This window comes from Thalassophryne amazonica, chromosome 9 (genome assembly GCF_902500255.1).
Source record: "Thalassophryne amazonica chromosome 9, fThaAma1.1, whole genome shotgun sequence".
In the NCBI taxonomy this organism is placed as follows: domain Eukaryota; kingdom Metazoa; phylum Chordata; class Actinopteri; order Batrachoidiformes; family Batrachoididae; genus Thalassophryne; species Thalassophryne amazonica.
In genome coordinates, this window is record NC_047111.1 from 74,878,816 (window position 1) to 75,104,214 (window position 225,399).

Genomic DNA, 225,399 nt, shown 5'->3' on the forward strand with positions numbered 1-225,399 from the left:
AGATAATTCCAGTGTTTGTTTTTATGTGGCCACACAGGAGTGACTGTGTTTTTATTCTACACACACACACACACACACACACACACACACACACACACACACACACACACACACACACACACACACACACACACACACACACACACACACACACACACACACACACACACACACACACACACACCAGCTCACTAACTTCTGCTGGTATTATCTGTTGATGCAGGTGTGTAGTTTTTTTTTTAAGTTCTTAATCTCTGAGAGTTTTGCTGCTATTCCAGTACAGTGAAGGTGAAATCTGTTGCTGCAAGTAGTACCAAAAATTAAACCTTTACAATTTACATACTGTCCATAACAGGTGTTGCATTTATTGACAGAAACATATCAAATCTGTCCATTGACAAGTTTCTTCTCAATTTTTAGGTTGTACAAATGAACTGATTTGAACTTGTACTTGACAGAAAAAGTCAGGAAATGAAGCGTAGCACAAATTCTCCCAGAGGATTCACAATTCAGCAGCTCTCACAATCAGCTACTTGATTTCAGCCACGTACATGATTCTAAACTTTGTACTCACTTAGTATGTAATAAATTATTTTCTTTAACCCACTGAGTATTCTGGAAGAACCAAACATGATCATGAGCACTGTGAAAGAAAATGGACATTGAATTACTCGGCTAACTTATTTTGTCATTCAGACTGTACATGTTGTTAAAATAAGTCAAATGTTGAAATCCTTTTAGAAACTCACAAAACATCTGAGCACCAGCTCCGGATTATTATACACTAAACAAAAATATAAACGCAACACTTTTGGTTTTGCTCCCATTTTGTATGAGATGAACTCAAAGATCTAAAACTTTTTCCACATACACAATATCACCATTTCCCTCAAATATTGTTCACAAACAAGTCTAAATCTGTGATAGTGAGCACTTCTCCTTTGCTGAGATAATCCATCCCACCTCACAGGTGTGCCATATCAAGATGCTGATTAGACACCATGATTAGTGCACAGGTGTGCCTTAGACTGCCCACAATAAAAGGCCACTCTGAAAGGTGCAGTTTTATCACACAGTACAATGCCACAGATGTTGCAAGATTTGAGGGAGCGTGCAATTGGCATGCTGACAGCAGGAATGTCAATCAGAGCTGTTGCTCGTGTATTGAATGTTCATTTCTCTACCATAAGCCGTCTCCAAAGGCGTTTCAGAGAATTTGGCAGTACATCCAACCAGCCTCTCAACCGCAGACCACGTGTAACCACACCAGCCCAGGACCTCCACATCCAGCATGTTCACCTCCAAGATCGCCTGAGACCAGCCACTCGGACAGCTGCTGAAACAATCGGTTTGCATAACCAAAGAATTTCTGCACATACTGTCAGAAACCGTCTCAGGGAAGCTCATCTGCATGCTCGTCGTCCTCATCGGGGTCTCGACCTGACTCTAGTTCGTCGTCGTAACTGACTTGAGTGGGCAAATGCTCACATTCGCTGGTGTTCTGGCACGTTGGAGAGGTGTTCGCTTCATGGATGAATCCCGGTTCACACTGTTCAGGGCAGATGGCAGACAGCGTGTGTGGCGTCGTGTGGGTGAGCGGTTTTCTGATGTCAATGTTGTGGATCGAGTGGCCCATGGTGGCGGTGGGGTTATGGTATGGGCAGGCGTCTGTTATGGACGAAGAACACAGGTGCATTTTATTGATGGCATTTTGAATGCACAGAGATAACGTGACGAGATCCTGAGGCCCATTGTTGTGCCATACAGCCAAGAACATCACCTCATGTTGCAGCAGGATAATGCACGGCCCCATGTTGCAAGGATCTGTACACAATTCTTGGAAGCTGAAAATGTCCCAGTTCTTGCATAGCCGGCAAGAACCGGACATGTCACCCATTGAGCATGTTTGGGATGCTCTGGACCGGCGTATACGACAGCGTGTACCAGTTCCTGCCAATATCCAGCAACTTCGCACAGCCATTGAAGAGGAGTGGGCCAACATTCCACAGGCCACAATTGACAACCTGATCAACTCTATGCGAAGGAGATGTGTTGCACTGCATGAGGCAAATGGTGGTCACACCAGATACTGACTGGTATCCCCCCCCAATAAAACAAAACTGCACCTTTCAGAGTGGCCTTTTATTGTGGACAGTCTAAGGCACACCTGTGCACTAATCATGGTGTCTAATCAGCATCTTCATATGGCACACCTGTGAGGTGGGATGGATTATCTCAGCAAAGGAGAAGTGCTCACTATCACAGATTTAGACTGGTTTGTGAACAATATTTGAGGGAAATGGTGATATTGTGATTGTGGAAAAAGTTCTAGATCTTTGAGTTCATCTCATACAAAATGGGAGCAAAACCAAAAGTGTTGCGTTTTATTTTAGTTGAGACACTGCTTTCAGAAAAGTAAATAGTCAAATTTAAGAAGCCTATAATTGTAGAACTGATTTTTCCAACGCTTTGGCATTTACCCATTGAGTAAATAGATAGATAAATGAATGAGTCCATCCTCTCCAGTTTGATAACTCAAAAACAGTAAATGTTATCATCTTGTATTTTTTCAAATTAAAAGTGCATATCACATGGACAAACTAAGCATCATAGGCATGTCTGCTGCCTGCTGGATAGTTAGTAGCTACTGGATTAATGATGAATTAGGAGCAGGTGTGGTTATCAGTGAGAGGAACAATGCTCCAACACAGAAATGGTTCTAAATCAAAGACGAAAGCCATTAATTTCTGTTTAACAGTGGTTACATTCTAAAACTCAAAACAACATTGTCCCAAGTCCACACAACACTATGGAAAGTATTACATTTGAATGTAGTCAAAGCAGACACTTCTTCATTCTCTCTCTGTCTCTTTTAGCATATGTGCAGTTTTGAATTTATGTTTGAAATAAATTTGAAAATTTGAAAGAAACAAATAAAACAGTAACCCTAAAATGCCACAAGGCATTACCACATAATAATAATAGTGTTATTTACACAATAAAGAGGAAAGGGAAATTGTATATCTTAGAAAATGAGAAGGATGAATCAACTACAATGGGACATAAATGAAAAAAATATTCAAATGAGGAATTAGTTTGAATGGAAGGTGAAACAGAGATAATATAAAACCCTATATATTTCAGCTAAATAGGATACAGTGCATCCGGAAAGTATTCACAGTGCTTTTGTTATGTTTCAGTGTTATTCCAGAAATGGATGAAATAAATTTTTTTTCCTCAAAATTCTATGCACAATACCCCATAATGACAATATTAAAAAGCTGTTTTGAGATTTTTGCAAATTTATTAAAAATAATAAATAAAAACTAGAAGCACTCAGAGAGTGCAAACCTCTGCCAAGGCCATAGGGTCACTGACCCTAAAGAGATTCCCTCCTTGGCACAGTGATCTATTCAACAATTCAGTGTTACAGCCCAAACTATGATACATACACTTTTCTTTCCTGTATATTTGACATCCTTGACCATGAAAACATACCACTAGAACTTGGAATCACTTTTATGTCTGTATCAGTTGAAAAGTTATTGTATAAAAACGATTTTTCAGTAATGGCGGTCTTCTTCTGGATCTAGCTCCATAACATTTAAAGCTACATCAAATCTGATGACACCTTACTGAATCAGTACAGATTCAGCTACAATTCGGTGTTAGTTGTGCATCTCTAGCTTCATTTGTCACCTCACACTGACACATTTTCTATTTTCCCTATATTTTTGCATATTCTGGATTACCAGATCCTGGATTACCAGATCCTGAATCCGGATCCGATCATCACCAGACTTTGTTGTTTGATAGAACATTTGACTATGTTACACCTTAATTTTTTCAAGCCTTTCTGCCTTGTTTGTGTGGAGTTAGAAACTAGAATGTCAAAATTCCCCCTATCCCACAATGGTGAAGAATCCTTTAAAAATTCCTGGATCCAGATCGTGATCCGGCTCACCACTAAAATGTAATCACTTGTTCCTCTTGTCATTTCCAACCACTCCACAAAATTTCATCAAAATCTGTTCAAAACTTTTTGAGTTATCCTGCTGACAGACAGACAAACAAACAAACGCGACCAAAAACATAACCTCCTTGGCGGAGGTAAAAACTAAGAAATAACACATACATAAGGATTCACAGCCTTTGGCATGAAGCTCAAAACTGACTTCAGGTGCATCCTGTTTCCACTGATCATCCTTGAGATGTTTCTACAGATTAATTGGAGTCCACCTGGGGTAAATTCAGTTGATTGGACATGATTTGAAAAGGCACACACCGGTCTACACATAAGATCCCACAGTTGGCAGTGCATGTCCGAGCATGAACCAAGCATGAAGTCAAAGGAATTGTCTGTAGACCTCTGAGACAGGATTGTCTCGAGGCACAAATCTGGGGAAAGGTACAGAAGCATTTCTGCTGCTTTGAAGGTCACAGTGAGTACAGTTACCTCCATCATCAGTAAATGGAAGAAGTTCGGCACCACTAGGGCTCTTCCTACAGCTGGCTGCCCATCTAAACTGAGTGATCGGGGAGAAAGGCTGTAGTCAGAGAAATGACCAAGAACCCGATGGTCACTCTGTCACAGCTCCAGCGTTCCTCTGTGGAGAGAGGAGAACCTTCCAGAAAGACAACCATCTCTGCAGCAATCCACCGTTCAGGCCTGTATGGTAGAGTGGCCAGACGGAAACCACTCCTTAGTAAAAGGCACATGGCAGCCCACCTGGAGTTTGTCAAAAGGCACCTGAAGGACTCTCAGACCATGAGAAACAAAATTCTCTGGTCTGATGAGACAAAGATTGAACACTGTGGCGTGAATGCCAGGTGTCATGTTTGGAGGAAACCAGGCACCATCCCTACAGTGAAGCATGGTGGTGGCTGCATCATGCTGTGGGGATGTTTTTCAGGGCCAGGAACTGGGAGACTCATCAGGATTGAGGGAAAGAGGAATGCAGCAATGTACAAAGACATCCTGGATGAAAACCTGCTCCAGAGTGTTCTTGATCTCAGACTGGGGACAGTTCATCTCTCAACAGGACAATGACCCTAAGCACACAGCCAAGATATCAAAGGAGTGGCTTCAAGACAACTCTGTGAATGTCCTTGAGTGGTCCAGCCAGAGCCCAAACCTGAATCAGATTGAACGTCTGTGTTGAAAATGGCTGTACACTGATGCTTCCCATCCAATCTGATGGAGCTTGAGAGGTGCTGTAAAGAGGAATGGGCAAAACTGCCCAAAGATAGGCTCACCAAGCTTGTGGCATCATATTCAAGATGACTTGAAGCTGTAATTGCTGCCAAAGGTGCATCAACAAAGTATTGAGTAAAGGCTGTGAGTACTTATGTACCTGTGATTTCTTAGGGGTTTTTCTTATTTTTAATAAATTTGAAAAAATGTAAAAACAAAAACAAAAAAACTTTTTCATGTTGTCATTATGGGGTTCTGTGCATAGAATTTTGAGGGAAAAAAAATGAATTTACTTCATTTCAGAATAAGGCTGCAACATAACAAAATGTGGAAAAAGTGAAGTGCTGTGAATACTTTCCAGGTGCACTGTAAGTCTTCTGACTTATAACTGGGGTAGATGTGGCTGCTGGGAATATTTTACACATACATTTAATTCCACAACCAGACCAGCTATGAACTGGGACAATACTGGCCTCCATTTTAGTGTGAGATTTCCCACTCGTAAACTACCAATAGGAGAGCAGCGCTCGTGCCACAACGTGAGGCTGAGGCATGGGCTGACGTCAGCGTCTCGGCTGCCAACCAATCACAGGCTAGGAAAGAGAGGCCAGTATATGGCCCAATAAGCGAAGTGTGCAATGCATCTGCGCATGCATAGGTCAAACGGGGCAAAAATTCTAACTACCAAACTCAAACTGTTCTCATTGAATTTCATATACAGTAGCATTAACGGACTGTAAAAGTTAAGGCTTACAGGGGTTGTTTCAAAGGCTTTAAGCTTTAAGCCTTACGCGACGCGTACAATAATGACAGGTGCGCATTATGCTGTTTTCAAATGCTCTAACGGAATTTATAGGGTTGAAAGTTGGCTGAAAACACACGATTGCAAGGCTCCGTTGAGTCCACACAAAGATGGAAAGAAGAAGAAATGTGGTTGTAAACCTCCGTTCATTCTACACAATTTCCCCCCAGAAAAGAAAGATCCAGAGGGATATAAAAGATGGACTAAAATTGTAAGTTTCATGCACACATTTATTTTGTCAATATCCTGAAACTGTGTCGAATTATAATGTGGTTGATGATGCCGTTTTCGTGCATCGGCTTATGACTATAATGTCGCGCCATGAATGACATGGCGCGTAATACTGTAAAATTGGCATGTTCTATAGACAAACTGCATATATCATTGTATGTCTCTCAACTCATCAAAACAAACGTGACACCAAAGAGGTTATATGTGAGACTCACCTTCATTGTAGTCATTAGGAAGCCGGCAGAGTAGCGATGTCTCATCCCTGCTTAGCAAATATTCTGCAATATCCACAGTTTCAGACTCTGGACTTCGTCTAACCATCCGTCAGCTGCCTTCAAGGGGTCAGAAATTTGTTTGTCTCCAACTATCAACAAGGACCGGTCATTTTCGACAGTGGCTCTCTCTTCCTCCTTTGTCGGCACTAACTTTTTTTTCAATTTTTCAATTTTATTTTATTTATATAGTGCCAAATCACAACAAACAGTTGCCCCAAGGCGCTTTATATTGTAAGGCAAGGCCATACAATAATTACGTAAAAACCCCAACGGTCAAAATGACCCCCTGTGAGCAAGCACTTGGTGACAGTGGGAAGGAAAAACTCCCTTTTAACAGGAAGAAACCTCCAGCAGAACCAGGCTCAGGGAGGGGCAGTCTTCTGCTGGGACTGGTTGGGGCTGAGGGAGAGAACCAGGAAAAAGCCATGCTGTGGAGGGGAGCAGAGATCAATCACTAATGATTAAATGCAGAGTGGTGCATACAGAGCAAAAAGAGAAAGAAACACTCAGTGCATCATGGGAACCCCCCAGCAGTCTAAGTCTATAGCAGCATAACTAAGGGATGGTTCAGGGTCACCTGATCCAGCCCTAACTATAAGCTTTAGCAAAAAGGAAAGTTTTAAGCCTAATCTTAAAAGTAGAGAGGGTGTCTGTCTCCCTGATCTGAATTGGAAGCTGGTTCCACAGGAGAGGAGCCTGAAAGCTGAAGGCTGTGCCTCCCATTCTACTCTTACAAATCCTAGGAACTACAAGTAAGCCTGCAGTCTGAGAGCGAAGCGCTCTATTGGGGTGATATGGTACTATGAGGTCCCTAAGATAAGATGGGACCTGATTATTCAAAACCTTATAAGTAAGAAGAAGAATTTTAAATTCTATTCTAGAATTAACAGGAAGCCAATGAAGAGAGGCCAATATGGGTGAGATATGCTCTCTCCTTCTAGTCCCCGTTAGTACTCTAGCTGCAGCATTTTGAATTAACTGAAGGCTTTTCAGGGAACTTTTAGGACAACCTGATAATAATGAATTACAATAGTCCAGCCTAGAGGAAATAAATGCATGAATTAGTTTTTCAGCATCAACCTGAGACAAGACCTTTCTAATTTTAGAGATATTGCGTAAATGCAAAAAGGCAGTCCTACATATTTGTTTAATATGCGCTTTGAATGACATATCCTGATCAAAAATGACTCCAAGATTTCTCACAGTATTACTAGAGGTCAGGGTAATGCCATCCAGAGTAAGGATCTGGTTACACACCATGTTTCTAAGATTTGTGGGGCCAAGTACAATAACTTCAGCTTTATCTGAGTTTAAAAGCAGGAAATTAGAGGTCATCCATGTCTTTATGTCTGTAAGACAATCCTGCAGTTTAGCTAATTGGTGTGTGTCCTCTGGCTTCATAGATAGATAAAGCTGGGTATCATCTGCGTAACAATGAAAATTTAAGCAATGCCGTCTAATAATACTGCCTAAGGGAAGCATGTATAAAGTAAATAAAATTGGTCCTAGCACAGAACCTTGTGGAACTCCATAATTAACCTTAGTCTGTGAAGAAGATTCCCCATTTACATGAACAAATTGTAATCTATTAGATAAATATGATTCAAACCACCGCAGTGCAGTGCCTTTAATACCTATGGCATGCTCTAATCTCTGTAATAAAATTTTATGGTCAACAGTATCAAAAGCAGCACTGAGGTCTAACAGAACAAGCACAGAGATGAGTCCACTGTCTGAGGCCGTAAGAAGATCATTTGTAACCTTCACTAATGCTGTTTCTGTACTATGATGAATTCTAAAACCTGACTGAAACTCTTCAAATAGACCATTCCTCTGCAGATGATCAGTTAGCTGTTTTACAACTACCCTTTCAAGAATTTTTGAGAGAAAAGGAAGGTTGGAGATTGGCCTATAATTAGCTAAGATAGCTGGGTCAAGTGATGGCTTTTAAGTAATGGTTTAATTACTGCCACCTTAAAAGCCTGTGGTACATAGCCAACTAACAAAGATAGATTGATCATATTTAAGATCGAAGCATTAAATAATGGTAGGGCTTCCTTGAGCAGCCTGGTAGGAATGGGGTCTAATAGACATGTTGATGGTTTGGATGAAGTAACTAATGAAAATAACTCAGACAGAACAATCTAAGAGAAAGAGTCTAACCAAATACCGGCATCACTGAAAGCAGCCAAAGATAACGATACGTCTTTGGGATGGTTATGACTAATTTTTTCTCTAATAGTTAAAATTTTATTAGCAAAGAAAGTCATGAAGTCATTACTAGTTAAAGTTAAAGGAATACTCGGCTCAATAACGGTAGTTTCTGTACAGATGCAGCACACACAAGCACAGCTAGCTCTTCTTTCCGTTTCTGTCCACTGCCGTACGTAGTCCTGGTTGTAACAGGCAATCCACGGAGCTTACAAAAACGCTTTAAATCGTCAACTTTCCAGCGGCTGAAATGATCCAAATCACAGCAGTCACTCCTCGCTGCTTTTCCGCCGTCATAGCTTTTGGATTGGTAGTCAAAAAACTTAGCCTACCCATAATGCACCGCACGGCCCAAGATGTGCACTTCACTCGGTTGTCAGCTAACATAAATTTTGGGGCTGTTGTAACTGCAGGGGTTTTTGAACAAATCCTGGATATAAATTTCATTTTAAATCCAAAGTTATTTATTTTGGGTATTCTTGATGAGAATCAAATGAGTAAACAGACTAAAGATTTACTAAAGAAATAAGGACACTCTTACAGCTACAGGCGCAACACCAAAAAACGAGACGTGGAGAAAGAAGGTCATAGAACTTCATATAATAGATGTCACAGCCTCGATAAGGACAAAATAGAGATTTCTGTATTAGATGCAGTTGAAAGTAACTAAAGACATGTTGGGAATGTAAAAGATTTTATATATATTTAATACAGTCCTTTTGCCCCTCTTCTTTATAGTATATTTTTCTTTTATTTTGGCATTTTCCTTTAAACATGCCCTCATGCAGTTAAAAGAAATGTAATTAACGACATTTATTTTGAGTTTATGTTAAATAATAACTTACCAGAGGAAAAAATAAATTTAATGTGCAGGTCAACATGTCTAAGAGCATCTGCGTGATGCATTTACCCATAAATCCCTTCCTCACACAGATATTTATATGTATCTAGTACACTGAAGCATAAATTAACCTTAATGAGATGTGTGTGGGGGGTTGGGGTTAAAATGAAAGTCAGTCCCAGAATTCTTCATGTGGCTGATTGTCTGCACATTTATCTTTCCTTGTGAAACTGCGCACCCACAACAATGAAATTGCAGGACAGATAAAGTTGAAATTTTATATATATATATATATATATATATATATATATATATATATATATATATATATATATGTGTGTGTGTGTGTGTGTGTGTATGTGTGTGTGTGTATGTATTTTTTTTTCCAATCTCCCCATGTCTTACATTCGTTAGCCTCTAGCAATAATAATATGGGGAATTACAAATTTAAAACCTGCATATTTGTTCATGAAATTTTGCTGTGAAAATCTGTGTCAGGCAAAAATGCTGTTTGATTTTCACAAGTTTTATTCTTTTTCCTGACTACAGCTACAGGCCAAAACAGGCCCTCTCATATGAAAGAAATACAGGTGGGATGCCTGCCAGCTGGAACTCTTAGGCACATTGTTGGGTGCCCTCCAAATGCTCCAGGGAAACCATTCAGTAGAGTTTTCTTGTGCACAAACATGATAATCTCCAAATAGTTTCTTTAATTACCATACTCACTAATATATCTCACTTAAATCACTGATAGAAAGCCCAACAAGAAGGCCCAGCACCTCTGGCATTTCCTTTGTGCACCAGAAAAACATTTTTATGATTCTTGCCAGAGATAATGTTTTCATCCCTTTGCCAGATTATCATCAATTTCCAACAGATTTCAATGAAATTTGGTGGACAAGTTGGCCTTTGGTCAACGAAGAGTTGATCAAAATTTGATTTTAATACTTTTATGAGTTCTACTTACTTCCATATCATTCATATATCAAAAATACACAACTGGATTGCCCCTCAAGTCTGGACTGCTTGAGGTTTCTTCCTCAACATCATCAGAGAGCATTTTTTTCCTTATTCAATGTCACCTTACCTGTGTGCTTGCTTTAGGGGTTGGTAAGGTTAGACCTTAGTTATGTGACGTGCCATGAGGCAGCTTTGTTGTGATTTGGCGCTATATACAACCCCAGTTCTAATGAAGTTGGGACATTGTATAAAATGTAAATAAAACAGAATACAATGATTTACAAATCCTCTTCAACCTATATTCAATTGAATACACCACAAAGACAAGATATTTAATGTTCAAACTGATAAACTTTATTGTTTTTGTGCAAATATTTGCTCATTTTGAAATGGATGCCTGCAACACGTTTCAAAAAAGCTGGAACGCTGTTCACCTTTGGAATGTTCCAAACAGGTGTTCTTTGAGTATTCATCAACTTTCCTAGTCTTTTGTTGCCCCTGTCCCAGCTTTTTTTTAAATGTGTTGCAGGCATCCACTTCAAAATGAGCAAATATTTGCACAAGAACAAAAAAGTCTATCAGTTTGAAAATTAAATATCTTGTCTTTGTGGTGTATTCAATTGAATATAGGTTGAAGAGGATTTGCAAATCATTGTATTCTGTTTTATTTACATTTCACACAACGTCCCAACTTCATTGGAATTGGGGTTTAAATGAAATACATTGAATTAAATTGAATTTCAATGAAATTTGTTGGAGGCATGTAGGTCATGGATTAGTGAAAAGAGTTCATCTTTTATTTTGATTTGTAATGACTGTTAGTCCTCTGTGGTTACTTCCACTGTCTGAGTGACCTCAGGTTTGATACAGTAAATAAACCCATGAGAAACACAAGAGAGGCTGCCATCTCCTTTAAAGGGGTCATACTGAACACGTTTTCGGAGAGCTAATACAGGTCACCAAGTGTCTCAAAAACTTGAAAAAAAAATTACAGGTCTTGATCAAATGTTTCTGTTCCTGTTTCTTTAAATGGAAAGGAGCTGCTGGTCACCACACCCTTTGCTGAAATGAGTGGGAATAAGATTATTATAATTATTACTACACCACCACCACTACTACTACTGGGCATGAAGACAATAAAGGCAATCTGACATGTGACCCCCAGTGACCTCTGGCTGAAGTTGCCATGGCAATGTGTGCGCCACATTTGGTCCAAATCAGGCTAATAATCAATGACACTGACCTTTTCCCAAATTAATTATTGAAGGCCAAATTTAATGGTAACCCTTCATTGACATAGCAATTTTGGTACAAATCAACAAAATGCCCTGTGAAGAGCAGGCCAATAAATAAACAGGCAGACATAACCTTGGCCAAAATGATTGACCTTTGGTAAATTTGGCCTTGTGGAGTAATTCCAGAACTGACGTCCATATGTGTGCCAAGCGTGGCTGACAATAGAGTAAAAAAAAAAAGAAGCTTTGATGCCAATGACCTTGATCTTTTTCCAAAACAAACTCTTTTAAGGGCAATTTTGGAGTTCACTATCATCCACATATCGAGTCTGGTGGAAATCAGTGCAATGTCCTGGGAAGAGTAGAGGAACAGGCAGATAAACATTACGCACGATATTGCATTACTGTTATTGTTATTATAGGCTCGAGCGCCCCTGTGACCCTTGACTGGAGTAAGAGGATACTGAAAATGGACGGATGGATCATTATTATTATGAACATAAAATTGTGTATATTTGAGGATAATTTTGACATGAGATGGCAACAGTATTTAACTTTATTAAGTACATTCTGAACAGTCAGACACTTTAAATGAACCTGCAACTTCAGTATTCTTCATGTGTTCCAGCAGTTTTATTGTCCCAGTTGGTAATGACTCCACCTGTCAGTCACTGCAGAAGAATGGAACACCATGACGACTGCAGTAAACAAGCTTTAAGTAGTGAGGGTGTCACTACAGAGATATGTTGACAACAGAGAATATCAAAGCTCAGTTGTGACCAAACAGTGTTTTATGTTGAATGGGAGGCATGTTTAACAGTTGGTAACAGCAGCTATATGGATGGGAATGAAGAAACCTGTTGGTCATTTTAACATAATTTATTGCAGATACCAGGCACTGCCAACAAGCCGAGAGTCAAATTAGACACCAATGGAGCGAGTGGTCAGCAAAAATGCACACCCACAACATCGCCATCATGAACTCTTCCTGCGCTCTCGACCCTACAGGGGGGAACTGCCGACTGTAGCAGGTAAACATTTACTCCATCCCAAGTAAGTTATGCGATTGTTGACAAACTTTTCTTGTAATTTACTCATAGGAAATATGTCCATTAATGCTGTCCATTGATTGGCTGAAAGCTGCAGTCTTCATGAAACAGACTGTTTCAAATATTAAAGCTATTCACGCATGGAGAAAATATAAAGTCTTAAACTTACCTGTTCGTTTCAGTCGGATTCATCATCACAGCCTGATGAAAACTTATCCACATAAAGCATCCTGATTTTGGAAAACAAAGTCTAAAGTACTTTAATTCCTTGTAGTGGCTGGAAATGTAGCATTTTAAAACAAGTCTCTCTGTGGTTTTCTGCTCCAGGTGCATTTCTCAGTCCGAGGATGCTGGTTTCGTGGTCAGATGGGAGATACAGATCAGACCGCGACACCGGCGAATCACGGCACTTCATTCATTCACGGCAGCATTTATCATAGCCATCAGTCGACTCGTCAGCATTCTGCATGCGATGAAAATAAATCCCATGATCCACCAAGACGAAAACAAAATAAAATAAAATGTTAAATTACTCTGTTTTGCCTCCGTGTAGAGCAGAGATGCTGTGCGATATATGTGCTCGATGATGTCCTCGTCGACATTTAAGTGTTCCACCTGCCAAACAAAAGGCTTCTGCCAGCTGTAGAAACACAAACCAAGTTAGACTTAACCGTTCTGACCTGCACTACACCGTGCAGTACCAACCCGGACCATTCTGTGTAAATGGGACTGTCAGCATACACTAACTAAATTGTCAAGGTGTGACAGCTGCATAATTTATTAGACGTACGCCAGCGTATGCAGCATTTTTTAATACGGTCAACATACACTGGCTACATCCTCAAGGTGAGACAGGGCCCTTAGAAAGTTGAACTATAACTGCAGTATGTTTATTGGACTGCATCTCAAACAGCTTGCTACAGAACAACATGTAATTCATTTTATACACAACTCAAAAATAAATTATTATGTGTTTACAATCTGTGTGTTGATTTCAAATTAGGTACTTTTAACATTGCTTTTTTATGCTCTTTGTCAGGACTGCTTCTCTACCCTGACACTCCTGCTAAAATGGAAACAACAGCACAAGAAGCTTTCAGCTTCAGGCCCATCCCTCGGCAAGATGCTTTCACAGGTGTACAGTCTACTCTCTCAGTCTGAGCTATCTGCTTCTGCTTTTACATAAACTGTCTTGTGATTAATGAGGAAGGATGCTTCCTGAAATGAACGTGTGTGTGTGTGTGTGTGTGTGTGTGTGAGAGAGTGCTGTGTGAGTCAGAGGGTAGAGAACATTTCATTTAAAAGTTGTAATTAATACACATATAGCTGTGTAAGCCTGATCCCTTCAGATCTCATAAGCTAAGCAGTGTGGTGCCTGGTTAGTACTTGGATGGAAGATCTCTGGGCACCAGGAGCTGTGCATGTTTCTCCAGGTAAAACTGGAGTTGCGTCAGGAAGGGCATCCAGCGTAAATCTTTTACCAAATACTACTGGCTGTATTGGCTGTGGCTCCCCCAAACAAACGGGAGAAGCCGAAAGAACAACAACAACATAGCTGTCATTTCAGGGGTGTGTTCTGGCTCCAACACTGTTCAATGCTTGCATGGACTGGGTGTTGGGTAGGGTTGTGGAAACACCTTCAGTGCTTTTGTTGGTTTCACTGATGTAGACTTTGCCGACGATGCTGTATTCTTTGTGGAATCAATGGATGCTCTAATTGTAACACTTGAGAAGCTGAGTGAGGAATCCGATTGTCTGGATTTTTGATTGTCCTGGATCAAATCTAAGATGCCCCCATATGCAGCAAGCAAGATATGGGGTACAGAGGTTGTTACATTATAATTGTGTCCAAATTCAATCATCATACTCATTGAAGGTTAAATGGTAAATAGACTGCATTTATATAGCGCTTTTCCATCTACATCAGACGCACAAAGCGCTTTACAAATAATGCCTCACATTCACCCCGATGTGAAGGTGCTGCCATACAAGGCACTCACTACACACCGGGAGCAGTTAGGGGATTAAGGACCTTGCCCAAGGGCCCTTAGTGATTTTCCATTAAGGCGGGGATTTGAACAGGGGATCCTCTGGTTTCCAGCCCAACACCTTAACCACTAGACTATCACCTCCCCTAAAGTTAAAGTTAAACTGACATAGAATATTTTCTAATCTTCTATACTCTTCAGCAAATAAACATCAACCCCATTGATGTGTCTCCTGACTGAACTGGTCATCACTGAAAATAATCAGTTCTGTTCAGTAGGAATTACACTGTATGAGAAGTTAAGCATCGGTAATTAATAATTTTCTTTCTGCACATTTATATGAAGCTAAATTGAAAGAAAAAAAGATTAAATATTGAATAATGTACTCTTAATGTGATAAAGTTGTATGCATAATTCTTTGCAAATGTCGTAGGAAGCATCAAATTTTCATTAAAATGTAGATATTTTTGATTCACCAGTGAGTCAACAGGAAATCACATTTGAAATGATCAACCTTTCTTATACCAATAAAATTCATATGAGAACTCCTCCCAATTCATGAAAAGAATGTACCACTTCATTTGAAACAAATAAAATAAAAAAATACTGATTTCTTTTTTGACATAACATAAATACGGTAGGCATTTATCAATCAGTTATTAGAAAACCCCAATTAAATAAGATTCTCTTACAAAGTGCAGGAGATCACATTTAAAACTGAAAAAGGACTTCCAGTTTGAGCGGTGCCATGTGAGGACGCGTTCTTTACCGAGCTCCTCGCCAACGCTATGGATATAGAAGCAGCTATTTAATGTAAGGACTTTAACTCACACTCATAACCGAAGTCACGACGTTATATCAGGCTTTGATACAACGGTAGCTGAAATGTCTAAACACCCCCGAAAAGCACCCGACACAAAAGTTAGCTCCAAGGCTAGCCCGGAGGCTAATGTTGTACTTAATGCTATACTCGACGCTGCACCCGACCCGGGACCTGGACCTGAGGCCATCCTTTGAGCAATCGGCGACTTGAGGACTGAGCTGCTCACCAAAGCGGAGGCACAGGCCACTGAAATTCGGAACCAGGTCGACCAGTTACGAGCAGAAATTAAACTAGCTAACGATAATGCTAACGCCAAGAGTGAGGCCCTGGATATACGGGTGGTCGCTCTCGAGTCTGCAGCTAACTCCGACCTGATTGCTACTCTGGAGCGGGATGTGGCCTTCGTACGGAGGGAGCTCGCTACCCAGAAAGCACGAAACGAGGATTTGGAGGCACGGTCACGCCATAATAACCTGCGCATTACTGGGATAAAGGAAAGACGGGAAGACGGGAAGCGCATGACGGACTTTTTATCACAGGGCCTGAAGGAGACGCTTGGTCTCGATAAGCCCCCTTTATTGGACCGGGCGCACCGTACGCTACGTGTGAGACCAGGTGATAATGACCCACCAAGAGCATTTGTTGTTAGATGCCATTATTATCAGGAGAAGGAGGAAATCCTAAGAAAAGCCAGGCAGATGAAACAACTGGCTACAGGGGACAGCGATAGGATCCGCATCCAACCAGACTACACACTGGCAGTAGCAAAGCAGCGGGCAGAGTTTAACGAAGTGCGGAGCCTGTTAAGGAGCTGTGAGGGAATTCGCTATGGTCTGTGGTACCCAGCGGAGCTGAGGATAATGACGCCGGACGGCAAGCGCACAAGCTTTAAAGACCCAAGTCAAGCCAAGGATTTCATAATGAAAAACATGAAGCGCGCAACCTGAAGGTGTGTCAGTAGGTTGGGGCGTGCCTTCTGTGGTTTCCCACATCCCGTTTACAGAGGTATGTTTGATTATCGGTATCCGGACTGCCATCACGATGGTGACTTTGTCGAGGTAAATGTTATGTGTCGACGCGGGTTGAGGAGCGGACCTGCATCAGACAGAACCCAGCGCTAAAAATAACCAGAAAGCGGTTCCAAAACAAAACAATTTATTTTTTACCCTCTTTGGTGCATAACAATGTGTACAAACTAAACAGCGTCTTTCTGGTGGAGTGACTGTTGGCATGCTCTCCAGCGCCCGTAAGGATCTAAGCCCGGCGCTCCTGGACCCACTACCACCGCCAAACACTCCCCAGGTGGACACGACAAACTGACTCTCTGTGAAGCAAAGAAGAGGTGAGGTAAGTCAGCAGTTACAACAATATCTTTCAAAAGACACACGCTATCAGCAACACATTCAGGTCTATATCTTTTTTAACTTTATGCAAATGAGCAGCTTCTCACAACAGGTGGAGGATCACTTATCCGCACGCCACAGCAGTGAGAAGCAAGCTGCACAATTTTCAATCAATCAATCAATCAACTTTTTTCTTGTATAGCGCCAAATCACAACAAACAGTTGCCCCAAGGCGCTCCACATTGCAAGGCAAGGCCATACAATAATTATGAAACACAGTCTACGTCTAAAGCAACATAACCAGGGATGGTCCAGGGTCACCCGATCCAGCCCTAACTATAAGCCTTAGCGAAAGGAAAGTTTTAAGCCTAATCTTAAAAGTAGAGAGGGTATCTGTCTCCCTGATCTGAATTGGGAGCTGGTTCCACAGGAGAGGAGCCTGAAAGCTGAAGGCTCTGCCTCCCATTCTACTCTTACAAACCCTAGGAACTACAAGTAAGCCCGCAGTCTGAGAGCGAAGCGCTCTAATGGGGTAATATGGTACTACGAGGTCCCTAAGATAAGATGGGACCTGATTATTCAAAACCTTATAAGTAAGAAGAAGAATTTTAAATTCTATTCTAGCATTAACAGGAAGCCAATGAAGGGAGGTATGCTCTCTCCTGCTAGTCCCCGTCAGTACTCTAGCTGCAGCATTCTGAACCAACTGAAGGCTTTTTAGGGAACTTTTAGGACAACCTGATAATAATGAATTACAATAGTCCAGCCTAGAGGAAACAAATGCATGAATTAGTTTTTCAGCATCACTCTGAGACAAGACCTTTCTGATTTTAGAGATATTGCGTAAATGCAAAAAGGCAGTCCTACATATTTGTTTAATATGCGCTTTGAATGACATATCCTGATCAAAAATAACTCCAAGATTTCTCACAGTATTACTAGAGATCAGGGAAATGCCATCCAGAGTAACGATCTGGTTAGACACCATGCTTCTAAGATTTGTGGGGCCAAGTACAATAACTTCAGTTTTATCTGAGTTTAAAAGCAGGAAATTAGAGGTCATCCATGTCTTTATGTCTGTAAGACAATCCTGCAGTTTAGCTAATTGGTGCGTATCCTCTGGCTTCATGGATAGATAAAGCTGGGTATCATCTGCGTAACAATGAAAATTTAAGCAATACCGTCTAATAATACTGCCCAAGGGAAGCATGTATAAAGTGAATAAAATTGGTCCTAGCACAGAACCTTGTGGAACTCCATAATTAACTTTAGTCTGTGAAGAAGATTCCCCATTTACATGAACAAACTGTAATCTATTAGACAAATATGATTCAAACCACCGCAGCGCAATGCCTTTAATACCTATGACATGCTCTAATCTCTGTAATAAAATTTTATGGTCAACAGTATCAAAAGCAGCACTGAGGTCCAACAGAACAAGCACAGAGATAAGTCCACTGTCCGAAGCCATAAGAAGATCATTTGTAACCTTCACTAATGCTGTTTCTGTACTATGATGAATTCTAAAACCTGACTGAAACTCTTCAAATAGACCATTCCTCTGCAGGTGATCAGTTAGCTGTTTTACAACTACCCTCTCAAGAATCTTTGAGAGAAAAGGAAGGTTGGAGATTGGCCTATAATTAGCTAAGATAGCTGGGTCAAGTGATGGCTTTTTAAGTAATGGTTTAATTACTGCCACCTTAAAGGCCTGTGGTACATAACCAACTAACAAAGATAGATTGATCATATTTAAGATTGAAGCATTAAATAATGGTAGTACTTCCTTGAGCAGCCTGACAGGAATGGGGTCTAATAAGCATGTTGATGGTTTGGATGAAGTAACTAATGAAAATAACTCAGACAGAACAATCGGAGAGAAAGAGTCTAACCAAATACCGGCATCACTGAAAGCAGCCAAAGATAACGATACATCTTTGGGATGGTTATGAGTAATTTTTTTCTCTAATAGTCAAAATTTTGTTAGCAAAGAAAGTCATGAAGTCATTACTAGTTAAAGTTAATGGAATACTCAGCTCAATAGAGCTCTGACTCTTTGTCAGCCTGGCTACAGTGCTGAAAAGAAACCTGGGGTTGTTCTTATTTTCTTCAATTAGTGATGAGTAGAAAGATGTCCTAGCTTCACGAAGGGCTTTCTTATAGAGCAACAAACTCTTTTTCCAGGCTAAGTGAAGATCTTCTAAATTAGTGAGACGCCATTTCCTCTCCAACTTACGGGTTATCTGCTTTAAGCTACGAGTTTGTGAGTTATACCACGGAGTCAGACACTTCTGATTTAAAGCTCTCTTTTTCAGAGGAGCTACAGCATCCAAAGTTGTCTTCAATGAGGATGTAAAACTATTGACAAGATACTCTAACTCCCTTACAGAGTTTAGGTAGCTACTCTGCTCTGTGTTGGTATATGACATTAGAGAACATAAAGAAGGAATCATATCCTTAAACCTAGTTACAGCGCTTTCTGAAAGACTTCTAGTGTAATGAAACTTATTCCCCACTGCAGGGTAGTCCATCAGGGTAAATGTAAATGTTATTAAAAAATGATCAGACAAAAGGGAGTTTTCAGGGAATACTGTTAAGTCTTCTATTTCCATACCATAAGTCAGAACAAGATCTAAAATATGATTAAAGTGGTGGGTGGACTCATTTACTTTTTGAGCAAAGCCGATAGAGTCTAATAATAGATTAAATGCAGTGTTGAGGCTGTCATTCTCAGCATCTGTGTGGATGTTAAAATCGCCCACTATAATTATCTTATCTGAGCTAAGCACTAAGTCAGACAAAAGGTCTGAAAATTCACAGAGAAACTCACAGTAACGACCAGGTGGACGATAGATAATAACAAATGAAACTGGTTTTTGGGACTTCCAATTTGGATGGACAAGACTAAGAGACAAGCTTTCAAATGAATTAAAGCTCTGTCTAGGTTCCTGACCAATCAACAAGCTGGAATGGAAGATTGCTGCTAATCCTCCGCCCCGGCCCGTGCTACGAGCATTCTGACAGTTAGTGTGACTCGGGGGTGTTGACTCATTTAAACTAACATATTCATCCTGCTGTAACCAAGTTTCTGTTAGGCAGAATAAATCAATACGTTGATCAATTATTATATCATTTACCAACAGGACTTAGAAGAAAGAGACCTAATGTTTAATAGACCACATTTAACTGTTTTAGTCTGTGGTGCAATTGAAGGTGCTATATTATTTTTTTCTTTTTGAATTTTTATGCTTAAATAGATTTTTGCTAGTTATTGGTGGTCTGGAGCAGGCACCGTCTCTACGGGGATGGGGGTAATAGGGGGATGGCAGGGGGGAGAGAAGCTGCAGAGAGGTGTATAAGACCACAGCTCTGCCTCCTGGTCCCAACGCTAGACAGTCACAGTTTGGAGGATCCCAAAAATTGGCCAGATTTCTAGAAATGAGAGCTGCTCCCTCTAAAGTGGGATGGATTGCCGTCTCTCCTAACAAGACCAGGTTTCCCCAGAAGCTTTGCCAATTATCAATGAAGCCCACCTCATTTTTTGGACACCACTCAGACAGCCAGCAATTCAAGGAGAACATGCGGCTAAACATGTCACTCCCGGTCTGATTGGGGAGGGGCCCAATCAGACCGGGATTTCATCTCAATTCAAGTATACTGTGTAACAAAACACTAAGTTACTATCAACAATTAGTCAAACACTTAATCACCTTTAATGTGTGCTGACAGCATGTGTCCTCACCCTTCCCTGCTTCACGGGCTCAATGTGTCAAACCCAGGCGCGGTCCTCAGCGTCTCACAAACGAACATCACAAGGTCGAGTTCCCGGCAGTTCTGCTTGAATCACACATGACTTAAATGCAGAACGCCATCCAATTATCTGCTTCAGCTGGAAGTCTTTAAGGTTGCATGTGAGCACCAGTCACAGGTGCTACACATGATGTTGATGAGGGTGAGGACTCTTCAGCCAGCACCTTCTTCCACAGACAAATCAGTTTCCATGCCACCTGAAGAGCAAAGAAAAGAAAAGAACACCAAAATATCCAGCCACACCCCCCAACACACAACAGTAAATAAAGGACATCAGCAAAACCACAGATTTACCAAACTGTTTGGGCTGAGGCGGCCTTGATAACACAGTAGGGAGTGGTCAAAAAAATAAAAATAAAAAAAATACACAGCTTGAAAGTACACTGTTTATTTTTTGACCACACAGAGTTGTTAACATAACTGGACGGCTTGGAAACACCCCCCTCCGGAATTTAAGGGTGTGTTATTGTATCCAATAGGTCACATTTAATTTTATATCTAATTGTTAATGTGTTAAGTCCCAGATAATGCTTCTTTGGTTTGGTCGGGGATTTTGATTATGTCTCTTAAGGTTATTTACATAGAGTGAGATATGAATAAGGTGCTAGATTGGAAATTTATTAAGTGTGTACTGTATTTGATTATAGTTAAGACCAGCTGCGGCATATTATTCTGCTATTCATATAGTATTGGTGAGACTCTGTCTCATGAGGTAAGCTTTATGTTGTGGGAGAGGGTACAACTGGGGATCTCTCAGATTTTTCACTCCAAATTTAATGCTAAATGCCGTGGTGCAGCCATTCTCATCCACAGGGATGTTCCATTTGTACAAACAAATATGATTCAAGATAAAGACGGTTGGTTTATTATTGTTCAAGGACATTTATTGAATCTGCCAGTGGTACTTTCCTGTGTTTATGCTCCAAACTGGGATAATGCTAAATTTTCCACTAATTTCTTCTCATCCCTTCCAGAATTAAACAATCATCAATTGATCCTTGGGGGAGACTTAAACTGCGTTCTGGACCTCATTTTGGATCGTAATAGAGCTATACAGGGAACACTTAGTAAATCAGCAGAGACCATCAATACTTTCCTCCAAACCTATGGGGTGGTTGATGCATGGAGATACAGAAATCCGGTTTCTAGACAGTACTCTTTTTTCTCTCCAGTGCATAATTCATACTTCAGGATAGACTATTTTTTGCTGGACAAGAAATTCCTCCCCACGCTGAGGTCTATTGAATATGAGAGCATCATTGTCTCTGATCATAGCCCAGGGACAATGGTGCTTTGCTTTCCAGATAATGAGCCCCCACAACGCACCTGGAGACTTAACCCACGTCTTTTGTCTGATGAAGATTTTGTTAATTTCTTATCCGCCCAAATTGACTTTTTTCTAGAAACAAATCAGTCACCAGACACAAGCCACTCTAACCAATGAAAGTGTATTTGCGTGGTCAGATAATATCTTATAATGTGAGCATGAACAGAAGATGATCAGCACGTATTAATGAGTTGATCTCTTTGATAAAGGATGTGGATCATAGAAATTCTGAATATCCATCGGCAGATCTCTGTAAAGAGAGAATGGGTTTGCTAACAGAATTCGATACCCTTTCATCTGGAGTAGCTGAGGACCTCCATCTTAAATCTCACCAAGAACTTTATGAACATGGGGAACGAGCCAGCAAACTATTAAGCCACCAGCTAAGACAATCTGCGGAGGCTGGATTTATAGCGGAGATTAACACTCCAGAGGGGATAACCACCGATCAGAAAAGCATAAATAAGCAATTCAGAAAATTCTGTGAGGACCTATATACCACTGAAAATTGTGATGACGCTAAGTTAGCTCAGTTTTTTTGATGGTCTTAAGACGCCAACCATAGGTCAACAGGACAGGACAGACCTTGATAGTAACATTTCGGCAGCCAAAATCGATCGGGCAATTAGAAAGATGAAAAGCGGTAAGGCTCCGGGGCCAGATGGCTTCCCCATGGAATTTTTAAAAAAAAATTCTCATTTAAACTAAGCCCTCTGTTAAAAAAATGTATATACCGAGGCATTGGATTGTGGGTCTCTGCCTCCTACAATGACCCAGGCCACTATTTCAGTTCTTCTTACGAAAGGAAAGGACCCTCTGAGGTGTGAATCATTTCGGCCTGTGAGTCTACTATGCTGTGACTACAAAATTTTGGCCAAAGTTCTGGCTAGTAGATTGGAGTCGGTTATGCATAAAGTGATACATCCAGATCCAACTGGCTTTATCACAGGGAGGCAGCTTTCTGGCAACATACGAAGACTTTTCAATATTCTGTATTCCCCGGAAGCTCCACTTACAGCAGAGGTTTTGCTCTCCCTTGATGCTCACAAAACATTCGATCGGATTGAGTATAAGTATTTTTTTGAAACTTTGGAGAGGTTTGGTTTTGGACCAGCCTTTTGTTCTTGGATAAGGATCCTGTATACCACACCGCAGGCCTCTGTACGTACTAATAGAATAATCTCCAACTATTTCCCTATAGGTAGGGGGACAAGACAGGTTGTCCACTGAGCCCACTTTTGTTTGACCTTGCCATTGAACCACTAGCGGTGGCACTTAGGAGTGCCGAAGAGCTCGGAGGGGTTGTTGGGGGGGCCAAACCCACAAACTGTCTTTATATGCGGATGACTTGGTACTTTACCTGTCCAATCCTTGCACCTCTATCCCTAAAGCATTAGAAATTGTCTCTAGTTTCGGAGAGATCTCAGGCTATAGAATCAATCTTACTAAGAGTTTGCTCTTCCCTATTAACGATCAGGCTCGACAGATGTCTTTTGAGGCATATCCATTAAAAGAGACTTGTGACACCTTTACATATCTTGGTGTATCAGTAACCCGTAAATACAGTGATCTATTTAAACACAACTTTAAGCCAGCCCTGGAGAGGGCTAAACAGGATCTTACCCGTTGGTCAGTGTTGCCTATATCGCTTGCGGGCAGGGTTAATTCTGTCAAGATGACAATCATGCCTAGGTTCTTATTCTTGTTCCATACAATACCTGTTTTTATTCCAAAATCTTTTTTCAGAGAGTTAGATAAATCCATATCCACCTTTATCTGGAATAAGACCATCCCATGAATTAGGAGGGCACATCTTGAGAAACAGAAAGAGGCTGTTCCTGAAATTGCAATATTTGGTGTGATTCCTGCTGGAATGGCGATATCTGGGGCACAGTCGGACACCATTGCTTTTGCATCTTTATTGGCCAGACGTCTTATTTTGCATAATTGGAAATCAGATATGCCTCCAACACACAGATGCTGGGTTCAGGATGTAATGGCACACTTGAAACTGGAAAAGCTGAAATATACGATCAGGGGATCAACTCAGAGATTTTATAAGGTCTGGCAGCCATTTCTAAATTACTTTACCCTACAATTTGATGCTGGAGACACTGGGACATAATGGATCCACAGGCTCTGTAACTTTGTAACTTTTTTTTTTTGTTATTGTAATTGTCATTTCATTGTTGTATGTGTTTGGGTTGGTGTTTGGGGATTTGTTAGTTGTTGTATAACTGTTTACAATTCAAAACTCAATAAAAAACATTTGAATATAAAACTGAAAAAGAAGTTTATGCTTTACTTATTTATAATAAGTTCTGTCACCTTCTCCCTTGTTTTCTACTCAGTCGCCAGAGCAGATCCGAGGTGGGTCTGCACGGTGCTTTTGTCACACTTTTTATGCCGAATGCCCTTCCTAATGCAACTCCAGGAGAATGGGAAGGGCTGTATATTTATCTACACTCAACAAAAATATAAACGCAACACTTTTGGTTTTGCTCCCATTTTGTATGAGATGAACTCAAAGATCTAAAACTTTTTCCACATACACAATATCACCATTTCCCTCAAATATTGTTCACAAACCAGTCTAAATCTGTGATAGTCAGCACTTCTCCTTTGCTGAGATAATCCATCCCACCTCACAGGTGTGCCATATCAAGATGCTGATTAGACACCATGATTAGTGCACAGGTATGCCTTAGACTGCCCACAATAAAAGGCCACTCTGAAAGGTGCAGTTTTATTTTATTGGGGGGGGATACCAGTCAGTATCTGGTGTGACCACCATTTGCCTCATGCAGTGCAACACATCTCCTTCGCATAGAGTTGATCAGGTTGTCAATTGTGGGCTGTGGAATGTTGGTCCACTCCTCTTCAATGGCTGTGCGAAGTTGCTGGATATTGGCAGGAACTGGTACACGCTGTCGTATACGCCGGTCCAGAGCATCCCAAACATGCTCAATGGGTGACATGTCCGGTGAGTATGCCGGCCATGCAAGAACTGGTACATTTTCAGCTTCCAAGAATTGTGTACAGATCCTTGCAACATGGGCCCGTGCATTATCCTGCTGCAACATGAGGTGATGTTCTTGGATGTATGGCACAACAATGGGCCTCAGGATCTCGTCACGGTATCTCTGTGCATTCAAAATGCCATCAATAAAATGCACCTGTGTTCTTCGTCCATAACAGACGCCTGCCCATACCATAAGCCCACCGCCACCACGGGCCACTCGATCCACAACACTGACATTAGAAAACCGCTCACCCACACGACGCCACACACGCTGTCTGCCATCTTTCCTGAACAGTGTGAACCGGGATTCATCCGTGAAGAGAACACCTCTCCAACGTGCCAAACGCCAGCGAATGTGAGCATTTGCCCACTCAAGTCTGTTACGACGACAAACTGGACGTGAGGACGACGAGCATGCAGATGAGCTTCCCTGAGACGGTTTCTGACAGTTTGTGCAGAAATTCTTTGGTTATGCAAACCGATTGTTTCAGCAGCTGTCCGAGTGGCTGGTCTCAGACGATCTTGGAGGTGAACATGCTGGATGTGGAGGTCCTGGGCTGGTGTTGTTACACGTGGTCTGCGGTTGTGAGGCTGGTTGGATGTACTGCCAGATTCTCTGAAACGCCTTTGGAGACGGCTTATGGTAGAGAAATGAACATTCAATACACGAGCAACAGCTCTGGTTGACATTCCTGCTGTCAGCATGCCAATTGCACGCTCCCTCAAATCTTACATCTGTGGCATTGTGCTGTGTGATAAAACTGCACCTTTCAGAGTGGCCTTTTATTGTGGGCAGTCTAAGGTGGGATGGATTATCTCAGCAAAGGAGAAGTGCTGACTATCACAGATTTAGACTGGTTTGTGAACAATATTTGAGGGAAATGGTGATATTGTGTATGTGGAAAAAGTTTTAGATCTTTGAGTTCATCTCATACAAAATGGGAGCAAAACCAAAAGTGTTGCGTTTATATTTTTGTTGAGTATATATTCCATATTTAGCATCCTTTCCTTAACAAAGAAAATTCAACCACATTAGATGTGTCTAAAACATTTGCACAGTGCTGTATATTTTGTGGAGACTTTGTAGCTGAAGATGTATGTCTGCTGATAAGTAGTTCAGATGCTTTGTTTGTATCCAATATTTGGAGGAAAGAGCCACCTGAACACACATGATAATTCATACAGGACACACAAATGAAATGTCAAGACCTTAAAAATGACCGTCAAACAATATGGTCATTGAAAGAAATTGATATAGGGGTTAAAGTTCTCCATCACTATCACTGATTTTCTTCAATTGGGCTCAGAGCTGGTTCTAGCCATTTTGGTGCCCTAGGCCTTGAATTTGCTGTGTCTCTGCTATGTGTGTGTTGTGTGTGCTCCTGTGTACAAACGGGGGAGCAGGCGAAGTGACTTACCTTTTTAGGTGATCTTATGATTTAGTTTATAGATTGATTATAGATTTCCTGTATATTTGTTTTTGTGAATTGTTTAGTAAATTATGTCGGTAGCATGGCCCAAGCAGAGGGTCACCCCCTTGAGTCTGGTCTGCTTGAGGTGTCTTCCTCAAATCATCATAGGGAGTTTTTCCTTACCACTGGCACCTGTGTGCTTGCTCTGGGGGTTGGTAAGGTTAGATCTTACCTGTGTAAGGCACCTTGAGGCAACTTTGTTGTGATTTGGCGCTATATAAATCAAAATAAATTAAAATTTAAATATTTTGGCGTGCACTCAAACTGGGATTAAGACCATGAGTGTTAACATCCAGAGTTATCCAAAGATGCCTCAGGGCGAGCAGTTTGGAAAATGCAGCTTCATTTCTTCAGGAAACAGAACATTAAAGACAGACAGACACTTTAAGATTAGTCTGACAATTTAACTCCTGGCTGTCATAAAGCCTGACTGCACAAAGAAACATGAGACATTTCTCGTTTGTGTGCACAAACAAATGCATACTGAAGTGATACTGACTGCTCCTCAGGGGAGCAGAAACTCCACAGCCCACAGCAGCTCACATCCTCCAGAAAAACAGGCAGAAACAGCCGCACGGACGAGGAACCGCAGATGTGCGAGCAGGAAGGCACAGACAATCACACACACCACGACAACAGGGGAAACGCAGACCTGCAGTCTCAGTATCAAAAGGATTTCACTCCTCCATCCCAGTGCAGGAGGAGAACACCTGCACTCCCACAGCCAGACAACATCGGCATCAACCCTGCCTTCAGGTGAGTGTTGCACAGCAGCATCCTGTGCAGTTGTTTACACAGACAACAGGTCATCTGCGCATGTGTTGGTTCACAGGATCGAGTTCAGGACAGTCCAAAGAGAGACTTACCCGAGTTGGCCCGTCATGACCCGCAGGCTTCCTGGCACACGAAGAGCTGCCACTTCTGGTCAACGCAAGTTCTGAATCATCTGGCACGTGCACTTGATAACACCTACCTACTGAACTTTGAAATAAGTCATTTCTACATATTTTACTATCATACGAGTACATTAAAAGTAGTGTCGTTGTGGTAGAATTGGACAACAAATGCAATCACTCCATATCTTTATCATCACATAGGACTTGGTAAACAGGATTTATGAAAAACCAGTAAAATCATGTTTTTCAAAGTGTGCCTGAAATTTATCATCAGCATCACAACCAATAGAATAAACATATTTTACTATCTGACCAGACTTCCACAGAGCCAGTCTGCCATCTATGTGATTTGCACAGTACACCCAGTGGACACTCCCAGACTGCTCTAGAAGACATGACCAAGCAGTCTCCGAGAGTCAGGGAGACATCATCTCACCTGGCAGAGGGGAAGTGATCAGCAGATGCTCCTTAACAGTTAAAACAACAAGCACCAAAATAGTTTCTCAAGCTGTTTTCACATCATCACTGTCAAACACATTTCATGCTCATCTCCTCCAGCACCTCATCAAGGCGACGGCTTTATGCTGAGGAATGGAACGTTCACAGCATCCAAAGATGAAGTGTGATGCTGCACTGCAGTTACTCTGCAGTCACTAATGAGTGCAGAGTTGGGCAGCGAGTGTGCTCACAACAGACAAGTTCAGAAACGTGTGGGAATTTCCATAGTTGTGCAACAACAAATTAACTTGCTTTCAAGACCAAAGTAAAATAAACAAAATTTATTTAGGAAAATTAGGAGCAGGTATGGCTCTCAGAGAGACAGTTTCTCCGAAGAAATATAATGAATCAGAGAGGTACAAAACTTATTTTATGATTGTTTTACAACAATTACAACCTAAAATGCAAATAACACCTACACACCCCATAGAAAGGGTTTTGCATGAATTTAACCACAAAAAGAGAAAGTGACAGATATTCAAAGATACGCAGTCAGTGGATTCCATGAGTGGGCTATCATTGACACATAAATTTAGTAAATCAGAGAAATAACCAGCTATTTTCTCTTTAACAGTGTACATAACTTGAATCATGGCTTGACCCAATGAGCCAAAACTTGGCTCACTGGGTCAATTGCACTAAACCATTTACTCTTGAATGTTGCACAAAACAGTGAATGTTGCACACTGATGCACTATTATGTACATAGGCCATTACACACAAGTATATTTTATATTTCCCCTCTTATAATGTAGATTTCTATTCTAGTACATTGCTTTGTTATATTCTATTGCTCCTACCAGCATGTTATTTTATGTCATTTCTTTTTTTTATTATATTTAGATATTTTATACTTAGAGTCATATATATATATATATATATATATATATATATGTGCATCCAGTGTGGGCAGCAAAGTAAGAATTTCATTGTACAGGGAAACGTGATTCTTTACTGTGCATATGACAATAAAAGCTTTGAATCTTGAATCTTACATTCTAAAACACAACACAGTAACAAGGATTCTTTTAGATGTGAATGAAGGTGAACATAAGTTACTTCTGTGTGTGTGTGGTTTTTAAGTTACATTTATGTTGAAATGAGGTCCCATTCCTTTCCCCCCCTTTAATATTGGCACAAAGAATTCTTGTATAAAACAGAAACAGTTCTCTTGGATTTAGCGGATGCCATAAAAGTAATGAAATTCCCAGCAGCAGCCTCAGTCTGGTGATCTAATCCACGGCATGTGTCAGAGCAGTGTGTGAACACATCGCACACTTCCTGGTCTCATTTTTAAGACAAGACTTCAACATTTTATGCCCATGATGTCAGACCTGTAGCCACCACTAGACACCCCGTCCAACCAGTGACACACCCGAAGCATTATCTGCTTAAACTGGCAGGACGGTGGTTAAGTCAGCTGAGATAAGGCTTTGCATGCGAAAGTACAAATTACAAATGAGTCATGGTTTTTTTTTAAAAGGACTGCATGTAAAAACAAAAAAAGACTTTTGGCTAACGGGTTTTGTATGACACTAAGGGGCAGCATTTTGGATATGACAAGTTTAAGACCAAAGATGGAGCTTTATAGAAAACATTTGGAACACCTGGTTAATACTGTAATTATAATAAATAAATCAATCAAGACAACTGTTTCAAATGTAAAAATAAGAAAGAAAAATTAAAGTTTCAACATCACTATCCCAACAATTTTTTAGTTTTCAATTTTTTTTAACCAAAATACTGGTTTTGAATTCAAAATAATACAGCTAAATTGCCAGCCACAACCCTGAGTTTCAATTTATTGGCCTTCTTAATGTGACAAGGCACTACCTGTTATTAAGAGGCTTTAACAGACGCACCCCCCAAAAAAAGTGTGCTGAGAAATGCTGCTTTGGTACATTACATTTCAAGGTATCTGATAACATTTGTTTTGTCAACACACATCGGCTATTTGCACTTCCAGCAAAAACTGTACAATGAGCTAATTTTAGGGAAGAATTTCTTTCATAATTCAAGGGAAACATTTCTTGCTAAAGACCACACGGCAGAATAATTAATACATTACTTTTCAAAGTTAACCTGTTGATTCAGAGTGAAAAATATAAACATAAAAGGATTTTTTAATGATGCACCTTAAACTATATAATGCATGACCAACCTATAACAAGCACTTGTATCAAGTTTCAAAAAAATTCCTCTTAAAAGTGTGGTGATTTCAGATTCAGAACGCTTACACCCTTTTTGGGATGGAAGGACAGACAAAAATCACGACATATTTCCCCTTTGGGCCTTCAGCCAGCTGAGGATAAATCAAAACAATAAATCCCTTGCAATTTAGATTAAAATCTTTCCTGGAAAAATATTATAATATATTGTGAATGTAGTTTTTTTTTTTTTTAGTTCTGAATGATCTCCATTTTTGGAAGTACTTTTGGCTTTCTAATGAGGCTCTAAACCTGTCTCAGTTGCCTGGTAATTTAACAAGTGGCTTATGGTTAAGATTTGAATAAAAGTCTGGTTCTGGTACCAATTTGTAATATATAAAACATTTGGAAATCTGAACAATATTTTTGGTTCCGGAGCACAGCTTTGTACAGACAGCGTCTGTGTATGTCTTCCACAGACAGCAGTGCAAATCTAATGTGGTCCAGGTCTCATAATGCAATATGCGTGAAATACAATTAATAGAAACATGTATAAGAACCAAACTGTCATCTGTCAGACAAGCAATGACAGAACTCTGGATTTCAAAACATAACATTATTTCAATGTGTATTTATTGAAACACTCTACAATGGAACAATGTCAACAATGAGGGATTCTAAAATACGATCTGATGCATTTTCAAGTGAGCTTCCACGGACAGATTTCTCAAAACATTTGGGTACTAGATGAAAATGGCAGCAGCAAGTTGATCATCTACTAGCAGTGTTTACTAAAAAAAAAAAAAAAAAAAAAAAAAAAAAAAAAAAAAAAAAAAATCTGCCCTGCACATAGTCCTGTGAGTTTGTCAACAACATAACTAGAAAACAAAACAAAACAGATGGATGGACAAATCTCAAAATGATTAACGCGAAGATCAGCCAAAGGTCAAGGTCAACAAAAATGCTGTGACGAACATTCTGCTATATCTCTGCAACTAATACAGTTAGAGAGAGATGATCTAACATCTGTAACAAACTACAACAGGATTGGACAAGTTCAGTCCTCGAGAGCCACCTTCCTGACACTCTTAGTTGTCTCCCTGCTCCAACACACCTGAAGCCAATGAAAGACTCGTTAGCAGACTTTTAATGAGCCTTTCATTGGATTCAGGTGTGTTGGAGCAGGGAGACAACTAAGGATAAGTGACAACAAAGTGAATCGCTTTGAGGTTAACATGTTCCCTACTTAAATGAGTCCGGTTTGGGTTAACTTTCAACAAAAATATGGAGGATTCTAAAAAAAACAAGTTATAACCACAGGTATATGAAATCAGAACAATGTACACACTCAAAAGCTTGCATGTATAAGATCACACGCAGGGTTTACATCAGACCCAGAATGAGATGGTCTTAAGTCTTTTCCTTTTTTTAAATCTTTAAAGCTCATCTCCTGTCCCGGTGCCTGCTCCAGTCTCCGTGTCTGCGCTCCTCCCTCCTCCCCCACTGTCGGTCCTCCCTCTCTCTGGCACCAGACCTGCCTGATCGGTCCCACTCCCTCCGGTCCTGCATCGGGCCCAGTGCAAGGTTGATGGGTTTCCTGAACGGTCTGTCCCTGCCTCCGAAGCGCAGCTGGCCGGACTCTTTCTTGCCTCCCAGGCCGCCCCCGAGCCGCCGCGGCACCCAGCCCTTCAGGCTCCTCTCCTGCTCAAGTCCACGAACACCTCGTGTTGGTCCACCACCAGCTTGTTGGCCTCCCGGCGGGCCCGGGCCACGGCCCGCTCCTCCTTGAACTCGATGAAGGCGTAACATTTGGAGAAGCCAGTGACGGCATCCCGCACAAGCCGCAGCCGCTGGATGTCTCCGTACATGGAGAAGACTTGGCGCAGTCTGTCTTCGTCGGTCTGCGGGTTCAGACGCGACACGAACAGGGTGAGCAGCGGGTCTCCCTGCACGCCCTTGTTCGGCCGGTAGTGGGCGCACATAGCCCTCCACACCGCGCGGTCGTGAGGCTCCACGTCCGTGCCGTCGATGCTACCGGCTTTCAGCGGGTCGTACACCTTCGCTATGGGATACCACTCACTCATTTTCTCCTTCTTTTATATTACAAAAGACCTGAGTTAAATTAATCAATAACGAGAATCTACATCTTCTCCCGAAAGAACCGGAAAAGAACTGTTTTAGCAACACTTCTTCCTGCTGCGTCAAAATCAAAATGCATCATAAAGTGCATTACCGCCACCTACTGCTCTGGCGTGTGAACTTAATCCCGTTCAAAAAAACGTATTTTAAAACCCTACTGTTCACACTTCATGCTTCACTCGCTCTATATTTCTGGATACACAAATACCACATTAAAAACTCCATGCTAAAATTATTAAACTACAGTTTTGAACAGGGAAAACATAAGTTCTTTTCTTTGTTGCCGATTCTGTCTTTATATATTTTACAGTAACAGGCCCCCCCACGTTCCTCAGTAATGTTTGAAAACCTGGCACATGCATCTTTACTGATATTTTATACCTTTTTCAAGTATACATTTGTAATTGCAAAACTGAGATGCACATGTGACCATTTATGATAAAGGACACCACAATTTACAAAAAAAAAAACCCTAATAAAAACAGTGAAAAACATTTGGTAGTTGCACATTGAATCAATAATTACAAAATCATCAAAATACTGCTATGTCACGACTAATATACAACTATGTTTGGAGGTTGGTTTTTAACCTATTATTGTCGTGTCACACTGGTTGGAAAAATTACTAAAGATTCTGTTTTTCACATCACGTTAAAGTGAGAAGATGTGTGCAGGTAATCTGCACTGTTCGGACACAGTTTTGTTCTCCCACCTTTTATTAAATAGCTATTTTGCTTTAAGTAGTCCAGCTCGGCAGCGGTGTTTCTGCCTGACATTACATGTCCTCCACACTCCATTTATATGCTTCCTCCTGAATCGCTTTTTTCTCCGACATCAGCGTGTAGCGCTTCTTTTCAAAGCCATTTGACCTAAAAGAGAGACACAAAAATGTCACTTAGCAGTATCCATGTGACCTCAGTTAGCATAATTCATCCAAATTCTGCTTAAAGGGCCGATCTCTATTCATCAACATAATCAAGGAGTTTCAGGATAAGACAGTAAAAAAAAAAAAAAAAAAAAATCGAACCTCACCTGCCTATTGTACTAAATATATGCATGATCGTCATAAATAGAATTCACACAACATGAGGTCACCATCATGACATGACAAATGTGTCCCATACTGTCGCTTCCACACACAAGAGTACCTGTCAACACCATCCCAACGATATCCGGGTGGAATATTGAAACGGTTTGGAGGTGGTGCCGGCCCTTTATACCGAGGTTTTTCTGAAAAAACAAAAATAAGATGATACAGTTAAAAAGATACAGTTTAAAACTGTAGTTGGTCAATAATTTTTTACAGCGGGCAACTTGGGAGGGAAAATGGTACATGTACAGCGTGTAACCTTTACCACCTTGTGACTTTTCAGTGCGTTCTTTTTTCCGTCTGATCATTGCAGCCATAGGATCTCCTTCTCTTTCCTGCTCTCTTAACATGCGATCGAGTTCCTGGTCATCATAATAACGTGCTAGTGGCTTCTGCGCTTCGTGCAGTGCATCTTCAAGTTTCTGCTGATTTATCTGTGCCTGAGCCAATCTACAAAACACACAGACCATAATCATGCCAAAACTTTTATATGGTTTGACTATTGCAGGTTTCTGTATTAAAAACACACACACACACACACACACACACACACACACACACACACACACACACACACACACACACACACACACACACACACACACCCTGGTCAGCATTATTGACAGTCCTGAATTTTTAAATAAGACATTTTAAACTATGTTCTGAAATATATTCAATGAACAAATTTTGTATAATGCAATAAGGTTTTTTTTTTAATTCTTCAAAAACATTGCAGAACAACAACATATGCTTTCATATTGTAATATTAGTACTTCCAAGACGGCACACTCTGTGGCGTCTCTGTCCTACTCTACTCTTCCTCCACCTACGTGACTCTTAGCTACAGTAGAGAAACACTTCTGAACATTGGCAAAGTTCATCATGAACTTTCATTTAGCCTCTTGAATCTTCAATCTTAAGCCCGGAAACCTTCTGCTGTTCTGCAGCCACTTCCCCCCTCACATACTAAATGGACAACAAACCTGAGACGGTAATGCTATTCCATTTTGACATGAACAGGAAAACACCTGAAATGCTTAAAGCTACTATCTGCCACCATTTCGGGTTCATAAACGGCAAAGATAAAGATGAGCTGGACAAACGCAAAGTGATTTGCCAGGCATGCCAAATGGAAGGGAACTATTGCAGAAATACAACTGTATACGAATGTGAGAAGTAAGCTTTAGTCAGCACAGTGGGTGGGCATTACAAGTGACAGCACTCTTAAAGTTTGCAGGTTTTGCAACAATATGTCAACACATGCACACCCACATTGGCAAGAAGTCCATTAAAATGTAGCCTACATTACAAAACAAATGCTGTTGTCAGAGTGTCTGCAGATCAATTTAATAAATTCAAACTTATTACAATATTCTACCATACATACCCTTTACCTAAAAAAAGAAAACTAAGACGTTTAAAAAACAAAAACAAAAACAAACAAACAAAAAAAAAAAACACTGCTGCATTACTGTTTTACCTTTCTCCCAATGGCCAAAAAAGCCAAACGCACCAGTAGTTTTACTTTCACATTCGTGGAATGGGGTTCAACTCCCTACAGTGTCCTTGCTAAAAGTCAAAATATATAAAAACACAGTAGTTATCAGTCAATCCACACATTTCACAACAAACCTAAATGTCCCAGACTCACATTATCAGTAACTACTGTATTCACAGCCATGTTTGTGCTGCATGTACACTGTGTTTATTCCTGCCTATATCTGTATGTCTGTGTATATATGTCTGACCATGTTGGATGAATGTCAGCCTTTTTCTTAAAAGAACTGTATTTGGGTGTCTTTTTGTATCTCAATGTCAACCATGTCTTAACAAATGCACACTGTCTGTTAAAACTACGTACAGTAAGTACGCCTATTTGTACATTTCACCTTCAAACACAGCCTCATATGACCATCCTTGAAAAATCTACTTGAGCTCCCAATTTTCTATAGTAATACAAACTTCCTACAGGAACTGCACCAGTATTCCAAAATGGAGTAAATTATTTTTCCCCCCTCAAAAATTCTACTCACTGCACCCTGCAATGACAACACGAAGTTTTGTTTTATTTTTTAAACAGTTGCCAATTTATTAAAAATTAAACTAAGAAATCAAGCGTACATAAGTATTCACACCCTTTGCTCAATACTTTGTTGATGCATCTTTGGCAGCAATTACAGCCTCAAGTCTTCTTGAATATGATGCCACAAGCTTGGTGCACCTATCTTTGGGCAGTTTTGCCCATTCCCCTTTGCAGCACCTCTCAAGCTCCATCAGGTTGGATGGAGAGCGTTGGTGTACAGTCATTTTCAGATCTCTCCAGAGATGTTCAATCGGATTCAGGTCTGGGCTCTGGCTGGGCCACTCAAGGACATTCACAGAGTTGTCCTGAAGTCACTCTTTTGATATCTTGGCTGTGTGCTTCGGGTCATTATCCTGCTGAAAGATGAACCTTCGCCCCAGTCTGAGGTTCAGAGCACTCTGGAGCAGGTTTTCATCCATGGTGTCTCTGTACATTGCTGCATTCATGTTCCCCTCCATCTTGACTTGCCTCTCAGTTCCTGCTGCTGAAAATCACTCCCAAAGCGTGATGCTGCCACCACCGTGCTTCACTGTAGAGATGGTACCTGGTTTCCTCCAAAGAGGACACCTGGCAGAGTACTTGTACATACTTACGTACATGTGATTTCTTTGTTTTGTTTTTTTATTACATTTGCAAAATTAAAAAAAAAACAAATAAAAAAACACAAACATTTTCACATTGGGATTATGGGGTACTGTGTGTAGAATTTTGAGGAAAAAAATGAATTTCATTCATTTTGGCATAAGGCTGCAACATAAAATATGGAAAAAAGTGCACTGCTGTGAATACTTTCTGGATATACTGTGTTATGTGGATCTTTTATGTGTTAAATATGTTAAAAAAAACAAATTTCATCCATTTTGGAATAAGGCTGTACAAAATGGAAAAAGTGAAGCACTGTGAATACTTTCCAGATGCACTGTACATAAACACAATATTTTATATACATATACACACACACACACACACACACACACACACACAAGGGTGGTCCTCTACAGTATGAAAGAATGTATGTAGAAATGTGACTTTCTTAAGGTGCTTCTTGACAAAACTCTTCACCTTGATGAGAAAATATTTTGTGAAAAATTTTATTTAGATATGACTATTTTAACGCGGGGTGGAAATTGCAATAGCTGAGGATATCAGCGCAAGCCAACAACAGCAATGTACCTTTTCACAAATGAAATACAAATTGAAACAACAATCCTTTCTCCGTTAAAGCCCAGTTCACAACCCACCGTGCGTTTTTTTTCGCCGTATGTTTTCTGCGGATGCCACGGCCACTACGTTTTGTGAAAACGTACGGAGGCAGTAGCAAGAGGAGGGAGGGAGTACGTTCAACGCACGTCTCTAGGAGCGTAACGGTAAAGAGAGATGACAATAAAGCAGTGTGTATGTGTGTGTGTGTGTGTGTTTGGGGGGGGGGGGGGTGGTGGTGGTGGTGTTGTTGCTTTTCTTTTTTTATAAGCGGGACCGGAGCGGCAGGTGTTTTTCGGTGTCGGCGATGCATGAGCATGTCCAGCCTGCAGCGGTCAGTTGTACGAGTGTTTACTTGCCTCGAAAAGTTAAAGCTAGTTATCAGAATACACTTTCTTTTCTCATTGTCATAAATCGTATTCTAGAATTGATATGATTTTGATATCAAACAATTTAAACGTATTATTTTGCAGAATTAACTCAACTGTTCTCTCTGATCATGCAGCGGTGAAACTGGGCATTTACATTAATAATGACACTGAGAAAAGGGGTAGATAGAGACTGAACACATCCTTACTGACTAATGAAAAATTTTGCTTGTCTTTAAAGGAGGATATTCAGACATATTTAGAAATTAATCTGGGCAGTACCTCCAGACGATCAACTGAATGGGAAGCATCAAAAGCATACATTCGTGGTAAAATTATTGCACATGCATCAAAGAAAAAGAAGAAAGACTTGAACAAGATAAAAGATCTGGAAACTAAAATCAAACTGCTTGAGAGAGAATTATCAGTTAATTTTACAAACATTAAATTTCAGGAAATTTGTAAATTTAAATTTGAACTGCAGGAAATACACAATAAGAAAGTACAATATGCCTTATTTAGATTGGGAACATCCTTTTATGAAGAAGGAGAAAAAAACAGGCAAATTGTTGGCTAAACAGCTTAAACAGCGTAACTCTGGGAATCAAATACCTGCAATTAAAAAAGGAGATTTAGTTGTAACTGACACAAAGGAAATAAATTATTACAAAATTACTATAAAGCTTTATATACCCCAGATTCACACCCTGATCACATAGAAATTGATGATTTCTTTACTAAAATAAATCTACCTAAATTGTCATCAGAACAGGCAAAACGATTAGAGGGTCCCATAACTGAAACTGAAATTCATAAATCCATTGCTGGAATGAAGAATGGGAAAACTCCCGGGGGAGATGGGTCACCCACTGAGTATTATAAACAGTTTATAGACATTTTAGCCCCGGTGTTGAAGGATGTACATAATGAAGCATTTGCATTAGGAGCTCTACCTCCAAGTTTTGATGAGGCTTTAATTACAGTTATCCCCAAAAAAGATAGAGACCCATTACAACCCTCTAATTATCGGCCTATTAGTTTACTAAATGTAGATTGTAAAATTTTAAGTAAAATATTAGCCACCCGTTGAGAAAGAGTATTGACGTATATTATAAATATAGACCAAGTAGGGTTCATGAAAAATAGATCATCAACTGATCATATGAGAAGACTGCTGCATCTAATAAGCCTTAATCGCGAGAAAAATTACCCTATTGTGGCCCTCTCCCTCGATGCGGAGAAGGCCTTTGACCGTGTGCAGTGGGATTTCTTATTTACAGCTCTAGTTAATTTTGGCTTCTCCACAACATTTATCACGTGGATCAAAATTTTATATAAAAGCCCCAAAGCTTCAGTTATAACTAATGGGGTCATGTCACCCTTTTTTGGCCTAAAGAGAGCCACGAGACAAGGATGCCCCCTCTCACCTTTATTGTTCAATATCTCACTAGAACCACTGGCAGTTGCCATAAGAGGAAATCTGAACATAAAGGGCATAGAAGGTGGTGGGATAGAGCACAAACTGCTATTTTACACAGATATATTAGTCCTGTTAGAGGATCTAGACAAATCAATACCCCAGTTGATGAATACTATACAATCTTATTCTAAAGTTTCAGGATACAAAATTAATTGGACAAAATCTGAGGCAATGCCCATATCAGGCATTTATAGTGGAAACATAATGGCAAAATTTGGTTTTAAATGGATTTCAAAAGGAATGAAATATTTGGGCATTAAATTGAGTACGGAAGTGGAGGAAATGCCAGCATTAAATTTAGAACCAATTTTACAAAACATCAAAGTTAATTTAGACAAATGGGGAAAATTGAAATTGACACTCTGGGGCAAAGTGAATGTAATCAAGATGATCATCTCACCACGGTTCAATTACCCTCTTATGATGCTGCCAGTCACTATATCACCATCCATATTCAAACAATAGGAATCAACTCAGCACTCAGTGATGGCTGTAAAGCTTTGAAAGTTTTATGGGAGAAAGACATTGGAACTGTGTTAAAAGATGAAGAGTGGTTTAAAATTATATCTGAAAATGGAAAATTTGTAAGAGAATGTAGAAGTAAATTTACACAATATAAAATACTTCAGAGATACTACTGGACTCCAACAAAGCTGCATAGACTGGGCCTTATGAATAATCCGTTATGCTGGAAATGCTGTAATGAAGCTGGGACTCTTATGCACTGTCTGTGGGAGTGTACAGTTATAAAACCCTTCTGGTTAAAGGTGGTGCAAATTCTTAGTGATTGGCTGGGGAAGCCCTTACCTTTCTGTCCCAGATTATGTTTATTGGGGGATAGCGCACAGATACCTAACATCTCTGCTGGGAAATTCTCAGTCATCATGGTAGGGGTCTCAGTAGCTGCTAGAGATATTCTAACCCACTGGAAAATACAGACCGCTCCAGAAGTTAAAGAATGGGCCAATAAGATGACAAAAATGGCTTCTTATGAGTGTATGCTTAACAAGCTTAAAAATAAGGACAAAACTATAGTATCAGTATGGGATCATTTTTGGTCATACATCACGACAAATAATTCTTAGATAGGAATATAACCCCAATAATAGGTTAAATATGCTTTAATGTGGTGGTTACTGATGCCTGAGAGGTTTATATAATTATGTACTTCTTTGTGCTTACCTGCACTGTTTTTGAGTTACAACCCCGGTTCCAACTGACTCTTGTTTTTTTTGTTTTTCTTGTGTGTATTTCTCATGTAAACATGAGGTCTGTAATATTGGATTTGCCATGTACCAACTGAAACACTAATAAATACTTGAATTATAAAAAAAAAAAAAAAAAAAAGGTAGTTATCAGACTGAAGCTGTGGAGTGTGTGTTGCTGACGTTTGGAAATAAAGTCCAAGTTCAAGTGAGAAGCTGCGTTGTGCATGCAAGTCTGTCGGCCTCCAAATCCATACTGCCTACGTACGGATTTGGTTAATTCAATAGTAATTGAATGAAAATGTGCTGCTTTGAATCCGTACTGAGGCAGTACTCACAACGTGCGTCATCTGCACTGCTGGTGAATCCGCAGCCTGACCGCAGCGAAAGTTCTGAATGCACTAAAACCTCTACGGCGTGTCTGCGTGCTCCTAAATTCGTACTGAGGCAGTACTTACGACGTACGGATCTCCAAATTTAGCCCACATTTTTGCAAGTAGACTGCATGCACGTGCAAGTACGGCGGGTTGTGACCATGGCTTAACTGACCATACAGGAGAGATAAAAAGTATTACGTCACTGTCCACCTATTTGGTGAAAACAAACAGTCAAGGGGAGTGGTGTTTGGTTCAGATTTTCTTTGCCTCCGGGAACTGACGTCGATGTCACTCAACAACTTGCAGCAGGTATTGGCGCTGCTGTTCATTCTTCGTTAGGATCTGATTGTAATCCTGGACCACCCTAATATATACAATGTATATTGATCTGTATTCCATCTGATAGATCGACCAAAACATCAGGAGTGCCAACAAAGTTGACCAACACTGTGTAATGTTGTCTTCTTACCCTTTACCCCACTGAGCGTATTTCTCATCCTTTGCTGCTTGTTCTCCAGCTTTCTTCTTCTGCTCTTCTCTCTCAGAATCCAGATCTCGTTTTTTACCACTCTTGTCTCGGAATACAGTCTGAGCACTGCGTGATTCATCTGATGACAGCAATAAGATGGGTTTAAAAAAGTAATCTAAATAGAGGGGACACCATTCAAACTTAGAAATATTTGAGATAACATCTTTAAATTTCCTATAACAATTTCTTAGCACATATAAAGGATGTATGTCATCAAAGCCTGCGAATATATGTAAAGGAAAAAAAATCCAAACTAACTTTCTAGCGGCAGGTTGCGTCTTTCCCTGCGTCGACTTTCGTCTTGCTCTTTTCTTAGAACATCTGCAGAAATAAGTCCTGCCTTCCCCCCAGAAAGCATTGTCTGGCCCTGAACAGACAAAGTAAACTATCGTTTATTGCAGACTGACAATTAAGGAGGAAATCTACGGTAAATCAAGCTTGACATCAACACAAGTAATTCGCTCACCTGTGAATGGCCAGGCTTACGAGGAGGTGACAGGTCATCATCGGCGACCTTTGGACTATGTATTCGCCTCCTGGGTGGAGACTGATCTGAATCAGAGCCCTGAGTCTTCACAGGTTGTCTTCTGGGGGGAGACCGATCGCGTTTGGAGCCTAGTGCTTTTGTCTGCCTCCTTGGTGGAGATTGATCAGAGTCTTCTTCCTTCAGTGGCTTTTTTCGTGGAGGTGACTGGTCAGAGTCTGAATCGTGTCGGTTCTGATCCCTGCGTGCTGGCAGCGACCGATGAGAATCTGGTGAATGTTTTTGACTTGATGATGAGCCAGTCTTTTTCCTGACTGGGGATGAATCTAACAAAGAAACCACTATCTGAACGTACTGGAAAGTAATTACAACAATATAGCTTTTTAGTTGTAAACAAACCCCTTTTCGGCAATACCAAATCAGTTATTCACTCTGTGTATAAACCCTCAAGTTTCTCCAGCATGTTCTAGCTGATGCATGTTCTGCAGATACTGCTCTGGCCCACCTGTTGATATCTCATTCCGTTTTTTTTTTCTCACCAAGACAAAAATTCCTTTTGGCACAGTAATGCACTTCCAACTTAAATGAGGAAATCCAGTGTTTACCAGCAAAGTAGATGCCCTCATATTTAGAGGTTCTGATTCTTGTCCCAATATGCTTCACAATAAGTTGCAATATAGCCTATTAGAAACTAGAAGAAGTAATCAAAAACTACATAATCTTAAAAATAAATAAAAGAAAAAGAAAAAAACAAGCATAGTCAAATGCATGGATGCTGTCCATGGAAATTACAAACAGAATTAGGGACAAAACATAACACAACGCCATCAATTCAAAAGCTATTTCTTCTTGTAATGTTTTCATAATAGTATTATGAAAACATCACATGACAGTACAAAACAATAGACAGTATTGAGAAAAGGAACAGTTACAAATCCCCCACAGATGTTCTCTAGGGTTGATATCTAGTGACCGATGTGGTGTATGTCCTGTGGATGAGGTGGTATTACTGTGAAATACACCACTAAAAACCACTACTTCTCACTCACCTGCCCTTTGGAACTTTGAAGATTTTCCTGAGTGTTTCCTTAGAGGGGACAAGTCTGCCAAGTTACTATGGCTCCTCCTGGGAGGGGATGCGTCTGAGGAGTCATAATGAACCCTCCTGGGTGGGGATGCATCTGGGGAGTCATGACGAGCCCTCCTGGGAGGGGATGCATCTGGGGAGTCATGACGAGCCCTCCTGGGAGGGGATGCATCTGGGGAGTCATGACGAGCCCTCCTGGGAGGGGATGCATCTGGGGAGTCATGATGAGCACTCCTGGGAGGGGATGCATCTGGGGAGTCATGACGAGCACTCCTGGGAGGAGACACATCTGGGGAATCCCAACATTCCCTTCTGGGAGAGGATGAGGCTGAGGAGTCATGTTGATTCTTTCTGAGCTGCGAATCCTGTCTTCTTTTCTTGAATGATTGTTGTGGAGAACCATGATGACCTTTCTTTATTGCCTCGGGCTTTGAAATTTCACTTTCTCTTTCTTTTGCCTCAGAGACTTTGTTTTCATCACCTGTTAAGAGAAAAACTGAGTAATTTACATATTCAATCATCATAGATACTCTTTTCTTTTACAAATACATCCAGGCTTTACCGCCAATCACTTTCCATCTGTTGCTGTTTCTGAACACTTCCAGCTGTTTCACCTCTTCTGGTCGATCATCAATCACTTCAGCAATCTATATAAACAAACACTTTAAAGGATTACAATTTGAGTTTCAATTAAGAAACACATTTCTTTAAATGACTTTTCCCCCCATGACAAGAAAGAAATGACTCAAAACAGGGTTGTCATTTCATTTTAATGTATAGCCATTTAAAAAATACAGTACACTACAGTTGTTACTTTTCCCAATTAATTTTTGGCTATAAAATGTCAGTCTCTTGTTTAATTTTTATAAATAATCAAACATTTAGTCTATAAAATGTCATAAAAGTTATTCCAAATGACCAAATTCTATTTCTCACATGCAAATGTGGCATATCCAAAACACTGTGCACTTTTTGTCTGATGCACAGGCCACACCAAACAAGAGCAATCAGAAATTTCTGCCTTCCACCAAGTCGGATGTGAATCACCTCCAAAATTCTGTGGTGTCTTCCATGCCCTAAAATCTATCTGTGGTGCAAATTTGGTGAGAATCCGTGAAGTAGTTTTGTCATAATCCTTCAAAGCCTCTATAAAATGAAATCTTGATCCACAATCCAGATCACCTCCAAAATTTAATGGAGACTTCCATGGTCTAATATCTATCTGTGGTGAAAATTTCATCAGAATCTGTGCAGTAGTTTTGATGTAATCTTGCTAACAGGCAGACAAACAAATAAATAACCACAGATGATTTTATTACGTCCTTAGTAGACGTAAAAAGATATCACTGAATTTAAAGCAGCAAGAAACAGAAATGCAACAAAGTCCTCAAATTTCAGAGGTCTGGATAAGCCAAAAAAAGCCACATTCGTAAAAGTAGACAGTAACTGTTTTTACTAAAGTGATCAATTCTAAAATATCAAAGTTGATAAATACTTTTCATGCTTATCGGTTTATTGCAAACACGTAAAACTGAGTTCGAAATACGTTACTTGACATTTACAATAAAACAAACAAAAAAAAAATCAGCTTCTTACCACAGGAGCCTCATCTTCGTCTTCCTCAATTTCCTTCTCCTGTTTCACCATCTGTTTCCAGTCCACATCATCGTCTACTATTTTTAATCTGGAGTTTCAAAACAACAAAAAATTCAAACAGTAAACGTTAAACCTCACTTAGCTTAATGGCTAACAGCCGGACACCACCTCCAATAAAAACGGCCCTCTCCACTCACCCTTTTCCAGGAATATTCCGTCGCTTCTTTTTAATCTTGCCTTTCGACTTCTTGGTGTCTTCATCTGGAGATAAATATCGTTTTAAGTACTCAGCCTTGGAAAGCTCTACTACTTTACTGCTGCCACTGAAAGCAGCCATAATTATTTAGACGTCTTCTTCTATGAAGTTTCTTCTTCTATGGCGTTTAACGGCAACCGACATCCTTATTGTTGCACCGCTGCCACCTTCTGCATCAGTCCGTTATAGCAGTACTAAATCCTCTCGATGTCCAGTGTACGGTATTTAAAAAGCCAACGCTTCCCCCTCCCACGTTACCCTCCTGACCATCCAAAGCTTGATAATTGTGCCACTTCTCTCTCCCAGCTTGGTTGACTCATTGCTTTAACCGTGTAATTGTCTCTCTGACCCATCAAGTTTATCCAATAGTGAGCCTGAACCCAGCTAACAATGGAACGTTGCCTGAACGTTACATCAAAGTGGCAGTAACGTTGCATCACAACGTTGTAGTAACGTTTATTTGTAGACTAAGCCATGGACAAGTTCTCAGTAACTTGATTAGTTCTCATCTGCCCTCCAGTATTATTACAGTTACAATAGCATTAAGCCAGGGATCAGTTCTCATCCGTGATGTGTGACCCATGACTAAGGTTCAAAGATTTTATTGTTATTTTCACTGTGCAATTGTATACACTAGAAAACAAAATTTCTTTTCTCAATCAGTGACTTCAGTGCAATAAAACTTCAATAGAATAATTTACCTTACATAAATAAATAAACACAAAATAATACAGTCATAGAAACAGGTAAAATACACTCCAATCTCTCAGGTACTAAGCCAGGTGACATCATCCAGTATTATTACAGTTACAATAGCATTAAGCCATGGATAAGTTCTCAGTATAAAATGAACTAGAAGGGCCAACGTTAAACAAAAACTGAAGATGTCTCCACCGTCCACCCTTTAAAGCAGCATTGTTCGTCATCGGTGAAAAAAAAAACCCCTCAAATAATCCCGAATAGTGCCGAATGTGTCCCCGTGGTGAACACAGTTTTTGATTTGTTCCCATAATGGTGGGTGAATCACAAAGGTGGATCAAAACAAACATAGCGTCAATCCAGTCGAGTTGATGATCATGGCATCCAGGAAAAAAGTTGTTGTGCAAGGAAAATTGGGCACTTATTTCTTGTCTCCCTCGCACCTTACAGAGGGGGAGACATAAGTTCTCAGTATAAAATGAGTCACTTCTCATCTGACCCATGACTAATTGTGGCATCATCACTCATGGCACTGCCGTCCATGGCGTCATCATTCACTACACAATGGTCCATGGCATCGGCATCCACATCGTCGCCCATGGCTTCATCCACCCCAGCATCTGAGTCAGCATTAACACCAGTACCAATTCTTTCATCCTCCTTCTTTGCCTAAAAAACAAAGAAAACCATTCATAAAAATACTATACAATAACTTCTATAGTGTCAGTCCCCTCAGCACAATGAAGTTCAACGGCGCTCAACCAGTCCATGTATTAATATGCAAAATCCTTAATTCAATATCTCAATTTTTACAATTCATATTTTAATTTTTCAGAGGATACTATTCAATGGTTTCAATCCTATCTTTCGAACAGAAAGCAGCGTGTTGTTGTGAATGGTGCCACATCCTCGTATCTCCCTAGTTATGTTGGTCTTCCACAAGGCTCAATATTAGCCCCTCTTTTATTCTTTCTGTATAGAAATGATCTCCCCGATGTGTGCTCTGAACTAAATATGCAAATGTATGCAGATGACGCAGTAATCTTTACCCAGGGAAAGAGTGACAAAATATCTGTAGACCTCACAAATGCACTATGTAAAATACATAAATGACTACATAAAAATAGTCTTCTGCTGAACACCAAAAAACTGTATGTATGATGTTCACCAAAAGACCAATTAAGTTAGCCAGATCCCATGTGTTCTTGGAAGGGGAAGAACTGTGCTTGTGAACCAATTCAAATATCTCTGAGTGATATTAGACCCAGATCTTACATTCAAAAAACATATCAAAAAGGTAAATCACACTGTAAAGTTCAATCGATCTAATTTTAAACAGATAAGACCGTTTATTACAATAGATGCGGCCAAATCTTACTTACACTTCATGTCACATATAGAGTATTGTATTACAACATGGTCCTTTGCAGGAACAACTGTACTGAAACCAGTAGAACAATTGTACAAAAAAGCCATTAAAAAAACAAACAAAAAAAAACAAAACAAAACAGATTTCTCATCACCGTCCAATCTTAGAAAAATATAAGCTTTTAAGTTTTGAGAATTTCATGCTATTTAAAATGTGTTGTGCTGTGTACAGGTCCCTACACAATTTGGCCCCACTTCCTCTGAGGAACTATATTAACAGGAAAAGTAACAATGAAATTAACACCAGATCCTCCGCTAGGTGTGATTGCGAGATCAAATTTTGAAAAACTGTCTTTGCTCAAAATGTACTCTCTATTAGGGGCAATAGCACATGGAATACTCTGCCAACGACAATCAGGTTCAGCCCCACATTTGCTTTATTCAAGACACAGCTTAAAACATGGCTGAAAGATAACCAAACCTGTAATCATTACGAGTTAAAGACATGCGAAAGCAATATACTTTCATATACACACACACAACAACACATAGGTAAGCTTATGCACACCAGCACTTTAAAGAGATACGGCAGCTGTATCGTGCACTTTACTATCGTGACAAAGCACTTTAATTCAGCATCTTATAATAAAACTGACTGTACCTGTACACACCTGCAACTGAATTCTACCTCAGTACTTTCCTGCACTTCATATTGAGACAACAGCATTTTAACCTCCATCTTGACCGGAACAGATAACTCCTCCTTTATTTGGCTCTGGGTTATATTAAAATATGACAGTGTATTATATTGTAAATTATCAATGTTTTTATGCTTGTTAAATGCTCTGTCTTTTATATTTTATGTCTGGAGACTACGGATGGAAATTAGTATTATGCTAAAACTGGCATATTTACGTTAAAGTGTGCGCCCTATACATACATATATATATATACATATATATACATACATATATATATATATATATATGTATATATATATATATATATATATATATACATATATATACAAGGTCTGTCCATAAAGTATAGGTCCTTTTTATTTTTTTTCAAAAACTACATGGATTTCATTCATATGTTTGTACGTCAGACATGCTTGAACGCTCGTGCGCATGCGTGAGTTTTTCCACGCCTGTCGGTGACGTCATTCGCCTGTGAGCACACCTTGGGAAGGACTGGTCCCGCCCCCTCGTCGGAATTCCTTTGTCTGAGAAGTTGTTGAGAGACTGGCGCTTTGTTTGATCAAAATTTTTTCAAAACCTGTGAGGCACATCGAAGTGGACATGGTTTGAAAAATTCAGCTGGTTTTCAGTGAAAATTTTAACGGCTGATGAGAGATTTTGAAGTGATTCTGTCGCTTTAAGGACTTCCCACAGAGCGGGACGTCGCGCAGCGCTCCCAGGCGCTGTCGTCAGCCTGTTTCACGGTGAAAACCTCCACATTTAAGCTTCTGTTGACCCGGGACGTCGTGAGAGAACAAAGACGTTTCAGAAGAAGTCAGTTTCAGCATTTTATCCGGATATTCCACTGTTAAAGGAGATTTTTTAATGAAAGACATGCGGGCGGATTTGCACGTCGGCTTGCAGCCGCCGCGATGCGCCGCAACAGGAAAAACACCTCCGTGTTGATAACCATTTGTAAAATCCAGGCGGCTTTTGATGGCTTTCAGTGGAGTGAGTATCTGAGAAATTGTTTAACAGTTGGGCATGTTCCAACTTGCCCGTTAAGGTTTCCAACGGAGGTGTTTTTCCTGTCGCGACCCCGCACGTTCTTTCATTACAAAATGTCCGTTAACAATGGAATGTACGAATAAACTCCTCATGCTGACTTCTTCTGAAAGTTCTCTGTTCTCTGACGACTTACTGGGTCAACAGAGCCTGAAATGTGGAAGCTTTCAACTTGAAACGGCGAGACGCTGCCGCCTCGAAGCGCAGATCGCCGTCAGGCACCGTGGGCCGTCCTTACGGCGACACTACCAGACCAAAATCTCTCATCAGCCGTTAAAATTTTTACTGAAAACCAGCTGAATTTATCGAATGGTGTCCACTCAGTTGTGCCTTACAGTTTTGAAAAAAATTTGATCAAAGAAAGCAGCAGTCTCTGAGCCATTCCTAAACAATGAAAAAATCAACGAGAGGGTGGGCGACTCCTCACTCAAAGACTGCCCACAGGCGAATGACGTAACCGACAGGCGTGAAAAAAACTCTCGCATGCCCACGAGGGTTCAAGCATGTCTGATGTAATCACACGTGATTCAAATCCATATGGTTTTTGAAAAAAATAATAAGGTCGGATACTTTTCTAATAGACCTCGTACTTCAATATCATTCCTCAGTTGCCGATCAATATCCTCTGCCATGAACTCGCATCGTCGTATAAAAGACTTTCTTGAGAGCTGCACATCCTGCAGACACGATCTCATTCTGATTTTTAAAATCGGCGAAGAGCACATCCGCAGGTTCCATGAAAGCTTCTTTCACAATTTCACCATCCTTGAATGATTTCTTTCTTTTTGCCAGAACACGGCTGACATGATAAGAAGCTGTGGTTGCAGCCTTACTGGTGGTATTTGTCCGGGGGAAAACGGCCTGTTGTGCTGCAAGCCGGCTTTTAGCCGGGAAGCTAGCATCATAGCTCTTGTGGATCGTCTTAAAACGCCGCTCCAAATGCCCTTTCTTCGGTAATGCTACGTTTGCATTGCAGATAAGGCAGATGGATTTGCCATTTGAATAAACGAAAAAATAATCTTCCTCCCACTCTGGATGAAAATGATAAGTTTGGGATCTTTTTCCTCCGCCATTATACGCTCGCGTCACTCTCCACTGTAGCTCCTCACGACCTCTTGACCCTGCGCATGCGCAGATAGAATGAACCGCGGGAGTTCCCCCCCCCATGCGATCGACCGGTCAATCCGGACTAGACTATCATCGGGACGGTAGGCCTACTAAAGTATCCCTGAGAATGAAAACTTTCGGAAAATTAAGTTATAAAATATAAGTGTTAAGAAAGAAAATACAGGAATCACTTTATTTAAATTTACAACAATACCAATTCACCAGCCTTATCAATCAATATATAAAGCAGGGGTGGTGGCCAAGTGGTTAATGCGCTTGGTTTCAGTTCAAAAGGTTCCGGGTTCAAATCCCACCCCTGCCACATTTCTCCATGTAATGTGGAGTTGCGTCAGGAAGGGCATCCGGCGTAAAACCTGTGCCAGTTCAACATGCAGATCCACCTTGGATTTGCTGTGGCGACCCCGAGTGCAAACAAGGGAGCAGCTGAAGGGACTTACTTATCAATCAATATATAGATTGATAAGGCTGGTGAATTATATCTAGTAGTTAATAGAACGTCCCCTCAACGTAAGTACAACGTTCCAAAGAAACGTCCAAAAACTGTAACAAGTAAACGTTCCTGATGGAAGTTGCCAGGAGGTGGACAGAACATTCCCAATTGTGCAACAAAAATGTAACCTCCCAGCAACGTTGCAAGTACGTTCCGTGTTAGCTGGGAAGCTGCTTGTGACACAAACCTGTGGCATTTGTCCTGTTTTAACCTGCAGAGCACAAACTGGAGATGAACTCACCGCTCCTGTACATATCCTGACAGCCTTGATCTAGATCCAACCAAGACAAAATTGACTTGAAGGCAGATCCATACACCAAGCTACCATATTCCATCAAATACACATAAATTTGCTTTAAGGATACCATCTGCTCCCCACTCCATTCCAGCAAAACTCTTCATTACATCACCTTTTTACATTTGTCAACCACTTTCATTATATGATCCCTCCATGTAAGTCTTGAATCACCTCCACCCGAAAAAAAAACCTACAAAGAACCTAAAACTCTCTGTACAAATGCTTACCATACATTAACAGTTTTATATTTTCTCCTATTTTCTTCCTTGTAAAAAATATAATCTAAGTATTCTCAACAGAGAACCTACACAGTAAAATCGCCAGTGTTAAATTAACACTGACAGTGACATATGGTCCCACTCTGACCAGAGTGGGACCATATGTACAGTAGTGTTCAGAATAATAGTAGTGCTATGTGACTAAAAAGATTAATCCAGGTTTTGAGTATATTTCTTAGGCCCAACACCATAGTAGGAGAAACATGCCCATATCATGATGCTTGTACCACCATGCTTCACTGTCTTCACTGTGAACTGTGGCTTATATTCAGAGTTTGGGGGTCGTCTCACAAGCTGTCTGCGGCCCTTGGACCCAAAAAGAACAATTTTACCTCATCAGTCCACAAAATATTCCTCCATTTCTCTTTAGGCCAGTTGATGTGTTCTTTGGCAAATTTTAACCTCTTCTGCACGTCTTTTATTTAACAGAGGGACTTTGCGGGGGATTCTTGCAAATAAATTAGCTTCACACAGGCGTCTTCTAACTGTCACAGCACTTACAGGTAACTCCAGACTGTCTTTGATCATCCTGGAGCTGATCAATGGGTGAGCCTTTGCCATTCTGGTTATTCTTCTATCCATTTTGAAGGTTGTTTTCCGTTTTCTTCCATGCGTCTGTTTTTTTGTCCATTTTAAAGCATTGGAGATCATTGTAGATGAACAGCCTATAATTTTTTGCACCTGCGTATAAGTTTTCCCCTCTTCAATCAACTTTTTAATCAAACTACGCTGTTCTTCTGAACAATGTCTTGAACGTCCCATTTTCCTCAGGCTTTCAAAGAGAAAAGCATGTTCAACAGGTGCTGGCTTCATCCTTAAATAGGGGACACCTGATTCACACCTGTTTGTTCCACAAAATTGGCGAACTCACTGACTGAATGCCACACTACTATTATTGTGAACACCCCCTTTTCTACTTTTTTTTTTTACTAATAGCCCAATTTCATAGCCTTAAGAGTGTCCATATCATGAATGTTTGGTCTTGTTGGATTTGTGAGAATCTACTGAATCTACTGGTACCTTGTTTCCCATGTAACAATAAGAAATATACTCAAAACCTGGATTAATCTTTTTAGTCACATAGCACTACTATTATTCTGAACACTACTGTACACTGGCAGTGTTAGTTTTACACTGGTTTTTTTTTTTGTTTTTTGTTTTTTTTACCAGTGTTGTATAAAGTACCAGAAAATCACACTTAAGTAAAAGTACAGATACCCATTAAAAAATGACTTTGGTAGAAGTTCAAGTCACCGATTGAAATGCTACTCAAGTAAAAGTCTTAAAGTATCTAGTATTTATGGTACTTAAGTATGACAAGTAATGTACAACTAAATGTACTCAAGTATTGAAAGTAAAAGTACAAGTAAATGTTAATAATCAAAACCGGACTGATTTTTTTTTAATATTACAAAGTTTATCTAGGCTTGTAAATGACTGGTAGTATTAGTCAAAATACAGAAAATTGTGCACATCAGACAAAAACACTTCAGAAACAAGGTTTCAAAACCTAAAGGAGAGTAGGCTACTCACTAGGTATTCAGAGGAAACAGTTATTTAATTCTATATGTATTTATTTATTTTCATTGTTACATGGTTTTATCTTTTCTGTTGTGTTTTTGTTTCATTAGGTTCTTTTTGTCTCATTCTCTAAAATTGTATTGTAACATTATTAGTCTATTATTATTGACAATTACTGTCTATTATGTAGACTATTATTGTTGTTGCTATTATAACATATGAATAAAAATAAATTTAAAAAATTACAATTTGACTCTTACGACAACGAACGCTGAACCATTAATTATACAGAAAACAAATCAACCCAAACATGCTGATGCGAACAGCTTAATGCTAACTTTAACATTGAAAACGCCATAGACATGCTAACGCGTTAGCATCAGTCCTGTTTTTAAGTTATAAAATATATCTATCAACTGTTTCAGAAGACCATAACAGGTCGGTTTAACATAAAAATATTAAATATTACTCACAGACATATGCTCTTCAGGGTTTTAGTGGGGAAATTTTAGGATAAAGCGAAATAAACAATGAATCCACGAATCGTAGATCAAAGCACTGCTTTAATCCGTATCACTGCTTCGATTGGTTCAAGGTTCAAAGCAAAGCTGCGCTGCAGAAAAGTTGATTACAGAAATTAGCATTTTCCTGACAAACAAATGTGCAAGTGCGCAACTGCAAAAAAGCCTACCGGACATGCCTCATGACAAATCGACCTGACTTCGTTGCAGTCACTAGTAATCAGTGGTGTCTCTGGGTGAAAACACAACTTTTTTCGTGTGTGTGTGTGTGTGTGTGTGGGGGGGGGGGGGGGGGTGTAACGAGTAACGGCATGACACATAGAAAATGTATCAGAGTAGAAGTATGCAATTAAGGTCAGAAATGTAGTGAAGTAAAAGTGAGAGTAAGCTGAATTTAAAAAACTCAAGTAAAGTACAAAGTCTCCCAAAACGTACTTAAGTACAGTAGCGATGTATTTTTACTACGTTACTATACAACACTGGATTTTACTATGTACCTTCCCCAATCTTCTACTTGTGTTAGATTTTCGTGTAACTTTCCCACAGTAAATTTAATATTTCCCCAGTTTTTCATAAACTTTCATCATCTGCAAACAATGACTTACCATTACTTAAATTGATATTTGAGAAAATATAATTTATCATAATATTAAACAGTATATAGGGCTTATCACACTTGAGGGGTTCCATTTTCTACCAGACATTTCCTCGATATTTCTGATCCTGTCTTAACCTGAATACTTCTCCCCTTCAAGAAGTCCAATAAACATACGAGGTCTGTTAGAAAAGTATTGGACCTTTTATTTTTTTCAAAAACCTGATGGATTTGAATCACGTGTGCTTCCATGAGCCAACCTTGAACCTTCGTGCGCATGCGTGATTTTTTTCACGCCTGTCGATTGTGTCATTTGCTTGTAAGCAGCCTTTGTGTGAGGATGGGTGGAGTCTCGTCGTTTTTCCTTTGCAAGGAAACGGCAGAACGACTGGAGCAACGCGACTGCATCAAATTTTGCCAGAAACTGGGCGACAGCCAGGTGGAAACCATTCGGATTATTCAGACGGCTTTCGGTGACGATCCACTGGGCATCACACAGATTAAGAAGCAGTACAACCGGTTTAAAGACGTCCGCACAATGGTGGAGAGCGAGCCGCGCTCTGGTCGTCCATCAACACGCTGAAATGACCGGATCATTTCCAAAGTGAACACTGTGATTATGTGGGACCGTCGTGTGACTATCTGAGAAATTGTGGAAGAGGTGGACATCAGCACTTTTTCGGCACATTCCACTGTGACAGAGGCTTTTGCCATGAAAAGAGTTGCAGCGAAATTCATGCCGTTGGCTTGGGCACGAAGCTGATGGCGGAACAAAAGCGCCACCGTGTTGAAGTCTCACAGGACATGTTGTGACATGCCCACCTCTTCCACCATTCGGGAGATTCAGACGGCTTTCGGTGGCTTTTCAGTTGTGTGACTATCCAAGAAATTGTGGAAGAGGTGGGCATGTCACAACATGTCCTGTAAGACTTCAACACGGTGGCGCTTTTGTTCTGTCAGAAGCTTCGTGCCCAAGCCATCAGCATCTGAATCAGCCATCTGAATCATCCGAATGGTGGACAAGGTGGACATGCCACAACATGTACCGTGAGGCTTCATCACGGAGGTGCTTTTGCTGCGCCGTCAGCTTCGTGCTGATGAATTTCGCTGCAACTCTTTTCATGGCCAAATCTTCTTTCACAGTGGAATGTGCCGAAAAAGTGCTGATGTCCACCTCTTCCACAATTTCTCGGATAGTCACACGACGGTCCCACATCACCACAGTGTTCACTTTGGAAATGATCTGGTCATTTCAGCGTGTTGATGGCCGACGAGAGCGCGGCTCGCTCTCCACCGTTGTGCGGACGTCTTTAAACCAGTTGTACCGCTCCTTAATCTGTGTGATGCCCATAGCATCGTCACCGAAAGCCGTCTGAATAATCCGAATGGTTTCCACCTGGCTGTCGCCCAGTTTCTGGCAAAATTTGATGCAGTTGCGCTGCTCCAGTCGTTCCGCCGTTTCCTTGCAAAGAAAAAAATGACGAGAGACTCCACCCATCCTCACACAAAGGCTGCTTACAAGCAAATGATGCAATCGACAGGCGTGAAAAAAATCATGCATTCGCACGAAGGTTCAAGGTTGGCTCATGCAAGCACACGTGATTCAAATCCATCAGGTTTTGAAAAAAAAAAAAGGTCCGATACTTTTTTAACAGACCTTGTATTTCCTCATATTCCCATCATATCCATCTTGATTAAAAGGCCCTCCACCCAAAGCATGTAATATGCTTTCTCTCTTTCTAAAAATATTGTCAGCACAGTCTCTTTGTTTACCTGACCTTTCCTTATGTCATCTTCTAAGCATAAGATGGAGACAGTAGTGTTTCTCCCTTTTCTGCTCTGGCAGTTGGCACAGATCACCAATCAGGCCTGCATGGTAGAGTGAGGCCAGACGGAAGCCACTCCTTAGTAAAAATGGTCATGACAGCCCACCTGCAGTTTGTCAAAAGGCACCTGAAGGACTCTCAGTAGGGAGGGGTGTTATTTCAAAAAATTTGGAAATCTATAAATGTTTGCATGGAATATGGAAATATACACAGAATAAACCATAGAAGGATAAATTTTGGGTCATTTGGTTCCAAAAACCCATATAGATGGAGCGTTTGAAAATTTCAAGTAACGCGTGTGTCGTATGTGCTGTTGACGTAGAAAACCACTCTGTTGCTTATAATTAGTTCATTGTGGCCATGTCATTCTTTACATGTGATGATTATACTCAACTGATAAAAAGTAAGTCCCTTTAGCTGCTCCCTTGTTTGCACTCGGGGTCACCACAGCAAATCCAAGGTGGATCTGCATGTTGAATTGGCACAGGTTTTACGCCGGATGCCCTTCCTGACACAACTCCACATTACATAGAGAAATGTGGCAGGGGTGGGATTTGAACCTGGAGCCTTCTGAACTGAAACCAAGCGCATTAACCACTTGGCCACCACCCCTGCTGATTATACTCAACTGATGTTCCTGAAATAAAAACAACATAGATTTTGTTTGTTACAATTGATTGTAACATATGTACTGAAATTAGTTTTTTTTTTTGTCAATTACTCTTAAACAAAACACCAGATAGGCTTATTGTTACTATAGAAGTTGAATATAAACTTGTGGTCAAGCAACATTTGGAGCCAAATTTCAAGTCTCTAGGTGCAGCGGTTCTCAAGATATGACATGTTCGTCGATATTTTTGGCAATTTTTGAACCCGATATCTTCACTGGCTCCGTCCATATGGGTTTTTGGAACCAAATGACCCAAAATTTATCCTGCTATGGTTTATTGTGTGTATATTTCCATATTCCATACAAACATTTATAGATTTCCAAATTTTTTGAAATAACACCCCTCCCTACTCTCAGACCATGATAAATAAAATTATCTCGTCTGAGACAAAGGGTGAACTCTTTGCTCTTTGGAGTGAATGCCAGGTGTCACTTTATAGGAAACCAGCCACCATCCCTACAGTGGTTGTGGCAGCATCATGCTGTGCGGCTGTTTTTCAGTGGCAGAACTGGGAGACTAGGCAGGTTTGAGGGAAAGATGAATACAGCAATGTACAGAGGCATCCTGGATGAAATTCTCCTCCAGATCGCTCTTAACCTCAGACTGGGGTGACAGTTCATCTTTCAGCAGGACAATGACCCTAAGCACACAGCCAAGATATCACAGGAGTGACTTCAGGACGACTCTGTGAATGTCCTTGATTGGCCCAGTCAGAGCCCAGACCTAAATCTGATTGAACACCTCTGGAGAGATCTGATAATGGCTGTGCACTGACGCCATCCAACCCGATGGAACTTGAGATGTGCTGCAGAGAGGAATGGGCAAAACTGCCCAAAGATAGGTGCTCCAAGCTTGTGGCATCATATTCAAGAAGACTTGAGGCTGTAACTGCTGCCAAAAGTTCAAGAAATTATTGAGCAAAGGGTGTTGAATACTTATATGCATGTGATTTCTTAGTTTTATTTTTAATAAATTAGCAAAAAAACAAAAAAAAAAAAAAACAAAACAAAACCTTTTTCATGTTGTCATTATGGGGTTTTGTGAATAGAATTTTTAGGGGAAAAGATTAACTTACTCTATTTTGGAATAAGGCTGTAACGAAATGTGGAAACAGTGATGCGCTGTATTATCTGAATGCACAGTAAATGGCAACAACATTTAGTATTCCATTCCCCAAACATTTGTTCTGATTTTGTGCAGTAAACAGCAAGTACATTGCTTTGTTTACATTGTAAAACGTCTTTTGTTATTTGTTTGGTTTTCTCGGCCAATAATAAATCATACAAACAAAACATAAAACGTGTATACTATGGTGGCATAATGGTTTGCACGTTGAACTGGGATGCCAGTTTGATTGCTCCCAACTGGCACTTTGATCAGATGTGCTGGAAAGGAGTGAAAGACACGTGCCGTGGGCCCTTGTACAACAAAATATAAAAAGGGCTTTCCAGTGTGGTCCTTGTTCAAACAAAAATAACTCTCATCTTCAACCGTTTATCCAGGATCAGTGCGCAGGAAGAATAATCGCAAAATACAATAAATAAATACTACAGATTGAAAAAAAAAAATCGTTATTCTGTCCCTCTCCCAAGATGGCGACCAGACTTGCTATTTAAGTGAACAATGATGTCCGCTCTAGCGTGTAATTTTTGTATCTCTATACAAACGCACTGTGGTTGGTTGCTAAGACAGCAGAACCGAGTTTAATGGGTCTCAGAGTAAACGGTTACACCAAAACTCGGACTGTGATTGGTTACAGTAGGCACAAAATTTGATGGTGCACAGAAAATGGTGTACGTCGGAGAAGTTATTCCTGTTAGCATGTTCTTGTGCTTTTTTAAATAATTTCACTTGTCGGACGGTGGGATACCTACAACTCGGAAAGTAACTGGAGCTGTAAGGTGACATTTGTGTTAGTGAAGCCGGAGCGGACTGAGCACTATGTCTCGCTGGAAGACACTCGGGTTTATCGGCGCCTCCGCTGCTGTGACCGGAGGAGTCGCGTATGGTGTTTGGCGCTTCCTGTTCTCAGGAGGAGACAGAGGAGAGATCACAGCACGGCCACAAGAGGAGCAGGAGCCAGAAGAAACTGTTACCGCTGTAGACACCCCTTCTGTGGAGGTACACATTTAAACGCAGGGGCGTACCCACTGTGGAAATGGCAATTTTGAAACTTTGATACAGTTTCGAAACATTTCAACGAAGTACTGTTTCGAAATGATTCGACACTCGTTACCTTGAAGCCAAAGTACAGCCTATCAGACATCCTTAAAATTTAAATGTAAAATTAATTTGCGAATGTTTCAACTCATTCCTATGTTTTCAGTTATCTTCGTGGTCTTAGCGTTATATTCTAGTAGTTGTCCATAAATCAAATCAAATCAATTTTATTTATATAGCGCCAAATCACAACAAACAGTTCCCCCAAGGCGCTTTATATTGTAAGGCAAGGCCATACAATAATTATGGAAAAACCCCAACGGTTGAAACGACCCCCTGTGAGCAAGCACTTGGCGACAGTGGGAAGGAAAAACTCCCTTTTAACAGGAAGAAACCTCCAGCAGAACCAGGCTCAGGGAGGGGCAGTCTTCTGCTGGGACTGGTTGGGGCTGAGGGAGAGAACCAGGAAAAAGACATGCTGTGGAGGGGAGCAGAGATCAATCACCAATGATTAAATGCAGAGTGGTGCATACAGAGCAAAAAGAGAAAGAAACACTCAGTGCATCATGGGAACCCCCCAGCAGTCTAAATCTATAGTAGCATAACTAAGGGATGGTTCAGGGTCACCTGATCCAGCCCTAACTATAAGCTTTAGCAAAAAGGAAAGTTTTAAGCCTAATCTTAAAAGTAGAGAGGGTGTCTGTCTCCCTGATCCGAATTGGGAGCTGGTTCCACAGGAGAGGAGCCTGAAAGCTGAAGGCTCTGCCTCCCATTCTACTCTTACAAACCCTAGGAACTACAAGTAAGCCTGCAGTCTGAGAGCGACGCGCTCTATTGGGGTGATATGGTACTATGAGGTCCCTAAGATAAGATGGGACCTGATTATTCAAAACCTTATAAGTAAGAAGAAGAATTTTAAATTCTATTCTAGAATTAACAGGAAGCCAATGAAGAGAGGCCAATATGGGTGAGAGATGCTCTCTCCTTCTAGTCCCTGTCAGTACTCTAGCTGCAGCATTTTGAATTAACTGAAGGCTTTTCAGGGAACTTTTAGGACAACCTGATAATAATGAATTACAATAGTCCAGCCTAGAGGAAATAAATGCATGAATTAGTTTTTCAGCATCACTCTGAGACAAGACCTTTCTAATTTTAGAGATATTGCGCAAATGCAAAAAAGCAGTCCTACATATTTGTTTAATATGCGCATTGAATGACATATCCTGATCAAAAATGACTCCGATTTCTCACAGTATTACTAGAGGTCAGGGTAATGCCATCCAGAGTAAGGATCTGGTTAGACACCATGTTTCTAAGATTTGTGGGGCCAAGTACAATAACTTCAGTTTTATCTGAGTTTAAAAGCAGGAAATTAGAGGTCATCCATGTCTTTATGTCTGTAAGACAATCCTGCAGTTTAGCTAATTGGTGTGTGTCCTCTGGCTTCATGGATAGATAAAGCTGAGTATCATCTGCGTAACAATGAAAATTTAAGCAATGCTGTCTAATAATACTGCCTAAGGGAAACATGTATAAAGTGAATAAAATTGGTCCTAGCACAGAACCTTGTGGAACTCCATAATTAACCTTAGTTTGTGAAGAAGATTCCCCATTTACATGAACAAATTGTAATCTATTAGATAAATATGATTCAAACCACCGCAGCGCAGTGCCTTTAATACCTATGGCATGCTCTAATCTCTGTAATAAAATTTTATGGTCAGCAGTATCAAAAGCAGCACTGAGGTCTAACAGAACAAGCACAGAGATGAGTCCACTGTCTGAGACCATAAGAAGATCATTTGTAACCTTCACTAATGCTGTTTCTGTACTATGATGAATTCTAAAACCTGACTGAAACTCTTCAAATAGACCATTCCTCTGCAGATGATCAGTTAGCTGCTTTACAACTACCCTTTCAAGAATTTTTGAGAGAAAAGGAAGGTTGGGTAGAGACCATAGACCATAGAGTTATAACTGTGGTAGTTGTCAGCCAGCTTCATGATAAAATTTTATTTGTATCATGATACATTTACATGACACCACTGTTCACATTATTATGTAAAAACTAATCTGTGGTAAATGTTTAACTTTAAAGAAACAAATTATTCAAAAGTTTAAATTGTAATCCTTTCTTTATCTATTTGTATATTCTATCAATCATTTATGATTATTCTGCAAGTATGGTGTCACAATATGAAAAAATAACAAAAAAATAAGATTCGAAGGCCTTACAATATGATTATCAACATATGCAATGTATCATTGTTACCTTTTGTCAATGTTAAATTGAACCCAATAATGCAGGTGCAAACAGAAGCTGATGGTAGGTACAAAAACAAGGTGATTTATTGTACTTCTCCCAAAAAAAAAAAAAAAAAAACGTTCCAAAACAGCTGAAAATGTGAACATGACCAGAATAGTACACTCCAGTGAATAGTCAGTAAAGGACACTAACTGGTAGGGCAAAACAAAATGATCAGCACCCGAACAACAAAATGACAAAGCAACATCAGAACTCACGAACTTACTCACAGATGAACCACACAAGAGAAGGAAGGAACTGGCAGTGAGCAGGGGAAGGGCGAGTGCTTAAATGCAAAATGACAAATCATAACAGGTGTGCAGACATGTGAGAACGGGAAACAACAGTGTATGTGGAAAGGAACAGAATACAAGGTGGCAAGAACTAATAAGACAGCAGCCAGAAAAATAACATAACAGACATCAAGAGTGAGTGGAAAATAAGTAATACCAATAACCAAACATAACAGCAGAAGAGGAGAAATCATAATACAAAAACAAACGTGAACCTTGACAGTGAAAACTAAGCCACAGGGTAGAAAAAAACACAATAACTAAGAACAAAATCATAAGGAGATCTGAACACAAAAGGTTATTAGAATAAACAATGAACACAAACTACAGCCACAAGGCAACGAGGAATAAGGAATACTTAGTGCGCATGAAATGGCAAAGGACGAATACAGGATCTCATCATTGACAGGGCATAATGGGCAGAACACAGGAAGAGAAATATATAATATGCACAAACACACACACACAACACTGAGTGGGGATACACACGTACACACTATAGACAAGGGAGGAACACCCACACAAAACAGAGGCATGGAGTCAACACACCCACATGCACAAGACACTAAGAGGGCACCCACATAAGACGAGAGAGGACACACCTACACGCATGTCACTGACATGCCTCCACACATCAGGGACACGAGGACAGCATACATCCACACACATGAACACAAGAGGCAATGCAAACCAAAAATCATGTCACAAAGCAAAACACAAAGGACTGAAAACAAACCAAAACCAGATGGATATATACAATAATAATAATACCCCTGGTATTTTCATTATTAAGTATTGCAGTATTATTACTATTGTTGTAGCATGTTTTTGTTGTGTTGGGGTGAGGGCACATTTTAGTGCAGAAACAACTCTCTCTCTTTCTTTCCCCTAAGATTTGGGGTCCCATCCACCAAGAAATGCATGTGTTTGGCTCAGCACAGAGGCGATGGAGTTCACTCTTACTGATCCGAATGATCTCAAAGATGCGTAGCAAGGATTATCTCCATGACAACTGTTTTTCCCCTGTGGAAAAAGGCCAATTAAGCATTTTATGAGCATTATATATATATATATATATATATATATATATATATATATATATATATATATATATATATATATATATATATATATATATATATATATATATATATATATATATACACAACCCCTGGCAAAAATTATGGAATCACCGGCCTCGGAGGATGTTCATTCAGTTGTTTAATTTTGTAGAAAAAAAGCAGATCACAGACATGACACAAAACTAAAGTAATTTCAAATGACAAATTTCTGGCTTTAAGAAACACTATAAGAAATCAAGAAAAAAAGATTGTGGCAGTCAGTAACGGTTACTTTTTTAGACCAAGCAGAGGAAAAAAATATGGACTCACTCAATTCTGAGGAATAAATTATGGAATCACCCTGTAAATTTTCATCCCCAAAACTAACACCTGCATCAAATCACATCTGCTTGTTAGTCTGCATCTAAAAAGGAGTGATCACACCTTGGAGAGCTGTTGCACCAAGTGGACTGACATGAATCATGGCTCCAACACGAGAGATGTCAATTGAAACAAAGGAGAGGATTATCAAACTCTTAAAAGAGGGTAAATCATCATGCAATGTTGCAAAAGATGTTTGTTGTTCACAGTCAGCTGTGTCTAAACTCTGGACCAAATACAAACAACATGGGAAGGTTGTTAAAGGCAAACATACTGGTAGACCAAGGAAGACATCAAAGCGTCAAGACAGAAAACTTAAAGCTATATGTCTCAAAAATCGAAAATGCACACAAAACAAATGAGGAACGAATGGGAGGAAACTGGAGTCAACGTCTGTGACCGAACTGTAGGAAACAGCCTAAAGGAAATGGGATTTACATACAGAAAAGCTAAACGAAAGCCATCATTAACACCTAAACAGAAAAAAACAAGGTTACAATGGGCTAAAGAAAAGCAATCGTGGACTGTGGATGACTGGATGAAAGTCATATTCAGTGATGAATCTCGAATCTGCATTGGGCAAGGTGATGATGCTGGAACGTTTGTTTGGTGCTGTTCCAATGAGATTTATAAAGATGACTGCCTGAAGAGAACATGTAAATTTCCACAGTCATTGATGATATGGGGCTGCATGTCAGGTAAAGGCACTGGGGAGATGGCTGTCATTACATCATCAATAAATGCACAAGTTTACGTTGATATTTTGGACACTTTTCTGATGTTTGAGGATGATGAAATCATTTTTCAAGAAGATAATGCATCTTGCCATAGAGCAAAAACTGAAAACATTCCTTGCAAAAAGACACATAGGGTCAATTTCATGACATAGGGTCAATGTCAACGAGCAGATGTGATTTGATGCAGGTATTAGTTTTGGGGATGGAAATTTACAGGGTGATTCCATAATTTATTCCTCAGAATTGAGTGACTCCATATTTTTTTCCTCTGCTTGGTCTAAAAAAGTAACCGTTACTGACTGCCACAATCTTTTTTTCTTGATTTCTTACAGTGTTTCTTAAAGCCAGAAAGTTGCCATTTGAAATGACTTTAGTTTTGTGTCATGTCTGTGATCTGCTTTTTTTCTACAAAATTAAACAACAGAATGAACATCCTCCGAGGCCGGTGATTCCATAATTTTTGCCAGGGGTTGTATATGTGTGTGTGTATATATAGCCTCTAAAGAAGTGCAATTTTCCCCATCACTCACAAGGTACTAAGTGGTACAAGCAAGTTAGGAGGAACTTACCTTTCTATCGGATCCTTTTTCTTGCCCTTTAAACTCGCAGTTCTGCACTTCAACCAACCACCTTTTTGGTTCCACTACTGTTGCTGCCTCAAATGGTGAATTAATAACAGCTCCAGGTACATCTTCTGGGTTCACAATTGGTTTAAAAGTACTGCATCCCTCTTTGTTTACATCCAAAAATGCTAGCAGTAGGCATACAAACTATCTCATGTTGCATTGCGCAAGGGCTACATCTGATCATGTGCACTGACACATGCAATTCCCTTATTAAGAAACACATTTGTTATGGAAAATGTTCAAGTCAATTGGAGATAAACCCGACTCTGAATGAATGTCTGTGTTTTGCAGTCAAGCTGGACGAAGTCATGTGAAAATCAAATACTGGTTCTGGGTCTAGACGGAGCCGGTAAGAGCTCCCTGCTGCACTGTTTGGCCTATGGCAAACTGACACAGGATGTTGAGCCCACAGAGGGCATCAACGTCTTTTGCATCAACACAGACGGCACGCGCATCGAGTTTGTTGAAGGTAAGAAGTGATGTCTCAAAGTGTTAGTGGCTGCATGAGTTTTTGCAGCACCTTTAAAGCCCGATTCAGGCAGGATTTGTTTGTGGAGAGGAGCAGTGGTGGGCACAGCTAACCAGAAAATTAGCTTTGATAACAGATAATCAGCTAACTGAAAAGTTATCTTTTATAAAGCTAAACCGATTAAACCACCCAAAAATTTATCGGAAGCTACAGATAACCGATAACTTCCAGTATTGTCTCCGGTACACTTGCAACTACTAACAAGATGATTTTGAGTTTTAACACCACAATCGCTTCTGGTAGCATCAAAGGCGACTATAGACCCAAACAATGAGTCACCACTTCTGTCTTTGGGCGCCCTGCCCACTGCCGGAAGCTGTTGTTTATTACATAGCTTCTAGCAGCGAAGAAGTTGAGCAGGGAACCTCAGCTCTCAATAACAGCGTTGCTGTGAGGCGGAGGTCTTGGAGAATAAAGCAGTGCTGGCTTATGGTTTAGTTTATAAATAAAATTAATACTGATAGAATAACTCCATTAATGTCAATTCTGTCATTTGTACAAAGTTAAAATATCTTTTAATGTTGAATAATGAACTAATTCTGAAGTTTTGTAACAAACACAGACAGATGGCCAAATGATTATGGGTAAAATGTGCCTCCACTAACACTGATTGGTTGACTCATTCATTCTATGTAAACCAACACATTAAATGTGAGCTGTGTCGTGTGTTGGTGTTTACAGATAAATTTATGTAAAATATGCCATTGTTTTATTTGTAAAAAAAAAAGGCATTTAAAAAAAAAAAAAAAAGCCAAGTTGTAATTAGATAACCATCTGATATAACCGGTGTCAAAATAAATAGAACACTGCCAACTACTGGATTCTCAGTACCTGGGGGAATACTACCATGAACACTACTGGCCAGTAGATGGCAGTAGAGACCGTGAAAACTTGGCAAAACAAAATTCCAGTTAATCCCTGTCTGCTACATTTAAGATGCGTGGAATTTAATAAACGCAAACTGAATTTCAGACATCTTATATATATTGCTCTGGAACAAAGATGACAGACAGTGTTTGACATAAGCAGGACTCTTATAGCAAAACAGGATAATGATTCCAATTGAACATAATGGAGGAGCAACCTGATTTTCTTATGGCATTTTTACATAAAACAAGCGCAATATAACAATGTCTGTAAACCCAGAGAATATATTCACAAGAGTTTTAGGCACAATATACAAAGAGTTTAATGCTATTGTCCGTGTGGAGCCTGATCAGAGTGTCTCAAATGCATTTCTTCTGTCCTGAATGTACTGAGCCACCCATAATGCACCTGGGCACAGCATGTCCACACTAAAACCTTCAAAATGAGTGCATTACTTTAAAACTAAAACATATATCTGATATTTTCAGTTTATAAAACTTCAAACGTGATGTTAATTTAAATAACTTGTCCGAAATTAGTTTGGTTAAAATTTTAACCATAAGTTAAAACTTTATGCCTCTGGATGACTTGGGTGATATTGCCAGCATATCGGTATGGGGTCAAAAGAAATGAGCCTTTTTTCTTTTTTTTGTGACCAGTTCTCCTTTGCCTGCAGAGGATAGAGCGGTTTCCTCTAGAACCAGCTCTCCTCTGTTCACGGAGGTTAGAACTGCGCATCTGCTATTAAACATTTAACAGGTAGGTGCTTAACTGATTTTAGATTTCATAGATGTTTATAACTAATTCAGCTTTGTTTACCACGTCTGGAAAAATACGTTAGCGGTCTAAAAATTATCGGACCAAAACTTATTGGAAGATAATTAGTCTGATGATGGTTTTCAAAGTTATCTGAAAAGTTAATCCGATAATGAAAACATTTTCGATAATTAGTGGATTAACAGAACTGTGCCCACCACTGGAGAGGAGTAATGTCATAGGGCACCATAGTTAAGGGCCTTTCACACTGCAAGCATCGAGGGCATTAGACGTGTCGCGGATTGCTCTAAAAAGCATTATTTTTAATAAGATGCTTCATGTTTTTGATGCGAAGCGTTGCCTCATATTTTACCCTTTTAGCGCACACCCTCAAACGAGCCTGCGGTGCCCAATTATTACCAGAGTTTCTCAGTGATTTTTAATCTCGTCTGAATGTCACATTTCAGTCATTTTTGGGGACTTGTCTGTAAATATTCTGGCTACTTTTATCTTCTGTAAAATGATCTGTAGCAGTGACCTCAGGTAGTAATAATTCTATGCATATAATAATCCCATGCTTCAGTAAATATTTCATCATATCTTGTGGAAAAAGATTTTTTGCTGACTATCTCAGGTACAGCTGGGTTTCCCTTACATATTTGCGCAAAAGTTAAGTGATATATTCAGAATGTCAACAAAGCACTATAGTGACATAAAATTACATTGTTTTCATTGAGTGATGGAATGTGACTACTGGGTAATGTCCTCTTGCGATAAATTTCATTCCAGTGCGGTTCTTGCAAGAATTGTAATTCCAATAGTCATGGCAATGGAACTCTAAGTTCAGCTGAATATTTCCATTTCTGTGCTTTTTTTTTTTTTCAAATTCAACATTGTCGTAATATTATCTCATACATTTTAATAAGCTGTCCGTCTCTTCTGTCCACATTACCACACCATGTATTTTAGAATGTCATGTGACTGTTTCTGCATGTCATGTGACCTATAATAGCGGGAAAAAGTGTTTCTATTTCAGTTTTGCAAAATATGGCTTTCTTTTAATCACCTGAAAAACATAAAAAAAAACGCTCTATCCATCTGTTCAGCTGTATTATGCTTACAGTTTGTGAAATCATGTGCTCATGTTCTTGTCAGCGTTGACCCCCCCCCCCCCCCCCCCCCCCCCCCATGCATTTTTTCTTTCATGCAGATTTAAAAAATATAAACTATTAAGAACCACATTAAATACTCATCAGTGGGATGGAAACATTATTTGGTTTCTGTTATTGAGGTCTTTGCTCTGCTTTGGCACATGCACAGTAGCTGTGGAGATGGATCCGGTCAGTCATCGAGCGGAGATTATGGAAATTTAAAAAGAAAAAAGCGCAGAAGCCTGGTAATTTATTGATTTATTTTCAGTGAGTGATGGCAGTGAGTCAGGTCTGTTTGATGCATAGCCACTCTCATCTTTATAATTTCTATTGATTTCCTATCCCATGTGAGTCGACCATAAATATTACAGACATCCTGTGGTAAACTTACATTACTCCATCTCTCCATATAAATCTAATCCAGTCTGAATAGGTTTTAAGAATACTCACACATTTGGGTTTTTATATACATCTGTTTTACATTATTAGATCTTATTCCTACAGCTGTTCCTGTTAGGGTTTGGCACTGCAGATAATCCATCTCCATCTCACCTGATCATCTTATGTCACACTAACTCCCTGCCTGTCCTCCCTCAACACATGCATAAACCTAATTTATAGCCTTCCTCTTCTCCTCCTGCCTGGTGACTTCATCCTCAGCACCATTTTCATGATACTCCCTGCAGTCCTGTTCTCTACACAGCAAAACTCTCTGTTTAGGTTCTCTCACCGGCCCGGGCTTTGCATTCTCAGGGTGCAGGACGACTTTGTGTCCCTTGGGTGAATAAGAAGTCTGCAGGTCATAAAGCTTTCTCTTATCGTGCCCTTGTTCTGTGGAATGATCTCCCTGCATCAATAAAACAGTCAGATTCTGTAGAGACTTTCAAGTCCAGACTTAAGACACACTTATTTTCCCTTTCGTATGGCTACAATACTGGCATAGTATAGTTCTACGCTTTTTACTCTTTTAATTCATTTTATTAGGAAACAGAGCGGGCCGCGGCCTCAACTTTACCTAAATTCTGGGTCTTTTAGTGAAGCTTAGGGCTAGTGGCCAGCGATCACCTTAGTATTTCCTGTTTTCTTGTTGTTTAATGCTGACACATTATACTGTATTTTTTGTCTGTCTTATGCCTGATTCTGTTTTTTTTTTTTTTTTTTTTTTCTCTCTCTGTTTAAGGTGCAGCTCTATCCAGAGATGGGTGTGGTGTTTGTGCTGGAAACGCTCCTGTCCTGTGCACCAACAGCATTTCCTGTATTTTCGTTTTGTGAATTCTTCTGTAATTTATGTCTGTAGTATGGCCCAAGCAGAGGGTCACCCCTTTGAGTCTGGTCTGCTTGAGGTTTCTTCCTCAGAGGGAGTTTTTCCTTACCACTGCTGCTCTGGGGGTTAGTAAAGTTAGACCTTAACTGTGTGAAGCGTCTTGAGGCAACTCTGTTGTGATTTGGCGCATTATAAATTGAAATTGAAAAATCTCACTTTGCCTCCTATATGCACTGTCCCTCTGAGATGCTGATTTCTAATCCTTTACGTCCACATCACTGCCAAGGAAAAGCGCAGCATCTTAAACTCTGCGACCTCCAGCGCCTTCTGTCTTTTTGTCCCTGTAACTGCCTGTATTTTGTATAACATAGCTTGTACCATCTTGTAAATGTTCTTTCAATCTTGCAGATATTCTGCTGTCACAATCACAAATCACCCCTTTGACAGACTTTTCCACCCAGTCCAATCTTCCTGCATGCTCTTCTTGTCCTCTCAACTACACTCTCCATTACCCGAGACAGGTGATCCTAACTATGTAACTTCATCCACCTTCATAAGTGTCTACTCTTTACAACTGCACTATTCCATTGTGCTCCCCTCATTCATGCACATATAATGCATCTTGCTCTGATTGGCTTTTATTCCTCTTCTTTCCAGAGCATAGCACCACCTCTCCAGGCTAGTCTCAACCTGCTCTCTGTTCTCACTACAGATCTTCTGCAAACATCACAGTCCATGGAGTCTCCTGTCTGAACTCGTCCATCACCACTGCAAACAAGAAAGGGCTCAGAGCCTATCCTTGATGTAATTCCACTTTCACTTTGAATGCATCTGCCATCCCAGCTGTGCATTTCACCATTGTCAGGTTCTCCTTATACATATCCTGCACCACCTTACCTCTCAGCACTCTTAAGACAAACATCGCATCGTAGTGCTCTTTCTCAGCATTAAACCATATTGTTGCCCATCAATGTTCATCTCCTTTCTACTCTAACGTCTACAACTCTTTTCCAATAACTTCATGCTGTGGCTGATCAAAGTTATGCTTCTGTTGTTACTGCAGCTCTGCACACCACCTTATTCTTGAAAACCTGTACCAGTACACTACACTCCTCAGACATTCTCTCACATTCAAATATTTTATTAAAAATCTGGTTCAAAACTCCACTGCCTTCTTTCCAGAACATCTACACACCTTCATTGGTATGTCATCTGGACCAACTGTTTTTCTGCTCTTTAGTCCATGGGCCAAGCAGGTGTTTGGTATCACTTAAGGGGGACTAAACGACACTAACAATCCAGCCTCAGTGTACCATGGCCTACACAAAAATGTATGATAGCCAACCCAAGGTGGCATCTATAGGCATTAGCGGTCACTGAAGAATTACATAGAGATCAAAATATAAAAATGCTCCAGTCATATTAACACGTAAACTTCATCATTTGTCTGATCATAATGATTCCAAAAAGGTATAGTTTGGACTAACTATGGCTGAATGTTATGGGGTAAAAACACCAAAAATGGTGACAAAGGTTCATTTCAGTTTGGACAGGGGTCAAAAGTTAAAGTTGCTCCAATTTTGGTAATGCTGCATTTACACACAGGCAAGACGTGTTACGAATATCATATTTGCATCACTCTTGGCACATTCCTGACATTCTTAATGTGACTTAATGCATCTGAATAGGTTTCTTAATAGTGCGTGTTGATACGTGATATTCATGATTTTCATGGAGCATGTTTTTGGCTGTCAAAAAAATCTTCCACGAATGTCACGCACCACCCTCATTGATCCGTCTTGATTAGTGGTGATCCTCAATAGAGCGTGACAGCATTCTTCTCTGACATGCGCACAATTACACTCTGCTGCACTGCATTCAGTTTCATTGCTGCAGTATGCTGAAGAAGGACAGAGACGCCATGTCGGCTAAAAGTTTCATTCCAGTGCTCCTCAGCGCGCTCCTGCAGGTGTTCCACCTGCTGCATGTGCCTTATGTTTGGGAAAACGAGCGAGACGAGACCCGCGTAGAGCCACACATCTGGCTCTCAGTCTCCTCCTCCTCTCTGCGCCACTCCATGGCACAGAGCCCAACTAAGCATGTAATCACAAAGTTCTTCTGCAGTGGCTTTTGAGGAGCAAACTGGAGCAATCTGAATTGTTCAGCAACTGACGGTTGAATGAATATGGGTGTGTGTGTGTGTGGAGACAATTTGCCTCATTCACAACGTGACAGAACTTAACGATGCAACGTGGAACATTATTCTTGACCATGCGTAATGGTTCCTGATAATTCTCCAGCAACACGTGCCATTAATCATAACGCGTGGTAACAGGTTGCAGCAGTTCCTGAGGACACCTGACATCTCTGCCTCAAATCATCACTTTTGTGATCAGCAGCCAAGAATGTATACTTCGTGGCATTTGTGACGTGCCGTCGTTATGTGTAAACGCAGCATAAAAAGTGATGCAAATTATTGGTTTTAATAGAGTTAATAGGGTTTTAAAAAGAAATGGTCTACACCATGTGTCATACTTTAACATTATACTGGGCAACATATGTCACAGAATCCAATGGATGTTGTTATTTGACCTTTTACTTTGGAGCCCAAGCATTCATCACTGTCAAAGCTATTCCATTTATTAATCCTTTTAGTTCAACCAATAATTTGCATCGCTTTTTACTGAAATTGGAGCAACTTTAACTCTTAATAAACTGAAACTGACCTTTGTCACCATCTTTGCTATCTTTACCACATAACATTCAGTCATAGATAGTCCAAACTACACCTTTTTGGAATCGTTATGATCAGACAAATGATGTGGCATAATTTTCGGTATGATTGGAGCATTTTTAAATTTTGTGCTTGTGTAACCCTTCACTAGCATACGTTTCTGTGTAGGCCATGGTACACTGAGGCTGGACTGTAAGTGTCGTTTAGTCACCTTAAGTGATAGTGATGAAGTCAAAATTTACTACCGGCTCTTGAACTACTAGCCGTCCTCACGTCATCCTTACTGTTGATTTAATCATAAAAACAGGCTTCTTTGTACAGTTTTTTAAAATGATGCTGTTTAATCTCAAAGTAAAAATAACAGCATGCTCTAAATAAACTATAAAACTCAATATTGGATGGCAGAACTACTCAGCCCCTTTAATGTAATACAACATAGTGGTCACTTTTATAGCCTGCTGACTTTCAAATTTCGAGTCGGGATGAGGCAGCACGGTGGCTTACTTATTAGCACTATTGCCTCACAGTGAGAAGGTCATGCGATCAGTTCCCACCTATGTGGGTTCCCTCTGGGTGCTCCGGCTTCCTCCCACATCCAAAGATTGTCCGTAGGTGTGCATGAATATGTTTGTCTATATGTGGCCCTGCGACAGACTGGCGTCCTGTCCAGGGTGTACCTCGCCTCACACCCTATGACTGCTGGGATAGGCTCCAGCCCCCTGTGACACGATCTTGGACAAGTGGTTGAAGATGAGTGAGTGTGAGTCAAGTGATGGCTACTTGAACGTTTATTGTCACTCGAATATTTTAAAGTTATTGTGGAAAAAGAAGACATGAAATCTACTTTATCTGCATCTCTCACTTGCCATCTGGAATTCTCAAGGCTAGATTGAACTTTTTTAAATGTAGACTCAACAACTGTAGTAGTTTACTGAGTGAGTCTGTTTGACAATTGTGTCTGTCTGCTAGTTGGAGGTAACATGGAGCTGCGACCATACTGGCAGAAGTACATTTCCAAGTCTGTGATGATGGTGTTTGTGGTGGACTCCTCTGACACAGAGCGCTTTCCCATCGCCAAGAAGCTGCTCCATGAACTGTGGAATTATGACCCTGTTTTGCCTGTAATTGTGTTGGCCAACAAACAGGTGAGTGTGACAGAAAAATACTGTAGGAGTGCTGAAAATGCTCTGGTTGTGCTTCCACTCAGCAGCTGTGGGGCACAACACACACACGCATACACACAGACAGAGACAGTGAGATATTTACACTGGAGCCAGCAGGTTGAGACCTTCTTTGTCACGAGTCATATTTTCCACGCTAGTTTGAATAACCTTTATGGAACTGAATGGAGCTTCAAGCTCTCATCTCATGGGACAATCTGACATCTCATCATGCTTTTGTTTTGTTTGTAGGATCTTCCAGGAGCCTGCAGCATCACTGACATGTTTGAAGTGTTGTCACTGGCTGAAGCTGGAGACCAGCGTAAGATATTCATCATCAGCACCTACACCAAGAAGGGCGAGGCAGAGCTCAGCTCAGGTGTACAGGATGCACAGGACCTGATCATGCAGATGATCTGTGGTAGCAATTAAATCTCACTCGTTGTTAAAGAAACACTGGTGGTTGTCAAAGAGTATGGGTTCAAATTTTATTTTATTATCTTCCAACACTTGTCATTAAAAGACTGTTGCAGCTCAAGCCACTCAATGCTGTCTTCACCACTGACAATCATTTCATAGGTTTTTTAAAAAGTAAAAAAAAAAAAAAACTAATTTCAGAACAGATGCATAAAAGTGAGCCATCTTACAAAAGGAGTTGTTGTTCAGGAGTTACAAAAAAATCCATTGTATGTTCAAAATTGCAGAAAGGTAATGCTAATAACCTACTTTGTATTTGTTAGCATGTTAGTGGTACAGCAATGTTAAATACAGTATGAAATCTTGAGATGACACTTATGGTACAATAGTTCTTATAGGAATAAAATATATGTAATACAGTGCACCTGGAAAGTATTCACAGCGCTTCACCTTTTCCACATTTTATGTTACAAGCCTTATTTCAAAATGGATGAATTTTTTTTTTCCTCCAAATTCTACACACAATACCCCATGATGACAACAATTTTTTTTGCTAATTTATATATGACTAAAACAAAACAAAGAAATCACATGTACATAAGTATTTACAGCCTTTGTTCAGTACTTTGTTGATGCATCTTTGACATCAACAAAATAGAGATGTGAAAATGGCTGTGCAATGATGCTCCCCATCCAACCTGATGGAGCTTGAGGTGCTGCAAAGAGGAATGGGCAAAACTGCCCAAAGATAGGTACGCCAAGCTTGTGGCTTCATATTCAAGAAGACTTGAGGCTGTAATTGCTGCCAAAGGTGCATCAACAAAGTATTAAGCAAAAGTTGTGAATATTTACATACATGTGATTTTTTTTAAAATTATTATTATTTTTAATAAATTTGCAAACATAATAATAAAAATTTCATGTCATTATGGGGTGTTGTGAGTAGAATTTTGAGGGAAAAACTGAATTTCATCCATTTTGGAATAAGGAATAACAAAATGTACAAAAATGAAGTGCTGTGAATACTTTCTGAAGGCATTCAATCTATCTATACTCAACAAAAATATAAACGCAACACTTTTGGTTTTGCTCCCATTTTGTATGAGATGAATTCAAAGATCTAAAACTTTTTCCACATACACAATATCACCATTTCCCTCAAATATTGTTCACAAACCAGTCTAAATCTGTGATAGTGAGCACTTCTCCTTTGCTGAGATAATCCATCCCACCTCACAGGTGTGCCTTATCAAGATGCTGATTAGACACCATGATTAGTGCACAGGTGTGCCTTAGACTGCCCACAATAAAAGGCCACTCTGAAAGGTGCAGTTTTGTTTTATTGGGGGGGGGGATACCAGTCAGTATCTGGTGTGACCATTTGCCTCATGCAGTGCAACACATCTCCTTCGCATCATCCGTGAAGAGAACACCTCTCCAGCGTGCCAAACGCCTGCGAATGTGAGCATTTGCCCACTCAGGTCGGTTACGACGACGAACTGGAGTCAGGTCGAGACCCCGATGAGGACGATGAGCATGCAGATGAGCTTCCCTGAGACGGTTTCTGACAGTTTGTGCAGAAATTCTTTGGTTATGCAAACCGATTGTTTCAGCAGCTGTCCGAGTGGCTGGTCTCAGACGATCTTGGAGGTGAACATGCTGGATGTGGAGGTCCTGGGCTGGTGTGGTTACACGTGGTCTGTGGTTGTGAGGCTGGTTGGATGTACTGCCAAATTCTCTGAAATGACTTTGGAGATGGCTTATGGTAGAGAAATGAACATTCAATACACGAGCAACAGCTCTGGTTGACATTCCTGCTGTCAGCATGCCAATTGCACGCTCCCTCAAATCTTGCGACATCTGTGGCATTGTGCTGTGTGATAAAACTGCACCTTTCAGAGTGGCCTTTTATTGTGGGCAGTCTAAGGCACACCTGTGCACTAATCATGGTGTCTAATCAGCATCTTGATAAGGCACACCTGTGAGGTGGGATGGATTATCTCAGCAAAGGAGAAGTGCTCACTATCACAGATTTAGACTGGTTTGTGAACAATATTTGAGGGAAATCGTTATATTGTGTATGTTTAAAACGTTTTAGATCTTTGAGGTCATCTCATACAAAATGGGAGCAAAACCAAAAGTGTTGCGTTTATATTTTTGTTGAGTGTATATCTGATCTTGTAAGTAATTAGAAAATGCAAGTGTGACAATAGCTACACTATACAATTGGAAGATTTGAAAAAATACCATTTGAATTCTGAGAAATATGAGAGCTCAAAAGCTCTCAGATGGTTGCACCATTTGTTCTTTTTTTTTCTGAAGAGATTTTTGAAAAATGAGATTACACATAGCACATTTTGTCAAAAGTGAGCAGATGAGCAGAGCACTTAGATTTGCTAACAGTGTTTTTATGACTAGGGTTGTTTTAAAAAATGCTATCTTTTAGAAAGCACATCTTTATCACCAACATTGTGTTAACAGTGTGTTTTGTTGTTTTTTTGCCTTTTAAATACTTACGACTTTGTCAAAGTGTAGACAACTGTAAAAACACTCAGTTATTGTTAATAGACAGTAATGGAGCCTTCTTTAAGTAGGTGAACTATAAGATGTTCTCATCAACGTCTGTATGTTAAATTAGATTTTTGCCAAAGATTGTTACAAGCTGTGTGTGTGTGTGTGTGTGTGTGTGTTGTTATGGTGTACTTAAAGCTTTAAACTGCATCTCCTTGGCCATGTAGCACTGCAAGTGATGACAAACCTGTGAAACAGCTTTGGTGTTTTCAGGTTTGACAGGCAATTTGATGGTAAAGGGACCACTTGTACAGTAATGTGATACCACTCCCTACCTTTTGTTATTGTAGGAGTGTGACTGTGGGATAACTGCTTGGAAAAAAAAAAATTCTGTGGCACAATAATTAAATGTTTAATTTTGAAAGGTGCTTCAAACTGATGCTAAAATGGGAATATAATGGGTATATTTTCCAGGTTTGTTGCTGAGCTGGTCCTTTCCATGTTTAGTTTGCATGTTCTCCCTGTATTCATGTGGGATTCCTCCAGATACACTTGCTTCCTCCCACTTCCAGAGACATGGAGGTCAGATGAATCGGTCGCTTAAAATTGACTGTAGGTGTGAGTGTGATTTCTTGTCTATATGTGGCCCTACGATAGACTGACGTCGTGTCCAGCATGTTCCCCGCCTCTCATCCAGTGATCGTTGGGATAGGCTTCAGTCACCCTCCCAACTTTTAACCTGAATAAGCAGGTGCAGGAAATGTATGGATAGATGGATAGATATGTAGAGTTCTTGTATTTTTGTTATCTTCATGTGTTTTTGCACTTGAGAAAGCATAGAATTAGTAGTGTTGTTATTTGTTGTACTGGTGAAGTTCTCAGTGTACACTTGGTCTAGCACATTTGTCACCAGTGGTGTGCAAAAGGTTGAGCTTTTCAGCATTTAAATTTTTTTAATGGCATCAAGTTCTTAAGAACAAATTCAACCTTCCCTAAATTTTTGAAATTACACCCACCACCTTGTGACCTGAATATTTCCAGCATCTTAAAATCCATTATCACATTATATTTTGGCACTATCAATGAAATTGAATTCAGTTATTCATCAAAATTGCTTTACTGTGAGGTAATAGAATTCACTTTTTATTTATTTCAATGTAAAGCGCAGGGAATAACTATTCTGGATGGTACATACTCTGAAATTGCTGTATGTTTATGTAATTTGTGATTTTTAAAATGCAACTGGCAACTTAACAAAATTCACTTAACAGAGCACATTTCAAAATAGAATAAAAAAAAAAAGAAACCATAACCTATGTAACAGTGTGTCATTTGTTGATAAAATGTCACTGGCTGCCACTGAGATTACATAGACTGTCCAGTGGTGGCGCGACTATTCACCACTGCTAGGATTCGGGTCTTATTACCATATGTCTCAAGGCTGTGGTCACACCTGTTGCTTGTGCATCTTTTCCAACCACATTTTCCTTTTTCAGTCAACTTTATAACTTTGATACAGCACTCTGAGCAGCCGGCCCTTGCAGCAATGACCTGTGTTTTGCCATCATTGTGGAGGGAGTTAGTGAATGTATTCTGGACAACTGTCAAGTCAGCGGCTTTCCCCATGATTGTAGTCATAGTACAGCTGGAAAGTTTTCACAGCGCTTCAGGTTTTTTTTTTTCACTTTTTCCCCCCTTTTTTTAAGTTACAGCCTTATTCCAAAATGGATTAGATTTTTTTTTTTTCAAAATTCTACACACAATACCCCATAATGACAACATGAAAAAGTTATTTTATTTTATTTATTTATTTTTTTAATTTTTGTAGATTTATTAAAAACTAAGAAATCATATGTACAAATGATGGAAAACTCAGGAGCTAACCAATCACAATCACCAACTTAAAGTGGTTTTGATGACAACCCACAACCCTGTGTGTATGTGTGCCCGCGTTTTGCGAACGGGACTTTTCTTCAGTCTCTCTCTGTGACAGCAAACAAACAAACAACAACAAAAAAACATTAATAACACTAATTGCATTTTAATGTGAACTGTATAAAAATACAATTTATATTTACATTCTAAGTTATGAAAATGATTTGGTAAACATATTTCAGGTTTCACAGTTAAAAAACTAACTTGTTTGTGACTCAAATTTTAGTTTTTGGGGTGAATATTGGATCACTGTTTTAATGCATTATGTCAGAATGAAAAAAAAAACTGTAAAGTCACACAGGTGAGGTTGTATTGGAAAAACAAATTACACCAAACAAGGCCAGGTAAACGGTTGTTTAAGGTAAATCATGATGGTAAACCAAAAGTAGTCAAAAACACCCCAAAATAGCCAAGACTCCAGAGGGTTAAGCTCAAAACTGAGCTCAGGTGCATCCTGTTTCCTGATCTTCCTTGAGATGTTTCTACAGCTGGAGTCCACCTGGGGTAAATTCAGTTGACATGAATTGGAAAGGCACACACCTTTCAAAAGATAAGGTCCCATAGCTGACAGTGCATGTCAGAGCACAAACCAAGCATGAAGTCAAAGAAATTGTCTGTTTACCTCTTGAGGCACAAATCTGGGGAAGGGTACAGAAATGTTTCTGCTGCTTTGAAGGTCCCAATGAGCACAGTGGTCTCCATCATCCATACATGGAAGAAGGTCAGATCCACTAATGAGTGATTGGGGGCGAAGGGCCTTAGTCAGAGAGGTGACCAAGAACCGGATGCTCACTCTGTCAGTGCTCCAACATTCCTCTGTGGAGACAGGAGAACCTTCCAGAAGGACAACAATCTGTGCAGCAATCCACCAATCAGCCCTGTATGGTAGAGTGGCCAGACAGAAACCATTCCTTAGTAAAAGGCACATGGCATCTTGCATAGAGTTTGGCAAAAGGCACCTGAAGGACTCTCAGACCATGAGAAACAAAAATTTTTAGTCTAATGAGACAAAGATTGAACTCTTTGGGGTGAATGTCAGGTGTCATGTTTGGAGGAAACCAGGCACCATCCATCCAGCATGGTAGTGGTGGAATCATGCTGTGGGGATGTTTTTCAGCGGCAGGAGACTGGTCAGGATTGAGGGAAAGATGAATACAACAATGTACAGGCATCCTGGATGAAAACCTGCTTTAGAGCACTCTTGACCTCAGACTAGGGCAACGGTTCATCTTTCAGCAGGACAATGACCCTAAACACACAGCCAAGATATCAAGGGAGTGGCTTCAGGACAAGTCTGTGAATGTTCTTGAGTGGCCCAACCAGCACCCAGACCTGAATCTGATTGAACATCTCTGGAGAGATCTGAAAATGGTTGTACTATGGCATCAGATCAGTGACAAAACCCCACTCATGTAAAAAATGTTTTCACGCGTAGATATTAACTGCACATGCGCAAATTATCTCTGCGTGCGCAAAGGTGCTGCACGTGAGGACCAGCACTCCCCCTACCCGCTCGAACTTGATTTCTACTCGTGCGAAGTTGATTTCTCCTTGCGCGCAGAGAATTCCTGCTAGCTCGCATGAAACCTATGGCACTATGGGGGTGGGATTATGGCACTATTGGGGAGGGAACCAAGTCAGCACTGGCTCTGCTGTGATTGGCTGTCTCTGGAGAGTGAGCTTTCATTGACAGCCCTCCTCTCTGACGCGGAGGGTCAGTCAGAGACAACGGCGTTAAGTGATTATCACCTGGTTTCTGCTTAAAAATTTACTCCAGTCATCATCTATCTCAGTGACAGATCTCTGAAGCTTCTGTACAACGCTCATTTCCACATAAATTCAGCATTATTTCATAACAAATTACAGAAAGTCCTAAAAATCACCTCCTGACACTGATGTGTCTGCAGACTGACTCTGTACACCCAAACCGATCAAATGGAATAATGTGAATATTAGTCATCAGATGACAAATTAAAACCTCTTAAATCACATGCAAACCATGATGCCACCACCTCCCTGAAGTAGACAACGGCATCTCCTTAAAAAATAAAATTATTTATTTTTGAATCAAATCAAAATAAAACGGGTTCTGTACAAAATCCTGAAATAGCTGTATACATGAAAATACAAATATAAGACCATACGGGGCTCATTGAATATTATTTACAAGTAATAAAAGAAAAGAAAATACAGGGCAACCAAACATTTACAAATCAAATTTGTCCATAAAAGAAACTACTTTTAAAACATGATTGGATTCAATCAATGATAGAGACTTATAATGAATAAAAACAATGGTCGAGTCACCAGAAGAAAGCCATTACTATACAAATGCCACAAAGCATCCTGCTTACAATACACCAAACAGCACAGAGAACAAAGTTATTTGGATTGATGAGAACAAACTGAACTTTTTAGCCACAACCATATACGTTACATTTGGAAAGGAGTCAACATGATAAAAGGTACACCATTCCTACTGTGAAACACAGAGGTGGATCGCTGGTGTTTTGGGCATGTGTGATCAACAAAGGCAAAATTGATGGCAGGGTGAATGCAGCATGTTATCAGAAAATACTGGAGGAAAATTTGCACACGAGCCTGGAAGCTGCGCATGGGACTTACTTGGATTTTCCAACAATGATCCAATACACAAGGTCAAGTCGACCTGTCATCAGCTATAGCAGAATAAAGTGAAGGTTCTGGAGTGGCCATCTCAGTCTACTGACCTCAGTATCGTTGAGCCACTCTGGGGAGATCTCAAACGTGCAGTTTGACAGCCCAGGACTTTACAGGAACTGGAGGCTTGTTGCCAAGAAGAATGGGCAGCTTTAGCATCAGAGAAAATAAAGTCCATCATCCACAACTACCACAAAAGACTCCAATCTGTCACTGATATTAATACTATATTAATACGAGCAAAGCAACGCGCAGCGGCACAAAGCTCACTCATGGTACACTGTGGCCCAAACAGGAGGTGCCAAATTCTTAATCCACAGTGAAACAGGAAATGCCAAATGTCAAACACTTCCTGGATCGACACTTCCTGGATTGACAGATGAGATTTCATGGAAACTCATTGTCAAGCTCACACTCAAACAGGAAGTGCCAAATTTTCAGTCACAGTGAAACAGGAAATGTTTCACTGTGACTGAAAAAGGATTTACATCACTTTTTTTTACAAATATTGGAGCAGCTTTAACTTTTGACCCCTGTACAAACTGAAACTGACCTTTGTCACCATTCTTGCTGTTTTTACCTCATAACTCCATAACATTCAATCACAGATTGTCCAAACTATATCTTTTTGGAATCTTTATGATCAGGTAAATAATGTGGTGTAGTTTTCTATATGATTGGAGCATCTTCTAAATGCTTCTTTTCCAAGTGTAATTCTTCAATTGACCCCTACCTGGCTGCCAATTAAAAATTCAAGTGGCCAATCAGTTTTTTCAAAAGAGTTCATGTTTATGGATTATTTGTGCCGAATTTGATGCTTGTATCACCATTTGGAGGATTCCACTCTAAAGATTCTCTTATCTGCTGCATTATATACAACCCCAATTCCAATGAATTTGGGACGTTGTGTAAAATGTAAATAAAAACAGAATACAATGATTTGCAAATCCTCTTCAACATATATTCATTTGAATACACCACAAAGACAAGATATTTAATGTTCAAACTGATAAACTTTATTGTTTTTGTGCAAATATTTGCTCATTTTGAAATGGAGGCCTGTAACATGTTTCACAAAAGCTGGGACATTGGTATGTTTACCACTGTGTTACATCAGCTTTTCTTTGAACAACACTCAGTAAGCATTTGGGAATTGAGGACACTAATTGTTGAAGCTTTGTAGGTGGAATTCTTTCCCATTCTTGCTTGATGTATGACTTCAGTTGTTCAACAGTCTGGAGTCTCCGTTGTCGTATGTTGCGCTTCATAATGCGCCACATATTTTCAATGAGCGACAGGTCTAGACTGCAGGCAGGCCAGTTTAGTACTCGCACTCTCTGACTACGAAGAGCGTGTTACCACGCTGTTGTAACACATGCAGAATGTGGCTTGGCATTGTCTTGCTGAAATAAGCAGGGACATCCCTGAAAAAGATGTTGCTTGGATGGCAGCATGTGTTACTACAAAACCTGGATGTACCTTTCAGCATTGATGGTGCCATCACAGATGTGTAAGTTGCCCATTCCATGGGCACTAACACACCACCATACCATCATGAATGCTGGCTTTTGAACTTTGCGCTGGTAACAATCTGGATGGTCATTTTCCTTTTTTGTCCGGAGGACACAACGTCCATGATTTCCAAAAACAATTTGAAATGTGGACTCATCAAACCACAGCACACTTTTCCACTTTGCATCTGTCCATTTCAAATGAGCTCGGGTCCAGAGAAGGCGGCGGCGTTTCTGGATGTTGTTGATGTGTGGTTTTCGCTTTGCATGTAGCAACAAACTGTGTTAACTGACAATGGTTTTCTGAAGTGTTCCTGAGCCCACGCAGTAAGATCCTTTACACAATGATCTTGGATTTTAATGTAGTGCCGCCTGAGGGATCAAAGGTCACGGGCATTTAATGTTGGTTTTTGGTCTTGTCACTTACGTGTAGAAAGTTCTCCAGATTCTCTGAACCTTCTGATTATATTATGGTCTGTAGATGATGGAATCCCTAAATTCCTTGCTAAAGAACATTGAAAAACATTGTTCTTACACTGCTGGACCATTTTTCACACAATGTGATAAATCTCCACAACGTGATATAAATGAATTAAAAATATAAAATCCAGCTTCCTGATGGAGTGATGTAGAGGAGGATTTTCTTAAAAAGAAGACCTGAAAGTTCAGCTACAATTTGACAAAGTACATTTGAGATGAAAGGCTAGATTTGATGTTTTGGTGAAAGAAACTTTTGTATTTCTTCATAATCGATGTAAATAAAGTCCAAGACATATTCAGTGACTTGGAAATGTTCATGTTTCCATCCCGACTTGTCTAAAGCAAAGTGGCAATAAAACTGATTAATATTTACAGGTTTTATCAAGTAGAGAAGCTTGAATCTTCGACTGGACTGGGTTGCTTGACGTGAGGACGTTTCGCTTCAAATCACAGAAGCTTCCTCAGCTAAAATTCTTGCTCTGGTAGTCTGACTTCTGTCTTGACTCTTGTAGAGAAGAATAAACCAGAAGCCAACAAAAGCTGGAGTTTTTTAGAGGTCACCAGTGGACCTCAGTCTGCAGTTCATCTCCACCTGAAAGACACTAACCACACGTTTGAGGACAAGGAAGTTAAAATCTTAGCCAGAGAGAAGAAATGGTTTGAGAGAGGTGTCAAGGAAGCATTCTTTGTAAAACATTTGAAACCCAGCCTTAACCGCAAAGCGGGTCTCAGACACGCTTTGTCCCCTGTTTACAATGTGGTACTCAGGTCAAAGCAGTTTCAGTCTTTTGTTCATGGTAATGAGTCATTCACGTCATCAAGAGAGAGAGTCATCAAGGGAGCCATCAGGGGAGGCTTCCGTCCTGTCATTAGGAGAGTGCTAACTAGAGCACAATAGGTGCTAATTAGAGCTATTGTTTAGTCACTAGCCTATAGCAGTCAGCCTCTCGGTAGGTGGGGTCTGATTAGGTTAAAAAACTCCAGCTTTTGTTGGCTTCTGGTTTATTCTTCTCTACAAGAGTCAAGACAGACGTCAGACTACCAGAGCAAGAATTTTAGCTGAGGAAGCTTCTGTGATTTGAAGCGAAACGTCCTCACGTCAAGCAACCCAGTCCAGTCGAAGATTCAAGCTTCTCTACTATGGAACCCACCTGGACAACTGAGAGCCTACACAGGTTTTTATCAAGTTTTAGAGAATTGCTTTCAGTTTGAGTAAGATAATTTTAGAAATTTTTATTCTTTATTTTTTGTATTTCTTGTATTTAAAATGGCATGAACAAATTAAAATGTGTGAAATACCATTTTCCAATACTTTGGAAGGGCACAGTATCCTAACCTTACGATGAGTGCAAAATGAGTGTGGTATTATTACTGTTTTCATTACTGCACTTTGTGTCAAATCATAGTCATATCGTATATCATATTGATATGACAATATTGAGATGTGATAATTTGGCTATATTGTACAGCCCTACTGTCAACTATCTGAAAACTCTGAATATTAATTTAAAAAATGCTTAAAGTGGCAGGGGGATAAGAGTGCTGTAATTACGGGGGTCAGCTGAAAGGCAAAAAAGAAAAATGCTTAAAAAGGTGGGGGTATGGGGGGCAGAGCCCCTCCAGAAGCTGAAAGGCAAAATAAGGAAAATGCTTAAAAGGTGGGGGGTCTAGGGGAGCAGAGCTTCCAGGCATGTGAGAGACAAATCACGAAAAATGCTTTAAAAGGTGGGGGGTCCCCCTCCTCCCGAAGCCGAAAAGTTTTTAATGCTCCCCTGAAGCATTTACTCAAAAAAAAAAAAAGTCTGAAGGACCTAATGAGATGGTGAGATGCCGAAGAGCTTTGCTCGTTCATGTCCGTGACATATGCATATTTTTAAGAACAGGGGTATGTAAACTTTTGATTGCAGTCATTTGGGTAGTTTCTGTTGTCATTATGATTTAAAAAGAGTAAACACTGTTGTTCGACAATGAATGGTTTCACACAACCACGAACCATGAGTGACAAAACAGTCTTTGTGTTATCATTCATATTCTCTGAAAAATGTCCAGAAAACAAAAATTCTGCCATGGTATGTATGTAAACTTATGAGCACAACTGTAGATACGAGGATGATTGCTGAAAGAAATAATCACTTTTACAACCAGTTGTCTTCAGTGATGGCAGTTCTCAAAACTGGTTGTGCGAGAAGGAGACCAGTGAGGGAAGCCACCAAGGCACCCACGATAACTCTAAAAGGAATTATATGCTTCTGTGGTTGTGACTGGAGAAACTGCATATTCCACCTTTTCTTGTTGTATCACCAATCACAGCTTCATAGTTGAGTGGGACAGAAAAGGATTTTCTTCAAAGAAAGTGAATCAGATGGAGGTTCGAGTCTCCCATATACCCCAGAGGATGTACTGCTAAAATTTCACATCCTCTTTTTAAGTGTACAGAGGCAAAATGATAAAAATTGCCACTGTCTGAATACTTACGGGCGTACTGTGGCTTCCAGACACAAAGGTCCATTGTGGATAGAGGACACCTGGTGGAGAATTGTATGTAGTGCACATAAAATTAGGCTAATCTTGATTGCATTGTACAAGAACTCAGTGTATTTTTTTTTTTTTGCGCGCACTCTGTTAACAAATGTTGTGAATGAATGTTGTAAATGTGAAAGAAAAACCCATGTGTATTGTTAAAGATAATGTCTTTAATAAACAAAACCTGTATGATTTTCCTTATACGTACATACATATATACATACTTAAGTGTGTGAGTCTTTAGGAAATACTTGTTTGCATGCTTCTATTGAACATTTTCCTTCTATTTGCATGATATAAACTGCAGCTGGGAGAAGAATAACTGACTGACCCATAGCTCTGTTGCCTTAAGTATGTGGAGATGTTTGTGCATGAGGCTGGATGCTGAGGCATGGTTATGACGGCGTGCCAACACAGGATTTTAGGTCTGAGTGTTGCAGAAGAAAAGAAGCAGACAAATGGTCCAGATGCAGGAGCTCTGCAGAAACATGCTGACGGCTGAACACTGAAGGAGTTTCGCTGCACAGAAGAAAAACCAAGATGTAAATGAATGAGAAAAACCTGTCACATTGACATTTCAAGTCCATTCTGCTTACCATTCTCCAGCGTGACTGTGGCAGGCACCCCAGATATTTTGCACATGTAGGTCGTGTTGTGTGGCAGTTTGTCTGTGAAGCCCTGCAATGTCATCCTGTATCCGTGAGGTAACAGCGCCTCAACCTGACTTTTGTCTTTGAACTGCAGGTCTGCTGCCGAACCTGACCCATTGGTATTGATGACCAACTCCTTGGATCCAGAGGACCAGGAGAACTCATAGCTGTTGATCTTGCTAGGCTTGGGCTGGACCCGACAGTCTACTCTCAGTTTCTTGTCATCGAGGCATACTGATATCAAGTTACACTTCACTGAGATCACCAACACTGGGGCAGAAACAGAGTATGAACAAGTGAGACGCACATAGAGGGACACTGCAAAAATAATTTGAAATGGTATAATATCACTAATTACTGGCTCATTATCATTATGACAAGTAAAATAGTGTTGAAATATTCAAATAAATTGGTTTTCACCTCCCAGAATTGCGCAGACAAACAGGGACTTGAACATGTTGGAATGGCACTCATCCAACTGAAAAAGACAATGAGATTAGCCTCATCCATAACTACCACAAAACACTCCAAGCTGTCATTAAAGGGAGCAACACACGGTATTAAGAACAGGGGTATGTAAACGTTTGATCAGGATCATTTGGGTAGTTTCTGTTGTCATTATGATTTAAAAAGAGTAAACACAGTTGTTTGACAATAAATTGCTTCAGCCAACCACTAACCATGAGCGAAAAAAAGTTTTCATGTTATCATTCATATTCTCTGAAAAATGGCCAAAATAAAACAAAAATTCTGCCAGGGTATGTCAAGGTTTGAGCACAACTGCAAAAAGTAAAATGTTTCAAGCATTTTTTTATTTTAATTTTGATTATTAAGGGCATCAGCTCTAAAACTTAGAAAATGTGTATCTTAAAATATTACAATATTTCATTTCAAGGCACTGTTTATGCAGAATAAATTCCACAAATTTCTGAGTCTGGTTCAGTACACACACCCGGAGTCATGCGGAAGACTGCTGACTTTACAGTTGTCTAGAATACACTTGTTGACACCCTCCACAAGGACGGTGAGGCAAAGAAGGTCATTACCAAAGGGGCTGGCTATTTATAAAGTGCTGTGTCAAAGCATATTCATAGAAAGTTGACTGGAAGGGTAATGTGTGGTAGCAAAAGATGCACAAGCAACAGGGATGACTGATCAGCTTTATGGAAATGCTCATTTCCTTTTACAGCAGGACATGGCAGCTGCCCACAGTGCCAACACTACAAGTAAGTGGTTTACTGACCATAGCATTGCTCTGCTTGATTGGCCCATAGACAGTGCCTCATGGAGTACCTAGATGAGATGAGAGACACCAAAACCAACAATATGGACAAGCTGAAGGCCACCACCAAAGCAGCCTGGGCTTTCATAACACCTCAGCAGTGCCACGGGCTGATTGTATCCACGCTACACCGCAATGAGGGAGTAATTTGTGCCCAACCAAGTACTAAGGGTATAAATGAACATACTTTTCAGACGTTTGACATTTCATCAAGGAGAAGCTTAAAAAGAGCAGAAGCGGCGCAGCTCCAACCAGCTTCTCTTATTATGAATTAATGGAGAAATAACTGGAGGATGATCGCTCTCCAAGGAGCACACTGGAGCAAAAGCCAGTTTTCCACTGGAGGAAAGTTCACCCGAGACACTGGAAAAACCTAGAAGGTTAGTCCTGTTAAAAACACGCAAATGCATCATTCCTCTTTTTTTACGATATGTATTTAGTTCAAGTTTATTGTTGGTGATTCGTGTGAAGTTATCCCAGGTGGTTATGAGCAGAGAGATTCACTGAATAAACCAGGGAGTGATACTGTAAACTGCATGAACACAGTCTGTCATCGAGTTAGCGAACGCTGTATCACACGTTAATTACTGCTCTCATAGATACAGATGATGTAAACAGCATGTCGGAGACCCTGCTTACATCATGCTCCTCATTAGAACCATGAGGACTTCTTGAAATTTCCTTTAGAGCTCATTGAAAAAATGTCTTACAAAGTCATTGCATATTTATTTATTTGGAGAGCTTTATTTTTTTTAGAAATGGTAATATTACAAAGTTCCAGCAGAATATGACAGTTGATGTCCTTCAGACAGTTGAGACACAAACATACATTCATTTCAGTTTTGTTTTCCTGTTTTGAGCTTTGTGAAATCAAAAGCTGTGTGGATGGGTTACATATTCAAATATAGTAATACAATGATTTGTTGGGAAAGTGTAGGTACACGGACCCACAACAGGGGGCGCAAATGAACGGACAATGGAGGAAGTCAAATAACAACACTTTACTGTTGTGAATGGGCACAACATACACAACAGATTACAACAATAGACAAAAAGCCAAATCACAAAAGGTGTCGTGTGGGCAGGCTCGAAGATAGAAGACGTCTGTCCAAAGCAGAACCGGAACCACACGATTTCCTCCGCCACCAGACCCCGGGAATAGTGGAGCCGCCAAGTCCCGAACTCCCAGGTGGCCACTGCCTCCACGTGTCGGACCTGGTACTGCGGGCGAGGAACAAAAAACAATTAAATGTGGGCGCGTTTGCACCCAGCAATCCACACGGCAGGAAAACTACCTCCACCTCTCGTTGGAAAAAAAGTCTGCTATTCAAGGCACCAAAGTCACAAAAGGATACTGTCGAAAGATCACACAGTCAGCTGAGAACGTTACCTTCCAGGTAGAGCGATATCTCGGCAAAGAGGTGGAGACGTCGTCCTGCTGATGTACCCCTGTTGATCAGGTGATTGGTAACAGCTGTTGCAGGTGATGCGTGACAGCTGTCACCCTGGCTGCTCCTGTGAGGCGGCTGCGCCCTCTGGTGCCTGGAGCCCGCACTCCAGACAAGGCGCCCTCTGGTGGTGGGCCAGCAGTACCTCCTCTTCTGGCGGCCCACACAACAATGATTCTTTGGTATACATGGCTGAGAGAACCACAAAGAGAAAACATGAACTTTTTTCTTTGCTAACTGAAATTATACATTCTTTCTAGAACGAAAGCCATCATCAGGTGATGCCAAGCTCCTGGGTGATCGGTCAGCTCAGCAGAGATTTTTCCTGGACAACATGCAACAGCAGCATGAGAGGAATCTGGAAAGAGGAGAGAGGCTTCTTTCCAGGTTTATGGAAGAAAGTACTCGCTCAACTGAACGTGTTTTAGGGCAACTGTTTGATGGTCTTAAGGCTATCCTTCCTCAATCCTACTCAACGGAGGGGTGAAGCTTGAGGAGCTCAGCTGCAGCCAGACTGTAAAATGAAAAGGTCTGTGCTCTGATTTCTCTTCTAGATTAGATTTCTTCATGTTCTTTTTTTTTTTCAGGTGCTCATGTGTACATACACAAACACACCGTGCCAGGAATAAATGATCATTTAAAAGAAAAGGTGGTGAGTGAACAAACCATTCTGTGTTTTGTAAGCGGCTTATATCCTCCTCCACAGCGCCTTCATTGTTGTTGTTGTCATCCCCTGACAGCTGCGCTTCATCCTCGTCTTCTGTGGCGTATGGCTTGAACATATACGGCTGGAGCCCCTCATTATTTTCACCGTCGCTTCGTTCATCAGAAACTTCCTCATTTTCTTTAAAAACAATCGATATGTCACTTAAATCTTCGCTATAATTGCTCACTATGCCTTCGCTGTCCATGTCTGCCGTATTGGTAAACAGAGCCGCACTTCGACACATTTGTACTCGCATGACGTCACATCTGTCGCAGCAATAAAGTAGAGCAACTCGGAGGCGGTAAATACAAATTCTCAGATGGGTAACGGAACGTCTAAATCCTTGTTCAGTGTAATTTTATGGTAAAAAAAACAAAAACAAAAAAAACAAAGACAGCATGTGGAAAAGCTTTTTTTTATTCTTCAAGAATATGTAAAAACGTCATGGCGTGGCAGGGACCCTTTGACCAGACTGTTGTGGTCCTGCAAGATTCTTATTTTATATATGTACGAGGTCTGTTAGAAAACTATCCGACCTTTTTATTTAAAAAAAAAAAAAAACTATATGGATTTGAATCATGTGCGCTTGCATCAGCCAAGCTTGAACCTTCGTGCGCATGCGTGAGTTTTTTCACGCCTGTCGGTTGCGTCATTCGCCTGTGGGCAAGCTTTGAGTGAGCACTGGTCCACCCCCCTCGTCGGATTTTCATTGTCAGGGAAATGGCTGAGCGATTGGAGCAGCGCTGAATCAAATTTTTCCAGAAACTGTGAGAGACAGCCAGGTGGAAACCATTCGGAAGATTCAGACGGCTTTCGGTGAGGATACTCTGGGCGTCACACAGATTAAGGAGCATTACAACCAGATTAAAGACGGCCCACAGCGGCGGAGGGCGCGCTGTGCTCCGAGTGGCCATCAACAGGCTGAAATGACCAGATCATTTCCAAAGTGAAGGCTGTGTTGATTCGGGACATCGTCTGACTACCAGAGAAATTGCAGAAGAGGTGTACATCAGCACTTTTGCGGCACATTCCACTGTTACAGGAGATTTTGTAATGAAAGACGTGCGGAGGAATTTGCGCGTCGGGACGGAGCCACAATGGCGCACAACAAAAAGCACGTCCGTATTGGAAGTCTCACAGGACAAGTTGTGACATGCCCAGCTGTTGCACAATTTCTCGGATACTCACTCGACTGAAAAGCCACCGAAAGCCGTCTGAATCTTCCGAACGGTTTCCAACAGGGACGTGCTTTTTGTTGTGCGCCATTGTGGCTCCGTCCCGACGCCAAATTCCTCCGCACGTCTTTCATTACAAAATCTCCTGTAACAGTGGAATGTGCCGCAAAAGTGCTGATGTACACCTCTTCTGCAATTTCTCTGGTAGTCAGACGACGTCCCGGATCAACACAGCCTTCACTTTTGAAATGATCTGGTCGTTTCAGCCTGTTGATGGCCGCTCGGAGCGCGATGCGCCCTCCGCCGCTGTGGGCCGTCTTTAATCCGGTTGTAATGCTCCTTAATCTGTGTGACGCCCAGAGTATCCACACCGAAAGCCGTCTGAATCTTCCGAATGGTTTCCACCTGGCTGTCTCTCACAGTTTCTGGAAAAATTTGATTCAGCGCTGCTCCAATCGCTCAGCCATTTCCCTGACAATAAAAATCAGATGAGGGGGCTGGACCAGTGCATACTCAAAGCCTGCCCACAGGCGAATGACGCAACCGACAGTCGTGAAAAAACTCACGCATGCGCACGAAGGTTCAAGCTTGGCTGATGCAAGTGCACGATTCAAATCCATATTTTTTTTTTTTTTTAAAAAAGGTCGGATAGTTTTCTAACAGACCTCGTATATGGAAGAACGTTGTATTGACTTTAATTTAAAAAAGGAGAAAATGTGCTTGTCAGATTTTTTATTTTATTTTGTTAATGGAGATGACCGTTTTGGAGAGGAAAGTGATTGGACATGTATTCCTTAATGCTGCGTTTACACATAGGCAGGTCGTGTTATGAATGTCATATTTGCGTCATTTTTGGCACATTCCTGACATTCTTAACGTGACTTAATGCATCTGAATAGGTTTTTTAATAGTGCGTGTTGGTGTGTGATATTCGTGATTTTCATGGAGCATGTTTTTGACTGTTAAAAAAACCTTCCACGAATGTCACACACCACCCACATTTCGCCTCATGTTGTGGAGGATGCAACTGAGCGTGTTGATCTGTCTTGATTAATGGTGATCCTTAACAGAGCGTGACAGCGTTCTTCTCTGATGTGCGCACAATTAAACCCTGCTGCACCTCATTCAGTTTCATTGCTGCAGTATGCTGAAGAAGGACAGTGTTGTCAAGTTGGCTAAAAGTCTCATTCCAATGCTCATCAGCGCACTCCTGCAGGTATTCCACCTGTTGCATGTGCCTGATGTTTGGGAAAATGAGTGGGACAAGAGCCGGGTGGAGCCACACATCTGGCTCTCTCCGTCTCCTCCTTTCTGCACCGCTCCATGGCACAGAGCCCAGCTAAGCATGCAATCACAAAGTTCTTCTGCTGTGGATTAATCTAGATTTTGAGGAGCAAACTGGAGCAGTCTGAATTGTTCAGCAGCTGACGGTTGGATGAATATGGGTGTGTGTGTGGAGACAATTCACCTCATTCACAACGTGATGTCACGGTTTCAGCCAGATCTGGGGGTTTATTCTAGTTTTTCCCCTTTCTGTTGTTCTTTTCAGCTTTGATGTATTAATATTTATTTTCATCTGGAAAATGGGGGGTTTGCGGTGGTGGATCAGACACATTTATGCTTCATGCCTGCTCATCTCTAATGCGTGCTATAATACTTTCAATAACCTTTTGCTTTGCCCCCCAAGTACCTTTGAGTTCTGGGGTCTGTATCACTATGAAAGCATTTGGGTGTTTAACTCTTTGTATTGTTGGATTAAGCACCTCGGTGCCTCATGTCACATCACTTTCTGTGCTCTTGTTAGCCCCTTAGTTAGATTTATAAAGTCCCATCTTCCCTCAGTAGCTAACTGGTTTCAGGGTTCCTTGGAGAAGGATATTATCTGGGATTGGGGCTTGGTGAATGGGTATATGTTTTCATCTCATTGGGTTAATAGAATATTGTGTGTTTGGTTGTTGTTTCAGTTTCTTTGGTTCCTCTATTTGGTGGTTCCCCACATTAGGTACTTAGTTCACTCCCTTCAGGGTTCCGCATGTTTTCCTGCACGTTCTTCTGACTCCAGTACCCCCATGTGTCGGTCCCCTGGTTCAGTTGTGCGCCTTTCGAAGCCTCGTGATCCCCCTCCTGACCTGACCTTCCGCCGGAGCTCTGTCCTACCTATGCATCAGGTCACACCATGTGGCTGGCCTCCCACTACTACCTTTCGCCCTGTTTTTCGCCCGTTTGTTCCCTGGCCCGTTTTTGGTCATGTCAGTCGTCTGTGGGGTTTTCTGCCATATTGGCCTTCTGTTTGTCGCCCAGGTCCCTGTTTGTTCACCTCCTTGCTGTTTCCCCCTCCGCCCTCCCGGTGTCTGTGTTTCCTTTGTGCGGCTGCCGGTGTACAGCCGCATGGGGAGGGGGTACTGTCACGGTTTCAGCCAGATCTGGGGGTTTATTCTAGTTTTTCCCCTTTCTGTTGTTCTTTTCAGCTTTGATGTATTAATATTTATTTTCATCAGGAATTATTCTGTCATGTTTTTCTTGTCACTTTGTTCTGGTTATGATTCACTAGTTATTTTGTTTTCTTCATATGGTTATTTTCTGTTTTGACTTGTCACTTTGTTTTCTTTGTTACTTTATACTTTTGCCATCCATTCTGTTCTAGTTGTTTTCAGTCATTGTTTATTAAGTTATCACTTGTTCCTCTTGGTTATTATATTTGATGTATTGTTGTGTCAGGATTTGTTCTGGTTGTTGTTTGGTCACTGCTTTTTCTTATGTTTTGTCTTACTGCCTTGTTTTTCGTAAGTCAGTTTGTGTTTAATGCCATTTTAGTATTTTGCTCCATGTCTCTCGTTCTAGTCTGTGCTGTCAGTTCATGTTTAGTTTAGTTCTCATGTTCATGCCTGCTTCCAGTTGTATTATGTTCTGCCATAGTTCCCTGGTTTCTCCTCACGCCCCTCTGAGTTCTATTTCACTCCACACTCTGCACCTGCCTTCATGTCTTCATCCCTCACTTACATCTGATTATGTTCTCTCTGCACCTGTCATGTGTCCCTGTCTCTCACTTTAATTCTGTCTGCTTTGTATTTCCTTTCTCTCACACTCTGTGCACCTGTTCACATATCTTTGTCTTTTCTTCTCTCCACCATGTACTCTCTTCCCTCACTGTCTTGCACACATAGTATCTTTGTTCATTAGCCACGCCCCCTTTCTGGATCCTTCCTCTCACGTGCATCTTGTTAACACCACCTGTTCCTAATTTGTCCACATGCATATAAACCCTCACAGTCCCTCGCCAGATTGTTGTCGCTTCCAGCACACTCTCCAGCCTTCCTGTTCTTTGCCCTGTTTAGTCTCGCCGTGTACCAGTCTTTTGCTCTGAGTTTCTTGACCACGCCTTTTGCCTCAGCCTACATGCCTGTGTTTGCTCGTGCCTTAGACCCCTGCCTGGAAATGACTAAGTTTATGCCTCGCCCTACTTGTACCTCTGCTCCGTTATCTGATCACCTGTGTGCCGAACCTCAGCCTGTAATAAACATGACGACTTCTTATACCACGAAGCCTGGTTTGGGAGTTTGTACCATGGGTCCACCTGCTCCTGGTGTTGGGCAGCCACCTGTCATGACACGTGACAGAACATTACGATGTACTGTTACATGCAATAGCGTGGAACAGACTGCAACAGCACGGAACATTATTCTTGACCGTGGGTAAAGGTTCCTGATAATTCGCCAGCAACATGTGCCATTAGTCGTAACGCGTGGTAACAGGTTGCAGCAGTTCCTGAGGACACCTGACGCCTCTGCCTTAAATCATCACATTCGTGATCAGCGGCCAAGAATGTATACTTTGTAGGATTCGTGACTTGTTGTTGTTATGTGTTAATGCCATCCTTATCCTGCTACTGCCGGAACTGCTCTGCATTAAGACTTGTCTTCCAGGCTGAGGAAAGATGCAATCAAAGTGACCAGTGTTCTCCAACCAGTTGTTGCTTGCATTGTCCCTCTCATTCTGACAGAAATTATGAAGTGCACAGCAGATTGCTATCGCTGTGCTGGTATAGCCTTTTGTGTAACGGCTGCTTAGTGTCGCCTATGTAGTGTTCGTTACAGTTTTCTTGACATCTGATAGAATACACTACATTGCTCTGTTTGTAAGTAGGGATCCTGTCCTTAGGGTGAACTCATTTCTGTCTCAAGGTGTTAACAGGTTTAAAGTAAACTGGGATTTTGTGCTGTCTGAACATCCTCTGTAGTTTTTCCCCTGCTCCTACTAAATAAGGGAGAGACACTCCTCTTCTTCTTGGCTCTGTCTCCTGTCTGTCTGGTCTCTTTGTTCTTTGGGACTTCTGCACTTTATCCAGGTACCATCATGGGTAACCACATACTGTGAGGGCATATTGTGAGGGTCCACTGGTAGAGAGGGCGCCGGTGGACCTCAGTCTGCAGTTCATCTCCACCTTAAAGACACTAACCACACGTTTGAGGACAAGGTAGTTAAAATCTTAGCCAGAGAAAAGAAATGGTTTGAGAGAGGAGTGAAGGAGGCATTGTATGTGAAACAGTTGAAACCCAGCCTTAACCAGGGAGGGGGTCTGAGACACGCTTTGTCCCTTGTTTACAATGGGGTACTCAGGTCTAAGCAGTTTCGGTCTTTTGTTCATGGTAATGAGTCATTCACGTCATCAGGAGAGCCGTCAGGAGAGTCGTCAGTCCCATCGGTAGGAGGGACAGCTACCCTGTCATTAGGAGGGTGCTAACTAGAGCACAATAGGTGCTAGTTAGAGCAATTGTTTAGTCACTAGCCAATAGCAGTCTGCCTCTCAGTAGGAGGGGTCTGGTTAGGTTTAAAACTCCAGCTTTTGTGTCTTCTGTTATTCTTCTCTACAAGAGTCAAGACAGAAGTCAGACTACCAGAGCAAGAATTTTAGCTGAGGAAGCTTCTGCGATTTGAAGTGAAACATCCTCGCGTCAAGCAACCCAGTCCAGTCGAAGATTCAAGCTTCTCTACTATGGAAACCACCTGGACAACTGACAGCCTTCACAGAAACTTTCCGAAAAATAAATAAAAGCACTTCATTTAGTCATATTTGGGTCAGTCTGGGTCAGTTTGGGTAAATTGTCGCACCAGTTGTGATGTTGTGGATTGTGGGTCTATGAAAACGACAGACGTTCAGAAATTACCTACCTGCATGTGGCTGTGTGTCCCGTCAGTTAGTCCCATTAATTGAGGGATATGATGCATTTCCTAAAAGCTCCGTCTGATCTCCAAGGCTTCATTTTCATTTGGCACGTAAATCAGCTGTTTAATCAAACGGTCCTTTCATTACGGCTTTACAAAACATGTACACGGATTTCTTAACCGTGCCCTGTGCCACATCGCGTAAAAACACATTTCTATGCGCTCATCTCTTTCTGAACATGTGCTGAAGAAGAAGCATGTTCCTCTGATGCTGCAGTTTCAAAAGAAACACACAAAGAATAATCGGAATCTCGATTACTCCAGCTAACAAATCCATTGTTTATACGGGCGAGCTTCCGGGTACAACTCAATATGATATCATTTGCATATGTCACAAATGGCAGACGTCACAAGCAAAGTATTATGGGATTGCTTTACTGACTGAATTGGATGGTAATCATGGTGCACTTAAACCCACACAGCAAGCGGATCACTTTATGGCACGTTCATGTAAACAGGACAATCTGATCCACTAATCGGATACAATTCAATCAGATCAACAATAAAGTGCCCATGGAAACGTGTATGACCACTAGATGAGTTATACTTCTTTAAAGAATGAGGCAGGGCTGGTGGCCAGTTGGTTGAGTGTGCTTGTTTCCATTGCAGAAGGTTCCTAATTCAAACCCCACCTCTGCCCATTCTCCATGTAATACAGAGTTGCATCAGGAAGGGCATCCAGTGTAATACTTGTGCCAAACCAGCATGCAGATCCCAACTCGGATCTGCTGTGGCGACCCCGAGTGAAAAACAATGGAGCAGCTGAAGGGACTTACTTTCACTTCTTCAAAAGAATTAAGGCAACCTGAAAATGCTGACGTTCAGGGTCTCCTCACTCTAAGTCAAGAGTATTGTGCTGAAGACACAAGTCACCATACCCACCACACCACAGAACAGCCTTGGATCCTGGATGGCAACAACCCAGGCAGACAACCCATCACCACCCATCAAAACTTGCAGTCAGGTGTCCCATTGACCTTCTCCAGCTGATGGGCTCCCCAACACGTGCAGTTACGTGAAAGATAATGCCCAAAATGTGGTTCATGGCCAATATGTTGCAGCTGACAGCTCCTTACAATGCATGCGACACTTATCAAGGGTTTATTTTTTTTGTTGTTGTTGTTTTGTTTTTTTCAGGAAGGGCATCCGTCACAGATCTTGTCAAATAAACAGCCACATCCACTTGAAAATAAATGACTTTCTAATGATCATCTATGTGGGGCTCCAGAAGGTCACAGTATCAGCATTTATAGAAGGTGAAAATAAAATAGCTACTCAGTTGAATCTATGACTGCAAATACAGCAGGCATACGTCACAACCCATATGTGGGTTCCTCCCCCAGGCAATGAATTGCTTCCAGCACTTGATTCAAACCCTCCGCAACCTACTGTAATGACATCATCACTCACAGCAAAACATTAACCGATAATTCAGGTTTTCTGTTCCAGTGCGTATGAGTCCTCAATGTTTTTGTCAAGGTATCGTCATACATTTTTTCATGTAAATCCAATATCAAGACATTTCCAGTTATCACTTCCCCCCAGTCACAAGTTATCCTTATTACTGGTTTCCTATGAGGAGTCTTACCTACAGTCAGCTCCTGTTTGATTGGGGACCTAATGGCTGACGACAGCAGCTTCAGTGTGGAGCACCGCAGAGCATCACGTTGTGAGAGGAACTGAGAGAGATACAGGGAGACGGAGGGAGAAAAGGGAGGGTTGAGGGAGGACCACAGAGCTCTGATTCGTCATTTTCCTCTGCAGTGGCTGATGGAGGACAAACCAGACTGTCTGTTCTCTCTCTCTTTTTAATAACACCGTGTTGTGACCTTGTCTCTTCTCTCATTTGCTCCTCTCCTCATCTTTCTCTGTTTCATAGAGATAGACCTCTTTTGATCTTCATGTCTGTGTTGTTTATACTTTTTGCTTTTTTTTACGTTGACACTCGGTGTGCAGCACATAATGCATAAGCAGTCTGTTATTAAAGAGATAGTGCTGTATTTGAGGTAATGAATAAATGCATACAATCAGAGTGATCCCCCACCCCCACCCCCAATGAACCCCCAGAAAATTCTGGAACTGCCATGCTGAATGGCTTATGTGCAGTGGCTCAGTGGCTCCACCTAAAGGCCAAGAAACAATTTGGGACAGGCACGTAGTGCAGCAGAACCAGATTGTCATGATTCAGCAGCATTAAATATACATTAATCTATTGGTTTGTCATATCTTCATGAAAAGTGCAAAATTTTAGAATAAGTAGTGTTGCTATTTGTTATTGTACAGCTGAAATTCTTAGTGTATACTAGGTTCTAGCATATTTTTGACTGGTGTCCTGTCCAGGGTATACCCAGCCCCATGCCCTATGACTGCTGGCTGACCCTTAATTGGAGTAAGTGGGTACTGAAAATGGATGGACGACTACACTGAAGACAGACATTAGTCAGTCCTTGTAATGTTATGACCCTGACATTTAGTACCATTAAACGAGGCCTACAAGGAAATCTGTTGTGTGTTGGGGGGTTTGGCTGGATGTTTTTGTGTTTTCTTTTCTTTGCTCTCCAAGTGGTATGCAAACTGGTTTTTGTCTGTGGAGAAGGTGCTGGCAGAAGAGTCCTTCACCCTCATCAGCATTATTAGCTGCACCTGTGGAGGATGTTCACGTGCAGGCCTACTGACTCGCAGCACCTGTGGATGATGCTCACGTGCAAACTTAAAGACTTTCAGCTGAAGCAGATAATGAGATGGCGTTCTGCATTTAAGCCATGAGTGGTTCAAGCAGAATTGCCGGGAACTCGACCTTGTGACGTTCATTTGTGAGATGCTGAGGACCGCGCCAGGGTTTGACACATCGTGCCTGTGAAGGAGGACGGGTTAGGGACACATGCTGTCAGCACACATCAGAGGTGATTATTGTCTGAATGATCATTAATAGTAATTTGGCATTCTGTTACGCAGTATATTTGAACATTGATGAGAATTGTGCAGTTTGCTTCTCACTGCCGTGGCGTATGGACTGATGATCCTCCACCTGTTGTGAGAAGCTGCTCATTTACATAAAGCTTAAATTCAGACCTGAATGTGTTGCTGATAGTGTGTGCCTCTGAAGGATATTTGCTGTAGCTCTGTTGACTTATCTCACCTTTTTCCATCCTTCACAGAGTCAGTTTGTCGTGTCCACCTGGGGGGTGTTTGGTGGTGAATCTGAGTCCAGAAGCACCGAGGCTTCGATCCTTTTGGGCGCTGGAGAGCGCGCCGTCCTTCACTCCGCCAGACAACCCACATATTTATGTTGTACACTAATTATTGCACTGGAGGGGAAATAAAACCGTTTTGTTTGTGGAACCGCTTTCTGGTTATTTAGCGCTGGGTTCGGTCAGACGTTGGTCCGCTCCTCAACCTGCGTCTGCACATAACAGTAGTTCCCGGCCATTCCAAAATGGACTCAGCGGCAGAAGCGGTTCCATTTGCTGAAAGAGTTCAAGAACACTTGGAGAAAATATGGGAGCAATTACAGCATCTCGCAAACCAAATTAAACAAACAGATGCCCGCGTTACGGAGCTTGCAGTGCAAGCCGTTCCGCTTCCTGCTGCTCCAGCTGCGGCACCATCGATACCGGTGCAGATAACTCCGTCACCCAGAGATTCGGCTTCCGAATCAATCATTTGTCATCCGGAGCCTTATGCGGGAAACGTTGAAGCCTGTGCTCCGTTTTTGATGCAATGTTCTCTGGTTTTTGCTCAGCGACCGGCTTCCTTCTCTTCTGATGGTAGCCGTGTCTCATATGTGACAAATTTGCTCCGAGGTGACGCCTTAGCTTGGGTCACTGCGTTGTGGAGTAATAACTCTCCATTGTTAGGATCCTTTAAGGATTTCTCCCGGGAGTTCTGCTTGGTTTTTGACCATCCGGTAAAAACAAATAGCGTTGCCCAACGGTTGCTGAATCTCAGGCAGGGGAGGCGGAGTGCGGCGGATTATTCCGTGGATTTCAGAATTTTTTCTGCTCAGTCCGGTTGGAATTCCGCAGCTTTAAGAGGAGTGTTTGTGGATGGTTTGAACGATTCATTAAAAGACGAGGTAGCAGTCCGTGACGAACCAAAAGATTTAGATGAACTAATATCTTTGGTTATTCGTCTAGATGATCGGATAAAGGAGTGTGGACGCGAGAGAGGGCGGACATCAGAGCGGGTCTTTTCGTCTCGGGGCTTTCCCCGACACAGATCTGGGCTGCCTCTTCTTCGCCCCACTGAGACTCCTCCGACGGGACCTCTGGCTCGTCTTGCGGATGAGCCCATGCAGCTCGGACGAGCTGAAGCCGCCATATTGCCCCGGTCACATAAGCGTCAAGAAAGATAGTGATGACGTATCTCCAGGTGTTCTGGGACAGGCAAAATAATGGACACAAAAAAAAAAAGACCTTTGGTTGTTTAGTTATTTGGGCTATTTTCATAAAGTCCATATTTCACATTTTCAGTGATGTTGTGCAGTTGTAGCACTTGCATTTTTCCTCTGCAAAGCCTCTTACATCCACATTTGGTCACCTGTTATCAGTGAAGACTCGTGTCTATCCAAAGGACATGGCTGACTTTAAAAGCACAATCACTACTACTTCTACTAAACCCTTACACCTGAAACACTATCACACATTCAACATACATTCTACAGCATGCATGCAAGGGCACAATTTAGAACTAGAAATTGGGGGGACAAAGTGCGAGGCCTGCAGGGCCGAAGCCCATAGGCGGGGGGTCTGGGGGCCGCTTCAGGTCCCCAGAAGCCAACGGTTTCTAGATAAGCTCAGATGCATTCTGAGCATCCAGAACAGTAATTTTAATGTTTTGAGAAGACCATAAAGTGGACACCATTTGACTTATGCAATTTGAAACTGTGGATATAAGTACTTTATTCTGAGAATAGCCAGCACTGATTTTATTAACATCCTGGTGTAAATAAGGTATCAGATTTGGGCATTAGTTCTACATGTGTAGAACTCAAAAAGAATGATAGGTTGAGTTTTCATTAAAAAAAACAACTGCAATGTGGTAAAATGTATTCATAAATATGAAAGAACAGGCTCTTAATAATTATTAACTATCGCATACTGTATTTTTTTCCTCAAGATTTGTTTTTGCATAAGTTTGAAAAAACAACCATAAGTTTAGAATAAATTACTTATCATGAATTTAATTTTCGAAGTGGCACTAATGACAACACTCATACTGAACATAATTTTGCTTGCATAGACTGATTTTGGAGACCAAGCAATAATAGCAGATGGGCATTCTGAGGTCCCAGATAGCTTTTCTGATTTCCTTTTCTAACTTTCAGAATTTAGTAAATTAGCATATGGTCCATTGATACTTATGTGTAGACACTAGTCCCTAGAGGCGACTATTTTTGATTTCAAATCTGGGCAAATGCAGTCCCAGAAAATTCCGAATGTGACAAACAAGAAACAGGTGTTGTAAATAAGTCAATGTTCCTAAAATACAAACTTGCAGAAACAAAGATACTATTCTGACATGGTTTTTCACATACGACTGACATGGTTTGCACACAAGACTGGCATAGCATGTTTCAAGTACACAACATATATGTCAGAAGGTGGGGAGGACATACCATATTCTGTCCCCCCTGGTTGAAAGGGTGGGGGGGACATGTCCCCCCTATCCTCCACCAAATTGCGCCCATGCATGCATGTACACTTATTAAAAACAGATACATCTAAAAAGCATTAAAATATTGCCTGAAGTTAATTTCTCTGAAGCCCACAGTGCAATATTTAAGAGCTACAACATTGAAATAAACCAAGATTGTGCAAATATATGACAAAAACACATATTTCCGGGCACCATGTTGGAAAAATGGCCGAAAAATTATATATGTATTTATCTGCTGCACTATAGAAAAAGACAGAGTACTAGAGCCTTGACTATGTACCTTAAGTGTGCCACCATGTGGAGCCATCCGCCATCACTCAAGGGGCCTGAAGTCACTCAACAATGAAGCAGTATGTACATTTATCTTTGCAAAAGATAAGTACGGAGTAGAAATGCATTTGATTAAAAACAGAATTTAAAGATTAAAAAACTCAAAGAGATAATTTATTGAAAGAATATCCTTGTACAGTTTTGAGCCATTGTCAGAACTATGGGTAGTACAAGCTTAAAAGCATTCAGTGAGTTACAAAAACATAATGCTTACAAGTCTGTCTGTGCCTGCAATAATCCATGTATCAGCCTAGCATACATAAAGCAATGCTACTGGTCATGCTTTTTGGTGTTTGTCCTAATTTTCCAAAAAAAAAAAAAAGTTCAAATACATTCACCAGCTTTTTTCAGTTAAAAGAACTGCAACACTCACTTTTATGACATCTTCATAGCAGCTCAGAGGTTAAATAATGGAGTACAGTAAACAAACATTTCAGAATATTGCATTTGCTGCATTGACTCTATGTCTAACTCCTTAGACCATTCGTGATGGCGGCGCTGCTTCTTTGGTGGCACACAGTCACGTGATTAGTCAGCCCTCTAGCTCTTGTTTTTCTCTCTATGAACAAGCATTGTGTCTTATTCAGTCTGCAAGCCAACATATTCCTGACAGAGTCTGAGTGTTTTGTATGTGTACAAATGCAGTGAGTTACCATTAGCCTAATGTAAAAAAAAAAAAAGACTTTGCTGACACAACTCCATATGTCCAATGAGAATAGTACACAGGTGGACTTGAACCAAGAACCTTCTGGTTTGAGGGTATGCACGTTAACCATCTGCTCCTCCTTGATAATCTCTTGTCATGCCTGAATGACAATTGAGCAGCACAGTCTCGTTTGAGGGCAGGCGGCGCTAAAGGGGTAAAATATGACACATATGATGTAATTTCTCTACTTCTGGGACAGAAACATGGCACTTTCTCTGAGGTTTTGGGCAAATTACATGTAAACAAAGTGAAAATGCAAAGAAAAAGTAACGATGCATTGAGAAGTGGACATGTGTTGCAGTGTGTTTATGACCTGGAGCACAAACGTGTGGAGGCGGTTTTGCAGGTGAGAGAATATTCTGGCTAAGGTCTCTTGTTAATGTATTTTTACTTCAAATGTGTTTTTATATTTGTCTTATATATTGGTATTTTATTGAATGGATGAATTGTGTATGTATGCATACTCTCGGGCAGATGAATAAAGTATCTATCTATCTAGCTATCTAGCTAGCTAGCTAGCTAGATAGCTATGTAGGCTAACACTTACCGACACTGGGAACCAAAAAAAAGGAACTTTTTGAAACTGCTGCGGTGCTTGCAGCCGAAAACAAAACAATACACCATTTTCCTGTTAGAAGTCGCACTGTTTGTGGGAAGAGACTAATCCCCAGGAGGAGTGTGGGAGCCCTTACCAAAAAATAGTACTTATAAGTATATAAAAAGTAAACTAGAAGTATACTTGAAACATACTTGCATATACTACTTTTTGGTAAGGGAGTGTTGCCACAAACCATTCAGAGGATGGGGGTTTCAGTGTAAACCATTTTAAAAAGGCACATCTTAAACCGGCAGGTCCACTAGGTGACAGCGAGAATGCTTTTAAGTTTACTGAGTGGTGAATGGTTTGTGCTGAAACTCCCACACTCCGCCCGGGGGTTCTCTGCTGTGTTTGTGCTGGCTGTCCCCAGATGTGGTCAAATCCCATGATATTGCGTAGGGGTTCAAACGAGACTGCACTGCTCTATTTACAGTGCATTCAGTTTAAGGTGCGTTTCAAAATAAAAGCACCTCTTGTGCATTCGGCTAAGTTCTTTGCATTTTGGGAAATTCTCTTGTGGATTAGGTAGAAAGCTATAAAAAGTGATCAGACAAGATGCAAACAATATATACTGTAGGTAGGCACAAAGACTCCTGGGTGATTCTTAGACTATGGGCACTTATTATGTCCTTTGATCATATTGTATGAAAAACAGAAAAAAGGGGAAATTTCACACTTTTATAGTTATCTTTACAATGAAAGTGTGTTAAGAAATTTGTTCTAGTAGTCTATGATGACTTTTTCACCTTTTTTTCAGCATCATTATATGCAAATATTGCCGTTTTGTGCTTGTCCCACACCCAGACTTTTGATCTTCAATGATAAAAATGAATGGTAAAGAAACATTTTTTCTAATGTTTTAAAATATCTCTGAATAAAATATCAGTAAAATAATCAAAACATAATTGGGGTATTCAATGTCATACAATTGTTGTGATTTTTTTAAACAAAATGTAGTTGTCCCACACTATTGCCGTAATTTCCACCACAACACTGTAATTGTTGTGAAAGTGTAGGAACACGGACCCACAACAGGGGGCGTAAATGAACGGGCAATGGATAAGCCAAATAGTAACAATTTAATGTTGTAAATTGTGCACAACGGAATACAGACAATAAGTTTGGAACTACAGTCAATTACACGTTGGGTGATGTGTGGGCAGGCTCGAGGATAGGAGACACCCGTCCAGAACCGAGCCGGATCCCACACGGCCCTCACCGCCAACGGATCTGAAGAACACCGGAGCCGCCAAGTCCTGAGTCCCCAGGTGGCCACCGTCTCCAGCTGTCAGACCTGGCACTGCTGGCAGAGAACAAAAACAGCACAGGTGAGTGTGAGTACGCACACTCAGTAATCCCACAGTCTGTGTTCTTTTGGGAGGGAGCACCTCCACCTCCAATAACACACTCGTGCAGCTCCTGTCTAACCACTTATCTGGTTGGGGTGTGAAGCGAAGTCGTCGCTGATCACACCAAACGTCAATCCCACAGATAAGGCAAACACCACAGGAAAACGGCTGCAAAAGAGTTCAGATTATTGTTCAGTATTAAGTCAGCAGAGAAATTACCTCCAAGGTAGCTGATTTTTCGGCGGGGAGGTGGAGTTGCAGTCCGGCCTTTATGGTGGTGGTGATGTGGATGAGTGACAGCTGGTGCTGATGACGAGTGACAGCTGTCACTCCCGGTTGCTATGACGCCCTCTCGTGCTTGAAGCCCGCACTTCAAGCAGGGTGCCATCTGGTGGTGGTGGGCCAGCAGTACCTCCTCTTCAGCGGCCCACACAACAGTAATGTCCCTAAACAGTTTGTATGAAAGATTGTTTGGGTAGTTTCTATGGAGATAAACAGTGACATCAGAGCACATGTATATAGCGCCAAATCACAACAAACAGTTGCCCCAAGGCGCTTTATATTGTAAGGCAATGGTGTGGTGGAAATTACATTTACAAGGCCAATAGTGCCCGTAGTTAAAGAATCACCCTCCTGCAAAAACTGAATTGTAGTTTCGGACACTGTGAATGTTTGGTGTTAGTTCTTGTTGAGACGTTGTTGACAGGGCTTAAGTGGTTGTGATGTAGAAATGCAGAAAAGCACCTGAGTGAATGCTGATCACCTGTTGCTGCATATGACTGAATAAGTGTGAATGCAATTCATGCAGTATGAGAGTCACTGAAAAGACCATCTCTGTGTGAGCTGTCCATTCTTCAATTCAATTCAATTCAATTTTTTTTATATAGCGCCAAATCACAACAAACAGTTGCCCCAAGGCGCTTTATATTGTAAGGCAAGGCCATACAATAATGATGTAAAACCCCAACGGTCAAAACGACCCCCTGTGAGCAAGCACTTGGCTACAGTGGGAAGGAAAAACTCCCTTTTAACAGGAAGAAACCTCCAGCAGAACCAGGCTCAGGGAGGGGCAGTCTTCTGCTGGGACTGGTTGGGGCTGAGGGAGAGAACCAGGAAAAAGACATGCTGTGGAGGGGAGCAGAGATCGATCACTAATGATTAAATGCAGAGTGGTGCATACAGAGCAAAAAGAGAAAGAAACAGTGCATCATGGGAACCCCCCAGCAGTCTACGTCTATAGCAGCATAACTAAGGGATGGTTCAGGGTCACCCGATCCAGCCCTAACTATAAGCTTTAGCAAAAAGGAAAGTTTTAAGCCTAATCTTAAAAGTAGAGAGGGTGTCTGTCTCCCTGATCTGAATTGGGAGCTGGTTCCACAGGAGAGGAGCCTGAAAGCTGAAGGCTCTGCCTCCCATTCTACTCTTACAAACCCTAGGAACTACAAGTAAGCCTGCAGTCTGAGAGCGAAGCGCTCTATTGGGGTGATATGGTACTACGAGGTCCCTAAGATAAGATGGGACCTGATTATTCAAAACCTTATAAGTAAGAAGAAGAATTTAAATTCTATTCTAGAATTAACAGGAAGCCAATGAAGAGAGGCCAATATGGGTGAGATATGCTCTCTCCTTCTAGTCCCCGTCAGCACTCTAGCTGCAGCATTTTGAATTAACTGAAGGCTTTTTAGGGAACTTTTAGGACAACCTGATAATAATGAATTACAATAGTCCAGCCTAGAGGAAATAAATGCATGAATTAGTTTTTCAGCATCACTCTGAGACAAGACCTTTCTGATTTTAGAGATATTGCGTAAATGCAAAAAAGCAGTCCTACATATTTGTTTAATATGCGCTTTGAATGACATATCCTGATCAAAAATGACTCCAAGATTTCTCACAGTATTACTAGAGGTCAGGGTAATGCCATCCACAGTAAGGATCTGGTTAGACACCATGTTTCTAAGATTTGTGGGGCCAAGTACAATAACTTCAGTTTTATCTGAGTTTAAAAGCAGGAAATTAGAGGTCATCCATGTCTTTATGTCTGTAAGACAATCCTGCAGTTTAGCTAATTGGTGTGTGTCGTCTGGCTTCATGGATAGATAAAGCTGGGTATCATCTGCGTAACAATGAAAATTTAAGCAATACCGTCTAATAATACTGCCTAAGGGAAGCATATATAAAGTGAATAAAATTGGTCCTAGCACAGAACCTTGTGGAACTCCATAATTAACTTTAGTCTGTGAAGAAGATTCCCCATTTACATGAACAAATTGTAATCTATTAGACAAATATGATTCAAACCACCGCAGCGCAGTGCCTTTAATACCTATGGCATGCTCTAATCTCTGTAATAAAATTTTATGGTCAACAGTATCAAAAGCAGCACTGAGGTCTAACAGAACAAGCACAGAGATGAGTCCACTGTCCGAGGCCATAAGAAGATCATTTGTAACCTTCACTAATGCTGTTTCTGTACTATGATGAATTCTAAAACCTGACTGAAACTCTTCAAATAGACCATTCCTCTGCAGATGATCAGTTAGCTGTTTTACAACTACCCTTTCAAGAATTTTTGAGAGAAAAGGAAGGTTGGAGATTGGCCTATAATTAGCTAAGATAGCTGGGTCAAGTGATGGCTTTTTAAGTAATGGTTTAATTACTGCCACCTTAAAAGCCTGTGGTACATAGCCAACTAACAAAGATAGATTGATCATATTTAAGATCGAAGCATTAAATAATGGTAGGGCTTCCTTGAGCAGCCTGGTAGGAATGGGGTCTAATAAACATGTTGATGGTTTGGATGAAGTAACTAATGAAAATAACTCAGACAGAACAATCGGAGAGAAAGAGTCTAACCAAATACCGGCATCACTGAAAGCAGCCAAAGATAACAATACGTCTTTGGGATGGTTATGAGTAATTTTTTCTCTAATAGTTAAAATTTTGTTAGCAAAGAAAGTCATGAACTCATTACTAGTTAAAGTTAATGGAATACTCAGCTCAATAGAGCTCTGACTCTTTGTCAGCCTGGCTACAGTGCTGAAAAGAAACCTGGGGTTGTTCTTATTTTCTTCAATTAGTGATGAGTAGAAAGATGTCCTAGCTTTACGGAGGGCTTTTTTATAGAGCAACAGACTCTTTTTCCAGGCTAAGTGAAGATCTTCTAAATTAGTGAGACGCCATTTCCTCTCCAACTTACGGGTTATCTGCTTTAAGCTACGAGTTTGAGAGTTATACCATGGAGTCAGACACTTCTGATTTAAAGCTCTCTTTTTCAGAGGAGCTACAGCATCCAAAGCTGTCTTCAATGAGGATGTAAAACTATTGACGAGATACTCTATCTCCCTTACAGAGTTTAGGTAGCTACTCTGCACTGTGTTGTTATATGGCATTAGAGAACATAAAGAAGGAATCATATCCTTAAACCTAGTTACAGCGCTTTCTGAAAGACTTCTAGTGTAATGAAACTTATTCCCTACTGCTGGGTAGTCCATCAGAGTAAATGTAAATGTTATTAAAAAATGATCAGACAGAAGGGAGTTTTCAGGGAATACTGTTAAGTCTTCTATTTCCATACCATAAGTCAGAACAAGATCTAAGATATGATTAAAGTGGTGGGTGGACTCATTTACTTTTTGAGCAAAGCCAATAGAGTCTAATAATAGATTAAATGCAGTGTTGAGGCTGTCATTCTCAGCATCTGTGTGGATGTTAAAATCGCCCACTATAATTATCTTATCTGAGCTAAGCACTAAGTCAGACAAAAGGTCTGAAAATTCACAGAGAAACTCACAGTAACGACCAGGTGGACGATAGATAATAACAAATAAAACTGGTTTTTGGGACTTCCAATTTGGATGGACAAGACTAAGAGACAAGCTTTCAAATGAATTAAAGCTCTGTCTGGGTTTTTGATTAATTAATAAGCTGGAATGGAAGATTGCTGCTAATCCTCCGCCCCGGCCCGTGCTACGAGCATTCTGACAGTTAGTGTGACTCGGGGGTGTTGACTCATTTAAACTAACATATTCATCCTGCTGTAACCAGGTTTCTGTTAGGCAGAATAAATCAATATGTTGATCAATTATTATATCATTTACCAACAGGGACTTAGAAGAGAGAGACCTAATGTTTAATAGACCACATTTAACTGTTTTAGTCTGTGGTGCAGTTGAAGGTGCTATATTATTTTTTCTTTTTGAATTTTTATGCTTAAATAGATTTTTGCTGGTTATTGGTAGTCTGGGAGCAGGCACCGTCTCTACGGGGATGGGGTAATGAGGGGATGGCAGGGGGAGAGAAGCTGCAGAGAGGTGTGTAAGACTACAACTCTGCTTCCTGGTCCCAACCCTGGATAGTCACGGTTTGGAGGGTTTAAGAAAATTGGCCAGATTTCTAGAAATGAGAGCTGCTCCATCCAAAGTGGGATGGACGCCGTCTCTCCTAACAAGACCAGGTTTTCCCCAGAAGCTTTGCCAATTATCTATGAAGCCCACCTCATTTTTTGGGCACCACTCAGACAGCCAGCAATTCAAGGAGAACATGCGGCTAAACATGTCACTCCCGGTCCGATTGGGGAGGGGCCCAGAGAAAACTACAGAGTCCGACATTGTTTTTGCAAAGTTACACACCGATTCAATGTTAATTTTAGTGACCTCCGATTGGCGTAACCGGGTGTCATTACTGCCGACGTGAATTACAATCTTACCAAATTTACGCTTAGCCTTAGCCAGCAGTTTCAAATTTCCTTCAATGTCGCCTGCTCTGGCCCCCGGAAGACAATTGACTATGGTTGCTGGTGTCGCTAACTTCACATTTCTCAAAACAGAGTCGCCAATAACCAGAGTTTGATCCTCGGCGGGTGTGTCGTCGAGTGGGGAAAAACGGTTAGAGATGTGAACGGGTTGGCGGTGTACACGGGGCTTCTGTTTAGGGCTACGCTTCCTCCTCACAGTCACCCAGTCAGCCTGCTTTCCCGGCTGCTCGGGATCTGCCAGGGGGGAACTAACGGCGGCTAAGCTACCTTGGTCCGCACCGACTACAGGGGCCTGGCTAGCTGTAGAATTTTCCACGGTGCGGAGCCGAGTCTCCAATTCGCCCAGCCTGGCCTCCAAAGCTACGAATAAGCTACACTTATTACAAGTACCATTACTGCTAAAGGAGGCCGAGGAATAACTAAACATTTCACACCCAGAGCAGAAAAGTGCGGGAGAGACAGGAGAAGCCGCCATGCTAAACCGGCTAAGAGCTAGTAGCTACGCTAAGCTAGCGGATTCCTAAAAACACGCAAAGTGAATAATGTGTAAATAATTTAGAGGTGATTCAGCAGAAGGAGTGCTTTAGTTAAGGCACGTAAAGATTACACTGGGAAACAAATCGTAATCTAGATAACTAGATCAATCTAACTGCGCAGATTAAACAGCTAACAGATACAGAAAAACACCGCTGTGCTCCGGAACAGGAAGTGATACAATACCGCAGTGAGAGCCAACCACCAGTAGAGGCAAGCAATCACATTCTTGGTGTGAGCATCACCAGTTCACCACATTAAGGAGCCATTAACAGCGGTGGATCTGGAGTACGGGTTGAGAGGGCTGCAACCCTCCTTCAGCTGCTAAATACTGACTCTGTATTCAGAAAGCAAGAAAAAAGGCTACAGATTTTTTTTTTTACTTTCAAGGGGCCCGATTTTGGGGGGGGGGGGTCTGGGAGCATTCCAGGGGGCATTCCCTAAAGGCATGCCCCCCCCCCCCCCCCCCCCCCCCCCCCCACACACACACAAAAGTCCTGGCCTGGATAATTATGTCCACCAAGAATGTAGTAAAATCATTGGTGCTTATTTATTTGTCTGTTAGCAGGATTTTGTCAAAACTACTACACAGATTTTGACAAAATTTTAAACACAAATATATTAGGCCACTGCGACTCGAACCCGGAAAAGCGGTTGAAGATGAGTGAGTGAGTATATTAGGCCATGGAAGACTCCATTAAATTTTGGAGGTGATCCGGATCCAGATTCTATTCCAGATTCTGATTCTAGATTTCACTTTATATAGGCTTTGAAAGATTACATCAAAACTACTTCAGGGATTCTCACCAAATTTGCACCACAGATAGATATTAGGGCATGGAAGACTCCACTGAATTTTCAAGGGGATCCAGATCCGGATTGGCAGACGTCAGAAATCTCTGATTGCTCTTGTTTCATACTATTTTGGTTTACAAATATCAGTTTTAAAATTTTATCAAATAAGACTCAAAAGTGTGTGTGTTTGAGGCACTTGTAGCTACGTGTCTAAGGGCTTTGTTGTGTTCATGAGAATTAAAATGACTGTTCCGTTATTTCAAATGTGACCAGCAGCCGGCTGTTTTTTGCTCAGTTCAGTGCACAGTGACAGTCTGGACGGGCTCTCTCAGAAATAATCTCTCCACACATTAAGCTGCTTTATCCTAGTCAAGCTGCACAGAGAGCCTGTCTCCATTACAGAGGAAGCGTCTGACAATTAGAGCGGGACAAAGAAAAGTGACAGGGAAAGAGTGCAGAGGCACATTTAAATGCACAGGGACTCCGTCTGTGTCAGTGGTTTCCCTTTGCCAGACCTGACTGGACCGTGACAGTGTTCAGGGTGGAGACACAAAAACATAGCTACGCCTCTGGGAAGCTAAGCACAGAAACTGGCAGCCGAGCTGTGGACATGGAAATCTCTGGATTCTGGATATTCCTGATAACGACTTGTGTGGTTCCAGGTAGGCTGTCTCCAGTTGCTTCATAGAATCAACAGTGGTGATGTGAATCCAGGCTTGATTCAACTACATAAATGATACCAGTGACAATAAAGTACATAAAAAGAGTATAAAATAAAAAGGCATTAATTCAGAACACAATGTAGAAACTGGTGAAAAAACAAGACACTGTAAGGTAAATTAACAAAACAACTTTTCTGCAAACATAGTTTAATTAAAGCTGCTTTTATTTATTGATTCACATCTTATTCAATTTTTTTTTTTTTTTTTAGTAGGAGTGTGTCATCTAATAGTTTGGATTAGTATGGGCCCAATATTGGCCAAAATTATTGGATCAGATATTGGAGATATATATAAAAACAAAACAATGTCATATCCAAGTTTCTGTTGCACATTTACCGTAAGTCATTTTGTGGACTATGTATATTTTCCTTTAGGGAGTATAAGATTAGTTTCACAGTTTAATTTTCTTAGATAGCTACGTTCGCAAATTATATCAAGTCAAACATTTATTGACAGATTTCTTGATTTAAAACAGGGAAAAAGTATCAGATTGGTATTGGCAGATTACACAGCCACTGCATTTTTGAGAGCTGTCCACTCCAGATAGATTTACCATACAGTACCTTCCTGTTTGTATTTCTTGATCTCTTCAAGCATCCCCACTTGGAAGGACAAAACATGTAGCCATCAGTTTGAGTTCCAGCATAATATTAAATCTCTGTCTGATCATCATATTCATTTGTAGTGCCATGTAAATAATGTTTTGTTATTTCAGTTTTATTTGTTTATTTCCCACAATACTATTTTTTGCTCAGCATATAAGACTGTTTGGGAAAGTCCTCTCCACTTTCAGTTCAGTTAAATTTTGACATAACAATTGACTTGTCACGATTATTTGTACGACTTTGCACCTGGCATGAGTTGTAATAAGCAGGAAGGATAAATGTGACAACATGGTGAGTTGCTTTTGCCTGTTCCAGTTGGACAATAATGTGCTGACGTGTGTTACTGTTCCATGCCAGTGATGGTCTTGTTGAAGCTCTTAGAGCTGCAGAGAACAGTGCGACAACTATGTCTAAGGAAATCAGGCCGTAAACATGTTTATTTCTGCTGTTTAACTTAATTTTAACCTTTATTTGAATTGAATTTATTTATTTATCCGGCACACAACTGAGCAACAACAAAAGCAATAACAAAACATAAAAGAAACAACATACGACAACCCGTGTGGCCGAAAGGGTGAAGGCAGAAGCAAAGCTTATAAACACCCTCCCCTTATACCATTAAAAATAAAGAATGTATATATACATATACACACTACATACATATACATACACACCTACACATGGTCATAATAACTGTACAAGAAAAAAGAGAAAAGAAAAGGAAAAAAGTGCATAAACAATTTAACTTAATCACAAAATTTCAAAACACAACCAAACAAGTAAGAGTGAACAGTGACAAAATGTAAACCTAATCCTTCAACCTATAAAGGGTAAATATATTATTTTTGTAAAGCCTTTTAAAACCAACCAATGTACCAAGTATTTTAATATTATCAGGACAATTATTCCAAATATTAACACCCCTGACGGAAACACAATGACTTTTAACAGTAGTACAGATCTTCAGTTTCTCAAATAATAATGTTCCTCTCAAACTGTAGCTGGAGTCTCTCATTTTAAACAGATTCTGGACATGTAGAGGCAAAAGCTTATTTTTAACTTTATACATAATCTGTATTGTAATATAATCAACCAAGTCCCAGAAGTTTAAAATTTGTAGACAAGCAAATAACAGATTTGTTGACTCTCGATATGGTTTATTACTGATAATTCTTATGGCTTTCTTTTGCAACAGAAAAACTGGTTTAGTATTAGTTCTGTATGTATTTCCCCAAACCTCGACACAATATGTCATATGGAACAAGTAATGCATGATATAAAGTGGTCAGTGCATGTTGGGAGAGGAAGTCCTGGGCTTTGTACAGAATTGCAATGGCTTTTGACATTTTAGTTTTAACATAGTTAATATGTGTTTTCCACCTTAATCTATCATCAATATGAACACCAAGAAATTTTGTATCTGTTACAATTTCAATATCAATCAATCAATCAATCAATCAACTTGTTTCTTATATAGCGCCAAATCACAACAAACAGTTGCCCCAAGGCGCTCCACATTGCAAGGCAAGGCCATACAACAATCATGAAAAACCCCAACGGTCAAAACGACCCCCTATGAGCAAGCACTTGGCCACAGTGGGAAGGAAAAACTCCCTTTTAACAGGAAGAAACCTCCAGCAGAACCAGGCTCAGGGAGGGGCAGTCTTCTGCTGAGACTGGTTGGGGCTGAGGGAAAGAACCAGGAAAAAGAGATCGATCACTAATGATTAAATGCAGAGTGATGCATACGGAGCAAAAAGAGAAAGAAACAGTGCATCATGGGAACCCCCCCACAGTCTACGTCTAAAGCAACATAACCAAGGGATGGTCCAGGGTCACCCGATCCAGCCCTAACTATAAGCCTTAGCGAAAAGGAAAGTTTTAAGCCTAATCTTAAAAGTAGAGAGGGTATCTGTCTCCCTGATCTGAATTGGGAGCTGGTTCCACAGGAGAGGAGCCTGAAAGCTGAAGGCTCTGCCTCCCATTCTACTCTTACAAACCCTAGGAACTACAAGTAAGCCCGCAGTCTGAGAGCGAAGCGCTCTAATGGGGTAATATGGTACTACGAGGTCCCTAAGATAAGATGGGACCTGATTATTCAAAACCTTATAAGTAAGAAGAAGAATTTTAAATTCTGTTCTAGCGTTAACAGGAAGCCAATGAAGGGAGGCCAACACGGGTGAGATATGCTCTCTCCTGCTAGTCCCCGTCAGTACTCTAGCTGCAGCATTCTGAACCAACTGAAGGCTTTTTAGGGAACTTTTAGGACAACCTGATAATAATGAATTACAATAGTCCAGCCTAGAGGAAATAAATGCATGAATTAGTTTTTCAGCATCACTCTGAGACAAGACCTTTCTGATTTTAGAGATATTGCGTAAATGCAAAAAGGCAGTCCTACATATTTGTTTAATATGCGCTTTGAATGACATATCCTGATCAAAAATAACTCCAAGATTTCTCACAGTATTACCAGAGATCAGGGAAATGCCATCCAGAGTAACGATCTGGTTAGACACCATGCTTCTAAGATTTGTGGGGCCAAGTACAATAACTTCAGTTTTATCTGAGTTTAAAAGCAGGAAATTAGAGGTCATCCATGTCTTTATGTCTGTAAGACAATCCTGCAGTTTAGCTAATTGGTGTGTATCCTCTGGCTTCATGGATAGATAAAGCTGGGTATCATCTGCGTAACAATGAAAATTTAAGCAATACCGTCTAATAATATTGCCCAAGGGAAGCATGTATAAAGTGAATAAAATTGGTCCTAGCACAGAACCTTGTGGAACTCCATAATTAACTTTAGTCTGTGAAGAAGATTCCCCATTTACATGAACAAACTGTAATCTATTAGACAAATATGATTCAAACCACCGCAGCGCAATGCCTTTAATACCTATGACATGCTCTAATCTCTGTAATAAAATTTTATGGTCAACAGTATCAAAAGCAGCACTGAGGTCCAACAGAACAAGCACAGAGATAAGTCCACTGTCCGAAGCCATAAGAAGATCATTTGTAACCTTCACTAATGCTGTTTCTGTACTATGATGAATTCTAAAACCTGACTGAAACTCTTCAAATAGACCATTCCTCTGCAGGTGATCAGTTAGCTGTTTTACAACTACCCTCTCAAGAATCTTTGAGAGAAAAGGAAGGTTGGAGATTGGCCTATAATTAGCTAAGATAGCTGGGTCAAGTGATGGCTTTTTAAGTAATGGTTTAATTACTGCCACCTTAAAGGCCTGTGGTACATAACCAACTAACAAAGATAGATTGATCATATTTAAGATTGAAGCATTAAATAATGGTAGGACTTCCTTGAGCAGCCTGGCAGGAATGGGGTCTAATAAGCATGTTGATGGTTTGGATGAAGTAACTAATGAAAATAACTCAGACAGAACAATCGGAGAGAAAGAGTCTAACCAAATACCGGCATCACTGAAAGCAGCCAAAGATAACGATACATCTTTGGGATGGTTATGAGTAATTTTTTCTCTAATAGTCAAAATTTTGTTAGCAAAGAAAGTCATGAAGTCATTACTAGTTAAAGTTAATGGAATACTCAGCTCAATAGAGCTCTGACTCTTTGTCAGCCTGGCTACAGTGCTGAAAAGAAACCTGGGGTTGTTCTTATTTTCTTCAATTAGTGATGAGTAGAAAGATGTCCTAGCTTCACGAAGGGCTTTCTTATAGAGCAACAAACTCTTTTTCCAGGCTAAGTGAAGATCTTCTAAATTAGTGAGACGCCATTTCCTCTCCAACTTACGGGTTATCTGCTTTAAGCTACGAGTTTGTGAGTTATACCACGGAGTCAGACACTTCTGATTTAAAGCTCTCTTTCTCAGAGGACCTACAGCATCCAAAGTTGTCTTCAATGAGGATGTAAAACTATTGACAAGATACTCTAACTCCCTTACAGAGTTTAGGTAGCTACTCTGCTCTGTGTTGGTATATGACATTAGAGAACATAAAGAAGGAATCATATCCTTAAACCTAGTTACAGCGCTTTCTGAAAGACTTCTAGTGTAATGAAACTTATTCCCCACTGCAGGGTAGTCCATCAGGGTAAATGTAATGTTATTAAAAAATGATCAGACAAAAGGGAGTTTTCAGGGAATACTGTTAAGTCTTCTATTCCATACCATAAGTCAGAACAAGATCTAAAATATGATTAAAGTGGTGGGTGGACTCATTTACTTTTTGAGCAAAGCCGATAGAGTCTAATAATAGATTAAATGCAGTGTTGAGGCTGTCATTCTCAGCATCTGTGTGGATGTTAAAATCGCCCACTATAATTATCTTATCTGAGCTAAGCACTAAGTCAGACAAAAGGTCTGAAAATTCACAGAGAAACTCACAGTAACGACCAGGTGGACGATAGATAATAACAAATAAAACTGGTTTTTGGGACTTCCAATTTGGATGGACAAGACTAAGAGACAAGCTTTCAAATGAATTAAAGCTCTGTCTAGGTTTTTGATTAATTAATAAGCTGGAATGGAAGATTGCTGCTAATCCTCCGCCCCGGCCCGTGCTACGAGCATTCTGACAGTTAGTGTGACTCGGGGGTGTTGACTCATTTAAACTAACATATTCATCCTGCTGTAACCAAGTTTCTGTTAGGCAGAATAAATCAATACGTTGATCAATTATTATATCATTTACCAACAGGGACTTAGAAGAAAGAGACCTAATGTTTAATAGACCACATTTAACTGTTTTAGTCTGTGGTGCAATTGAAGGTGCTATATTATTTTTTCTTTTGGAATTTTTATGCTTAATAGATTTTTGCTAGTTATTGGTGGTCTGGGAGCAGGCACCGTCTCTACGGGGATGGGGTAATAAGGGGATGGCAGGGGGAGAGAAGCTGCAGAGAGGTGTATAAGACCACAGCTCTGCCTCCTGGTCCCAACGCTAGACAGTCACAGTTTGGAGGATCCCAAAAAATTGGCCAGATTTCTAGAAATGAGAGCTGCTCCCTCTAAAGTGGGATGGATGCCGTCTCTCCTAACAAGACCAGGTTTTCCCCATAAGCTTTGCCAATTATCAATGAAGCCCACCTCATTTTTTGGACACCACTCAGACAGCCAGCAATTCAAGGAGAACATGCGGCTAAACATGTCACTCCCGGTCTGATTGGGGAGGGGCCCAGAGAAAACAACAGAGTCCGACATTGTTTTTGCAAAGTTACACACCGATTCAATGTTAATTTTAGTGACCTCCGATTGGCGTAACCGAGTGTCATTACTGCCGACGTGAATTACAATCTTACCAAATTTACGCTTAGCCTTAGCCAGCAATTTCAAATGTCCTTCGATGTCGCCTGCTCTGGCCCCCGGAAGACAATTGACAATGGTTGCTGGTGTCGCTAACTTCACATTTCTCAAAACAGAGTCGCCAATAACCAGAGTTTGATCCTCGGCGAGTGTATCGTCGAGTGGGGAAAAACGGTTAGAGATGTGAACGGGTTGACGGTGTACACGGGGCTTCTGTTTAGGGCTACGCTTCCTCCTCACAGTCACCCAGTCAGCCTGCCTTCCCGACTGCACGGGGTCTGCCAGGGGGGAACTAACGGCGGCTAAGCTACCTTGGTCCGCACCGACTACAGGGGCCTGGCTAGCTGTAGAATTTTCCACGGTGCGGAGCCGAGCCTCCAATTCGCCCAGCCTGGCCTCCAAAGCTACGAATAAGCTGCACTTACTACAAGTACCGTTACTGCTAAAAGAGGCCGAGGAATAACTAAACATTTCACACCCAGAGCAGAAAAGTACGGGAGAGACAGGAGAAGCCGCCATGCTAAAACGGCTAAGAGCTAGTAGCTACGCTAAGCTAGCGGATTCCCAAACAGGGAATCCGACACTAGACAGGCTGTGGAGCAGCACAGGTAACGCACGACAACAGTGCTAAAAAATAAAATAAAAATAAAAATCCACTGGACAGGCTGTGGAGCAGCACAGGCAACGCACGACAACAGTGCTAAAACAAAATAAAAATCCACTAGACAGGCTGTGGAGCAGCACAGGTAACGCACGACAACAGTGCTAAATAAAAATCCACTGGACAGGCTGTGGAGCAGCACAGGTAACGCACGACAACAGTGCTAAAAAAAATAAAATAAAATAAAATAAAATAAAAATCAAAATCCACTGGACAGGCTGTGGAGCAGCACAGGTAACGCACGACAACGTGCCAAAACAAACAAAAAACCACTAGACAGGCTGTGGAGCAGCACAGGTAACGCACGACAACAGTGGTAAAAAATAAATAAAAATCCACTGGACAGGCTGTGGAGCAGCACAGGTAACGCACGACAACAGTGGTAAAAATAAAATAAAAATCCACTGGACAGGCTGTGGAGCAGCACAGGTAACGCACGACAACAGTGCTAAAAAATAAAATAAAAATCCACTGGACAGGCTGTGGAGCAGCACAGGTAACGCACGACAACAGTGCTAAAAAAATAAAATAAAATAAAAATCCACTGGACAGGCTGTGGAGCAGCACAGGTAACACACGACAACAGTGGTAAAAAATAAAATAGAAATCCACTGGACAGGCTGTGGAGCAGCACAGGTAACGCACGACAACAGTGCTAAAAAATAAAATAAAAATCCACTGGACAGGCTGTGGAGCAGCACAGGTAACGCACGACAACAGTGCTAAAAAATAAAATAAAATAAAAATCCACTGGACAGGCTGTGGAGCAGCACAGGTAACACACGACAACAGTGGTAAAAAATAAAATAGAAATCCACTGGACAGGCTGTGGAGCAGCACAGATAACACACGACAACAGTGCTAAAAAATAAAATAAAAATCCACTGGACAGGCTGTGGAGCAGCACAGGTAACACACGACAACAGTGGTAAAAAATAAAATAAAAATCCACTGGACAGGCTGTGGAACAGCACAGGTAACACACGACAACAGTGCTCAAAAAAAATTAAATCAAAATCAAAATCCACTGGACAGGCTGTGGAGCAGCACAGGTAAAAATCCACTGAACAGGCTGTGGAGCAGCACAGGTAACACACGACAACAGTGCTAAAAAATAAAATAAAAATCCACTGAACAGGCTGTGGAGCAGCACAGGTAACGCACGACAACAGTGCTAAAAAATAAAATAAAAATCCACTGGACAGGCTGTGGAGCAGCACAGGTAACGCACGACAACAGCGCTAAAATAAAATAAAAATCCACTGGACAGGCTGTGGAGCAGCACAGGTAACACACAACAGTGCTAAAATAAAATAAAAATCCACTAGGCAGGCTGTGGAGCAGCACGACAACAGTGCTAAAAAATAAAATAAAAATAAAAACGAAAGCGTTAGCAAGCTAGTTAGCTTGCCAACGCTGACGAAGGTTAGCTGATAAAAGTGCTCCGTCGCGATGCTTCGACCGTTAGAGGTCTTCTTTAGGCGTTGGAGCACGGTGAAAAAGTAAAAAAAAATAAAAAAGTCTTGAAAAAGACTGTTAATTCAAAGAACTCAAACAGCTCAGTTCAAACAGCTAACAGATACAGCAGAACACAGAAAATTGCAACTGTTGCAAATTGCAAAACGGAAGCCATATCATGTAGTAATAGTTTTTTGATGTTTAGCTAAAAAAATCATTTAACCTACTTTCAAATACCTTTTCCAGAATTTTGGAAAATTGTGGTAAGAGGGAGATTGGCCTATAATTGCAAAAGACATGCATGTCACCATATTTGAACAATGGGATCACTTTAGCTATTTTCATTTTGAAAGGAAATTTCCCAGTCATTAATGACAAATTACAGATATATGTTAAAGGCTTAACAATGCAATCGATAATATTTTTAACCAAAAACATATCAAAACTGTCACTATCAGTTGATTTTTTCCCTTTAAGTTTATGAACTATATCAATAATTTCTTTTTCATCCATTCCTCTAATAAACATTGAATCACGAACTGTTTCTATTGTTTTGCTGTAATTCAAGGAGCACGTTTTGGAAGGAACGATTGTATTTGCTAAGTTTTTACCCACGTTAACAAATAACCATTAAAATGATCTGCAATAGCTTTGTTTTCTTTAACAATTGTGTCAGTATTTGCATAAAAATAGGCAGGATATTCTTTGACATCTTTTTTCTTATTTATGATTTCATTTAACAACCCCCAAGTACCCTTTATATTTGTTTTATTTTTTTCCAATAAATCACTATAATACTGCTTTTTACATGATCGCATAATGTAAGTTAATTTGTTTTTATATGATTTATATCTTATTTCAGCTTCAGTTGTTCTAGATTTTAAAAAAATGCTTATACAAAAAATTTTTCTTTTTACATGCATTCAGAAGTCCCTTAGTGATCCAAGGTTTATCTTTGCTTAGCTTTTTTTTCATTTTTTAACACACATTTAAACAGGTTAGTCCCACTTTTACAAGGGAGACCTGGACAATTATAAAGTTTCCAAATTCATCAAACCTGCAAGTCTTTAAATGTGGGAGGAAACTGGAGCACCCGGAGGAAACCCACACAAACACAGCGAGAACATGCAAACTCCACACAGAAAGGCCACAGGTGGGAATTGAACCCATGACCTTCTTGCTGTGAGGCAACGGTGCTAACCATGAAGCCACCCAAAGTGCTGTAAAGTTGGAAATTTAAAAATGGCTTTTGTGGGGAGTGACTTGCTTTTGGAGCCAGCCACAAGTGGCCTTTCAAGGACCTACAAGATTTGGCACTTCTGCATTGGCTTCATTTTTCAGGCCCAGAGGATAGCGCTTGGTGACAACTTATCTGCTGCTTTATTCTGCAGCACAGTCATCACCTCACAGACTGTAAATGCCTTAGCAGGTGTGTCCGTCTCCGCGTGTTGCTGGCATGATGTCAGCCACGGACAGAAAAAGTGCCTGACACTGACAGGTCAGTTTTCTTTCAAGGGAAAGCACGGAGAGTGCATCCAGTCTGTGAGTCAGCATGGATGTTCTGGTGGACGTTTTTTATCCATTTAACAGTAGAAAACAGCCGTTCGACAGTGCATGTTGTTATTGGCATTGTGATGAGGGCCGGCAGAAGACTATTTATTTGAGGAAAAATGTGCTCCCTCGTTTATCGCGGGAGTTACGTTCAAAAATAACCCGCGATAAACGAAATCCGGCGAAGTAGTCGGAGTTAGTTTTTACAATTATTATAGATGTTTTAAGGCTGTAAAACCCCTCACTGCACACTTTATACACTTTTCTCAAACAGGCATTAACATTTTCTCACCTTTCTCTCTTGTGTAAACACTCTCTTTTTTCTTCTGGGCGAGAAGATTATAAACAGACACACGCAGAACACAATGCGCGTACTCTCCCTTCGCTCACTGCCTGCGGAGGTACGGATGCGGGACCCGCAAAGAATCCAAGTCCTCTCTCGGTGGTCACGGAGCTCTGCGGCTGCGGTCAACATCCGCATCAAAACAGCGAGTGATCTCTGGACCTGTTGCCAGATTTGGCGCAATTCCGCACAGCAGACAAGAGGAGGTGGCCCGCTGCTGCATTTACCGAGCCCGCAGAAAGCGCATCGGAGGCAGTGAGAGCAATCACGGTGGATGCCGACCGGTGCCACGAACGGCCCGCCTGATAAGGACGCAGAACACAATGTGCCGTTAAAAAAAAAGCATGCAAAATTGCACTAAAACAATCCGCGAAACTTCGAGGCCGCAAAAGGTGAACTGCGTTATAGCGAGGGGACCACTGTACTCGAAAATGAATTAATAAAATCACAGAAGATGAATAAGATTTTTTTTTTTGACAAAATGTATTACCGTATTTTCCGGACTATAAGTCGCATCTGTGGGTGAGGTGAGGAATACGCATCCAAAGTTCTGTTCTCTGATTGGTTATCGCGACCACCGTGAACTATAGTATGGCCGTCATACTACAGTGCCCATGATGCATTGCATTTCCTTTTCCGGTGGCCATTTTAAAACATAGATCGACTCTGTCACGTAAAATTGTTTTGTTACAGTAAATTAATTGAGATCCTACCGGTATATTTTTCATTTATAAGTCGCACCGGAGTATAGGTCGCACCCCAGGCCAAAACATGTAAAAAAGTGCGACTTATAGTCCGGAAAATACGGTAATTGTCGCTCAGTGCTAATACAATACCATATCATAGGAATACATGAGGCAACAACAGGAGACTGTCAGTGTTGACTCAGCCTTCTCATTGGATGGACGGGCCTGGCTGACAAGTGGGTGGCCCAGGCCCATCCAGGCCCACCCTTGGCTACGCGTAAGGTTATTACATCCAATGTTTGGGGGCTGAGCAGTGGTTCTCATAATGGTTTTCCTTTAAAGTGAGGAGGAAAAAAATATGACCTGCTTATTTCCTCACTAGTCATGGATAACTGGAACTAACATCATGAAGCTACTGATAGTAAGTCCCTTCGGCTGCTCCCTTGTTTGCACTCGGGGTCGCCACAGCAAATCCAAGGTGGATCTGCATGTTAAATGCTAACATTGCTAGTATTAAAATATGTCATATGACAATGTCACTCAATGCAAACACCAGTACCAGTGATGCCGGTAACGCATTACTTAGCGTTACTCTAATCTAACCACTTTTTTTAGTAACGGTAATCTAACACGTTAATCTTTCCAAATCAGTAATCAGATTAAGTTACTTCTCCAAGTCACAGTGCGTTACTATTATTTTTGCATTGTGGGTCAATAGCAGCATTAAACTTGGTCCATGGTTCGGCTGAAATGCCCACTTTAAGCGAGCTGTGAACTTTCATCCGTGGTTTTCTGCAGCAGCTACGACTCGTCCTCACCTCTTAAAGCGCGGTGACAACAGCACACCTGCACTGAGCTTTACAAAAAACATTTTTATGCTTTTTTTTTCTCCTTTATTTAGAATTCTGAGCTGAACCGCTCCGTATCTGCTCGTTAAAAACAGCTGATCCTCCACAACTAACACTATTTTCCACTCAAATGCACCTAAACTGTTGTGTGTTGGGGGGTGTGGCTGGATATTTTGGTGTTCTTTTCTTTTCTTTGCTCTCCAGGTGGCATGAGAACTGATTTGTCTGTGGAGAAGGTGCTGGCTGAAGAATCCTTCACCCTCATCAACATCATGTGTAGCACCTGTGAATGGTGCTCACATGCAACCTTAAAGACTTTCAGCTGAAGCAGATAATTGGATGGCGTTCTGCATTTAAGTCATGTGTGATTCAAGCAGAACTGCCGGGAACTCGACCTTGTGATGTCGTTTGGTGAGACGCTGAGGACCGCGCCTGGGTTTGACACATCGAGCCCGTGAAGCAAGGAAGGGTGAGGGACACATGCTTTCAGCACACATCAAAGGTGATTAAGTGTTTGACTAATTGTTGATAGTAACTTGGTATTTTGTTACACAGTATACTTGAATTGTGATGAGGATTGTGCAGCTCGCTTCTCACTGCTGTGGCATGCGGACAAGTGGTCCTCCCCTGTTGTGAGAAGCTGCTTATTTGCATAAAGCTAAAATACAGACCTGTATGTGTTGCTGATAGTGTGTGTCTTTTGAAGGATATTAGTTGTAACTGCTAACTTACCTCACCTCTTCTATGCTTCGCAGAGAGTCGGTTTGTCGTGTCCACCTGGGGGGTGTTTGGCGGTGGTAGTGGGTCCAGGAGCGCCGGGCTTCGATCCTTTTGGGCGCTGGAAGGCGTGCCAGCCTTCACTCCACCAGAAGGACGTTATTTTGTTTTTTTACACTTTTATGCACCAGTGGGTGAATAATATTGTTTTTGGGAACCGCTTTTCTGGTTATTTGTAGCGCTGGGTTCCGTCTGACGCAGGTCCGCTCCTCAACCCGCGTCGACACATAACAGTAGTTCCCAGCCATTCCATAATGGACCCAGCGGCAGAGGCGGTTCCTTTTGCCGAAAAAAATTCTAGAACACTTGGAGAAAAATATGGGAGCAATTACAGCTTCTCGCAAACCAAATTAAACAAACAGACGCCCGTGTTACGGAGCTTGCAGCGCAAGCTGTTCTGCTTCCTGCTGCTCCAGCTGCGGCACCATCGATACTGGTGCAGATAACTCCGTCTCCCAGTGATTCGGCGTCCGAACTGATTGTTTGTCGTCCGGAGCCTTATGCGGGAGACGTTGAAGCCTGTGCTTCATTTTTGATGCAATGTTCTCTGGTTTCTGCTCAGTCAGGTTGGAACGCCGCAGCTTTACGAGGAATGTTGTAGATGGGTTAAATGAGTCATTAAAGACGAGCCGGCAGTCCGTGACGAGCCAAACGATTTAGATGAGCTAATATCGTTGGTGATTCGTCTAGATGATCGGATGAAGGAGCGTGGACGCGAGAGAGGACGCCCATCAGAGCGGGTATTTTCGTCTCGGGGCTGTCCCCGACACAGATCTGGGCCGCCTCTTCTTCGCCCCACTGAGGCTCCTCCGACGGACCACTGGCTCCTCCTGTTGACGAGCCCATGCAGCTTGGACGAGCAAGATTACTGTATTGCCCCGACATAGAAACGTCAAGAAAAATAATGGTGACGTATCTCCAGGTGTTCTGGGACAGGCAAAATAACACACATAAGAAAAAAAAAAAAAAAAAATCTAGTACGGGTTAATGTTTTGTTTTCTTTAAATAGGGGTTATAATTGTTGGGGATCAGAGGCGTGTCTGGTGGAGTGAATGTTAGGCGGTTAGAAGCCCGTCTGGGCTCACTTAATTGTTAATTTTTATGTGTTTTTAGGTATTTCTGTTTGGTTTGTTGGGTCGTTTATTTTGTTGTTTTATTTCCCTGCATCCCTAACACCAGCCTCACTTGCCCCAAGACGTTTGTCTTGTGGGTTGTGGGGTGGTGCAGGTGGTCACGCTGAGCATTCTCAGAAGACCTCTGCACCTAGGGGGGGGGGTGTCAGGGGCGTTTTCTTGGTTTGGTTAGGGCCCGTTCCACTCCAGCCCTCGGTGAGCCTTTGTACCGTTCGTCATTGGTGTTGCCGGGGTGTGGTGCAGCGGAGACATACCTCAATCGGAGGGGTGGGCCGATCTGTTGCCGTTCGCCATTTCGGTAGTTCCACCCCTCCCGAGAGGCTGGGGTATGGTCGAGTTGGGGCACCGGACGTATTTCCGGTTCTCCGCTGCGCCTTGGGGTTGGGGCTGGGTTAGTTTTTCCTGTTCCCTTCCCCGGCTTAATGTTTTGAGCTGTTTGCCAAAATTGAGCCGCCGAGGGGCTCTGGGAGGGACCTGGGGTCTTTCGGGGTGCCGGGGAGGGTAACAGGGTTTACGGTCATTTTATATCCCCCCGGGGTTGTTTTTGGTAGTCCTCCGGGGGTTGAGTTTTGATTTTGTTCTGTTTCCTTCTGGGTTCCACCTGGGTTGATGGGACGGTCCTCTGGGGGGGAATTGGCTTGGGGCCAACTAGCCAAGTGTGGCCGGGTCTGGGGTTCCGGGGTTGTGGGGTGGGTACCTCCTGGGGTTGATGGTACGGTCCTCTGGGGGGCGCCGTTTGCTCCATGTATACCTGGGGACCTTTGTGGGATTCTGGTTCTGGCTGTTCCTCCTGGAACTGGCGGTAAAGGCCTTCTGGGGGGGGTTGGGCTCTGCAGGTCGTTCTGGGGGGGTTGTTGTTATTTTCTTTTATGCATTTATGTTTGTATTGTGTTTGTGGGGCTGTGTTGGGTTTTTGCGTTTGGGAGTTTTTCTTTTCTTCCCGGGGTTTGATGGGACGGTCCCCTGGGGAGGTTTTGGGTGGGTTTTGTATTTTTTCTTGTGTGTTGGCTTGTACTGGGGAATGTTTTGGGGCTTTTGTTGATGCCAGCCGGCCTTCCCAGCTGCGGTGCCCTGTCCTGCTGTCTGTGGTGGACCTTGGAGCGTGGTGCTGTCTGCTTCCTGACGAGGACCCCGGAGGGAGGTGCTGTTCTCCGGGCCTGGTTTGTTCGGTCACCAGGGAGGCTTCCCGTTAAAGGGGGGGGTACTGTGTGTTGTTGGGGGGTGTGGCTGGATATTTGGTGTTCTTTTCTTTTCTTGCTCTCCAGGTGGCATGAGAACTGATTTGTCCGTGGAGAAGGTGCTGGCTGAAGAATCCTTCACCCTCATCAACATCATGTGTAGCACCTGTGAATGGTGCTCACATGCAACCTTAAAGACTTTCAGCTGAAGCAGATAATTGGATGGCGTTCTGCATTTAAGTCATGTGTGATTCAAGCAGAACTGCCGGAACTCGACCTTGTGATGTTCGTTTGTGAGACGCTGAGGACCGCGCCTGGGTTTGACACATCGAGCCCGTGAAGCAAGGAAGGGTGAGGGACACATGCTGTCAGCACACATCAAAGGTGATTAAGTGTTTGACTAATTGTTGATAGTAACTTGGTATTTTGTTACGCAGTATACTTGAATTGTGATGAGGATTGTGCAGCTCGCTTCTCACTGCTGTGGCATGCGGACAAGTGGTCCTCCACCTGTTGTGAGAAGCTGCTTATTTGCATAAAGCTTAAAATACAGACCTGTATGTGTTGCTGATAGTGTGTGTCTTTTGAAGGATATTAGTTGTAACTGCTAACTTACCTCACCTCTTCTTATGCTTCGCAGAGAGTCGGTTTGTCGTGTCCACCTGGGGGGGTGTTTGGCGGTGGTAGTGGGTCCAGGAGCGCCGGGGCTTCGATCCTTTTGGGTGCTGGAGAGCGTGCTAGCCTTCACTCCACCAGAAGGACGTTATTTTGGTTTTTTACACTTTTTATGCACCAGTGGGTGAATAATATATTGTTTTTGGAACCCGCTTTTCTGGTTATTTGTAGCGCTGGGTTCCGTCTGACGCAGGTCCGCTCCTCAACCCACGTCGACACATAACATAAACTCTCTTTCTGAGGACCACATGATGTGAAAACGCAATAAAACTTTATTACCTGTAAATCTGGTCATGTTTTCTGCATAATAAATGTTATCCATTCTTTATGCTCAAATGCCCAAAGCAGGGGCGAATCCAGATGGAATGGGGCGTGGGGCAGGGATGTGCCCCCCCCCACACACACACACAACACCCCTAGATTAAAAGGTCCAGTTTTGAAGCCTTTTTTTACTACAACTACTAATACTACTTATAATCATAATAATAATTTCTACAAGTGAAATGTTTAGAGAGAATTTAAATGTTAGAAAAATGTTAGAAAGAATGTAATAGTTACATGTATAAACAATGTAGGTTAGAAATTGCAAGTTTTACTGTTACAGTGCTGTCAACAGTTAAATATGAGGTCAAGAAAGAGGTCTTTATTTTACTTTTTATAAAACAAGTATTTATTTTCATTGAGCCATGAAAGGGTGACTATAAAGTGAGTTTTGGCAAAACAAGTATCATTGTCCAGGTTGAGGTGGCAGAGGGTTGTTGTCGGCAGCTGGGGAAAGTAACTAGTAATCTAACTGAGTTACTTTTACAATTGAGTAATCAGTAAAGTAACTAAGTTACTTTTTCAAGGAGTAATCAGTATTGGATTACTTTTTCAAAGTAATTGTGGCAACACTGACCAGTACACAAAGATATCTTAGATGATTGTAGAATTAACCTACACATAAGCCATAGTATTACAGATTTTGTAATAAAATGTTTAAAAAAATGTTTAAATGTTAAAATGTTTAAATGTTTAATAAAATGTTTAAAAAAAAGTGTCTTCACAGCGGTTGCAGCTGGTGGCCTCTGAGTGGCCGCAGCGACAACACACCAGCTGTTACTCAAAGTGGCCACCAGACATGGTTTTTGATGTGGGCAGCGCCCCGGGGCACATTTTTTTTTCATGCTTGCACAAACACTTAAGAAAAAATAAATAATCATCAGCACTGCTTTCTATTTCATCACTGTGATATAACTGATGTGCGATCAGATAACAGTCACTTACAAACAGGAAGAAACATAACAACAAAAAAATATTCAGAATAAATATCACAAGGACTCAGAAATGGACGGACTGTAATCAGAAACTGTAACAATGAACCAGGGCCAGAGGGAAATATCTTCCTGTGTCAACACTGTCATCTCCACATCCACATCTGACTTTGCAAACCTGCCAAATCGTCCATTCTTGCAGTATCTTGATGGTCTAGTGGTTAAAAGCTTTGGCTTGAGACCAGACAATCCTCGGTTCAAATCCCATTCTGACTGGAAAATCACAAAGGGCCCTGGGCAAGGTCTTTAATTCCCCTAGCTGCTCCTGGTGTGTAGTGGACGCCTTGCATGGCAGCAGCCTCACATTGGGGTGAATGTGAGGCATTGATGTGTGAAGTGTTTTGAGCGTCTGATGCAGATAGGAAACGCGCTATATAAATGCAGTCCATTTAAGGACAGTCAGCACTACAGAATCACTGGCATCTACAACAGGCGTCTGCCTTCAGATGTCAGATTGATCCACATAGTCAAATAAGATGATCCTTCTGGTGCTACACCATAGTCGATATGTCTGACGGTTGACAACAGATGTAAAGAGTAAGAAAATGGTGTGACCACTTTAAACCTTTAAAAATGCAGAACTGTTTGAGGTGGTTTTACAAACATCAAGCTAAATATTTAGCTAAATGTTAAGACAAATATGCACCTTAATAAAAGCGCTAATTATTCCTCCCTAAAACAGATTAATGCATCTAATCACAGACAGTTAGCATGTGAGGGCATATTTATTCAAATTTGCAATTCATGGTTTTCTGTATAAGAGTTATATTGTAGCCTGCAGTCTTTTGATGTCAATTTCAATTGCAATTTCAGGGGCACTTCTAAAAAATTTAAAATAATAAGAAAATAAGAAAAAATGGCTGTTTCTGCAAAATTTTGCCTCTTTTTTGGGGGGGGGGGTGCTCAGAGGAGGTCTCACCCGGGGAGTAATTCAGTGTAGAACCGCCACTGGCGGCCACACCTTTAATGTGTTAGGATAACTGGGCTTTACATTCAAAGATGATGACAATAATCACTGTTTACCCACAAAAAAAAATCAGCAACCATGGTCAGTATTTAGAGTCTTCTTTAAACATTTCAATCTCATTTCTTATTTTTAGCTTTTACATTCTGCTAGTGGAAATAAATCAGCGTCCACAGCTGGACACTGAGACAAACACACACGACCCCACACATAATCCACCACAATACATTAGTCTTTTCTCTCTCTCCCCTCCCTCCCTCTCCAGAGTTGGCCTGTCTGCCTGTTTTCATCCTAACCGGCTTTCACTCAGTGGTTCTTCATTTCTCCTGTTTATTGTCCTCACATGTCTAAAAAGGCACAACCAGCAGCATCCATCATAATCCTGTCAGTTACCCACTGAACACCTGCCAAGTGCACATTCCATGTTCCAACAGATGGCCAGATTACGAGCAAAAACACCATCTCACACACACAGACACACACACTGATTCAAATTCCCATGAGGAACCAATGACACATTACAATAAAAAAAATAAAAAAATAAATAAAAGAAGAATATGTTTTCTTTGTTTTAATCAGCCAGAAATGGGCACACAGGCACACCCACAGCTTAAAACATAAGTTTTCTTGATGAACATCGCTTGCTTGAAAAAAATCGTTTAGCAGGTGAAAACACTGTAGTTTAGCATGATTCACCAAAACTCTGCCATCTCAGCTTGGTGTACATTTGTACGCTATATGGGAGTTGCATAGCCAGAAAAGTAATATTTTGATAGTTGATATTTTAGTCATTGGTTGACTATCACTATCACACAAAATTTCAGGCATGTGCACAATACCAGAAATAGATGCACAGCATTAAGTGCGGGGAGGATGAGCAATATGCTGATGTGGTGGCAAGCACACTTGAAGCGGGCTCATCCTGTGAAAGACACAATTCTTTAGCATGACAATGCTCATCCACACAACAATCAAAGGATGCATTGCAGCGGCTCAAATTTTGTGACATCTTACCACATCCACTGTACAGGTCCCTCCACACATTAAGCTGCTTTATCCTAGTCAAGCTGCACAGAGAGCCTGTCTCCATTACAGGGAAGCGTCTGACAATTAGAGCGGGGACAAAGAAAAGTGACAGGGAAAGAGTGCAGAGGCACATTTAAATGCACAGGGACTCCGTCTTGTCAGTGGTTTCCCTTTGCCAGACCTGACTGGACCGTGACAGTGTTCAGGGTGGAGACACAAAAACATAGCTACGCCTTGGGAAGCTAAGCAGAAACTGGCAGCCGAGCTGTGGACATGGAAATCTGGATTCTGGATATTCCTGATAACGACTTGTGTGGTTCCAGGTAGGCTTCTCCAGTTGCTTCATAGAATCAACAGTGGTGATGTGACATGGCTTGATTCAACTACATAAAGATACCAGTGACAATAAAGTACATAAAAAGAGTATAAAATAAAAAGGCATTAATTCAGAACACAATGTAGAAACTGGTGAAAAAACAAGCACTGTAAGGTAAATTAACAAAACAACTTTTCTGCAAACATAGTTTAATTAAAGCTGCTTTATTTATTGATTCACATCTTATTCAATTTTTTTTTTTTTTTTTTAGTAGGAGTGTGTCATCTAATAGTTGGATAGTATGGGCCCAATATGGCCCAAATTATTGGATCAGATATTGGAGATATATTAAAAAACAAAACAAGTCATATCCAAGTTTTCTGTTGCACCTTTACCGTAAGTCATTTTGTGGACTATGTATATTTTCTTTAGGAGTATAAGATTAGTTTCACAGTTTAATTTTCTTAGATAGCTACGTTCGCAAATTATTCAAGTCAAACATTTATTGACAGATTTCTTGATTTAAAACAGGGAAAAAGTATCAGATTGGTATTGGAGATTACACAGCCACTGCATTTTGAGAGCTGTCCACTCCAGATAGATTTACCATACAGTACCTTCCTTTTGTATTTCTGATCTCTTCAAGCATCCCCCTTGGAAGGACAAAACATGTAGCCATCAGTTTGAGTTCCAGCAAATATAATTATCCTGTCTGATCATCATATTCATTTTAGTGCCATGTAAATATGTTTTGTTATTCAGTTTTATTTGTTTATTTCCCACAATACTATTTTTGCTCAGCATATAAGACTGTTTGGGAAAGTCCTCTCCACTTTCAGTTCAGTTAATTTGACATAACATTGACTTGTCACGATTATTGTACGACTTTCACCTGGCAGTGTAATAAGCAGGAAGATAAATGGACAACATGGTGAGTTGCTTTGCCTGTTCCAGTTGGACAATAATGTGCTGACGTGTGTTACTGTTCCATGCCAGTGATGGTCTTGTTGAAGCTCTTAGAGCTGCAGAGAACAGTGCGACAACTATGTCTAAGGAAATCAGGCCGTAAACATGTTTATTTCTGCTGTTTAACTTAATTTTAACCTTTATTTGAATTGAATTTATTTTTATCCGGCACCAACTGAGCAACAACAAAAGCAATAACAAAACATAAAAGAAACAACATACGCAACCCGTGTGGCCGAAAGGGTGAAGGCAGAAGCAAAGCTTAAAACACCCTCCCTTATACCATTAAAATAAAGAATGTATATATACATATACACCTACATACATATCTACACACCTACACATGGTCATAATAACTGTACAAGAAAAAAGAGAAAAGAAAAGGAAAAAAAGTGCATAAACAATTTAACTTAATCACAAAATTTCAAAACACAACCAACAAGTAAGAGTGAACAGTGACAAAATGTAAACCTAATCCTTCAACCTATAAAGGGTAAATATTTATTTTTGTAAAGCCTTTTAAAACCAACCAATGTACCAAGTATTTTATATTATCAGGACATTATTCCAAATATTAACACCCTGACGGAACACAATGACTTTTAACAGTAGTACAGATCTTCAGTTCTCAAATAATAATGTTCCTCTCAAACTGTAGCTGGAGTCTCTCATTTTAAACAGATGGACATGTAGAGGCAAAAGCTTATTTTTAACTTTATACATAATCTGTATTGTAATATAATCAACCAGTCCAGAAGTTTAAAATTTGTAGACAAGCAAATAACAGATTTGTTGACCTCGATATGGTTTATTACTGATAATTCTTATGGCTTCTTTTGCAACAGAAAAACTGGTTTAGTATTAGTTCTGTATGTATTTCCCCAAACCTCGACACAATATGTCATATGGAACAAGTAATGCATGATATAAAGTGGTCAGTGCATGTTGGGAGAGGAAGTCCTGGGCTTTGTACAGAATTGCAATGGCTTTTGACATTTTAGTTTTAACATAGTTAATATGTGTTTCCACCTTAATCTATCATCATATGAACACCAAGAAATTTTGTATCTGTTACAATTTCAATATCAATCAATCAATCAATCAACTTGTTCTTATATAGCGCCAAATCACAACAAACAGTTGCCCCAAGGCGCTCCACATTGCAAGGCAAGGCCATACAATCATGAAAAACCCCCAACGGTCAAAACGACCCCCTATGAGCAAGCACTTGGCCACAGTGGGAAGGAAAAACTCCCTTTAACAGGAAGAAACCTCCAGCAGAACCAGGCTCAGGGAGGGGCAGTTCTCTGCTGAGACTGGTTGGGGTGAGGGAAAGAACCAGGAAAAAGAGATCGATCACTAATGATTAAATGCAGAGTGATGCATACGGAGCAAAAGAGAAAGAAACGTGCATCATGGGAACCCCCCCATCTACGTCTAAAGCAACATAACCAAGGGATGGTCCAGGGTCACCCGATCCAGCCCTAACTATAAGCCTTAGCGAAAAGGAAAGTTTAAGCCTAATCTTAAAAGTAGAGAGGGTATCTGTCTCCCTGATCTGAATTGGGAGCTGGTTCCACAGGAGAGGAGCCTGAAAGCTGAGGCTCTGCCTCCCATTCTACTCTTACAAACCCTAGAACTACAAGTAAGCCCGCAGTCTGAGAGCGAAGCGCTCTAATGGGGTATATGGTACTACGAGGTCCCTAAGATAAGATGGGACCTGATTATTCAAAACCTTATAAAGTAAGAAGAAGAATTTAAAATTCTGTTCTAGCGTTAACAGGAAGCCAATGAAGGGAGGCCAACACGGGTGAGATATGCTCTCTCCTGCTAGTCCCCGTCAGTACTCTAGCTGCAGCATTCTGAACCACTGAAGGCTTTTTAGGGAACTTTTAGGACAACCTGATAATAATGAATTACAATAGTCCAGCCTAGAGGAAATAAATGCATGAATTAGTTTTTTCAGCATCACTCTGAGACAAGACCTTTTCTGATTTTAGAGATATTGCGTAATGCAAAAAGGCAGTCCTACATATTTGTTTAATATGCGCTTTGAATGACATATCCTGATCAAAAATAACTCCAAGATTTCTCACAGTATTACCAGAGATCAGGGAAATGCCATCCAGAGTAACGATCTGGTTAGACACCATGCTTCTAAGAGTTGTGGGGCCAAGTACAATAACTTCAGTTTTATCTGAGTTTAAAAGCAGGAAATTAGAGGTCATCCATGTCTTATGTCTGTAAGACAATCCTGCAGTTTAGCTAATTGGTGTGTATCCTCTGGCTTCATGGATAGATAAAGCTGGTATCATCTGCGTAACAATGAAAATTTAAGCAATACCGTCTAATAATATTGCCCAAGGGAAGCATGTATAAAGTGAATAAAATTGGTCCTAGCACAGAACCTTGTGGAACTCCATAATTAACTTTAGTCCTGTGAAGAAGATTCCCCATTTACATGAACAAACTGTAATCTATTAGACAAATATGATTCAAACCACCGCAGCGCAATGCCTTTAATACCTATGACATGCTCTAATCTCTGTAATAAAATTTTATGGTCAACAGTATCAAAAGCAGCACTGAGGTCCAACAGAACAAGCACAGAGATAAGTCCACTGTCCGAAGCCATAAGAAGATCATTTGTAACCTTCACTAATGCTGTTTCTGTACTATGATGAATTCTAAAACCTGACTGAAACTCTTCAAATAGACCATTCCTCTGCAGGTGATCAGTTAGCTGTTTTACAACTACCCTCTCAAGAATCTTTGAGAGAAAAGGAAGGTTGGAGATTGGCCTATAATTAGCTAAGATAGCTGGGTCAAGTGATGGCTTTTTAAGTAATGGTTTAATTACTGCCACCTTAAAGGCCTGTGGTACATAACCAACTAACAAAGATAGATTGATCATATTTAAGATTGAAGCATTAAATAATGGTAGGACTTCCTTGAGCAGCCTGGCAGGAATGGGGTCTAATAAGCATGTTGATGGTTTGGATGAAGTAACTAATGAAAATAACTCAGACAGAACAATCGGAGAGAAAGAGTCTAACCAAATACCGGCATCACTGAAAGCAGCCAAAGATAACGATACATCTTTGGGATGGTTATGAGTAATTTTTTCTCTAATAGTCAAAATTTTGTTAGCAAAGAAAGTCATGAAGTCATTACTAGTTAAAGTTAATGGAATACTCAGCTCAATAGAGCTCTGACTCTTTGTCAGCCTGGCTACAGTGCTGAAAAGAAACCTGGGGTTGTTCTTATTTTCTTCAATTAGTGATGAGTAGAAAGATGTCCTAGCTTCACGAAGGGCTTTCTTATAGAGCAACAAACTCTTTTTCCAGGCTAAGTGAAGATCTTCTAAATTAGTGAGACGCCATTTCCTCTCCAAATTACGGGTTATCTGCTTTAAGCTACGAGTTTGTGAGTTATACCACGGAGTCAGACACTTCTGATTTAAAGCTCTCTTTCTCAGAGGACCTACAGCATCCAAAGTTGTCTTCAATGAGGATGTAAAACTATTGACAAGATACTCTAACTCCCTTACAGAGTTTAGGTAGCTACTCTGCTCTGTGTTGGTATATGACATTAGAGAACATAAAGAAGGAATCATATCCTTAAACCTAGTTACAGCGCTTTCTGAAAGACTTCTAGTGTAATGAAACTTATTCCCCACTGCAGGGTAGTCCATCAGGGTAAATGTAAATGTTATTAAAAATGATCAGACAAAAGGGAGTTTTCAGGGAATACTGTTAAGTCTTCTATTTCCATACCATAAGTCAGAACAAGATCTAAAATATGATTAAAGTGGTGGGTGGACTCATTTACTTTTTGAGCAAAGCCGATAGAGTCTAATAATAGATTAAATGCAGTGTTGAGGCTGTCATTCTCAGCATCTGTGTGGATGTTAAAATCGCCCACTATAATTATCTTATCTGAGCTAAGCACTAAGTCAGACAAAAGGTCTGAAAATTCACAGAGAAACTCACAGTAACGACCAGGTGGACGATAGATAATAACAAATAAAACTGGTTTTTGGGACTTCAATTTGGATGGACAAGACTAAGAGACAAGCTTTCAAATGAATTAAAGCTCTGTCTAGGTTTTTGATTAATTAATAAGCTGGATGGAAGATTGCTGCTAATCCTCCGCCCCGGCCCGTGCTACGAGCATTCTGACAGTTAGTGTGACTCGGGGGTGTTGACTCATTTAAACTAACATATTCATCCTGCTGTAACCAAGTTTCTGTTAGGCAGAATAAATCAATACGTTGATCAATTATTATATCATTTACCAACAGGGACTTAGAAGAAAGAGACCTAATGTTAATAGACCACATTTAACTGTTTTAGTCTGTGGTGCAATTGAAGGTGCTATATTATTTTTTCTTTTGGAATTTTATGCTTAAATAGATTTTTGCTAGTTATTGGTGGTCTGGGAGCAGGCACGTCTCTACGGGGATGGGGTAATAAGGGGATGGCAGGGGGAGAGAAGCTGCAGAGAGGTGTATAAGACCACAGCTCTGCCTCCTGGTCCCAACGCTAGACAGTCACAGTTTGGAGGATCCCAAAAAATGGCCAGATTTCTAGAAATGAGAGCTGCTCCCTCTAAAGTGGGATGGATGCCGGCTCTCCTAACAAGACCAGGTTTTCCCCATAAGCTTTGCCAATTATCAATGAAGCCCACCTCATTTTTTGGACACCACTCAGACAGCCAGCAATTCAAGGAGAACATGCGGCTAAACATGTCACTCCCGGTCTGATTGGGGAGGGGCCCAGAGAAAACAACAGAGTCCGACATTGTTTTTGCAAAGTTACACACCGATTCAATGTTAATTTTAGTGACCTCCGATTGGCGTAACCGAGTGTCATTACTGCCGACGTGAATTACAATCTTACCAAATTTACGCTTAGCCTTAGCCAGCAATTTCAAATGTCCTTCGATGTCGCCTGCTCTGGCCCCCGGAAGACAATTGACAATGGTTGCTGGTGTCGCTAACTTCACATTTCTCAAACAGAGTCGCCAATAACCAGAGTTTGATCCTCGCGAGTGTATCGTCGAGTGGGGAAAAACGGTTAGAGATGTGAACGGGTTGACGGTGTACACGGGGCTTCTGTTTAGGGCTACGCTTCCTCCTCACAGTCACCCAGTCAGCCTGCCTTCCCGACTGCACGGGGTCTGCCAGGGGGGAACTAACGGCGGCTAAGCTACCTTGGTCCGCACCGACTACAGGGGCCTGGCTAGCTGTAGAATTTTCCACGGTGCGGAGCCGAGCCTCCAATTCGCCCAGCCTGGCCTCCAAAGCTACGAATAAGCTGCACTTACTACAAGTACCGTTACTGCTAAAAGAGGCCGAGGAATAACTAAACATTTCACACCCAGAGCAGAAAAGTACGGGAGAGACAGGAGAAGCCGCCATGCTAAAACGGCTAAGAGCTAGTAGCTACGCTAAGCTAGCGGATTCCCAAACAGGGAATCCGACACTAGACAGGCTGTGGAGCAGCACAGGTAACGCACGACAACAGTGCTAAAAAAAAAAATAAAAATAAAAATCCACTGGACAGGCTGTGGAGCAGCACAGGCAACGCACGACAACAGTGCTAAAACAAAATAAAAATCCACTAGACAGGCTGTGGAGCAGCACAGGTAACGCACGACAACAGTGCTAAATAAAATCCACTGGACAGGCTGTGGAGCAGCACAGGTAACGCACGACAACAGTGCTAAAAAAAATAAAATAAAATAAAATAAAATAAAAATCAAAATCCACTGGACAGGCTGTGGAGCAGCACAGGTAACGCACGACAACGGTGCCAAAACAAAACAAAAAACCACTAGACAGGCTGTGGAGCAGCACAGGTAACGCACGACAACAGTGGTAAAAATAAAATAAAAATCCACTGGACAGGCTGTGGAGCAGCACAGGTAACGCACGACAACAGTGGTAAAAAATAAAATAAAAATCCACTGGACAGGCTGTGGAGCAGCACAGGTAACGCACGACAACAGTGCTAAAAAATAAAATAAAAATCCACTGGACAGGCTGTGGAGCAGCACAGGTAACGCACGACAACAGTGCTAAAAAAATAAAATAAAATAAAATCCACTGGACAGGCTGTGGAGCAGCACAGGTAACACACGACAACAGTGGTAAAAATAAAATAGAAATCCACTGGACAGGCTGTGGAGCAGCACAGGTAACGCACGACAACAGTGCTAAAAAATAAAATAAAAATCCACTGGACAGGCTGTGGAGCAGCACAGGTAACGCACGACAACAGTGCTAAAAAAATAAAATAAAATAAAAATCCACTGGACAGGCTGTGGAGCAGCACAGGTAACACACGACAACAGTGGTAAAAATAAAATAGAAATCCACTGGACAGGCTGTGGAGCAGCACAGATAACACACGACAACAGTGCTAAAAAATAAAATAAAATCCACTGGACAGGCTGTGGAGCAGCACAGGTAACACACGACAACAGTGGTAAAAAATAAATAAAAATCCACTGGACAGGCTGTGGAACAGCACAGGTAACACACGACAACAGTGCTCAAAAAAATTAAATCAAAATCAAAATCCACTGGACAGGCTGTGGAGCAGCACAGGTAAAAATCCACTGAACAGGCTGTGGAGCAGCACAGGTAACACACGACAACAGTGCTAAAAAATAAAATAAAAATCCACTGAACAGGCTGTGGAGCAGCACAGGTAACGCACGACAACAGTGCTAAAAAATAAAATAAAAATCCACTGGACAGGCTGTGGAGCAGCACAGGTAACGCACGACAACAGCGCTAAAATAAAATAAAAATCCACTGGACAGGCTGTGGAGCAGCACAGGTAACACACAACAGTGCTAAAATAAAATAAAAATCCACTAGGCAGGCTGTGGAGCAGCACGACAACAGTGCTAAAAAATAAAATAAAATAAAAACGAAAGCGTTAGCAAGCTAGTTAGCTTGCCAACGCTGACGAAGGTTAGCTGATAAAAGTGCTCCGTCGCGATGCTTCGACCGTTAGAGGTCTTCTTTAGGCGTTGGAGCACGGTGAAAAAGTAAAAAAAAAAATAAAAAAGTCTTGAAAAGACTGTTAATTCAAAGAACTCAAACAGCTCAGTTCAAACAGCTAACAGATACAGCAGAACACAGAAAATTGCAACTGTTGCAAATTGCAAAACGGAAGCCATATCATGTAGTAATAGTTTTTTGATGTTTAGCTAAAAAATCATTTAACCTACTTTCAAATACCTTTTCCAGAATTTTGGAAAATTGTGGTAAGAGGGAGATTGGCCTATAATTGCAAAAGACATGCATGTCACCATATTTGAACAATGGGATCACTTTAGCTATTTTCATTTTGAAAGGAAATTTCCCAGTCATTAATGACAAATTACAGATATATGTTAAAGGCTTAACAATGCAATCGATAATATTTTAACCAAAAACATATCAAAACTGTCACTATCAGTTGATTTTTTCCCTTTAAGTTTATGAACTATATCAATAATTTCTTTTTCATCCATTCCTCTAATAAACATTGAATCACGAACTGTTTCTATTGTTTTGCTGTAATTCAAGGAGCACGTTTTGGAAGGAACGATTGTATTTGCTAAGTTTTTACCCACGTTAACAAAATAACCATTAAAATGATCTGCAATAGCTTTGTTTTCTTTAACAATTGTGTCAGTATTTGCATAAAAATAGGCAGGATATTCTTTGACATCTTTTTTCTTATTTATGATTTCATTTAACAACCCCCAAGTACCCTTTATATTTGTTTTATTTTTTTCCAATAAATCACTATAATACTGCTTTTTACATGATCGCATAATGTAAGTTAATTGTTTTTATATGATTTATATCTTATTTCAGCTTCAGTTGTTCTAGATTTTAAAAAAATGCTTATACAAAAAATTTTTCTTTTTACATGCATTCAGAAGTCCCTTAGTGATCCAAGGTTTATCTTTGCTTAGCTTTTTTTTTCATTTTTTAACACACATTTAAACAGGTTAGTCCCACTTTTACAAGGGAGACCTGGGACAATTATAAAGTTTCCAAATTCATCAAACCTGCAAGTCTTTAAATGTGGGAGGAAACTGGAGCACCCGGAGGAAACCCACACAAACACAGCGAGAACATGCAAACTCCACACAGAAAGGCCACAGGTGGGAATTGAACCCATGACCTTCTTGCTGTGAGGCAACGGTGCTAACCATGAAGCCACCCAAAGTGCTGTAAAGTTGGAAATTTAAAATGGGCTTTTGTGGGGAGTGACTTGCTTTTGGAGCCAGCCACAAGTGGCCTTTCAAGGACCTACAAGATTTGGCACTTCTGCATTGGCTTCATTTTTCAGGCCCAGAGGATAGCGCTTGGTGACAACTTATCTGCTGCTTTATTCTGCAGCACAGTCATCACCTCACAGACTGTAAATGCCTTAGCAGGTGTGTCCGTCTCCGCGTGTTGCTGGCATGATGTCAGCCACGGACAGAAAAAGTGCCTGACACTGACAGGTCAGTTTTCTTTCAAGGGAAAGCACGGAGAGTGCATCCAGTCTGTGAGTCAGCATGGATGTTCTGGTGGACGTTTTTATCCATTTAACAGTAGAAAACAGCCGTTCGACAGTGCATGTTGTTATTGGCATTGTGATGAGGGCCGGCAGAAGACTATTTATTTGAGGAAAAATGTGCTCCCTCGTTTATCGCGGGAGTTACGTTCAAAAATAACCCGCGATAAACGAAATCCGGCGAAGTAGTCGGAGTTAGTTTTTACAATTATTATAGATGTTTTAAGGCTGTAAAACCCCTCACTGCACACTTTATACACTTTTCTCAAACAGGCATTAACATTTTCTCACCTTTCTCTCTTGTGTAAACACTCTCTTTTTTCTTCTGGGCGAGAAGATTATAAACAGACACACGCAGAACACAATGCGCGTACTCTCCCTTCGCTCACTGCCTGCGGAGGTACGGATGCGGGACCCGCAAAGAATCCAAGTCCTCTCTCGGTGGTCACGGAGCTCTGCGGCTGCGGTCAACATCCGCATCAAAACAGCGAGTGTATCTCTGGACCTGTTGCCAGATTTGGCGCAATTCCGCACAGCAGACAAGAGGAGGTGGCCCGCTGCTGCATTTACCGAGCCCGCAGAAAGCGCATCGGAGGCAGTGAGAGCAATCACGGTGATGCCGACCGGTGCCACGAACGGCCCGCCTGATAAGGACGCAGAACACAATGTGCCGTTAAAAAAAAAGCATGCAAAATTGCACTAAAACAATCCGCGAAACTTCGAGGCCGCAAAAGGTGAACTGCGTTATAGCGAGGGACCACTGTACTCTGAAAATGAATTAATAAAAATCACAGAAGATGAATAAGATTTTTTTTTTTTTGACAAAATGTATTACCGTATTTTCCGGACTATAAGTCGCATCTGTGGGTGAGGTGAGGAATACGCATCCAAAGTTCTGTTCTCTGATTGGTTATCGCGACCACCGTGAACTATAGGATGGCCGTCATACTACAGTGCCCATGATGCATTGCATTTCCTTTTCCGGTGGCCATTTTAAAACATAGATCGACTCTGTCACGTAAAATTGTTTTGTTACAGTAAATTAATTGAGATCCTACCGGTATATTTTTCATTTATAAGTCGCACCGGAGTATAGGTCGCACCCCAGGCCAAAACATGTAAAAAAGTGCGACTTATAGTCCGGAAAATACGGTAATTGTCGCTCAGTGCTAATACAATACCATATCATAGGAATACAATGAGGCAACAACAGGAGACTGTCAGTGTTGACTCAGCCTTCTCATTGGATGGGACGGGCCTGGCTGACAAGTGGGTGGGCCCAGGCCCATCCAGGCCCACCCTTGGCTACGCGTAAGGTTATTACATCCAATGTTTGGGGGCTGAGCAGTGGTTCTCATAATGGTTTTCCTTTAAAGTGAGGAGGAAAAAAATATGACCTGCTTATTTCCTCACTAGTCATGGATAACTGGAACTAACATCATGAAGCTACTGATAGTAAGTCCCTTCGGCTGCTCCCTTGTTTGCACTCGGGGTCGCCACAGCAAATCCAAGGTGGATCTGCATGTTAAAATGCTAACATTGCTAGTATTTAAAATTATGTCATATGACAATGTCACTCAATGCAAACACCCAGTACCAGTGATACGGTAACGCCTTACTTAGCGTTACTCTAATCTAACCACTTTTTTAGTAACGAGTAATCTAACACGTTAATCTTTCCAATCAGTAATCAGATTAAAGTTACTTCTCCAAGTCACAGTGGTTACTATTATTTTTGCATTGGGGTCAATAGCAGCATTAAACTTGGTCATGGTTCGGCTGAAATGCCCACTTTAAGCGAGCTGTGAACTTTTCATCGTGGTTTTCTGCAGCAGCTACGACTCGTCCTACCTCTACAGGCTGCGCGTGAACAACAGCACACTGCACTGAGCTTTACAAAAACTTTTTATGCTTTTTTTTTCTCCTTTTTTAGCATTCTGAGCGAACCGATATGTATCTGCTCGTTAAAAACAGCTGATCCTCCACAACTAACACTATTTTCCACTCAAATGCACCTAAACTGTTGTGTGTTGGGGGGTGTGGCTGGATTATTTTGTGTTCTTTCTTTTCTTTGCTCTCCAGGTGGCATGAGAACTGATTTGTCTGTGTGAGAAGGTGCTGGCTGAAGAATCCTCAACCCTCATCAACATCATGGTTAGCACCTGTGAATGGTGCTCACATGCAACCTTAAGACTTTCAGCTGAAGCAGATAATTGGATGGCGTTCTGCATTTAAGTCATGTGTGATTCAAGCAGAACTGCCGGGAACTCGACCTTGTGATGTTCGTTTGTGAGACGCTGAGGACCGCGCCTGGGTTTGACACATCGAGCCCGTGAAGCAAGGAAGGGTGAGGGACACATGCTTTCAGCACACATCAAAGGTGATTAGTGTTTGACTAATTGTGATAGTAACTTGGTATTTTGTTACACAGTATACTTGAATTGTGATGAGGATTGTGCAGCTCGCTTCTCACTGCTGTGGCATGCGGACAAGTGGTCCTCCACCTGTTGTGAGAAGCTGCTTATTTGCATAAAGCTTAAAATACAGACCTGTATGTGTTGCTGATAGTGTGTGTTCTTTTGAAGGATATTAGTTGTAACTGCTAACTTACCTCACCTCTTCTATGCTTCGCAGAGAGTCGGTTTGTCGTGTCCCCTGGGGGGTGTTTGGCGGTGGTAGTGGGTCCAGGAGCGCCGGGCTTCGATCCTTTTGGGCGCTGGAGAGCGTGCCAGCCTTCACTCCACCAGAAGGACGTTATTTTGTTTTTTTACACTTTTATGCACCAGTGGGTGAATAAATATATTGTTTTTGAACCGCTTTTCTGGTTATTTTGTAGCGCTGGGTTCCGTCTGACGCAGGTCCGCTCCTCAAACCCGCGTCGACACATAACAGTAGTTCCCAGCCATCCATAATGGACCCAGCGGCAGAGGCGGTTCCTTTTGCCGAAAAAATTCTAGAACACTTGGAGAAAATATGGGAGCAATTACAGCTTCTCGCAAACCAAATTAAACAAACAGACGCCCGTGTTACGGAGCTTGCAGCGCAAGCTGTTCTGCTTCCTGCTGCTCCAGCTGCGGCACCATCGATACTGGTGCAGATAACTCCGTCTCCCAGTGATTCGGCGTCCGAACTGATTGTTTGTCGTCCGGAGCCTTATGCGGGGAGACGTGAAGCCTGTGCTTCATTTTTGATGCAATGTTCTCTGGTTTCTGCTCAGTCAGGTTGGAACGCCGCAGCTTTACGAGGAATGTTTGTAGATGGGTTAAATGAGTCATTAAAAGACGAGCCGGCAGTCCGTGACGAGCCAAACGATTTAGATGAGCTAATATCGTTGGTGATTCGTCTAGATGATCGGATGAAGGAGCGTGGACGCGAGAGAGGACGCCCATCAGAGCGGGTATTTTCGTCTCGGGGCTTTCCCCGACACAGATCTGGGCCGCCTCTTCTTCGCCCCACTGAGGCTCCTCCGACGGGACCACTGGCTCCTCCTGTTGACGAGCCCATGCAGCTTGGACGAGCAGAGATTACTGTATTGCCCCGACATAGAAACGTCAAGAAAAATAATGGTGACGTATCTCCAGGTGTTCTGGGACAGGCAAAATAACACACATAAGAAAAAAAAAAAAAAAATCTATACGGGTTAATGTTTGTTTTCTTTAAATAGGGGTTATAATTTGTTTGGGAGTCAGAGGCGTGTCTGGTGGAGTGAATGTTAGGCGGTTAGAAGCCCGTCTGGGCTCACTTAATTGTTAATTTTTATGTGTTTTTAGGTATTTTCTGTTTGGTTTGTTGGGTCGTTTTATTTTTGTTGTTTTTATTTCCCTGCATCCCTAACCCCAGCCTCACTTGCCCAAGACCGTTTGTCTTGTGGGTTGTGGGGTGGTGCAGGTTGGTCACGCTGAGCATTCTCAGAAGACCTCTGCACCTAGGGGGGGGGTGTCAGGGGCGTTTTGTCTTGGTTTGGTTAGGGCCCGGTTCCACTCCAGCCTCGGTGAGCCTTTGTACCGTTCGTCATTGGTGTTGCCGGGTGTGGTGCAGCGGAGACATACCTCAATCGGAGGGGTGGGCCGATCTGTTTGCCGTTCGCCATTTCGGTAGTTCCACCCCTCCCGAGAGGCTGGGGTATGGTCGAGTTGGGGCACCGGACGTATTTCCGGTTCTCCGCTGCGCCTTGGGGTTGGGGCTGGGTTAGTTTTTCCTGTTCCCCGGCTTAATGTTTTGAGCTGTTTGCCAAAATTGAGCCGCCGAGGGGCTCTGGGAGGGACCTGGGGTCTTTCGGGGTGCCGGGGAGGGTAACAGGGTTTACGGTCATTTTATATCCCCCCGGGGTTGTTTTTGGTAGTCCTCCGGGGTTGAGTTTTGATTTTGTTCTGTTTCCTTCTGGGTTCCACCTGGGTTGATGGGACGGTCCTCTGGGGGGGAATTGGCTTGGGGCCAACTAGCCAAGTGTGGCCGGGTCTGGGGTTCCGGGGTTGTGGGGTGGGTACCTCCTGGGGTTGATGGTACGGTCCTCTGGGGGGCGCCGTTTGCTCCATGTATACCTGGGGACCTTTGTGGGATTCTGGTTCTGGCTGTTCCTCCTGGAACTGGCGGGTAAAGGCCTTCTGGGGGGGGTTGGGCTCTGCAGGTCGTTCTGGGGGGGTTGTTTGTTATTTTTCTTTTATGCATTTATGTTTGTATTGTGTTTGTGGGGCTGTGTTGGGTTTTTGCGTTTGGGAGTTTTTCTTTTCTTCCCGGGGTTTGATGGGACGGTCCCCTGGGGAGGTTTTGGGTGGGTTTTGTATTTTTTCTTGTGTGTTGGCTTGTACTGGGGAATGTTTTGGGGCTTTTGTTGATGCCAGCCGGCCTTCCAGCTGCGGTGCCCTGTCCTGCTGTCTGTGGTGGACCTTGGGAGCGTGGTGCTGTCTGCTTCCTGACGAGGACCCCGGAGGGAGGTGCTGTTCTCGGGCCTGGTTTGTTCGGTCACCGGGAGGCTTCCCGTTAAAGGGGGGGTACTGTTGTGTGTTGGGGGGTGTGGCTGGATATTTTGGTGTTCTTTTCTTTTCTTTGCTCTCCAGGTGGCATGAGAACTGATTTGTCCGTGGAGAAGGTGCTGGCTGAAGAATCCTTCACCCTCATCAACATCATGTGTAGCACCTGTGAATGGTGCTCACATGCAACCTTAAAGACTTTCAGCTGAAGCAGATAATTGGATGGCGTTCTGCATTTAAGTCATGTGTGATTCAAGCAGAACTGCCGGGAACTCGACCTTGTGATGTTCGTTTGTGAGACGCTGAGGACCGCGCCTGGGTTTGACACATCGAGCCCGTGAAGCAAGGAAGGGTGAGGGACACATGCTGTCAGCACACATCAAAGGTGATTAAGTGTTTGACTAATTGTTGATAGTAACTTGGTATTTTGTTACGCAGTATACTTGAATTGTGATGAGGATTGTGCAGCTCGCTTCTCACTGCTGTGGCATGCGGACAAGTGGTCCTCCACCTGTTGTGAGAAGCTGCTTATTTGCATAAAGCTTAAAATACAGACCTGTATGTGTTGCTGATAGTGTGTGTCTTTTGAAGGATATTAGTTGTAACTGCTAACTTACCTCACCTCTTCTATGCTTCGCAGAGAGTCGGTTTGTCGTGTCCACCTGGGGGGTGTTTGGCGGTGGTAGTGGGTCCAGGAGCGCCGGGCTTCGATCCTTTTGGGTGCTGGAGAGCGTGCTAGCCTTCACTCCACCAGAAGGACGTTATTTTGGTTTTTTTACACTTTTTATGCACCAGTGGGTGAATAAATATATTGTTTTTGGAACCGCTTTTCTGGTTATTTGTAGCGCTGGGTTCCGTCTGACGCAGGTCCGCTCCTCAACCCACGTCGACACATAACATAAACTCTCTTTCTGAGGACCACATGATGTGAAAACGCAATAAAACTTTATTACCTGTAAATCTGGTCATGTTTTCTGCATAAATAAATGTTATCCATTCTTTATGCTCAAATGCCAAAGCAGGGGCGAATCCAGATGGAATGGGGCCGTGGGGCAGGGATGTGCCCCCCCCCCACACACACACACAACACCCCTAGATTAAAGGTCCAGTTTTGAAGCCTTTTTTTTACTACAACTACTAATACTACTTATAATCATAATAATAATTTCTACAAGTGAAATGTTTAGAGAGAATTTAAATGTTAGAAAAATGTTAGAAAGAATGTAATAGTTACATGTATAAACAATGTAGGTTAGAAATTGCAAGTTTTACTGTTACAGTGCTGTCAACAGTTAAATATGAGGTCAAGAAAGAGGTCTTTATTTTACTTTTATAAAACAAGTATTTATTTTCATTGAAGCCATGAAAGGGTGACTATAAAGTGAGTTTTGGCAAAACAAGTATCATTGTCATGTTGAGGTGGCAGAGGGTTGTTGTCGGCAGCTGGGGAAAGTAACTAGTAATCTAACTGAGTTACTTTTACAATTGAGTAATCAGTAAAGTAACTAAGTTACTTTTTCAAGGAGTAATCAGTAATTGGATTACTTTTTCAAAGTAATTGTGGCAACACTGACCAGTACACAAAGATATCTTAGATGATTGTAGAATTAACTACACAATAAGCCATATTATTACAGATATTTGTAATAAAATGTTTAAAAAATGTTTAAATGTTAAAATGTTTAAATGTTTAATAAAATGTTTAAAAAAAAGTGTCTTCACAGCGGTTGCAGCTGGTGGCCTCTGAGTGGCCGCAGCGACAACACACCAGCTGTTACTCAAAGTGGCCACCAGACATGGTTTTTGATGTGGGCAGCGCCCCGGGGCACATTTTTTTTTCATGCTTGCACAAACACTTAAGAAAAAATAAATAATCATCAGCACTGCTTTCTATTTCATCACTGGTGATATAACTGATGTGCGATCAGATAACAGTCACTTACAAACAGGAAGAAACATAACAACAAAAAAATATTCAGGAATAAATATCACAAGGACTCAGAAATGGACGGACTGTAATCAGAAACTGTAACAATGAAACCAGGGCCAGAGGGAAATATCTTCCTGTGTCAACACTGTCATCTCCACATCCACATCTGACTTTGCAAAACCTGCCAAATCGTCCATTCTTGCAGTATCTTGATGGTCTAGTGGTTAAAAGCTTTGGGCTTGAGACCAGACAATCCTCGGTTCAAATCCCATTCTGACTGGAAAATCACAAAGGGCCCTTGGGCAAGGTCTTTAATCCCCTAGCTGCTCCTGGTGTGTAGTGGACGCCTTGCATGGCAGCAGCCTCACATTGGGGTGAATGTGAGGCATTGATGTGTGAAGTGTTTTGAGCGTCTGATGCAGATGGAAACGCGCTATATAAATGCAGTCCATTTAAGGACAGTCAGCACTACAGAATCACTGGCATCTACAACAGGCGTCTGCCTTCAGATGTCAGATTGATCCACATAGTCAAATAAGATGATCCTTCTGGTGCTACACCATAGTCGATATGTCTGACGGTTGACAACAGATGTAAAGAGTAAGAAAATGGTGTGACCACTTTAAACCTTTAAAAATGCAGAACTGTTTGAGGTGGTTTTACAAACATCAAGCTAAATATTTAGCTAAATGTTAAGACAAATATGCACCTTAATAAAAGCGCTAATTATTCCTCCCTAAAAGACAGATTAATGCATCTAATCACAGACAGTTAGCATGTGAGGGCATATTTATTCAAATTTGCAATTCATGGTTTTCTGTATAAGAGTTATATTGTAGCCTGCAGTCTTTTGATGTCAATTTCAATTGCAATTTCAGGGGCACTTCTAAAAAATTTAAAATAATAAGAAAATAAGAAAAAATGGCTGTTTCTGCAAAATTTTGCCTCTTTTTTGAGGGGGGGGGGTGCTCAGAGGAGGTCTCACCCGGGGAGTAATTCAGTGTAGAACCGCCACTGGCGGCCACACCTTTAATGTGTTAGGATAACTGGGCTTTACATTCAAAGATGATGACAATAATCACTGTTTACCCACAAAAAAAAATCAGCAACCATGGTCAGTATTTAGAGTCTTCTTTAAACATTTCAATCTCATTTCTTATTTTTAGCTTTTACATTCTGCTAGTGGAAATAAATCAGCGTCCACAGCTGGACACTGAGACAAACACACACGACCCAACACACATAATCCACCACAATACATTAGTCTTTTCTCTCTCTCCCCTCCCTCCCTCTCCAGAGTTGGCCTGTCTGCCTGTTTTCATCCTAACCGGCTTTCACTCAGTGGTTCTTCATTTCTCCTGTTTATTGTCCTCACATGTCTAAAAAGGCACAACCAGCAGCATCCATCATAATCCTGTCAGTTACCCACTGAACACCTGCCAAGTGCACATTCCATGTTCCAACAGATGGCCAGATTACGAGCAAAAACACCATCTCACACACACAGACACACACACACTGATTCAAATTCCCATGAGGAACCAATGACACATTACAATAAAAAAAATAAAAAAATAAATAAAAGAAGAATATGTTTTCTTTGTTTTAATCAGCCAGAAATGGGCACACAGGCACACCCACAGCTTAAAACATAAGTTTTCTTGATGAACATCGCTTGCTTGAAAAAAATCGTTTAGCAGGTGAAAACACTGTAGTTTAGCATGATTCAACCAAAACTCTGCCATCTCAGCTTGGTGTACATTTGTACGCTATATGGGAGTTGCATAGCCAGAAAAGTAATATTTTGATAGTTGATATTTTAGTCATTGGTTGACTATCACTATCACACAAAATTTCAGGCATGTGCACAATACCAGAAATAGATGCACAGCATTAAGTGCGGGGAGGATGAGCAATATGCTGATGTGGTGGCAAGCACACTTGAAGCGGGCTCATCCTGTGAAAGACACAATTCTTTAGCATGACAATGCTCATCCACACACAACAATCAAAGGATGCATTGCAGCGGCTCAAATTTTGTGACATCTTACCACATCCACTGTACAGGTCCAGATCATGCTCCCTTACTTTTTCCTTTTTCCTGCTTTTGACAAAGATGATGACAGTGTTTGGGGTTTTTATTTTTTACATTTATTGTGCATTTGTTTTGTGTTTGTGATCCTGGGAATGCGCGGGTTATGTCACTTGACCTTTGAATTTACCCAGCAGCCCCTGCGGCGTGTAAACTTGAAACTGGTTTATAGCTGACAGTGTCATCTGATGTGGCCGCGACAGAGTCAATACTAAAAGTTAGCGGTAAGTTCCTTTAAATTTTTTAGCGGTTTTCGGTTTACCGTTATTAAAAGTTAACTTTTCAGTTAGCGGATTAATGGTTATCAAAGCTAAGTTTTCAGTTTTAGCAAGTAAAATTGTTAATTTCTCCAAAAATAGTAACCCTATCAACTTTGTTTTCACACTGTTCAACCATGACCCAAAATACATAAGCATACTAAACAGCAAATGTCAGCTCTACCTAGTTTCTCCGTGACTGCAGCCACACGCATGCATATACGCACACATAGGCCAACTGGCCGGCTATCTATCTATCTATCTATCTATCTATCTATCTATCTATCTATCTATCTATCTATCTATCTATCTATCTATCTATCTATCTATCTATCTATCTATCTATCTATCTATCTATCTATCTATCTATCTATCTATCTATCTATCTATCTATCTATCTATCTATCTATCTATCTATCTATCTATCTATCTATCTATCTATCTATCTATCTATCTATCTATCTATCTATCTATCTATCTATCTATCTATCTATCTATCTATCTATCTATCTACCTACCTACCTACCTACCTACCTACCTACCTACCTACCTACCTACCTACCTACACAGACACACGCAAATATGCATATAATGGTTTCCTAATCGTGTCCCAATCGTGTCCTAATTCACAAACAGAAATGCCTCTCCAAAAAGAAGTAGAGAACTGGAGAATATCATTCAGCTTTAAGGGACTTTCCCTGGAAACAACCTTCAGAAACATTTTGAGTCTTGCATGATTAAAGGTTAAAGTTTGCATCATCTGTTTAATGATTTGAAGGATATCCGTTCAGGATATGAACATAAAGCTTGACAAGCGGCTGTGATGCTCTTGCTGATCTTTTATGTTGCACATTCAAATGTTAAACAATACTGTATTTGTTATTTTGTGCTCCCAACGCTCCCCTTTACTAGCGTGCTGCTGTTTTTGGATAGCTGTCATGAGGTCATTTCCCATGCTTTAAACAACTGAACATGAATGGTGAGAGAGGAGGAAGAGTGGAAAAGGGTGAGCGATGTGTGTGGGATAGTTCTGTCGTTACCTAAAGTCCCTAATCAGCTCAGCTGCTCAGCAGGGTGTTTGTGTGCATTTAGAAATAGAAATGACCAGATTCAGGCGAAACCACCCTGCGGTAACACAGAACTGTCAGAAAATAGAATCAGCTTCAGCAATTTTATGTATTTACTGAAACACATATTTTAAAAACATCATTTACGAAAAGTCAAAATAATGTTCATTTGGCACATAACATTTTGTACACTGTGGGATCTTTCTTCCAGCTGGTGCAAAGGAACACACAGAAAAATTAAAGTGTCATTTGTAGTTTTCACCTGGCGCAGTTGTGGTTTTGCCCTCTAGCACCCACATCCCGTAAAGCACCAATCAACTACAGATGGGAATTAAGAACCAGTTCCACTTCAAGACCTGTTCTAAACTTTGCAAAGCATCGGGAATGCATACCTCTGAGTTTAACAACTTCTTTAACAATCAAATCAAATCAATTTTATTTATATAGCACCAAATCACAACAACAGTTGCCCCAAGGCGCTTTATATTGCAAGGTAAAAGCCATACAATAATTACAGAAAAACCCCAACGGTCAAAATGACCCCCTATGAGCAAGCACTTGGCGACAGTGGGAAGGAAAAACTCCCTTTTAACAGGAAGAAACCTCCAGCAGAACCAGGCTCAGGGAGGGGCAGTCTTCTGCTGGGACTGGTTGGGGCTGAGGGGAGAGAATCAGGAAAAAGACATGCTGTGGAAGACAGCAGAGATCAATCACTAATGATTAAATGCGGAGTGGTGCATACAGAGCAAAAAGAGAAAGAAACACTCAGTGCATCATGGGAACCCCCCAGCAGTCTAAATCTATAGTAGCATAACTAAGGGATGGTTCAGGGTCACCTGATCCAGCCCTAACTATAAGCTTTAGCAAAAAGGAAAGTTTTAAGCCTAATCTTAAAAGTAGAGAGGGTGTCTGTCTCCCTGATCCGAATTGGGAGCTGGTTCCACAGGAGAGGAGCCTGAAAGCTGAAGGCTCTGCCTCCCATTCTACTCTTACAAACCCTAGGAACTACAAGTAAGCCTGCAGTCTGAGAGCGAAGCGCTCTATTGGGGTGATATGGTACTATGAGGTCCCTAAGATAAGATGGGACCTGATTATTCAAAACCTTATAAGTAAGAAGAAGAATTTTAAATTCTATTCTAGAATTAACAGGAAGCCAATGAAGAGAGGCCAATATGGTTGAAATATGCTCTCTCCTTCTAGTCCCCGTCAGTACTCTATCTGCAGCATTTTGAATTAACTGAAGGCTTTTCAGGGAACTTTTAGAACAACCTGATAATAATGAATTACAATAGTCCAGCCTAGAGGAAATAAATGCATGAATTAGTTTTTCAGCATAACTCTGAGACAAGACCTTTCTAATTTTAGAGATATTGCGCAAATATAAAAAAGCAGTCCTATGTATTTGCTTAATATGCGCATTGAAGGATATATCCTGATCAAAAATGACTCCAAGATTTCTCACAGTATTACTAGAGGTCAGGGTAATGCCATCCAGAGTAAGGATCTGGTTAGACACCATGTTTCTAAGGTTTATGGGGCCAAGTACAATAACTTCAGTTTTATATCAATTTAAAAGCAGGAAATTAGAGGTCATCCATGTCTTTATGTCTGTAAGACATTCCTGCAGTTTAACTAATTGGTGTATGTCCTCTGGCTTCATGGATAGATAAAGCTGGGTATCATCTGTTAAAGGAATACTCGGCTCAATAGAGCTCTGACTCTTTGTCAGCCTGGCTACAGTGCTGAAAAGAAACCTGGGGTTGTTCTTATTTTCTTCAATTAGTGATGAGTAGTAAGATGTCCTAGCTTTACGGAGGGCTTTTTTATAGAGCAACAGACTCTTTTTCCAGGCTAAGTGAAGATCTTCTAAATTAGTGAGACGCCATTTCCTCTCCAACTTACGGGTTATCTGCTTTAAGCTGCGAGTTTGTGAGTTACACCACGGAGTCAGGCACTTCTGATTTAAGGCTCTCTTTTTCAGAGGAGCTACAGCATCCAAAGTTGTGCTCAATGAGGATGTAAAACTATTGACGAGATAATCTATCTCACTCACAGAGTTTAGGTAGCTACTCTGCACTGTGTTGGTATATGGCATTGGAGAACATAACAAAGAAGGAATCATATCCTTAAACCTAGTTACAGCGCTTTCTGAAAGACTTCTACTGTAATGAAACTTATTCCCCACTGCTGGGTATTCCATTAAAGTAAATGTAAATGTTATTAAGAAATGATCAGACAGAAGGGGTTTTTCAGGGAATACTGTTAAGTCTTCAATTTCCATACCATAAGTCAAAACAAGATCTAAAGTATGATTAAAGTGGTGGGTGGACTCATTTACATTTTGAGCAAAGCCAATTGAGTGTAATAATAGATTAAATGCAGTCTTGAGGCCGTCATTCTCAGCATCTATGTGGATGTTAAAATCGCCCACTATAATTATCTTATCTGAGCTAAGCACTAAGTCAGACAAAAGGTCTGAAAATTCACATAGAAACTCACAGTAACGACCAGGTGGACGATAGATAACAACAAATAAAACTGGTTTTTGGGACTTCCAATTTGGATGGACAAGACTAAGAGTCAAGCTTTCAAATGAATTAAAGCTCTGTCTGGGTTTTTGATTAATTAATAAGCTGGAGTGGAAGATTGCTGCTAATCCTCCCCCTCGGCCTGTGCTACGAGCATTCTGACAGTTAGTGTGACTCGGGGGTGTTGACTCATTTAAACTAACATATTCATCCTGCTGTAACCAGGTTTCTGTAAGGCAGAATAAATCAATATGTTGATCAATTATTATATCATTTACTAACAGGGACTTAGAAGATAGAGACCTAATGTTTAATAGACCACATTTAACTGTTTTAGTCTGTGGTGCAGTTGAAGGTGCTATATTTTTTCTTTTTGAATTTTTATGCTTAAATAGATTTTTACTGGTTGTTGGTGGTCTGGGAGCAGGCACCGTCTCTACGGGGATGGGGTATTGGGGGGATGGCAGGGGGAGAGAAGCTGCAGAGAGGTGTGTAAGACTACAACTCTGCTTCCTGGTCCCAACCCTGGGTAGTCACGGTTTGGAGGATTTAATAAAATTGGCCAGATTTCTAGAAATCAATCAATCAATCAATCAACCTCCAGCAGAACCAGGCTCAGGGAGGGGCAGTCTTCTGCTGGGACTGGTTGGGGCTGAGGGAGAGAACCAGGAAAAAGACATGCTGTGGAGGGGAGCAGAGATCGATCACTAATGATTAAATGCAGAGTGGTGCATACAGAGCAAAAAGAGAAAGAAACACTCAGTGCATCATGGGAACCCCCCAGCAGTCTAAATCTATAGCAGCATAACTAAGGGATGGTTCAGGGTCACCTGATCCAGCCCTAACTATAAGCTTTAGCAAAAAGGAAAGTTTTAAGCCTAATCTTAAAAGTAGAGAGGGTGTCTGTCTCCCTGATCTGAATTGGGAGCTGGTTCCACAGGAGAGGAGCCTGAAAGCTGAAGGCTCTGCCTCCCATTCTGCTCTTACAAACCCTAGGAACTACAAGTAAGCCTGCAGTCTGAGAGCGAAGCGCTCTATTGGGGTAATATGGTACTACGAGGTCCCTAAGCTAAGATGGGACCTGATTATTCAAAACCTTATAAGTAAGAAGAAGAATTTTAAATTCTATTCTAGAATTAACAGGAAGCCAATGAAGAGAGGCCAGTATGGGTGAGATATGCTCTCTCCTTCTAGTCCCCGTTAGTACTCTAGCTGCAGCATTTTGAATTAACTGAAGGCTTTTCTACTGACATTGTACTCTACTGGTGGTTGGCTCTCATTGCGGTATGAGAGCCAACCACCAGTAGAGTACAATGTCAGTAGATGCTACCAGATTCAACGTCATCAATGTGCATCATCAATGTACATCTGTTGATGCTACAGTGACAGAGAGAAAAAAATGTTCCAAAGCATGGCTACATGATAACAGTGCTATAGTTGTTATATCTGCAAACTGATAATTTCAAGTAAGGGTGGAAACAACATGCTGAAACATCTTTCAAAATAACATGGGATTCAGCGTTTGTGCCATGTATTTGACGAGTTCTTCTTTTGGCTTCTCCCATTCGGAGTCGCCACAGCAGATTAGTCATTTCCATCTCACCCTGTCCTCTGCATCTTCTTCTGTCATATCAACCACCTGCATGTCCTCTCTCAGGACATCCATAAACCTCTTTAGCCTCCCTCTTCTCCTCCTGCCTGGCGGTTCCATCCTCAGAATCCTTCTCCCTATGTACCCTGGGCTCCTCCTCTGCACATGTCAAAACCATCTCAGTCTCACCTGTCTGAGTTTGTCTCCAAACCATCCTAGCTGTGCTGTCCCTCTGATATGTTCATTCCTATTCCTGTCCATCCTTGTCACACCCAAAGAGAATTGCAGTATGCCATGTATCTGAATCTCTGCGCATATACTCAGCATGAGTGATGCCGCTAATGTTTGCCAACCTAGCATCTCATCTGTAACAGATGACGGTAAATATCCTGTGTTATAATAATATTTGCACCATGTGTGTTGCACATTTTTTCTTGGACTAAGAAACACTCCAGACCTCAACCCTCTGTAGTCCAGGGTATAATAGGCTGTTTTTGACTACTTTTGGTTTTACCTTTATAATTGTCCTCTTAAAAAGTGTTTACCTGGCCTTGTTTGGTGTAAATTTTTTTCAGCACAACCTCACCTGTGTGACTTTACAGTTTCTCATTCATTCTGACCTACTGTATTAAGACAGAGAACCTAAAATCACACAAAAATATAAAATACAAGTAGAAAAAAGGTTTGGGTTTTTTTGACTGTGAAAACCATAAATTTGATTAACGAACCATTTTCATGACTTAAAATATAAATATAAATTGTAAATTACAAAAGTTAAATACAACTATTTACATAAATGCAGGAAATGTTTCAGGTGGTTTTTTTGTACATTTATTTACAAAACAGTCAGATATCACAATAAGATTTAGAATGTAAATATAAATTGTACATTTCAAAAACATATAGTGCAGGAAATGCTAATGCTAAACTATTTACAAAACAATCAGATGTCAAAATAAGATGCAAAGCAAATTATTTGTGCCACTCAAAAAAAACAATTCATGTCCAACACAACACGGAGGGGCCCATCGCAGGCCTGACACTTCCACGGTGTGTCCTCCTGAAGACACCTCAATCTGCCTTTTGTGGCTTTTTGGTGAGGATCTGTGCCTGTCAAAACTGGCACAGGAACGTGGCTCTGGCTCCTGTTCTGTGGGACACCTGTTTTGTCTGTGCTACACAGTTGACACACCAGCTCCACCATAAAGTCCTTGTGTGTCATGGGCTGCACTTAATGGCACTGCTGAGCTCACGATGCAAGATGAATGCATTTGTGGTTGCAATGTCAAGGAAGTGCAGTAACACTGTCCTGTACCAGCGTGCAGTTTTCCGATGGGTGGAGTAGTACTGGATGAGCTGGTCAGATAGATCGACTCCACCCATGTTTTTATTATGAGTCGGATAGGTCAGGGAATGACCTACCTATTATAACACTGGGATAGGTCAGGGAATGCCTTTCACCGTCCAGTGTCTATCCTTCTCATCCTTTACCCTTCTCCGCACTGTCTCACCCGAAAACACAAGAGGGATGGTGGAGCATACACTTCTTGTGTGTCCATCCACTTTACAAACACCAGAGGCCCCTCTCTTTTCCATCTTATAGATCTTCTTTCAGATTTTTTTGTGAGAGCATTTGTCTTTCCTCTGGGGCATCCTCATCTGTTCTCCCTATATGTGCCACATGCCCCAAACGTCATGTTAGCCAGGTCCATGAACAGTTTGGGACTCGTGTAAAAATTGTCCATGTAAATGTGGTACCCAGTACCAAGCGAGGATAGCTGGATCAGGTTCATGACCACATCATATGACAGCCCGTGCTCACTTGTGCTCACAGTCTTGCCAGTGTAAATGGTGAACTTGAGTGTGTAGCCATTACTTGAAACAGCCAACACAAAAAGGTTCATGCCCCATTTTATTGGCTTGTCCGTCAAATAGTAAGTCATTCCAGTTTTTCCCTTCGTCGCCACCATCCTTTCATCCACTGCCAGCTCCCTCCTCGGGTGGTAATAAGACTGGCAGGCACTGAGGATGTCATCATAAAGAGGCCTGACACGAAACAATTTGTCATGACCTGGTGTTCCCTCTTTTCTATAATTTTCTACATCCTCATCTGGATCACTTAGGTGGATGTTACAAAGTATCGATCTAAATCAGTCTCTGGACATTACTTTTGCTGGAAAGGGCACAGACAAAATATTATTTTGTTTCCAGTAGTCCTGGAGACTTGGCAGTGACACCAACGACATGTATATCAGAAGTCCAAAAAATTTGTACAGATCTTCCATTTCAATGTCTGTCCAGTTGTATTTTTTTCCTAATGCCTTGTTTTTTGCAGCAATTCAATTGGTGTTGGTGCAAATTGTTCTAAATGTGTCAGTTGCAAATACAAAAGAAAAAGGTGTTTGGACTTTGGGTGGAAAGTGTATCAACTTGGACTCCTGGTGTTTCTGTGAAGGCTGTCACTTGTCCAGGTGGTTTCCATAGTAGAGAGGCTTGAATCTTCAACTGGACTGGGTTGCTTGACGTGAGGACGTTTCGCTTCAAATCACAGAAGCTTCCTCAGCTAAAATTCTTGCTCTGGTAGTCTGACTTCTGTCTTGACTCTTGTAGAGAAGAATAATGTGAAACAGTTGAAACCCAGCCTTAACCGGGGAGGGGGGTCTGAGACATGCTTTGTCCCCCTGTTTACAATGGGGTACTCAGGTCAAAGCAGTTTCAGTCTTTTGTTCATGGTAATGAGTCATTCACGTCATCAGGAGAGTCGTCAGGGGAGCCGTCTGGAGAGGTGTCCGTCCCATCATTAGGAGGGACAGCTGCCCTGTCATCAGGAGGGTGCTAACTAGAGCACAATAGGTGCTAATTAGAGCTATTTTTTAGTCACTAGCCTATAGCAGTCTGCCTCTCAGTAGGAGGGGTCTGGTTAGGTTTAAAACTCCAGCTTTTGTGGCTTCTGTTGTCCTTCTCTACAAGAGTCAAGACAGAAGTCAGACTGCCAGAGCAAGAATTTTAGCTGAGGAAGCTTCTGTGATTTGAAGCGAAACGTCCTCGCGTCAAGTAACCTAGTCCAGTCGAAGATTCAAGCTTCTCTACTTTGGACTCCTGGTGTTCTCCGAGGCTGAAATCTGCTTACTGCTGGAGCGGTGTCTGCGTACTCCTCCGTGTTCTAGCAGTCAGTGCTGGGGAGTGTCTCTGCTGCGCGTCCAAGTGGAGATCTGGATCTGGAGACAGAAGCGCGCTCTCCGACCCTCTGTTCAGATCTCCATGCGCACATTGGTGGATCCACCTGCTTTGGTTGCTCCTCCAGAACAAAAGAGGGTTGGTCACCAGGGGGCACCAAAGTTTTATGAAAACACAAATTTGACCACTTTGGCGCTGCCTGGTGGCCAACGCATACAATCCCTTCCTATTTTTTTGTTGCTATAAAGAGGGCAAGTCTTGCCCTTTCTAATACAATAAAAATCTTGCTGGGGGATTAAACGCATATTGAATAATAGCCTTCACAAATATGAGCATTTCTGAAAATTCATCAACTTGAAGTGCCCCCTATAGTCAATGCATTCAATCCCCCAACCCAGTTTAGTGATTATTTTGAAGAACTGTCCTCCTATAATACTTAAATCACAAAAGTACTTTGGGTGACTGAATGTATTCCATGTAAGAGCTGTCCAAATCTTTCCTGTTCACCAAATTTCAGTTTAAGGCCATTCTGGGTGTGAACTTTGATGACCCCTGGTGAGGTCACCGTATGAAATTTGGCCAACATTTTTGGTGTGTTTGTTTGGTGGTCGGTGCATCCAGTTACCAAAGTTTGAGCAAAATCTGAGTTGGTCACTATCACAGCCCCATGTAAACTGCCTGATTCTTACAAAAATTGGCTCTTAAAACTCAAGAACTGCACAACTCTCAAAATCAAAAGTTTTATACATTAATACAGGGAGGTCAAAGCTCTGCATGCCAAAAATAAATAAATAAATAAAAACCATGCATTCTGGCATTTATACATTTTTTAAACTGAATTTAGGGTTTCAAGTAAAGGTCATGAGAATCCAGAATTTGAAAAGGTCTCAGTTCTTCACTGTAAGTATTTTAAATAATAACATATGAATGCTATATTAAAGACTAATATTGCAATCAACAGCTATTTTCTATATAATGTTTAACACCCCTGTCACACCTTAATGCCCCCATCACACATAGCAAGAATTTGCTGGAACCATGCATGAGACGGCAAATATTGCCATAATCCAACGCAGTTGGGAAGAAAAGAGGTGTGGCCAGCAGTGTCAGAGCGCAGACAGACTGCCTCGTTCACACCTGTCAGATCACATCCAGCGTATATGTGGTTGACACATATTACTGTCAGACGGCCATAAAAGGCGCTGCAGGCTGCCTGATCTCCAAATGTCTGGATGGCAAACACAGGACTGGAGCGCTATGTTCCTCATGTCCATAAGTGCATAGCACGTGTGGGGCTGCAATTATCACTCAGCTCTGTGTGTGTGTGTGTGTGTGTGTGTGTGTGTGTGTGTGTGTGTGTGTGTGTGTGTGTGTGTGTGTGTGTGTGTGTGTGTGTGTGTGTGTGTGTGTGTGCATACCGCTGCATGGGCCACTAAGCATGCGCGGGATGCATGTGCTACTAGACACCTTCACTCAAAGTTTGCTGGCAGTGTGCCATGCAGTCCCCTGCGTCAGACGGAGCCTTTCCAGGGAACTTTCTTTTTTCTTTTTTGGTCACTTCAGGACCACAACACAACTCTGGACACCGCGATGGTTGGATTATCACATGGGATTAATATTTTTATTTGGGTGAGAGGATTTTAACCGCAAGCTGATATTATGGCCTCATGTCCATGTCCACACTATGAAACACTCCTGGACCGCTGTTGGAGGTGAGATTCATGTTTATTAATGGTGTAACTGCCTGGCACTAGTTCCACATCTTACAGTAGAAGGTGATCATTTGTTACAGTGTGAGATCCGTCCAGCTCTGAGCCTGACACATGCAATAATGCGTTACTGCATATGACATAGAGGCACAGCTGCCTGTGTTATGATGGAGACAATAGTTCACATTATTTACGTCACCCATGGGAAGAAATGGACAAATATCTGTACTGTAAGGTCTACTGTGGATAGAACAGCCTGTTCAGATTTGCGGCTGTGGGCGCACAGTAGTGCACGGAGCTTTCAGTTTGATAGCCGCTGTTCACATTCACTGTATGAGGTCTATTAGAAAAGTATCCGACCTTATTATTTTTTTCAAAAACCATATGGATTTGAATCACGTGTAATTGCGTCAGACAAGCTTGAACCCACGTGCGCATGCGTGAGTTTTTCCACGCCTGTTGGTTGCGTCATTCACCTCTGAGCAGGCTTTGAGTGAGGAGTGGTCCACCCCCTCTGCGGATTTTCATTGTCAGGAAATGGCGGAATGATTTGGGCTTTTTTTCCATCAGAATTTTTTCAGAAACTGTTAGAGACTGGCACATGGAAACCATTCGAAAAATTTATCTGGCTTTCGGTGAAAATTTTACGGGCTTCACAGAGAATAAGGACTGTTACTACAGCTTTAAGGACGGCTTTAAGGACGCTCGGCGCACGGCGCTCCATGCCGCCATCGAGAGCCACAAACCACGGATCATTTCTAAACGGATGGCTCTGTGGAGCCGGGACCATCGTGTGCACTTTCTCTGGTTATCACAAGAGCTGGACATCAAGATTTTCCGTCAGATTTCACTTTTAACAAGAAATTTTGTCATGGAAAGCCGAGCGGAGGCTTCGCGCGTCACGATGGATTCGCTACTGGAGCGAGACAAAACCACCTCCGTTTTGGTCTCACAGGACGGCTTTGAGATGGCGTTCAGACAGCTGGTGGTTTTTCCATCGAGTGATTATCCGAGAAATTGTGGATGTGCCTGGACATGCCAGAACATGTCCCGTGAGGCTTCATCACGGCGTTGCTGTGCGCCATGCGGCACCGCCGCGACGCGCGAAGCCTCCGCTCCTCTTTCCATGACAAAAACTCCTGTAACAGTGGAATGTGCCGTTCATTTCCAAACTGGACGCTGTGTTTTATCCGGGACGTCGTCTGACTAGCACAGGAATTGTGAAAAGACGTGGACATCAGCACTTTTTTGGCACATTGAGACAGACGTGCGGAGGAATTCCATGCGTTGTGGCAGTGCTGCAATGGCGCAAAGCAACGCCGTGATGAAGCCTCACGGGACATGTTCTGGCATGTCCAGGCACATCCACAATTTCTCGGATAATCACTCGATGGAAAAACCACCGACAGCTGTCTGAACGCCATCTCAAAGCCATCCTGTGAGACCAAAACGGAGGTGTTCCTTTGTCTCACTCCATCAGCAAATCGGTCATGACGCGCGAAGCCTCCGCTTGGCTTTCCATGACAAAATCTCTTGTTAAAAGTGAATTCTGCCGGAAAATAGTTGATGTCCAGCTCTTGTGATAACCAGAGACAGTGCACACGACGGTCCGGCTCCACAGAGCCATCCGTTTAGAAATGATCCGGTGGCTTGTGGCTCTCGATGGCGTCACGGAGTGCGGCGCGTCGAGTGTCCTTAAAGCTGTAGTAACAGTCCTTATTCTCTGTGAAGCCCGTAAAATTTTCACCGAAAGCCAGATAAATTTTTCGAATGGTTTCCAGCTGCCAGTCTCTAACAGTTTCTGAAAAAATACTGATGGAAAAAAAGACCAAATCATTCCGCCATTTCCTGACAATGAAAATCCGCCGAAGGGGTGGACCACTTCTCACTCAAAGCCTGCTCACAGGCGAATGACGCAACCGACAGGCGTGGAAAAACTCACGCATGCGCGCGAGGGTTCAAGCTTGTCTGACGCAATCACACGTGATTCAAATCCATATGGATTTTGAAAAAAATAATAAGGTCAGATACTTTTCTAATAGACCTCGTACATGATAATAATTCATAATTATTATTGTGATGAAGCGTGCCACATACATATCAAGGCTATAAATTAATTAATTAAAGAGTTAGGTGGGAGCATAGCTGACAGATTTACAATAACTGAAATGAAAAAGCCTTCAGATGGGTTTTGTTTTGTACCTAATCTTGAGACCATGTCTTCTTGTCAGGCAGTGTTTCAAAATATGTGTTATGATGAGATAAATATCTCTTGAATTTGTTTGAAAATGACAGGATGTATAATGCACAGAGAGGAATTGGGGTCAGGGTTCAATACGGGCCAACAGCTCATTTCTGTCCCAGGGTCCCAAAGCAGATTAATACAGGCAGTGAACAGGATTGGGCCAACAACTGCCCCATGGGGCATACCACACGTAAGCCGATCAAAGCCAATGTCAGTAGTGAAACTGAAATGAACAGAAAAGGGAGCCGAGGCTGATGTTTCTCAGCTGAGGAACTGGAGCTCACTTGTAGATGGAATTACCCTTACCAAAAAGTAGTATATGCAAGTATGTTTCAAGTATACTTCTAGTTTACTTTTTATATACTTATAAGTACTATTTTTTGGTAAGGGTACTTGCAACAGTAAGTCTTCGTAATGAGCCCTTCATATCTACGTGGAAGCAGCCTTCCTCATGGAGACCACCATGTTGCAGTGCCATGTTGATACAGTAGCCCACAATGGACATATACGTACTATAACTTATGTGTTTTGCAATGCATCTGGAAGACTAAAGAAAAAAGAAGTTATATCAGTTATATCAGTTATATACTGTCTACTGGTTGCAATTGCAGGCTAACAAGTTTGGCAAATTTAATTTTTGTGAAATGGAAGCTTGTGCATTTTGCTTATTACAAAAGGAAAGGGAGTCTGAATCCCCATAGCCAAAGAAGCATTGTTGGCATTGCAACTTAAAATCTCTCCAGTCAGCAAATCAGTGATTGCTTGATGTATTCAGTCTTTGCCCACATTCTTCTACATCTTACCACTAGGCCATCAAATTCAGTTACAACAACAACAAAAAAACAAAACAAAACAAAAACTTAAGACTCATTTTGTCTTCTTTTTAAATAATAATAATGCTCTGGTGTTGAGCAAATCCTGACCTTTCACACACACACACACACACACACACACACACACACACACACACACACACACACACACACACACACACACACACACACACACACACACACACACACACACACATATATATATATAAAGGATTAATCCAGGTTTTGAGTATATTTCTTGTTACATGGGAAACAAGGTACCAGTAGATTCGGTAGATTCTAACAAATCCAACAAGACCAAGCATTCATGATATGCACACTCTTAAGGCTATGAAATTGGGCTATTAGTAAAAAAAAGTAGAAAAGGGGATGTTCACAATAATAGTAGTAGTGTGGCATTCGGTCAGTGAGTTCGTCAATTTTGTGGAACAAACAGGTGTGAATCAGGTGTCCCCTATTTAAGGATGAAGCCAACACCTGTTGAACATGCTTTTCCTCTTTGAAAGCCTGAGGAAAATGGGACGTTCCAAGACATTGTCCAGAAGAACAGGGTAGTTTTATTAAAAAGTTGATTGGAGAGGGGAAAACTTTTACGCAGGTGCAAAGAATTATAGGCTGTTCATCTACATGATCTCCAATGCTTTAAAATGGACAAAAAACAGAGACGAGTGGAAGAAAATGGAAAACAACCATCAAAATGGATAAAGAATAACCAGAATGGCAAAGGCTCACCCACTGATCAGCTCCAGGATGATCAAAGACAGTCTGGAGTTACCTGAAAGTGCTGTGACAGTTAGAAGACGCCTGTGTGAAGCTAATGTATTTGCAAGAATCCCCCACAAAGTCCCTCTGTTAAATAAAGACATGTGCAGAAGAGGTTACAATTTGCCAAAGAACAAATCAACTGGCCTAAAGAGTAATGGAGGAATATTTTGTGGACTGATGAGAGTAAAATTGTTCTTTTTGGGTCCAAGGGCCGCAGACAGTTTGTGAGATGACCCCCAAACTCTGAATTCAAGCCACAGTTTACAGTGAAGACAGTGAAGCATGGTGGTGCAAGCATCATGATATGGGCATGTTTCTCCTACTATGGTGTTGGGCCTATATATCACATACCAGGTATCATGGATCAGTTTGGATATGTCAAAATACTTGAAGAGGTCATGTTGCCTTATGCTGAAGAGGACATGCCCTTGAAATGGGTGTTTCAACAAGACAGTGACCCCAAGCGCACTAGTAAACAACCAAAATCTTGGTTCCTGTTGTGTGGGCCGCTGAAGAGGAGGTACTGCTGGCCCACCACCACCAGAGGGCGCCCTGCCTGGAGTGCGGGCTCCAGGCACCAGAGGGCGCTGCCGCATCATGGGAGTAGCCTGGGTGACAGCTGTCACCCATCACCAGACACAGCTGTTTCCACTCAGCACAGAGGTATATCAGGAGGACGGCGTCTCCACCTCAGTGCCGAGATATCGCCTAAGACTAAGGGTAGTATTCTCTGCATTTATATATCGCATAACCAGCTAAACTGTTAAAACCTTTTCAGGACTGGTGACTACAGATAGCTTCATTGTTTGGATAAGTACTCACCTTCCTGCTGTTCTTTGACAAGAGGTGGAGGCGGCTTCTCCCCTCTCCGTTACTGGGTGCGGTCATCCACGCCTGTGTGTTGTTGCTCTCTCCTGCCAGCAGTACCGGATCCGACGAGCGGAGGCAGTGGCCACCTGGGAATTCGGGACTTGCGGTTCCAGTATTTCCAGGGTTCGGTGGCAGAGGAGATCTGGGTGGGTTCCGGTTCGACTGAGACGGACGTCTCCTACCTTCGAGCCTGCCCACACGACACCAGCGGATTCGACCCCAAATGGTGTTTGTTATATTAATTGTGCTTGTTTCACAGAAGTAAATCTTGTTATTTACCTTCTCCATCGTCCGTTCATTGCGCCCCCTGTTGTGGGTCCGTGGTCCTACACTTTCACAACAGTTCCAAACCAAAAAAATTAATGCCTCGCAGATGTGAAGAAATCATGAAAAACTGTGGTTATACAACTAAATACTAGTTAGTGATTCAGAGTATTGCTAAAAAAGAAGTTTGAACATAATAGTTTTGAGTAGCATCAACAGCAGATGCTACTATTATTGTGAACACCCCCTTTTCTACTTTTTTTAAATAATAGCCCAATTTCATAGCCTTAAGAGTGTGCATATCATGAATGCTTGGGCTTGTTGGATTTGTGAGAATCTACTGAATCTACTGGTACCTTATTTCCCATGTAACAATAAGAAATATACTCAAAACCTGGATTAATCTTTTTAGTCACATAGCACTACTATTATTCTGAACACTACTGTATATATATATATATATATATATATATATATATATATATATATATATATATATATATATTATATATACTCTAACGCCAACAAGGAAGTAATTTACATTGCATTTGTTTGTCAGTAGGAGTGCTCAAAAATGTTTTAATGTATTTTAATGGCATTTTGTGGAGAAGTAAGCTTTGGATGCTGCAAACACAGATTAGATTTTGAGTGACATGCAAAGGGGGATCATTTTAGCTTAATATTATTATGTGTGCTGTTTTATTTTGGGGTTTTGGCTCCTCCAGCTGTGCTTCAGCTTTGTTAAAAAGAGAGAAACAAATGGGCTGATGAGCCTTGTTAATGTAATATCCCACAAAATATGTCTAACCATGCGTGTATGAGAATGAGAGGAGCCATTGTTCTGGTGTTATTAGTTCAACATAACATCATTGTTCTATATGACACAATGTCAGTTAAAGGAATTTTACTCTGTCTGAAAATGCCACTTTGAATGTCAGTCACTGTTTATCTGACGGATACAACTGCAGGACACTGGGTGGAGTTCTGGAGTGGATTTCCTAAAAGGAATTATTAAATCAGATGGAATAGTAACCAAACAAATCTGGTTCATTAATACCTCACTTTAATCCACCATCTTTGGTCTTGGAGCAGTTTGCAGCTCTGATGCAGCAGACGTACATACATACACCTGTGCACAGCTTGTGTCCAACACGTGTAAATGTGTGTGTGTTTAATGTATGCTTCCTGCAGGAGTGAGAGGCCAGAGAGTGGAAATGGATGATGGAAAGCAGAATATGTGGGCTCAAAGGTGGATCTTCATTGTCGGTTTGTAAACAGTGAGCCACCTGTCAAAATCTCACAGGTAGGAGATCACCTGAATGTGAGTGCAAATAAAAATGCACATACACACACACACACACCACGCACGCATGCAACCAAAATTTCAGTCATGCCTAGGGAACCTATAGTGTACCCCACCTCTTGGCCGGGTACACTATAGGGTCCAGCACCTTTGTGACCCTCAAAGAAGCTGCCTAATAATTATGCACACCATGATGTAGGCTTTTAATCATTTTAAGCCCCTTTCACACTGGTGCAAATGTAGAGCTGCATATTGAGGTGGAGTGTTTCGTTTAAGTACGCCCAAAATGCACACGTACTCAGTCTTTTTCCGTGTTTGTTGCGTTCACAGATTTGCTTGCAGCTGCGTGTGTTTGCTTTTTAATGTGTGCGCACACTCGCGTGTAGCCCTTGCCGCTATTTAAAACCAATTCAACTCTTTTTCAGTTCACTCCTGCCAGCTGTGCAGAACACATCATTGCGCTTGAAAAACAGTGGACTGTATCATCAAGTTTTTACAGTTGAATACTGCCACGTATGTAGCCACAGCTGCTATTTTCTGGCTCTGTGGAAGTGCGCTCTGTACTCTACTGCACGGTGTGGTGCACGTCAGAAACAAAGTAATTTAACATTATTTTATTTTTTGTCTTGGTGGATCATTTTCATTGTGTACAGATGCTGCTGAGTCTGGCTGTGGTAAAGGCTGCTGTGAATGAAGCACAAAGTTTTAAAGCTCCGGTTGCTCCGATCAAGTCCACTGATTTGATCAGACCTGATCAATCAGGACATCTGATGATCGCACTGACATGCAACGACTGCTCTTTTAAAGAGTCACTGTCAGGGCAACCGGGCGGAAACACCAAGAAATGTCAGGGTCAAACACCTTTAGACACTTAAGAAAGAATGGACACGGGATGCAGCAAATCTTTTTGGTCAGCTTTACAAAGGGAAGAGCAGTCTCAGAGCACACAGTCTCCACTTCACTCTCTTCGACTGTCTCTCTCTGCTCAGCATCTTTTATTCACTCAAAAAACGTGATGTACAAACAGGTGTGATCATGTAGTTATTGGTTATAGGCTCACATGAGTCATACAACTTGTCAGTTACCTTGAGTAGAGGCACATGCAAACATCCTGTGCAGCTAAAATCCTTTTTAGGATTTCTTTTGACTGTTGACTTATACTCCCTTCTACTCCCATCAAACATCCTGTCTTCAGGCAGGATGTCAACCGACTGGTGCTCATCAGTTCTGTTGCTTACTGACTTACCACGGGAACTTTCCTCGTTGCTGGGCTCAGCGGTCAGCACGGACGTGTAACACAGCACAGTACAGAAATATAAGCATAAAATAATGAAATGCTGAACAATGATATATATAGTGATGAACAAATGATAATAACTGTAAAATGACTTCCGTAGTATTAAGAGCATAATTGTCCGACAGTCACAGCCATAGGCCAACTGGCCGCTATCTATCTATCTATCTATCTATCTATCTATCTATCTATCTATCTATCTATCTATCTATCTATCTATCTATCTATCTATCTATCTACTATCTATCTATCTATCTACTATCTATCTATCTATCTATCTATCTATCTATCTATCTATCTATCTATCTATCTATCTCTATCTATCTATCTATCTATCTATCTATCATCTATCTATCTATCTATCTATCTATCTATCTATCTATCTATCTATCTATCTATCTATCTATCTATCTACCTACCTACCTACCTACCTACCTACCTACCTACCTACCTACCACCTACCTACCTACACAGACACACGCAAATATGCATATAATGGTTTCCTAATCGTGTCCCAATCGTGTCCTAATTCACAAACAGAAATGCCTCTCCAAAAAGATAGAGAACTGGAGAATATCATTCAGCTTTAAGGGACTTTCCCTGGAAACAACCTTCAGAAACATTTTGAGTCTTGCATGATAAAGGTTAAAGTTTGCATCATCTGTTTAATGATTTGAAGGATATCCGTTCAGGATATGAACATAAAGCTTGACAAGCGGCTGTGATGCTCTTGCTGATCTTTTATGTTGCACATTCAAATGTTAAACAATACTGTATTTGTTATTTTGTGCTCCCAACGCTCCCCTTTACTAGCGTGCTGCTGTTTTTGGATAGCTGTCATGAGGTCATTTCCCATGCTTTAAACAACTGAACATGAATGGTGAGAGAGGAGGAAGAGTGGAAAAGGGGAGCGTTGTGTGTGGGATAGTTCTGTCGTTACCTAAAGTCCCTAATCAGCTCAGCTGCTCAGCAGGGTGTTTGTGTGCATTTAGAAATAGAAATGACCAGATTCAGGCGAAACCACCCTGCGGTAACACAGAACTGTCAGAAAATAGAATCAGCTTCAGCAATTTATGTATTTACTGAAACACATATTTTAAAAACATCATTTACGAAAAGTCAAAATAATGTTCATTTGGCACATAACATTTTGTACACTGTGGGATCTTTCTTCCAGCTGGTGCAAAGGAACACACAGAAAAATTAAAGTGTCATTGTAGTTTTCACCTGGCGCAGTTGTGGTTTTGCCCTCTAGCACCCACATCCCGTAAAGCACCAATCAACTACAGATGGGAATTAAGAACCAGTTCCACTTCAAGACCTGTTCTAAACTTTGCAAAGCATCGGGAATGCATACCTCTGAGTTTAACAACTTCTTTAACAATCAAATCAAATCAATTTTATTTATATAGCACCAAATCACAACAACAGTTGCCCCAAGGCGCTTTATATTGCAAGGTAAAAGCCATACAATAATTACAGAAAAACCCCAACGGTCAAAATGACCCCCTATGAGCAAGCACTTGGCGACAGTGGGAAGGAAAAACTCCCTTTTAACAGGAAGAAACCTCCAGCAGAACCAGGCTCAGGGAGGGGCAGTCTTCTGCTGGGACTGGTTGGGGCTGAGGGGAGAGAATCAGGAAAAAGACATGCTGTGGAAGACAGCAGATCAATCACTAATGATTAAAGCGGAGTGGTGCTACAGAGCAAAAAGAGAAAGAAACACTCAGTGCATCATGGGAACCCCCCAGCAGTCCTAAATCTATAGTAGCATAACTAAGGTATGGTTCAGGGTCACCTGATCCAGCCCTAACTATAAGCTTTAGCAAAAAGGAAAGTTTTAAGCCTAATCTTAAAAGTAGAGAGGGTGTCTGTCTCCCTGATCCGAATTGGGAGCTGGTTCCACAGGAGAGGAGCCTGAAAGCTGAAGGCTGCCTCCCATTCTACTCTTACAAACCCTAGGAACTACAAGTAAGCCTGCAGTCTGAGAGCGAAGCGCTCTATTGGGGTGATATGGTACTATGAGGTCCCTAAGATAAGATGGGACCTGATTATTCAAAACCTTATAAGTAAGAAGAAGAATTTTAAATTCTATTCTAGAATTAACAGGAAGCCAATGAAGAGAGGCCAATATGGTTGAAATATGCTCTCTCCTTCTAGTCCCCGTCAGTACTCTATCTGCAGCATTTTGAATTAACTGAAGGCTTTTCAGGGAACTTTTAGAACAACCTGATAATAATGAATTACAATAGTCCAGCCTAGAGGAAATAAATGCATGAATTAGTTTTTCAGCATAACTCTGAGACAAGACCTTTCTAATTTTAGAGATATGCGCAAATATAAAAAAGCAGTCCTATGTATTTGCTTAATATGCGCATTGAAGGATATATCCTGATCAAAATGACTCCAAGATTTCTCACAGTATTACTAGAGGTCAGGGTAATGCCATCCAGAGTAAGGATCTGGTTAGACACCATGTTTCTAAGGTTTATGGGGCCAAGTACAATAACTTCAGTTTTATATCAATTTAAAAGCAGGAAATTAGAGGTCATCCATGTCTTTATGTCTGTAAGACATTCCTGCAGTTTAACTAATTGGTGTATGTCCTCTGGCTTCATGGATAGATAAAGCTGGGTATCATCTGTTAAAGGAATACTCGGCTCAATAGAGCTCTGACTCTTTGTCAGCCTGGCTACAGTGCTGAAAAGAAACCTGGGGTTGTTCTTTTTCTTCAATTAGTGATGAGTAGTAAGATGTCCTAGCTTTACGGAGGGCTTTTTTATAGAGCAACAGACTCTTTTTCCAGGCTAAGTGAAGATCTTCTAAATTAGTGAGACGCCATTTCCTCTCCAACTTACGGGTTATCTGCTTTAAGCTGCGAGTTTGTGAGTTACACCACGGAGTCAGGCACTTCTGATTTAAGGCTCTTTTTCAGAGGAGCTACAGCATCCAAAGTTGTGCTCAATGAGGATGTAAAACTATTGACGAGATAATCTATCTCACTCACAGAGTTTAGGTAGCTACTCTGCACTGTGTTGGTATATGGCATTGGAGAACATAACAAAGAAGGAATCATATCCTTAAACCTAGTTACAGCGCTTTCTGAAAGACTTCTACTGTAATGAAACTTATTCCCCACTGCTGGGTATTCCATTAAAGTAAATGTAAATGTTATTAAGAAATGATCAGACAGAAGGGGTTTTTCAGGGAATACTGTTAAGTCTTCAATTTCCATACCATAAGTCAAAACAAGATCTAAAGTATGATTAAAGTGGTGGGTGGACTCATTTACATTTTGAGCAAAGCCAATTGAGTGTAATAATAGATTAAATGCAGTCTTGAGGCCGTCATTCTCAGCATCTATGTGGATGTTAAAATCGCCCACTATAATTATCTTATCTGAGCTAAGCACTAAGTCAGACAAAAGGTCTGAAAATTCACATAGAAACTCACAGTAACGACCAGGTGGACGATAGATAACAACAAATAAAACTGGTTTTGGGACTTCCAATTTGGATGGACAAGACTAAGAGTCAAGCTTTCAAATGAATTAAAGCTCTGTCTGGGTTTTTGATTAATTAATAAGCTGGAGTGGAAGATTGCTGCTAATCCTCCCCCTCGGCCTGTGCTACGAGCATTCTGACAGTTAGTGTGACTCGGGGTGTTGACTCATTTAAACTAACATATTCATCCTGCTGTAACCAGGTTTCTGTAAGGCAGAATAAATCAATATGTTGATCAATTATTATATCATTTACTAACAGGGACTTAGAAGATAGAGACCTAATGTTTAATAGACCACATTTAACTGTTTTAGTCTGTGGTGCAGTTGAAGGTGCTATTTTTTCTTTTTGAATTTTTATGCTTAAATAGATTTTTACTGGTTGTTGGTGGTCTGGGAGCAGGCACCGTCTCTACGGGGATGGGGTATTGGGGGGATGGCAGGGGGAGAGAAGCTGCAGAGAGGTGTGTAAGACTACAACTCTGCTTCCTGGTCCCAACCCTGGGTAGTCACGGTTTGGAGGATTTAATAAAATTGGCCAGATTTCTAGAAATCAATCAATCAATCAATCAACCTCCAGCAGAACCAGGCTCAGGGAGGGGCAGTCTTCTGCTGGGACTGGTTGGGGCTGAGGGAGAGAACCAGGAAAAAGACATGCTGTGGAGGGGAGCAGAGATCGATCACTAATGATTAAATGCAGAGTGGTGCATACAGAGCAAAAAGAGAAAGAAACACTCAGTGCATCATGGGAACCCCCCAGCAGTCTAAATCTATAGCAGCATAACTAAGGGATGGTTCAGGGTCACCTGATCCAGCCCTAACTATAAGCTTTAGCAAAAAGGAAAGTTTTAAGCCTAATCTTAAAAGTAGAGAGGGTGTCTGTCTCCCTGATCTGAATTGGGAGCTGGTTCCACAGGAGAGGAGCCTGAAAGCTGAAGGCTCTGCCTCCCATTCTGCTCTTACAAACCCTAGGAACTACAAGTAAGCCTGCAGTCTGAGAGCGAAGCGCTCTATTGGGGTAATATGGTACTACGAGGTCCCTAAGCTAAGATGGGACCTGATTATTCAAAACCTTATAAGTAAGAAGAAGAATTTTAAATTCTATTCTAGAATTAACAGGAAGCCAATGAAGAGAGGCCAGTATGGGTGAGATATGCTCTCCTTCTAGTCCCCGTTAGTACTCTAGCTGCAGCATTTTGAATTAACTGAAGGCTTTCTACTGACATTGTACTCTACTGGTGGTTGGCTCTCATTGCGGTATGAGAGCCAACCACCAGTAGAGTACAATGTCAGTAGATGCTACCAGATTCAACGTCATCAATGTGCATCATCAATGTACATCTGTTGATGACAGTACAGAGAGAAAAAAATGTTCCAAAGCATGGCTACATGATAACAGTGCTATAGTTGTTATATCTGCAAACTGATAATTTCAAGTAAGGGTGGAAACAACATGCTGAAACATCTTTCAAAATAACATGGGATTCAGCGTTTGTGCCATGTATTTGACGAGTTCTTCTTTTGGCTTCTCCCATTCGGAGTCGCCACAGCAGATTAGTCATTTCCATCTCCCTGTCCTCTGCATCTTCTTCTGTCATATCAACCACCTGCATGTCCTCTCTCAGGACATCCATAAACCTCTTTAGCCTCCCTCTTCTCCTCCTGCCTGGCGGTTCCATCCTCAGAATCCTTCTCCCTATGTACCCTGGGCTCCTCCTCTGCACATGTCAAAACCATCTCAGTCTCACCTGTCTGAGTTTGTCTCCAAACCATCCTAGCTGTGCTGTCCCTCTGATATGTTCATTCCTATTCCTGTCCATCCTTGTCACACCCAAAGAGAATTGCAGTATGCCATGTATCTGAATCTCTGCGCATATACTCAGCATGAGTGATGCCGCTAATGTTTGCCAACCTAGCATCTCATCTGTAACAGATGACGGTAAATATCCTGTGTTATAATATATTTGCACCATGTGTGTTGCACATTTTTTCTTGGACTAAGAAACACTCCAGACCTCAACCCTCTGTAGTCCAGGGTATAATAGGCTGTTTTTGACTACTTTTGGTTTTACCTTTATAATTGTCCTCTTAAAAAGTGTTTACCTGGCCTTGTTTGGTGTAAATTTTTTTCAGCACAACCTCACCTGTGTGACTTTACAGTTTCTCATTCATTCTGACCTACTGTATTAAGACAGAGAACCTAAAATCACACAAAAATATAAAATACAAGTAGAAAAAAGGTTTGGGTTTTTTGACTGTGAAAACCATAAATTTGATTAACGAACCATTTTCATGACTTAAAATATAAATATAAATTGTAAATTACAAAAGTTAAATACAACTATTTACATAAATGCAGGAAATGTTTCAGGTGGTTTTTTGTACATTTATTTACAAAACAGTCAGATATCACAATAAGATTTAGAATGTAAATATAAATTGTACATTTCAAAAACATATAGTGCAGGAAATGCTAATGCTAAACTATTTACAAAACAATCAGATGTCAAAATAAGATGCAAAGCAAATTATTTGTGCCACTCAAAAAAACAATTCATGTCCAACACAACACGGAGGGGCCCATCGCAGGCCTGACACTTCCACGGTGTGTCCTCCTGAAGACACCTCAATCTGCCTTTTGTGGCTTTTTGGTGAGGATCTGTGCCTGTCAAAACTGGCACAGGAACGTGGCTCTGGCTCCTGTTCTGTGGGACACCTGTTTTGTCTGTGCTACACAGTTGACACACCAGCTCCACCATAAAGTCCTTGTGTGTCATGGGCTGCACTTAATGGCACTGCTGAGCTCACGATGCAAGATGAATGCATTTGTGGTTGCAATGTCAAGGAAGTGCAGTAACACTGTCCTGTACCAGCGTGCAGTTTTCCGATGGGTGGAGTAGTACTGGATGCTGGTCAGATAGATCGACTCCACCATGTTTTTATTATGAGTCGGATAGGTCAGGGAATGACCTACCTATTATAACACTGGGATAGGTCAGGGAATGCCTTTCACCGTCCAGTGTCTATCCTTCTCATCCTTTACCCTTCTCCGCACTGTCTCACCCGAAACACAAGAGGGATGGTGGAGCATACACTTCTTGTGTGTCCATCCACTTTACAAACACCAGAGGCCCCTCTCTTTTCCATCTTATAGATCTTCTTTCAGATTTTTTTGTGAGAGCATTTGTCTTTCCTCTGGGGCATCCTCATCTGTTCTCCCTATATGTGCCACATGCCCCAAACGTCATGTTAGCCAGGTCCATGAACAGTTTGGGACTCGTGTAAAAATTGTCCATGTAAATGTGGTACCCAGTACCAAGCGAGGATAGCTGGATCAGGTTCATGACCACATCATATGACAGCCCGTGCTCACTTGTGCTCACAGTCTTGCCAGTGTAAATGGTGAACTTGAGTGTGTAGCCATTACTTGAAACAGCCAACACAAAAAGGTTCATGCCCCATTTTATTGGCTTGTCCGTCAAATAGAGTCATTCCAGTTTTTCCCTTCGTCGCCACCATCCTTTCATCCACTGCCAGCTCCCTCCTCGGGTGGTAATAAGACTGGCAGGCCACTGAGGATGTCATCATAAAGAGGCCTGACACGAAACAATTTGTCATGACCTGGTGTTCCCTCTTTTCTATCTATAATTGTCTACATCCTCATCTGGATCACTTAGGTGGATGTTACAAAGTATCGATCTAAATCAGTCTCTGGACATTACTTTTGCTGGAAAGGGCACAGACAAAATATTAATTTGTTTCCAGTAGTCCTGGGAGACTTGGCAGTGACACCAACGACATGTATATCAGAAGTCCAAAAAATTTGTACAGATCGTCCATTTCAATGTCTGTCCATTGTATTTTTTCCTAATGCCGTTGTTTTTGCAGCAATTCAATTGGTGGTTGGTGCAAATTGTTCTAAATGTGTCAGTTGCAAATACAACAGAAAAAGGTGTTTTGGACTTTGGGTGGAAAGTGTATCAACTTGGACTCCTGGTGTTTCTGTGAAGGCTGTCACTTGTCCAGGTGGTTCCATAGTAGAGAGGCTTGAATCTTCACTGGACTGGGTTTGCTTGACGCTGAGGACGGTTCGCTTCACATCACAGAAGCTTCCTCAGCTAAATTCTTGCTCTGGTAGTCTGACTTCTGTCTTGACTCTTGTAGAGAAGAATAATGTGAAACAGTTGAAACCCAGCCTTAACCGGGGAGGGGGGTCTGAGACATGCTTTGTCCCCCTGTTTACAATGGGGTACTCAGGTCAAAGCAGTTTCAGTCTTTTGTTCATGGTATGAGTCATTCACGTCATCAGGAGAGTCGTCAGGGGAGCCGTCTGGAGAGGTGTCCGTCCCATCATTAGGAGGGACAGCTGCCCTTCATCAGGAGGGTGCTAACTAGAGCACATAGGTGCTAATTAAGCTATTTTTTAGTCACTAGCCTATAGCAGTCTGCCTCTCTAGTAGGAGGGGTCTGGTTAGGTTTAAACTCCAGCTTTTGTGGCTTCTGTTGTCCTTCTCTACAAAGAGTCAAGACAGAAGTCAGACTGCCAGAGCAAGAATTTAGCTGAGGAAGCTTCTGTGATTTGAAGCGAAACGTCCTCGGTCAAGTAACCTAGTCCAGTCGAAGATTCAGCTTCTCTACCTTTGGACTCCTGGTGTTCTCCGAGGCTGAAGATCTTCTTACTGGCTGGAGATGCGGGTGTCTGCGTACTCCTCCGTGTTCCTAGGCAGTCAGTGCTGGGGAGTGTCTCTGCTGCGCGTCCAAGTGGAAGATCTGGATCTGGAGACAGAAGCGCGCATCCTCCGACCCTCTGTTCAGATCTCCATGCGCACATTGGTGGATCCACCTGCTTGGTTGCTCCTCACAGAACAAAAGAGGGTTGGTCACCAGGGGGGCACCAAAGTTTTATGAAAAAACACAAATTTGACCACTTTGGCGCTGCCTGGTGGCCAACGCGATACAATCCCTTCCTATTTTTTTGGTTGCTATAAAGAGGGCAAGTCTTGCCCTTTCTAATACATTAAAAATCTTGCTGGGGATTAAACGCATATTGAATAATAGCCTTCACAAATATGAGCATTTCTGAAAAATTCATCAACTTGAAGTGCCCCCTATAGTCAATGCATTCAATCCCCCAACCCAGTTTAGTGATTATTTTTGAAGAACTGTCCTCCTATAATACTTAAATCACAAAAAGTACTTTGGGTGACTGAATGTATTCCATGTAAGAGCTGTCAAATCTTTCCTGTTCACCAAATTTCAGTTTAAGGCCATTCTGGTGTGAACTTTGATGACCCCTGGTGAGGTCACCGTATGAAATTTGGGCCAACATTTTGGTGTGTTTGTTTGGTGGTCGGTGCATCCAGTTACCAAAGTTTGAGCAAAATCTGAGTTGGTCACTATCACAGCCCCATGTAAACTGCCTGATTCTTACAAAATTGGCTCTAAAACTCACGACTGCACAACTCTCAAAATCAAAAGTTTTTATATCATTAATACCGGGAGGTCCAAAGCTCTGCATGCCAAAAATAAATAAATAAATAAAACCATCGCATTCTGGCATTTATACATTTTTTAAACTGAATTTAGGGTTTCAAGTAAAGGTCATGAGAATCCAGAATTTGAAAAGGTCTCAGTTCTTCACTGTAAGTATTTTAAATAATAACATATGAATGCTATATTAAAGACTAATATTGCAATCAACAGCTATTTTCTATATAATGTTTAACACCCCTGTCACACCTTAATGCCCCCATCACACATAGCAAGAATTGCTGGAACCATGCATGAGACGGCAAATATGGCCATAATCCAACGCAGTTGGGAAGAAAAGAGGTGTGGCCAGCAGTGTCAGATGCGCAGACAGACTGCCTCGTTCACAGACCTGTCAGATCACATCCAGCGTATATGTGGTTGACACATATTACTGTCAGAACGGCCATAAAAGGCGCTGCAGGCTGCCTGATCTCCAAATGTCTGGATGGCAAACACAGGACTGGAGCGCTATGTTCCTCATGTCCATAAGTGCATAGCACGTGTGGGGCTGCAATTATCACTCAGCTCTGTGTGTGTGTGTGTTTGTGTGTGTGGTGTGTGTGTGTGTGTGTGTGGGTGTGTGTGTGTGTGTGTGTGTGTGTTGTGGTGTGTGTGTGTGTGTGTGTGCATACCGCTGGCATGGGCCACTAAGCATGCGCGGGATGCATGTGCTACTAGACACCTTCACTCAAAGTTTGCTCGGCAGTGTGCCATGCAGTCCCCTGCGGTCAGACGGAGCCTTTCCAGGGAACTTTCTTTTTTCTTTTTTGGTCACTTCAGGACCACAACACAACTCTGGACACCGCGATGGTTGGATTATCACATGGGATTAATATTTTTATTTGGGTGAGAGGATTTAACCGCAAGCTGATATTATGGCCTCATGTCCATGTCCACGACTATGAAACACTCCTGGAACCCGCTGTTGGGAGGTGAGAATTCATGTTTATTAATGGTGTAACTGCCTGGCACTAGTTCCACATCTTACAGTAGAAGGTGATCATTTGTTACAGTGTGAGATACCGTCCAGCTCTGAGCCTGACACATGCAATAATGCGTTTACTGCATATGACATAGAGGCACAGCTGCCTGTGTTATGATGGAGACATAGTTCACATTATTTACGTCCCCATGGGAAGAAATGGACAATATCTGTACTGTAAGGTCTACTGTGGATAGAACAGCCTGTTCAGATTTGCGGCTGTGGGCGCACAGTAGTGCACGGAAGCTTTCAGTTGATAGCCCGCTGTTCACATTCACTGTATGAGGTCTATTAGAAAAGTATCCGACCTTATTATTTTTTTCAAAAAACCATATGGATTTGAATCACGTGTAATTGCGTCAGACAGCTTGAACCCACGTGCGCATGCGTGAGTTTTTCCACGCCTGTTGGTTGCGTCATTCACCTCTGAGCAGGCTTTGAGTGAGGAGTGGTCCACCCCCTCTGCGGATTTCATTGTCAGGAAATGGCGGAATGATTTGGGCTTTTTTTCGCATCAGAATTTTTTCAGAAACTGTTAGAGACTGGCACATGGAAACCATTCGAAAATTTATCTGGCTTTCGGGTGAAAATTTACGGGCTTCACAGAGAATAAGGACTGTTACTACAGCTTTAAGGACGGCTTTAAGGACGCTCGAAAGGCGCACGGCGCTCCATGCCGCCATCGAGAGCCACAAACCACCGGATCATTTCTTAACGGATGGCTCTGTGGAAGCCGGGACCAATCGTGTGCCTTTCTCTGGTTATCACAAGAGCTGGACATCAAGATTTTCCGTCAGATTTCACTTTTAACAAGAAATTTTGTCATGGAAAGCCGAGCGGAGGCTTCGCGCGTCACGATGGATTCGCTACTGGAGCGAGACAAACCACCTCCGTTTTGGGTCTCAGCAGGACGGCTTTGAGATGGCGTTCAGACAGCTGGTGGTTTTCCATCGAGTGATTATCCGAGAAATTGTGGATAGTGCCTGGACATGCCAGAACATGTCCCGTGAGGCTTCATCACGGCGTTGCTGTGCGCCATGCGGTACCGCTGCGACGCGCGAAGCCTCCGCTCCTCTTTCCATGACAAAAACTCCTGTAACAGTGGAATGTGCCGTTCATTTCCAAACTGGACGCTGTGTTTTATCCGGGACGTCGTCTGACTAGCACAGGAATTGTGAAAAGACGTGGACATCAGCACTTTTTTGGCACATTGAGACAGACGTGCGGAGGAATTCCATGCGTTGTGGCAGTGCTGCAATGGCGCAAAGCAACGCCGTGATGAAGCCTCACGGGACATGTTCTGGCATGTCCAGGCACATCCACAATTTCTCGGATAATCACTCGATGGAAAAACCACCGACAGCTGTCTGAACGCCATCTCAAAGCCATCCTGTGAGACCAAAACGGAGGTGTTCCTTTGTCTCACTCCATCAGCAAATCGGTCATGACGCGCGAAGCCTCCGCTTGGCTTTCCATGACAAAAATCTCTTGTTAAAAGTGAATTCTGCCGGAAAATAGTTGATGTCCAGCTCTTGTGATAACCAGAGACTAGTGCACCGACGGTCCGGCTCCACAGAGCCATCCGTTTAGAAATGATCCGGTGGCTTGTGGCTCTCGATGGCGTCACGGAGGTGCGGCGCGTCGAGTGTCCTTAAAGCTGTAGTACAGTCCTTATCTCTGTGAAGCCCGTAAAATTTTCACCCGAAAGCCAAGATAAATTTTTCGATGGTTTCCAGCTGCCAGTCTCTAACAGTTTCTGAAAAAATACTGTGGAAAAAAGACCAAATCATTCCGCCATTTCCTTACAATGAAAATCCGCCGAAGGGGTGGGACCACTTCTCACTCAAAGCCTGCTCACAGGCGAATGACGCAACCGACAGGCGTGGAAAAACTCACGCATGCGCGAGGGTTCAAGCTTGTCTGACGCAGCACGACCAGTGATTCAAATCCATATGGATTTGAAAAAATAATAAGGTCAGATACTTTTCTAAATAGACCTCGTACATGATAATAATTCATAATTATTATTGTGATGAAGCGTGCCACATACATATCAAGGCTATAAATTAATTAATTAAGAGTTAGGTGGGAGCATAGCTGACAGAATTTACAATAACTGAAATGAAAAGCCTTCAGATGGGTTTTGTTTTGTACCTAATCTTGAGACCATGTCTTCTTGTCAGGCAGTGTTTCAAAATATGTGTTATGATGAGATAAATATCTCTTGAATTTGTTTGAAAATGACAGATGTATAATGCACAGAGAGGAATTGGGGTCAGGGTTCAATACGGGCCAACAGGCTCATTTCTGTCCCAGGGTCCCAAAGCAGATTAATACAGGCAGTGAACAGGATTGGGCCAACAACTGCCCCATGGGGCATACCACACGTAAGCCGATCAAAGCCAATGTCAGTAGTGAAACTGAAATGAACAGAAAAGGGGAGCCGAGGCTGATGTTTCTCAGCTGAGGAACTGGAGCTCACTTGTAGATGGAATTACCCTTACCAAAAGTAGTATATGCAAGTATGTTCAAGTATACTTCTAGTTTACTTTTTATATACTTATAAGTACTATTTTTTTGGTAAGGGTACTTGCAACAGTAAGTCTTCGTAATGAGCCCTTCATATCTACGTGGAAGCAGCCTTCCTCATGGAGACCACCATGTTGCAGTGCCATGTTGATACAGTAGCCCACAATGGACATATACGTACTATAACTTATGTGTTTTGCAATGCATCTGGAAGACTAAAGAAAAAAGAAGTTATATCAGTTTATATCAGTTATATACTGTCTACTGGTTGCAATTGCAGGCTAACAAGTTTGGCAAATTTAATTTTTGTGAAATGGAAGCTTGTGCATTTTGCTTATTACAAAAGGAAAGGGAGTCTGAATCCCCATAGCCAAAGAAGCATTGTTGGCATTGCAACTTAAAATCTCGTCCAGTCAGCAAATCAGTGATTGCTTGATGTATTCAGTCTTTGCCCACATTCTTCTACATCTTACCACTAGGCCATCAATTCAGTTACAACAACAACAAAAAAACAAAACAAACAAAAACTTAAGACTCATTTTGTCTTCTTTTTAAATAATAATAATGCTCTGGTGTTGAGCAAATCCTGACCTTTCACACACACACACACACACACACACACACATATACACACACACATATACACACACACACACACACCACACCACACACACACACACACACACATATATATATATATAAAGGATTAATCCAGGTTTTGAGTATATTTCTTGTTACATGGGAAACAAGGTACCAGTAGATTCGGTAGATTCTAACAAATCCAACAAGACCAAGCATTCATGATATGCACACTCTTAAGGCTATGAAATTGGGCTATTAGTAAAAAAAAGTAGAAAAGGGGATGTTCACAATAATAGTAGTAGTGTGGCATTCGGTCAGTGAGTTCGTCAATTTTGTGGAACAAACAGGTGTGAATCAGGTGTCCCCTATTTAAGGATGAAGCCAACACCTGTTGAACATGCTTTTCTCTTTGAAAGCCTGAGGAAAATGGGACGTTCAAGACATTGTCCAGAAGAACAGGGTAGTTTTATTAAAAAGTTGATTGGAGAGGGGAAAACTTTTACGCAGGTGCAAAGAATTATAGGCTGTTCATCTACAATGATCTCCAATGCTTTAAAATGGACAAAAAACAGAGACGAGTGGAAGAAAATGGAAAACAACCATCAAAATGGATAAAGAATAACCAGAATGGCAAAGGCTCACCCACTGATCAGCTCCAGGATGATCAAAGACAGTCTGGAGTTACCTGAAAGTGCTGTGACAGTTAGAAGACGCCTGTGTGAAGCTAATGTATTTGCAAGAATCCCCCACAAAGTCCCTCTGTTAAATAAAAGACATGTGCAGAAGAGGTTACAATTTGCCAAAGAACAAATCAACTGGCCTAAAGAGTAATGGAGGAATATTTTGTGGACTGATGAGAGTAAAATTGTTCTTTTTGGGTCCAAGGGCCGCAGACAGTTTGTGAGATGACCCCCAAACTCTGAATTCAAGCCACAGTTTACAGTGAAGACAGTGAAGCATGGTGGTGCAAGCATCATGATATGGGCATGTTTCTCCTACTATGGTGTTGGGCCTATATATCACATACCAGGTATCATGGATCAGTTTGGATATGTCAAATACTTGAAGAGGTCATGTTGCCTTATGCTGAAGAGGACATGCCCTTGAAATGGGTGTTTCAACAAGACAGTGACCCCAAGCGCACTAGTAAACAACCAAAATCTTGGTTCCTGTTGTGTGGGCCGCTGAAGAGGAGGTACTGCTGGCCCACCACCACCAGAGGGCGCCCTGCCGGAGTGCGGGCTCCAGCACCAGAGGGCGCTGCCGCATCATGGGAGTAGCCTGGGTGACAGCTGTCACCCATCACCAGACACAGCTGTTCCACTCAGCACAGAGGTATATCAGGAGGACGGCGTCTCCACCTCAGTGCCGAGATAATCGCCCTAAGACTAAGGTAGTATTCTCTGCATTTATATATCGCATAACCAGCTAAACCTGTTAAACCTTTTCAGGACTGGTGACTACAGATAGCTTCATTGTTTGGATAAGTACTCACCTTCCTGCTGTTCTTTGACAAGAGGTGAGGCGGCTTCTCCCCTCTCCGTTACTGGGTGCGGTCATCACACGCCTGTGTGTTGTTGCTCTCTCCTGCCAGCAGTACCGGATCCGACGAGCGGAGGCAGTGGCCACCTGGGAATTCGGGACTTGGCGGTTCCAGTATTTCCAGGGTTCGGTGGCAGAGGAGATCTGGGTGGTTCCGGTTCGACTGAGACGGACGTCTCCTACCTTCGAGCCTGCCCACACGACACCAGCGGATTCGACCCCAAATTGTGTTTGTTATATTAATTGTGCTTGTTTCACAGAAGTAAATCTTGTTATTTACCTCTCCATTGTCCGTTCATTGCGCCCCCTGTTGTGGGTCCGTGGTCCTACACTTTCACAACAGTTCCAAACCAAAAAAATTAATGCCTCGCAGATGTGAAGAAATCATGAAAAACTGTGGTTATACAACTAAATACTAGTTTAGTGATTCAGAGTATTGCTAAAAAAGAAGTTTGAACATAATAGTTTTGAGTAGCATCAACAGCAGATGCTACTATTATTGTGAACACCCCCTTTTCTACTTTTTTTAAATAATAGCCCAATTTCATAGCCTTAAGAGTGTGCATATCATGAATGCTTGGGCTTGTTGGATTTGTGAGAATCTACTGAATCTACTGGTACCTTATTTCCCATGTAACAATAAGAATATACTCAAAACCTGGATTATCTTTTTAGTCACATAGCACTACTATTATTCTGAACACTACTGTATATATATATATATATATATATATATATATATATATATATATATATATATATATATATATATATATATATATATATACTCTAACGCCAACAAGGAAGTAATTACATTGCATTTGTTTGTCAGTAGGAGTGCTCAAAAATGTTTTAATGTATTTTAATGGCATTTTGTGGAGAAGTAAGCTTTGGATGCTGCAAACACAGATTAGATTTTGAGTGACATGCAAAGAGGGGGATCATTTTAGCTTAATATTATTATGTGTGCTGTTTTATTTTGGGTTTTGGCTCCTCCAGCTGTGCTTCAGCTTTGTTAAAAAGAGAGAAACAAATGGGCTGATGAGCCTTGTTAATGTAATATCCCACAAAATATGTCTAACCATGCGTGTATGAGAATGAGAGGAGCCATTGTTCTGGTGTTATTAGTTCAACATAACATCATTGTTCTATATGACACAATGTCAGTTAAAGGAATTTTACTCTGTCTGAAAATGCCACTTTGAATGTCAGTCACTGTTTATCTGACGGATACAACTGCAGGACACTGGGTGGAGTTCTGGAGTGGATTTCCTAAAAGGAATTATTAAATCAGATGGAATAGTAACCAAACAAATCTGGTTCATTAATACCTCACTTTAATCCACCATCTTTGGTCTTGGAGCAGTTTGCAGCTCTGATGCAGCAGACGTACATACATACACCTGTGCACAGCTTGTGTCCAACACGTGTAAATGTGTGTGTGTGTTTAATGTATGCTTCCTGCAGGAGTGAGAGGCCAGAGAGTGGAAATGGATGATGGGAAAGCAGAATATGTGGGCTCAAAGGTGGATCTTCATTGTCGGTTTGTAAACAGTGAGCCACCTGTCAAAATCTCACAGGTAGGAGATCACCTGAATGTGAGTGCAAATAAAAATGCACATACACACACACACACACACACACGCACGCATGCAACCAAAATTTCAGTCATGCCTAGGGAACCTATAGTGTACCCCACCTCTTGGCCGGGTACACTATAGGGTCCAGCACCTTTGTGACCCTCAAAGAAGCTGCCTAATAATTATGCACACCATGATGTAGGCTTTTAATTATTTTAAGCCCCTTTCACACTGGTGCAAATGTAGAGCTGCATATTGAGGTGGAGTGTTTCGTTTAAGTACGCCTGAAATGCACGCGTACTCAGCCTTTTTCCGTGTTCGTTGCGTTCGTAGATTTGCTTGCAGCTGCGTGTGTTTGCTTTTTAATGTGTGCGCACACTCGCGTGTAGCCCTTGCCGCTATTTAAAACCAATTCAACTCTTTTTCAGTTCACTCCTGCCAGCTGTGCAGAACACATCATTGCGCTTGAAAAACAGTGGACTGTATCATCAAGTTTTTACAGTTGAATACTGCCACGTATGTAGCCACAGCTGCTATTTTCTGGCTCTGTGGAAGTGCGCTCTGTACTCTACTGCACGGTGTGGTGCACGTCAGAAACAAAGTAATTTAACATTATTTTATTTTTTGTCTTGGTGGATCATTTTCATTGTGTACAGATGCTGCTGAGTCTGGCTGTGGTAAAGGCTGCTGTGAATGAAGCACAAAGTTTTAAAGCTCCGGTTGCTCCGATCAAGTCCACTGATTTGATCAGACCTGATCAATCAGGACATCTGATGATCGCACTGACATGCAACGACTGCTCTTTTAAAGAGTCACTGTCAGGGCAACCGGGCGGAAACACCAAGAAATGTCAGGGTCAAACACCTTTAGACACTTAAGAAAGAATGGACACGGGATGCAGCAAATCTTTTTGGTCAGCTTTACAAAGGGAAGAGCAGTCTCAGAGCACACAGTCTCCACTTCACTCTCTTCGACTGTCTCTCTCTGCTCAGCATCTTTTATTCACTCAAAAAACGTGATGTACAAACAGGGTGTGATCATGTAGTTATTGGTTATAGGCTCACATGAGTCATACAACTTGTCAGTTACCTTGAGTAGAGGCACATGCAAAACATCCTGTGCAGCTAAAATCCTTTTTAGGATTTCTTTTGACTGTTGACTTATACTCCCTTCTACTCCCATCAAACATCCTGTCTTCAGGCAGGATGTCAAACCGACTGGTGCTCATCAGTTCTGTTGCTTACTGACTTACCACGGGAACTTTCCTCGTTGCTGGGCTCAGCGGTCAGCACGGACGTGTAACACAGCACAGTACAGAAATATAAGCATAAAATAATGAAATGCTGAACAAGTGATAATATATAGTGATGAACAAATGATAATAACTGTAAAATGACTTCCGTAGTATTAAGAGCATAATTTGTCCGACAGTCACAGCGCTTATTCAGGTTTGATCACACCTGAGAGCGAGAGAGAGCGAGAGAGAGAGAGAGAGAGAGAGAGAGAGAGAGAGAGAGAGAGAGAGCGAGAGAGAGCGAGAGAGAGAGAGAGAGAGAGAGAGAGAGAGAGAGCGCGAGAGAGAGAGAGAGCGAGAGAGAGAGAGAGCGAGAGCGAGAGAGAGAGAGAGAGATGGAGAAAAAGAGAAAGCAACAGAGAGAGAGACAGAGACAGTGTTTTTTTTTTTTTTACCCCAACAGGCGTCAAAAATGGAGCGCCAAGCTCCCATTTTGCACAGACGAGAGAACGTCATTTTTGCACCATGTGTCTCTGAAGGTGTCCATGTTATCAGTAAGAGCATAAAACTGGAAGTCCACTCTGATGCGGGCTACCAAGAGTCCCTTCAGCATAAACTCAGGGTCCACTGACCCCTGAGCTAAAACACAGTTTTTCCAAGTCTTCTAGATGGCCAACTTGGCGAATCCACAAAGCAGGTTAATTAACACATGCAACCTCCTGGATTGTGATATTTTGGACAAAAAATAAACAAGTCCATAGCCCAAACCCACGAAACCACCTCCCCAACAACCCAAACAGCCCTGATAACCGGTTACACTGTGCAAAAACATGGTGAACAGTTTCCCTAAGTGGACAGAAAGGACAAACCCCCTCAACCGCTGGATCCAGGTGCGCCAGATACCCGTTTGTAGCCAGAAGCCCGTGTACAATCCTCCACTGGAGGTCCCCCGTGCATTTGTCGAGTGGGGGTTTGTACAGGCTTCGACAGCACCCCACAGGAGACAAGGTGGCACCAAAAAACGCTGACCACTTTGACGCCGCCAATCCTGCCAAACAGCGTAAGTGTGACACTTTGACACAGGTAAAATAGAGGTAAAATAGAGAGCTTTCTTGCCGATACTCTCAAACTCTCCCAAAACAGGTGACCTGAAAGACAGGAGAGCCCCCTGCTCCTCCTGCCACACCCCCACAGCAGGCGAGACAGTCAGAGAGGGGAACACGTACTCACATTCATCATCCCACTGGTCAAACAGAGTACGGTTCTCAGCAAACGCTCTGTGGGGCCCTGGCAGGGAAGCACAAACCTCCTCCACCACCCTGAGCAGCATCCTAACATGCGTAGTAGATGGCCCAATTTGGTGCACCCCGCCTCCCTCAGGCAGGACTGCAGAGTAGCAGATGACAACCCAGGAGAGCTAACAAAGTCATTGAAGAAAAGAGGCCCCTCAAACAGCCACATCCCTGGTGTGCCGATGTTGTCCTTGTGCACAGAGAGGACCTGCCATGCCTGGAGAACTGACTGGTAAAAAGGCGAGGTGCGCGAACTGACCAACAGAACCCGACCCTGAACGATCTGTGGTGGATATCAAGTCGAGGCGAAAACAAAACTGCCACTCCAGCACTGATGTTGGAGCCATGACTCTGATAAAAAGGTCCCCTCCACCACCGAGCCCAGTCCACTTCATTATCTGTCAGAGTGAGTCTCCTGCAGGAACAACACATGCAACCCCTGCTCAAAGAGCTCAGAGACCAAAGCCCTCCTCCGGTCGTCCCTGCCACCGTTCATGTTCAAAGAGCCCACTTTCAGATGCTGCATGTGGACTGAGTGAAGACAGAACAGAGAGAAAGACAAATAGAGAAGATAGAACACCTGGTGAGACACATTCATACTCTAACTGGTGGATTTACGACCCCTGCGACCTCACCCTTGCTTGGACAGAGATTCAGTGATATGTTAGTAAATGATATAATAATTGATCAACATATTGATTTATTCTGCCTTACAGAAACCTGGTTACAGAAGGATGAATACAGTATGTTAGTGTAAATGAGTCAACACCCCCGAGTCACAGTAACTGTCAGAATGCTCGTAGCACAGGCCGAGGGGGAGGATTAGCAGCAATCTTCCACTACAGCTTATTAATTAATCAAAAACCCAGACAGAGCTTTAATTCATTTGAAAGCTTGACTCTTAGTCTTGTCCATCCAAATTGGAAGTCCCAAAAACAGTTTTATTTGTTGTTATCTATCGTCCACCTGGTCGTTACTGTGAGTTTCTCTGTGAATTTTCAGACCTTTTGTCTGACTTAGTGCTTAGCTCAGATAAGATAATTATAGTGGGCGATTTTAACATCCACATAGATGCTGAGAATGACAGCCTCAACACTGCATTTAATCTATTATTAGACTCAGTTGGCTTCGCTCAAAATGTAAATGAGTCCACCCACCACTTTAACCATACTTTAGATCTTGTTCTGACTTATGGTATGGAAATTGAAGACCTAACAGTATTCCCTGAAAACCCCCTTCTGTCTGATCATTTCTTAATAACATGTACATTTACTTTAATGTACTACCCAGCAGTGGGGAATAAGTTTCATTACAGTAGAAGTCTTTCAGAAAGCGCTGTAACTAGGTTTAAGGATATGATTCCTTCTTTGTTATGTTCTCCAGTGCCATATACCAACACAGTGCAGAGTAGCTACCTTAACTCTGTGAGATAGATTATCTCGTCAATAGTTTTACATCCTCATTGAGCACAACTTTGGTTGCTGTAGCTCCTCTGAAAAAGAGAGCCTTAAATCAGAAGTGCCTGACTCCCTGGTATAACTCACAAACTCGCAGCTTAAAGCAGATAACCCATACGTTGGAGAGGAAATGGCATCTCACTAATTTAGAAGAGCTTCACTTAGCCTGGAAAAAGAGTCTGTTGCTCTATAAAAAAGCCCTCCGTAAAGCTAGGACATCTTACTACTCATCACTAATTGAAGAAAATAAGAACAACCCCAGGTTTCTTTTCAGCACTGTAGCCAGGCTGACAAAGAGTCAGAGCTCTATTGAGCCGAGTATTCCTTTAACTTTAACTAGTAATGACTTCATGACTTTCTTTGCTAATAAAATTTTAACTATTAGAGAAAAATTACTCATAACCATCCCAAAGACATATCATTATCTTTGGCTGCTTTCAGTAATGCTGGAATTTGGTTAGATTCTTTCTCTCTGATTGTTCTGTCTGAGTTATTTTCATTAGTTACTTCCTCCAAACCATCAACATGTCTATTAGACCCCATTCCTACCAGGCTGCTCAAGGAAGCCCTACCATTAATTAATGCTTCGATCTTAAATATGATCAATCTATCTTTATTAGTTGGCTATGTACCACAGGCTTTTAAGGTGGCAGTAATTAAACATTACTTAAAAAGCCATCACTTGACCCAGCTATCTTAGCTAATTATAGGCCAATCTCCAACCTTCCTTTTCTCTAAAACATTCTTGAAAGGGTAGTTGTAAAACAGCTAACTGGTCATCTGCAGAGGAATGGTCTATTTGAAGAGTTTCAGTCAGGTTTTAGAATTCATCATAGTACAGAAACAGCATTAGTGAAGGTTACAAATGATCTTCTTATGGCCTCAGACAGTGGATTCATCTCTGTGCTTGTCCTGTTAGACCTCAGTGCTGCTTTTGATACTGTTGACCATAATATTTTATTACAGAGATTAGAGCATGCCATAGGTATTAAAGGCACTGATCTGCGGTGGTTTGAATCATATTTATCTAATAGATTACAATTTGTTCATGTAAATGGGTAGTCTTCTTCACAGACTAAGGTTAATTATGGAGTTCCACAAGGTTCTGTGCTAGGACCAATTTTATTCACTTTATACATGCTTCCCTTAGGCAGTATTATTAGAAAGCATTGCTTAAATTTTCATTGTTACGCAGATGATACCCAGCTTTATCTATCCATGAAGCCAGAGGACACACACCAATTAGTTAAACTGCAGGATTGTCTTACAGACATAAAGACATGGATGACCTCTAATTTCCTGCTTTTAAATTCAGATAAAACTGAAGTTATTGTACTTGGCCCCACAAATCTTAGAAACATGGTGTCTAACCAGATCCTTACTCTGGATGGCATTACCCTGACCTCTAGTAATACTGTGAGAATCACTGTGGAGTCATTTTTGATCAGGATATGTCCTTCAATGCGCATATTAAGCAAATATGTAGGACTGCTTTTTTGCATTTGTGCAATATCTCTAAATGGACTGCATTTATATATCGCTTTTCCATCTGCATCAGACGCTCAAAGCGCTTTACAATAATGCCTCACATTCACCCCGATGTCAGGGTGCTGCCATACAAGGCGCTCACTACATACCGGGAGCAATAGGGGATTACAGGCAGGCGGGGATTTGAACCCAGGATCTTCTGGTCTCAAGCCCAACACCTTAACCACTAGACCATCACCTCCCCTATCTAAAATAGAAAGGTCTTGTCTCAGAGTGATGCTGAAAAACATGCATTTATTTCCTCTAGGCTGGACTATTGTAATTCATTATTATCAGGTTGTCCTAAAAGTTCCCTGAAAAGCCTTCAGTTAATTCAAAATGCTGCAGCTAGAGTATTGATGGGGACTAGAAGGAGAGAGCATATTTCACCCATATTGGCCTCTCTTCATTGGCTTCCTGTTAATTCTAGAATAGAATTTAAAATTCTTCTTCTTACTTATAAGGTTTTGAATAATCAGGTCCCATCTTATCTTAGGGACCTCATAGTACCATATCACCCCAATAGAGCGCTTCGCTCTCAGACTGCAGACTTACTTGTAGTTCCTAGGGTTTTTAAGAGTAGAATGGGAGGCAGAGCCTTCAGCTTTCAGGCTCCTCTCCTGTGGAACCAGCTCCCAATTCGGATCAGGGAGACAGACACCCTCTCTACTTTTAAGATTAGGCTTAAAACTTTCCTTTTTGCTAAAGCTTATAGTTAGGGCTGGATCAGGTGACCCTGAACCATCCCTTAGTTATGCTGCTATAGACTTAGACTGCTGGGGGGTTCCCATGATGCACTGAGTGTTTCTTTCTCTTTTTGCTCTGTATGCACCACTCTGCATTTAATCATTAGTGATTGATCTCTGCTCTCTTCCACAGCATGTCTTTTTCCTGATTCTCTCCCCTCAGCCCCAACCAGTCCGAGCAGAAGACTGCCCCTCCCTGAGCCTGGTTCTGACTGCCCCTCCCTGAGCCTGGTTCTGCTGGAGGTTTCTTCCTGTTAAAAGGGAGTTTTTCCTTCCCACTGTCGCCAAGTGCTTGCTCACAGGGGATCGTTTTGACCGTTGGGGTTTTTCTGTAATTATTGTATGGCTTTTGCCTTACAGTATAAAGCGCCTTGGGGCAACTGTTTGTTGTGATTTGGTGCTATATAAATAAAATTGATTTGATTTTGATTTGATGCTTCCTGATTCTGTACCGTGTCTTCTCATCCAGCAGGTCCAGACCAACTAGCCTCCTCAACACTTTAACAGATTTCACAAATTTCTCCGTGTCTGGAAAATAATATGCAACTTTCACTGATTTACCAAATGAATCATCCAGAAAACTGTTGATGTCCTGCAGTGTGTACAGCTCACTTCTGTGAGAGAAGGAACTGGTGGTGGACATGCTGGAGTCTGAATCATAATCCATGTTATCATCATTAATGCTTTGACTCAGTCGGGGTTTGGGGTCCACAGGGCCCGGTGTCTCCCCTTCAGCCCGTTCACCCTGTCCAACGGTGACCGAGGACTCAGCCTACATCAGAAACATCAGCTTCGACCACAGATGGAGAGACAGAAACATCAACTGGACCGACCACAGAATCGCCAGTCACCACAGCATCAGGAAACCCAGAATGTTCAGTCGTCAGCTGATCAGCAGTTACACTGACAGCTTCAGGCTCAGAGACACCCTGCTGTGGCGAAATGACCTCCTGCATGCTGGGCCCTTCCCCCGGACCAGACACCGACACCGGGTCACTGAGCCCCATGGCCGAAGGTCCCGGAACCGGACCCGGGGCTGCCAACACTGACGCCCAGAAACATTGCGTTTGTGTGGACATGCGAGACGTTTGTGACCAACATCAACCACATTCAAAGCACTTCATGCTCCCTGAACTGGCATAAACCATGTAAAAAGAGTCTTCATGTTTGACTCTGAAGGACACGTCCAGAGTCTGGGTCGGACAGTTCAGGAACATGAACAACTGACGACGGAAGGATTGAACGTGGCGAAGTTTCTCGCTCTTACAACCCAGTCCGATTGTCTTAAAACCGCTGGCAAACTTTCCAAATCTCTGCAGCTCCTGACTGAGAGCCTCGTTTGAAACAAACAGAGGAACCCCGGAAATAATGATTTTAGTGGACGGAGCATAGAGAGGAGAAGCCTGCAGGTAAGAATCATTCAGATAAACCCCACTTTCAACAAGCTGAGCAGAGAAACGCTCCTCTGACAGAAAAACTACCACGGCTCTGTTCATCCTGGACACAAATGTTAAGTTCTCATGTCCGACCTGTTCGCCCACAGCCAGGAGGACATTCTCCACAGACACAGCCAGGTCTGGGAGCGAGAGGGCCGGCGGTGGCCCAGACGCCATCCGCGCCAAAACCCGCCACAAAAAATACACAAGACCACACGCAAACCAGTCAAAACAATAAAAAACAACTAACAAATAAACTGAAAATTAACAAAAACACAGAAAAGGAAGAAAAAACGCCACCTCACCTGAACTGCGTAACACTCTCACCTACGACCCTCACTCGTGCCCAAACTCCCATCATGCACCACAGAAAGAGAGAGACAGAGAGAGACAAAGACAGAGAAAGAGCGACAGCGAAAGAATTTGAATTTTAAAAACACAGCTTTATTTACAACAATTAAGTTACATCACTTCCATCTTGTTTTTTGTTTTATAACAATTGAGTTACATCACTTCCATGTTTTTTTTATGTGTGCGCCTACCAATATGGACTCTGCTGACAGGCGTCAGAAATGGAGCACCAAGCTCCCATTTTGCACAGACAAGAGAACGTCTTTTATGCACTATGTGTCTCTGAAGGTGTCCAAGTTATCAGTAAGAGCATAAAACTGGAAGTCCACTCTGATCTGGGCTACCAAGAGTCCCTTCAGCATAAACTCAGGGTCCACTGACCCCTGAGCTAAAACACAGTTTTTCCGAGTCTTCCAAATGGCCAACTTGGCGAGTTCGCAAAGCAGGTTAATTAAAACATGCAACCTCCTGGATTGTGCTCGATATTTTGGACAAAAAAAAAAACAAACAAGTTCATAGTGAACAACAACCCTTCTGCTCCTTCTGCCATGCCCCCACAGCAGGCGAGACAGTCAGAGAGGGAACACGTACTCACATTCATCATCTCACTGGTCAGACAGAGTACGGTTCTCAGCAAACGATCTGTGGGGCCCTGGCAGGGAAGCACAAACCTCCTCCACCACCCTGAGCAGCATCCCGTAGGACCAAACTCCCGCCGACTCCGCCAGCCTCCCAACAGACGTGTGCAGTAGATGGCCCAATTTGGTGCACCCTGCCTCCCTCAGGCGGACCGCAGAGTGGCAGATGACAACCCAGGAGAGCTAACAAAGTCATTAAAGAAAAGAGGTTCCTCAAACAGCCACATCCCAGGTGTGCCTACGTTGTCCCTGTGCAAAGAGAGGCCCTGCCATGCCTGGAGAACTGACTGTTACAAAGCCGAGGTGCACGTAAAGATGACGTCCCGCCAAAAGGGGAGGAACAGATGTTTGTCATACCCAAGATCAGCCTCCCTCCTCAACAGGACACTTGCTGTATCCTGCCAGCTCAACCCTGATGTGTGCAACAGTGTCTGAGCAGCCTGCAATCTGAAGGTTGACACCCAAGCAGAAATGTCCACCAGCCCCTGTCCTCCTTCATGAAGCGGCATGTACAACACGGGAGCTCTGATCCAGTGATGGCCTGACCAGAAAAAGTCCACCAGTAACCGCCCCATATAGTACATCTACGGAAGCAGCCATTGCCATTTGGACAGTCTGGCACACATCTTCTCCACCAAGCCCTCCCAATTCCTCTGACGATACCCAGCTGTCCCCAGAAACACACCCAGAACTTTCAAACCCTCCATTCTCCACCGCAGACCATGTGGCAGACAGGGAACAGCCCCTTCCTGCCACCTCCCCAACCAGGACAGCCTCACTCTTCTCCCAGTTCACTCTTGTAGAGGTTCCCGTCTCATAGAGCCGTAAAATATCTAATAACCCATCAACATCCGCCTGATTCGTGACAAAAACCGTGATGTCATCTGCATAAGCAGAGAGCACCAGGGGAGAAGATAGTTGAAAACCCGTCAAAACAAGGCCAGACAGCCTGGCTCTAAGGAGACACAAGAGTGGTTCAATGGGTCAAAGAGTACAGCTGACCTGAGATGGGGCAGCCCTGTCTTATACCCCGCGTTATGGGGACTGGGCAGCTCAACCCTCCCCCAACCATAACCAAACATGAAGCCCCATTATACAAAACCCCAACAAATGAAATAAACCCATCACCAAAGCCAATCGCCCTCAAAGTGGAAAACAAAAACCAGTGATGAACCCGGTTAGATCCCTTCTCCTGATCAAGTGACGCAAACCCGCAAACCAAATCCCCAATACTGCACAAAGCAAACAAATCCCTTAACAAAAAAAAGGTTGTCCATAATAGTCCTATGGGGCACACAATAGGACTGGTCCTTGTGGACAATAAAATCCAGGACATCTTTCAACCTGTTCACCAGTACCTTAGAAAAAAGTTCATAATCTGCACAGAAAAGTGCAACCGGTCTCCATTTCTGCAATAGGGTAAGATCTCCTTTCTTAGGCAGGAGTGACAGAACAGCACGGCAACAAGATGTGGGCAAGCAGCCCGTCACAATGCTCTCCCGTAACATCTCCAGAAGATTAGCACAAAGAAAGCCCCAGAAGTGTTTATAAAAATCCACTGGGAGTCCGTCGATCCCTGGAGCTTTCCCAGATGCCATCTGCCGCACTGCCATTGTCAGTTCATCCAGCATGATGGGGGAGTCCAAGGCCTCTCGCTAAGAAGCCACCAGCTGGGGGAGAGCTCTCAGAAGGTCAGCCGCACAGGCCCTGTCACAGTCGACAGCACCATAGAGAGTCGAGTAGAAGTCCCTCGCATGTCTCCACATCTTCACCGAATCACTCGTCACCCATCTGTCAACACTTTAACAGATTTCACAAATTTCTCCGTGTCTGGAAAATAATATGCAACTTTCACTGATTTACCAAATGAATCATCCTGAAAACTGTTGATGTCCTGCAGTGTGTACAGATCACCGCTGTGAGAGAAGGAACCGGTGGTGGACATGCTGGAGTCCGAATCATAATCCATGTTGTCATCATTAATGCTTTGACTTAGTGGGGATTTGGGGTCCGCTGGGCCCGGTGTCTCCCTGTCAGCTCATTCACCCTGTCCAACGGTGACCGAGGACTCACCCGCAGCAGAAACATCAGCATCGGCCACAGAAGGAGAGACAGAAATATCAACCGGACCAACCACAGAACCGTCAGTCACCACAGCATCAGTCAACCCAGAATGTTCAGTAGTCAGCTGATCAGCAGTTACACTGACAACTTCAGGCTCAGAGATACCCTGCTGTGGAGAAATGACCTCCTCCTGCACGCTGGGCCCCTCCCCCAGAACAGACACCGACACCGTGTCCCCGAACCCCGAGGCCAAAGGACCCGGAACTGGACCTGGGGCTGCCGACACCGATGCCCCAGAAACATCGCGTTTGTGCGGACACGCGAGAAGTTTGTGACCAACGTCCCCACATTCAAAACACTTCATGCTTCCTGAAATGGCATGAACCATGTAAAAAGAGTCCTCATGTTTGACTCTGAAGGACACGTCCAGAGTCTGGGTTGGACAATTTAGGAACATGAACACCTGACGATGGAAGGACTGAACGTGGCAAAGTTTCTCACTCTTACAGCCTGGTCCGATCGTTCTAAAACCGCTGGCAAACCAGATGCTACTATTATTGTGAACACCCCCTTTCTACTTTCTTTTACTAATAGCCCAATTTCTTAGCCTTAAGAGTGTGCATATCATGAATGCTTGGTCTTGTTGGATTTGTGAGAATCTACTGAATCTACTGGTACCTTGTTTCCCATGTAACAATAAGAAATATACTCAAAACCTGGATTAATCTTTTTAGTCACATAGCACTACTATTATTCTGAACACTACTGTATGTAGTCCCAACTAAATTATATTCCATTATCTTGCATGGATGTGTTTTATTTCAGTTGGGGCTACATATATTTGCCTGCTCCCAGACTACCAATAACCAGCAAAAATCTATTTAAGCATAAAAATTCAAAAAGAAAAAATAATATAGCACCTTCAACTGCACCACAGACTAATTTACTAATTTACCTGTTAGTAAATGATATAATAATTGATCAACATATTGATTTATTCTGCCTTACAGAAACCTGGTTACAGCAGGATGAATATGTTAGTTTAAATGAGTCAACACCCCCGAGTCACACTAACTGTCAGAATGCTCGTAGCACGGGCCGGGGCGGAGGATTAGCAGCAATCTTCCATTCCAGCTTATTAATTAATCAAAAACCCAGACAGAGCTTTAATTCATTTGAAAGCTTAAGTCTTAGTATTGTCCATCCAAATTGGAAGTCCCAAAAACCAGTTTTATTTGTTATTATCTATCGTCCACCTGGTCGTTACTGTGAGTTTCTCTGTGAATTTTCAGGACCTTTTGTCTGACTTAGTGCTTAGCTCAGATAAGATATTATAGTGGGCGATTTTAACATCCACACAGATGCTGAGAATGACAGCCTCAACACTGCATTTAATCTATTATTAGACTCTATTGGCTTTGCTCAAAAAGTAAATGAGTCCACCCACCACTTTAATCATATCTTAGATCTTGTTCTGACTTATGGTATGGAAATAGAAGACTTAACAGTATTCCCTGAAAACTCCCTTCTGTCTGATCATTTCTTAATAACATTTACATTTACTCTGATGGACTACCCAGCAGTGGGGAATAAGTTTCATTACACTAGAAGTCTTTCAGAAAGCGCTGTAACTAGGTTTAAGGATATGATTCCTTCTTTATGTTCTCTAATGCCATATACCAACACAGTGCAGAGTAGCTACCTAAACTCTGTAAGTGAGATAGAGTATCTCGTCAATAGTTATACATCCTCATTGAAGACAACTTTGGATGCTGTAGCTCCTCTAAAAAAGAGAGCTTTAAATCAGAAGTGCCTGACTCCGTGGTATAACTCACAAACTCGTAGCTTAAAGCAGATAACCCGTAAGTTGGAGAGGAAATGGCGTCTCACTAATTTAGAAGATCTTCACTTAGCCTGGAAAAAGAGTCTGTTGCTCTATAAAAAAGCCCTCCGTAAAGCTAGGACATCTTTCTACTCATCACTAATTGAAGAAAATAAGAACAACCCCAGGTTTCTTTTCAGCACTGTAGCCAGTCTGACAAGAGTCAGAGCTCTATTGAGCTGAGTATTCCATTAACTTTAACTAGTAATGACTTCATGAGTTTCTTTGCTAACAAAAGTTTAACTATTAGAGAAAAAATTACTCATAACCATCCCAAAGACGTATCGTTATCTTTGGCTGCTTTCAGTGATGCCGGTATTTGGTTAGACTCTTTCTCTCCAATTGTTCTGTCTGAGTTATTTTCATTAGTTACTTCATCCATAACCATCAACATGTTTATTAGACCCCATTCCTACCAGGCTGCTCAAGGAAGCCCTACCATTATTTAATGCTTCGATCTTAATATGATCAATCTATCTTTGTTAGTTGGCTATGTACCACAGGCTTTTAAGGTGCAGTAATTAAACCATTACTTAAAAAGCCATCACTTGACCCAGCTATCTTAGCTAATTATAGGCCAATCTCCAACCTTCCTTTTCTCTCAAAAATTCTTGAAAGGGTAGTTGTAAAACAGCTAACTGATCATCTGCAGAGGAAATGGTCTATTTGAAGAGTTTCAGTCAGGTTTTAGAATTCATCATAGTACAGAAACAGCATTGGTGAAGGTTACAAATGATCTTCTTATGGCCTCGGACAGTGGACTCATCTCTGTGCTTGTTCTGTTAGACCTCAGTGCTGCTTTTGATACTGTTGACCATAAAATTTTATTACAGAGATTAGAGCATGCCATAGGTATTAAAGGCACTGTGCTGCGGTGGTTTGAATCATATTTGTCTAATAGATTACTATTTGTTCATGTAAATGGGGAATCTTCTTCACAGACTAAAGTTAATTATGGAGTTCCACAAGGTTCTGTGCTAGGACCAATTTTATTCACTTTATACATGCTTCCCTTAGGCAGTATTATTAGACGGTATTGCTTAAATTTTCATTGTTACGCAGATGATACCCAGCTTTATCTATCCATGAAGCCAGAGGACACACACCATTAGCTAAACTGCAGGATTGTCTTACAGACATAAAGACATGGATGACCTCTAATTTCCTGCTTTTAAACTCAGATAAAACTGAAGTTATTGTACTTGGCCCCACAAATCTTAGAAACATGGTGTCTAACCAGATCCTTACTCTGGATGGCATTACCCTGACCTCTAGTAATACTGTGAGAAAATCTTGGAGTCATTTTTGATCAGGATATGTCATTCAAAGCGCATATTAAACAAATATGTAGGACTGCTTTTTTGCATTTACGCAATATCTCTAAAATCAGAAAGGTCTTGTCTCAGAGTGATGCTGAAAACTAATTCATGCATTTATTTCCTCTAGGCTGGACTATTGTAATTCATTATTATCAGGTTGTCCTAAAAGTTCCCTAAAAAGCCTTCAGTTAATTCAAAATGCTGCAGCTAGAGTACTGATGGGGACTAGAAGGAGAGAGCATATCTCACCCATATTGGCCTCTCTTCATTGGCTTCCTGTTAATTCTAGAATAGAATTTAAAATTCTTCTTCTTACTTATAAGGTTTTGAATAATCAGGTCCCATCTTATCTTAGGGACCTCGTAGTACCATATCACCCCAATAGAGCGCTTCGCTCTCAGACTGCAGGCTACTTGTAGTTCCTAGGGTTTGTAAGAGTAGAATGGGAGGCAGAGCCTTCAGCTTTCAGGCTCCTCTCCTGTGGAACCAGCTCCCAATTCAGATCAGGGAGACAGACACCCTCTCTACTTTTAAGATTAGGCTTAAAACTTTCCTTTTTGCTAAGCTTATAGTTAGGGCTGGATCAGGTGACCCTGAACCATCCCTTAGTTATGCTGCTATAGACGTAGACTGCTGGGGGGTTCCCATGATGCACTGTTCTTTCTCTTTTTGCTCTGTATGCACCACTCTGCATTTAATCATTAGTGATCGATCTCTGCTCCCCTCCACAGCATGTCTTTTTCCTGGTTCTCTCCCTCAGCCCCAACCAGTCCCAGCCGAAGACTGCCCCTCCCTGAGCCTGGTTCTGCTGGAGGTTTCTTCCTGTTAAAGGGAGTTTTTCCTTCCCACTGTAGCCAAGTGCTTGCTCACAGGGGGTCTTTTTGACCGTTGGGGTTTACATCATTATTGTATGGCCTTGCCTTACAATATAAGCGCCTTGGGGCAACTGTTTGTTGTGATTTGGCGCTATATAAAAAAATTGATTGATTGATATATTTATTAGATGAAAATTCTGCACATAATTGATTTGAGTTAATCCAAAGAGACATTTTTTTTTAGTGCAGGTTGGAAGTGAACGTGGGACCTTCTCGCTGTGATGCAGCAGTGCTAACCACCAAGCCGTCAAATAATGATGTTTATTTGATTATAGCTCTTTGTTTGTTTGTACGAGGTCTGTCCATAAAGTATTGTACCTTTTTATTTTTTTTAAACTATATGGATTTGATTCATATGTTTTCACGTCAGACAAGCTTGAACCCTTGGGCGCATGCGTGAGTTTTTCCACGCCTGTCAGTGATGTCATTCGCCTGTGAGCACGCCTTGTGGAAGGAGTGGTCCCGCCCCGTCTGGAAATGGTGGAATGATTTGGGGTTTTTTTCCATCAGAATTTTTTCAGAAGCTGTTAGAGACTGGCACCTGGAAACCATCCGAAAAATTTATCTGGCTTTCGGTGAAAATTTTACGGGCTTCACAGAGAATAAGGACTATTACTACAGCTTTAAGGATGGCCCACAAGGCGCTCGGCGCGCCGCACTCCGAGCCGCGACAACAGGCATGAACCACCGGATCATTTCTAAATGGATGGCTGTGTGGAGCTGGGACCATCGTGTGGTCTTTCTCTGGTTATCACAAGAGCTGGACATCAACCATTTTCTGGCAGATTTCACTTGTTAACGAGGAGTTTGTCATGGAAAGGCTGTGCGGAGGCTTTGTGCGTCATGGCCGATTCGCTGTTCGAGCGAGACAAAGAACGCCTCTGTTTCGGCATGCCAGAGGACAAGTTCGGACATGCCCAGCTCTCCACAATTTCACTGATACTTACTGGACTGGCAAGCATTGAAAGCCGAGATAGACATGTCCAAACTTGTCCTCTGACACACCGAAACGGAGGTGTTCCTTTGTCTCGCTTCCAAAGCGAATCGGTCGTGACGCACGAAGCCTCCACGTGGCTCTCCATGACAAAATCTCTTGTTAAAAGTGAAATCTGCCGGAAAATGGCTGATGTCCAGCTCTTGTGATAACCAGAGAAAGAGCACACGACGGTCTCGTATCCACAGAGCCATCCGTTTAGAAATGGTCCAGTGGCTTGTGCCGCATCATCACAGCTCGGAGCGCGGTGCGCCGAGCGTCCTTAAAGGGTCCTTAAAGCTGTACTAACAGACCTTATTCTCTGTGAAGCCCGTAAAATTTTCACCAAAAGCCAGATAAACTTTTCGAATGGTTTCCAGGTGCCAGTCTCTAACAGCTTCTGAAAAAATTCTGATGGAAAAAAACCCAAATTATTCCGCCATTTCCAGACAATGAAAATCCGACGACGGGGCGGGACCACTCCTTCCACAAGGCTGCTCACAGGCGAATGACGTCACCGACAGGTGTGGAAAAACTCACGCATGCGCACGAGGGTTCAAGCTTGTCTGACGTGAAAACATATGAATCAAATCTATATAGTTAAAAAAAAATTAAAGGTACGATACTTTATGGACAGACCTCGTATGTGAGTGCTTTTATGGGAATGTGGTGGATTATTGTATGTGTATTTCTGATATTCCACATTGTATTGTAAATGTATCAGTGTGTGTGTGCAGTAGGTGAGTCACAGTAGTCAGGTCTTGGACTTGACCCAATCCTGCCCTCCCTTCGTCTTGGTCTGGACTTGGTTGGAACTCCTCAAAGTTTTTGTCTTGTCTGGTTTAGTCTTGGTGTTGACTCAGTCTTTCTCTCTCTTGGTTTTGTCTTGGTCTGAACTCCTCAAGGTCTTGGTCTGGGTTTGGTCTCAGTACACTGTCCTCTAGTCTTGACTTGTTTTCAATTTCGGTGATATAGTGATAAAAGACAACAAAACAGTATAAACTAAAAATAGAATTCAGCAACTGATCAAGCAACTGAATAAAATAACATATGAGGCTATAAGTTGTTAGTTATTTGTAAAATATGCATTTTAAGCTTGGCTTTAATAGACTTAATGTGATTTTCTCATTTTGGCAGCGAAACAATTCCCTAAAACAAGAACATGCAGATAATAATTTAACATATGAGCACGTCAGTGTTGTATCTCTTCAACAGTAATTAGCAGCTGTGCATCCTCAAACCAAAATGTGATATATACTGTAGAACTGATTAGAAATAAAAGCCATTAACTATTTGTGCTGCAGTGAATAATTTAAGACCTCACAGCACTTAGAACATTCAGATATTTGTGGTAAAAACAAACTGTATTATTTTTTGTTTAAATAATTATTATTTGTAACATTCCTCATCAATAATTGATGTTTTTCTTTACTAAGGTCACATGGCAGAAACTGGTGAATGGCAGTAAGCAGAATGTAGCAATTGCCAACCCTTCCCTTGGTGTGTCTGTGGCCCCACTCTACAAGGACCGTGTCACTTTCAAGAATTCAGCTGTTAAGCGTCGATTGGCTACTCTGGAAGACACCACCATCACCTTCTCCTCGCTCCTCCTCTCTGACGAGGCCACATACATCTGTGAATACACCACATTCCCCGCCGGGAACCGAGAGAACTCCGTAAATCTCACGGTCTACGGTAAAACAGATGAGCGATAATCTGAGTTTTAAATGTAACACAGGTGGAGCTACAATCCAATCCAATCCTGACTACAAGATCAAAGCAAACAGGATCAAAGTTAAGCATGAAAGGATCAACGCTAAGCGTTCAACATCAAATGTTTGCAATCAGGATTAATGATCAGGATAAAAAAGGATGATCAGAATTTAAATTCATCAGTCAGTACTGAAGGTCAGGCTCAAGGATGAGAAATCAGGATGTGAGGTCAACATTCGGGATGAAAGCTCAGTGAACAGGATGAAAGTTCAGCAGCAGGCTCTAACGATAGCAAGCAGCATCAAAGGTCTTCAATCAGGATCAAAGACGACTGATCAAGATTTAAAATAATGAATCATGACTGTAGGTCAGCAATCCGTATTAAAGCTCAGCCCAGTCTCACGCTTTTTTTTTCGTGCTCCCATGACGAAATGAGTCAAAATGTCGTGACAGTTTTTTTTTAACTCACTATTCCTAACCCTACGCCTACCCCCGACCCTAACCTTAACCATAACCTAATCTTACTCTTTCCCACCACCCTAACCATAACCACCCCAACCACCCCCCCCCCCCCGCTTTACTTTAATTTTGTGCAGCCATCACGGAATAAATTAGAAAAACTCAGCCACATCCGATGTGCAGCCAGTACATTCTGAGTGCTGGTCCCAAGCCCGGATAAATGAGGAGGGTTGCGTCAGGAAGGGCATCTGGCGTAAAACAAGCCAACCCAATGATGCAGACTAAGAATCAAATTTCCATACCGGATCGGTCGAGGCCCGGGTTCACAACGTCCGCCACCGGTGCTGTTGCTCAACAGGGTGCCAGTGGAAATTGGGCTACTGCTGGGCGAAGATGACGAAGAAGAAGAGGACAATGTTTCCACAAACAGCGGGAGAAGAAGAAAACTAGAAGGGTGGAAATGAGAGTGGGGACTTTGAATGTTGGTAGTATGACTGGTCAAGGGAGAGAGCTGGCTGATATGATGGAGAGGAGAAAGGTAGACATATTGTGTGTGCAAAAGACTAAGTGGAAGGGAAGTAAGAGTAGGAGCATCTATGGTGGGTACAAGTTGTTGTACCATGGTGAGGACAGGAAGAAGAAATGGTGTTGGGGTCATTTTAAAGGAAGAGTATGTTAAAAGTGTGTTGAGGTTAAGCGAGTGTCTGACAGAGTGATGAGTGTGAAGTTTGGAAATTGAAGGTGTGATGATGAATATCATCAGTGCATATGCCCCACAGGTAGGTTGTGAGATGAAGGAGAAAGGAGATTTCTGGAGTGTGTTAGATGAGGTGGTGGAGAGTGTGCCCAAGCATGAAAGAGTGGTGATAGGAGCAGACTTCAATGGGCATGTTGGTGAAGGGAACAGAGGTGATGAGGAAGTAATGGGTAGATATGGTATCAAGGATAGGAATGGGGAAGGACAGATGGTAGTTGATTTTGCAAAAAGGATGGAAATGGCTGTGGTGAATACCTACTTAAGAAAAGGGAGGAGCACAGGGTAACATATGAGTGGAGGAAGGTGCACACAAGTGGACTACATTCTTTATAGGAGATGCAAGCTAAAAGAAATCAGAGACTGTAAGGTGGTGGCAGGAGAGAGTGTCGTTAGACAGCATAGCATGGTTGTTTGTAGGATTTCTTTAAAGGTAAAGAAGAAGAAGAGAGTGAGAGCTCAACAAAGGATCAGATGGTGGAAACTGAAGGAGGAAGACTGTCGTGTGAAATTTAACGAGCAGGTCAGAGAAGCACTGGTTGGAGGGGAAGCAGTTTTGGACAACTGGAAAAGTACTGCAAATGTGGTGAGGGAGACAGCTAGGACAGTACTGGGTATGACATCTGGACAGTGGAAGGAAGACAAGGAGATCTGGTGGAGGAATGAAGAGGTCCAGGAAAGCATAAGGAGAAAGAGGTTGGCTAAAAAGTTTTGGGATAGTCGGAGAGATGAAGAAAGTAGACAGGAGTACAAGGAGATGTGGCGTAAGGCGAAAAGAGAAGTGGCAAAAGCGAAGGAAAAGGCATATTGCGAGCTGTACAGGAAGATGAATAGTAAGGAAGGAGAAAAGGACTTGTACCGACTGGCCAGACAAAGGGACAGAGCTGGAAAGGATGTGCAGCAGGTTACGGTGGTAAAAGATGCACATGGTAATGTGCTGACAAGTGAGAAGTGTGTGCTGAGAAGGTGGAGGGAATATTTTGAAGAGCTGATGAATGAAGAAAATGAGCGAGAGAAAAGGCTGGATGATGTGGTGAGAGTAAATCAGGAAGTACAAGAGATTAGTAAGGAAGAAGTGAGGGCTGCTATGAAGAGGATGAAGAGTGGAAAGGCAGTTGGTCAGATGACATTCCAGTGGAGGCATGGAAATGTCTAGGAGAGATGGCAGTAGAGATTCTAACCAGATTGTTAATAAAATGTTGGAAGTGAGAGGATGCCTGAGGAGTGGAGACGAAGTGTGCTGGTTCCTATTTTCAAGAACAAGGGTGATGTGCAGAGCTGCAGTAACTACAGAGGCATAAGTTGATCAGCCACAGCTTGAAGGTTATGGGAAAGAGTAATAGAAGCTAGGCTTAGAAAACAGGTAAAGATCTGTGAGCAGCAATATGGTTTCATGCCGAGAAAGAGCACTACAGAATAGGGCTGTCACTAACGAATTATTTTCATTGTTGATTAGTTGGCGATTATTTTTTTGATTAATCGACTAATCAAACAATTACTTTCTTTTCTTGCTAAATATGCATCAAGCTGCTGTGCACATTAGAATTGACCTTTTAAGTCCACTTAATGACCTTAATCAAAATACTTATGATAATTCAGATAACAAAACACAACATTTAACTTAAAGTGTAAAATAAAATGTTTGAGGAATGGAAAGAGGAGGACAGCAGATGAGAAGAACAGCAAAAGCAACGGCGTAAAGATTTAACATCGGACGAACTGGACAAGAAGAAAGAAGAAGAGAACAGCTATATCCTTGCGGGCGGCCGAGCGCTCCGCATCAAAACAGCGAGCGTAGTTTCTGGACAAACATAAATAGTCCCAAATACTCACACATTTTTATCAAGTTCTGGTAACTTAAATAAATATTTATGTATTACCTCACTGTGTGGGACCATGGTATAGCGGATTAAAACACTCGAAGCCGTGCATTATATGGTTTGAATGCAGAGTCTTTGCGTAGGAAAAAAACAAAAAATCACTTGGCTACCGTATCTGCTTCTCCCTTGAGGAAAACACCGCCCCCCAAGTTCCTGTTGTCAGTTAGCGCTTCCACAAAACACGTCGCCGGACCAAAATGATACAGTTTTTGAATGGTAAAACATGATTGGGCGATTTGTCGACAATGAAAATACGTGTCGACAAATTTTCATTGTCGACATTATCGATAATGTCGACTAATCGTGACAGCCCTACTACAGATGCAATGTTTGGTCTGAGAATACTGTTGGAGAAATACAGAGAAGGCCAGAAAGAGTTACATTGTGTGTTTGTGGACTTAGAAAAAGCTTATGATAGTGTGCCAAGAGAAGAGCTGTGGTATTGTATGAGGAAGTCTGGAGTGGCAGAGAAGTATGTTAGGGTAGTGCAGGACATGTACAAGAATAGTGTGACAGCGGTGAGTTGTGCAGTCGGAATGACAGACTCATTCAAGGTGGAGGTGGGATTACACCAAGGATCAGCTCTGAGTCCTTTCTTGTTTGCAGTGGTGATGGACAGGTTGACGGATGAGATCAGACAGGAGTCCCCATGGACTATGATGTTTGCAGATGACACTGTGATCTGTAGTGCGAGCAGAGAGCAAGTTGAGTCTAGTCTGGAGAGGTGGAGATATGCTTTGGAGAGAAGGGGAATGAAAGTCAGTAGACGCAAGACTGAGTACATGTGTGTGAATGAGAGGGAGCCCAGTGGAATAGTGCAGTTACAAGGAGTAGAAGTGGTGAAAGTAGATGAGTTTAATATTTGGGGTCAACTGTTCAAAGTAATGGAGAGTGTGGTAGAGAGGTGAAGAAGAGAGTGCAGGCAGAGTGGAGTGGGTGGAGAAAGTGGCAGGAGTGATTTGCGACCAAAGAATATCAACAAGAGTGAAGGGGAAAGTTTACAAGACAGTAGTGAGACCAGCTATGTTGTACGGCTTAGAGATGGTGGCACTAACAAAAAGACAGGAGGCGGAACTGGAGGTGGCAGAGCTGAAGATGTTGAGATTCTCTTTGGGAGTGACGAGAATGGACAAGATTAGGAATGAACATATCAGAGGGACAGCTCAGGTGGGACGGTTTGGAGACAAAGTCAGAGAGGCGAGCTTGAGATGGTTTGGACATGTGCAGAGGAGGGACCCAGTGTATATAGGGAGAAGGATGCTGAGGATGGAGCCACCAGGCAGGAGGAGAAGAGGGAGGCCAGAGAGGAGGTTCATGGATGTGCTGAGAGAGGACATGCAGGTGGTTGGTGTGACAGAGGAAGATACAGAGGACAGGGTGAGATGGAAACGATTGATCTGCTGTGGCGACCCCTAACGGGAACAGCCGAAAGACAAAGAAGAAAGATCACAGAATGAATTAGAATGGATTTGTGCTGCCGTGATGAAAATGAGGCGCTTTTCGTCACAATATCACGAACCAATAGATTAATGTATATTTTGTGCTGCTGAATCACGACTTGCTGAGAGATCAGGTTGTAAAGTTGGTGAAAAGACTCATAGATCAGAAATCAGGATCAAAGATCAGTGTTCAGGTTGAAAGACTAGCAATCAAGGGTCAAATTTTTAATAGCCGAATAGCCGCTGTGGTTACCAGACTAACTCTGTAAAAACAAAAGAAGCCAATTCAATGAGATTTGATTGGGCTTCTTCCATTTTTCTCTGGGTTGCCACGGAGGGTCGGTTTGGGAGCCACATGTTAATTTGGCTTTTCTAGCACAACTCCAGCTGTGCAACTAGAATGGAACCTGACTGGCCTTAAACGCTTCCACCGAACAGAACGCAGAACCATAATTCCTGAAAGCAAAAGCCCGGTCCCTTGTCTGTCAGGAGGGGACCAAGGTTGAAAAAATGGTTTTGGTCATTATTCACTGAAGGTAAACAATCTAAATATGATATAAATAAACCCTAGAATTGAAATCTTCAGAGGGACAAAGCATAGTGAGTCATCATCATACAGCTATGTCCTCTTGTCCACTCTGATGCTTGATGGTCTGCCACGCTGCATACAGTAGGGGAGACCGGGGTTGATTGTCATAGTGCTGATCACAGCCACACCAGAGGGTGCTGTGGTATGGAACTAAATCAAGGCCAAAGTTTGTAATCTGAAAATAAAAAAAGATTGAAAAAATAAATTTGAAACTGAAAATTAAAGTTTTGTTCTTGAATTTTATAATCATTTAAAAAGTATTATCAAAATAAAAATAAGTGTAAGATATGTATTTTTCAGTTTAAATAAATGTTTGATTCAGCTCTGTAATTTTTTTTGATCAAATAATTTATTTTCATTCATATTTCTTTTTTTCACCTTCAGATCTTTTTTCACTTTCAGATATTTTTTCAGTTTCAAACTTTTGGCCCCGGTCTGGCGTGGGAGGGAGTGGCTTTGATTGAGAGGGGCGTGGAATTGTGAGTGATAGGAGAGCAATCAGTCCTCACATGATGTTGCTTTCAGGAAACGTGGGTACTTTGATAGATAATGACTTAACACTTTCTCCACTGCGTTGTCTTGATACCTGTAAATAAAGTGATGCTAAAGATGTATATTACAAGTAATTCTAGACCACTCTTGGTCATTTTTGATATTTAAAAACTGGAAAATATGCAAGATTGTAAAGTTTAACACCTGTAACCCAAAAACAGATGTATCCCAAATGCACACAAGACCGTGAATGCAGCGCAGCATCGCCGCATGAAAATGAGGCAGGTCGCTCATTTACAAGCTGCAGTGGAGTGTTAGGAGCTTTCTAAGTGACACACACAGAGACCTGGCTCAGCAGATCTTAAGGAAGCTTTAATATGGACACAATCAAGCAGACCGCCCGGAAATCCAAAGCCGCCCAGAAGAGTGCTCCGGCTACCGGCGGTGTGAAGAAGCCTCGCCGTTACAGAACACCGGCACCATGGCACTCCGCCGCTACCAGAAATCCACCGAGCTGCTGATCCACAAGTTGCCCTTCCAGCGCCTGGTGAGAGAAATCGCTCAGGACTTCAAGACCGACCTCCGCTTTCAGAGCTCCGCTGTGATGCTCTGCAGGAGGCCGGCGAGGCTGACCTGGTCGGCAGCTTGTGGATCAGCAGCTCGGTGGACTTCTGGTGGCGGCGGATCTCTCAGAGCCACGGTGCCTGGCCTGTAACAGCGGGGCTTCTAAACACCGCCGGCAGCCGGAGCGCTCTTCTGGGCGGCTTTGGATTTGGATTTACAGGCGGTCAACTTTGTTACATCGTCATTAAATTCACTATCCGGTACAACACATCGATCACAATAAACAGCTTTATCTCAAGGGTTTAAAGCCACGTACAACCCCTGGCAAAAATTATGGAATCACCGGACTCAGAGGATGTTCATTCTGTTGTTTTAATTTTGTAGAAAAAAAGCAGATCACAGACATGACACAAAACTAAAGTCATTTCAAATGGCAACTTTCTGGCTTTAAGAAACACTATAAGAAATCAAGAAAAAAAGATTGTGGCAGTCAGTAACGGTTACTTTTTTAGACCAAGCAGAGGAAAAAAATATGGACTCACTCAATTCTGAGGAATAATTATGGCAATCACCCTGTAAATTCCATCCCCAAAACTAACACCTGCATCAAATCACATCTGCTCGTTGACATTGACCCTATGTCATGAAATTGACCCTATGTGTCTTTTCTTTTCATCACTGAATATGACTTTCATCCAGTCATCCACAGTCCATGATTGCTTTTCTTTAGCCATTGTAACCTTGTTTTTTTCTGTTTAGGTGTTAATGATGGCTTTCGTTTAGCTTTTCTGTATGTAAATCCCATTTCCTTTAGGCGGTTTCTTACAGTTCGGTCACAGAAGTTGACTCCAGTTTCCTCCCATTCATTCCTCATTTGTTTTGTTGTGCATTTCGATTTTCGAGACATATTGCTTTAAGTTTTCTGTCTTGACGCTTTGATGTCTTCCTTGGTCTACCAGTATCTTTGCCTTTAACAACCTTCCCATGTTGTTTGTATTTGGTCCAGAGTTTAGACACAGCTGACTGTGAACAACCAATTATCTTTTGCAACATTGCGTGATGATTTACCCTCTTTTAAGTGTTTGATAATCCTCTCCTTTGTTTCAATTGACATCTCTCGTGTTGGAGCCATGATTCATGTCAGTCCACTTGGTGCAACAGCTCTCCCAGGTGTGATCACTCCTTTTTAGATGCAGACTAACAAGCAGGTGTGATTTGATGCAGGTGTTAGTTTTGGGGATGAAAATTACAGGGTGATTCCATAATTTATTCCTCAGAATTGAGTGAGTCCATATTTTTTTCCTCTGCTTGGTCTAAAAAAAGTAACCGTTACTGACTGCCACAATCTTTTTTTCTTGATTTCTTATAGTGTTCTTAAAGCCAGAAAGTTGCCATTTTGAAATTACTTTAGTTTTGTGTCATGTCTGTGATCTGCTTTTTTTCTACAAAATTAAACAACTGAATGAACATCCTCCGAGGCCAGTGATTCCATAATTTTTGCCAGGGGTTGTAATAAGCTTTCATTCTCTCCGTTTTCTTTCATGCGCCAGCCGCGTCGTAAATAAACGATGGAGACGGGAGCAGAGTCATTATCTTACAAAGTACCCACGTTTCCTGAAAGCAACGTCATGTGTGGACTGATTGCTCTCCTGTCACTCACAATTCCACGCGCCTCTCAATTGAAGCCACGCCCTCCCACGCCAGAACAGGGCCAAAAGTTTGAAACTGAAAAAATATCTGAAAGTGAAAAAAAGATCTGAAGGTGAAAAAAAGAAATATGAATGAAAATAAATTATTTGATCAAAAAATTACAGAGCTGAATTAAAAATGTATTTAAACTGAAAAATATATATCTTACACTTATTTTTATTTTGATAATACTTTTTAAATGATTAGAAAATTCAAGAACAAACATTGAATTTTCAGTTTCAAAATGTATTTTTTCAATCTTTTTGTATTTTCAGATTACAAAACTTTTGGCCTTGTTTTAGCTCCATACCTTGACATCATATTGATCTCAGACACTTGGTCTGACATCCTGCTAATTTTGTGCTGGCCGTTTTGCGGAACACACACGAAACATGGAGGTGTGGAGTAATTTTTCATGTTGGTGTTGTTTTTGTGTTATCAAGTTATTTAAAATTGAACTGTTACTAAACATCTGAATGTAATAGCTTTAAATTAATTTTTACCATTATATTAGCACTTTGAAAGCTCTTTAATCAATCAATCAATCAATTTTTTTTATATAGCGCCAAATCACAACAAACAGTTGCCCCAAGGCGATTTATATTGTAAGGCAAGGCCATACAATAATTATGTAATTAGCATGAAGACACTCAGTTATGTGGCAGAGTTTGTGCATAACAGAGCACAATGGTGTCGACACACCCTGCAAAAACATTCATTCATCAGTTTATATTCACTTACTCCAAACAAGGGTCACGGGCAGGTCTGGAGCCAATCCCCAGCAGTCATAGAGCAAGGTGGAGTTTCTTAAAATACTAAGTAACAGCTGCTTCACAGCTGCAAATAAAGTATAGATCCAATCAATAACAGACGTAGGGGCGGATTAATACGCAAAGTTATTAAATGTAAAAATTTAAAATCATGCACAACAGCCTGCAATCTGGCTTTTGAGGTGTGAAAATTACCATGTAAACACCTAACTGACCCACTGATATACTCAGTAACAAGAGTTTTCTGCACACTCATTGTCCAAAACAGCTGAATATTACCAGAATCCACCCCTATCATTGTCGGTCAGGCCATGGGAACGTCAGGGTCTGACCTCAGCACTGCGGTCTCTCTTACGGTAATGGGACCTGGTAATGCAGCTGTTTCAGCAACCCAATGAGTGCTCACACAAGTCTGAACTCACTCTGACTGAATGTCAGTGGAGCAGTTAGGTGTGTGTGCAGAGTGGAGGACACACACACACACACACACACACACACACACACACACACACACACACACACACACACACACACACACACACTAGCACAGAATATGATATAGACTAATCAGAAAACAGAAAATCTTGAGGCATTTGAGTAAAAGTTGGTACCATCACTTTTTAAGATAATTTCTGTATGCTGATTCTGATTAAATATGTTACTAAGCCATATTTTGAGGATAAATGCCAGAAAAACTGAAAACAAAATACTCACCAATTATGCACTAATTATACACTCAACAAAAATATAACGCAACACTTTTGGTTTTGCTCACAAACCAGTCTAAATCTGTGATAGTGAGCACTTCTCCTTTGCTGAGATAATCCATCCCACCTCACCAGGTGTGCCATACCAAGATGCTGATTATGACACCATGATTAGTGCACAGGTGTGCCTTAGACTGCCCACAATAAAAGGCCACTCTGAAAGGTGCAGTTTTGTTTTATTGGGGGGGGGGATACCAGTCAGTATCTGGTGTGACCACCATTTGCCTCATGCAGTGCAACACATCTCCTTCACATAGAGTTGATCAGGTTGTCAATTGTGGCCTGTGGAATGTTGGTCCACTCCTCTTCAATGGCTGTGCGAAGTTGCTGGATATTGGCAGGAACTGGTACACGCTGTCGTATACGCCGGTCCAGAGCATCCCAAACATGCTCAATGGGTGGACATGTCCGGTGAGTATGCCGGCCATGCAAGAACTGGGACTTTCAGCTCCAAGAATTGTGTACAGACTCCTCGCAACATGGGGCCGTGCATTATCCTGCTGCAACATGAGGTGATGTTCTTGGATGTATGGCACAACAGTGGGCCTCAGGATCTCCGTCACGGTATCACTGTGCATTCAAAATGCCATCAATAAAAGGCAACAGATGCCTGCTCATACCATAACCTCACCGCCACCATGGGCCACTCGATCCACAACATTGACATCAGAAAAACCGCTCACCCACACGACGCCACCACACGCTGTCTGCCATCTGCCCTGACCAGTGGGAACCGGGATTCATCCGTGAAGAGAAACACCTCTCCAATGTGCCAAACGCCAGCGAATGTGAACATTTGCCACTCAAGTCGGTTACAACGACGAACTGAAGTCAGGTCGAGACCCCGATGAGGACGACGAGCATGCAAGATGAGCTTCCCTGAGACAGTTTCTGCAGTTGTGCAGAAATTCTTGGTTATGCAAACCGATTGTTTCAGCAGCTGTCCGAGTGGCTGGTCTTCAGACGATCTTGGAGGTGAACATGCGGATGTGGAGGTCCAGGGCTGGTGTGGTTACACTGGTCTGTGGTTATGAGGCTGGTTGGATGTACTGCCAAATTCTCTGAAACGCCTTTGGAGATGGCTTTATGGTAGAGAAATGAACATTCAATACACGAGCAACAGCTCTGGTTGACATTCTGCTGTCAGCATGCCAATTGCACGCTCCTCAAATCTTGCAACAGTTTGCAACAGACAATGCAAACAGCATTGTGCTGTGTGATAAAACTGCACCTTTCAGAGTGGCCTTTTATTGTGGGCAGTCTAAGGCACACTGTGCACTGATCATGGTGTCTAATCAGCATCTTGATATCAATCAAATCAATCAACTTTTTCTTATATAGCGCCGATCACAACAAACAGTCTGCCCACCAAGGCGCTCCATATTGCAAGGCAAGGCCATACAATAACCATGAAAAACCCCAACGGTCAAAACGACCCCCTATGAGCAAGCACTTGGCCACAGTGGGAAGGAAAACTCCCTTTTTAACAGGAAGAAACCTCCAGCAGAACCAGGCTCAGGGAGGGGCAGTCTTCTGCTGAGACTGGTATGGCACACCTGTGAGGTGGGATGGATTATCTCAACAAAGGAGAAGTGCTCACTATCACAGATTTAGACTGGTTTGTGAACAATATTTGAGGGAAATGGTGATATTGTGTATGTGGAAAAATTTTAGATCTTTGAGTTCATCTCATACAAAATGGGAGCAAAACCAAAAATGTTGCGTTTATATTTTGTTGAGTGTAGGTAGACAAGTGATAGTGAAATTACAGATACCACTTCTTCCATCATACATGCATCAGAAGTTCAGTCAAGTTGATTGAGATATGAGCCAGTAATGGGCTAAATGCAAGAGGCAAAAAAGGGGGGAGGCATTATGGGGATTCCAACGACAACATCAGCTCTCAGTAGATGGGGCACGTTCTTACAACATGAGAGCCCATATTGCTGCCAACACTAGAGATATGTTGTATCTTGGACTGGATCATCAAATCATCCAACAATGAATTGACCAAAGCCAGAAAACAGCAAGACAATGCAGATGAATCTGCCACTTTGGATGCACTGAAACATTTGAATGTTTTTCAGTGATGATGCATACATCACACTTCTGCATAGGATTGCCACAAAAGCTTTGGCTACAACTGATATCCAGCAGTCACTGTTGAATGCTGAATCAAATGGCAAAGACCTGCTTGCCAGTCTTCTTGACACACACGGATGACCCGGCACATGAAGCTGGAAAACCTGTAAACCTTCCAATGTTTTACAGCATGAGCCCTTTTATGGATTTTCGACCAGCTATAATCATTTTTTTTTGACAGGTATATGTATACTTGGAGTAGAAAAGAAGCGGTGGATAACTTTTAAGTTATAGAAGGTGGAGTGGCTCCTTTTTTAAAAACAGGTGAGAACAAGCTCCAGTTTTTTGGATAGGAGCCTGAACCAGAGCAGTGCCAAATTGGAGGAGCCATGAAAATGCGTTACAGGTGAACTTTTTTTAAGAAATCTATATCATTAAATACATTCATATTGTTGTCATTGCTTTGGGTGGATGGCTGACCTCCTCAAAATGAACATTGCCAGTGTTTATTTCTTCTCAGCTCGTCCAACAACTCAGATGAGCCTGTCCACCGCCCACTCTGGTGGCTCGCTTATCCAATGTGAAACACCTGTTGCCACCTGTGTATCTGCCAATGGAAACCGGCCTGGTACCATCAGGTTTGTAAGTGTGATTTGGAGGCGGACATTCCCAAATTTAAGAAAGCTGTAGCCTATCCAAACCTTTAATGACTATTTTTGATTGGCATGAGACTAAAATGAAGCATTTTTTACATGTACTATATTAATGTAGGTCAGATAGTAGGGGTGGTGGCCAAGTGTGCATGCTCCACTCGCAGAAGGTTCCCGGTTTCAATCCAATGCAGCACAGGTCCGAGTGCATCTGGATGTTGATTGGCCTAAGTTTTACACCAGATACCCTATGTGACGCAACTTCCCATTGCATAGAGAGATCGAGCAAGGGTGGCCTTGAACCAGGATCCTTCCACATTGGAACAAGGTGCACTTAAACCCCTTGGTCATGGCCCCTACTCATTGAATTAAAATGCCAATGCATTCGATAAGCTCTGCATAAACAAGTGATTACATAGAGACAATATAAAGTATCAATTTACACAAACTCCAAAGTGACAGAATGTACTACTTTTTTCGGGATAATTTAAATATTTCAGTGACTGATCGATCCGGACCGGACTCTGCCTCATTCCTCACCTGCGCAGTTATAGTAGCACATTGGACCACTTATTTAAACTCCCCCCCCCCCCCCCCACAACCCCCCCCCCCCCCCCCCCCGGTGAAATTTCCTACCACAATAATCTTATCACAGATTTTTTCAAGATAAACTGATTAATTTAATGTACTGACGTTATGATAATGAGAGTAAATGTTCACGTAACTTCCACTCCATTACAACCAAAAATAATTAATAAATAAAAGCCACCCTCTTTAGGTTGTAGTCACATTAAAGCTTTGTGCACATCTGTGCTGTGACCTCTGCTTTCCCTCGCTGATATGAGCAGGTGGGAGAGAGGGTGCCTGGAGAGAAGCAGCATTATAGAGGTACATGATACCCATGATGGGACGTTCACGGTGCAGAGGTGACTACGTTTTGGTGCCCAGCAGAGAAACCATCAGGAGAAACTCACATGTGTCACCACCTACAAAGACGAGGTGTTCACTGACAGTGTCACCCGGACATTCAGTGTGAGTCCTCCTCTTTTGATTCTTTGTCACCTATAATAAAGGCAAACAGCAGAGTGCTGTAACACTGTGTGACACAACAGAATGATATGATTGCTGCTTGCTTGGTTCAGATGAACCAGATGTTTGGTGGATGGTTTTGATGGAAACTGGTACCTGAACCGAGAGAACGTCCAGCTAATTTGCCAAGCAGATGCCAACCCAGCTGTTTCTCTCTATCAGTGGAGACTGTGAGTACCCAGGCATTTATGATTTTTACCCCTCACTACAGAGTGGGATAGGTATTGTCTCATTAATATAGCATATTCCATCCAGCTACAACATAAATTACTCAGCAGAATTACATTCAAGTTTGCCAAGTTTCTCAGTTGGTAGTAGTATAGAATGAGGTTGAAGAAGTGAATGGTTGCACACTGCTGAACTTTCAATGATTCCTAACTTATAGAAAGCAAGCTCATGTTGAGGATGTTGTCTACAAAATTGCCTTGTCGTATGTACTGACTTCACATAATTTCCTTTTTACCTTTTATTCCCCCTCAGACTGCTATAGCTGTGTGGGCACTGTCAGTATGTTCACTGTCCAGCTCTCTTCAGCACATTGGTTGCAAAAGGGACTGATGTTCAAAATATATTTGGCCAAGGTTGCCATCAAGACATATTTGTATTGGAGGTCAAAAACCAAGTGCTTGTGAGAGTAATAACATCTACTGTAGTAAAATTGGAATATACACTGCTTTTTTGACTGAAAAATAGGCAAGTTGAATTTTCCAGGACATGTTCTAGGCAAGTTAGCATCACAGAGTTTTGATTTTTTGTACCAATAGGTCTAACAAGATCACATGAATTTTTTTTAAACTCCTAAAATTGACCTTCTAAGCACAGGAACACTGTGGAAGGGACTAGAACAAGCAATCTGTAGACTGGGGTTTGATTACAGGTGTGTGCTTCAGACTACCTGTCTGTGTCCTTGCACAAGAAAATTAATCTGCTTTACCCCAGCCCACCCAGCTGAAAAGGTTTGCAAATGGCTGGGAATGTAGCCTGTGTTGGACAAACGTGCCATCCAGAGGTAGTCATAGATTCTCATCTGCTTCACACTACAGCACTACAGTATCCAGGGACAAGTACCAGGCCTGTGGGCTTCAGGTCTGGACTTATTACTGCTTGTTCTTCTTCTTATAGTAACAGCTGCTATACAAGTCTGGTTGTTACCAAATTACTACTTAGGTTAGGCAGCCTGACTCAAACAACTCTAATGATTTTTCAGTCAGAAGGCAAAGGTTGAGATAACTGGAAGTGGGTTTTCTATGCCACAAATTGCTTGTGAGCACACATTCCCATTCAACTGAATGGGAATGTGTGGGAACCTGTCTCTATATTTCCATACATTTGACAGAAATCAAGTGATTCAATCAACAAAAAAATATTTTTGATTGTTTGCTTTTGTGTTTTACATATAAATAGCTTTGTAAACAAATGATTATTGGCACAGGTTGAGGGTATTGTGCTCTGTCTGCCAATGCCCATTCTTGATGTATTCTGCAGGGTGAATGGGTCCATACCAAACAATGCTGAGGTACAAGACAATGTCCTTTCCTTTAATGGACCAGTCACACATGACCTGCAAGGTACATACGTGTGTTGATGCGACCAACAGCATTGGGACAAGATCGGCCTCTGTAGAGGTCAACGTTATAGGTATGGTTACCTGGAGTATTTGATGATAAAATTAAAGTCGTAGTCATGAGGTTTTGCTCATATTACTGTTGGTATTAAAGGAGAACTACGTATATTTGTTCAGGTTTTTGCTGTTTCATCTGGTTTTTTTTGGCGCATTCTTCTCACAGCGCCCCTCCTACAGCTTGGGAGTATATATGTCACAAAAGTGTTAAAAAAAAATCACTGTGGCCCCCTCCTTGCTCTCTGTATTTGTTTTACGTTATCCATATCAAGAAAGCGACCAATCCACGGAAATACACAGAAAACATCACTTAGCTCAGGTGAATTTCTCTTTCTCCCGTTCTCACTCTCTCTCTATCTCTCCACCTGTCTCGCTGCACTGCTCCCCCCACCACCCCACCCCACTTGTTTCTCTCTTTCTCTGTCTTCAAGGACATACATTCACCATCTGTGAGGAATATAACATCATGCTTTCATGATGACCTTGGCTCCAAATCTTCCCTCAGCAGCAGAAGTACAGGTCTGTCACGCTGTTTTTCACATTCAACTCATCTTTCAGCGCTGCTATTCCTAGAACAGTCCAACCAAGGTTGACCCTGTGTGTGACCCCTTTCACTCTGTCAACCTGTTTTCTCTTTCTCGCTTTCCCCCGACAGGCATTTTTTGTTTTGTGTGGTGTTTTTTTTGTTTTTGTTTTTTGTTTATTTTTGCTGGCTCTGTCATGATTATGAACAAGGCAAGAAATAAAGCCTTCGGTTGGTTTGTTCTTATAGCCATTAACTTAGCCCGGTTGTCTCTAAAGTTGCAAAAATTGATTTTCTGCTAGGCCCCCCTGGTGGGGGAGAGAGAGCCCCCCATTCTCTCCTAAGCAAGTCATTTAACCATTAAATTACTTCCAAACTTAATTAAGGATCAGTTACGTTGTTCTCCTTAATACTCTATAGTAATAACAAAATATGTACTGTTGAATGTTGATGTTTTAGCACTTATTGCACTTAAAAAATGACGTCAACATCTGTGGTTTTTTTTTTAATATTTGCTGGTTACCATTGTGTGTAGAAAAGCCCCTGCCTCAGACTGCAACAAGTGATGTCTCAGCGTAATTGCATTATTACTGGCCTGCTGGAGTGCTCATGGGAATTACTGTTACAGTCCTGGTGCTCAAATTAAGAAGTAGGAAAGACAGCTCCTCGTATGTAAACACTGTTTTCACAGAGTCTTTTGTATTTTTTTATTGTCAACGTCAGCATTAAGTTTATGACTTGTTCTTTTTGCTCAGCAATAATTCTCCGACAGAAAATGTCGCCACCTGTAAGGAAAAGACCGTCAGATGATATCCAGGTATCTGATTGTTGATTTGGAGCCATTTGAGATTTAATGGTAAATGGTAAAGGACTGCATTTATATAGCGCTTTTCCATCTGTATCAGACGCTCAAAGCGCTTTACAATAATGCCCTCACATCACGCCCGATGTCAGTCATTTAGACTTTAGGAGATTAGATTAAGATTAGATTTAGAGATTTAGATTTAGACTGATTGAGGCTTTAGACTTTGATTAATTACTGAAATTAGATCCATGTCAGGTTTCATAAGTGTTTGGGTTGTGACATAATTTTTGTATTTTGTGTCTGTAGACCCACCAGAATGGAGCTGAAATGAAACAATCAGGATGTGACTGTTAGTGTAGACTTAGACAAAAACATCACATCGCCATTGAGGAATTATAGCCATGTTTATACACAGTCACTCCATTTTCAGAGCCCATAAGTAATTGGACTAAGTAAATATAAGGACTCAACACTTTTACAGCCACTATTTCTTCAGTGAGTCAGAGGGATGGAATCATGCAATACAACACAGTACTGTTTGGTCAATTTGTGTAGACAGTTTTCAAAACCTAACTGAACGTATAAGAAAGACAGGAGGGAAGCCACACTGTAAAAAAATTCCAAGTTGACTCAACATTAAAATAATTTGTAACCCTCGCTGCCTTAAAATTTTGATTAAGGCTCGCAAATTAGTTTAGGTAATTTGAACTCACAACTTAGTGTCCTGTTGGTGTGGGCCGCCAGAAGAGGATGTACTGCTGGCCCCACCACCAAAGGCGCCCTGCCTGAAGTGCGGGCTTCAGGCATGAGAGGGCGCTGCCGCCACGGACACAGCCGGGAGTGACAGCTGTCATTCATTAATTCCTGACAGCTGTCACACATTCTACATCATCATCATCATCGCACTCCAGACGTCATCTCCACCTCATCGCCGAGATATCATACTTCATTGGAGGTAATATCCTCAGCCGTTTGTGTCTTTTGCAATATATCTGCATATTGTGAGTGTTTGCAGGAGTACCGGTTCCTTTTTCTGTGGAAGCTGAGTGAGTGCAGGACGGCACTCTTTTCCCCTGGGGAATCACTGCGGTACTCTGCAACATATTGAGTGAGAGGTGGAGGTGGCATTCCCACCGCTGTTGTTACTGGGTGTACACACACCCACACTTGACTGTCTTTGTTCTTCGCCAGCAGTACCAGATCCGACAGTCGGGGACGGTGATCACCTGGGAATTCGGGACTTGGCGGCTCCAGTTCTGTGGGGGCGGAAATCGTGTGGTTCCGGCTCTTCTCAGGACAGACGTCTTCTATCCTCGAGCCTGCCCACACGTCACCTTTGTAATTTGACTGTAATTATATTCTGAGATTGTCTGTATATTCGTTGTGCACGTTTCACAACATTAAATTGTTACCTTTTGGCTCATCTATTGACCGTTCATTTGCGCCCCCTGTTGTGGGTCCGTGTCACTACACTTTCACAACAGGATATCTCGGCCAGCGTCATGGACTCCGAGGGGCGTCACCCGGCTGTTGAACGACCAATGGGAGAGCAGGGAGCACAGGCGTCTGCAGGAGGCGTGATTGGTGAGCTACAGCACATTCTCACCGCCTTTACGGCTCGGTTAGATCAGATGACTGAGCAAAACATCCTCCTGAACCGCAGGGTGGAGGCTCTCTCCGCGCAGATGGCGGCGAGCGCTCAGGGCGCTGCTGCAGCTCCTCCTCCTGCCGACCCTGTGCAGAATATGAACGTTCCAGTGGTCGTTCAACAACCCCTCCCACCATCCCCTGAAGCATACATAAGCCCTCCTGAGCCGTACGGAGGTTGTGTGGAGACGTGCGCGGACTTTCTCATGCAGTGTTCGCTCGTCTTCGCACAACGTCCCGTCATGTACGCGTCAGATGCTAGTAAAATAGCTTATGTGATTGCTCTGCTTCGGGGTAAGGCACGCGCCTGGGCTACGGCGCTCTGGGAACAGAACTCACGGTTGTTATCAGCATACACTGGGTTTGTGGGGGAGTTCAGAACAGTGTTTGATCACCCTAACAGAGGAGAGACCGCTTCAACCGTGCTGCTGTCAATGAGACATGGACGCGAGAGCGCAGCCGCTTATGCAGTCAACTTCCGCATCGCGGCTGCGAGGTCCGGCTGGAATAACGTTGCGCTCCGCGCCGCCTTCATAAACGGACTGTCGTTGGTTCTGAAGGAGCAGCTGGTAGCTAAGGAGGAACCGCGGGATTTAGATGGGCTTATCGATCTCGTTATACGGTTAGACAATCGGTTGGAGGAACGCCGACGGGAGCGAGGCGAAGGACGTGACCGGATACGCGCCACCCCTCTCCCTTCCGGGTTCGAAAAGGCGCCGCCCTCCCCACGCTCCACAGCCACAGCGCTCTGTGGGGTAACAGCTCCCCCTGCTGACGTTGTTAGGGAAACGCACAGGGCCAAAATGAGGAGGCTGATCCGCGGGGTGTGTTTTCTCTGCAGCTCAAAGGAGCACATACAGAAAAACTGCCCCAAACGGCCAAAACGACAACACTCGCCCTTAGAGACTGGGCTAAGGGGGGGTCAAAACATTCAATTGAGACACACACAGATTGCCACACGACTCCCAGTCACAATCCTGAGTGGGGATTTAACTCTTCAAGCCCCAGCACTGGTGGACACGGGGTCAGAAGGGAATCTGCTAGACAGCAGATGGGCAAGGGAGGTAGGGCTCCCTCTGGTGGCGCTTCCTTCGCCATTGCAGGTTCGGGCACTAGATGGCACCCTCCTCCCTTTACTCACACACAAGACACAACCAGTAACTCTGGTGGTGTCTGGAAACCATCGGGAGGAGATTGAGTTTTTTGTAACTCCTTCTACCTCCCGCGTGATTTTGGGCTTCCCATGGATGTTGAAGCACAACCCCCGGATTGATTGGCCGTCTGGGGTGGTGGTTCAGTGGAGCGAAACCTGCCATTGGGTGTGTTTAGGATCTTCGGTTCCTCCCGGTTTACAGGCTAAGGAGGAGGTCAAAGTCCCTCCCAATCTGACGGCAGTGCCGGTTGAGTACCACGATCTTGCTGACGTCTTCAGCAAGGATCTGGCACTCACCCTTCCCCCGCACCGTCCGTACAATTGTGCCATTGATTTGGTTCCAGGCGCTGAGTTCCCGTCCAGCAGGCTGTACAACCTCTCACGACCTGAGCGCGAATCAATGGAGACCTACATCCGGGACTCATTAGCTGCCAGGCTGATCCGGAACTCCACCTCCCCGATGGGGGCAGGTTTCTTTTTTGTGGGCAAGAAAGATGGCGGACTCCGTCCATGCATTGATTACAGGGGGCTGAATGAGATTACGGTTCGCAATCGATACCCGTTGCCATTGTTGGATTCCATGTTCACCCCCCTGCATGGAGCCAAAATCTTTACTAAGCTGGATCTTAGAAATGCGTATCACCTGGTTCGGATCCGGAAGGGAGACGAATGGAAGACGGCATTTAACACCCCGTTAGGTCACTTTGAGTACCTGGTCATGCCGTTCGGCCTCACCAACGCCCCCGCGACGTTCCAAGCCTTGGTTAACGACGTCTTGCGGGACTTCCTGCACCGATTCGTCTTCGTATATCTGGACGATATTCTCATCTTTTCTCCGGATCCTGAGACCCATGTCCAGCATGTACGTCAGGTCCTGCAGCGGTTATTAGAGAACCGACTGTTTGTGAAGGGCAAGAAGTGCGAGTTTCACCGCACGTCTTTGTCCTTCCTGGGGTTTATCATCTCCTCTAACTCCGTCGCCCCTGATCCGGCCAAGGTTGCGGCGGTGAGAGATTGGCCCCAACCAACAAGCCGTCGGAAGCTGCAACAGTTCCTCGGCTTCGCTAATTTCTATCGGAGGTTCATTAAGGGCTACAGTCAGGTAGTTAGCCCCCTGACAGCCCTGACCTCTCCAAAAGTCCCCTTCACCTGGTCGGATCGGTGCGAAGCCGCGTTCAAGGAGTTGAAACGACGGTTCTCTACTGCGCCAGTTTTGGTGCAGCCCGACCCTAGCCGCCAGTTTCGTGGTTGAAGTTGGACGCCTCTGACTCAGGATAGGAGCCGTGCTGTCCCAGAGCGAGAGACCGATAAGGTTCTTCACCCGTGTGCCTACTTTCACGCAGGTTGACCCTGCAGAACGAACTATGACGTCGGCAACCGAGAACTCCTTGCGGTGAAAGAGGCTCTTGAGGAGTGGAGACACCTGTTGGAGGGAGCGTCTGTGCCTTTCACGGTTTTCAGACTGGACCATCGGAACCTGGAGTATATCAGGACCGCCAAGCGGCTGAACCCCAGCAAGCCCGCTGGTCACTGTTCTTTCGGGCGTTTTGACTTCCGGATCACCTATCGCCCCGGGACCAAGAACCAGAGGTCGGATGCCTTGTCCTGGGTACACGAAGAGGAGGTCAAAACTGCACTGTCGGATCCACCGGAACCCATCCTGCCGGAGTCCACTAGCGTGGCCACCCTCACCTGGGACGTGGAGAAGATCGTCCGGGAGGCCCTGGCACGGAGCCTGGACCCAGGTACAGGTCCGATGAACCGTTTATACTCCCACCAGAGGCCAGAGCTGCAGGTCTTGGACTTCTGTCACGGTTCCAAGCTCTCCTGTCATCCAGGGGTGCGAAGGACCGTGGCAGTTGTCCGGTAGCGCTTCTGGTGGGCGTCTATGGAGGCCGACGTCCAGGAGTATATCCAGGCCTGCACCACCTGTGCCAGGGGCAAGGCTGACCACAGGAAGGTCCAAGGACTACTCCAACCGCTTCCTGTGCCTCATCGCCCCTGGTCCCACATCGGCCTGGATTTCGTCATGGGCCTCCCGCCGTCCCAGGGCAACACCACCATCTTCACGATAGTGGACTGATTCTCCAAGGCGGCCCACTTCGTGGCCCTCCCGAAGCTCCAACAGCCCAGGAGACAGCAGACCTCCTGGTCCACCACGTTGTCCGTCTGCATGGGATACCCACCGACATCGTCTCAGATCGTGGTCCCCAGTTCTCCTCACACGTCTGGAGGAGGTTCTGCAGGGAACTGGGGGCCACCGTGAGCCTCTCGTCCGGGTACCATCCACAGATGAATGGACAGGCAGAGCGGGCCAACCATGAACTGGAACAGACCCTCCGCTGCATCACATCCGCACCCGGCAATAGGCCGAGAGGCCGGGAGTAACCATCTGGCCTGGATCGAGTATGCGCATAACAGCCAGGTGTCTTCTGCCACCGGCCTCTCCCCATTTGAGGTGTGTTTTGGGGTATCAGCCCCCGTTGTTCCCCGTGGTGGGGGGAGAGGTCGGTGTGCCCTCGGTCCAGCCCCCCTGCGGAAGTGCCGTCGGGTGTGGCGCTCTGCCCGTTCTGCCTGTTTTGAAGGCCCGGACGAGGGCGAAGACCCATGCAGACCGCCCGGCGATCCCCGGCCCCTGCTTACCAGCCCGGGCAGGAGGTGTGGCGGTCACGAAGGACATCCCCCTCCAAGTGGACTCCCCCAAGTTAAAGGACCGGTACATTGGACCTTTCAAGATCCTCAAAATCCTCAGTCCTGCCGCAGTGAAGCTCTGACTCCCAGCTTCACTGCGGATCCACCCGGTTTTTCATGTGTCCAGACTCAAGCCTCACCACACCTCATCCCTCTGTGCTCCCAGTCCGGCGCCGCCTCCTGCCCGGATCATTGACGGGGAGCCGGCTCCTGGACGTCCGTCGAATGGGCCGGGGGTTCCAGTACTTGGTGGACTGGGAAGGGTATGGACCCGAAGAACGCTCCTGGGTGAAGAGGAGCTTCATCCTGGACCCGGCCCTCCTGGCCGATTTCTACCGCAGACACCCGGACAAGCCTGGTCGGGCGCCAGGAGGGTCCTGTTGTGTGGGCCGCCAGAAGAGGATGTACTGCTGGCCCACCACCAAAGGGCGCCCTGTCTGAAGTGCGGGCTTCAGGCACGAGAGGGCGCTGCCGCCACGGACACAGCCGGGAGTGACAGCTGTCACTCATTAATTCCTGACAGCTGTCACACATTCTTCATCAGCGCACTCCATAAAGACCAGACGTCATCTCCACCTCATCGCCGAGATATCATACTTCATTGGAGGTAATATCCTCAGCCGTTTATGTCTTTTGCAATATATCTGTATATTGTGAGTGTTTGCAGGAGTACCGGTTCCTTTTTCTGTGGAAGCTGAGTGAGTGCAGGACGGCACTCTTTTCCCCTGAGGAATCACTGCGGTACTCTGCAACATATTGAGCGAGAGGTGGAGGTGGCACTCCCACCGCTGTTGCTACTGGGTGTACACACACCCACACTTGACTGTCTTTGTTCTTCGCCAGCAGTACCAGATCCGACAGTCAGGGACGGTGATCACCTGGGAATTCGGGACTTGGCGGCTCCAGTATTCACCAGGTTCTGTGGGGGCAGAAATCGTGTGGTTCCGGCTCTTCTCAGGACAGACGTCTTCTATCCTCGAGCCTGCCCACACGTCACCTTTGTAATTTGACTGTAATTATATTCTGAGATTGTCTGTATATTCGTTGTGCACGTTTCACAACATTAAATTGTTACCTTTTGGCTCATCTATTGACCGTTCATTTGCGCCCCCTGTTGTGGGTCCGTGTCACTACACTTTCACAACAGTGTCTCCAACTTTAAAGACCAAGTTCACATGACTTATTGCTTTGTTCTGGGAAGTCTCTTTTTTTTAGTCAAATAAACAAATATTTTTGTTCCATCAACAACAATACTCAAGTAATCTCAACTCACTTTTAAATCAGGCCAACAAGTTATATTCAAGTAATTTCAACTCACAACTAAGTGTCTCCAACTTTAAAGACCAAGTTCACATGACTTATTACTTTGTTCTGGGAACTTTATTTTTTTAGTCAAATAAACAAATATTTATGTTCCATCAGCAGCGATACTCAGTAATCTCAACTCACTTTTAAATCAGCTCACAAGGTATATCAAGTAATTTCAACTTAGTTGTGAGTTGAAATTACCTGAAATAATTTGCTAGCCTTAATCAAAATTTTAAGGCAGCGAGGTTACAAATTATTTTGTTAAGTCAACTTGGGATTTTTTTTTTTTTTTACAGCATGTATCAAAGGCTTACTCTTAACTGCAGCTGTCAGGGTTCGAATCTGACACAAATCCTGTGTTGAGAAAGGCCATCTTCAACTACTTTGTTTGAAAACAAAAGGCTACCAAGTAGCGCATAAAGTAAAACCAATCAATTTCTGAAACAATTTATTCAGTAAACATTCATTTCAAGTTATTCTTAAAACATCTTTTTAAATCATTAACATAACTAAAAACAAAACGACAGATTGTGTTGGGAAAGTGTAGTGACACGGACCCACAACAGGGGGCATAAATGAACGGACAATGGAGGAAGTCAAATATGAACACTTTACTGTTGTGAATAGCACAACTCAACACAGCAGATTACAGAATAGGTGCAAAAATCAATTAACAAAGGTGTCCGTGTGGGTAGGCTCGAGGATTAGAAGACGTCTGTCCTGAGAAGAACCGGAACCACACGATTTCCTCCGCCACCGAACCTGGAAAATACTGGAGCCGCCAAGTTCCGAGTCCCCAGGTGGCCACCGTCTCCGCGTGTCGGATCTGGTACTGCTGGCGAAGAACAGAAACAATCAGATGTGGGTGTGTGAACACCCAGTAACACTTATGGTGGTTATTCCACCTCCACCTCTAACACAGGAAGAGACTGAGGGCTACTTAGGTTGGACGTGCGTCACTCGTCACGTCTCCCCACACTTAGCGTCCCGTTGTCAGTAGGCTCCTCAGGAACTCCTGCAACAACTCAGAGAATTATGAATCCTTTAGAACAACAACGGCTGAGAATATTACCTCCGTAGGTAGATGATATCTCGGCAACGAGGTGGAGATGACGTCCGGTCTTTATGGAGTGAGATGATGTAGAGTAGATGGGTGAAAGCTGTCAAGAGATAATGAGTGACAGCTGTCACCCCCGGCTGTGTCTGTGGCGGCAGCGCCCTCTCATGCCTGAAGCCCACACTTCAGGCAGGGCGCCCTCTGGTGGTGGGCCAGCAGTACCTCCTCTTCTGGTGGCCCACACAACAGATTGTCTCTTACCACGTGTCAGTGTGTGGGTTGGGGATACACAGAGAGGGACCATCACAAGCAGCAAGAGCACTTGACTGCCATTCATTCTAAATGGACAGTGGCATTATAGAGCACCTTGGCGCCCAGCGCCCTACGATGCCAGCGTCCATTGAGAATGAATGGCAGCCAATTGCTCTTGCTGCTCATTACGGTCCCTGTCTGCATGTACAGTTACTGAGGCTGTGTGTGTGTGTGTGTGTGTGTGTGTGTGTGTGTGTGTGTGTGTGTGTGTGTGTGTGTGTGTGTGTGTGTGTGTGTGTGCGTGCGTGCGTGTGTGTGTGTGTGTGTGTGCCTGTAACTCCAGCATAAAACAAAACTTTGCACAAAACTAAAACTTTTCTTTCACATTTCTTGTACTTGTAATTCTTTTAAAATGTACTGGAAACAGGTATGGCTTAACTAATGTGGAAATAGGTGGCTACTTTGTTGTGCAGAACATCTGTGTGTGTCATATATGTAAACAGGACACTGAAAACATTCAACAAATAGTGTTAGAATACAAATGACAGGGCAGAACATCTCTACACTGTGTGCTGAAGCAATTTGTTGCGCAGTCCATGAGCCCGAGCAGAGCAGGTGCTTCCCCCAATGTCCATGATTACCTTCTGAATGACCTCGAAGGTGTACTTCAGTCCCTTAGGATAATCAATGTTGACGCAGTAAAGTAGTCCAATCAGCATCGCAAAGCCATTTGGTACATCTGCAACTCGCGCAAAACTGCGCTCCTCCAGGATTACTGCAACATCCACATTGTTCTGGGCTGTCATCTCTGCATTTTGCTCTGTGATGATCAGTAGGCCAACATCCACTCCTTTTATCGCTGCTGGTGCCTCCATGGAGTCAGTGGTCTGAAGTGTAGCAGAACACAATGTGTATGTTGTATTATGCGTTCAAAAGGATTCCATTTGTTGATGGTGTAGTTCTGCAGAGTGCAGAGATAAAATTCTCTCCTTCAATCCACCATGAGGCAAAGAAAATTTGCAATGCTGGATTACGGCAGTGGACGCATGGAGTGGATGTAGGCACGGGTTGACAAAGGGGATTGTGCAGGGGCGGTGTTCTGAGCATGTGCGAAACCTGCCAACTTATTGGACAAGTTGGCCAATCACATATTTCTCGTTGAATGGATCAAAACTTAACATTTCTAGTTGTCTCAACTTTTTGGCAAAATTTAGTTGACCTGAATCAAAAAAATAAGTTAAAGGAACTAAAAGCAAAAAAATTTTTTTACAGTGCACCAAGACACTCATGATAGTGCTGGAAGATTTATACACTTCTGTGGATGTGATTAGAGAAAGTGGTGAAACTGCAACTTTTGTCTGTTGCTGCATTACCATCAGCTTCCTGGTGGAGTGAAGTAAAAATAACTTTAACACAAGAAAGCAGATAAAATCTGGGCTTGAGCCTTGACTAATCACTAGTAATCTGTCCAATTACTTATGGGCTCTGAAAATGGAGAGTGTACATAAAATGGCTGTAATTCCTAAATGGTAAATGCAATGCTTAATCTGAAAGTCTACACTGAGAACACAAAGTAAAAAAAAAAAAAAGTATCACTATCCAAATACTTATGGACCTGTGTGTGTGTGTGTGTGTGTATGGCGGTAAGTATGTGCACATGTACTACACACTTTAGTCCCAGTAGCGTTGCTTTTCAGTCATGTTGATAATCTCCCCACAGCACTCAGGCAGGTTTTATGAGGAGCTTCCAAACACAGCAGATTACGTGAGCTACAGACTGGCCTGTAACAAAGAGGACTACCCGGAACCCTATTCCCCTCCCATCAACCCCCCTCTCAGCTTTCTGCCCCAGCACCCCTACCACCCCTCACAGCCCAGTGCTGCTGCAGCTTCCTCAAAGAACACGTTCTCTCCTTCTTCACACGCCACTGCCATCTTTAAGTACCCTTCAGCGCCGGGCCTGTCTGTTCCTCCTTTAGGAGTTGTGCCGTACACTTTCCCCAAAGAGCAGTACGTGTGAATCCAGACCTCCTTACAAACTCAAACCCCACCACGGAGCTCAAGCGACTCGAGTCCAGGACCAAGAGGGGGATGACAAGTCGGACACAGCTGGACGTGGTTCTGGGGGGGGGGGGTCAAAAAAAGATGTAGAGTTTGGATCAAACTCAGAATCGAGCTCCATTTTAAAGCCGTTTCTTGTATTTGTTGTGTTATTTGTTGTGCATTTGTTCTTTAAAAGGTAATATTGTTGGACCACCATTTGAAGTAAAGGTCGGGTTAAAGTTGTTTTTTGTGTAAATAAAGCTGGAATTGTTTTATACTGGATGAGTAGATTATATGGCTTCTGGGTGGATGGGATTATCTGTTGTGGGTGACCCCATTTTTAATCCTTTATTGTTTGATTTTGTAAAATAAATCAATAAATAATGACTTTTTTAACCCCTTATGCACAGTGTTTTTCTCTCACATCATATATGCTCACCAATCCTGACTGATAATTTTCATGCACCTGTTTTATTTTTATTTATTCATTATTATTATTATTATTATTATTTGTCTTTCATTCATTTTCTATATCCGCTTACTCTAGTCACGGGTCATGTGCAGGGCTGATCCCAGCACCCATGTGGGGGGGGGTACACCCTGGACACGAGGCCGGCCTATCGCACGGCCACATATAGACAGACAAACACATTCACACCTGCATGCACATCTACGGCCAATTTTTACTCACCAATTCACCTAACCGGCATGTTTTAGAAATTGGGAGGAAACTGGAGCAACCAGAGGGAACCCACATGAACACGGGGAGAACATGCAAACTCCACACAGAAAGGCCCAGGTGGGAAGTGAGATCACACAACCCATGACCTTTTTGATGTGAGGCAACAGTGCTAACCACTAGCCACCATTCAATTCAATTCAATTCAATCAATTTTTTTATATAG

The 225,399-nt window shown here is 42.1% G+C and overlaps 5 protein-coding genes, 1 long non-coding RNA gene and 1 pseudogene across 6 annotated transcripts; 3 read left to right on the forward strand and 4 right to left on the reverse strand.

The window, feature by feature from the left end:
- Positions 1-12,497: 12,497 nt before the first annotated feature.
- Positions 12,498-28,771, forward strand: si:dkeyp-69c1.9. The gene is made up of 4 exons (XM_034178402.1): positions 12,498-12,780; positions 13,838-13,933; positions 27,093-27,339; positions 27,416-28,771. The coding sequence occupies exons 1-4, from the start codon at positions 12,681-12,683 to the stop codon at positions 27,522-27,524; spliced, it is 552 nt and encodes a 183-aa protein (XP_034034293.1). The 5' UTR covers positions 12,498-12,680; the 3' UTR covers positions 27,525-28,771.
- LOC117517399 lies at positions 26,404-49,389 on the reverse strand. Its single transcript, XR_004562718.1, has 2 exons — positions 49,339-49,389; positions 26,404-26,449 (listed from the first exon to the last, which is right to left on the reverse strand). It is a non-coding gene; the product is annotated as an uncharacterized LOC117517399 (long non-coding RNA).
- snrnp35 (small nuclear ribonucleoprotein 35 (U11/U12)) lies at positions 31,556-32,310 on the reverse strand. The gene is given in 2 exon segments (XM_034178401.1): positions 31,556-31,833; positions 31,836-32,310. Coding segments are annotated over 2 exon segments (639 nt in total). The 5' UTR covers positions 32,209-32,310; the 3' UTR covers positions 31,556-31,567.
- Positions 32,998-44,118, reverse strand: bud13 (BUD13 homolog). Its single transcript, XM_034178400.1, has 10 exons — positions 43,960-44,118; positions 43,763-43,850; positions 42,729-42,813; positions 42,129-42,647; positions 41,062-41,405; positions 40,854-40,962; positions 40,536-40,674; positions 33,622-33,803; positions 33,412-33,493; positions 32,998-33,132 (listed from the first exon to the last, which is right to left on the reverse strand). Exons 1-10 carry the CDS (start codon positions 44,097-44,099, stop codon positions 33,039-33,041), a joined length of 1,782 nt encoding a protein of 593 aa, XP_034034291.1. The 5' UTR covers positions 44,100-44,118; the 3' UTR covers positions 32,998-33,038.
- A 7,447-nt stretch (positions 49,390-56,836) lies between the features above and the next one.
- On the forward strand, positions 56,837-71,826 carry arl9 (ADP-ribosylation factor-like 9). The gene is made up of 4 exons (XM_034178403.1): positions 56,837-57,279; positions 63,013-63,190; positions 70,992-71,167; positions 71,435-71,826. The coding sequence occupies exons 1-4, from the start codon at positions 57,100-57,102 to the stop codon at positions 71,612-71,614; spliced, it is 714 nt and encodes a 237-aa protein (XP_034034294.1). The 5' UTR covers positions 56,837-57,099; the 3' UTR covers positions 71,615-71,826.
- Positions 71,827-83,445: 11,619 nt separating this feature from the next.
- On the reverse strand, positions 83,446-95,565 carry LOC117517401 (thy-1 membrane glycoprotein-like). Its single transcript, XM_034178404.1, has 4 exons — positions 95,311-95,565; positions 84,309-84,366; positions 83,835-84,158; positions 83,446-83,757 (listed from the first exon to the last, which is right to left on the reverse strand). Exons 2-4 carry the CDS (start codon positions 84,343-84,345, stop codon positions 83,660-83,662), a joined length of 459 nt encoding a protein of 152 aa, XP_034034295.1. The 5' UTR covers positions 84,346-84,366; positions 95,311-95,565; the 3' UTR covers positions 83,446-83,659.
- Positions 85,173-224,946, forward strand: LOC117517960 (annotated as a pseudogene).
- The last annotated feature ends 453 nt before the right edge of the window (positions 224,947-225,399 follow it).

Coding starts and splice junctions, on each gene's coding strand:
- si:dkeyp-69c1.9 (XM_034178402.1), top strand. CDS start 12,681: ATGGAGCGAGTGGTCAGCAAAAATGCACACCCACAACATCGCCATCAT. Junction 13,934..27,092: donor TCGGCAAGATGCTTTCACAG/GTGTACAGTCTA, acceptor ACTGCTCCTCAG/GGGAGCAGAAACTCCACAGC. Junction 27,340..27,415: donor GGCATCAACCCTGCCTTCAG/GTGAGTGTTGCA, acceptor GTTGGTTCACAG/GATCGAGTTCAGGACAGTCC.
- bud13 (XM_034178400.1), bottom strand. CDS start 44,099: ATGGCTGCTTTCAGTGGCAGCAGTAAAGTAGTAGAGCTTTCCAAGGCT. Junction 43,851..43,959: donor CGGAATATTCCTGGAAAAGG/GTGAGTGGAGAG, acceptor TTGAAACTCCAG/ATTAAAAATAGTAGACGATG. Junction 42,648..42,728: donor CAGATGGAAAGTGATTGGCG/GTAAAGCCTGGA, acceptor TTCTCTTAACAG/GTGATGAAAACAAAGTCTCT.
- arl9 (XM_034178403.1), top strand. CDS start 57,100: ATGTCTCGCTGGAAGACACTCGGGTTTATCGGCGCCTCCGCTGCTGTG. Junction 57,280..63,012: donor TAGACACCCCTTCTGTGGAG/GTACACATTTAA, acceptor TGTGTTTTGCAG/TCAAGCTGGACGAAGTCATG. Junction 63,191..70,991: donor GCGCATCGAGTTTGTTGAAG/GTAAGAAGTGAT, acceptor TCTGTCTGCTAG/TTGGAGGTAACATGGAGCTG.
- LOC117517401 (XM_034178404.1), bottom strand. CDS start 84,345: ATGTTCAAGTCCCTGTTTGTCTGCGCAATTCTGGGAG. Junction 84,159..84,308: donor TGTCTGCGCAATTCTGGGAG/GTGAAAACCAAT, acceptor TTTCTGCCCCAG/TGTTGGTGATCTCAGTGAAG. Junction 83,758..83,834: donor CACAGTCACGCTGGAGAATG/GTAAGCAGAATG, acceptor TCTTCTGTGCAG/CGAAACTCCTTCAGTGTTCA.